Genomic DNA, 288,358 nt, shown 5'->3' on the forward strand with positions numbered 1-288,358 from the left:
ACTTTTTCATTGAAAAAATTATGGCCACTACTTGTACCAAGGTTACCAACACCGACCCCTAATCATATTTGTTTCCATATGTTAAAACTACAAGTTGATGTGAGTGTGGAAATAAAAAAGTTATGTCTCAAATCAGAAGTTTAGACTCCTCTTGCAAACTTTCTTTGGATTCATCACAAATCACCATATATTGTCTTGCCATATATTTTTCTTGAGTGATCAAATCTGGTGATGCATCACATGAATCTCCTTCATAAGATGTCACAAGGTTGCAAGTTGATTCTCTATTAAAAAATTTAGTCCCTTCAGCAACATTCTCTAGTATGTAGCTTGTTGATAACAGTGTCTCCCATTTCTTCCTTCAAGAGTTCATCAACATCCTCTACTATTTGTTCGATATTCATCTCCCTTGTATCCACTTCTAGACCTTTGTTTGTAAATGAAGCAAACCAATTTTTTGATCGATATAGATAGAAATGAGTCATGTTAAGCTAGTAACAAATATCATCAACCTTGTTTTCCTCGTCTTCCCCAAATTTGATGGCAAGATCCCAATTCATTGATAGTTGCAAGTAGTCTAATTTCATTTATTTGAATGTTTCTTTCGTGGTGTACAATTGAGAACTAGTAATACCACATGCAATTCCTTTTTGCACCTCATTCATTTGGTCTTCTAATAAGATCTTAAATGAATTTGTAAGAATCATCTGTCCTTGTTAACACAAGTACAAACTTCTCTTTCATAACCAAAAACATGTCTATCAAATTATGCAAGGATAAAGGGTTTTATCCAATTTCATCTAAGGATTATGTGTAACGCCCTGCTAAGGGATCCAAAAGAATCTAACCTAAAATTTCACTAAGTTTGCTAAACACATCTTCTTTTTTAAAGATAACATATAACAACAATTATAAAACAACGAAAGCAATAACATACATTCATACATAGGCAACACATAAATAGATTACATTCTTTAAGGATCCCATGACGTTGATTCATGTTTAAGTTTAATAATACTAAAACCAACATATATATATATATAATTGTCCCAAATGCTACTTGGCAATAATTGAAATGCACAATCATCCACTATATAGGTCACAGGTATGAAAGGCTAAAAGAATATACATCATAAAACAAATTACATCATCTCTTTAAGGTCCATGAAATAAAATACATACAATAAGTATAACCATTCATCATAGTAGACAAAGATAGAATGAAAGTGAATGCAAAACAAGAAACTCTAGCCACGACATCAAATTGATCGATCTTAATGGTAAAAGTAAAAAACACTACCACCCAAGCTCATGAAATCCAAAATGGTCAACTCACATCGCACTGAGGAGATAGTCTCAAGTCCCAAACAGGAAATCAAACTCAAAAGTCAAAAGTAAAATCTAGGTCAAGAGAAAGCCTGAAAGCAGTCTAACTCAGGGTACCAAGACACAAGTGACATCTAAACCCAGAGGCAACAATGACTTGTCAGATATCTACTATGTAAGTGGGCAAGTGTCATCACATGAGTCAACTCTAAGGTTACCCTGGTAGCCGGATTGGACCCGGCCCCCTTGTGACTTTATGCGACACTAGTATCCTTTCTTACTAACAAGGTATACTAAGTAAGATATACTAATCAAGCAAGGTTGCAACCAAGCATCCTATCTACTCCCATTCTAGTTTGTACTAGCACTCAAGGCATGGGCGAGGAAAAAAATGACACTTGTTAATTCATTTTACCCTAATTTAATGCAATGTTATCACTTATTTAAACAACCTACAATAAGTTACCCAAGCAACATCTTTGGGCTCCCGCCTCCATTGCAAGCCACTTCCTGACATTACATACAAATAATCTACCCTAAGCTTAGTAAAGCAAAAAGATCTCAAAAGACCACATATCATACACTAGTTCTTAAACAAGCAACTTAAAAGTACTAAAATCATTGGTCAAAATGCAAGCATCACTAATACAATCATCTTAATAGGATTGATCCAAGAAAGTACACATAAACCAATCATGACATCGTATGTAATCACCAAAACAATAACTCCCAACCTTTGGTAGACATCCTGAAACTGGTTAACACTCTAAGTCAACCCCAAACCCGACATACAAGAAAGCATACAACGGGCAGTGTAGTTTCATAGTTTTGTTTGATTTTGAAAACACATAGTTTGAGTTTACAATAAGGTTTGTGTCTTATATTTCATTGCCAGTTTTTAGTTTGCTAAAGTTTACAAATTTTTGAATTTACTTTTCACATACAATATCATAATCCATTAATTCCAAACCATAATAACATATTATTAATTTTTAATCAATAGTCATTAGATTACTAAAGATGATAATCACTAATTTATTAATAAAATAACATAAATTAAATTATTAATAAAGTAATTATTGACCTAATAATAAAATAATAACTATTAAAAGAAAATGATAATAATATCGTTATGTTATATCATTTAATAATTATAAACATTTATAAAATTAAAAACTAACATTTAATAATTTAAACATTTATTAAAAATTAACATTTAATACAAATATTATTAAAATAATTTAATTTAATAAATTTAAATTTAAAAAAAAAAAAAAAAACTAAAAACAAAACTTACCATAAAACTTTTAAAGCCCGTAGGCTAGGTCTTTGTCATGGTAGCTCTACTGTCGCGACGACAGAATACTGCCTATGACAATACCTTTTATGTCATGGCACCAGGGTCTATCATGCGCAACCATCAATGGCCGTCGGCAGCTCTCTCGCTACCATGGCGCGGGTAGGGAGAAAATGGGGTGGGTGGGGGGTTGGTGGCCCCGCCCACCAAAACATATTTATTAATAAAACTATGAGCAATACTCTGATAGAGAAACCCAAAAAAAAGCACTCAAAATTACATTCTAAAATTCAATTTTTTTAAAACCAAAACCCATCTGATTAAAATTTAAACGAACGAGGGTTTCAAAAGAATTAATTCCTCAAACACAAATATCTTCAAAATGAAATTAAACCAAGATTTCACAACAGGAATTTATCAATGATATCAAATAAATCTACAAATTTCTAAAAATGGATTTATCCAGACACAAAGCAAACAAAAGATTGGAAAATGAAAATCTTTTACGTAATTTAATCACAAGATTCTACCTGAATATGATGCTAATACACAAACACGCAAACACACGAAGCACATGAGAAAACCCCTTCCCTCTGAAAAGCTTTTCCTCGGAAAATCCCTTCTCCAAAATTATGATCCCTGCAAAATGAGCTCTAAATCTTTGATAAAGAGTACTCCCCTAAATTTGGGGCTCTGATTGTGCAATCACATGAGAGAACTCGATATTCATAATATTTTATTATATTATTATCTTTATACATTTTCATACACAAACTTTTAGATATTTAATTACAAAATATCTTTATTTAAATAATTAGCTTTCTCTCTTTATTTAATTTTCGAAACAATTTTTAATAAAAATATTTATTAACTTAAGTAATAATAATATTTAGCATTTATTTAAAAATGATATCCTAAATATATTATTATATTAAATAAATATTCTTACACTCCAAAATTAGACTTATAACTTCTTTAAATTTAATTCCTTTATTTAATTAATTTCTCAACTAATTAAATATATTGTTCACAGGGCTCTAATTGTTCACTATTAAAGATGTCATTAAGTTCTTTTGTGAAAACATTACTTTTCAAACTTTCCACTGTCATACTTTTGGTTCCTTGAAATTGAATTTTGATGCACTAAAGAATACTCGTGATTCTTCAAAGAATTTCTACACTTACACTGCTATATTTTGTTTGCTTTATCTTACGGAAAATCAGTCAAACAAGTGACATCCAATCTGATTATTCTCTTAAGTTAGTTGAACATGTAACCTAAAATAGAGTTTTCAAATTATGGTGAACAAGGAATAACATCAAAGTTTGTTTCAGAAATTTTGAGCAATTCTTCCTATCTGCTAACAATAGTAACTAGAATTTGTATAGATTTGATGCCTTCAATGCTGCTCAGATAATTCTAATTGAGCCTCCTCCAAAGGCAAGTGTATCACCATGTTTCAAGTAATTTAAAAGCAATATGTTTAGCAATGTATAGGTTGGAACTCTTCTCTTTGCATACGTAAAGCTCATATTAGATAGAATCACTCTATGACAACTCCAACTGCATATAGCATGGTCAATTCTTTAAAGCGGCTGTCACAACAAATCCCTATCCCAATACGTCTCATCGGTTTCCACAACCTTCAACTTTTCATTTTGTCCAAATGTACAACATGTATTGTACAAATGATCTCCACTTCTCTCAGAAATTGATCCACCAATGATTGTGATCCCTTTGCTCCAAGCAACCTCAGAAAGCATTGACTTTGAAGGAGATGCACTTGCACCAGCATCTATATCTTTTGCATATACCGAAAATCTCACATTTCAATATGGGCCATTCCACATCTCCTACCACATAATTCAAGAGAATATCATAGAGACAATACTACAAGTTGGGCACCCTTATTAGTCGTGACCTCTATAGTAGCATGAGCATTGGCAATATTCCTTTCCTTGTCTTCAATCATAGATAACTAGCTGTGAGAAAGTTAGAGATTTTTTTGTTGGAAGTGGTTGTTATTTCTTGCAAATACCTACAATATTTCATGAGATATTTCACTCTTGGCAGATCCAAATTCTTGATGCCTTCAAGACGAACCCAGTTATGAGTCACCAAAAAAAACACTTCAAGATAATTTGTAACTCCCAAGAATCTCAAAACCTGAAGAAATGCTTATCGAGTACTACAATAATTATGAGGGTTTGTGTTCCAAATAAGCTAAGGCTAAAAGATTCAATAATACTTGGACTCTCAAAAGTTTATAGCAATTGAGAGAAAAAAATTGTACACAATGGCAATGATGGAGAGCCTATCAAATCACCAGCCAAAATTGCTTCCTTAGTCTTGTCTCCATTCTCGATTGCCTGTTACAAGAGCTTCACATCCTATCTTTACAAAACCAAAGTAATTTACCTGCTCATGAAAGAGTAAACCCATCTTAAGTCTTGTAACAAAATCTCGGTCTCAATGCTATGCCAAGAGACAAGAATGATAGGTAGCTGGAGAATTAGGTGGTGGGTTACCTTTGCCTTCAGTTCATCCCAAATGTTACTCCATCATTACATGACATGTTTGATTGAATCATTTGAAACAAAAAAACAACTTATACAATGCAAACCAAAACGATTAATTTGAATTTTCAAACAGGCATCGAGGCACTTGTGGCAATTAGGAAATAAAATAAATTTGGTCCCTCTTTAAAATATTTCTCCCACAACAAGAGTTAACTCCGGCCCACTTGAGATTTTTTTGCTCACATTACGCTTTAAAGATTACACCAAAATATGTCTGAAAGGCTCATTATGACTGTTTATGCAATTGATCACCCTTGAAATCTTGGGTAATGAATAAATCATTAGTTCCTTACAACTTTGGAGCCTTGTTACTAAGCCTTCAAGACGCTCAATAATTTATTTGTGGTAAGCTTGTATCTCCCAACATGATGATTTATCAAGATGTGTTTGTATTCCACCCCCCCAACCATTCATATTCAACCTGCAAATCTTGTGGCTTCAAGTTCCAATCAATAGCGCATTAAATTGACCATCAAAAACCCCATACGAACTCAATCATAGCTCACGTGCTCTCATGTACTATCATATATGCTCTACCCAGATTAGCCCAGGATGAGACAACAATATCACACAGCGATTTGTTTTGTTTTGCTCTGTCACAATGTACCACAAGCTCTGCAGAGTATTAAATGATATTGCACGCCCGATGAAAAGATAGCGACTTCAATAGTTGAAGGCCCTATTGTAATAGATTGACACGCTAGTTAAGGTTCAAAGTCAACCACAACATCCGCTTATCTCTAAATTCTCCTATTGTCTTTAACAACACTAATTTGTGACTCCGTCTCCTGAAGTGAATGACTCCTTCAAACAAATTTTATTAATTGAGTGTGATTGATAATGAGAATCTCCATCCATATGCTTCAAACCCGAACACAAACCAATGTTTTTGATTAAGGAAAATAGGTCTTGAAGGGCGCATAAAACCTTGTACACAGCTTTATATATTCAATAAGCACAGAGACAGAAGTACAACAAACCAAAGAGGAATGGGTCACCCCCCAAAAAGGGGTAATCGTGGTGACAAAAAAGCCTATCACCAGCCAAAACAAAATAACCAAATAGGAAGCAAAGATCTGAATGGAAGGATTTGCTTGCAAGAAACCAGGCACAAGGGAGCTCATGATACACCCTTTGATTTAGAGCCTCCCTTGCTTGACTGGAGATTCATTTCTAAAGGAGGAGCAGAGGGCTTAGATTTCTTTCTTTTTACCATAGTCCAACCATCCTCCACCTTAGTTGCCTCACCAATCCAATCCCTAGAAGAAACTAAAGAGTGGAAGTCAGGGGGAGCAGGAGCAACAACAAACTCCCCAGGAGAATTCGTGGAGGGCTGGCCTCCCACAAAAGCATGACAATCAACCGAGACAGGGGCAGGGGCAGGAGAGGGACTAGGGGCTGGACCCGAAGACCGGCCTTCCTTAGCAACCACTGGCATCGAATTGTCAGTAGAGGGAGAGGACCAAATTTCCTTAGCTACCACAGGCTCTAGGATGTCAACAGCATGGGGCGAGCCAGAAACATCCACAGCCTCTGAGGAAACTTCTGAGGACACATCCGAGGACTTTAACACCATGTAGTGCTCAAGGGAGACCCCAGACCACCAGGAAGGTGGAAGCCTCGGTTTAGTCTTCACAGCAGCAAAAGCAGCAATGTGACCTGTTTTATACCATTTTCTGCAGCAGAAGGGGATACCTTCGTAATCCAACATTTGGATCCAAGAGCCCTGCAAAGAGGCCAAACAAATCTTTTCTGGAAGGCCCTTTGAGACATCCATCTCAACAAGTATTTGTGCACACGTCGAAAGGAGAACATCAGAAGTGGCTGAGTCCACCTATAAAAAATCTCCAAGAGAATCCCCGATAGTTTCCAAAACAGAATCTATCTCCAGATGCATCAGGAGGTTCAAAAGTCGGACCCAGATAGGAACCTTACTAAAGGATTCTGTGAGTGAGTCAAAATCCATATGCCACGGTTTGGCCATAAGAGGGTATCTGTCTTGCCATGAAAAATTGTTATGACACAAAATGGTCTCCCTGTCCTTAGCACTTTCAAACTTTACAATGAAAAATCTTCTAGCATTTGGAAATATCTGGACACCATGGTCTAAAATTGGTTCCCATAGCTTGGTGATCCAAGCATGGAGATTAGCTAGAGAGGGCCAAAAACCCCAAAAACGAAAAAATAGCAGCAAGGGAAGAGAAATCCTCTGCCGTATTGAGAATATCATCAACAGTTTCATGGTCTAAAAGGACCTTAACAGGTTTGGAGACACTTACAGGGACAGCTTCATGGGGACGAGGAGGCCTAGAACCAGCACAAGCAGCACCATGAAGACCCACTTCAAGGGCAGCCATGTCGGCATAAGAGGCAGCCCTACCCCTTGAAGGCACAAGAGAACCAGGAAGAGCTGCCGAAGGAGCGCCAGCAGGAGGTGAGAAAACCCTACCATCCCCCAAGGCTGACGCTGCAGGAAAGAGCGCACTAGACGTGGACAGGGGCAAAGGAGGGCAAAGATGCTTAGAAGCATGCGCATTAGAGATAGCATGTTTTTGAAATTCTGGTGATGCGCGTACAGACGCATGAACAGGGATGGAAAAGGTGACAGGAGGCATCGGACAGGAGCTACTCCCTAAGAAAAGTTGTCTCTCTTGAACACAAACCAATGTTTCTTCCACCCAAGGTACGTAAATGTGATCTAACATTGCCTTATGCTGAACTTGTAATAACCCAGAACCAGTAACTAGCTCCGTAACAGAAAGTGTGAAATTATGTTGCATCAAATACTAGCATGAATTGGAAATACGAACAAAAATTCTGTTCTCTAATATGTATTATAAAAGCTCTGTCATTTCCATCCAAAATGGAACTTAGCAAACTTGTCTGCAATAACTTGTCTGCAAATTTATCCTCTGATTCCAGACAATTGAACCGTTCGGTTTTAAAAAGAAACTAATGCATATAAAACATTTTTACAAATCAAGTTTGCAAAGCAGCTCCAAAGGGTTGAGCTCATTTGCATTGGATTCTCAATGTGGAAAGTCAAATTCAAATTCAAATTCCTAAAGGTAGACCTAATGTGGAATTCTAAATTGTGATTCCTGGCCTTCCATTGTTGTCATGATTAAAAAAAATGTGGGGTTTCTACAAGGGTCCCGACCCTTGTACAAAAGGAGTAGATGGGCATTAAGGACAATATGGAACACAGTGATAACAACGGTCAGTAAAAACTACAAACCTTAGAACCAACCAATCCAGAGTCAGGGTGGTTTGAAGCCAAACTGATCCATTTTTTTTGCTTCATCTTAAAACAAAGATCAATCAATTCAATACTTATTTTTATTGGCAGAATTTTTTATGAGTCCAGGGACCATTAAGGAGAGATCTGCAGGTGTACCTTCTATAAGAGATTTTCCTCTATTTTCATCCTTCTGCATAACTTCATTGGAAGTGGAACCTTCCTCAACAACAGTAGAAAAAACCTTCTTTCTCCCAATAAGCCGGTGACTCATACCACTCAGACAACTGACAGTGGCATGTCCCACTTTGCAACAAAATTAAGAAATAAAAGTCTTTGAACTCAACTTGCTAAACCCAAAAACCAAATTTGGAAGATAAAGTGACCTGATAAGGAAGCACTTTGTCTTTTCCACAAACACACAAAAAGGAGCACATAATAAACATTTCCTTTTAGTGAGCTTGTCAGCATAAGCATATCGCCCAAAGGTATTGGCAATACGCATGAAATACTCTTCATCCCGAAAATCCAAGGGCAGATCTGGCAAACAAACACAAAGGGTTAAATCCCGAAGACCAATTTTTTAGTCAAAGGTCATTAGACCCCATGAGCCAAGGACCATCTTGAAGGACTCTAGAGCAATCTTCAAGAGAGAAAAAGGAAAACAAGATAAATTTATTCAGCACAGAGAAAACATCTTCCTGACACTTGAGTTTTTCGAATCTGAGAGATCCATCCTCAAACCACATCAATCTTGGGCCAATTACTGCAGAATCTCCCAACCAGCAACTTCTGAAACTGCATAGACATCCTAACCAAGAGAGAATCAGGGCAAAAAGAAGCTTTTCCTCCACTTGGACAGGGGAAGCAGAACTAAGTCCAAAACTCTCCACACCAGAAGCCCTTGAGTCTGTCTCCACACTAACAAACCCATCAGTAGTAGGGTCACTTTCATCCAAAGGAACCCTCGGAGCTCCATCAGGAGCAGCAGAAAGGGAAGAAGCCTCCACACTAGGCATAGAAGGCCAACCTGGGCAGGATGCAAATAAACATCAGACCCATTTCTCATAGCAGCCTGCAAAATCCTATCCTCAATAGCAGCAATAGAGAAAGAAAACCCATTAGGGATAGAGGCCACACCACTGGCAACGTAGCAAGAATCTTACAACCACCAATGGGAGATTCCTCCACACCCATAACCCTAACACTCACATCACCACTTGCAACAAGTGAAGAGCCGGGGGCATCAACAACTATTGCAGGGATTCTAGAAGAGTACATAAGATAACCCTTTTTAAGAGAAAGTCCCAGGTCACTGAATTTGGACCCGGAATGAACTGGCTGTTCTAGCGCCTTGGGTACCACAAAGCCAAGGAACCTGTCATCCTCAATGCCTCTCCTCCCTTCCTCGTAACCATGCTCACCTCCATCTCCACTTATTCTGTTGCATCCAGCCCTACCTGCTTTGCACCTGCCATCTCTGTCTCAATCAGTCGTTTCAATTGCACAAGCAGAGAGTTCTGTAAAGTATAATGTAAGTTGTCAATGATGTATATTGAACTTGCCTTCCATTGTTGTCTTCTGGTGTGGATGTGATATTTAAGATGGATTTCTAAGTTGGTGACACTCGATCTTCCATTGACCTTGTCTTCCATTGTTGCCTTTTTGTGTGGATGTGATATTTAAGGTGGACTTCTAAGTTAGTGACACTTGGTCTTCCACCATAAGTTTCCCGAATGTATGCTAAAAAGGAGCTTGTATTGGTCTAATGTTAGTGCTTGAAAGAAACTTGTATTGGTCTCCTAATGTTTCTCATATGAACAAGTATGTTTGTAAACAACTTGCAATAGGAAAAAGAAAGCACAAAGCAATAACAAATAAAATAATGCTAAGTTATGATTTAAGCCCCTCCTTTTTCGCTCCTCTCATGTGGAGCCTATGTCAATGGTTGGGAAAGGCTTTGATTCTCGGCCTCTTGCTGATAATTCCTATCAGGGTGGAGTTGTCTCCTCTTGAGGTGGAGGTAGATGTTAAAGATGAGTCTAGCAGAAGTATTTGAGAGCTAGGGATTTGATTGAATACATGTCTATTTCAGCTTTTGATGATATTGTTATTGGTATGGTTTTGGGAGTCATGTTAAAACCCAAATTTGTGGTTAGGGGAGCCTTCAATTCACCTTGGATTTCTCTTTTGATGAGATCAGATTGATGATCTAAGGCGTTGGCCTGTTGGGCAGCTGGTTTTTTGGCTGTTTTTGGTTTGCTGGCTCTGTGCTGGCATTATGCTGTTAAGGAATAAGGATCAGATCATTGATAGAGTTTTTTTTTATTTGATTCAATATGATGACTGGAATCTCTTCTTGAATCTCCTTACTAATGTGAATTCTCCTTGCAGATTTATGCAAGAGATCTGGGTTGTCAAACTGTAAGTATATACATGCTTGCTTTGAATAGAGAATACAAATGTATAGGTTGGAGACTGCTGCAACTTGTAGTAACACACTGATAATTATGTGATTTTTCAAGTGCTTGGCAGATATATATATATATATATATGCCAAAGGGACATGTCTCTACGTTGCCCAAGTCCACGTGGGGACAAATCTCTATATGATACATGCCCCATGACCACCATACAAACCGATTCATAAGAATTTCATTATTAGTAAATGCCATTTCAAGGCAGTGATTATCGTTGATAAGGGGTTTCTTTACCAAGGAATATGATCTTTGTTACAACATATCAAAATCATTGTATGTTATGAAGTCATTAAAACAATCACAGGTTTCAATGATAAGAATGTTTAACTAGTGAACATTATGATTTCAAAATCAATATACTGATTAAAATAATTTATCTCTTGATCAAGCTTATCTGATCAAAACTACAACATTAACATATGCAGCTATTTTAGAATTGTTTTCTATTTTTGCAGCGATTCATCTTAGCAGGGTTCCAGATCCCTTAAAATCTGATTGTGATGGGTTTCGAGGCCCCATCAAAACTTGCTTTTACATTAATAAAAAACTAAAAGAATGTTAAGTTGGTGACACTAGGCCTTCCACCATAAGTTTCTAGCTTAGTTACCGATTCAGGTGTGGATACAGATGCAGATGCAAGAATCGAGTGCATGGATGCATGCAATTTTTTTTAGGGGTTGCGGATGCATTTCGATGCATACACGCGCACACACACACACATGCAAAGAAATGCAAGAAATATACAAAATTAAATCATTTGATTGTATGATACTTCACCATTACATGTTCAAATTGAAATTCAAATAACTAATAAATGAATATTCAATTAGCCATATCATATACATCTATGTTCACGATTCCAATGCAAATCAGAAAGTCATCACAATTAAACAATCAAAACATAGTTTTAAGGAAAAGTGTTGTTTCTGATGTTGGAAGTTTGGATGCACCTGAGTACCTTGTGAATGCCAACTGGATGCACATCTTGGGTGCCCAAATGCGCCTCCACAAGCATGTTTGTCCAGGACGCACATGCCCTTGGCATCCACAGGGCATCCAGCTCCACATCAACACTCAAAGGCACCTACTTCCGCCTCTAGCGATTCCAAGCAAGCATCGGTGGTAACTAGGGTTTCAAGCATGTTAGTGCTTGAAAGGAACTTGTATTGGTCTCGCAATGTTTCACATATGAACAAGTATGTTTGTGGACAACATGCAATAGGAAACCAGTAACAAGTAAAATAATGCTCTAGAAACTAACTGTAATACAATGAGCCCTTGGGGTATCTAACATAAAGAAACCAAGACAAGTTCAGAAAACAAAATCATAATCCTATGAAACTAGTTCTTTTCTTGAAAATCAGTTTCATTTAATAAGGTTGGTTTACTTTGGAAGCAAATATTTTTATTGAATAGGTACAAATACAATTTCATGGCAAATCAAACAATGCCTATGTTTGAGAGCAACTATGGAATAACACTTGACATTTTTGTTGGCATGAAGAACATTCAGAGCATTTAAGTAAAACTACACCAAAGAACAAATTAAAATTTGAAAATTTTAACCCTTGATATGTGCATCTTTGTTCTCTTTTTATTTGCTAGTACTTGTTTCAGGATAAAACATCAATTGGTTTAGGAACAAAACAGTTAATGATATCCATTGGATGAGTTTAAATCAACAAAAGTAAATGATATCCATTGGATGAGTTTAAATCAACAAAAGTAACTTTTGCAAATCCAAAAGCAGCAAGAGAAAAGGAAATGAGAAGTCCTATTAAAGTCAATAATTCCTTATGGCCTGCCAGCACCCTGTCAATACTACAAGATTGCTTATAGCATATTAGACCACCCTGAAGTCCCAGAAGGGAAGCACCTTATGTGCAAAAATATAGATCTTTACTATAGTTCTTAGTCCCAAATATAGACAAAGGAAGAGCTAGTTTTCCTCTCTCCTATGTCAATCACAATATCTTTGCATTGTCTACAAATTACAATCATACCCCCGAATAATAGGGGAGAGATCACAAAACAAAAAATATGAAATGGTCCTAAGGATGACTTCAACTTAATGGATCATCACAAGAAATACACGACATTTACACAACATTGGAATCAAAAAGCTTTATACACTTGTACCCTGTTACATTTCCCATGTCTGACTGTGAAAATCTCAAATCTTTAAACATAGGAAATGTACCAAAGACAGGTGTTCTAGAGAGCAGTATCTTCTTAAAACAAATGTAGATCTTCCTTCATCAAAATTGAACTTATTGAATCAACAGCTTTTCAAGTGCATCCTGAGAACATTCCAGCCCAAGTTTTTACCAACATAGAAAGGGACAAATTGGATGACCCTATCTTACTCCTTATAACCTTACTAATAGCAAACTTCATGTTCGGGTGAAGGTCATTCCTCAGATAAAAAATCTAATTGCCACAACATCTTTCACCCTTCTCAAGACCTTTAATAAGGTACCATGTCCAGCAAAGATGAAGAAAAAGCCATATAGAGAGTTGGCATGGCAATGTCTTGTTCTTTACCCATCTGGAATACAATGTTCACCAAGTTTGACATGGCAAGAAAGTACCAACCAACAAAACTAGTAAACCAATATCTTGTCTTCCATTAATAGCCTTTTGTAGCACTATATCAGAAAGAACTGACTTGGTTTACCATCTAACTATCCTACACAGCTTTTTGAACAATAATAAAAACAATTCACAAATCAGAATTTTCTATAGCGCCAGAACTATTTCAGGAACCACACATGTACAATGGTTTCCTTATAAATACATAAACTGTACAAGTAAGGCTGGAAAACCATATTAATATTATGAATGAGAAACACTAGCATTTGAACCCACATAACTTTCCAATTTTGATAAATCTGGTACCCATAATGATAAGACAGATGATCCACTTGCAAACATTAGGCGCCTTGGAGCCCATTTTACCACTGCGGGAATGATGCCGTCATTCATCCAACAGGCCACCTGAAGAAAAACACAATTAGCAATTCAGTCACAATTTTGGTAACAGACAGCCAATTACATCATCTATGATACCAAGAGCACAGCTATGGATATGTACCTCCTTGCCGCTGTTGACACTCCAAGCATGTATTATACCATTCCCAGATCCTGTCCAGGTAAAGTAAAATAAATTAAGAACCAGCATGAACTAGAATATAATTGTTAAAAGAGAAACCTAAACCAATAAAAACTTTACAATATAAATACAAAAAACATTTCCAATTATGGGAAGAACCCTCTATCGATGAAAAATAGTAATACTCAATGGAAAGATTCTCAAATTATAACATATAGAGTTCATACAACACCCAATCTTTACCATCAATCTCTCTGAAAATGCTCTTGGCTGTTGAAGAATTTATTAATATATAGTCACTGCATGGTTGATGAATACCTTAATGAGAAAGCTCTTACATTACATTTATTCCTCAAAATCTCGATAAGAACTATTAGAAGCATGGTTACAGGGAGACCTGTCTCCCCCCTAAAAGTTGCGTCTCAAAGACTGAGATGCGTCTTGGAGACTTTTTGCATCTCCGAAGACTTCAAAAAAGGTTGGAGACTTCATGGCGAAGTTTTCTGAAGCCTCCCAGTCTTCTAATCCAAAAGGTGAAATCTCCCCGAAGTCTCCTGATAGAATATAAATGTAAAATATAATATTAAATAATTTTATATATTTTAGCCCTCATTTTAATGTTTTTAATGCAAAAATTAAGACCAATGACACTTTACATGATTAAATCATTTAAAATATATAAAAATAAATATTTTATTGAATAAATTAGTAACTTTAAAAACTTTAGAAATTTGTCAGAGTGGAACTTTTGAAACCAGTTGATACAAGGTTTGCATCTTATTTTATTCTTCTTGACCCCCTTTGTGAAGTCAAAGGAGCTTTGTGTTTCACCAAGGTTAGTGATGCATGGACTTCTTGAAGACAGTCTACATCGAACACTGCAGTTGAGGTGAGAAGCTTGGTTCTTGATGATCATTTTTGGGCTAATGTTAGATTTGTTGTGGCATTTATTAGGCCGATTTGTGAGGTGATCAAATTTGCAAACTCGGATAGGCCATGTTTGGGGGAGATTTATGAGGAAATGGAATCCATGTGTGAAAGAATCAAGACAATAACAAATGCTAGAGATCCCTCTTTATATCCTTTGATAGAAGATAAACTCCATGGAAAATGGAATAAGTTGAACACACCCCTTCATTGTGTTGCATATGCCTTAAATCCTAAATGGCATAATATAGAAGAGACCAAGAAGAGGGCCCCACATGAGGATACAGAGGTAATGAAGGGGTTTTGGGCTGCAATAAAAAAGATTTATGGTCGAGGTGATGAGACTTTGGTTATAAGGAGTCAATTGAATAAGTTTCCATGTGGACAGGGTGATTTTGCTTCAGCGGAAGCTTTATATGCTATGCGAGCAAAGAAAGACCCTATAGAATGGTGGTGGAACCATGGAGGTGATACTCCTGAGTTGCAATCATTTGCAATAAGATTGGTGTCACAAGTGGCTAGTTCTTCAACTTGTGAGAGGAACTGGAGCACTTATGATTTTATTCATTCATTAAAGAGGAACCCATTGGGGTCAAAGAAAGCAGAGAACTTGGTGTACATTCATAGAACACTCTGCCTTCTCTCTCGTGTTGATCCTACATATATGGAAGGTCCCTCAGCAAAATGGGATCAAATTGCACATGATGGAGATGTTTGCAGCCATTGTGGAAGAAGTAGTTGAACTAAATGGCCTTAATGAATTGCCCCCAGTTGTACTACCATCAGAGGAATCTGAGTTGGAGAGATGATTTTTTGGAGAGCATGACAGCTGAAGACCTTGAGATGTATGATCACAACCTTGTGGAGTAGATGATAGTACCATCAACATACTAGTACTAGACAGATTTCTATTTTTTGTCTATTGTACTAAGTTTGTTCATTTTTGTTTGCATATCGGCAATTTAGCATCAAACTATACCTTTTTGAATTTAAAATTTGAATATGTAATCATAATCTCAGCAATTATCAATCTGGTATGATGATGATCATATGCAATATTTGAAATAACAAGTATGTCTATGATATACAATATTGCGGTTATGTGAGTTTTGAAATATTTGACTCTATATTAATGTGACATTACTATTATTATTTACTTTAGTCTTTTGGGTTCAAATTTTGTACATTACTATTATTATTTACTTTAGTCTTTTAGTTTTACAATATTACTATTCTCAAATTTTGTATTTAGTATGACTCTTTAAACTATTAAAAAAAAAATTTCCATCTCCAAGTACCCCTGTCTCCTATTTTTGAAAAATTGCCGTACCGGTACCAATATTAGTACCAGAAACCTCCAAGTCTCCCTATCTCCTGATGACCTTGGTTAGAAGAGTTATAATACTGTCTAGATCTCCAGGAGGAATTTGTCGCTGATTGCTAATTCGACTTTGACTTAGATATTATATTTCTGAAGGACATCAAAGCAATCCAAATTATAAATAATGATTTTGAGCTGATCAGATCATGTGCGTCACCGTCTAATGCATTCTTGATTCTCAACAGGGCCACATCTGCCCGTAAACCTTGACCCCAAATATGCATCAAAAGAAAGTTAGCAAAAAACTGAAATGACAACAATTGTCCCCATATGGATTTTGAATTTTTGGCATTTTCTACAGTGTACATTAAGGCTAGTTGGTAAATAATTATAAGCTTGAGTAATTTTCTTTGACACCTTGATCACATATCTACCAGATTTGGGAAAATATGGATTTGAGAAACCATTTCTTAGGGCCACTTATCAATATGGCTTGGGTTTAATGTACAACAAACTAATTGACCACAAGATAATTCCTTTCAGATGCAACAATTTTTATACACATCTCTTGATCAATTATGGGGCACACATCCTTGACTCCATCAGCTTCCCAACTGGGTTTATCAAGAGTTGTGCCTGCTCAATTGATGTCATATTCTGCCAAATTCCCTTATAAGCTGGTTCCTATTTCTGGCTGTTGTGATTAGGAAGTGCCAACCTTGTTTGATTGTCTTCGAATATTATGTATCTGCTGCATTGTTGATATAGTCAATGGACCAAATTTCATTGCTTCTTATCCAGTCAGTTCAGCCACAAGTTATGGAAATATGCATTGAATGCAAAATGGATATCCCTAGAAGAAGAAGATGAGTTGGCAATGGGCTCTTCAAATTTTGAATCCTCAACAACTATACCTGAATCCTAACAAATAGAAAACAAATGAAAGAGACAACAAAATAGCTGCACCTTTTTATTAAATCAGCTTTGACAGAGAATATCATTTCCTCTCTGTTTGGGATTTTGAGTGACTACCGTGAAAGATTCTACATTGAACACAAAGCCAGTTGCAACCATTTCTTAGGGCCACTTATCAATATGGCTTGGGTTTAATGTACAACAAACTAATTGACCACAAGATAATTCCTTTCAGATACAACAATTTTTATACACATCTCTTGATCAATTATGGGGCACACATCCTTGCCTCCATCAGCTTCCCAACTGCCTTTATCAAGAGTTGTGCCTGCTCAATTGATGTCATATTCTGCCAGATTCCCTTATAAGTTGGTTCCTATTTCTGGCTGTTGCGATTAGGAAGTGCCAACTGTTAAGAATTTAACCTTGATAATCCTCAGGTCGACTGGTACAGATCGTACCTTACTCTTCTCTCTATATATACTCAGGATTGGCATTTATAATAATTTATATATCCTTTATATGAGCCGGCGATCTGGAAATAAATGCTTAGTTTGTTCTTGACTAATTGTTAGTTAAATCTAACTAACACTTATCTCTTAGTCGCTGACTTAGCATAATTAAATGTTGGTTATGTGCCAAGGGTTATGTCCCTTAAGGGACATACCCTCTAAAGGGGATATATAGGCGGGTTATGACTACAGTTTGGAGACACACAGGAAAACATACAGTCTGATCTCCTAGCAGTCATATTCCCACGAATTCAATAAGAAGAATTATTTCATTCAAGTTTGTGATTACTAGTTAGATCTGCAGTTGTCATTTATATCTGAGCATAGAATTGAATCAAGGTTCATTCTAAACCTAAATAAGTTTTGATCCTGAAGTCAGATTGATATCTCAAATTGCAGAACTGTACATGGTATCAGAGCCTCATTATCAGATCTAGGGCTCTGCAAATTTTCAGTGATCAGACCTCTTACATTCAGTAATTGTCTTTCATTTCCAATAGCATATTCAATCAAACCTGAAGACAGATTCGATGGAAAGGAACATTTTGAAGCATGGAAATTTAGAATCTTGATGATTCTCGAAGAAAATAATGTTAGACAGTTTGTTGATGGAGCATCCAAACAGCCACTTGTTGAACCCCACAAATCTATATGGATCAATGGAAACAGGAAAGCCATTCAAACCATATTGGATGGAGTTAAAAATGACATAGTACCTATGCTTACAAAACACCAGACTGCCTACGATATGATGAATGCATTTGAAATAAATAATGCAACGAGGGTACTTGCACTAAAGAGACAACTAAATCACATCCAAATAAAGAAAAGAGAATCAATAAACTCTTATTTTCTAAGAATCGCTAGTATTAGAGATGAATTGTCCAGCATAGGAACCATCATAAATGATACCAAATTAACACTCATGGCCATAGATGGACTGCCAGAATCATGGGAAACATTTGCACAAGGAATAAGTGCTAGAGATCAGCTTCCCGATTTTAACAGGCTTAAGAATGATTGTCTTCAAGAAGAATCAAGAAAACTAAAGAAAGGAGGGAAATCTAAAGTGGAAGATGAAGAACTTCACATTCTTAATACCAATTCTTATAAAGGCAAGAAAAAGCATTTCAAGAAAAATAAAGGAAATCAGAAGAATGGCAAGCCCAAGAAAGATCTAATTCTCCAAAAAACTCCAAGCAACAAGCAAATTGCACAAATGTTGTCGGAAAAGAAGAAACCTATGATCCTGAGAATCGTGTATTGTATTCCTCCTTATCAAATGAAATCTCAAATAAGGCATGGGTGATAGATAGTGGATCATCCAGGCATATAACAGGATACAAGGAAACTCTAGATTTCTTGACCGAGAAAGTTAACAGTGAAATTACTATTGGTGACAACTCAGCACATTCAGTTAAAGGAATTGGTAGTTGTACTTTGAAGCTAAAGATAGGAAATGCTCTTCTTCTTAAGGATGTACTATATGTACCAGGGATAAAAAGGAACCTAATATCAATTACAGCCTTAGAAGATGATGGACACAATGTTGCATTCGTGGATGGCAACGTATTAACTTGGGCTAAGAATTCTTCCATCAAGAAAGCTAAAGTAATTGGTCAAAGAAAGGGATATTTGTATGAACTAAATATAGAACCCATTCAAGCCCTTGTTCACAAAGCAGAGGATTCAAACGAAATATGGCACAGAAGATTAGGGCACCTAAACTTTAAAACCCTATCTACTATGGAAAAGATGGTTACCGGACTACCAAAATTAAACCAAAATCACCCCAGTATTTACAAAGTGTGTGCCCTAGGCAAAAGTACTAGAAGTCCTTTTCATGATAGTACTAGAAAAACAAATAACGTACTAGAATTAATTCATTCAGATTTATGTGGACCCATGTCCGTTCCCTCCCTCGGAGGATTCTGGTATTATGTCTTGTTCATAGATGACTTCTCTAGGAAAACTTGGATTTACTTTTTAAAATGTAAAGAATCAAAAGAAATATTACAAAGATTTAAGGAATTCAAAGCATTAACTGAAAATTTTTCAGGACATAAAACTAAAGCCCTTAGAACAGATAATGGAGGAGAATATACCTCAGATTTGTTTAAAACCTTTTGTAAAGAATCAGGGATCAAGAGGGAGTATACTGTTCCTTATAACCCTGAACAAAACGGGGTAGCTGAAAGGAAAAATAGGACTATTATAGAAGCTGCTAGGGCTATGATTTTTGATCAAAATCTAGAATACTATCTTTGGGCAGAAGCGTCTTGTACTGCTGTATACATCCAAAATAGAAGCCCTCACTCCTATCTTAAAGATAAGACCCTTGAAGAAGTATTTACTAATATAAAACCTAATATAAGTCATCTAAGAATCTTTGGATGTCCTATTTACATTCATGTGCCAAAAGAAAAGAGGACCAAATTAGAACCATCTGGATGGAAGGGTATCTTTGTAGGGTATAGCGAAACTTCTAAAGCATATAGAAATTTCATACCTGGACAGAAAACTATTGAACTTAGCAGAGATGTAATCTTTGAGGAAGATCTTGCATTTAAAAGAGCAATAAATTCCCATGAACACTCTCCTTTATCAAATTCTAAAAGAATAAGTGAATCTGATTCTCAAAGGGAGAACTTAGAAGAGGTCGAAGATGAAATAAACCTTGAAGAAACTTTAAAGAAGAGGCCACTTTGGGCCATAAAAACAGTTGAAGCAGCTCAACATTTTTCTGCCCCTTCAGGATTTATTAGAAAAAGTAAAAGACCTAAAAGATTCTCGGGTTATACTGCAAATATGATTGATTTATCCAAAACAGAGCCAACCAATCCTTCTGATGCTATTAAACATCCAGCCTGGAAAGAAGCTATGACAGAACAATATCAATCAATTATGAAAAATGATGTTTGGGAAATAGTTCCTAGGCCAAAAGGAAATTCTATTGTGTCTTCAAAATGGATATTCAAAATAAAGCATGCTGCTGATGGAAGTATTGAGAAATATAAAGCCAGATTTGTAGCCAGAGGTTTTTCTCAGAAAGAAGGTATTGATTATGAAGAAACTTTTGCTCTTGTTGCCAAATACACCATTGTTAAAGCTGTCTTAGCAATTGCCGCATCTAAGGGATGGAAGGTACATCAGATGGATGTAAAGACAACATTTCTCAATGGAAAGATTTCAGAAGAAGTCTATATAGAGCAACCAGAAGGTTTTGAAACTCATGATCCAAATGCTTTTGTTTGCAGACTTAAGAAAGCTCTTTATGGGCTTAAACAGGCTCCTAGGGCTTGGTATGAAAGGATTGATAAATATCTCACTAGCTTAGGATTCTCTAAGAATGAAGCTGATCCGAACTTGTATTATAAAAGAGATAAAGATGGTATGGTAATCTTGATATTGTATGTTGATGACTTACTAATTACAGGTGATGATAATCTTATAGATCAATGCAAGAAAGATCTTATCAAAGAATTCGAGATGAAGGACTTGGGTCTTCTTCATTACTTTCTAGGATTGGAAGTGCGACAGAATGCAGATAGTATCATACTGAACCAAAAGAAGTACACTTCAGATATCTTGAAGAAATTCGAAATGTGGAACTGCAAGTCCATGTCTTCTCCAATGGAGATCAATTTGCATAAACTTAAAGAAACAGCTATAGAATCACCTCTAATAGATTCTACTCTCTACAGGCAGATAATTGGGTCTCTGATGTATCTAGTTAATACAAGACCTGATATTTGCTATGCAGTTCATGCATTAAGTCAGTTTATATGTGAACCTAAGGAAATTCGCCTAGTTGTTGTTAAACACATTATGAGATACCTTCAAAGTACTATTAACTATGGACTGAAATATGAGTTGCTTTAGATTTGCATGGATTCACCGATTCAGATTGGGGTGAAAGTGTTAAAAATAGGAAAAGCACTTCAAGATGCTGTTTCAGTTTAGGATCAGCTATGATTTCATGGATATGCAGAAAGCAATCTTCAGTAGCTCAGAGCTCCACAGAAGCTGAATACATTGCAGCAGCAATGGCCTCTCAAGAAGCAGTATGGCTAAGGAAGTTACTTGTGGGATTATTTGGGCAAGCCATGAATCCTACGATCATTCATTGTGATAATTAGAGTTCCATCAAGCTCTCTGTGAATCCAGTTTTCCATGATAGATCCAAGCATATTGAAATTCCTTACCATTATGTAAGAGATATGGTAGATAGGAATTCTGTTAAATTGGAATACATTTGTACTACATATCAGACAGCAGATATACTCACCAAACCTATATCTAGAGTAAAGATAGAACATTTCAGAAAGAGACTTGGTATGGTTGAGTTGTAATTCATTTATACTCTTTAGTTATTAATAAAGTTAAAATTTATTTGTCAGGCTATTGACAGTTATGGGCTCCACCATGTGTAATCATTACTTAGAGGTGACGATCTCTGAAATAATGAATACTTGTGTAAAGGCATTATGAGAGGTGACGATCTCTTAGATAATGCCCTAACAGTAGATTTTACTGTAAGATCTAGGTGAATTTTTGATCGTCTTGTGATATTGACATTGCTATGTTCATGGGTCACAAATTGGATAAAGAAAGAATTCTAGAAATTCTTTGGGTTTATCCTGTATTTTGGTAGATCTTAAATTCAGGGTCTAGTTGTGATTTAGAAATACCAGTTTCTATGAGTCACAACATGTGTCTTATCACTAGTAGCAGTGATTTGTCATATCACAGGCTTAGTAATATGACTTTGTATCATATGTTCAATGATACTACATACTAAGAAGAGAAAGACAGATATAGAGTATATATTCTTGCTTAACATCTGTACTGATGTTGCTAGATATGATATCTCTCTGTAGGATTATAAGGTTAAGAGGGAGTGTTAAGAATTTAACCTTGATAATCCTCAGGTCGATTGGTACAGATCGTACCTTACTCTTCTCTCTATATATACTCAGGATTGGCATTTATAATAATTTATATATCCTTTATATGAGCCGGCGATCTGGAAATAAATGCTTAGTTTGTTCTTGACTAATTGTTAGTTAAATCTAACACACACTTATCTCTTAGTTTCCGACTTAGGACAATTAAATGTTGGTTATGTGCCAAGGGTTAAGGGACATACCCTCTAAAGGGGATATATAGGCAGGTTATGACTACAGTTTGGAGACACACAAGAAAACATACAGTCTGATCTCCTAGCAGTCATATTCCCACGAATTCAATAAGAAGAATTATTTCATTCAAGTTTGTGATTACTAGTTAGATCTGCAGTTGTCATTTATATCTGAGCTAGTTATGAAAAGATGTACTACAATTATACAATATAAGATACAAAGATGTAAAATTTAATAAACTGTAAACAAGCATTGAACATTGCATTGAAGTTTTCAACTAGAACATCATGATTCATGAATCATGATCAAATGACAAACAAACAATGAACATTGAACATTGAACATCAGCAATTAATAAATATTAGTCTATTTATTAGTGTTCAAATCAATAGTATGAGTATCTAGATTCTACTATCTAGTAGTAAATTAGTAATCAATGATCATATGAATCATGACATAAAGATGATTACAATAATTATCATGCGCCATGAATGATGATATCAAAATAAGTATATAATGCAAACAAAAACTACAAGTCCAAATCAAAATGCCAAATCAATGATCAATGATCATCCCTTGGAGGCTAGAAGTTGAAACTCGTTGTCACTGGAACTATCATTCTCTCCAAGATCAAGAGCCGAAAAGGGAACACCAACTAGCCCTGTGGCTGGATCTAAAGCATCCTCCTCATCAATCTGCAATAGCTCCTTAGGCTCTACATTCCATCGTAATGTTGGGCTCTCCTTGTACACATTTGTCTTGCGGTCATCGATAAGCAACACACTATGTACAACCACTAGCTTCTCTGCTCTTTGAGAGGTACGTCTATTCCTCTTAAGCGAGTGGATGAAGCTATATGTAGACGAATTCCTCTTTGAAGCTGAGGAACTAGAAACCTGAGACGAAAAATAATTGGCCAATGTGAGACTCAAGAATTAGAAGTTGAACAATGAACAATAAAACTTAAATAGGTTCGAGTAAAAGAACTAAGTATCTAGGACAACAAACAAATAGCTAGTGTGGTGGTTGTAGATTTCGCTCCATAAGCTAACCACCGCAAAATGGGATCCTCTTGTGCCATAGTCTTGATATCCGCCTTTGCCGCTTGATTGTAACCCCTAAGGGCTTGTTTGGTGAGCAGAATAGGAATATGTATTTTGGAATAGAACGTAGTCCTGTTCTCCGTTTGGTTCAGCCAATATTTGATGGGAATTCGCGGACCCAAAAATTTATGTTTTCTAAAAAAACAAAAAAAATGGAATAGGAATACGTATTCCAATACCACCTATTTTGGTGGAATTGCAAAACCCCATTTTTGGGCCAAAAATGGAATACGTATTCCATTTTTGCTTCGTATTCCAATCCCGTTTTGGTACATCCAAACAAGGAATTCAAAATTTTTGGAATATGTATTCCAGAATACGTATTCCTATTCCGCTTACCAAATGGGCCCTAAGAGTAGCAAATTTGGTCCACTCAATGCTACCCTTAGCTGCTGTTTCAAGGTCATACATCCTATCTATGCACTTGAAGAACCCTTCCTTCACCTGAAAAAATTAAAAAATACAAATTATTAGCAAATAGAAGAATCAAGATGGTAGTAATGTAAATGATTTTAATTTATAAAATGATAAGAATCTAAGTCTTAAGACAGTCTCAAAGTGTTATTTAAATATAAATCACCTCATCATCGTAAAGTGGTGTAACTCTACCAAGCCTAGTCATGTACCACCTCGGATTCAATGCATATGCAGCCATGTATAAGGGTGTGTTAAGTTTCTCCCATCTACACTGAATATTAGGCCGAATGTGATCATTGTAGAAGGCTAATGTGGGTTCCTTCTCTCGCACAACTGCCCTCATCTTCCCAAGCATAGAATCAATGCACTTGTACACCTCTTCCATGCCTGATCACCTCAAAGACTGGCCTAATGATAGAGACAATGTATTTTGCATCGCTCCAAAATACATCACTCTTAACTATATCCTTCATCCTCATCCCTGGCTCTGACCTGGAACCATCCCACCTATTCCATTCATTCGTCATAACTATTAGTTGTAGTGGCTCCTGCAACTCAAGCATTCTCTCCAAGAGAATGAAATAGGATGCATACCGTGTTTCAACTGGCTTCAAGAACTCCTTCCAAGCGAAACTCCTAAGTAGTGCATGTGAGGTGTGGTGGTTGCAAATATACATCTACACATCTCTACCATCACTCACCACTCCCTTTATCTAGCTAATCTTCCCCATGTTCTTTAGAGCATTGTTCATAGCATGCACACAAGGAGTCCACCAAATATGCCGATATGTGGCCTCAATAAGCCTCCCTGCAGCTCTGCACACATGAGTTGCATTTGTCACTACTTGGACCACATTTTGTGGCTCAATCTCTTCAATGGCTTCCCGAAGAATCTGAAACTAAAAATCAGCATCTTTTTGATGCCCTGAACAATCAACCACCCTAAGAATGAATGGGCCCTCTGTACATGTGACTATGACATTGATGAGTGGACGGTGTTTAATGTCCGTCCACCCATCCATGATAATGTTGCACCCTGATTCCTCCCAAACAGCTCTCATAGTCTCCATTGACTCACTAATCTTGGAATACTCATCATACAAGATTTTAGTCCTCAATTTGTGGTCACCTAGTGACACATATGATGGTAACCCCACCTTCGCTACATTCTGAAATGCCTCCTTAAAATAAGGAGACTGAGCAATATGAAGTGGAACTCCGTTGACAAATAATATTCTCCCAATGCATGCATCTAACTTCTCTCTCGTCTGGGCTGCAAACAAATCTGCTATAGGGTTGTTGTCACTAGACTGTGCCTTGTGTTTCCCCTTGCTCATCCGGGCTGTTGTTACACTCATTGAGCTATAATTAGAGGAAGGTGTGGAGGCTGTCCCTAACAATGTAGTAGATGAAGCTCTATGTTGTGGTCTAGAAGAAGACATGCATCGATGTTGTTGCCCCTGTATTTTTTTCTCATGCACCTCCTATATAGTCTGAATCTGCTGCCTACCAGCCAAGGTAGTAGGCACTGGAAGGTCCAAGTCCTTTGGAACTCCCCAAAGCTTGTTGAATTCAATTCTAAACTTCAAGTTTTTGGATTCAGTCAAAAATTTACATGGTAAGACACCTTTACCTGTCCAGAAGAGGAAGTGTGCATTCACTCTAGTGATGCTACCATGCCATACATCACCACAAATATTGCATCTCCACTTTTTTGTGCCACCTGTTCCTAATCTGCTTGTTATTCTAGTGGCAAATTGTTTTAAAGAAGATTTTGGATCAAACTTACCCCTAGCCCACTCTGCTAAAGATGGGGAGGGGCAATCAATAGATGGAGTACCAGATAGTATAAAATCAATACCTATGGAAGTGGAACTAGTTTGGGCCCCTTGCTGATTTGGCCCAACCCCAATGTCACTCTCATGTTCACCCCTCAACGGTGTCATCATCATCCTCAGCCCCAACCTCAAGTTCATGTTCATATTTTGATTCACTACCACTATCTGAATGAAATTCCATCTCATCATCACTATGAGTATTAATGTAGGAGCTCATTTTGACACTGCTTTTCACAAAATGAAAAAAAAAAAAATTAATACAGCTAAATAAACAAACTTTCAAACTATTCCCTACTTTAAATTTTCTAAAATTTAAAACTAAATAACAAGAATTTGCAAAATGAAACTTCAAGAATCTTAATCTATTATTTAAATTTATAAATGATTCAATGAATAAATGATAATCATAACTATAACAAAATGAAACAAGTTACAACCAAAGAACCAAAAATTGGAATTGGCAAGGCTTATTTTTTAATATTAATATTTTATTTTTTTTAAAACTTTTTTTTGTTATTTCTTACATACTGAATTCAACTCAGAATAGTCCAAATCCTACGGAACCACTAGAAGTCAATTTTAAATTTAACATTCATAAACATGCATTTGAAAATTAGAAAAATAAGTTAAAAACCTTACCTTTTGCTTGAAAAACTCCTTCAACAAGATTGGGTAAACTTGGAACCCTCCTCTTCTTCTTGCTCCTAGGCTCTCCTTTTTCACTTGCAAACACTTTCTTCACTCTTGCACAAACCCTTATCTCAGCTCTTCAATCTTCTTCTTCTTGCTGTTGCAAACGATGAGAAATACAAATGTGAATAAAAATGAAGAATAGAAGGCTTTTGAACAAAGGAGGAAGGAATGGGCCCCACAACCCAAAATAATAAAAATAGAAACAATAAAACATAAAAAAATCCTTACTTTTTAATTTTTCCATGTGCCTCTTTTGCTTGCCACAGGAGACGTGCCTGCGTCCCCTCGCATTAAAGGAGATTTCATTGCATCCCCTCGCACCCACATAGGGGATGCTGAGACTTCTCACCGCCTCCAGCGAAGGTGGCACTCTAAGTGGCGCTGCCCAAAATGCTGAGACACTGTCCCCCTGGCCCGAGAGCGTCCCCGTCTCCGAGATGACCCAATTTTTTTGAGGGGGACGCATCCCCATGTTACACTGGTTTAGCCACAAGTAATGGAAATATGTATTGAACGCAAAATGGATATCCCTAGAAGAAGAAGATGAATTGGCAATGGGCTCATCTAATTTTGAATCCTCAACAACTAGTCCTAAATCCTAACAAATAGAAAACAGATGAAAGAGACAACAAAATAGCTGTCCCTTTTTAATAAATCAGCTTTGATAGAGAATATCATTTCCTCTCTGTTTGGGATTTTGAGTCACTACTTTGAAAGCTTCTACATTGAACACAAAGCCAGCCAAGCAGTCTTCAAAATTAAAATATTAAACCTCAATGGTCTCTTTAGTAGGAGTAGGAACATCATGGAATTCGTAGTGCACTAAGAGACCTTCGCTATGTAAGGTGCAAAATAGGCTAGAACAATGATACTTGAGCACCTGAGTTTAAATAGCACCATGTGACAAGAGTTGCTTCAATTGAAAAAAACAAGATCTAGACTGTATGGACATTACAGCTTGACTTGTAGCATTAGCATAGTAATAATGAAACATCCTAGTTTGCAATTGCTTGATAATAAAAAAGGCAATTTTTTGGAAGGTCGGACTATCATGTTCCCTTTTCAAAATGAAAAAAAAATGTCATTTCAAATGGGCCCAATTATTGTATCTTTGAAAGGCCATTTCAGATCACTACCTACTAACAAAATTTTTTTCCTTTGCCCATCCCCTTTGCCAATCTGGGCACATCAATAGGAAATTGAATTGCTTATTATTATTTGTAATCCAAAAGGAAAATAATAAATAAGTTACAGTCGGCTATGCAATAAATAATTATGTTTTGTCATTATGTGTGTTAATCCTTGACTGGTTGTTAGTTGTTGGTTAGTAGTTACTGACAATTGGTAGCCTTAACAATCATCAGTCTGCTATAAATAAATGTGTACTTGTTATTCACAATCAAGGATTGATCTTACAATATTTTGTACTTATTGCAAATCTGACACTACATAAAAAAAGCTATATCTTTCTGAATATGTTGCAAGTAGTTTATATTATTATGCTCTATAACTTTGTATTTTAGTTTACAATGCAAACCTAGAATACTGACTCACAGGTAAAATGTCGGAGGTGGAAGCAGAGCCAAGTGGATGCAGATTCTGATCCGAAAGGCCTGTGGGGGCCTCACAAAAGCGTATCCATAGAGCTTTCGAGTGCATCCGTGGGCATCTGGATGCCCAGTGTCAAATCTGGCACTCTTTTTGACAAAAACATAATTTAAAGCACATTTAGACATGTGCTTAATGACTTTTTTAATACTTTTTTTGCTCCTAAACTCTTGAATGGTCCTATAAGAGGTCATCCTATCATTTTTCATGTCATTTCGTCAACAAAAAGCTCTCTTCTCATTTAGTCTCCATTTTGGCATTTTGAAGGCAAGATGATTATTTTCGAAGAGAATCGTTCGTGGGGTGAGAGATAGCTTCCACAAAGGAGTTTTAAGCATCTAAGGTAAGCATTTGATCCCATTCTTGAGTCTTTTAATGAATTTCTTTGAGATTTTGATTTAAAAAGTCAAGTTTGGGAAGAAATTGATCATGTGTTTTTTTCATTTTTTTAAAGAAATAAAGAAACAAGTTTAACTATCTACTTTAGTATTTTTGTATCATTGTTTTACACTTCTATGCTTGATGTTCATAGTTTTTTTTCTAATTTAAATTTATTTAATTTTTTATTATAGCAAGAAATTAGATTGTATTGTGCAAGAATAGACGCCACCGATAGTCAAAGTTCAGTGGAGGACAAGGAGCTGATAGTTTCAAAATTGATGTAAGATCTTGTTTATGGAGAAATACCACAAAAATATCACAAGTTTCAATAGGTGGCTCATATATTTGGAAGTGCAACGTATGTCAAAGTAATGTCAAACCATTAAATAACTCATATTCCTAGGTCAAACTTCATTTTATGGGCCCTGTTGGCGAAGGAATAGGAATATGCAAAGGAAAAGATGGGGAGGGGATGTCTAATGCACAAATAGCTTTATAAATAAAAGAACAAGTTGTTAATAAATTGGTTAAAAGATCAAAACAAAGTTCTTATCAACCTCCATCGAGAAAGAAAAAACCATTCAACCAATTGTATACTCTAAACATTTGTTCTTGCAAGTACATGTATTGGGAGAGGAAGAGGAAGCAATAGAAATTATCACCTACAAAAGAGGTCCATTGGACACCACATTTAAAATGGAGGCAAGAGAGCTTGCTCATCAAACCATTGCACATTGCCTCTATGCCAATGGTCTTCCTTTCAACTTGGGGAGATCGCCATATTGAAAGGAAATGGTGGCAGCCATCAATAAAGCACCAGCTGATTGTTGAGATCTGATTTGCATCTCATACAATTGTTATGAGGCGACTTGTCAAGGTGCAAGGGGCATTAAGCCAAATGGTTATTTCTAACTAGTGTATATGGAAGGCTTCAAATTTAGAGAGGGCTTCAAGGCATTGGTCTTGGATTATAGTTGGTGGGCTCGAGTGCAATTTGTATTAGATTTCACTGAGCCTATCATGGCTATGCTCTGCCTTGTTGATAGAGATCAACCTTGTTTGGGGGATATCGATAATGGTACAGACACAATGGTAGAGAAGGTAAAACTTGCCATACAAACACATGAGAATGACCTAATAGAATGTGAAGCCTTATGCCTATTAGAAATAGATAATACTAAGAGGGGGGGTGTATCAGTATTCTACAAAATTTTGCCCACAACTGGATATTATTAATTACTTTATAACATGCATATGAAAGTAAATCCATAATGTTGAATAGTAAATAAATCCATACACAAAGTGAACTCATAACATCATATTTTGTTAACTAGGAAAACCTTGGCCAAGGGAAAGCCCCGGTGGAGATGGTACCCACAAGATGATCCACTAAACAAAAGATTCTTATTAAGGATATTGACCTTTTTAGGAGTCTATGAAGTACATATAGTGTCTCAATCCTTGTTAGAGAATTAGGCCCTATTAAAAGCCTCAACCCTGTTAGGAGTCGGTAATACAATTACAAATGTATGCAAGATGAGCCCACTGCCCAAACATGCAATATACAATATAGCGCCTTTATACAAAATGAGATAGATACAATAAACTCTTACTGCTAACTATTGTACTTCACATATATCTGATCTTACATCAGAATTCACATCATAAAGCCTTCACATAAGTTTGCATATCGCATACATAGTTAGCATCCACATCATATATTTTGCATTCACACCACATACTTCGCATTAACACCACACTACTTCGCAAGTAATGCTTTCTTACTTATACCTTTCTCTTTTACAAAACTCTGTCTAGTCGGCTTGATGCTTCCACACATTTGGTTAAATACAAAATTAGCCCACGCTAAATTATGGTTCACATCTAGGATGTCATCCCTAATAAGTTAACCAGTTATTTTGTTCCCAAAATAATTCCTCAACCTACAATTAACTGTCTTGTTAAACCTTGTTTTCTTCTGTTCACTACCCTTACTAGTATTTGACCTGTAACTTGTTCCATACAGATATGCGTTAGTGACCACATCATCGGGACACTCTGTAATACCTGTCCTCAATTACGCACGTGCCAATTGTCACTATAGACTTAGCAATAACAAAAACTATCTTTGTACTAATATTAAAATTGTCTAAACTTAGTCAATTTTCTGTCTCTGATCAAAAGATCTTCAACTATATATTTTGCCATCTCATCCTGAGATATATGTTGCCATACATGACAACCCTTTGCCCAACCTACTTAGCCATATTGCCAAAAATGCCAGATAGAATAGAACCACATGTGGATGAAGAAGTTGATAATGGGTGCTATAAAGATTTTGCAAGACTCTTCCAAGATGATGAAATGCATAAAAAAGTTACGACAAAATTTGGTTAATTTGCTTCAGGAGCAAAGCTTAGTTCAATTGAAATTGTTAGAGATCTCAATATATGCATTGATTTATTTACTATTGTAACTTGTAATAGCAATTGTTTTTATTTTGTGTTTCAAACTTTTATGTTACCTTCTCAATGAATATGTATATGATATTAAGAGACGTGTCTCTTTAATATTTTAATTCACATTAGTTTATATATATATATACACACACTTTATTATCAATAACACTAATGCTCCATGATAATAATAGTGTAGGATAGATATCAAATGTTTAAGGCCAATTTGCAATTCAAACATTTGATCTCATCGATTGGAATCATCCGATCGAAGCTACAACCATTAACACTCCATCTTAGCTAGGAAGGATGATTTATATCCAAATAAACAACACAATGTTCAACTATTACATTAGGAGTATGGTATGCCTAAGAATATCAACCATATGATATTCACCATACTCATATTTTCTTTGGTATGTGCACTAGCATCAAGTTTCATGATGCCTACCGAGGAAAATATCAACACATGGTGTCTCCAATACTTCGTCTCATATTATACACCATGCCATATCTCCATAGTGAAACTTCAAAGGTTACATTAGAGAAATGTACTATAGCGATCTCCAAGGACATCAACCAAATGAAATCCATCATGATAGCAGGTTAAATTGTGTTAAGATTGTCACTTTACTATACTAACCACAAGTAAACTTATTGAAACATTGTCAACTCTAAAGAGGTTTTCACAAGATCATGTAATAACTCACATGACATCCACCATGAACCATATCAGAGGCTGGGTCCACCATGAATATTCCTAGATGGTGGAACAAGGGTTTTCACCTCAAACTTTTCTCTCATAGAGAAAGATGCATTACAATTCATCTTAGGAAATCACTGATGTTGATTTTCCATCTCAGTAGGGGCTCTGATCCATAACTTTGAGTTTGTCTTCAATAATGTGCAAACTTTACTTTGGCTAAAGGCTTTGGAAAAAATATTGATTGTCAAATCTTCAGTGATAATGTACTAAATGAATAGCATTCCAAGTATCCATCTATGGTTTAGGCATTCACATAAAGGCCTTTTTGTCTACATATGGAACTTCATCTCATAAATGATAGCTGTGGTTTCTTGATCACTAGAGAATCCATCTTAAATTGGTCTACTCCCTCTGAATCAATACGACCAAGATCTTCAAAAGGTAACTAAAGCATATCCTTTATTTGCTCCCTTTTTCACGAAAGCATACCTTGATTCATAGCAACATGAGTGAGTGTACTAAACTGTAGATTCATCTTCAGGCTTGGCAACATCAGTTATTAAGATAATTTGGTTCTCTTTTGAAGCTTCGGGTACATGCATCAACCTCTTGACCTCTTTATCCAAAGTTACCTCTAATGAAATGTCAAGCTCCCTCTTGATATAGAAGGATACTTATAATCTAAATCATAAAGGATATCTTGCTTCAAGAGTCTCTTATTATCTAACATAATTCATATGTGGTTGAAGGTGCCAGATCCAAGACCACTTTGGACTTACTATCATAAGATCAAGTCCTAGAGCAAGTATTTATATAACCATCTTGATATTTCAACAAAATCCCATCACAGTTTGCTCCCTCTCATTGGAATATCCCCTTGTCTTGATCTTATTTCATAATCCCAGATGTTATCACCTGCAAAAATGCCTCAACAACATTCCTAATCCACTGTTCTTCTCTTCTTGGAAGAACATCCTTGAAGACCAAGGAAAGGAACAAGAGTATATCAAGGCAAATGACTCTTATTGTTCATATATATAAGTGAGGGACTACAATAAGAAACTAGATGTAATAATCAAAGATAAGAAATACTTATCTGCACATTAACATCCTTGATACAAGTTGCTCCAATGTATCAAATCAAAGAATGCCTCTATATAAGCATTTGTCAAACAATTTGAGTACATCATCTAAGCTCCCATTTGTCATTATGAAGGTTTCTAAAAGACTTTATTTGTAAAGTAAACACACTCTCAGATTGTTTGAGTGGTATCTCCCCTTTGAACTATCTCCCCTCTAAGGATGGTTCAAATTGGAACTCTGATAGGGTCTCTTCTCTAACATCTTCCCTGTAAGGATGGTTCAAATGAGAATGGAACATTGGTTATTATTCCCCACACAATGTAAAATTCTCACTTTTTCCATTGTTTATAGAATTTTCAGTCATTATCAAGTACAACGAGAGACGACCATAAAGAATTTTTTGCCTTTTAATCTTTTAAATAGCCTCTCTTTATAACCAAAATGTCATGAACATCCTTCGTATGAATCATTAATTGGTTTCTTATTATCGTTGCCTTGATATGTCTTTCAGTTACTTGTAATCAATTAATTAATGAGTATGCATATATTTGACCCTTCAAATTGTATAGGTTTGAGATGCACTCAGACATTAGTATTCACACCAGCAGTTCATACACTTATCATACAACTTCTAAGCATTCTATGAACTCCATCATGGTGTACCACATTGTGTAAGAAGACATTACCGTGCACATTTAACAACTCCTTGTACAACAATAGTCAATACAAAGACTTGACCTTCACTACCAATGTTGTCAGGTATTACTTATTTTGCAATGTTTATTATTGGAATCCAAAGCTCTTCACCATTTAATCATTGATTCAATTACATCTTATAATAGCCTATGTTCAAGACCCCCTTGGAAAGGGAGAGCAATGTAGAAGAATTGCAATTTAAGGGCTTCAACCCCAAAGAATCAACAAATTTCAAAACATAAAGAGCTTCAACTCTCTCCTGATATGAGCATCAACTCATCTCAAACAAAGCATCAACTTCACTACAAAATATGGATAATAGTTTCAATGCATTTCATCAATTCAATTGCCAATTATAAAATGTTTTTTGCCAAATATAAATGCACTATGATCTTGAACTAAAAATTGCCAAAACTATAGCTTTCTCTAAATCAGACTTTTATCTGCAAGTACTGTTTCAAAAAACCAAGAGAACTGTACTATTGCTTCTACTCCTAACATTTTGAAAGACAAATCCTTCCTATCACCTTTCTTTTACATGGCCTTTGCCAAATAAGAATTCATTTAAATCAAATAACTATAAGCTTCTTGAATTTATTACTTGTGGTCTTAGAAGCTAGTATAATTGGCTCTTACACAATCATCATTCAAGATTTTTATATTATGTTTGCAAAGAAAACAAAGCATATATTATTTAGACAAGGGAATGCATTTTTATGGGAGTCGAATGCTTGATCCATGTAGCTGAAAGACTGGAAGTGCTTTTACTAATTTATTGGTATAGTAGAGTAAGGGCTAAGGTGGTCATTGATGCTCCTGTACAATTTTATTGCTCCATCCTTCATGGCCAAAGATGCCGCTTTAGCGCATTTAATCTTAGAGGAGCAAGCATTCTCAATACTCCAAATGCAGTTATTCTTGTTCAACAATTCCAAAGTCTCGTGACTCCGGAAGGCCAGATAACAATTATCTTGAGGCACGGGAGCATGACAGTCACCTTGCCTTAGTATATTTCCATTTGCATCCTCCAAGTTGAGCATGCAGGGTGTCATTAGGTCAACGAGCACAAGAATTATGAGCTTATATTTATCGTCAGGTAAGAGAAGAGTGTCTCCGGAGAGAAATTAATTGAATGCAGAGTCAGAGAGTAACATGGTGGGTTTGATGGCGTAGTTAGTAACATTGCTTCCTGAATCCAAAAGCATCTTGTAGGATGAAGATTCTTTCTCTCCCTTGTATGGCATTTTCATCACATAGTAATTGATAAAGTAAGTGTGGTTGGAGAGAGTAACCTACTCATAGCCCTTCATCACATAAGGATGAATGATTTGAAAACAACAACTTCAATGCATCCAGCAACTTGTGCCCTTTGGTTGTCACTTGAAGACATGGAGATGTTGCATTCGTTGTTCCAACAAGTGTGTCTTATGAACATGCTCTGGTCGGTCACAGAGCTCTTTTCGTTTGAGTTAATGACCCCTATGAATAAGCGACCTACATTATATTCTCTCTCTCCAGTCGAGCATCTTGGTTCACATTTGTACACCATGTTTTGTAGAGCCCTTACTTGAAGTTGTGTGTTATCCTCTATTTATAGCTAGAGGGCATGAGCCAAGCATAATCCTTTCACTATGGAACTTCAATTATTGCACGTTGGCGAACCCCAGTGGATGTAGAATCAGCAGAAATTGGCCAGTATCTTCCTTATTACAAAGATTTGCATTCTAGAGAGATGGTGCTTGTCCATTTAAGTTTCATTCAATAGCTATAAACCACCTCCAAACACTAAGGACTATTGCACCACCAACAAGATCATTAATGTTTGTAAGTTTTATTGCTTGTGCTCAACATTCCTCTAGTTTTGATATTGATTGTATGGAAATACCCATTCTTAATCTCAGATCAACGTTAGTGCATACTGACAATGCTACCAACACTAAGATCTTACTCCCAAGCTTTTCTCTGATACCATGTTAAAGATCTCAATATATGTATAAATTTATTGTTGTAGCTTATAAACTTCTTTTTATTTCTATGTGTTTCAAGTTACCTTAATGAATATGTATATGATATTAAGAGATATATCTCTTAATATTTTAACTCAGATTAGTTATTACAAATAATATTTGCTGAAGATATTATCATGATTAATATTGTAATGTCCCTGTTATAAAATAAATGTATTTAATTAAACCTTGTTAATGGGTCGATTGATTTAATATATCTCAGACCTATTTTTATTTTGTTTCCATAGTTTGTGTCGTTGTCGGCTATCTTTGTACACCTCAGAAAGTTCCCAACAAGTATTTAAGCATGGCTTGTAGGTAGTCTTTAGATAGGCAATTTGGATTATTTTCTATGTATTGCGAATTCTTGTTGGAGTTCTTTGTTGTTCGCCATTTCAGAAGTGAAAGACGTTCCCTATTTGGTTTGTCCAGTTTCGGTGGGATTCAACCCTCACCCTATTCCGTCGCCTGTAACACTTCGCTTGGATTTGGCAAGTCGGAGCACCATCATATTGCGAATATCCGTTATGTTGGTTTGATCTACTCTTTTGTCCTATGTATTTCCAATTGTTATTCATCTACATTGAATCTTGCTATTTCTTTACACAATCTGTTAGTCTACAAAGTTCTTTGTCCATCACCTACAAATTTCGACCGTCTATCTCCCGTCCCCACGATACACTGTACGGCCTCCCTTTTAGGCAACACCCTTCACTCTTCCACACATCTTACTCCTCACTTCGTACCTTCTTGTTTCCTCACTTCACTCTCCGTACAGCTATTCTGCCAGTCAACCCCTGTACGGCCATTCTTGGCACCTTCCACTTTCCTCACATCGCACGGACTCAGCCCCCTCACTATACCCCTTCCTCACCTTCCGTACGGACACAGTCCCACCGTATGGTCAATTAGGCTTACCGCACGACCCTTTCTTCCTGTTGTACAGCCTCCTCCGTACGGCCATTGTGCCATCCACCACGTATGGCCAATCTTCCTTACAAACTTCACCTACATCAAGTCATACGGACTTGTCTGTCCTTGGTGTACGGTCACCTCCAGATTATCACTCTGTCTGATCCTCTAGCCACTGTGCAGCCTTCAATTGGCACCCATACATCCATACTCCACGCCGTACTACCTTCCAAAATCGCAAAAAGAGATTGTTAGATTTGTTGCATGGGTCGGACCATTACAGTGGTATCAAAGCTTTTGATCCTGCCTGCCTATGGAAGTGAATGCAAGTTTATACTCGAAGGAGAAGGCAAAGTAACCCCATTGATAGAATGGTAGATCATCAGGATTCCATAATAGAACTCATGAATCTTTTAAGAGAGTTGAACATAAACCAAATGCAAATCAACGAAACCCAAAGGCTTATGCAGGAAACTCTACAAAAATTGGTCGAGGGAAAGACAGGAGAACAAAATGGGCATAGTGATGATTCTGTTTCAGGAAGGACAAATTTTCAACCCTTTCGCTCTCAACCCTCGATACCCATCTTCCTTCCAAGGACGGAAGCACTACACAAAGGAAGAAAGCCCACTTTTGAGGAAATGCAAGAGAAACTTTGGGAAGATTGGTGAAATGCGAATATGGAAGGTGATATATCTTACACCAACTATGTTGATCTAAGAATGAGATATTCTGGCAGGGGAAATCGCGGTTATTTTAATGATGATCTCAAGAGAAAGATCGGAAAGGTAGACTTATCACCATTTGATGGATCTGGAGTCATTACCGCACAGTCATGGGTCCTAAAGGCAAATACCTATTTCCAACTCATGTGATCCTACGACTACAAATTTGCATGGGAAATTATACCATGACAGATGATTTCTTTGTCATAGATTTGGTTGATCCTGATATCGTTTTGGGCATTCAGTGGTTGGAAACTCTTGACCAATACGCCCCAAAGTTTCAAAAGGATGGACATTTCATTCGAGACGGATGGCACGAAGGTGCTGCTAAGAGGAATGTCAAATAAAGGATTGAGGGAAGTCACAATCAAGAAGATGGAGGCAATATTTAAACAAGATTCGGTCCCAGGCGCTGCAAATAAAAACTAGTCAACACCTCACAACATTCCTTGGATAATTGGCGGGCCCATTTATTGGTTGAGTATTCCAAGAACACTTTTGCATGTGAGTTGATGGATGGCTATGTACGCGATGAAAGATGCAAAATTATTGATGACATCATTTACTTTGGTAGGAAGATCTACTTAGTGCCTAAATCAGAACTAAAGGAGCTGATTGCAGAAGGTTTCCTAGAAACAAATGTGCATTTGCTTGAGGACAAACAAATTTTGGGACAGGACTATAATGTCCCCATTATAAAATAAATGTATTTAATTAAACCTTACTAATGGGCCGATTGATTTAATATATCTTGGACCAATTTTTATTTTGTTTTTGTAGTTTGTGTTGTCATCGGCTATCTTTGTACACCCTCAGAAAATTCCCGACTGGTATTTAAGCATGGCTTGTAGGCAGTCTTTAGGTAGGCAATTTGGATTATTTTCTATGTATTGCGAATTCTTGTTGGAGTTCTTTGTTGTTCGCCACTTCAGAAGTGAAAGACCTTCCCTATTTGGTTTGTCCGGTTTCGGTGGGATTCAACCCTCACCCTATTCCATCACCTGTAACACTTCGCTCGGATTTGGCAAGTCGAAGCACCATCATATTGCAAATATCCATTATGTTGGTTTGAACTATTCTTTTGTCCTATGTACTTCCAATTGTTATTCATCTGCATTCAATCTTGTTATTTGTTTACACAATCTGTTAATCTACAAAGTTCTTTGTCCATCACCTACGAATTCCGACCGTCTATCTCCAATGCCCACAGTACACTGTACGGCCTCCCTTTCAGGCAACACCCTTCACTCTTCCACACATCTTCCTCCTCACTTCGTACCTTCTTGTTTCCTCACTCCACTCTCCATACTGCTCTTCTGCCAATCAACCCCCGTATGGCCATTCTCGGCACCTTTCACTTTCCTCACATCGCACGGACTCGGCCCCCTCACTATACGCCTTCCTCACCCTCCGTACGGACCCATAGTCCCACCGTACGATCAATTAGGCTTACCGTATGACCCTCTCTTCCTGCCGTATGGCCTCCTCCATACGGCCATTGTGCCATCCATTACATACGGCCTATCTTCCGTACGAACTTCACCTACATCAAGTTGTACGGACTTGTCTGTCCTTGGTGTACTGTCACCTCCAGATTATCACTCCGTCCAATCATCTAGCCACCATACGGCCTTCAATTGGCACCCGTACATCCATACTCCACACCATACTGCCTTCCAGAATCGCAGAAAGAGATTGTTAGAGTTGTTGCATGGGTCGGACCATTACAAATACACACACACACACAAATATATATCATATCTACTTTATTATCAATAATACTAATGCTCCATGATAATAATAGTGTTGGATAGATATCAAATGTTTAAGACCGATAGGTCATTCAAACATTTGATTTCATCAATTGGAATTAGTCAATCGAAGCTACAATCCTTAACAACAATAAAGGACCAAAATGACATGGGAGCTATCACATGGCAGTGCCTCTATGATCAACCATTAACCATCTACAAGCTCTTGCAATCAAGACACCTCACAAATTTTATTTTTCTCTTTACCACTTGTATTCTACAATTTAGTGCAAAACATTCAACTTTCTTTTCATTTTTATGTTAATTTTCTGAACAATGTCTAGGTTGCAAGTTCTTTTGCTCAACGTAGTTGGAGTACACACTCCTTTATCCACTCATTGAAGCATAGCTGACTAGGCTCAAAAAAAGTTGGGGACTTGGTTTACATTCATACCAACTTGCATCTTTTATCACATAAGGAGGATCATTACAAGGGGCAGCCAAAATTTGGGATGTAGCCCCTAAGTGTGCCAACTTGGATGCAATGTTTTAGGATCTTACTACAATCATAGATGATGATGATGATAACATCATAACACAAGGTGCATTTAGCACGAGTTGAACCATTTTCAGTTCAAATGAACTTGTAACTTGCAGCAGTTGGAGATGACGAGGATGCAAATTTTCTTGAGAATCCTTATGATTCTGAATCTGAAAATTGAATCTTGAACCTTGAATCTTGAATCTTGTATCATAGATGATGATGATGATGATGACGACAATGATGATGATAACATCACGACACAAGGTGCATTTAGCACAAGTGGAACCATTTTCGATTCAAATGATCTTGAACTTGCAGCAGTTGGAGATGATGAGGGTGCGGATTTTCTTTAGAATCCTTATGATTCTAAATCTGAATATTGAATCTTGAATCTTGATTGATGAACATTGAGTCATGAACTAAATTTTGATTTGTAATTGTAATGATTTTCTTATTTGCATTGGAATCGTGAACATAGATGTATATGATATGGCTTATTAGTTATTTAAATTTGACTATTTGTGAACTATCAAATATCTTGATCAATGGTGAAGTATCATACTATCAAATAATTTAATTTGTATATTTCTTTTGCTTGTGTTTGTGTGTGTCTATATATATATATACACGCATCCAAAACCCCCGCAAAAAAATAATGCGCATTTGCGTACCCAATTCTCGCACCTACATCCACATCCGCACCTGAATCGATAACTGAGATGCAAAACTAGTAAGGTAGAATAGGCTTGTAAATATTATTCATCTTGGATATGAATATGGGATGTTAAATTAATAAAAGATTATGTGATTGCTGAAATATAAATATGAAAGCTTGGTTGGTATTCATAATTGGATTCCCCCCTTTAATAGAACTCTAAGGGCCCATTTGGTTGGAGGAATATGATTTGAGAATTAGCATTCCAAATCTTTGATTTGGGATTTTGGAACTTGAAGTCCAAATTATGGTTTTTGGATTTTATTTTGAGACCATTTGGTTCAAAACAAAAAACATTTGATATTCAGAATTTGTAATTCCACACCTGTTTGGTTAAAAAAAGGGCCCTAATGTCGTTGTTGCTGCAGAATCAGTGGAAAGCAGGAGAATGAAAAACAAGAAAAGAAAAAGAAAACTCAAGGGCAACTTTGATAATGGCTCTGAGGAAAATCCTCGACCAGCAGAAGAAGAAATTTCTAAAATATCCTCAAGGAAAAGAAAAAGAAGGCGAAAGTTTACAGATGTAACTCGTTCTCCTGCCGAATCAGAACATAATGTTATTGAACCGTTCAAATCCATTCAAGAGAAATCTCAGAACGCAATGACGAGAAAACTTTCAAAGCCTTTGATGTCTTCATCGAAACCCAACAGCTTCCTTGATAAGGTAAGAAATTTTCAATGCAATCCAATTTAACGTGTTTTCATTCCGCATGAATCGACGGAAGGGTGCAGCATGAAGCAGAGAAAATGGAGAACAAAACGACAATAGCGATATATTTTAGCAGACCAAAAGTGAGCGCCAAAAAATGGCGGACATAAAAAAAATTTCTTTTTCATTAATTTGGAATGCTTGTTTTTCCAAAATTGGAATTAAAACGGGTATTTGAGCAATACCAACTATTTGGAAGGAAGACCGAATCCTCGAATTGGGGGATAAATGAGGATACAGAATTCTAATTTTTTTGTATTCCAATTCTCATTTCGTTGACCCAAACAGTGGATTACAATTTTTTTAGAATTCGCAATTCTAATTCCTGTTGATATCCACGAACCAAACGGGCCCTAACTTATTTGTTCAATACTAGTCATATGTACCAGCTTAATGTATTCCTTTCTAGCAGCCATACCATCCACTTTGGAATTAATATTTGACTATGTTACTAGTTCAACTCCCTGGACCTGGATGATTGGGTCCAATCCAGCCCAAATATGGATTTGTGTTTGACTTTGGCAGGGGACCCAGCCAGATTTTGCAAACAATCTGAGCCCATCTAGGATGACCCCAAGCGAATTTTTCTTGAACTTCACCTCCCACTCTCATTGTAATGCTATTTTGTCAATTTTCGTATTTCAACATTACATTTATCATTCATCCTTGATGTTTTTAGGCTTATTCTCAGCTATCAAAATGAGATATCTTCTCAAAGAATGTCTTATTTTCTGCTACTATAAAACATAGATATCCTCATGAGGATTGACGCCACTTTATTAAGTGCAACAAATAATTCTCTAAAGCAATCAGTTGACTTTGTCCAACATGATTCAACCTGTAGCAATATAAGAGCCTTGCATCATATAATGGCAGTGTTACCTAGAAATGTGCTTCCACCCTAAATGCACAAGTACAAGAAATGGAAACAGTTTTAGGGTCAGGGGGAGAGCCGGAACGTTTCCAAGCAGTCCCTGATCACGCAAAATTTTGGAAATAGTTCTTAAAAATGAGAACAGTTAACACCAGCCTTGAAACTATTGACTGTCTCATGGAAGGCTGGGGACAGCCAAACTGTTCCCCAACTCTCCTAGGGACGGACAATCATTTCCGGTGGTGGGATGCATCAAGCAAGTTATTTTTGAAATATATTTGCAAATATTTTAATGTAATGCAGGCCCATGCCTCAAGGAAACCCTGAACATGACTAAATATGTTACTACTATGCTCATTCTCATTCATTTGAAATTTGAATAACTTCTTTTTCTTTTTCAAGATAGCAAGAAAGGAGGGTTTGAAGAACCATTTGGTGTTGGAGCATTGAAGGTATGTTGATGCTTTCGTATTTGGTTTTGTTTTTCAATTTTTTTCATAGTTTTAACTTTTAACAAAAAAGTGTTTTTATTTTTTCCCTTATATTTCAGTATCTTGAGCTTGCATTAAACATGAACAGTACTAATGGTGATGTGGTGAAGAAGAATGGCAAGGGGAAGAAGTTGCCATTGGGGTGGTAGTGGGAGTGTTGGGGGTTAAGCAAAACATGAACCTAACAAATTCAAGATCCCTTTAATTGTCTTTTGAAAGTTTGCACAAGGCCCTTTTAACCACAAAAAGCCTCTATTCTGCCATGTTCATCCAAAAAGAAATATTTGGGTGGAAGTAGGGTGTACATTTGTCATATGTGGGAAAGTGAAATTAGAGGGAGCTACACAACAGTATGATCTCATTTCTTGGGTGTTACAAGAAAGGAGTTAAATATTGTAAAAATCTAGAGGAGATGCAAAGTTATAGTGTTATAGATTACAGATGGAGGTCGAATGCAAGACTAAAGATTTTCCCTTTTTAATGCCTTAGGCCTCACAACCATCTACTCATCACCCTATGCCACCTTGTGGTAGTGCGTTTCATAGTGTGCAAGCCAAAAAAAGGAAATAGAAAGAAAGAGGAATGTAAGCACAAGAATTGCTAGACTTCAATTGTTGATTTCGTTTATGCTCGTGTCATCCCATTTCAAGTGGTCCATTCTCCTCGCTTCAAAAAAATGATAAAAGATGTAACTAATATCAGTCCCTCTTTTGTACCACTTGGAGATCATAAACTATGCACTGCCCTCCTTGACAAAGCATATTTGAAGGTGAGTTTGGCAATTAAGGATATGAGGCATACATGGAGAAAGACTGGTTGTTCCATTCTGATGGATGGATGGATGGAGCAATATTAGTCATTGACCACTCAACCCCATGTTCACATGCAAAATTGGCTCTTATTTTCTTAGAGTCGTTGATTGTTTAGGGAATTTCAAGGATACAGATTTTCAGTTTAGCATTCTAAAAGAGGCCATAGAGGAGATTGGGCCCTCAAATGTTGTTTAAGTGATCACTGATTTATCATGTGTGTGCAAATTGGCTGGTTTGATGGTGGAGGGTGTTTACAAGCACATCTTTCAGACTCTATTGTATTCATGCATTGAACAATGCATTGAAGGACATGGGTAAATTGGATTGGCTAAAAAATGTGATGACACAAGGTAGAGATATTCGAATGTTCATTTACAACCACCACATCTCACTTGCCCTCTTCAAGACATTCAAAGAAAGAACTTTTCGAACATGTAGAGAGAAGATATGATAGTTACTACATTTTGTTAGAGGATGGTTGAGGTGCATGATGCTCTACAGATGATGGTAGTGCTTCAGAGTGGAATAGATAACACACTGCAAACAATTCTAAATCATCGATGATGATTGACAATTCACTATTAGGTAAGACATTGTTGATTCTCATTTAATTAAAAAATCAGAAATTTCTTTTAATTTTCAGATTTTTCTGATTTTAATTTAAAAAATCTGATTTTCGTTATAAAAAAATTTGACTTTGTTTTTATTCTTGTTGCAAACATGTGTGCTCCATCATCTCTCCTGTCATAAATGTCATCAGATATGTTGATATGGACTTTCCTAGCCTTGGAAAGATAAATGAAGCTGTTGATAGCATGATCTAGAAGATGGAGATAATTTTCGCTAAGGATAACCAATTGGACTTCTATTAGGAGTACAATAAGCCAATTTTCATTTGGAAGTAGAATGTTATGAGCACTCCACTTCATAAACAGCCTTTTCAGTCCTAGAAGGTGCACTCCTAGTGAGGATACCAAGGTGAGACATAGGTTTATGAAGGCCCTTCAAAGATGCATTCACCCGAGGATTCTAATAGTCATTGTGAACAATGTGTTGCCTTCACAAACCTCAATGGTCAAACTTTAGCATACCAAAGGCAAAGATGGATAAAGCAAAAATGGCACAAAAAAGTCTCAATGGATGGTGGCAATCGCATTGCGTTAGATGCACTAGAGTTGAGGGACACTTTCCATTTGTCTCCAATCAATGTTGCTAGTTCCTTTTCTACAAAGAGGAATTGTCTACATGTGGCTTTATCCACTATGTAAAGGCAAATAAGCTTACTTCTCGACAAGCAGAGAAGTTAGTGGTTGTGCATAGTGTTTTGTAACTTTGAATCAAACTCCAAAGTACCGACAAACTAGATCTTTATGGTGGGATTTTAATCCAAAAGACGCCACCTAGGTTGATGAGGACAACACAACACAGGGGTTGCTTGGCATTTTGTTGGATGATGCAACCTTTGAGGCTCAAGCTAACAATGGCAATGATAATGATATGGATAAAGATTAGGGGCAACAACTTACTTTGTTTTCATTTTAAATTTGAGTATTTGATTCTTCTAACATTATATAATGCATTGATGCAATGATAAATGAATCTTGATATATGATATGATGCTTTAAGTCTTCAACATTTCATTTAGTTAAAACTTGTAGCCTTTCCCCATTTTGACACATGATATGATAGTTTGCATTGTTTCAACAAATTATATCTATGAAAATAAGAAATTGAAATTTGATTCATTTGATGCTATGTTCTTATTCTATGATGATTTGATTTGATTCATTTGATGTTATGTTGAATGATGATTCAATGAATGATCACTGATTTTAGATTTGTAAATGTTATTATGTTGATTTGATATTACAATGTTAAATAGATACTATTCATGAATATCTTTACAATTTCAGATTTCCTTATATGCATATATGCTTGCCATCCCTTGCTCTGAGAAAACTAATTTGTACTAGAAACCCATTTCCTTGAACTCTAGTCCCAAAAACTTGGGATAACATATTATAATGGCCATCTATCAAGCCATAATGGAAATGGTATTTTCAATCAGACATTGTAGTTGGAGATGCCTTGTATATTTCTACAAAATGTTGAAGTATATACAAGGCACAGACTATTTGACAAAGTACCTAAAAATATGCAGTATCATGGAATACAATGATTACAAGATATACATATAATGGTATTCTTCATGAAGCTCCAAGACATCTTCTTAAGGAAATGCAGTTGCACTCCAAACACATGGTTTTTTTTCATTGTTAATTTTTTTGGAAATGGCATGTACCATGAGGGTCTCTGTTCAAAGTTTTCAAGTTTGAGACAAGAGTAGGTATGAAAACAATGGTATGGATATACACCAAAGTAAAATTGATGATGATGGAGCATCCGTCCCTAAACCATGTTTGTCTCATATCTTCCATCAAAATACTCACTTCGGAGTACTCTCTATCAAGGACATTGCATAGTTTATTTTCTCTAGGTGGTACAAATGAGGGACTGACAACATAGATATTTTGCACATTTGTTTAAAATGTGAACACGACACACAAAATGGTATAGCATAAGCAAAAAAAAAAAATTGCAATAGATGATTCAGCCACCTCTTTTACTTGCAAATTATACAAATCAGCAACATCGGTTTCTCTTTTACTCCTCTTTACCTTTTTTAAATAGAAGTGGGAGGCACTTTCTTCTGTATGAGAATGATGAGGCAAAGGCATACTAGCTTCAAAGAATTTTAATGCCTCCCCCTCCATGTGCAATCTAGTTGTCTCAAGTTTTTGTTTTTGCAATATTTTTTTTGCAACCTTTGACCCCTTGACCACCTATCCAAAAAGATGACAATAAACTATAGCATAGTTGCCAAAATAGTGTTTGTAGCACAAATGACACTCCATCTCCTACTACCCTCATTAGTTTGTTTCTTATCTTTGTCAACTTGTGTAGAAAGTTGTAGAAGAGGTTTCTTGGGGTTGTATGGGCCTTTTAGCAAACTCTTTGGGATCTTTGGAAGAGCACTCAAATGGGTTAGTGGTTGCTGCCCCACAACATCCACAATAGTTGAAGACCCCGCTATGGATGCCCTAGTACTAAATCGTTTTCTTTTAAATGTTTGACTTTCTTCCATTACAAGATCCATGCTATCACTACTCCCCTTGCTCTCAATGTTGTTAATAATTATGAAACATAAAATAGTGTTGCAAGTTCAAGAAAAAAATATTTCACTCACAATGTCCTCCCTATGTGTTGCAAAACAAATGGAAAATAATAAAAATGGCTATATAGTTGAAATAAACAAATAGAAAATAAAAACATACCTAAAATGAAGAAGATTTGATGGCAAATCCTCCTCTTGCTACTCCAAAAATCTACTCACTAGCTGTTGTTTATAAATTCTTCTTGGCAAATAATAAAATAAACAAGCTTTTGACTTTTGGTGTTTTATCTCCTCAAATAAGGTTTCTATTATTTTATTATCTCTTTAAACTCATGTGGAGCCGACCAAATGAAGAAAAAAAAATAAAAAGGACTCTTTGCAAGTTCAAACGCCACTTAATAGCCAGGTTGTGGGCAACAGCAATCCATCCTGCGGTTGGTTGACGGATGGCTTGGCCATCCCTAGTACAATATTTTGTGACCCCATTCCTGCTGCATTTGATACTGCATTTTGGGGATGATACCTGATTTGAGCCATTTTGGAATGTCATTAGGAGCAGTAAAATTCTGTCCTCATACTGCATTGGGGACAGAAGCGGGTCTAAAAGTGTTGAAAATGTTTCCCCGTGGAGCAAAGATTTAAGCAAATGCAATTGCAATTGTCAAGCTAGTTTTGCAAATTTTATTATTATTGAAGTTATATTATAATATTTATATATTAACATTATTAATGTTTATAAAGCTTATATAGCCTTGTACATTAAAAATATTAGCTGCATCTAGTTTACAGCAGAAGCAAACTACAGAATTCTTTAAATTACTTTCAACCCCCACCAGCATCAAATAGCGAAGTTATTCATCTTGGTATTGGTTCCTGTTTGGATTTGGGGATTCGATAAAAACAACTTGGTTCCTGTTTGGATTGTATGGATGAATGCAAGCCCAAGTTGTTTTTATCGAATCCCCAAATCCAAACAGGAACCAATACCAAGATGAATAACTTCACTATTTGATGCTGGTGGGGGTTGAAATTAATTTAAAGAATTCTGTAGTTTGCTTCTGCTGTAAAGTAATATTCAGATAACAGCAGAATATAATATCAAAGTTATTTTGTATTTCAAATCTAATTTAGAACTGCATTCGACTGATGTCAATTTTTTATTGATAATTTCAGTTTATATTTGGAATACTTAGAACATTGGACTTGTCAACATGCAGATAAATTACTAATGGTATGAAATTTATTAATTTATTCGAAAGGTTGTAAATGTTTTTGACTTGGAGATATGAACCGGTGAGATCACAACTAAAAGACTTGATCGTGACTTAAACATCCAACACTAACACCCAAGTGGATTTTGAACCTTGATGGCAAGAACATAACTTAAGCCATCACACCATGCCACTATTGGAAGTTATTTAGCTAGGTTGCATGGATAAACGTACCCACATACCCAAGTACCGGAAACACGTACCTCAAGTACCTGGTACTCAATGGAGAGCATCATAGCTAAGGACCTTGATTAAGATTTCTGATTTGTTTTTCAGTTTTTAGTTTGTGTATCAGCTTGTTGTTTATCAATCTTAATTCAATAAGTAATCAGTTTGAAACTTTGATACAATACTGATAAACAGTAAACTTTATCACTGTTTAAGTCAGAAGTTTATCATTTGCAAAATGCCATTGTTATATGATTTATGATCTTCTTGTTCATGTTTAAAGTATGCCTTCTCTGTTATGCATCTAAAAATTTATCATATATTATTATTACAAACATATAGCAAATCTGAAATTGAAAACAAAACATCACATTTGCAAACTTCATCACTTCTCTTGTTTTGAAAAACCATTATCATGTTTCATAATTTCAGATTTTCTGTAAACATTAATTTATAATTTTAAAAAAGTTTGACATACACAAGTACCCGCATCCCCTATTTTGAAAATGGTCGTGCCTGTACCCGTACCCTAAGTACCTAAGTACCCCAGCGCAACCATGTTATTTAGTATTAGTTATATGGTCAGGAAAATGACTATTAGTATTACTGACACTCTTAGCATCGAATTCATTTCATAGTCTGCCATTAATTTCCAAGCTTACTAGTTTTATTGAAGAAAAGGAAAAGTAGAAAAGCCTTATTTTGGGGATTTCAACACACACCTCAAATTTGAAAACTACAAATTGAAAGAAGATATTGAAGGAGAATATGAAAAGTCATGTAGCATTAATTGATTATAATATAGACAAACTGGTTGAGGTTCTTGGACCTAGGAAGGAACAGTCACAAATAAGAATAATTTCATGGATGCTTTCTTTCCAAAAGAAGCATTGTTAATTAGAGATTAAATTGTGAATTTTCCCAAGAGATATCACTTTAAATTAATTTATTTTCTGAACAATATGATGACTGAAAAATGTTTGAAGGCCTTGTTGAGCACTGTACTATTAACTTCAACTCATACCATATTGTTATGCATCCAAACATACAAGTGTTTCAAATTTGAAAAACAAAAACTAATAACATGGCACGTGCTGACAAAGAACAAACAGAAAACCACCTGAAATGACGAATTTCCCATCTGGACTGAAAGAGGCTTCCAGAGTTCCACTGTCAGAAACAGCTTCCACTTCGAAACTATGCATCTTGAACCAAATAAGACATGCAGAAGGCGTAAAATTAAGTTTAACCACTTAAATAGTTTCAAAAAGATAAGATTTTCAAAGTTAAGAATATTGATAGTATAAGTATTTCAACACAATTGAGAATGTGTAACTTTTCTAGGCACATCGGGTTAATGAAGAAAATAAAGCCAAGTTCATTTGTGATGATTAGACCTAGCAATGCAATAATAATATAAATTACCATAAAGTTTTCTTTGAAATGCCATCAAAAAGTAGAAAAGCTATCTCCAAGATTTCCTCCACAAGCAATGAAATGGATTTCATTAATTAATTTAATTAATGTAGACATAAGGCAATTCATAAGTCAAAAAAACAAACAGGGGGTATTATTCTAGTTCACAATACTCATCACAGCTACCATGTGCAAACATTAAAGAAGGGCATTTAATTTTATAACTAGTACTACATTAAAAGTTCTAAAGAGGATGCATCCAAATCTATTTGACAGAACAAACTAATGTGAGAGTACATACACTAAAACATGATTCTTCATTTTCAAATTACCAGCCTTTTTAATAATTCAACTGAGAAAGATATTACCAGGACTCGGGATCTGCACATAGAGGAATAAGATATCCAATATTGTAATGCCCTGCCTAAAGGCACTTCTATTTCAGCTGCTTCTTATTTACTGTTTGCATTAGAGGTTAAAAAATGTGAACTCGCTTTTACTAGATCAAAGGTGTAACTTCAACATTTGGCTCTGATTTTACTTTTATTAAGACATCAACTAGTCTAAATTGAATCTGTGACTTCATCAATGTTGCATCTCTGTTGTTGTGACAGCTCCATGAGGTTTGCATGACTTTTTGAACCATCTTTCTTCATGTAATATATGTTCACTAGTAGAGACGTATAAATGGTTAAGGCAGAATTGTGCAGGTGTTTGGAATATGATAGAAAAGGCTTGAGATTATATGTAAATCCTACTTGCTCAGATTTTCCTGCACTCGATTATCCAGGGTAATTCTTGTGTGTTGTTACAGACCATGGTATTCCTCATTTCATGCAAGATAGCAGCTTTGGGAAGGAATGCACAGAAGTCTGGTACTAGATCTGCATATAAACAATAGAATTGTCAAAAGGCTCAGATTATTCATTAATTAGATGATATAACTGAGCTAGTTAGGGATCATATCAGTATAATATGTATTTGGATTCAGAAAGATGTTTTTTGACTCGGCACCAGGCTTGATGAAAACCCTCAAACATGACTCAGCAACACTCATATTTAAAAACGTATAATATATTTAAAAAGGTGTTTTCAAAAATAAGTTAATTTTGTAATGTCCCTTTCTCCAAAGTAGTTCAGAGTAACTAATTAGCTTGTTTAATTCCCGTAGGCTACAATTGGGAAAAAGGTCATTACATTATTTAAATTTAATTATTTAATATTGTCTGACAAAATTAATTTTATGGATAATATTATTTAATTAATTTAATAAGCTTTATAAAGTGACTTTTATGGATTATTAAATATCTAAAAGAGAATTCATAAGTCTCTATGTTACAAATTTAGATTAAATATTAGAAGAGTGGAAAATTGGAGAGTTTCTAAGGCTTCTGGGGATTAAAAGGATATCATGGAGAACTTTTCTCATGCATGTATTATTTTCTATTGTTTTGAATTTGGAGAGCTTCTTTGGAGCTGGCAACCCTAGGACACAAACCATAAGGGTACTAGATTTGGTTAATAACAAATGTTTGGTGGTGGGAGTCTTCTTTGGTGATGAAACTATTGCAGAAAAAGCATACAAGCTCCTATTGTCAAGGGACAGCTCACTTATGTGCCATTCCTGGACACAAAATAAAAGATTGTTAGGGTTTAGGTCCAAAAGAGCTGCCACATTATCTAATAATGGCTTATATTAAAGAACAATAGGATGCAGACATGAAAAGCAACAAATCAAAGACTAGTGGCCATCCTCTTGCGAAAACAAAAGTTTGAAGTGACCTAGTAGTACTGGCTTGACAGAACCAGCTGACACACATCCTTTCATGCCAATGTCACCATCTTTTAAACCAAAGAATGTTTCATTTGCATAAAAAAGAAGACCATTGGATAGGGGCTTTAAAAATAAAATCAAAGAGGTTGCAGATCAAAGCATTGCTCATTGCATATAGAAAACTCAGCAGACTCATTAGCCAAGTCTGAGTGAGTCCTCAATAGAGACTTGTGAGTCTGTTGCCTTGGACTCACACGAGTTTGGGGTCTGGACTCGCATGAGTTTGGGGTCAGGACACACGAGTCCTTGGTAGAGATTCCTGCACATTGCTTGAGGCACTGAGTCAAGTTTTAAATACGTATTTCTTTTGTTATTTGCTCAGTCCAAGCACTAAGTTTTGCTCAAACGGGTCTCTAGTGTGGAGTAGGGTTTGAAGGAGGTGAGAAAACATGATCAAAGCAGCAAAATGTATCTAGGTAAGTGATTTTTCTTCTATTTTCTTTTTTTCTTTCCATCAATTGAAAATCAAAAAAAATCTTAACGAAGAAGGGGATATGCCAGCAAATATTTTTGCATTTCCCTTCCTAACTTATTTTCTTGTATTTTTAGCTTTTGTTTTAATACTATCTTTTTCATCATTTTTTTGTTGATTTTTCACAACCTACTAATTTTTTAAATTTTTTTTTGATGTTAAAACAGCAATGTCAAATTCGACTCCAAGGGCAGTGACAAAGCCAAAAGGAAAAAAGATAAGAGCATGGAGGTATGGGACATGGGGAGATAAAATGGGAGAGATCACTTGTAGCGAATGTGGAAAATGGATAACAAATGGAATCAAAAGATTAAAATACCAGATTGCAAAAATACTTGGACAAAATGTGGAGATATGTCCCAAATGTAATAACTCCGATGGGTTATAACTTGTACTTTCACTGAACACATTTATGCAAACAATTCACATCCCTACAATGCTCTGATACCATTGTAAGAACCATGTTGGTTCTTCCCCTGTTCAAATGGTACTACTGCTTATTGTTTATGCAATTTTCTTTTTTTCTTTGTGTTCTTCAGAGTTTTATGCTCTTTTTGTATTTTTCAAGATATAACATATACAATGCATGTAATTCAAATTAACTTCGCAAACTATGCACAAACAATCCCTCTTATTGCAGTTCAAGAAATCGGATATACAATGATGAACGAATGCATTAAAGAATGACTTTTATTGCAGATTTTAAAACCTGGAATAAATTGCAGTTTGCATTAAAAGTATCAAAGGATTGCAGGTATATGATGAGAATAAATTGATCCTTGGCACCACTGTGTAAGGCCAAATGCAGCATTAAAAGACCCCCAGTGTGCCTCTATAAGCACTCAACGTCTCCTTTCTTGGTTCACACAACTTCTATATACCCTGAGGTTGCCTTCAACAATTTCTCACACTGCTATTAATGGCTGGGATCTACCTTATTTTCTGTACTTTTAACCTCTGCAAATTAATTGAATGAATCTATGCTAACAAACCCTAATTCTTCACCTTTAAGCACATTCATGGCTTATGAATAAAGCCACATTTTATTGCACAATTCACTGGAATATTGCACCAATTCAGAGTGCTAAGAATTGGATGAATTTACAATTCCTCAATCCAAAAGCTTTTGCAAACCCTTGTCACAAATTCTCATCACCCAATTTCAATAAAAGAAAAAGCACAAGATGGTTCAACTTTGGCCTCTTTTTCTTTATATATTTACCAGGTCAAAATTGACCATGAATCTTCAAGGACACACTTTTCATAACTTGAAAATATATTTGCTTTTGTTAAGTTTGAAATGTAGTATTATATCACATACTCCTCCCAAGGAACATTAAATGCACTTAGTGCCAAAACTGTATAATAAGCTTTTAACTTTATTATTAATTCAATGAAAATTACTAATCAATAATCAAATAATTTAGCTTCTTAAATTCCTCATTATGGTAAACCCAAAATCTAGATGTTCACTACCTGATCCAAACACCTAAATGCCCTAACAAAAAAAGTAACTGACCAAAATTGACTTATTATAAATAGTAAGTCCCTCAAAACCCGTACCAAGGGTATTAGATCAAACCAAAGACCCTGAAACCATAACATTAGCCCACTAGGGTCGCAATGACAAGCTAACAACTCAACCATTGACACTAGCTAGAAAGTGAACATTATAGTCCACCCTCCCCAAGATTGTTTTTCCTCGAGAAATCACAAAGCTAGATGCTACGAAATATCCTTTGACTTCCAAGTAGCATCCTCCACCGGTAAGTCCATTTCACCAAATATTTCCTAATGACCCATCTCCAAGGATGTCTCTTTGTAAAGATTCTGCAAATTCCTTATCTCTAAATCAGACTTTTAATCCAGTCTTCAAACGCTGAGAATGGTCTTCTAAGAATTCTGAATATTGATGGAGTTAATTCCTAATTTTATGCAGATCCAATAATGAATATTTGACTTTTGATTGTGCCGAAGTATCTATGATATTATTTGCAGGATATAGATACTTAGGGCAGACTTTGTTGTAGTTGTGCATCCTTAATCTGCATCTATAACCTCCCTATATATCCTTCCTAAAGGGTATGTCCCTCAAAGGGACATAACCCTTCCTAAACTAGCACTAACTAAACTCCCTCTAAGTCGGTGATTAGAGAAGACAAATTAATAACACCTAACTAACTATGTGTTAGTTTAGTTAAGCATCATACTATTGCTTCTTAAAAAGTTGTTGGCTCCTAGGAAAAGTTATATATATATAATATACTGCCAATTTAGAGATATATAATAAGAAGAGGAAGTATGGTCTGTACTATCAGACTTGTAGGTTTTCTGGTTAATATTCTTAACACTCCCTCTTAACCTGATAATCCTACAGAGAGATATTATATCTAGCAACACCAATAAAAATGAATAAGCAAGAATTAATACTCTATATCTATCTGTTTCTTCTTAGTATGTGTTATCATAGAACACATGATACAAAGTCATATTACTAAACCTATGATATGACAAATCACTGTTACTAGTGATATTATACAAGATAAATTTGAAGAGTAATCTTTTCATTTATCCAAGGTGTGATTTCATAGAAACTAGTATTTCTATATCACAACAAGATCCTGAGTTTTAAGATCTACCAGAATACAGGATAAACCCAGAGAATACTAAGATTCTTCCTTTATCCAATTTGTGACCCATGAACATAGCAATGTCAATATCACAATATGATCTAAAACTCATCTAGATCTTACAGTGAAATCTATTGTTTAGAACATTATCTAAGAGATCGTCATCTCTCATAATGCCTTTTATACAAGTGTTCATTATTTCAGAGATCATCACCTCTTTAAATAATGAATACATGTGGTGGAGCCCATAACAGTCAATAGTCTGACAAAATAAAATTATTTTATTAATAATCAAAAGAGTACAAATAGATTACAACTCAACCATACCAAGTCTCCTCCTGAAATGTTCTATCTTCACTCTAGATAGAGGTTTGGTGAGTATGTCTACTGTCTGATCTGCAGTGCAAATGTATTCCAATTTTACAGAATTCCCGTCTACCATATCTCTTACATAATGGTAAGGAATTTCAATATTCTTGGACCTGTCATGGAAAACTGAATTCACTGAGAGCTTGATGGAACTCTGATTATCGCAATGAATAGTTGTAGTATTCATGGCCTGCCCAAATAATCCCACAAGTAACTTACTCAGCCAGACTGCTTCTCGAGAGGCCATTGCTACTGCAATGTATTCGGCTACTAAAGACTGCTTTCTGCAAATCCAAGATATCATAGCTGTTCCTAAACTGAAACAGCATCTTGAAGTACTTTTTTTTGTCTTTAGCACTTCCACCCAATCTGAGTCGGTAAATCCATGCAAGTCTAAAGCAACTTTCTCATATTTGAGTCCAAAATTAAGAGTGCCTTGTAGGTATCTCATTATGTGTTTAACCACAACTAGGTGAATCTCCTTCGGTTCACACATAAACTGACTTAAGGCAATAACTGCATAGCAAATATCCGGCCTTGTATTTACTAAGTACATAAGGGACCCAATCATCTGTCTGTAGAGAGTAGAATCTATGGAAGGTGATTCTGTTGCTGCTTCCTTAAGTTTATGTAGATTAGTTTCCATCGGAGAAGACATAGGTTTGCAATTCCACATTCCAAATCTCTTCAAAATGTCTGACGTATACTTTCCTTGATTAAGTATGATGCTGTTAGAATTTTGTCGTACTTCCAGTCCTAGGAAGTAATGGAGTCCCAAATCTTTCATTCCAAACTCTCTAGTTAGATCTTTCTTGCATTGATCTATGAGATGATCATCACCTGTTATTAGTGAATCATCGACATACAATATCAGAATTACCATATCATCTTTATCTCTTTTATAATATAAATTTGGATTAGCTTCATTCTTGGAGAATCCTAAGCTGGTGAGATATCAATTCTTTCATACCATTCCTTGGGAGCCTGTTTAAGCCCATAGAGAGCTTTCTTGAGCCTGCAAACAAACGTGTTAGGATCATGAGCTTCAAATCCTTCCGGTTGCTCTAGATATACTTCTTCTAAAATCTTTCTATTTAGGAATGTTGTTTTTACATCCATCTGATGCACCTTCCATCCCTTTGATGTGGCAATTGCTAAGACTACTCTTATAGAGGTATATCTGGCAACTGGAGCAAAGGTTTCTTCATAATCAATCCCTTCTTTCTGAGAAAATCCTCTGGCTACAAATCTGGCTTTATACTTCTCAATATTACCGTCAGCAACATGCTTTATTTTAAATATCCATTTGGAAGAAACAACAAATTTTCCTTTAGGTCTTGGAACAATTTCTCAAACATCATTTTTCATAATAGATCAGTATTCTTCTGTTATAGCTTCTTTCCAAACTGTATATTTAATAAAATCAGAAGGATTGGTTGGCTCTGTTTTGGATAAATAACTCATGTTTGTTGTATAACCAAAAAATCTTTTAGGTCTTTTGCTTTCTCTAATTGTTCTGGAAGATGCAGCAAAGTCTTGAGCTACTTCAACTGTTTTAATGGCCCAAAGTGGTCTTTTCTTTGAATTTTCTTCAAGGTTCATATTTTGACTTTCATCTTCGATTTCTTCTAAGTTCTCCCTCTGGGACCTAGATTCGCTATTTCTTTCAAAACTAGATAAAGGAGAAGGTTTATCAGAACTTATAGCTCTTTTGAATGCAAGATCTTCTCCAAAAATTACATCTCTGCTAAGTTCAATATTTTTCTGTCCAAGTATGAAAATCCTATATGCCTTAGATGTTTCACTATACCCTACAAAAATAACTTTCCTCCTAGAGGGTTCTAACTTGGTTCTCTTTTCTTTTGGAACATGGATATATACAGGACACCCAAAAAATTTAAGATGACTTATATTGGGTTTTACTTTAGTAAATACTTTTTCAAGGGTTTTATCTTTAAGATAGGAGTGAGGACTTTTGTTTTGAATATATACATCAGTACAACAAGCTTCTGCCCAAAGATAATATTCTAGATTTTGATCAAAAATCATAGCTCTAGCAGCTTCTATAATTGTCCTATTCTTTCTTTCTGCCACCTCGTTTTGCTCTAGATTATAAGGAACCGTGTACTCCCTCTTAATCCCTGATTCTTTACAAAACCTTTTAAACAAATCTGAGGTATATTCTTCTCCTCCGTTATCAATTCTGAGAATTTTAATTTTATGCCCTAAAAAGTTTTTAGTTAATGTTTTGAATTCTTTAAACCTTTGTAGGATTTCTTCTGATTCCTTGCATTTTAAAAAATAAATCCATGTTTTCCTAGAGAAGTCATCTATGGACAAGATATAATACCAAAATCCTCCAAGAGAAGGAACAGACATGGGTCCACATAAATCAGAATGAATTAATTCTAGTACATTATTTGTTTTCCTAGTACTATCATGAAAGGGACTTCTGGTGTTCTTACCTAGAGCACACCCTTTGCAAATACTTGGGTGGTTTTTATTTAGTTTAGGTAATCCAGTAACCATCTTCTCCATAGTTGATAAAGTTTTGAAATTTAGATGCCCTAATCTTCTCTATCATATTTCATTTGTATCTGCAACTTCATGAACTAGGGCTTGAATAGAACGACTAGGTTCTATATTCAATTCATACAAATATCATTTTCTTTGACCAATTAACTTTGCTTTCTTGATAGAGGAGTTCTTAGCCCAAGTTAATACTTTGCCATCTATGAATGCAACATTGTGCCCATCATCTTCAAGTATTGTAATTGAGATTAGGTTTCTTTTAATTCCTGGTACATAGAGTACAGCTTTAAGAAGAAGAGTATTTCCTAATTTTAGTTTAAATGTACAATTTCCAATTCCTTCAATGGAGTGTACTGAGTTATCACCAATGGTAACTTCACCGTTAACCTTCCTTGATAAAGAATCTAGAGTTTCTTTGAATCTTGTTGTATGTCTAGAAGATCCACTATCAATTACCCATGCTTTATTCGAAATTTCATTTGATAGAGAGGAATACAAAACACAGTTCTCAGGATCATAAGTATCTTCTTCTCTAATGACATTTGTACAATTTGCTGCTTGTTTGGAATTTTCAGGACAATTAGATCTATAGTGTCCAAATTTTTCACATTTGAAACACTTTATTTTAGATAGATCTTTCTTGGGTTTTCCGTTCTTTTGATTTCCCTTTTTCTTCTTGAAATGCTTCTTCTTTCCCTTATAGGAGTTTGTATTAAGAACGTGAAGTTCTTCATCTTCTACTTTTGGTTTCCCTCCTTTCTTTAGTTTTTTGAATTCCTCTTGAAGACAATCATTCTTGAGTCTATTAAAGTTCGAAAGCTTATCTCTGGCACTTATTCCTTGTGCAAATGTCTCCCATGAATCTGACAATCCATCTATAGCCATAAGTGTTAATTCTGTGTCACTAATGATGGTTCCTATGCTTGATAGTTCATCTCTAATGCCAACAACTCTTAGGAAGTAAGAATTTATCGATTCTCCTTTCTTTATCTGAATGTGATTCAGTTGCCTTTTTAGTGCAAGAACCCTAATTGCATTGTTTACATCATAGGCATTCCGTAATGCATTCGTCATATCAAAAGCAGTTTGATGTTTTGTAAGCATAGGTACAATATCATTTTTTACTCCATCCAAGATGATTTGAATAGCTTTTCTATTTCCTCTGCTCCAGATAGATTTGTGAGATTCAACTCAGGGTTGTTTGGATGCTCCATCAACAAATTGTTTTACATCATTCTCTTCAAGAATCATCATGATTCTGAATTGCCAAGCTTCAAAGTGCTCTTTCCCATCAAAGCTGTCCTCGGGTCTAATTGTGTATGCCATTGAAGATAGAAGATAGTTGCTAGATATATATAGAGTCTGATGATTGAATTTTGCAGAGCCTAGGTTCGACTACCAAAGCTCTGATACCATGTAAAGATTTTGGAAATTCCTTATCTTTAAATCAGACTTTTAATCCAGTCTTCAAATGCTGAGAATGGTCTTCTAAGAATTCTGAATATTGATGGAGTTAATTCCTAATTTTATGCAGATCCAATAATGAATATTCAACTTTTGATTGTGTGGAAGTATCTCTGATATTATTTGCAGGATATAGATACTTAGAGGGCAGACTTTGTTGTAGTTGTGTGTCCTTAATCTGCATCTATAACCTCCCTATATATCCTTCCTAAAGGGTATGTCCCTCAAAGGGGCATAACCCTTCCTAAACAAGCACTAACCAAACTCCCTCTAAGTCGGCGATTAGAGAAGACAAATTAATAACACCTAACTAACTATGTGTTAGTTTAGTTAAGCATCATACTATTGCTTCCTGAAAAGTCGCTGGCTCCTAGGAAGAGTTATATATATAATATGCTGCCAGTTTAGAGATATATAATAAGAAGAGGAAGTACGGTCTGTACTATTAGACCCGTAGGTTATCTGGTTAATATTCTTAACACTCTTTGTACTCAAGAATGGCCTCGGGAATTAGCTCCAACTTCTCCTCATCATTTAGAGGTAGTAAAGAAGAAGAGGGAACAATATGTCATCAGAGTATCTTCTTGACACACAACACATGAAGACAGTGTGCATTGTATTTTCTATCAGTAGATCAAGCTCGAAAGCCACTTCACCAAGCCACTGAACAGTCTGGAAAGGAACATAATAATGTAGCTTAAGCATCTTTACTCCACTAATTTGAAGAGTAGACTGACTGTAGAGCTGCAACGTAAGATACACCATATCCCCTACCTCAAACGACTACTCGACTCTCCTTTGATTAGCATACTGCTTCAATTGATTTTGTGCCCTTTGTATATTATCCAGTAAAGCCCTCATAATATCCTAACTCTTCCATAAAAGATTACAAGCACTGGGCACTCTTCTATCACAAAATAATAAATGAAGAAAGCTAGGCATTGCATAAACATATAGCACCCTGAATGGTGTCATCTGAATGTTTATACTGTGAGCGGAATTATAACAATGCTCACATAAAAGAATCCGCTTCACACAAGCTTGTTTCTTCCCTCCAACATAGTTTTGGAGATATCCTTCCACCCATTTGTTGACAATCTTTATTTGTCTGTTTGTTTGAGGATGGTAACTCATGCTCAAAGTCAACTTGGTCCTACATAGTCTAAAGAGATCCTACCAAAAGTGTCTCATGAACCAACTATCTCTGTCACTCACAATACTCTGAAGCAAACCGTGCAATCTAAATACCTTGTGGAAAAACATATCTATCACCTAAGTAGTTGAATATGTGGTAGTGGTCAGGAAGAAGTGAGCATATTTCATGACATTTATGCAATCCTTGCCTTGGCCTTTTGCCAAGCTCACAATCAAGTCCATAGATAAACATTCCCACTTCCTCTCAGGAATATGATGCGGTTGCAACAACCCAACAAGGAATTTGTGGTCCCGTTTGTTTTGCTAACGAACAAAACACTCTCTAACATATCAAAGAACATTTTCCTTGAGCCCTTTCCATGTCATTCTCTCCTAATACCTACCTATAAAATATCCTAGATGACCAACTAAAGGTGAATCATGAAAGGTTTTCAGCACCATGTTTTTCACATTGGATCGTGGGATGAGAAAATATTATCCCTTTGTAAATGATAAGCTCATTCTCAAGAGTACATGTTTTGTATAGTCCCATCAATAATGCTAGAAGCCCACTGGTTCTTGGCATACTTAGCAATAATCAAGTGCAGGTCTGATCCTTTGATATCTCAATCATAGAGCTAAAATGGAGCATCTACATAGAGCATCATCTACAACATTTTGCGTACCTTTAACATAGGATATTTCAAAGTGATACACCCGCAACTTGCTGAACCACTTTTGTTGATGTTTATTGAGGTCTCGCTGTCCAAGGAAATGCCTAAGGCTATTATGATCAGTTTTGATATGAAATTTATTGCCCACTAAGTATTGGTTGAACTTGGCGAAAGCATGCATAATGGCCAACATTTCCTTGTCATGCACATTGTAATCCCTCTTAGATCCTCTGAGCTTCCGACTTCAATATCTATAGGATGACAATTTTGTATAAGCATGAGACACCAATGCCCTCCCTAGAGACATCACGATGAACCTTGGAAGGCCTGGGAAAATCTGGCAAAGCTAAAATTGGGCATGTGGTCATCAATTGTTTGTACGTATCAAAACATTCTTGTGTTTGAAGAGTGCATACAAAAGCCCCCTTTAGTGTCAAGTCTGTAAGTGGTGTAGCATGTTGTAAGAAACCATTAACAAGCTAACAATTGAGGCCACACAATCCCACAAATCCTTGGTGTCGTGTCAAGTTCTCAGGAGTAGATCACTCAAAAATAGCACGAACCTTTTTAGGGTCCATGTGTACACCCTGTACACTACCCAAGTACAACTTAGTCATGCCCAAGGTACATTTGGACTCCTTGTCATACAAGGACTCTCTATCAAGTATACCTAAAATTGTATCTAGATGAGGCAAATGTTCCTCTCAAGTCTTAATGTATACTAGTATATCATCAAAGAACATGAGGGCAAACCTCTTCAACTCAAACTGGAAGACCCTGTTCAAAATGGATTGTAAAGTGGCTAGTGCGTTGGTTAGGCCAAATGGTATAACCAAAAACTCAAAAAGCGCACAATGACATCTGAAAGTGGTCTTCTCTATTTCATGTTATCTAACTTTGATCTAATGGTAACTTGTCTTAAATCTATTTTGGAGAAAAAACAAGCTCCATGTAGCTCATCGATAAGCTCATCCATGCAAGGAATAGGATACATGTTCTTAATTGTTTTCTTATTCAACGCTTGGTAATCAAAACACATCCTGAGTGTACCATCTTTCTTCTTCATGAAAACAACTAATGAAACGAAAGGTAACATACTTGGCCTAATATGTCCCATAGCCAAAAAATCATTAGTAATATTTTCAATTTCATCTTTTAACCGCTTGAGATGTTGGCAAGGAGTCATCATGATGGGCTTAGAGCCCTCCCCCAACTCAATAATGTGTTCTATGTATCTATTTGGAGGTCTACCAAGTGGGATGTCACTAAACACTCAAATTTCTAAGCTCCTCTATAGCTAGATGGTGCTGGTTTTTCTAACTCATTATGTGTAGGCATCAATCTACACTCTAATACCCATGCAACCATATCATGCTAATAAGCTTCTGCATCTGTTTGGATGTAATTACTCTCAAGTTACTTAACCTAATATCTTTTCGAGCATGAATTCTACCATCCACTTCAAGCCTCAACTCCATGTCCCTAAGGTTTAGATAAAGTCCTCCAATATTGTAATGTGCCCACTAGCTAGGACAAGAATACCTGCAAAACCAATGTTAAAATTTATACAATAATAAATTCTCTCTCACTATTCTATCCTCTATTCTAACCCAACCTTAAAGACATCTCCACATCGGGATCAATAACCCTCTTGAGGATCATTATATCCCTGGTTACTTCTTTGTCTTCTATGAAGTGTTCCCTTTAAGGTCCTTCCTAGAAGTGATATTCTCTATCCAAGGCCCTTGACACATGCATATGTCAACATCTATAGAATATTCTGGCCTTATAACCATATTAAGAGCACTCTCTTCCCAAAGGGACTCTCTTGATCTTAAGCTATTAACGATATTAAGATCACTTTCTTCTCTAAAAAGGGACTCTCTTGATCTTAAACCATTAACCATTAAATCATGTGTGTTATCCATTTTGAATTCCATCTTTACATATACATATGTATATATGTATAAATTATTCACAGGTATGATTTATTAATATAAATAAATTCATAAATATAATTAAACATATATAATCAATGAACATATCTTTCCTACCTTCCTCTTTTCTTGGTCCATGTGGCTCTATCCTTAGTCGGCCCTTCAATGAATTATTCCTACTAGATTATCTCAACTCTATATTTACTTTTTAAAAGTCTTCCTATTCTATTTATAAAAAAAAGATAATATATACTTTTTTATTTCTTCTTTTCCAAGAGTCGCAACTTTTCATAATAGAGATCCTTTGAAAAGTCACAACAATTCATAGTTATAATCCTTTCGAAAAGTCACAAGACTTCATAATTAAAATCCTTTGGAAAAGTCCTGGTACTTTATAATTACAACATTTTTGAAGAGTTGCAACTATTCATAATTATGACCCTTTTGAAAGTTCACATCCTTGAATATTATTGATACCTCTTCAAAAAGTCACTTCATTATTTTCTTCATATTACTTTCATCTTCCATTTTTCCTTTTTGAACTCCTATCTTTTCCTCCTTTTTTTCTCTCTCTAAAATAAACTCTCCTCCCTTTTATATCTTAATTTCAAGGAGTCATGTCTATTTATTAAATATCACTTGACTTTTCATTAGATTTAGTTAAGTTAAATTATCTATTTACTTACTTATTTGTGTTTATTATTATTTATTATTAAATTCTATTTAGAAAGTCGACATACTTTCTATAATATTGTCTCTTGTATTTTATTTAATTTGTTTATTTATTCATTGCAATTTTATTATTTTCTAGTTATTTAAATATCATACTAAATATTATTTCATTGATAATATTGATTAAATAATAATTATTTCCTATTTTTTATAGTATTAGTTTTAATATAACTTTATTATCATTATTTATTTAATGACATTGTATTATCTAATTATTAATAAAATTCTATCTTAAAAATGGGGATAAAATAGTTCACCCTTCCTCAAATTGCTTGTCCTCAAGCAATTAAATAATTTATTTTATTGAGTTGAAACATATATTTCTTTTAGTCCAAATTCTTAGGTTGTTATCATGGATATGTTTGAATCCCTTCTAATAGTCATTAACTTCATATATTAGTTTTCCATATCAATTGTTTTTCTAGATCCTCTTTAACCCTACAGGATGGCAAGATCATGCTTTGATACCACTGTAATGTCCCCACTAGCTAGAACAAGAATACTTGCAAAACCAATGTTAGAATTTATACAATAATAAATTATATTTCACTATTCTACCCTCTATCCTAACCCAACCTTAAAGACGTCTCCACATTGGGATCAATAACCCTCTTGAGGATCCTTATATCCCTGGTTACTTCTATTTCTTCTATGAAGTACTCCCTTTAAGGTCCTTCCTAGAAGATAATTTCTCTATCCAAGCCCTTGACACATATGCATATGTCAACATCTACGGAATTATGGCCTTATAACCATATTAAGATCATTCTCTTCCCAAAGGGACTCTCTTGATCTTAAGCTATTAATGATATTAAGATCACTCTCTTCCCTAAAAAGGGACTCATAATCTTAAACCATTAACCATTAAATCATGTGTGTTATCTATTTCGAATTCCATCTTTACATATACATATGTATATGCATAAATTATCCACAGGTATGGTTTATTAATATAAATAAATTCATAAATATAATTAAACAAATATAATCAATAAACATATTTTTCTTACCTTCCTCTTTTCTTGGTCCATGTGGCTTTATCCTTAGTCAGCCCTTTAATGAATTATTCCTACTAGATTATCTCAACTCTATATTTACTTTCTAAAATTCTTCCTACTCTATTTATAAGGAAAAAATAATATATATACAGTTTTGTTTCTTATTTTCCAAGAGTCACAACTTTTCATAATAGAGATCCTTTGAAAAGTCACAACACTTCAAAGTTATAATCCTTTCAAAAAGTCACAACACTTCATAATTAAAATCCTTTGGAAAAATCATGATACTTTATAATTACAACATTTTTGAAGAGTTGCAACTATTCATAATTATGACCCTTTCGAAGGCTCACATCCTTTCAATATCATTGATATCGTTTCAAAAAGTCACTTCCTTATTTTCTTCATATTACTTTCCTCTTCCATTTTTCCTTTTTGAACTCCTATATTCTCTTCCTCTTTTTCTCTCTAAAATAAACTCTCCTCTCTTTTATATCTTAATTTCAAGGAGTCATGTCTATTTATTAAATATCTCGACTTTTCATTAAATTTAGTCAAGTTAAATTATCTATTTACTTACTTGTTTGTGCTTATTATTACTTATTATTAAATTCTATTTGGAAAGTCAACATACTTTCTATAATATTGTCTCTTATATTTGATTTAATTGTTTATTTATTCATTGCAATTTTATCATTTTTTAATTATTTAAATATCATACTAAATATTATTTCATTGATAACATTGATTAAATAATAATTATTTCCTTTTTTTTTTATTAGTATTAGTTTTAATATAACTTTATTATCATTATTTATTTAATGACTTTGTATTATCTAATTATTATTAAAATTCTATCTTAAAATGGGGATATGACAAATATCATGGAGCCAACTCATAGGTATTACATTTATATTTCCCATATTTACCACATAGAAATCAGCCTTGAAGTCAAAAGCATGGTAAGATCAGAAATCATCCTGTCGCACTTGAGAGATTATCCGGCAGCCACTTCCACCCTTATACCCTCAAATTCTTGCGACTATATCCCACGCTTTGTCAATAATCGTGCATCTATAGAATTATGAGTTGCACTTGTATCAAGCAAATAAATGACTCTTTGTCCTACCAAGAGACGATGCATCCTGAAGGAGCCCTCTTTCTTCATGCAAGAAAGATATAATTCCTCATGAATCTTCTTGGACAACTTACTGCTCCACTAAATCAGACTGTTTTTCTTCATCATAGTACCATTTCATTTGCCTGTTTTTTCCTTTAGGCCTCAAGAGACAATCGTGTTTCTCATCATAGGGCCCCTTGCAATAAAAACATAGCTTTCTCTTACGTAGGTCATTAAGAGTTTCTTGATCCAAAGAGACTGCAAATGATCTCTTTGGTTCTAAACTCTCACCCTTTATAGGTGCTGATTTGCTATCACTAGCTGAATTATTAGCTAAAGTGGAAGGTTTTGACACAAACTTGTTATGAGGGGTAGACATTTCTACATTGCATTTTTTCCTCATGGCCTCCTACAAAGTTTGTGATTCAATGGCCTTAATCCAATTCTTAGAGGCTCTAACAACCCCTCTACAAAAAAAACAACCAACATCTCAAAAATACATGTGACCATGACTGGAATTTTCTAGGACTCGCTGATATAGGCCTCCAAACTACAAGTCTGTTTTAGCTGAGCTAAGTCTCTCAAGTACAACTCGGGATCCCTCCAATTAAATCGGTCAACTAACCTATCCACAAACTCCCGATAGTTGGTGATGTTGTCATGCTGCAACCTGACCATCCCATGATACCACCAATCATGGGCTAACCCATCCATGTCTAGCACTGCAAATACGATGGCATCTTCTTCAGCCATATGACGAAGTGCAAGGAAAGTATCCAACTTCTGAATCCAAGCTATACCTGAAATCTTATTGCTGCCACCAAAACTAGAGAGAGATAATCTACTAGTAGCATGCTTGAGATCGCTACTTTAGTTCTTTGATCTCTTGTCTTTCCTCGCCCGATGGTTCTCTCTCTTCTGTGACATAAATCTATTAAAGTTCAAGTGATCTTTAACTGGCTAGAGTACAGCTTCCCATTCTTCAAGTAATGCTAAGACATTGTCTATAAATTTCAAATCCTCATCCTCCTCTACTCTAACTCCCTCTGAATAAGGTCTCAGGAATGCGAGACATCTAGGTCTATCATAGGTCCTTGTATGCATCCTATGTGATTTAGGTGATCCAATGGAGCTACCATGCTCTTTCCTTCTCACTATTCTGACCCCTAGGAAGTGATATGTGTTAAATGTTTGTGGTGAGCTACCGTAGGGCATTACTAACCTTTTCTTGCCCAGCTGCCAAGCCTTTGAAAATATCCATAGCTTCCCTATCCTCATTACCTACATTCCTAGGAGGGCTACCACCTCTTATGTCACCCATAGTTTCCATTGGTGATAATTGTAGCTATGCTACTCTATTCTTGCGTGTGTAATACATGTGAGGTGCAAGTCTCTATGGCAATAGATGATGCCCAATCCCTACAGGATGGTAGGAAACCGCTTTAATACCACTGTGATAAACCCAACAGGTTATAACTTCCAAATTGTACTGTCACTCAATGCATTTACGAAAACAATTAGCATGCAGTGCAATGCTCAAATACCACTATAAGAACCCTATTGGTTCTTCCCTTGTTCAGTTAGTATTGACAGATATTGTTTTTGCAATTTTGTATTTTTTTTGTGGTTTTTCAGAGTTTTATGATTTTATTATATTTTTGAAAATATAACACATACAATGCATGTAATTCATATTAACTTTGCAAACTATGCACAAACAATCCCTTTGATTGCAATTCAAGAAACTGAATCATATATAACGATTGAACGAATGCATTGAACAATTAAGTTTTATTGCAATTTCAAAGGGTAGCTTGCATTCAAAGTCCCTACAAGGATCGCAAGTATATGCTGAGAACAAACTGATCCTTGGCACCAATGTGTAATGCCAAATGTAGCATTAAAAACCCCAATGTGTCTCTATAAGCATCCAACATCTCCTTTCCAATCTCACACAGCTTCTATATACCCTCCAACTACCTTCAACAGTTTCTCACCCTACTATTAGTGGCTGTGATGTATCTTATTTACTAACCTTTCAACCTCTACAAGTTAACGGAATGAATTCTATGCTAACAAACTGCAATCTCTTCACCTTTAAGCATATTCATGGCTTTTGAGTAAAGCCATAGTCAATTGCACAATTTACCAGATACTGCACGGTGCACCAATTCAGAGTGCTAAAAACTGGACAAATTTATAACTCCTCGAGCCAAAAACTTCTACAACCCCTTGTCACAAATTCTCATCACCAAATTTCAATAAAAACAAGTGCACAAAACAGTTCAATTTTGGTATCTTTTGCTTTACATATTTACCAAGTCAAAAATCGACCATGAATCTTCATGGACACATTTCTAATAACATGAAAATATATTTGCTTTTGAAAAGTAATATTAAATTACATGCTCCTCCCAAGGTTAGGTGTCAAAATTCAAACTCATTAAATGCATTTAGTGCCAAAACCATATAATAAGCTTTTAAATTTATTATTAAATAAGTGAAACTTAATTAATAATTAGTAATCAAATAATTAGCTTATTAAATTCCTCACAACGGTCAACTCAAATTCAGGTGTTCACTAGCTAAGCCAAACGCCTAAGTGCCCTACCAAAAATAGTAAATGGACAAAATTGACTTACTATAAATTGTAGGTCCCACAAAACGAGTCAAATGGAAAATGCATAGGCAAGATCGTGGTACCAGATATTGTTGAAGAGAAGTAGTGTCACTTTTGCAAAGGGTTAAAACAAGAGACCCTTAAGTCATAACATTAGCCCACAAGGGTCATGATGATGAGTTAACAACTCAACCACTTGACACTAGCTAAAAAGGGAACATTATATCAAATCAAATGTATAGATGGTTAGAGACTTGAAGGCCATTCTTGTTGAGTATGATATTCATAAAGAAGAAAGACAAAAAATTTAAAAAACCACGACAACAACAATGAATCTAAATGTGTCCACTTTGAATCCCCTTGGTGGTCGAAGTCCAAGCTTCCATCAACCACATTCATCTATTGGTGAAAATGAGGCTGAGGGTAGTGAGACTCCTCTTTCATCAAACCCAAATTCCTTTGTTCTGTGCAATGTTTCAGGAGCACAACCTTTAGTGGAAGGTACTAGATGGAATAGAGGAAAACATGAGCAAGCTAGGAGGACAACGACAAATGTTTAGTACTACAGAATGTAACTTTCAATATGGCAAACAACCCATATTGGGAAGATTTCGTTAATCGTCATGTCCCCTCCCCAGATGTGACTCAACCAGCACCTTTCACTTGGTCTATTTCCCATGCCATGGTAGACTAAGGTGGACAGTTAGGGGTGTCATGAGGTGCCTTAATTGGTCTTTTTTATCTAATCAACAAAATATTATTAAGGGCCGAGAAGTATCTTTTGTCTTATCTAGAATGAGTCAGTGGTAATGTTGGAACTACTCCTTGTTGACTTGATCGATTGTGGCATGCTTGGTTGGCTACTGGACAAAGTAACATCCGTTGTCATTTTTCATGAGTGTCTTCTGCAAACGCCTCCAACTCATGTCGTGCATGTTTGCCTTCGAGGAATGGCAGCTGCTATCCTTCCATGTGAGCCTTAAACTGATTGCGGGGGCTTGGGAAAGGATAGTTGAACTCTAAATTCGCTAAAAAGAGAGAATTGGTCTATCGATGAATGTATGCGATTGCCTTGAAGGACATAGACCCTTCAAGTCTCCACTGCAATTTAAACATCTATTTGATCATAGCTTTATAGTGAGACTGGTCTAAACAGTTAGTAGCTGAAGGAAGAAGAAAACAATCGAAATAGGGGCAGTTGTATCGTGCTTAATCTATGTTATCGAGGTAGCAGTTGAACTTCACAAAATCTGCAAAGGGCAATACTGAGGTTGGCGTGCATCGCAAGCCTATATAGAAGTGCTCCCTTATTCCCAATCATATCTTGCGGATCAATATTATTTCATAGATAATTTACAGCATGATAATTTGTTGTCACATAATAATTTCCAACAATAAATATAATTCATTTCATATATGTATTTATTCCCCTCTAGGCTCTTCCTCAGATATATATATATATACATGAATAGTAAGAAAATAAGGTTTACTTTCTTAACCCTATTTCAATGTGATGATCCAAATTGATTAAGCACAAGAAAGTGATCAATGTAGAAATGGATCATGTGATGGAGAATAGCGAGAAAGGAGGTTATATAATCTTTCTGTTATGGGAGAGTATATGCTTAAATCCTAAAATACATAAAAGACAAATACTAACCTTGACTCTAGAAAATGCTGATTTATGATGTCTATGTACAGTTTCGTGGAATTCTACAACTTGTTCTGGATTGGAAATGTCGAGATAGAGAAAACCCAGAAATCTTTTATCTTTTTGACGGGAGGTTGACCTTGACCCTATTGGCGGGGCACAATTTTACCTCGAGGCACAATTGTACCCGAAAAGTCGACCTTGACCTACACTACTCCGACAAAATTTATGTTCGTGGATCTCACAAGTTTGACAAAAAGAGTATCCAAATCTACTCTCCAATTCATTGTTCCACACCTATATCTGCAAGAAAAATGGTTTGTTTGTTGGATGGGGGGTTTGCCTCAATCAAACCCTAGTTTGGAATTAACCTTGAAATATAATTGAAATAATATATGCATAAACAAAGTAAATGGAACTATTCACCTTGCTTATGTGAAAATCCTTGTAGAGGATCTGAATCCTTGAATCCACAAGTATGGATGCTCCAAATGTATGTAGGATGTCTCAAATCAATGTCATTAATTCTTCAACACCAATCTTGAATGTATCTTTGCATAGAAGAAGGCTTGGATGAATATGGATAGAGAAATCTTCAACAAGAGGGCTCCATAGAGATTGAATCCTTCAAAACAATGGATCTCCTTGATGAATTGGATGCTTGAACACTTGAATGCTAGTAGATCTTCACTTCATAGAATAATGAATGCACTTCATAAAGGGTAGCTCCTAGTTCATAGTAAGTAGATGTAGATGTCAAAATGAGGGAAGAAGGCTTCCTTATATAGAGATCTAGGGCACAAACTCCTAGAGAAGGCTGACATAGAAGCATTAAATCTCATTTAACTTTAACCCCTAGGAATGGACCTAGATTAAATGTAATTTAAGAGTATACCATTCTGAAACTCGAAATAGCTAACTCGGAAGCGGGAAAAGAAACTTTTCGAAGCCCAAGATACCAAAACTTCCGAAATTGAAAATGGGACCTGGGGTCAGGACAAGGTCGACCTTGACATAGGTAAGGGTTGAGGTCGACTTTGACCCAGAAGGTCGTCCTTGACCCAAAGGCCAATGTCCTCAATTACATAAAGCAGTTTTTCAGAAATAGGCTGGAAATAGAGAGAGAGAGAGAAGCAGAACAGGGTAAAAACATCCAGATCCATGCAAAGGCCCATTCAAGGTGCTTAACATGACCCCAGACCACTTCCTCAGAGGGCTAAACGCTCTTAACATGAAATTGCTTCCATTTTAAGACGATACAATATTATATGTTTCCTTATTCGATGATGAATTGAACAATGGAGAATGTCTTCTTGTATCTTGCTATTAGAGAGGATTGCAACCCTTCATAATAGATAGGACACAACTCATGCAAATTGACCCTCTTCATAATAACGATTAGATTTTTTATCAGTCACTTATCACACCATCTTATATATATTTTTATTTTATAAAATTATTCTTATTATTTATTTATATATTATTAAAATCTATTTCTAAGGTGGACATCACAATCCTTCCCTCCCCAAAATTGCTTGTCCTCAAGCAATTATAAATTTATATGTCTCTCTCCTTTTATTTGATAGTAACATTTGGTGACTTAAGCTGAGTTTTCTCTCATTTTTCAGAGAAATGATCTTGGACCATCTTATAATGGTGCCATTCGAATTTGGCGAAAATCTTATTTTCATGGCAGTATGTCCCAGATTCGTCCACCTCTATTTATTCTATTACGCTAGATAAACCAAAGTAGAAGCACACATGGGATATGCACTTGAAAATATGAAATGAATGAAAACAAAAAGCATACACGTTGTATACACATAAATGTATGAAGAAAAAAGCATACATAAAGTATAGGCAGCATATGCCCATTATTATACCACCAAATTGATTCAACTTATAGAGCATTGCAACACTTCAAAATAGATGGGACACAACTCTTGATAACTGATCCTCTTCATAAAAAACAATTAGATTTTATCAGTCACTTATCACACCATCTTATATATATTTATTATTTTATTATGCTTATATTATTGTTTTATAAAGTTCTTCTAATTATTCATCTTATCTATATATATATATATATATATATATATATTATTAAAATTTATTTCCGAGGGGGGATATCACAAAACATGCATCAACAAAAGAACCATTTCCAATACACATCTTGATTATGTTAGTCTCAAGTATGAAACGGGGAGAAACCACCATATTGGCAAAAGAGAGAGCTTCAATAGGCACACCATTGGGAGTGATCAAAGATACATGGATGGAAACAAGCATGTCCATCATTTTTTATGGATGGAAAGATTGTAAAAAGAGATTAATCAATATTATAGCATTCTCCCCTAAAGAAGCGATGTTTTTGAAGGCAGCAGAATGTGACACGTTCATGGAATCAATTGAGAAGTTGAGGCTTGAAAACGTTGTCCAAGTCATAACAAACATTCTAAAAGTAGTAGGGTGGCTGGGTCTATAGATGTAATGTGCCCATTTTTAGCAGGTTCCTACAGTTTGCTAGGTCAGTTCACCATTGCGGCCCTCATGAGTTAACAGTGGGATTTGTGGGTCTCAAATGTGTGGTTATAGGCTTTCCAGCGGCCTATGGTGTGTTTTGGCTTCGTTTGAGGGACTTATTATTTAAAGTAAGTCCATATGTTGGTTTCGATGAGTTCAATTTAGTTAGAAGAATTGAGGGATGCTCTCAGTTTTTATTTTAGGCTTCTAGTTTGGGCTCCAAGAAACTTGGAGGGAGCGTCTATTTATAGTAAGCCACCCCATCAAGTTCATTCATCATCACAATCATTTTGGTGTTGTCAGATTTCAATTTTGATGCTTCTTTAGTTGTTTTCGCAAGACAAGTGAATTATTATTATTATTCATCTAAATGTGTTGAGGTTGCTATTTTTTGTTGCTATTGTATGTTGGTCACCTCAGTATCATAGCTCACTAGAACCGGAATGAAAAGTTTTAAATCGTGGGAACAAAAAATAGTGGCCTTGTGTGTCAGAATATTGTGTTATGGTGGAAAGGTCATTTTGAGCCAAAAGCAATTAATAAATTATAGTATAATGGCACTATATTATATTTTAATGTTGTGTGGAGGAAGCTTCTTAAGTGAAGTTCATTTGGGAAACTTGTGTCATTTTCAAGATTATAAATATGAGGCCATTTGATGGGAAAAGTCATCTGATTATTTGTTTATCTCTTTGTTTTGTTGTCTTTGTGACAATGTTGAGTTTGTGGTTCTTTGTGACAATGTTGAGTTTGTGGTTTTGCACCCTTGCTGAAGTATAAGGGTTTGTTCTAAGGTGTTCATTCATTGCTGAAGTATAGTGGAGATTGAAGTTGTGTATTCGGGAAAGTTGTTGGCAGTTTCTCCTACTGTATTTGTTGTGTCTAAGGAGATTTTTTATTGGAGTAATTGTTGCATTTATTACATCAACTTCATAGCTGCCAATTGTGGGTTCGAACCGAGTTCTAGAGACTACCATTGTGCCATTTGAGGTAGCTTGTGGATTTGCACGCCTGCAACCTTTCACAAGGTTCAGACGTCATCTTTGGAGGCTGGGTGCTATTTCTATAGAGACTGCGATTCAATATTCAGGCAAGCATTTTATTTCAATTCACCTGCAAACACAAACAGCAGACCCACGTGAGTAATTGGAGGAAGTCGTCTACAAATTTGGAACTGCAAGATATATTGGAGCTTGCAAAATTAACTAGGGAGACTGGTGGCTTGTATTAAGGACCTATGTTTTGGCATTAGGGTCAGCATATTGCCTTGCCAAGGCTTCAATGTTAAAGCACATACACACTAGCAGCAATTTTGATAACTAGTCAATCAAGAGGAGGCTCACGGCAACCACATTGGCATTTCCAACTATAATCCAGGTTTATTATTATTGAATGTAATTTTCAGATTTACGTTTTGCAAGAAAAATCAGAGTCCATGATTGATGATTGTAATTGCATCTTGAGGTATTGGTATAATTCAATCTATTGACCAGTTAGCATTAGTTTCAGCATTAACCCTTGAGTGTAATTGATCTTATAAAATCATATATACCAAAACTTAATAAGGGAATTCATTTCAAACATCAGATACAGTTAAATAGAGATGTACACCAAGTGTTTGACAAAATGTCAAACTTCTGAAATTTGCTTTTATAAAATGGAATTGTTGAAGCTATAACCAAGTGGGGTTATTAACTTATCATAGCGGTATCAGAGTGGTTTCCTACCATCCTGTGGAATAGGAAAGTTATTTTATTTTCAGATTTTCTGTTGCATTTGGAGTGACCAGCACTCTAGCATTTTCTAGCCATGGACAGACATAGGAGGACTAGTGGAGTAATGAGGAAGTTAGCACGAAAATGAATGCTTTGCAGGAGAGTATGGACAAACTTAAGCTTCGTCAACAAAGGTTGGCAAAGAACTTGTTGGATCGAGAGATATTGGAGAGGCCAGCGAGGTATATAGTTTCCGCCTTTAGAAGGTCAACATCAAGGTCACAGGGAAGGAAGCTTGAGTTTTCCCCGACAAGTGTCCATAATGTAGAATTACCTATATTTAGTACGGCACTTTCTAGTCCTATTTGCAGTGTTGATGATGGACTTATTTCAGAGGGACATGTGAATGTGTCAGTGCCTTTGGTGGATAGCAAACACTAAGCTTCAGCAGGTTGAGGCTCCCAGAGTAGTCACTACAATTAGTTCAGAGGCAGTTGATGTTGTAGTTGTCACTGACTGTTCAGACTCTCCCGAGGAGGAAGTTGTTATTGGAGACTTATATGTCAACTATCATAGAGTTGCTCCAGTGCAGGAGGTAGGGGCTTCCTTAGGTGGGACCAAGGCACATATGGAGTCACCCAACTATGATGTTGGTGATCTGGTTGTTATAGCAGAGTCAGTAGATGTGAGTTCATGCTCTAGTATTATTGATTCACAGCTTGACGTTGGGTCATGTGTATAGTGTCATGTCAGGTGTCAACAGTTGAGGCTTTATTGGGAGATTTAGATGCAGATAGTATGGACACATCTAATTATCCATTTGATGATGATATGAGCTGCATTGGGTGATGACTCAGTGGAGTCAAGCTCTCATGTTGATTTGCTTCCTTCTGCTGGAAGTGAATCTATTCCTTCCATCTCATAGAGCTGATAGCATTGGACAGTTGGCAGTGCCACATTTTCAGAGGGATCAACTACTGGTCACAGGTTGATGCTTCCACATATAATCTCTACTGCACAATGTCCTTCATGGAGTATCTATTGGAGAGTTCAGATGTGCAGGAGGATTCATACAAAGTGTCTGAGGGTACTCTCATCCGAGGCTCTCATGATATTTAGAGGTTGGTGGGAAAGATTGTAGAGACTCTATCTACTATGCTTCCCCACACAGATTTTGAGTTTGGGTTTGCTGAGAGATTTGCCTAGGATATTGTCGACTGGTAGTTCAGAGTCAAAGATTGGGGGCATCTTTTGATTCCTAGTTTGATGCTAATGAGCTCTTGGTACAGACTGGGAGTTTTTATTGGCATTACAGTGTGAGGAGTGCTCAACACTTCTCTTTTGACCCACGAGTAGAGGAATTGGTTTCCCGTCTATGTGGGTTGGCTCCAATTTCATACCAACTATTATGGGATGACTTAGCACCATCTTTTGAGATGGGATTGACAACTACAAGTTAGACCACTTGTAGTACCCACACAACTAGGACAATTTATCAAAGGTTGGAGTTGGTGATAGTAATTTAGGTTCATATAGTCATTCATGGGTTGGCTCCAATTTCATACCATCTATTATGGGATGGCTTAGCACCATCTTTGCAAATGGGATTGACAACTGCAAGTTAGACCACTTGCAGTACCCACACACCTGGGACAATTTATCAAAGGTTGGAGTTGGTGATAGTGATTCAAGTTCATATAGTCATTCTCATGGGTGTGAGTATCAGTTTGGTGGGGACCCAAGTTGGGACAAAGTTGGTATTTCAGCTAGGCTGAGTTCCGATGAGTTGTTACCACCTTCAGTGCCTATAGTCAATTTTCAAAAAATTATATCATTGATATCAGTTATTTGGGTGTTGGTGCTACAGGAGTTGCTTGTACACAACAGGGGTAGTACGCAGTTCTACCCATGCGATCCAGGTGGACTGTGATATTCACTTTGATCCGAGATTGCATGGGGTCAAGCAATCTTAGGGAGGATTGTAATGTCCCCATTTTTAGCAAATTCCTGCAATTGGCTAGGTCAGTTCACCATCGCGACCCTCATGAGCTTACAGTGGGATTTGAGGGTCTCAGTTATGTGGTTATAGGCTTTCCAGCAGCCTATGGTGTGTTTTGTCTCTGTTTGAGGGACTTACTATTTATAGTAAGTCAATCTATTCCTTTTGATGAGCTCAGTTGAGTTAGAAGATTTGAGGGATGCTCTCAGTTTTTATTTTGGGCTTCTGGTTTGAGCTCCAAGAATCTTGGAGGGACTGTCTATTTATAGTAAGTCACCCTATCAAGTTCATTCATTGTCTTTCATCAGCAAGATGACTTTGGTGTTGTAAGATTTCAATCCTGATGCCTTTTCAGTTGTTTTCGAAAGACGGGTGAATTATTATTATTATTCATCTAAATGTGTTGAGGGTGCCATTTTTGTTGGTATTGTGTGTTGATCACCTCAATATCATAGCTCGTTGGAACCAAGACGAAAAGTTTTAAATCATGGCAACAAGAAACAGTGGCCTTGTGTGTCAGAATATTGTGTTATGGTGGAAAAGGTCATTTTCGGAGCCAAAATCAATTAATAAATTATATTATAATGGCACTATATTATATTTTAATGTTGTGTGGAGGAAGCTTCTTAAGTGAAGTTCATTTGGGAAACTCGTGTCATTTTGAAGATTATAAATATGAGGCCATTTGATGGGAAAAGTCATCCAATTATTTGTTTATCTCATTGCTTTGTTATCTTTGTGACAATTCTGAGTTTGTGGTTTTGTGCCCTTGCTGAAGTATAAGGGTTTGTTCTAAGGTGTTCTCCATTGTTGAAGTATAGTGGAGATTGGAGTTGTGTATTCCGGATATTTGTTGACGGTTTCTCCTACTATATTTGTTGTGTCTAAGGAGATTTGTTATCAGAGGAATTGTTGCATTTATTACATCAACTTCATAGCTGCAAATTGTGGGTTCAAACTGAGTTCTTGAGACTGTCATTGTGGCATTTGAGGCAGCTTGTGGACTTTAATCACGCTTGCAACCTTTCACAAGGTTCAGATGTCATCTTTGGAGGCTGGGTGCTATTTCTGTAGTAACTGTGATTCAATATTCAGGCCTGTGTTTTATTTCTATTCACCTACAAACACAAACAGCAGACCCACGTGAGTAACTGGAGAAAGGCGTCTACAAATTTGGAACTGCAAGATATATTGAAGCTTGCAAAATTAACTAGGGAGACTGGCAGCTTGTGTCAAGGACCTGTGTTTTGGCATTAGGGTCAGCATATTGCCTTGCCAAGGTTTCAGCATTAAAGCACATACACACTGGCAGCAATTTTGATATCTGGTCAATTGGGAGGAGGCTCACGGTAACCACATTGGCATTTCCAACTATAATCCAGGTTCATTATTATTGAATGTAATTTCCAGATTTGCAAGAAAAATCAGAGTCCATGATTGATGATTGTAATAGCATCTTGAGGTATTGGTATAATTCAATCTATTGACCAGTTAGCATTAGTTTCAGCATTCACCTTTGAATGTAATTGATCTTATAAAATTATATATACCAAAACTTAATAAGCAAATTCATTTCAAACATCAGATACAGTTAAACAGAGATGTGCACCAAGAGTTTGACAAAATGTCGAGCTTCTGAAATTTGCTCTTAAAAATTGGAATTGTTGAAACTATAACCAAGTGGGATTATTACAATGGAGGAGGCTACTTATAGTCAGATTTTTTGGACACCAGGTGCAGTCCACTTACTCAGTTTAATATTGCAATTGAATGGGTCAAATAAGTCTACATGGAGGTTGAGGAGATTCAAAAAATTGTGCCTAATAATCATGTCACAAGCCTTATTCCAGACCCCAAGTTGGAATTATTGAAGCTATTTTTAATTTTATTTTTAATTTAATTATTGTTGATATACGATAGGCATTTTTAATGCCATGTAAGATTGTTGAAATATGATTTGCATCTTGCACAATCATCTAAGGTGACTTGTGAAGAAGTAAGAGGCCATGGAATCTATGTTCATCAAGAACTTGTGGACTACATGGAGGTAGACAAACACAAAAAGAGCCCAGAAAGTAAAAGCACAGGTCCTTGATGATAAGTGATGTGCACTTTTTGAACATGTTTTGAGCTTCACTGAGCCCATCATTTGCATGATTAGGTATGTCGATATGGATTGCCCGTGTTTAAATGAAATTTATGATGGCATGGACTCAGTGGTGGAGAGAATAAAAACAATTATAGAGGCCAAGAAACATGACCCAATGAAAATGTTTTCAAAACTCTGCAACAAATTATTGTTGACCACTCCTTTACATCTCTTAGCATTTTCTTTATTGCCAAAGTATTATAGCAAAGAGGTTCTTGCCTTGATGAGGAGGGCAACACCATATAGAGATGGGGAGGTTGCTATGGGCTTATATGGCTACATTAATAAAAATACATACAGATGAAGAAGTTTGAAGTATTGTCTTGAACAAGTTTGGCCAGTTTGCATCTTCAAAAATCATGGTAATTCTGCTCTTCATGACAACCATAGGATGGTTGTTGATGAGTCGTCAAATGTACGTGGCTGAGGCTCCATTTTGTTGCAGCCTCTTGCAATTAAAATTAGGTTTCAATTAAGTTTCCTTTTTTGTCATTTTTCATTTCATGCTATCATATTATATATTATCTGAACATAACTTTTTAATAATTTATGTTTTAGACTCTATTTCATGAATTATAGAATTAAATACTAAATGTATGCAAGTTCAATAGCTTGCAATTTCTTCCTCAGCTAAACAAAATTGGAGTACTTACTCCATCCACTTGGTCAAGTGCAACCATTGCGAGCAAAAAAAACAGAGGATTTAGTCCACATACACTCCACATTCGTTCTTTGTCACATAAGAAACCTGAGTACAATGAGGGCGAAACAAAGAATTGGGATCCAGCCATTGAGTCTGCTGATTTGGATGCTACAGTTGCACAGCTTGCCCAAGTCTCTACAAATGAGGCCGCTCTTGCACTTGACACAGATGCAGCTAGAAGGAGTGTCAATCTGATGGATTCTGATTAAAATGAAATGAACCAAATGTTGAACTTGATGCTTTTGAAAAAGATGAATATAATATTAAGTATCATCTGTAATTTGAGTTTACATTGTGTAATGACACTTTGAGAATTGAATATTACAACCTTTGCAATTTATGAATCTGATATTATGAGGATTTTCTTAAAATATTATTCATTGGAAATTAAGGCTTCATGAGTATCACTCTTCTTATAGTTATAATTCATAATTTTGAAGTTTGAATATCTATATATATAACTGTACCCATGGGACGTACCCATACCCAACCTGGACATGTGTCCCATACCCAAATCGGGAACTTAGGTTTGCAGTAATCTTAAATTAGTGGCAACCAGTTCCACAATCACAGTATCTAACTGATAAATAACTTCCCTGAGTGCTGGCAGCAGACTGACCAATCACTACCTCAAACATTTCAACAGGAAGACTGGATCACCATATTCTAACCAAAAGACCAAGTCCTATATAACTGCCAACAAGAACTCAGAAAAGACTGTCCCCCCCAACTGTATAAAAGCCTCAGCATTGCATATTAAAAAGGGCCATTGCATATTATAGACAAAGATAGGACTTACTATTTGTATGTGTAAAATAATTGTGACTTATGCCTGAATAATAAACATCTGTGATTCAGAGGGGAATGGATGCATAACCTTTGACAGCTAAATATGTCATTGCACAAAATTCCTTAGGACTAAGTACAGAAGTTGGTAAACATTAAGTTTCATGGATAAACATATGAAGCATCTCACCACTGTCCCTTGATATGCATCCAATATGTGTATATTACCACCCATGGTAGACAAAAGCATTAGTCTTCCATCATCACTAAACTTTATCCCTGATGCATCAGATTTTTCTCTCTCAACAACATATGTCTCAAATGGTCCCTGAATTGAAAAATAAACTATTAAACATGTAACTAAATCATAATTCTGAAACAAACTATAAACAAAAATTGAAAAAGCCAGAGTTTTTTTGTAAATATCTCATACCTTATCGTATAATCGGATATCAAACATTTTAATAAAACCTGCTTCATTGGAAATGGCAAAGACAAGTCCTTGTTCATCATATGCTACTGCAGGTCTTCCTCTTACACGGATTAGGCCCTGAATACATCATCTTAAATCAAAAGTTGAATACTAACCATGATGATAATATCTCTGAACAAGATGCAATTTTTAAAAACACAAACCTGGCATTTATCAGTTCTTAGATCCCAAAGAAGAACAGTACGGTCCAAGGAGCCTGACATGAAGCTTTCACTCTTTGGTGACATACAAAGCGAAACAACCCTAATAAAAAAATCAACACATATTTGGAGGACAAGTAATTGGTGAAATTTAGTATTTATTGGCATAAATATTACAATCTATTAAAATAATTAAACGTGTATGTCAAACCATCTGAAAGTTACATGCCTGTCATGATGACCCTTGAAATATCGCAAATATTTATTGTCCATGAGGGATAGATGTCGCAATGATTCTGAAAAGAGAGCATTGTGATTATACGTTTAAATATACTCTTAAATTGTATAAATGGATAATCCGAAGAAGGTTGAATGCACAAGCATACATACCATCCCAGCCATTCTTTGAAGAGTAAAGCACTGATGTTGGGTGGTGGGTGAAGCAAATCAAATCAACACCATACTTTTTGCTATATATGGTCTTTATCATTCTGGAAACAGAGAGAGAAAAGAAGAAAACTTACTTATTTCTAGGGGAAATTAAAGATAAAAATATGGAAACTGCAAAAAGTTATAACTTATAAGTAGGAGTCAGGACAATAAGTGAAAGGCTTATTAAGTTGAAATGTTACCATAAAATGGTTATACTTCTATTAAATATTGTAAGGTACAGTATAAGACAATATAATCTGCTCAGGCTTCACCCAAAAATACAACAGTTGTGATACACTCCATCAACAAATTTCTATGTTGCTAGTTGTAGTTCTAATCCTGGGTCAAGCTTGTGGATTTAGTTGGTGGATCCAGCAAAGGGATTGAATTTGTCTATACAAAACAAATGTAAACATCTTGAAAATATATATTTGCAGCCATAATCAAATTGCCAATTAAATAAATGTAAATAACACTTAGTAATATTAAACTATAATTACAATATTACATAAGATAAGAAAAAATTATTAATGTCCAACAAAAGACCAACAAGAAGGTCCAAGGGACTGCCAAAACAAAGCAGAAAGACAGCCTACAGCAGGAGCACCAAATATGTCTAGGGAAATAAAATAGAACAAAGGAAAGAAGAAACCACCAAACCAAACAACTCAGCTAGTTGCTCCTAGTAACTGGGAAAATATTCAAAACCGACGGATAGCCACTAGGGCAAGAAGGAACCCCAAGCTGTCTCCGAGGACTACTGGAAGAGCTGGAAGGTTGTTGCTGAGTGGAGGATCTTCGAGGTCTCACATCCCTAGGAGACCTAGAAGGAGGATGAAGCAGCCACTTGGTGCCTAGTGAGGGAGATACCACCATAAAGAATGAGGTGATGAGCTAACCAAAGTGCGGTCTCAAGGGGAATAGTTGTTGTAGAGTGAGGTCCCAAAGCCTTCGTGTCTCTTGAAGATAGACAGAAAAGCACCTCTAATCCATATATCTAAAAAAGGATGGGAGAGATTGAGCCTCCCTAAACAAGCAATAGAATCTCCCTCTGATCTCATAGTAGATGAGGCAGCGAAAAATAAAGAGAGTTTCAATCTTTACCACCCCCATGTCACAAAGCTGGCAGATCCTATTGTCTCTAGCCAACTAATGGTCAACCTAAATGCAAAGCCTATGTCAGCCCACTCTGAAGGAACTCAGAGAAATATGGAGCACATGACCAGCCATAAGATAGGTACAAGGAGCGAACAATGATCTCGTCCTGTAACTCGAGAAAGTCCTCCGCATAGAATGCCATTCTCAAGCAAGGCCCCCTAGGCAGACTTATCCAAGTAGTGAGTGTTAGTCCTATTTTATAGGCTGATAAAATTTTGCTAGATCCTTGAAGTAATGGCCTATTACAGTACAAAAGGGTTTTGTTTTGTTTTATTAGTTGTCTTTTTGCATTAAAGTTTCAAAGCCCTAGATCTAAGATACCATTTACCTTTCATCCAAATGTTTTCATATCCCGACTTATGTTTTCAAAAGTTTCTTAGATGTTTGCAACTTCACAATGAAAAATCAAACCTTTTAAATTTTAAGTTGCGAAATGGCAACATCATGTGCATCTCGGCATCTCCAGCTTTTGCCTTAGTTGTGAAATTATGGTTGCGATCTAGCGATATGAAGGAATTGCGCGGCTTCGCAGTGCTTGTTTGAGACTAAAGGCTTCATGTAGCAAAGTGGTAGTAGGCGGTCAAGCGCAACATCTCTGATCATTGTTTAAGGTTAGTATTTCAAGCTGCAAGGTTGCCATCCAAAGGATTCAAATTGTGGCCATTATGTCACTGCAATTTGCTTGACAATTGTGAATAAGTTTGTGAAGTTGTGAAGAGGTAAAGTTTATTGTTAAGCATGACATCGCTGATGGTAATGCTTTTATGAAACTACAAGTTGTGATGTTGCGAAGGTCATAAGATAAACTATAAGCACAACATCTCTGTGGTTTCATCTATGAATTGATTTGAAGTTGCGAGGCAGCGATGACAGTCTAAAAGGTTAAGCACTACTTCTCCAGTGTATGCTTATGGTTAAGGTTTTGAGTTGCAAAGTAGAGACAAAAGGAAAATCAGTCTAATCGCAACATCGCTTGTTGAGGAATGCCCTTAGTATTTCAAGCCGCGAAGCTATGATAAGGATTAGAGGAATGCCAAAGCACAACATCTCCACTTAAAATTGCCTTAGTCTCTTGACCGTTGTGATGTCACGATGGATTAGATAAAGTGTTAAGCACTACCTTGCAGAGGAGAAGTCTAAGCATTAAGTTAAGAATGCGATGGTGCAATGAAGGTTGAGCGTGACTTCTCAAAGCATTCTTAACAATTAAGACATAAGGTTGCCATGTTGCGAAGAAAGAGATAAAATGATAAGTGCAACATCTCGGTTTCATTAGACCATTTGTAGCTGACAGTAGCAAAGTGGAGATTAACTGGGAACGTGTTTAGGGTTGCGAAGTTCCGGGCTAATAGAGATATGAAGCTAGCAGTTTGGCGCAGCATCGTAACAACTAGTAGTCAATGTCAAGACATTGTTGAGATGTGGAGATGAGCACGAAGTGAAGCAAAGTGCAATCTGGTAAAGGTTAGGGGCATGTTGAGATTGACGGTTGCGAAAGCACAACTAGGGTCAAGAAGAAGTGAATCGAAGCATCGCAGTTTCCTAGCCAAAATGTCTTATATTGAGACCAAATATTTTTTTTAACGCAAAATAAAGGGGAGGTATAGTGGTTGATAGAAGATAAATTGATGACAGTGCAGCACAATTGCTGCAAAATATGAATGAAAGTGCTTTCTGGAAATTTGGAAGATTTCATGCATGCGGCCTTGATTGCCATTAATGCCACTTTTAACTCATAGAAGCTTTTAAGAAGTTGGTGTAATGGAATTTCTGTCATAATTTTGAAGTGGTTGATATTGCAGAGAAGAGAATTTGTGAAAAGAATTCAATTAGTCTATCAGAGTTGCAGAAATGACAAGAGAGGAAGGAAAGTTGATTGTTCAGGCAGAGATTGAAGAGGTTCCTGCCAGTTCAAGTCAAACTAAAGCCAAGAATCCCAGTCCCTTTGCAGATGAATGGGTGTACTTCCTACCAACTTCTTCAAATGCACAATCTGTGAATTGCCATGCTCTAGGAGATCCATACAGCTTCTATAGAGATGCAATTGTGCCTGATACAAACGGAAATGAGCTTTTTTGGTTCTTTTATGAGAATAGATAGAGCAAACATCCAGCTTCAAATCCTTGGACTAGGAATCTGGGTAAGCTTGTAATGCCAGAAGTTTTTGCTAATGTGGATTTGGTGAAAGGGTTGATTAAAGCATATAAAAGCATATAATCCAATCAGCAATTCATTTCACAACAAGGATCGAAGTGTATTGTGCACGTTAGGCAAGGAGACTTTCACAAAAGCTTTTGATCTAGGAGGACCCCTGATTGTTGTAATTGAGTTTGAGAAACTTGAAAGGACTTTTCAAACACAGAAAAGTTTCTTCACTGGACGAGTCATGAGAAAGCATATTCCTTTGTCTTTGAAGGAAAAGGGTTAAATTCCAAAGAAAGTAGGGGATTTCATGCCTCTTAAATATTTCAACAAGCATCTCCAAAATAGCATCTTTGGCCTAAATAAAGTATTGGGAATTGATGGAACTACGAATGCTACTGGTGCCATGTATGTAATGGCTATCAATATAAAGGATCAATTCACAAATGTAGGGTATGATTATGTCACGCATATAATAAGTGTTATTCACAATGAGATTGTTGCGGCACAACAAGGAGAGCTGAAGAATTTTAAGTTTCACCAGTACTCATTGCTGATGCACTTGATCCTATATAAAAATGTTGGCTATAGCAACCCATCTTCATTGAACAAATGGAAGATATGGAAGGGACTTTACCAGTACAATGGTGGACAAGAGTATGGAACAAATTTTACCCTTATGCAATTTCTTTCTTTCTACAATGATTTTGTTTATCCCATTTTAAACATGTTAGGTGTTGTTTCTAAGAGGGTCCCAAGAATTGGTAGACAATTTCTTAAACCATCTAGATGTTATGATGAAGACCGCAAATTAGGACATGACTGGGGAAGTGTTTTTCTTTTTTTAAATTGTACTATACTAAGGGTTTATGGATACCCACAGCCACCCCATCTTTTACCCAAATACTTCCCTGAGAAGTTGAGAATTATGGAATTCTTTTGGCAGTTGATTCTAATGAATAGAGAGTATCTAGGGCCCACTATTCGAAAGGGGACTTTTCTTTGTAGAAATTTCAAGATTGGGGATTTTAATATAGGATAGGATGCAACTAAGGAAGTTGATGCATTTATTAGAGATTTTAAATTGCCAACTACACTTGCAAGGACATATGATCCTAATGGTGTTGTCAAGAGTGCCCTAAGACAAATGAGGGGATACAATTTGCTCCAGAGCAAACCCATATGGAAAGAGGTCACCATAATTGATATTTTAGATGAAGATAAATGCAGGAATCATATCTCAAAATGGAGAGAAATTATGGTGATTGAGAAGGAAATGAAGAGAATTGATCCTTCATTTAAAGGTTTTTACCATGAAGGGAGATATTTGCACAGGATCAATAAATGCCTTCAGAATTATCAAGAGATTATGTCTCAAGTGTTTGCAGAGTTGAGAGGCATAGTAGAGCCTGAGTCTCTTGAGCGAGACGTTGTGTTAGATGGATGAGGGGGAAGAACAACCTGAGACGTCAGCTTGGGCCCAAGGAGGAAGAAAAGAAGCAAAAATTGATTATAATTCCACAAAAGATTAGAGAAAAGGCCCTCCAGATCATGCCAAGAAAAAGTAAATATGATTTAAGGAAAAGATTTCTAATGAGACAGGCCATTGAAATTGAGAAGACTCCTATCAAGTTGGAAATTGAAGCTAAAATGATAGATGATAGGAACATTTGAGCTGAAGAGTTTTTGGGCGATGATGACTGTGTGAAATCTGATGAGTTCAAGAGTTTTCTTTTCAAATTAAAACAAACTGAATTATTCTTACAATTGCAACCAAGAGATTCTAAGGAAAACGTGGCAGAGCTAGTAGGATAGTTGCAAGCATATGATTCTTGTTGGTTCCTAAAACCGCAGATTGGAAATCCAAGAGCCTGCCACTTCTCCGATAGGATTTCTCAATCAGTTCTGGCCAACGAACGGAAATCTCTTAGATTCCCCTGCACTTCGGGCTCCGCTACACCCAGGCGGGTTAACCTTCACCTTGAACACTGACTACCCAATTCAAGGGTTTTCTATAGCGAATTTAAACTTTACGAGTTCCTCAGCTGGCAAGGTCCTTGACCTCGATCAGAATGAAACTGAAAATGGATGCTGAATACTTGATGATTGAATGTTTTGTATAAATTTTGTAAATAATGAATTTGATGCTTGCAGGAGGAATGTATAAATTTTCTGACTTCAATAAAAAGACCAGTGCCTTTGCTTATCCGGGTGATAGAGTCAACTTCAGAGAATTTTTAAATACAACTTCATAATGTTCAATGCATTTGTACTGCCAACAATTTTGATAATCCAAATGCGACAGACCAATTATAATTCAATCTTAAATTAGTCCAGATTGAATTTTAACTCCACTGAGACAAACTGGACATAGCTGCGGAAACAATTAAATATTTCACAACACCTATGATGATCAAATTTAAAATGCTTAATTGACCATGTCCACTTATCTGATAACAAAATCATATACATAATTTTACAATATAATTATGAAGGACGATTCCCCTCAGTTTAAATCTCTATGCCATTAATAATAAACAAAGAACATTTTTATTTTATTATTAAAATAAAATAACTTTATAATAATAAAATAATGGAACTTCAATATAAAATCATACTGAACCCTTATTCCTCCTTACAATAAATATAAAATGCCTCTTCTCAATATGAATGTGTGAATGTTCGGATCTATCCCCCTTTCTTACAACGTCTTCTTACTCCTTATATATCCTTATATACAAAAAGACATTACGTTTCATAATGAAAAGTCATATCCTTTTATTAAATAATTAGCATTACTTCTAAACTACGATCCAATACTTTATACTTTTTTAATCGTACCAAATAATTTTACATCATTGGGCTTTAGTATTATTAACTTTATTTGAAGTTCATCGGCTCTCTTAATTTTAATTTATTCCCATCTCTCTCTCATGCCGGAAAAGTATTTGCTTGCGCACAGGATCGCTTTTGGTCTCGCTTACGATGCATTAGTAATTTTGTTGAGTTACAGACTCCCGTGAATCTTATCTTCAGTCCAAATGGGCCCAAGAACGTTCATGAACGTTCATGGCATCATTGCAAACCTGGTTATCCATCCTGTGTGAGTTGTGTCAGGTTTTGCCTGCTATATAACGCTAAAGCCAACAGATGTCTTCAGATTTTTTACTGAGGCTCCTCACGCAATTGAAATCCGACTCAACACTTTAGTGCCTTCCGCAAAAGACTGCTCCCGATGCCTTTCAATGGTTGAGTTATATACACTATTATTGTTGCTTATTGGCATGAAAAACTGACCTATCTCCACTCGGCAATGAAAGACTTTGATTGGGCTTTCTTTTATATCGCTACTACACATATTTTCGGTGAAGATTTCCTTGAATATTCCAAACGCCGTTTTGGTTCGGTTTGACACATTATGTGTTTGTTCGATGTAGATCTTAGCTCAATCCTTGATCACTTCTAATTGCCGCTCAAATACAGAGTGCCATGACTTCGGGTGGTATCCAAAAGTCTATTCAAAATCCAATACAGAGTGCTGGTATAAGCCTCCAAATAGAATCCCACTTCAATGATGCCTCCCAGATTCAACAGGCCTATCTTCTTTCTCATTATCTTTAATGCCTGAAAACTGAATGTTCCCTCGAATAATCGCGACAACAATATAACATATCTGACATTTCTGAGAATTCTGGATGAGTTTCTCCATTCTTATCAAAGCTCTTCACCTTGTTCCCAAATTTCCTCATGATTCTGAGTTCCAGTGATTCCTGTATGTATCTTTTATCACTTTTCAGATAGTGATCTCTCTGCTGCAATTACTTTTATGGTTCTGATTGCTGCTCATAATATTTACCCCTGTAAACCTGGGAGTAATCATTATGTCAACATACTTTGAATATATTCATATAAATTTAAACTGCTATTGGCCTGAAGAGCTATGGATTTTCAGAATAGTCTTTCACAGAAATGAGGACAGTTTTGGTGAAGTTTATTTCTGAGTCAATATTTATTAGACAGCTTTGAAATTGCATGTGTCTAGATATACAATATTTATAGGAACCTTCAAAAGTTTCCAAGAAATACCGATCGAGGAAGATTGTTTTTACGCATTGAAACAATTCTGAAGCTGAATAGGCCAGGGATGCTTGAACTTCTATGTTGTAAGTTGCTCAATCTGTAGGGTTCAGTTATATCTTTCACAAGTGGAATCCAATTTGAAGCTGATACTGGGTGATTTAAATATATTAACCACATAATATGGTCAATATTTGCAGTAAATAACATTGAGATTTGTTATCTAGTTGTAGGCATATTTGATGTCTTTAGTACTTTTGTGCATTGATTTCATGATCTAAATCAATAAAATCTCCTCGATGTGTTATTCAATCCTTGATCAATATTGACATAAATGACAATATTTCTTCAAGTCTCCAACATTATGTTTCAAATGGAGGCAAAATTTTGGAGTTCCATCAATCCTGACAGTGAGACTCTTACTGTGGAGGAGGCCAGATATTTAGTAAGGAAAAGTGGTATGTTGTTGCTTCCTGGTTCAGATTTGAGCTCCTCTTTTATGCTGGATCAGATCAAAAGATAGGATAAATCTATATCTTTTGAGGATGTAAGTATAGATGGACAATTAAGAGGGTCAAGGTATAACATTGATGCCCAAACCATGGCAGTTTGGGGCATTGCTCCAGAAGCTGAAAAGCCAAGATTAATCAAAATACATGAGCATAATCAAGATGTCTTTCAACCTTGGAAGACCCGTTACTAAGTGATACAACTTTTCAAGAAGAGATAACAGAAGCAAAAGAAACCACGATTCTTTGCCAGTACAAAGTGCTACTTTCTTTGATAGATGGGGGTCTTGGATAATCAATTGCAATTCCTCACAATTCACCGACATCCCAGGGAATTCGCTTATCCAACCTTCTCCATTTTCTCCTTCGTGACCACATTTTTAATTTCAAGAGCGGGTTTTGGCTCACATCCTTCATAATTGTGTCCTCTACATTATCATCGCCCATGTTTGTGAATGATATAACCATTTTGCCCTTATTTTTGCTAGAGCTTGGACCTCGATATGAACAAGCCTCACTAGTTTCTACACAAATCAATCATGATTATAAAAAAAATCTATTATGAAGGCATGCAAAATAAAAACTACAACCCACTAGCTCAACACCCGACTATAAAGAAAGAGGTTGTGGTGACAGCAGCGTCACAACTCTGCATCATCTATGACGTACGAAAAATTGAATTGTAATCCACTGACGAGGAGTACGCCCTCCCATCAGAACATCACATCCGATTTACTCTTCACCATGGACAAAATTGAGCAAATGAATGAGCATGGATTCCCACCAACAAACAAACTTCAAATATGCTAAAATATAGCCAATCAAATAGATACACAAGATATAGAACAAAACAAACTTCTTTATTGTTTCCATCTAAACCTCACTCCGATACCATGTTAAAACTAGAACCCAAAAATCAATGATGATTAATAGAAATAAGAACCGAGCAAAAATTGAAACAATAAACACCAAAAATATCCTGGGAAAACCCTTCTAGAATGAAGGGAAAAACCTAGCCACACAACAAAATATCATTTTATTTATCATAAAAGTTCAAGTGTAAAATATCCTTTGCTTGATGAAAATATATAACAATAGGAGAGACTTCACATTATAATCAAAGGTCTCTTCAGATTCCCATAACTCGTATAATTAATTATAACTCTTTGAATATTCATGCCTCAATGCATGTGAATGACACGTGTCATTTACATTTAATATTACAAATTAAACTTTAGTGTCCTTTTTCAGTTGAAGGTGACAATAACAGTAATCACCTCCAGATTTTCAAAGATAAAGATCTCTATCGCAGCTACCATCTTCAACACAAAGTATATAATTGGATGCAAGAAGATGTAAGGGATCCATAGAGTACACATCATAATGCATGAAAAACACATGCATAAAGTAAACACATGAGTACATGAAATCGTGAAGTAGACACATGAATGAATGAAAACACGAAGTTGACACATGAATGCATTAAAACATGAAGTAGACACATTATAGCATGAAGGCATAGAGTAGACACGATGCAGACACATTATGCAAGCATTCTTGATCAATGTTTTACAATTTAAAATTTGTAATAAGCTAGGATCAAGGAAAAGATTTACAAAAAAAATTCTTCAATAGAATCCCGCAACCACAAGTGATCATTGGTACATAAGTTTCAAGAAAATGTGAGTCATGATAAATTAGTTCAAGCCAATCCCATACTAAGCCCAAGAGTGGAGTTTTGACCCCCTTGGCCTCATTGGTGGGTGTTAAGCATCCACATGAGGTGGCCTACTTGCAAGATGCTTGTTTTATTTTGCTCTTATTACTATTGTTAGTTGAGAAGAAAACATATGATGTCAATAGGTTGCTTAAACATCAAACTCAATGGTTTCCCTCGAAAATTATAGATCCAAGCCCTTAAGCCTTTCTTGAAGCTTTCCTACAAGGCACTCGGGATCACTGATCCCTACCCTATCTTGGAATAACCGATTGGCTGAATTTACACTAGCCTCTCCCTAAATACACCTTTGTTCTCTCTCCTGAGAGTACCCTTATAGGTGAATTAGTAATAAACTACATATGAATTGATAAGTCTATGCTATCCTGTTTATTATTCCAGTCCATGAGAATGTTGAGATACAATAGGTTGCTTAGACACCAAACTCAACAATTTCCCTCAAGTTTTTATAGATCCAAGCCCTTAAGCCTTTCTTGGACATCTCCATAAGGCACTCAGGGTCACTGATCTCTACCCTGTCTTGGAAACAACCAATTGGTTGGATTTGCACAGGTCTCTCCCTGAATGCATCTCTTCTTTTCCTTTCAGATTTAGAAATAACAACTAGTCTTGAACATGAATGTTTAAATAATGGTGACACTTTGTCATTACCTGAATTTATTATTACGCATAATCAAAATAAACAATACTGTACATACCAGTCACAAAGATGTATGAAGCTTTGCCCTATAATTTGAGTATCTTCCTTACTTGTCCAATGATGTTCCTTGAATGTGTAAGAGATCTAATTGTATTTAACATAAATTTTATGCTCTTCGTTATTTATCATCATGTAATTCTTGACGTCTTCCATATATCTCCAACATATTAAATGGATGCCTGCACGAGTCCATTTATATTACAAGTCTATGTTGAAATGTTATCCAGCAGTATTTCCCACATCATTGTTCTACACTTTCTTATTTCTGAAATACATTTTTTCTGCTTATGCTCTCTTTTCTGAGAGAATTCATAAACAATTTCACACAGTCTATTCCTTTTACCATATACTGCTAGGTATTCTTTTTCCTCAGTTCACTGATTGCTGATCATAATATTTTTGTGCATTAAAGTATTCTGAGGATTACTAAAATATTTGGATACTTTTGTGCATAGAACAGATCGAGGATTACTAAAATCTTTCAGACGGTTGCCTAATGTTTGCAATGTGTACAAGAATAAATTTAGCTTATTTTATAATTGATGTTTAATACGTGCTGATGTCGTGGATGCAAATATAATAATAGGTTTCATTGATTTAAATATACTCCATGTATGGGGGCTGCCAATAACTACAAACATGAAAGAGCAAGCTTATAAAGCTTGGCATTTATCATTGAAGAGTGAACTATGGCCCTTGGCTATAATTGGAACAAAATATTGAAGCAATATTTATCGGGTTGCAAATAACATTGTCATGAATTGTTCATTGTTCATTACTGATGGAGTACAGCTCTGATACCACTTGATGGAGGTCCGCTCTGATACCACTTGATAGAGGGCCACACCACTCTAACAACTCACAACCAAGAATGCAACAATATAGAGATAGAGATGACAAAAATGCTTCACAAAACATCCATTAATACTTAAAAATTCACTACAAGAGCTTACACTTGAAAAGCTTCTATTTTCCGAACTTGATTACAAATGATAATAAGCCTTCCTTAAATAGGCACTTCTAACCCAAGACATTACAAACACAACCAATGTGGGATAAAAGGTAAATACAACTACCTTTAAATAAATATTAAATTCCCACCCAAATACAACTAAGCACCCAACAAATATTAAATACATGATTTATCCAAAACCTTCTAAAATTTCCACCTACACACCTCGATTAATGGAATGACAACTATTTTTATTATTTTCTATTTACGCCACCCATGCACCTTGAAAATAGAAATTCCTCTTTTCTCCTTTTTCCCTTATTTTATTTTTAAATTATTTTTCCTTCTATTTTCGTCACTTTCTCTCTCCTCCAGATTTTTTTTTTTTTTTTTTTTTTTTTTTAATTTTAAATTTTACATTCAACATGTCTCCCCTTTATTTTGGATGCAAGATGCTCCTGCATCAATTACTGGTGTATTAATTCTTCATTATTTGTATATAGGAGCATTTACATTGCTGCCGTGAAGGTTTTAGTACAGGAGTCCCCAGGAAGAACAATAGCACAAGTTCACTAAATTGTAATATTTTTGGGTTGGATAGTACATGAGCACTACTTAGTCTGAGCTCCAATATTCAATTAACAAAAATCTTCTCAGTTATGATCATCATCATTATATGGCTTCCATTGTTATATTTGTATCTTATGAATTGTTCCTAGATATATGGTATTTCTACTGTATAGACAATTCCCTTTTGCGCTATCATTGCTTGTATAAAATGCCAAACATAATCTCAGATTTCCTCCATTCTCATGTTTGGTGTCAGTTTTCTGAATCGTCCAAGTGGAATGGATTAATTTGTAATGGCATTGATGCTCCTTTAATAAGTCATTTGCAGTTACTACCTAAGTCACAAGGTTCGAGTTTGAGTTCGAGTTAGATTTTGGCAACAAAAAAGTTTGAAAAAAGTTTGGTTTGAGAAAAAAATCACCATTAAATTCATCTTGTATAAATTTAAGAATATAAAAATATAAATATGTTAAAATAATTAATTTAAATATTATACATATTAAAATAGAATGAATTAAGTATAGCAATAATTAATAATATAGATTAAATATTTTAATATTAAACAATAGTAAACAATTAACACACTAGTCACAATTTAATTGTTTTAGATTACTAATTTCATGTACTCATAAAAATCTATATCATGTAAATCTTTTATAATAATCACATATAGCAATTTATTCAAATACTATATATACTCATATTAATCGATTAATATGTCAAATCTTTTTTTAAAGAAACAATAATTAAAAATAAAAGAACAAATGATAAAAACAAATGAAAAATAAAAGGAGACCTCATATTCTTAATTTCTTAGTTCGAATTGGTAGTCAACAGTCGATAATCCTAATTACTGTAAATGCTAAAAGGATCTTTGATAGAGATGTGATTAACCTTTACACAACTTTGTTATTTCAACTTAATTGAATAAGTCTGAATATATTTTCAGACCGAGTGTTGAATACAAATAACAATATATTTTATCTGAATATGATCTGATGATAGCAGATTTGGATAACAGTATAATACTGTTATTTTCTTTAACTTTAATACTGATTTTCAATACTGAACTGCCGATGAGAATGAGCACATTACTGTTTTTATTGATGAGCATATCTCATGGCATAATCAATACATATATCTTGAGAGGGGTACATGTTCCCGTAGGGACTACATGGACATGTACCCTACTGTCAGCAATGTATAAACAGCCCGAAACAGTGTATGATATGCCAAACACATATAGTATAAGTATCAGGTGAGATTAGAACCTTTTTTTATATATATATATATATATATATGAGAATATAATCATATACACATATAACTAATATAACATTATGATTGACTTCTATAATATATATATATATATAAAGAGAATCACATACAAAATACAGTATCAAAAACACTTCTACTGAAAAGGAGGAGTTGATTTCCACAACAACTCAAATTGTGATATTGGTATCAGGATTTAATTGTGTGATTTTTGAGTCAAACACATTGACCCATGTTTCATGAGTAGTGATTCAACATGAATCCATCTCTCATGAGAATAAATGGAACACTGTAATGTCCCCATTTTAGCAGTTGACCAAGTGTGTGTGCGTTAGCCTTGTTCTACATGGTCCCGAGGGCTAATGAAGGGTTTAATGGGATCCTGGAGTGTTTTGGCCTAGTCATTTCCAGTTTGGGCCAAAACAAAGTTGATTTACTCAGTTTCAGGCATACTTACTATTTTTAGTAAGTCGGCAGGACACAGTGCAGGTCAATTTTGGTGATTGGATTTGATACTCCTCGGTGAGAGCTTTCCGATGAGCTATCACTCGCATTATTCGGAGTCCAATTGCTAATACATTTTAATGCCTGAAGTTCTATTAAAGTAACGTCTAATTTAATTGTAAAATATTAAAGTGTTACTTTAATATTTTTTTTATGGGGATGTGTACCCAAGGGAGACATAAGGGGTATTTTAATATATGTTTTATATATTACACATTTTTTATCCCACATTGCCCATATGAGTTGAGCGGACCCTTGGAAATAGAATAAAAGGAAGCATTTGTGGCTTCATTAGACAGGTTGGATATGATAAGAAATTGGTGTGTGAGTTGCAGCTCCGTTCTTGGCATTTGAGGATGTTTATCTTCTCTTGTAACATTCTAGACGTCATTCCCTTGGGGTTTGGCCTTTGGAATTCTTTGTTATCGGCTTCATTATCAGGCAGTTTAGTTGCATTTCCAGCTACAGGCAGATTTGGTATTTTGCTCATATCTTCTTCACTACTTGTCCGACGCTTATGCCGCTTTGAGGGAATGATATTACGAAGGTAGTGGACTGATTGAAGGACAAAATACTATAGCAGCACTATTCATACGGCACTATTCATGCAACACTATTCACGCAGCACTATTCACACAACACTATTCATGCAGCACTATTCACGCGGCACTGTAGTAGCAAGTTCAAAAGCATGGGCTGGAGTATTATGTCAATAATGCTGAAGTAATTAGTGAGTTGATAAATCTGCCATGTATTTGGTTTTATGAATTCTGAAAATAACATTTTATTGGCAGCAATTCATTTCCACTTTGCATATTATTGTAATTTCTTTCTTGTTTATGTTGTATGATACCAATTCCATGCACAAAACACAACAAACAAATAAACGTTTGATTTCCAGAGTTATAAGGGGTTTAAAACATTAAACGAAGAAATAAGAGGTTGAATGCAAACTGTTTGACATAATTCCTTTCAGCAATTTGGTTTAGTTTTTTGGGACATTCAGGGGTGCCCATTACAGTGGTATCAGAGCTATAAGTCCTGCCATCCTGTGGAGGTCTTATAGGGAATTTGGAATAGCCAGATAGAGGGAAAAGTGTTTGACGAAATGTCAAAACAATAAAATCAGAAATAAAATAAAAAAACACAGGCTATTCACGCAGCACTATTCACACGGCACTATTCATGCGGCACTATAGCAGCAAGTTCGAAAGCATGGGCTGGAGTATTATGTCAATAATGCTGAAGTAATTAGTGAGTTGATAAATCTGCCATGTATTTGGTTTTATGAATTCTGAAAATAACATTTTATTGGCAGCAGTTCATTTCCACTTTGCATATTATTGTAGTTTCTTTCTTGTTTATGTTGTATGATACCAATTCCATGCACAAAACACAACAAACAAATAAACGTTTGATTTTCGGAGTTATAAGGGGTTTAAAACATTAAACGGAGAAATAAGAGGTTGAATGCAAACTGTTTGACATAATTCCTTTCAGCAATTTGGTTTAGTTTTTTGGGATATTTAGGGGTGCCCATTACAGTGGTATCAGAGCTATAAGTCCTGCCATCCTGTGGAGGTCTTATAGGGAATTTGGAACAGCCGGATAGAGGGAAAAGTGTTTGACGAAATGTCAAAACAATAAAATCAGAAATAAATAAATAAAACACAGGCTAAGCATTTATGTTTGAGCATGTGACAGGGGCCTTATAATTTCCGCAATACCAGAGCAAGACAAAATAGGATTTCAGACTTGCAAAACAAACAGTCTAGTACATCCGTGCAGGTGGACATTGAATCCATCCATACAGACACAGAGGAGATATTCTTTGATCAAGACAACAATATGGGTGATCGAGATGACAGGAATACAGGATTAGGCGGAGGCGGGAATGTTGGTCTAGATCAGGGGGAGGTAATGTTCAGACAGTTACTGGATACATTAGAGCAGGGGCAGCGTATGCAGTAGGAGCAGAATAGGCGAATGGACATGATGTTGCAGCTCATGGCTAGACAGATGGGTGTCAATATTAATCCAGATGATGCCAACAACAAAAACAATAACAATGAGGGAAACAATAACCATGGAGGCCAAGGCAACAACAATGGTCCTGAGAATAACATTAATGGTAATAATGGACACGGCAACAATGGGAATGAGGCTGATAACTTTAGACACGTTGCACGCCCAGCTCGGATTGAGAGCTCGAGACCTCTTCTACCCACTTTCCCACCCAGAGATCCGGTTCAACCAGTAAACGAACCGAAGATTACTGAGTTACAAGATCAGTTCAGGAGGGACTGGGAGGCTAATGGACCGGAGTTTCAGGCGGATATCTCCCTCAGAGATTATATGGACTTGAGGATGAGACACATGCCTAGAGCAGGAGGGAGGAATCAAATCTTTGAGCTGAGAAAGAAAGTTGGAAAACTTTCTTTATCTTATTATGATGCTTCAGGGAAGATGATTGCACGAGCTTGGGTGCAGAAGGTAGATACATACTTGCAGCTAAATCCTATGCCTGAGGAGGAGGCTATCAAGTATGCAGCTATGCACTTGGATGGCGTTGCACATGAATGGTGCCATCATGGCATGGTGACTTTGGGGCATAATCAGATTACATCCTATGAGGAATTCACCGAAACATTGATTGAGAGATTTGACACTAGGGATCCCGAGTTACATTTCAAGGAGCTAGCACAGTTAAAACAGTCTGGTTCTGCGGATGCTTACATTGCCAAGTTTCAGCGCTTGTCTGTACTTGTTACTGATATCTCTCCTAGGAGATTGGTGGTGTTATTTTGTGATGGTCTTACTGATCCATTACGAGGTTGGGTGAAGGGACATGATCCACTCACCTTAGCTGAAGCAACTAAAAAGGCACGAGATTTAGCCCCTTCGGTATACAAAGAAAAAAACCATTCAATAGATTCTTCCTACCGCAAGGACAAAGACAAAAAACCGTTTCAAAAAGAGTATAGCAAACCCAAAGAAGGATCAAAAGGACTAGACAATGAAACCTTGAATGAACTTCGAAAGAAGAAGCTGTGCTTCCATTGTAGAGAGCCTTGGGACTTATCTCATAAATGTTCTCTCAAGGCTAAGGCAAATCAAATGGAGTATTTTTCAGCAGAAGAGTCAGAGTCAAAGGTGGAGGATCAGCACTCCAATTTAGATGAGGGTAACACTATAGAGGAGAGCAGCATTCCTAAGGATGATAGATCGTTGGCACGCTTGACAGGGGCCCAAAAGGCAATCACATTTAAGGTCAGGGGTACTATCCAAGGGCAGAAAGTGATATCTCTTATTGACACTGGGGCTACATATAACTTCATAGATGCACAGTTGGTAGCCAGGAGAGGGTTACAGACAGAGGAGCATGATGGGTTTAGAGTCATGGTGGCTAACGGTGATAAATTATTATGCACTCGGAAGATATCTAATCTTCGCATCAGGTTTGGAGATGGCTACGAGTTGGAGGATGAGTTCTATGTTGTGGAAATGGGAGATTATGATGTCATCCTCGGCATGACGTGGATGGCTTCACTAGTTGAGTTCACACTCAACCTAGCAAAATTGGAGATGAGATTCCAGCATGAGGGAAGAACTGTGGTACTTAGAGGACTTTCAGATGAAGGTTGCAGAGTAGTGTCCTTGAGGAGAATGCAGAGACTTTTTCGTCATGATGACATAGAGTGGGCGGCAGAGTGCTACATTATGCCAACTTCACCAGAGCCACAAGAAAAGAGTCATCCACCAAATATCCAGAAGATACTTGATAGACACGCTAAAGTATTTAGCAATATTCCTCATGGGGTTCCTCCTGACAGAGGGATGGAACATGTTATTGAGCTCGAGGAGGGAGTCAAACCAGTTATGATTACTCCCTATTGTCATCCTAAGAAACACAAGGATGAGATAGAGAAGGCGATTAAAGATTTGTTGGAGATGGGGCATATCAGGCCCAATAAGAGCCCTTTTGCTTCAGCAGTAGTATTGGTAAAGAAGAAGGATGGGACGATGGGCATGTGCATCGATTACAGGGCACTAAATAAGAAAACAATTAAAAACAGGTATCCCGTTCCTAGGATTGATGAGCTGATTGATGAGTTGCATGGGGCATGCTTCTTCACCAAAATTAATTTGCGATCCGGATACCATCAGATCAGGATGAGAGCAAAGGACATTGAGAAAACAGCCTTCTGATGTCACTATGGCCACTATGAGTTCATGGATGCCATTTGGTCTAACCAATGCGCCCGCTACATTTCAGAGTTGTATGAACCAGGTATTCAGGAAGCAACTGAGGAAATTTGTCTTGATCTTCTTTGATGACATCTTGGTCTTCAGTAAGACCTAGGAGGAGCACTTACATCATCTGGAGGAGGTGTTATCTATTCTGGAGAGAGAGTCATTGTATGCCAAGGAATCTAAATGTGAGTTTGGCATGACTGAGCTCCTTTACCTTGGGCATATCATTAGTGCAGATGGCGTTAGGGTTGATCCCGAAAAGATTAGAGTTATTGTAGAGTGGCCTACTCCCACAAACCTTACACAGCTTAAGGGATTCTTTGGTTTATGTGGTTTTTATAGAAGGTTTGTTAAAGGATTCTCACAGATTGCTACACCCTTGACAGATCTTACCAGGAAAGGAGCCTTCGTGTGGACAAGGGCAGCACAGAGGTGTTTTGAGCATTTCAAGCAAGTAATGTCTTCATGTCCAGTTCTAGCTCTACCGGATTTCACGAAACCTTTTGAGCTTCATTGTGATGCATCAGGTGATGGGATTGGAGCAGTATTGATGCAGGAGAAGCATCCCATTGCATTCGAGAGTAGGAAGCTCCGGGGAGTTGAGAAGAGTTATTCTATCTATGACCGGGAGATGTTGGCCATAATGCATGCATTGGCCAAATTTCGATCATATTTGGTAGGTGGACGTTTTGTGATCAAGACTGATCACAACAGTATTAAATACTTCATGAGCCAGCGTGATCTTAATGACCGGCAACAAAAATGGGTGACTAAATTGCAGGCTTATGACTTTGACATAGAGTTTGTCAAAGGTAAGAAAAATGTGGTGGCTAATGCCTTATCTCGGAGACCTCACTTATGTGCTCTGGCAGAGATTTCAGGAGATTGAAGAGATCGGATTATAGCAGAGAATGTCGGAGATGCTTGGGCTTCTAGATTGATTTCAGGTACCATGTAGGATGATCGCTATGAGGTGATAGATGGATTGATCAGAGTTCAGGACAGGGTTTATTTGATTCCGTCATCACATTTGAGAGAGGCGATATTTTAAGGCATTTCATGATGCACCCACAGCTAGACATCCGGGGGTCTTCAAGACCTGCAGGCAGATCCGAGAGCAGTTTTCATGGAAACGGCTCAAGGATGATGTTCAAAGGTATGTCAGGGAGTGTGTGGTTTTTCAACAAAATAAGGGAGAGCACACATTTCCTGCAGGTTTATTACAGCCCTTGCCCATTCCTGATAGGAAATGGGAAAGTATTTCAATGGACTTCATCACTGGTTTACCACGAGTGCAGGGAAGGGATTGCATCTATGTGGTGGTAGACTGCTTGACGAAGTTTGCTCACTTCTTTGCTATTCCGTCCACTTCCACAGCAGCACAGGTGGCAGATCTTTTCTTTAGAGAGATATTCAGGTTACATGGCTGCCCAGATTCATTGTCAGCGACTAGGATAGTAAGTTTATGAGTGTTTTTTGGCAAGAGTTGTTTAGGTTGTGTGGTACAGATCTTACACCTACCACTAGTTATCATCCGCAAACATATGGGCAAACAGAGATTGTGAATAAATGGGTGAAAGGATATTTGAGGAACTATGTAACTGCACAACAAAAGGCTTGGATCAGATGGTTGCATATGAGAGAGTATTGTTATAACACCACTTATCATATGTCCATCAAGATGACTCCTTTCATGGCACTCTATGGTTATGAAGCACCTAGCTTCATGGATTTAGTTTTGGGGGACAATAGAGTGCCCAAAGCCAAAAACTTATTGCAGGATAGTCAGGACATCCTAAAAGTGCTCAAAGAGAATATACAACAGGCCCAGAATCAATAGAAATTGTATGCTGATCAGCACCAAATAGAGCGTAGCTTCGAGGTAGGGGATATGGTTTACTTGAGACTACAACCATATAGACAGTCATCACTCAAGAATAGCGGAGCTGAAAAGTTGAAACCTAGATTTTATGGTCCCTACAGGGTGATTTGCAAAGTGGGCAAAGTCGCCTATGAGCTTGAGCTTCCAGAGGGCAATTGAGTGCACAATGTGTTTCATGTGTCTAGGCTTAAGAAAGCCATTGGTCAGAGTGCAGTGTCTTCTGCAGATTTACCCCCTTTGGATGAGGAGGGGAAGCTTGTGTTAGTACCCGAGGCTATTCTGGACACCAGAGAGAGGAAGTTTAGAAACAGGATAGTGAAGGAGTATTTGGTCAGATGGAAAGACCTGCCGAAAGAAGATTCTACATGGGAGAGTGAGCAGGTTATTCAACAGGCTGGACTGAGATTGCTTGAGGACAAGCAATTTCAAGGGGGGCGGACTGTAATGTCCCCATTTTAGCAATTGACCAAGTGTGTGTGCGTTAGCCTTGTTCTACATGGTCCCAAGGGCTAACGAAGGGTTTAATGGGATCTTGAAGTGTTTTGGCCTAGTCATTTCCAGTTTGGGCCAAAACGAAGTTGATTTACTCAGTTTTAGGCATACTTACTATTTTTAGTAAGTCGGCAAGACACAGTGCAGGTCAATTTTGGTGATTGGATTTGATACTCCTCGGTGAGAGCTTTCCGATGAGCTATCACTCGCATTATTCGGAGTCCAATTGCTAATACATTTTAATGCCTGAAGTTTTATTAAAGTAACGTCTAATTTAATTGTAAAATATTAAAGTGTTACTTTAATATTTATTTTATGGGGATGTGTACCCAAGGGAGACAAAAGAGGTATTTTAATATATGTTTTATATATTACACATCTTTTATCCCACATTGCTCATATGAGTTGAGTGGACCCTTGGAAATAGAATAAAAGGAAGCATTTGTGGCTTCATTAGACAGGTTGAATATGAGAAGAAATTGGTATGTGAGATGCAGCTCCGTTCTTGGCATTTGAGGACGTTTATCCTCTCTTGTAACATTCTAGACGTCATTCCCTTGGGGTTTGGCCTTTGGAATTCTTTGTTATCGGCTTCATTATCAAGCAGTTTAGTTGCATTTCCAGCTACAGGCAGATTTGGTATTTTGCTCATATCTTCTTCACTACTTGTCCGACGCTTATACTGCTTTGAGGGAATGATATTACGAAGGTAGTAAACCGATTGAAGGACAAATTACTGTAGCAGCACTGTTCATGCGGCACTATTCACGCAGCACTATTCACGCAGCACTATTCACGCGACACTATTCACGCGGCACTGTAGCAGCAAGTTCGAAAGCATGAGCTGGAGTATTATGTCAATAATGCTGAAGTAATTAGTAAGTTGATAAATCTGCCATGTATTTGGTTTTACGAATTCTGAAAATAACATTTTATTGGCAGCAGTTCATTTCCACTTTGCATATTATTGTAGTTTCTTTCTTGTTTATGTTGTATGATACCAATTCCATGCACAAAACACAACAAACAAATAAACATTTGATTTCCAGAGTTATAAGGGGTTTAAAATATTAAACGGAGAAATAAGAGGTTGAATGCAAACTGTTTGACATAATTCCTTTCAGCAATTTGGTTTAGTTTTTTGGGACATTCAGGGGTGCCCATTACAAACACTTAGCACTCATTGGATATAGGTGATGCTCACAGGGGTGAAGCACCGGGACTTCCCGGGAGGTCACCCATCCTTTTACTACTCCAACCTGAGCGCACTTAACTACGGAGTTTCCTCCATGGTTAAACCCAAAGCTTGCAACCCCATTTGCAAAACCTTCACCAAGTATTGTGCCTTATGAACCATTCATTAGAAAGCCCCTTAAGCTCATCAATTGATAAGAAGGAGTTGATTTCCACAGCAAGTCAAATTGTGATATTGCTATCAGGATTTAGCTATGTGATTTTTGAGTCAAACTCATTGACCCATGTTTCATGAGTAGTGATTCAACATGAATCCATCTCTCATGAGAATAAATGGAACACTTAGCACTCATTAGATCTAGGTGATGCTCACAAGGGTGAAGCACCGGGACTTCCCGGGAGGTCACCCATCCTAGTACTACTCCAACCTGAGAACGCTTAACTACGGAGTTTCCTCTATAGTTAAACCCAAAGCTTGCAACCCCATTTGCAAAACCTTCACCAAGTGTTGTGCCTTATGAACCATTCATTGGAAAGCCCCTTAAGCTCATCAATTGATAAGGAGTTGATTTCCACAGCAAGTCAAATTGTGATATTGCTATCAAGATTTAACTGTGTGATTTTTGAGTCAAACTCATTGACCCATGTTTCATGAGTAGTGATTCAACATGAATCCATCTCTCATGAGAATAAATGGAACACTTAGCACTCATTGGATCTAGGTGATGCTCACAGGGGTGAAGCATCGAGACTTCCCAGGAGGTCACCCATCCTAGTACTACTCCAGCCTGAGCGCGCTTAACTACGGAGTTTCCTCCATGGTTAAACCCAAAGCTTGAAACCCCATTTGCAAAACCTTCACCAAGTGTTGTGCCTTATGAACCATTCATTAGAAGGCCCCTTAAGCTCATCAATTGATAAGAAGGAGTTGATTTCCACAGCAAGTCAAATTGTGATATTGCTATCAGGATTTAACTGTGTGATTTTTGAGTCAAACTCATTGACCCATGTTTCATGAGTAGTGATTCAACATGAATCCTGATAGCAATATCACAATTTGACTTGCTATGGAAATCAACTCCTTATCAATTGATGAGCTTAAGGGGCTTTCTAATGAATAGTTCATAAGGCACAACACTTGGTGAAGGTTTTGCAAATGGGGTTGCAAGCTTTGGGTTTAACCATGGAGGAAACTCCGTAGTTAAGCGCGGTTAGGCTGGAGTAGTACTGGGATGGGTGACCTCCAAGGAAGTCCTGGTGCTTCACCCCTGTGAGCATCACCTAAATCCAATGATTGCTAAGTGTTCCATTTATTCTCATGAGAGGTGGATTCACGTTGAATCACTACTCATGAAACATGGGTCAATGAGTTTGACTCAAAAATCACACAGTTAAATCCTGATAGCAATATCACAATTTGACTTGCTGTGGAAATCAACTCCTTCTTATCAATTGATGAGCTTAAGGGGCTTTCTAATGAATGGTTCATAAGGGACAACACTTGGTGAAGGTTTTGCAAATGGGGTTGCAAGGTTTGGGTTTAACCATGGAGGAAACTCCATAGTTAAGCGCGCTTAGGTTGGAGTAGTACTGGGATGGGTGACCTCCCAGGAAGTCCCGGTGCTTCACCCCTGTGAGCATCACCTAGATCCAATGAGTGCTAAGTGTTCCATTTATTCTCATGAGAGATGGATTCATGTTGAATCACTACTCATGAAACATGGGTCAATGAGTTTGACTCAAAAATCACATAGTTAAATCCTAATAGCAATATCACAATTTGACTTGCTGTGGAAATCAACTCCTTCTTATCAATTGATGAGCTTAAGGGGCTTTCTAATGAATGGTTCATAAGGCACAACACTTGGTGAAGGTTTTGCAAATGGGGTTGCAAGCTTTGGGTTTAACCATGGAGGAAACTCCGTAGTTAAGCGCGCTCAGGCTGGAGTAGTACTAGGATGGGTGACCTCCCGAGAAGTCCCAGTGCTTCACCCCTGTGAGCATCACCTAGATCCAATGAGTGCTAAGTGTTCCATTTATTCTCATGAGAGATGGATTCATGTTGAATCACTACTCATGAAACATGGGTCAATGAGTTTGACTCAAAAATCACACAGTTAAATCTTGATAGCAATATCACAATTTGACTTGTGGAAATCAACTCCTTCTTATCAATTGATGAGCTTAAGGGGCTTTCTAATGAATGGTTCATAAAGCACAACACTTGGTGAAGGTTTTGCAAATGGGGTTGCAAGCTTTGGGTTTAACCATGGAGGAAACTTCGTAGTTAAGCGCGCTCAGGCTGGAGCAGTACTGGGATGGGTGACCTCCCGGGAAGTTCCGGTGCTTCACCCCTGTGAGCATCACCTAAATCCAATGAGTGCTAAGTGTTCCATTTATTCTCATGAGAGATGAATTCATGTTGAATCACTACTCATGAAACATGGGTCAATGAGTTTGACTCAAAAATCACACAGTTAAATCTTGATAGCAATATCACACTTCTACTGAAGTTATACTTTAACACTCCCTCTTAGCGAGGGAGAAGTGAGACATCAAAATTTCTCCCTCTACTGAAGTTATACTTTAACACTCCCTCTTAGCAAGGGAGAAGTGAGATATCAAAATTTCTCCGGTACCCCTGATATACAAACTAGTATCAACATTAATGATACCTATCAGAAGAACAGACTATCTGACTTTAACACTCTGAAGTAGTGACTTGTCAAATAACTATAATCACAATGTCATGAACTCTATCATGACAAGTATTATGATTTCCAGCACTCCGGGACAACAACTAAATGTAGTTTGATCATAGTACGTTTGTTATCAATGACTTCCAGCTATCCGAAACAACAATATCATTTGTCATGATAACAAGTCTATCATTTGTAAAATTGTCACCTTACAATGATTACCTTCTGAATATATATGTCAATGAATGATCGTCACCTTTCATTACAAATCTAATGCAACTATGAAATAGAAGCATAAACACACATATAACAAAATTGAAACTTAATTTCAATATTTATAATTACAATTTAACCATAACAAGTTTTCCTCTAAAATATTCCAATTTGAGCTTGGCAAGAGGTTTGGTAAGAACATATGTTGTCTATTCATTTGTACTTATATAATCTAGTTTGATAACATCTCGATCTACCATATCTCTAATGTAATGATAAGGTATTTCAATATGCTTAGATCGATTGTGGAAAACTGGATTTTCCGAAAGCTTGATACAACTTTGATTATCATAGTGAATTATTGTAGACTGCAAAGGTTTCTTGAACAAATCAACTAGCAATTTTCTCAGCCATACTACTTCTCTAGCTCCCATGGAAGAGGCTATGTATTCTGCTTTAGTGGAGCTTAAAGCAACTGAAGATTATTTCTGCTGAACCAAGAAATCACTACTGACCCAAGGTTGAAACAACATCATGTAGCAATCTTACAATCAGTAGAGCTGTCTGCCCAATCAGAATCTGGATATCCATGAAGATTGATTTCAACTTGATCATATTTGAGACCCATACCAACTGAACCTCGTAAGAATTGTAAGATGTGCTTAGCTGCCATAAGATGTATCTTCTTTGGTTCACACATGAATTGACTTAATGTATTAGTTGCAAAATAGATATCAGGATGAGTATTAACCAAGTACGTCAGTGACCCGATAATCTGCCTTCAGTAAGTAGATCAGTAGGTTCAAATTCAAATCCGTCATTTTTCAGTTTATGTAAATTAGCTTCCATAGGAGTAGTAACTGGTTTACAATCCATCATTCCAAACTTAGTTAAGATATCAACAATCTATTTCCCTTGATTTAAGAAGATGTAGTTTTCCTTTTGCCAAACTTCTAGAGCTAGGAAGTAATGAAGAAGTCCTAGGTCTTTCATGTCGAATTCCATTGTTAATTCCTGTTTGCATTTAGCTATAAGATATTCTTCGCCAGTTATTAGTAAATCATCAATATATAATACAAGAATAATCATATCATCTCCATTTATTTTGAAGTATATGTTAGGGTCAGCTTCATTTTTTGGAATACCCCAATTTTGAGAGATAGCTATCTATTCATTTGTACCATGCCCTAAGTGCTTGTTTAAGACCATACAATGCTTTCTTTAGTTTACATACATGAGATTTTTTGTCATGAGTGATAAATCCTTCTAGTTGCTCAATATATACTTCTTCAATTTCACTATTTAAAAAAGTTGTTTTGACATCCATTTGATGTATCTTCCACCCTTTGGAAGCTGCAATTGCTATGATCATCCTAACAGATGTGTATCGAGCGACTGGAGCAAATGTTTCTTCATAATCTATTCTTTTCTTTTGAGAGAATCCGCGAGCTACAAATCTGGCTTTGTATTTTTCAATACTACCATCTAGTGCATGCTTGATTTTGAATAGCCATTTAGAAGAGACAACTGATTTATTTTTGGGTCTAGGTACAACATCCCACACATCATTTTTTAGTATGGATTGGTATTCTTCAATCATTGCATCTTTCCAAGATTTGTATGATAATGCTTCTTCGACATTTGTAGGCTCTGTTTTGATGAATTCAGAGAGTAGTGCTACATAGCATGAATGATTCCTTATTCTCTTGTTTTCTCTGACTATTTCATCAAGTTCTGTATGATTTTCTTCTATCACTTTTCTAGCCCAAAGTGGTCTCTTTTTGTTGTTAGGATTTTCAGTATTCTCTAAATTTGGGATAGAAGGTGTAATATGTTTAGAATCATTCTCCCTCTCATTCTCTATTGAGGGATGCTCATCTAGTTCATTAGTAGGTTCTAAATATGATTCATCAATGTCTTGGAGAGATTAAAGGTAATGTCTTCTTCAAATTTTACATCTCTATTGATTTCAATGGTTCTTTGTCTAGGGATGTAGATTTTGTAACCTTTGGATGATTCACTATATCCAATTAATATGCCCTTCTTTCCCGAAGGTTCTAATTTGGTTCTCTTTTCTTTAAGAATATGAATATAAACAGGACAACCGAATATTCTTAGATGGTTTAAATCTGGTTTGTTGCACATAAATACTTCTTCAGGAGTTGTATTTTCCAATATTGAGTGAGGACATCTATTTTGAATATAAACTGCAATATTAGAGGCTTCAGCCCAGAATGAGGTGTGAAGATTTTGATCATGCATCATGGCTCTAGCTGATTCAATGATAGTTTTGTTTTTCCTTTTTGCGACTCCATTCTGTTGAGGATTATATGGTACAGAAAACTCCCTCTTAATGCCAACAGTAATGCAAAAATCTTTAAAAATTTCTGATATGTATTCACCTCCATTGTTTGATCTTAGGGTTTTGATTTTCTGTCCAGATTGGTTTTCAACTAGGGCTTTGAATTCTCTAAATTTGGATAACACTTTGGTTGATTCCTTTTGTTTAAGTAAGTAAATCCAAGTTTTCCTAGAGTAGTCATCTATGAAAATCCCATAGTAGAGGCATCCACTTAGAGAAGGTACAAACATAGGACCACATAGATCAATATGATGAATTCAAGTACAGAATTTGATTTGTGTTCACTTTTAAGAAAAGACCTTGTTGTGTTTTTACCTAGGGCACATCCTTTGCAAATCCTAGAATGATCAGGTTTAAAACTAGGTAACCCTGTTACTATTTTTCCTATAGATGATAAGGTACGGAAATGAAGATGACCTAGTCTTCTATGCCATATTTCATTTGTGTTTAATACTTCATGATTTAAAGCTAAATTTTTATAATTACAAAGTTTATATAAACTTCCATCTCTAAATCCAATAGATATAGCTTTCTTAATATTGGAATTCTTTGGCCAGGATAGTACTTTATCTTCTTGAAAGGTGATTCAATACCCTTGATCAGCAAGACCAAAGATGGAGACCAAATTTCTTTTTATACCAAGTACAAACACAACGTTCTTGAGTTGAAGAGTGATACCTAAATTTAGTTGTATTGAACATGATCCAATACCTTTTACCGGGTGAGTAGAGTTGTCTCCAATGGTTACTTCTTCAAAGGAGTATCCTTCAAAGTTTTCAAATTTATCTCTAAAACCTGTGATATGACGTGATGCTCCACTATTTATAATCCATGTGTTTTTGTTGGAGTTTAATTCACTTGAGTGCTAGGTAGAATGCGAAGTTTTCATCTTTCTCATCTTTGACTTCTGCTAGAGCTGCTTGAATTTTTTTTCATTATGAGCAGAAGTTATGAGTATGACCAAATTTGTCACATTTGAAGCAATGTACTTTTGACCAATCTCGTTTCTTGTATGATTTGTTAAATTCTCCTATTTCGGTTGAATTTCCCTTTCTTTCCTTTATGATTGATATTAGCTTGAAGAGCTTTAATGTCTCCATCTTGATTTAAGCTGGTTCCTCTAGAAACTAATCTTGACTCTTCTTGAGTACATTAATTTTTTTTTAAGTAGTTCAAATTTAGAAAGTTCAGGTCGAGAACTTAGTCCACGAATAAATGTTTCCCAAGATAGTGGAAGTCCTTTCAGGGCTATAATGCTGAGTTCTTTGTCATCTACTTGACTTCCAATAGTCGCAAGTTGATCTTTCAACTATGAGATTTTTTTTAAAAAGGACGTAATTGATTCTCCATTGTTCATTTTGATGTATAATAGATCTTACTTCAATATCAGCAATCTTCTAGTGTTATTAATTTGGGAAGTGTTCTTAATAGTGGAGAACATCTTCTAGTGTTATTAGCTTTGTTTGCCTCTATATATTCTTCTAATTCCATCTCTCATAGAATAATCATTACTCGAATTTTCCATGATGCAAAGTTTGAAGCTCCTTCAAGTCTATCTTCTAACCTTACGTGATTCACCATTTTGATTTGAAGATTTTAGAATCTGGTATCAAAATAATTATGAGGTTTGAATTTCTCTATCAGGCTGGCTCTGAGACCATGTAAATGCTAAAAGGATCTCTGATAGAGATGTGATTGACCTTTACACAATTTTGTTATTTCAACTTAATTGAATAAGTCTGAATATATTTTCAGACTGAGTGTTGAATACAAATAACAATATATTTTATCTGACTATGATCTGATGATAGCAGATTTGGATAACAGTCTAATACTGTTATTTTCTTCAACTTTAATACTGAACTGCCGATGAGAATGAGCACATTACCGTTTTTATTGATGAGCATATCTCACAGAAGAATCAATACATAGTATGAGAGGAGTACATGCCCCGTAAGGGCATGACTCTACGTGGCTGTGGCCAATGGCCACGTAGGGTCATGTCCCTATGTGGACATGTACCCTACTGTCGGCAATGTATAAACAGCCGGAAACAGTGCATGATATGCCAAACACATATAGTATAAGTATCGGGTGAGATTAGAACCTTTTAATTAATATTATGTGTGTGTGTGTGTGTGTGTGTGTGTGTGAGAATATAATCATATACATATATAACTAATATAACACTATGATTGATTTCTATAATATATATATATATATAACGTATATACACATATATTATGTACATATATATATACATACATATATATACATATATAAAGAGAATCATATACAAATTACAGTATCAGAAACACTTCTACTAAAGCTATACTTTAACAATTACGACACCAACGAATTTCTAATGGAAGTCAACTGATTTTAATATTAGGGGCCCCTGTGATTACTAGGACTTTCCTGTATTTCGCAAACTAGAATTTTTTTGTGTATAACACTGTAATTACCATGATTAATTCCTTTGCCTACTGGAACAAGTCTTGTGACAGGGACAAGGATGAAGCTTCTGCTCTTTTGGCCATATTATCGATAAACGTGCATCATAAAGCCCGAAATGCTTAATGTTTCATCCCAGCTGAAGAGCCCTCTTGCCTGTCACGATGTCTCCGGCACAGGAATGGACATCAAATATTTATGAATAGAAGACACCGTCCAGGAAACTCACTTTTTGAAATGCGCTGTTTATTGAAAAAGCTCTAGTCTGTTTACTGTACAAATTTTGGACGAACTAAAATGAATCTTATGGGATTTTAAGAAATTCGCTAGATTTTGAATTGCATGCATCAGATTCAGGGAACTTTGTGACATAGGTTACTGGCAGTTGTTGTTATAATAATAACTAAGGTTATTTCCAATCAGAGAGATATTGTTTTCAAGTAATACGTCTAATAAAATTTCTGATATGAACAATGTCATTGTTGTCTTGGCGGGTGTTAGTCCTAATCATACAAATATTTGTTGTAATGATGGCCTGAAAATTGATAAATGCTCATTAGAGTTAAATGCAAATTTATGATAAATTTTGAAAGTTCCAATTTGATACAATAGTTGATATTTGTATGTAAAATGTCTTGGTATATTCAAGAATCGATTCTTTTGGATGACACATCTCATATTCATCCAAACAATGAATTGATTCCTATAAGGAAAACCCAGGAAATTTGTATCTGATACCCCATATGGTTTTCAATGAGAAAGGGGATTAATTAGAATATATATCTTCTTCTATCCCTTTGTTATTGCTGATTGTATATGTTCTTCCAAAGAATCATGTTGATGAGTGATTGACAACACAAGAATGGCAATACTCTTTGAATAATCACACATCGCCAAGAAGGTAGGAAACACACTTATGTATATCAATTTTTTTAATATTCTGGACCAATCAACCTCCTGACTGTACCTGTCTCTCATGCTATTTAAATATAATTCCATTCTCCCCATATTAACATCGATCTTACTGAGTATAAAGGCTGCTGTATATAATCACTGCAAATATTTAATCATTGTCGTTTACTATCAATCTGTATCTTCGGTATGTACTACGCGATATGTATATTGTCTTCTGGGATATATAAATATTATCCTCTGCAATTAGTACATTACTTCTGCAATATAATTATTATCCTCTATGATATGTGTAAAATCTTCTGTGATATATTATGCTATCTCTATTATTGACTTCTGCAATATCTTATGATCGTTGCATACGTATTCAATGATTATCCTCCATATTTTCTCCATCAATAAGCTTGCATTCACTATTTTACACAGGATTATGCTCTAATACCATTTGTTATGTCCCTTGCTAGGACCTTAAATAATTTATTTTATATTTCTCCATTAAGCTTTTGCAGACCAAATTCTATATATCTAATTTTCTCTTGTATATCTTTTTGGGTGATTAACATTTCTTTATATACCTTGATATGAGAAAAGATGTGTCATTTCATTATATTATTTGTTAATATTTATTAATAATAATAATATCATTAATATTAATATTAACATCACTATATATAATGCATAATATATACACTTCACTTTATATATTATGATCATTAATCTAAAAATCATATTTTATCATTTTATATGAAAATATTTAATTCTCATACTTTAATATTTATATATTATGCAATATATAATATGATTATAATAGAATATAACTATACCCTTATTAATAATATTATTATTTATTTATTTATTATTTATCTATCCATTTATATTTTAATTATATAGATCTTATTTTGACGGGGATATTACAAATAAAATGTCATTCAAAGACAGATTTTTGAAAGAGAATTATCAAGAAGACAAAGGCATTGGTGTGTAATAGATTAGTGCCTCTCAACCTTGTGTGAAGAAAACATCCAAGAACAATTATGTGTAGCAGATTTGTGAAGTGAATGATTGCACCAGATACATGAAGGATATTTATCATTAATGAAATAAATGATGTCATTCTTGGAGTGAATAAATGAGGTAAGCATTGTTAGTAGAATTATGATATTGCTATCAGAATTTAACTGTGTAGTCTTTGAGTCAAACTCATTGACCCATATATCATGAGTAGTGATTCACACATGAATCCATCTCTCATGAGAATAAATGGAAAACTTGGCACTCATTGGATCTAGGTGATGCTCATATAATCCCATATATCATGAGTAGTGATTCACACATGAATCCATCTCTCATGATAATAAATGGAACACTTGGAACACTACTCATGATATATGGGTCAATGAGTTTGACTCAAAAACTACATAGTTAAATCATGGTAACAATATCATATTTTGACTTGTTGTGGAAAATATCTCCTACTTGTCAATTGTTAGTTGAATATAAGATATACCAATACAAACCTAGAGTTTTGAGTAAAAGACTAATAAAAGAGTGTCTAAAGGAAGATTAATGAAAGAGAATTATCAAGAAGACAAAGACATTTGTGTGTAAGAGGTCGGTGCATCTCCATAGAAGAGATTGGTGTCTCATACTAAGTTGGTGCTTACTTGTGAGGTATCTCTAGTAGGATGGTTCCTATAAAATTTGTATGAGAGGCATTATATACGTAAATTGTTTTTCTGTAGTTTTCTCTCCATAGTGTTTCCATGTAAATATTTTGCTATTCTTGTGTTCTTAATTATTATTGTTGTGCAATTGATATGATTGCCATTGTTATTGTTAACCAAAAATGCCTTCCCACCAAAACTAATGATTTAAATTCAAACACTTCAACGTTCATATATTTGAAATATTCAAATTAGGGCACACAAAATAAATCTTTTAAACCTTAGGTAATATCTTTTCCTAAGTGACTATGCATTTTTTATATCTTTGCAGGCCCATATTTTATCCACCGTCAAATGCAAAAGGATCGAGGGTTGTCTCTTTTTCGCATTCTAAAGATGCACGAACTTTAGACAATGCGAGAAAGTGACAAGTTGACATCTGGCATTATGGGTCTATTTTCTTTAGTGGGCCGCCAAAATGATCAGATAGATGAGTTGGCGTACGAGCCATTTAGTGTTGATAGGGGTTGACAGGCCGCAGTTTCATCCAGGCCATCAAATCTTCTTAGATCAACAATAGTTGCTTTGTCGTTTTTTGAAAGATGCTCGAATTTTAGACAATGCAATAAAGCAACGTTACGACGCATGGACTTATGATGGCATCTCTCTTATGCGCTGCAAAAGTTGGGCTTGTCAAACTAGCGTGAATATGTCAGAGTAGCGTGGCAAGTCGGCGAGTTCTGGTTGGTCAGAAGTTTACGTGGATGTTGAGGTGGATGTCGAGTGTTTAGTGGGCCCGAAAAGCTTAAAAGGGAGGCGCAGTAATAACTGAGGTCTTTCATGATCGTTCGATCTTGTAAAATCAACGATCGTCACTTTTTTGCATTATGGACTTGCTCGATCTTTAGACAATGCGGGGAAGCGACATGAGGACACGTGTCTCGGTGGTCCCCATTTCACCAAAGTCAAACTACAAACAGTTAACAAAGGACTAAACGCGAGGTAGTAAGGATAGTTAAGTAAGTTTCCGGCCACGGTTTCGCAAAACGTAAAGGTTAATAAAATAAGGTGGCAAGGTCACAGGCAATCAGCAAGTCAAACAGGTATGAAAAGGTACAGGGTGGCAGAACATCGTAACACTATTGGGCCATGTAGCAATTTCTAACATTTTGTCTCATCAACTTGCTGATCTTTGTCATTTTGGTGCGTCGAAAAGGCTAAAAAGAGGCAACATTCAATGGCAAATCCAATATTTTGATCAATTTCAACCACTCTACGACTCCCCCCATGCACAATAAATGCGAAGAGCTTCCAGGTGGCCATCTGGGTTACCCATTTTTCTTAGCTTTGCATTGATGGCTGCCATTTCTGTCTTCTCAAGGTTCCATTTTGATGATTTCCTGCATTTAGATTTGATCCAAGATTTGATCTTCCAGATTTGCAGTGATTGTTCTCTATAGACTTAATGGCAGTGGTTGTGGAATAACTTTCAGTTGAAGCTATCTCAATTATGCTTGAACTATAAAGGCAAAGTTGTAATTTTCGGTACTGGTTGACTCTTCTCTTTCCTTTTGTATTGCTCTAGCATGCTCATTGTAAATTCCCTTTGCCTCTAAACTTCATGACATTATGTTTTATCTCCTTCAGCCATTGATGACTGTGCAAGATCTATTTGTCTCTCTTCAATGTTTTGTGGCTATTTGCAATTTGCATGATTGCATCCCTTTCGACCTATGAATGATATGTAAGTGAACTCTTTTCTTCCTTATGTTATTCATTTTGGTTGTTTGATCTGCATGTGATTGTTGGATTTAAACAAGTCTGAATCTGTATATCTTTGATGTCATAACAGTTCAATTGTGCATATATGGGCAGAGATTGGTTTGAACACTCTATTTTGGTGCATCACCTCCTTAGGATAGATTAGGTCAATGATTCTATGCATGCCTTCTCCCCTTTTACTCTCCAAGTGAAGTTAGGTGCATCCTAATAGCCAAGGAAGTCAGCCTTCTCCGGAGACTCAACCTCATAGTTCAAGTCCCACAATTTGGAGGTTGTTTCCATGTTTCACAAGGTTGTCCTTAGGTAAAACTTTGGACAAAGGTGCAAACTTTTATGACAACAGTTTTTGGCACACCCGGTGGGACTAATATTTAGAAGATTTCGAAGTCTACTAGTGTCAATAAAGAAGAATTTCAAGTTGATGCTGAGAAGATAGTACTAACTCTCAATGTCTTCAAGCTCATTTAAGAGGCTCATTTCAGGCTCATTTCCACAAAGCACTTGACGATTCTACATCATTCACATCTGGTTTCAGACCATAGTTGTGATTCATGCCCAAAGTTGAAACAAGGGCATCTTCTAGAGGTAAGTTTCAATACCAAGAGCTTTCATTTTCCAACCCTAGAAGAAGAAATACTAGAGTATCTTAATCACCAATTAAGAGTGCAGCAGTAACACATACACCTATAAGATCTATCTCTACTCCTCCTGTTGTTGGATCTCAACCTAGAATACCATCTACTCATATCAATAGATCACTTGCCTATATGGCTAGAGCTCATGCTTTTGCCACCTTAAATGGTGGAAGTCCTCTCCTATTAACCCAAAGACATGACATACTAGTATCAGCTCTTAAAAGTATACCCAAGTTTACTCCTTGGAACATATTCAAGACGTTGCAAATGTTTGTAATATACATGGAATATCTAAAGATGACGTTGCAGTCAAGCTTCTAGCCTCATCCTTGAAAGGGAAAGCACTACAATGGTATAGGGGTTTGCCTCATAACTCTATAACCAATTGGGATGGGTTAAGAGCAACCCTATGCATACATTTTGAGGATAAAAGTGACTATCTTTCGCTTTTAGAACAGCTAACTACTATAAAAAGGGCCCCCCATGAATATATGACTGGTTTTAACTACAAATTTCAAAAGAAATGGGATAGAATACCTACTATAGTGAAGCCTACCCCTAGTAATGCACTCTTACATTACCTCAGAGCTTTTAACAGTGATATTGCCACTACAATCCAAACCATGGGAGGAGATACATTACCTGATGCTTATGAAATAGCAATAAGGGCAAAAAACATATTAATATAAGGAGGAAAGTTAGCTCCAAGGCCTCCTATGCCCTTCTTCCCTAATATTCCAAATCACCAACCAACAATAGCCCCTATTCCCACACCTTCCACATCACAACCCCTTGCTCTAGCCCCTCAAGCTTCCACATCTTCAAATGGAATGGATGAAATTAAGGAGATGATGCAGTCTATGATGTTGAACATAGATAAGAGATTGCAAAGTCAAGAGAAGAGGTTGGAAGATAGCTTCTTTGTGATGCAGAAAGTGAGCAATAAAGTGGTGACCTTGGAGAGACAGCAAGCTCAAGGTAATAAGGCTCCTCAACTGCAATATCAAACTCCAAACAATGGTAGGCCTCCAAATCATAATCATGGGAATACTTCTTTTGATCAGAATAGGCAGAATAGTCATGCTTCTACTTCAAATGCAAATCAAAGTAGGGCCTTAGTCCCTCAAAACAATTTTTCTCAAGAGCAAGATTTCTACCATTCTTGCAACTATTCCTATGCCCGTTGTATGTGTCAAAAGGCTGAATCCTATTTAGCTTTGACTACTCAAGAGCCTGTAGCAGGGCAACCATACAATGTTAGTCAGCCTACTAATGCTTCTTACTTACAACAGCAAGGTGATTGCTCCTTCATGAATCACCAAGTGGAGGAACATTATAATGTAAACCAAGATTTCATTGCTCACAACACTAGGAGCAAAAGAAGAGTTGTTGAAGATGCTACTCCTCCTCCTCCTAATCAGGCTTTAGCATCAAATGCAATACCCCGTGTACAAGTAGCAAATAATCAATCCAATGCTTCTCAACAACAAAGACAAAATAGTAGTGGAAGAGATGCAAATGGCCCTCAAGTTATTCCATCTTCACCACTTACACATTGATGAAGGGTGCTCCCCTTAATACCATAAACACGTAACAGAAACCAAGAAAACAACAAATGTAAGAACAAAATATGGACTTCTTATTTGCGCTGCAAATGCAGAATTACAGAATTCAGAAGTACAATATGCTAACCAACATGGGCGCCTTCATTACAATAATCTGCAAGACTATGTTGCAAACTACCACCCAAAGCTGTCCTAAACAATGTTTGAGCCTTTCTTAAATAGGCAATCTTATGCCACTCGAGAAGATTCTAGATGCTCAAACTTAATACCTAGGGCCGACAGACCCTAACAATACATATAGAGTCAGCTAAATACATCTTTGACAAATTATTTTAGAAAAATTGGTAGCCCAACTTCCAAAGGCCATAACTCTCGAACCGTTGCTCTAATTGGCTATTAAACCACTTTTCGCAAACGCCAACTCCTAATCTACAATATTGGAATTGCATAAGCACCCTTACGTCGAGTTTGACCTCATCCAAGCACTCGAAGGCCTCCAACGATGAGCCTGAAAATTTTTCTGCAAATTTTTCACCGAGAATCTGCAATAACTTTCCCAATACTTAAGCTAGAGCAATGAGATTTTTATGGTAGGCTAATAAGTCTAAAATGAACCTTCATGTAGAAAATGAGAACATTCCAAGCTCATATGAGAAACTTACTAAAAATAGCAAGTTCCCATAAATAGTAACCGCCTTATTTACTAGTCCTTATTAAAATAGAAAAGACTGAAAAGAAAATATTTTTGGGTGATGCAAGATTGCTCTTACACCCAGGATGCTCCTACATCAGACACCCGAGGTAATTTGAGAAGTGACTCTGTCATGTCTCAGGTGTTTAGAGGGAAACCAAGATGGTTAACCTCCTCTCTTGCTAGCCATGATGAATCCTCTACTGGCCTCCCTTTCCATTTGACCAAGTATTCCTCATAAATTTTGTTCCTAGTACTTTTACCAACACGACTGTCCAATATCTCCTCAATCTCCTTTGTAGCCAAACTAGCTATTGGAATACTCCACTACAATTCTGCAACTTCATCTCCATCACCTCCTTCATAATAATCTATCAAATCTGAAATATTAAATACTCGTGAAATATTCAATTCAGCAGGCAACTCCACTTCATAATCATTTTCAGAATCATGCCTTTTCACTATCTTGCACGGTCCAAACTTCTTCATCTTCAACTTATGATATGTATCCACTGGAAAATGCTCCTTTCTCAAACGAACCATGATTTCATCTCCAATCTGAAATTCCTTATACCTCCTTTTCACATCTACCTTAACCTTATACTGTGTATTCATCTTTATGATGTGCTTCCTCACCTCCTCATGGATGTTCAAATCATAGTAACGAGAATCGCCCAAAAATCGCCTGAATTGGCGATTCCGCGACCCGATTCATCCTGGGCGATTTTTTTTGAATCGTGAATTGGTATCGCCGATTTCTGGGCCATGAATTGCCTGAATCGGCAATTCAAGCGATTCATGTAAAAATCGCCAAAATCACCTTAAAAAATTGGCTGTGAATCGCCCACGGCATGTATAAAGGGAAGTTGAAATTTTTAAAAAAATCACTTGTTTTTTTCACTTTGTTTTTGACCTATTCTCTTTGTTATAACCCTAAAGGGCCTTCTATTTGTGAAGCATGAGTAGAAGAGAGGAAAAGTGAGAGAGAAGAAGAGAAAAGAAAAGCCATAGGTTTCCAACCGGCAAGAAGGAGGAGCACCAAAGAGATCAGCAGGCCATTTGGGGAGCCCATCAATTGCTTTGGGAGCATTAAGGAGCCAATATCAACACTCCTCAACTCATTTGCAAGAGGTAAGTGCTTATTTCTTTTCTTGCATGTTAGTGTATTATGCATTTTTTGTTAAATTTTTAGTGTATTATGCGTTTTTTGTTAAATTTCTATAGTTTTCAAGAATTTTAGTGTAAATCTTGAATGCTCTTTATTTTTACTAAGTTGCAAGCTAGGGTTTGTTGTTTTCTAATTTTTATTAGCTTCAAACTTTGATATTTTACATTAAAAAAATTATTGCAGCAGCCTTTGCTCTCATTTTTCGCAAATTCCAATGGGTAAAAAAGATGAATGTTGGAAATATAATGAAGAGTTTCCTAGAAGAACCAAATATCAAACAAAATGCATGTTTTGTAAAGAAAAAATAACTTCCGGGGGTATTTATAGATTGAAATTCCACATTGTTGCTATACCTGGACATGATGTTACAGTTTGCACTCACCAAACTCCTGAGGCAAAACGCACTTGCTTAATGGCATTAGAAAAAATTGAAAAAGAAAAAGCAAATAGGAAAATGCAAGTTGAAGGGTTAAGGGGTATTGGCTCTCATGTTCCCGCATCCGCAGCCGCATCCACATCTGCATCTGCATCAGCTTCCGCATCCGTAGGTTGTGTTGGAGAGGGTTCTTCTAGGCCTCCTTTTTATCCTAGTTCTTCTGCTCGTGCTAGTGCTAGTGCTAGTCGGTCACATACTGAGACGGAGTCCCACACCAACCTATTGCAGCCTAGAGTGCGGAAAAACAGAATGAATAGTTACTTTGTGCCCCGCACTACTCTTGGTTCCCAACCCACGCTTGAGGGCATGGGTTTGAACAAGGAGATTCACGATGCTGCCAGAAAGGAGATATGCAAATTTTGGTACTTTTGCAACATTCCATTTATTGCAGCCAGGTAATTGATTCTTTTTTCTTTGTTTTCTTTAAAGCTAAAATTAAAAGTAAAAGTAAAACTTTAATTATATCTATTTGTTTTATAATTTGAGTCTTTGACATCTAAACTTTTATTTGTGACAGGGCTCCTTATTGGCAGAATATGATAGATGCGGTTGCTATTTGTGGTCCGAAGTTTAAAGCCCCAACTGAGGCTGAGTTGAGCGGATACCTCCTGGATGAGATGGTAGAGGACATGAGGGTTGACCTCGAGGAGAACCAAAAGGAATGGATTGCAAAGGGTTGCACCATCATGACTGATGGTTGGACCGATAGGAGGAATAGAACACTCCTCAATTTTCTTGTATCCTGTGGAGGTGATTGATCATTCTACTTTCCTACATACATTGTAAATTTTGATTTGTTGAATGCTAATTCGTTAATGATCCATTTAATATTATAATTCGTTGTTTTGTTACTTGTAGGATATACCATGTTCATAAAATCCATTGATGCTTCCGCACATGTGAAAAATGCCACATATTTATGTGAGGCTATTGAGGAAGTTATAGCAGACGTGGAAGAACAAAATGTGATCTAGGTGGTGACGGATAATGCAGCAAATTATGTTGCAGCAGGTAAACTTTTAACTTTGCAAGTTTTGAAAATAAATTTATTTGAATTTTGAAATTTGAGTTTCTAATTGACTTAAAATTGTTGTAGGTAAACTTTTGATGGAGAGGCACCCCACCATATTTTGGTCCCCTTGTGCGGCACACTGCATTGACCTCATGTTGGAGGAAATTGGCAAACTTGAGTTTGTCAAGTCATGTGTGGAAAGGGCAAAAAATATATGCAAATTCATTTATAATCATGCATTTGTCCTTAGCACGATGAGGAAGTACACAAAAGGCAAGGAGTTAGCTCGCCCAGGTATCACGAGGTTTGCCTCGAATTTCATCACCTTACAGTCCTTGTTGACATCAAGGGATGGATTGAGGAGCATGTTTGTTGGGCAGGAGTGGATTTTCTCTTCTTATGCTACGACCACTGTAGGGTTAGATGTGGCGGATTGCATATTTGATGAGGATGGTTTTTGGAAACCCGCTAGAGAAATCCTTAAGGTAAATTTATTGCAATTTAACATTTAGTATTTTGCTTTTACTTTAAGTAATATTATTTTATATTTAAGTTTTGACTCAAATTTTTTGTTTTACTTTATATGTGGGTCACTGAGCCCCTTGTAGCTTTGCTACGAACTGCTGATGGGGAGAAGCCCTCTATGGGCTACATTTATGAGGGCATGGATAGGGCCAAGGAGGCCATCAGAGCCCAATATGCAGGAGTGCAGGAGAGGTATGGCCCTATTTGGGACATCATCGATAGGAGATGGCAGAATCAGCTCCATCGACCCATCCACGCAGCAGCTTACTATCTGAATCCGGCATTTCGTTTCCGTCCTGAGTTCAAGGCGGATGCGGAGGTTCTCACTGGCTTATACACAGTGATTCAAAGATTGAGTAGCGATGAAAATAGCGCTGCTGCGATTGTTGAGCTAGACAAGTTCAACAATAAGGAGGGGCCACTTTTCTCTGGCAGGATGGCCATAAATGCTCAGACAACACTACAGCCAAGTAAAAATTAAATAATATATTCAATGTTCATGAATCTAGATTCTAAACTTAAAGTTGATTATATAATGCATTAATTTTAGAGTTGTAATTTGTAAATGAGACTAATTGTTTTTTTTTTTTCCTTATTTCAGATAGATGGTGGCAAATGTTTGGGGCCACAACCCCAAACCTTCAAAAAATTGCCATCCGCATTCTAAGTCAGCCGAGCAGCGCTTCTGGATGTGAGCGCAGTTGGTCCATGTTCGAGCACATCCACTCGAAGAGGAGAAACAGGTTGACAGTGCAGAGGTTGAATGATCTTGTCTTTGTTCATTACAACCTTCGTCTTAGGATTAGACAGATTTTGGGCGCTGACTCCTCTCCGATCATTCTAGAGGAGATTAATCCAGAATCAAAGTGGATCACAGAGACCGTGGACCCAGTCTTCACTGAGGAAGACCGCGCGTGGGTTGACCAGGTGGATGTAGAGGCTGAGGCTGTGGCTAGGGCAGAGGAGGCAGCTAGAGCACGTTCAAGCATTGGTAGACGCACACGCGCACGCACAGACGCAGGCCCTAGCGATGTTATTCATGAGCCCATTGCCCATGCAAGGGACATGGCTCGACGGTCCTCTAGGACCTACCTTACACGCCTTTCTCATAGGCAAACTGGATACTCAGAGGCTGAGGTTGAGGCTGCAGCAGAGCTAGAGGATGATGAGGATTGAGCTGGAGCCTTGTTTTTATATTTTGTTTACACTGTATAGATATTGATAGTGATACTGAATCACTGATAGACATATGTTTCAAACTTTCATGGATCTTCATCTTAGATTTATACATACATTTATGATTTGATGTCTTATAGATCTTCATGATTTCATCTTATTGATTCTATGATTTGAATCATTATGATCATTTGATTTTTATTTACTTCAGCTAGCATACAATTTACATTTTAGTACATAATGATAACATAGTTACGTATGTGATGGATTTTATGTTTCATGTTTATGTATGTTAGATTCTATTTGATGATGTTATAGTGTTTTTAAGTTATATTCAATAAAGGGTGCATGAAATAAGTCTTAAATTGTTAAAATCTTTACATTTAAAGGGTTTTTTCAAATTTGCCGATTCATCGCCGATTCACCGGCGATTCACCCCCGATTCACGATTCGATTCGACCGTGCCGATTCCGATACGATTCCGATTCACGTTACTATGGTTCAAATGTTCAACAAAATCTTCTGCCTCAACACTACTTATCTCTCCTTTTTCCAACTACCTCAATTAGAAGCATTTCTGGGACTACTCCCCTATACAATCTGGAATGGTGATTTACCAGTACGCTTCTTGACAGAATTATTATATACAAATTCCGCCTGTGGTAAAATCATATCCCATCCTTTTGGCTTGTCTCCAACCAAACATCTCAACAAGTTTCCCAAACTGCGATTCACAACTTTTGTCTATCCATCAGTCTGTGGATGATGTGATGAACTGAACTTCAAATCTGTCTTCAATTTCTTCCACAATGTACGCCAGAAAGACCCAACAAATTTGGCATCTCAATCTGAAACTATACTCTTTGGCAGACCATGTAGTCTCACCACTTCTTTGGAAAACAACTCTGCCACATGAACAGCATCACTAGTCTTCTTGCAAAGAATAAAATGTGTCATCTTTGAGAGCCTGTCAACCACCACAAAAATAGAATCATGCCCACGTTGTGTCCTCAGTAATCCAAGAAGAAAATCCATGCTGACATCCTCCCATGACTTCTCTGGTGCAGTTAATAGTTGATACAACCTTGTATTCTGCTTCACTCCTTTCACCATCTGACATACTCTGCAACTTTGTACAAACTTCTTCACATCTTGCTACAACTATGGCCAGTAATAATTTTCAGCAACCAAAGCAATGGTTTTATCTCTGCCAAAATGTCCAACCAATCGTCCACTATGCTTCTCCTTGATGAGATTCTCTCTCATTGAACTTCTAGAAATGCACAACTGGCTTCCTTTGAACAACATACTATCCTAGATCATGAAATCCAACCACTTTGTCCTGTCAAGTGTAAAAGGTTTTGTACAAGTCTTCCACGCTTCACCAAAATCATCTGGATACAGTACTGAGTTCCTTGAACTTAACGACCTCTATCTGCATCTCTGTTAGCAAAAGTTGTCTTCTACTAAGAGCATCTACAACTTTGTTAGACCTTCCACTCCTATGTTTCAAAACAAATGTATAACTCTACAAAAACTCAACCCACTTCAAATGCCTTTGGTTCAATTTTTCTTGACTATTCAAATATTGCAAAGCTTGATGATTAGTATACAAAACAAACTCCTTAGGAAGAAGATAGTGTCTCCACTTCTTCAATGCTTGAACTATAGCATAAAATTCTTGATCATAGACGGAATATTTTCTTTTTCCATCATTTAACTTCTCGCTAAAATAAGCAATAGGTCTACCTTCTTGGCTCATAACAGCTCCTATTACAGTTCCACTAGCATCACAGTCTACTTGAAACACCTTGTTAAAATCAGAAAATGCTAAAACAGGTTGCTCAATAACTTTTTGTTCTAATAGATTAAAACTCTCTTATCTGCTCCTATAGTCCACTTAAATTCTTTCCTATCCCCTCTCATTGTTTCAATCAAGGGTCCACAAATACTGCTAAAAACTCTTATGAACTTTCTATAAAAACTAGCCAGTCCATGAAAAGATCTTATCTCTATTGCACTCCTTGGAGTAGGCCATTCAAGGATAGCCTTCACTTTTTCTGGGTCCATTTTCAAACCTTCTGTTGGAACTACAAATCCAAGGTACAACAACTCCTTTACAAAACTGCAATTCTTCAGGTTTATCAACAACTTTTCTTCCCTCAACTTATCAAAGACCTTGTGAGTATGGATCAAATGCTCTTCCAATGTTTTACTAAAGATCAAATAATCATCTAGGTAAACAATGACAAACTTACCCAAAAACTCTTTCAATACCTCATTCATGAGCCGCATGAAAGTGTTTGATGCATTGGTTAGCCCAAAAGGCATGACTAACCACTCATACAGTCCTCCTTTGGTCTTGAAAGCAGTCTTTCACTCATCACCTTCTCTGATACGAATTTGATGGTACCCACTCTTCAAATCTATCTTTGTGAAATACTCAACTCCACTCAAACAGTCCATAATAGCATCCATCCTTGGCAATGAAAATTTGTACTTGATTGCCATCTTGTTGATAGCGCGAGAATTTGTGCACATCCTCCATTCGCCATTCTTCTTTGGTGCTAATACTACTGGTACAGCACATGGACTCAGACTCTCTCGAATCAACCCCTTCTGCAACAACTCATGAACTTGTCTATTCAACTCTTCACTTTCTGCTAGTGTGATTCTGTGCGCTCCCTTGTTTGGCAAACTAGCTCCTAGAACCAAATCCATCTGGCGACTAATCTTCCTCATTGGGGGCAATCCATCATGTACATTATCTGATACAATATCAAAAAACTCTCCCAACATATCTGCAAGTTCTGCAAGTACCTCCTCTACTTCTTCTTTACTATCTTTTGGAATTATAGAAAAACTCATATGCTCACGCTTCATACTTTTGAGAAATTCTTTTCCATCACAAAACATATTCTGGCAGCACTACGTACCTTTTCTTCTTTATCCTTCAATAGCTTTAACTTATGTTTCACTCCATTCTTGATCAAAGTGTAGGTATTTTCCTGCCCATCGTGTACAGCATGTCTGTCAAACTACCAGGGCCTGCCTAGCAACATATGACATATGTCCATAGGTATGATATCACATAGTACCTCATCCTGGTAGCTTCCAATCTTGAACTTCACTAAGCACTGCTCATTGACCATGACCTTGTGGTCATCTTGCACCCAAGCAATACACTATGGATGCGGGTGTTTCTATCTCTTCAGCTTCAACTTTGAGACCATTGTTTCTGACACCAGATTGTCAGTACTTCCACCATCAATGATCACATCACAACACTTATCTTCACATCTGCACCTTGTGTGAAGCAAGCTCCTTATTTGATTAGGTTCATTCTCACCACTCAACAAGACTCTTTTGTTAACTAGGACTTCTCCTCTTTCAGCATCTTCAAAATGTGATGATTTGGCATCTTCATCAACATGTGCAACTCTGGCCTGGCCTTCTGTTATTCGATCTGTCCTTCCTTGGCATTAGGTACATTCAAATGCTCTATGCCCTTCTCCGCAATGTAAACGTTTCCCACGAAGGCCTCCTCTTCCAGATCCTTGTCCTCTACCTCTTCCTCTCTGATCTCTATTGTTCTGATCATGGAAACGATTGGAATTGTTTCCCATTGGTTCTGACTGCTACTTCCAACCTCATCCTTGTTCTTCTGATCATCATTACGGCCTCCATAAGATCGTCCGCCAGATCTTCCATCACGACCTCTTCCGCTATTCTTATTGTCAAACTTCTTGCTCAATTTCTCCTCAACTCTTAGGCAAACTGGTATGCCTCCTCAATACTATTCATTCAAACCAAACTCAGCTCATCCTGAATACTTGGCCTTAACCCATTAAGATAACGCACCACTTTCTCTTTATCAGCTTCTACATGGCCAATTCAAATGAGAACTTGGTAGAACTCTTCGGTATACTCTTGAACAAATTTTCCCGCTTGCTTCATCCCTTGCATTTTCTTCAACAAATCAATCTCATAATCCACGGGAATGAATTGTCGCTTCAATTTAGCTATCATCCGATCCCATCTGGTGATTTTGTCCTTTCCCTTTCTATTTTGCTCCAACTGAACCTCCTGCCACCAGATCTTTGCATGTCCCTTCAGTTTTGCCTTAGCAAACTTGACCCTATCAGGATCATCAATATCTTCATACTCAAAGTACTCCTCCAGTTCATTAATCTAATCAATCAACTCCTCTGGGTTAAGATTTTCCGAAAATGTGGAAACCACAAACTTAGGTCTTTTTCCAATCTTGGAGATGGCCCTAAAAAGCTTCTCTTCCTTTGGGTTTAGAACTGCCTCTACTTCGACATTTTCTTCTACTTCATCCTCATCCTTGCTTTCATCTCTTACAGGAAGATTTATTCCTCTACACATTTGTTCTTCCAATGCTTGCATTTTTCTTTGGAGGGCTTAGAAACCCTCAAGTGTAACACCTACAACTCTTCTACCACGCTCTCTTCGTAGAGGCATTTTTTTGTGCTTCCACTGAAACCCTAGTGCAAACTACCTCACAATCGACGATCTGTCTACATGCTTAGCCCAAACAACAGTCCTAGTGCGAACTATCTCATAGTCGGCGATCTATCCACACACTCAAGAACTCTAGCTCTAATACCACTTGATGAAGGGTGCTCCCCTTAATACCATAAACATCTAACAGAAACCAAGAAACAACAGCAAATGCAAGAACAAAATATGGACTTCTTATTTGCACTACAAATGCGGAATTACAGAATTCATAAGTACAATATGCTAACCCACGTGGGCACCTTCATTACAATAATCTGCAAGACTATGCTGCGAACTACCACCCAGAGTTGTCTTAGACAATGTTTGAGCCTTTCTTAAATAAGCAATTTTATGCCACCCGAGAAGGTTCTAGATGCTCAGACTTAATACCTAGGGCCAACAAATCCTAACAATATATATAGAGTCGGCTAAATACATCTTTGACAAATTATTTTAGAAATTTCGGACCTCATCTAGGCACTCTAAGGCCTCCAACGGTGAGCCTGAAGATTTTTCTGCAAATATTTCACCGAAAATTCGTAATAACATCTCCGACACTTAAGCTGGAGCAATGAGATTTTTATGGTAGGCTAATAAGTCTAAAATGAAGCTTCATGTAGAAAATGAGAACATTCTGAACTCGTATGAGAAACTTACTCCCATAAATAGTAACCACTCTATCTACTAGTCCTTATTAAAATAGAAAAGACTGAAAAGAAAATATTTTTGGGTGATATAAGATTGCTCTTACACCCAGGATGCTCCTATATCACACATGCAAATTCCAAGGCTTCTACCAAAGCACCTAATGCCTCATTCAGTGTGGTAGAGCAGATGAAGAAGACAAATGTGAATATTTCTATATGGGATGTTGTTGTTACTATACTGATGCAAAAAAAGTTACTGCAACAGGAATCGGAGAGCATTGAATCAAAGGATTAACCATCAAGCACGGAAGTGCCACAAGTCTTGTACAACCATCAAGGGAGATAGAAACAAGTAAAAAGGTTAGACCTCCTCCATTTTATGTTTCTCTGGTTATAGTGGATAAGCTAGTCAACAATTGCATGACTGATTTAGGGGCTAGTAGTTCAGTGATGCCTAAGTGTGTTGCCGATGTCCTAGAAATGAAATATGAGCCCATTGTTAGGGATGTATTACAGTTGGAAGGTAGTACTGTCAAGACTATAGGAATCCTTAGGAATGTTGAAATGGCCCTACATGCATGCCCTGGTTGTACTATAGTTCAAGATATATCAGTTGCTAAAGTTAAGCCACATTTTGTCATCTGTCTCTCAATAGATTTCACTGTCCAAACAGGTGGTTACATATCCTCTAATTGGTCATATATGTTTTTTAGAACAAGATATGGAACTAAAGCTTCAATCAGAGTAGAGCCCTCAACCATATTGAGCCCTACACTCCTAATCTCATCATTATGAATTGCCCTATCCTAGAGATAGATGAAAATGACATGGTAAATGAGCCTGCCACTTCCCTAGCAGAGATACTTGATTTCCTTTTGGATGAGTGGGCTAATGCATATCAATTTGATCCTATATTATAAACCCTGGAGAGAGGCCTTGGTACTTATTGTATATCAGAAAAGGATGCTCTTTAACCTTATGAAGAACAAGGAGGATACAAGTGGGATATGGAGTATGTATTTTGATGGATCAAAAAATAAAAATGGATCAAGGGCTGGTGTGATGTTGATTTCTCCTACACTAGAAAGGTACTACTTCTCCTTTAGGCTTCAACTCAGTTGTACTAATAACATAGCAAAGTATGAGGCATTGATTCAAGGTCTTCTACTTGCTTAGAAAAGAGGAATCCAAGCATTAACTGTATATGGAGATAGAAAATTAATTGTTAATAAGGTGAGGAACCAGAATGTCACTAAGAAGGGTTTGCTCAAGTCTTATAAATGTTAGTGTAGTTTTTTATTTTTCCTATTTTGCTAGGTTTTTCCTACACTTTTAATAATCTCGCTTAGGTTAATAAAGCATGTCTTATTAGGTGAATGGTTGTGAGGTGTCACCTTCCTACATGTGAGCATCCATTAGCTATCTTGGGAAGATACTTTGCTATCTTTAGTCCGATAGATGGTTGCTCCTCATTAGTTGGTGTTGCCACCTCCTCCCTCTTCCTAGCCTATATAAGCATGCTACCTGGCTTGTATTTGCATCTCTTGTTTTTGCGTCCTCTTAATGCTATTTTGCTTCTAGCATTTGCATTACTCTCTTGGAGACTAACTCTATGATGCTATTTTGATTTTGTATCATTTGCATTCATAGTTTAGATATTTACTCTTTGCACTAGTTTTCTGGGTTATTAATCTTATCAGATTCTAACAATAAACATAGAGTATGGGATTTGCTTGAAGGTTTCAATGCATTTAATATTCAAAGTATCCCTAGGAAAGAGAATAGACATGTTGATAGACTTGCAGCAATATGTGCATCTTATGATGTGCCAAGGAGCCTTGAGGTTGAGAAGAAACAGAAGATTAGAGTGGTAGTTAGGCCTACTATTCCTGATAATAATGTTAATTGGCAAGTGTTTGAAACTTATGCACAAATTGTGAGTTTCTTGCAGAATGAAGCAGAGTTCTCAGATAGAAATCAGTCAAGGCTGCATGACCAGTATGGGGATCAGATCATCAATCTCAGTTCCAACAAGTTGCCTAAGGGTCTCATTACCTTAGAGAGAGTCTTCAATCCCGATGACCAAGCAAGAGATAGAGGCATGAACCTTGCTGCAAGCAAGGATGATCACATACCGGTCATGGTTGATGATGGAAAGACCTTGAACATGGGAAAGGTATGTACTGAGATTGAACAAGAAAATTTCATTCATCTACGTCAAAAATTTAATGATATATTTGCTTGGACATATGATGATTTAAAGGGTTTTGACCCAAGTCTTTTTCAGCATACCATAGATTTGAATGATAATGCTAAGCCTGTTAGGCAAAAACAGAGGCCAATAAATCATGAAATTGAACCCTTAATGAGAAAGAAGCTATTCAAACTTAGAGAGGCCAATATAATATTCCCTATCAAGCATTCCTCTTGGGCAGCAAACCTTGTCCCTATTAGGAAGAAGAGTGGAGAAATCAGATTATGTGTAGACTTCAGGGATCTTAACCAAGCCTCCCTTAAGGATCACAATCCCCTTCCTTCCATGGAGCAAATCCTATCCAAGGTCAGTGGTTCAAAGAGGTTTTCATTCCTAGATGGATTTTCAAGCTACAATCAAGTGTTAGTCAAGGAGTCTGACAAATATAAGACTGCATTCACAATGAAGTAAGGCACCTATGCTTACAGTAAGATGCAATTTGGGCTAACAAATGTAGGTGCCACATTTCAGAAGGCAATGAAGATGGCCTTCAAGAATATGATTGAAGGTCTGTGTTGGTATACCTTGATGATATCATCGTGTATTCAAAATATGTAGCGGATCATTTGGGCCATCCCAGACAAGTATTCATAAGATGTAGAGAATATGGAGTATCTTTGAATCCAAGCAAGTGTTTCTTTGCCACTAATCAAGGAAAATTATTAGGACACATTGTATCTAAGGATGGTCTGACCATTGATCCAAAGAGAACAAAGGCAATACTTGCTCTCTCCCTTCCTAGTCATAAGAAAGGGCTGCAGAGTTTCCTTGGTAGGATAAATTTCATAAGGAGATTCATTCCTAATCTAGCTACCATGGTGAAACCTCTTATAGCTATGCTCAAAAAGAACATGGTCTTTTCATGGACCAAAGAAGGGAAAGCAAGTTTTGAAGAGATCAAGGCAGCCATAGCCTCAGCCCCTACTCTCATCAATCCAAATTTTGAAAAGGATTTCATTCTGTATACCTTAGGAGGTGAGTCAAGCACTTTTACTATCTTGACTCAATCAAATGACAAGAACGAAGAGCAACCTATTGCCTTCTTCAGTAAAGTGCTTAAAGAGTATGAAGACAAGTACAGTTATGCAGAAAAGCAAGCCCTTGCAGTCATAAAAAGTTCAAGCACCTTCTATCCCATAACAAGATTCATTTGCTAGTGCCCCATAGAAGTGTTAAGGATTTCTTTTTGAGCAAAGATATTAGTGAGAAAAGAGGAAGTTGGATCACTAAGATGATGGAGTATGATGTGGACATCCAGATTACCAAGTTGGTAAGAGGGAAAGGATTGTGCAAGTAGATGGTCTCATCTCAGGAATCGGATGAGGAGGTTGCTATGGTATTGACAGAACAGCAAGAAGTAAGAGATAATAATCCAAGGAGTTGGATAAATGACGTGATAACGTTATTGTCAGGCAATGGATATCCTCAAGGACTAGATAGGGCAAAAAGAAGACAATTCAGATTGCAATTCATTCCTTATGCCATAGTTGATGGTATCCTATTTAGGAAGGACTTCAATGGAGCTTTGTTAAGGTGCATTGATACAGATCAGGCTGATAGAATGATTAAGGAGCTTCATGATGGTCCTGACGGTGGCCACTTTTCAATAAGAACCACTACCATGAAGATAATGAGGGCAGGTTGCTATTGGCCATCCTTGTTCCATGATTGTCATAGGTATGTCAGGAAGTGTGAAAAATGTGCCTTCTTTTCATGTAAGCAAACGCTTGCAGCCCTTCCACTTCATCCTATTCAAGTGGATTTTCCTTTTGCTCAATGGGGACTAGATTTCATAGGCCCCACCAATCCTCCTAGCTCTGGTCATAAATGGATCCTAGCTGCTACAAATTACTTTACCAGGTGGACAGAAGCAATTGCATTAAAAGATACCACTGAGAATTCAGTTGTTGAGTTCTTAGATGGAGTCATCACAAGGTTTGGTACTCCTTCCACCATTATTTCAGACAATGCAAAATCATTTGTAGGAGCCCAAATTTGTGCATGGGCAGTTGTTCATAGTATTTACTTGAGTACATCTTCTAATTACTATCCTCAAGGTAATGGATTGGTTGAGTCCTCCAATAGGAATCTGATTAGGATAATGAAGAGAACTATTGAGAATAATCAGAGGTGTTGGCATCAAAAATTAAAAAACAGCTCTCTGGGCTGACAGGATAACACCTAAGAGGGTTCTGTATCTCAGTTATGCTTGAACTGTAAAGGCAAAGTTATAATTTTTGGTACTAGTCAACTCTTCTCTATTTTCTTTGGTATTGCTCTGGCATGCTCATTGTAAATTCCCTTTGCCTCTAAACTTCATGACATTATGTTTTATCTCCTTCAGCCATTGATGACTATGCAAGATCTATTTGTCTCTCTTCAATGTTTTGTGGCTATTTGCAATTTGCATGATTGCATCCCTTTCGACCTATGAATGATATGTAAGTGAACTCTTTTCTTCCTCATGTTATTCATTTTGGTTGTCTGATCTGCATGTGATTGTTGGATTTAAACAAGTCTGAATCTGTATATCTTTGATGTCATAACAGTTCAAATGTGCATGTATGGGCAGAGATTGGTTTGAACACTCTATTTTGGTGCATCACCTCCTTAGGATAGATTAGGTCAATGATTCTATGCATGCCTTCACCCCTTTTCCTCTCCAAGTGTAGTTAGGTGCATCCTGATAGCAAAGGAAATCAGCCTTCTCCGGAGACTCAACCTCATAGTTCAAGTCTCACAGCTTGGAGGTTGTTTCCATGTTTCACAAGGTTGTCCTTAAGTAAAACTTTGGACAAGGGTACAAGCTTTTGTGACAACAATTACTTTGAAAAAGTTAAAATGATTGTCTTATGTCAATTCACCTCCACCTCTCAATTTAAGTGTGTGCTCATCAATTTGATATAGGAAATCATGCAAATGTCACATAGGCATACCTTCAAAAATTGTACAACCATCATGTCAGTCATGCATGGATTATTTTGTTATGGCCCATTTTTTTGTAGCCACAAGACACAGTAATGCAATGCCAATAGTATATACTATATATAGGTTATGCAATAAAACTTACATATTCAATATGAAATACAAGAAACAAGATTTCTTGTAAGTCTATACACCTGTAGGAACGCTTTTGAACACCTCAAACTTTCCATATGAAGACTTCTTTTCCAATCAATGGAATTATCAATCATTACTACTATTCATCATTATAATCGCTAGCCAAGTGACATCATCTACATGTCATTGCACCATGCACACATAGAATATAGCTTGGTTGTATGGAGTGTATTACCACAAAGGTAGACTAAAATATAAATTTGTGGTCCAAGGTAAAATAAATAATCAATAATCACATACCCATCAGCCCCATTTTGGGGCCTCAAGTCCTAATGCAAAAACCATTTTGAGAATTCTTCTCCAAAACCGCCTTTTGTAATAATTTAATATTCTTCTAGAAATTATTTTTAACCCACTCAAGGAAACATCTAGAAAAATCAATAAATAAAGTGATTTCATTTATATATTTTTAGCCCAAAAACAGCTTTATTTTAAATAATAATAATGAATTAAATATAACTTGCCATAAAAATAACTTTAGACAACATAAGATTTAATTAATTTGTTATCTATTTTTATGGCTAGTAAAAATGGGACATTACAGAAAGACAGTTAACTGTTGTATAGGCACGTTAGCTGGAACAGTTTATTCAGTCTTGCAGTTTGCTAATACCATGCCCTTTCCACTTGGTCATAATCTCCCACTGTTCTTTCCAAATTCGTTTTTGATGCAAACTAGTTGGTCAATGCTTTTCATGCTCTAGTCTCATTGTTTTCAACTTTGATAATAAAACAGGTTAAATCCAAACTGTAAATGTTGTCTACATATCATTAAATCTGTTGCAATGCCCCTTACCTGGCATTATTGCATACAATGGAAACCAAGGTAAGGGAACACACTACGAGCTTGCACTATTTATACAAAGACCACTGAGCTTGAAGAAAACACAGAATTCACATTATTGCAGAACTAAGAGTTTGGAGACTTCATAACAGATCCAAGCAAAACTTGAGCTGGACTCCAAACTCTCACAGTTGGATAAGTAATTTTGCAGCTCCCAAAATACTCCTTGCAAGATACACAAAGTATTACGACTAATATTCAAAGCTTGTTAATTCACAACATTGCAAGTACCACTCTCAAGTGCAGGTAATCTTGTATGGTTCCACATGTACAAGAAGAAGTTGGATCTCAAATAAAGTACATGTTTTATTACTGACCGAATGAGACACAGGTTTGTAGTTCAAGAGTCAGTCAAGTGGCTGAACTCATTGGAATATAGCCATTCCATCTTGTAATCTAAGTTACCAGGCATAACCATTGGGCCTCCCACACCCATTTATGACATAAATTATAGGATAAGCCTCTTTATTTGGATAAGCCTCCCAACCATAAAATTCGGATCAAATTCAGAAAAATTAGCTTGTGATTGATTGCAGGTCCTGTAGATTAAGTTTTATTTCCTGTCATAATGTTTTCAACATCTAACAATCCATCCATGATTTCAATCCGTAGAGTACCAGAATCTTGGTCTCTAGAGTCTAAACACAGCATTTTACACATGTATGACTATAATATCAGTTGATGACAAATAGAATAGCTCTATTTGCTGTTTCCTGTTCTCTTCGAATGAATTATGGTGTTTCTGCAGATTTTTCACACTGCAATTGCATATTCAATATATTGTGTACATTATGTACATTCATCCCCCAAGTAATTTATTAATTGTCCTCCATACAGAATCCTGGGGGCAGCATAGATGAATAACATATAAAGCTAAAGGAAGACACAAAAAAGCTGCTGGCAAGGTGGATATCCAGATGTTATGCAGCAAACTTAAAGAAAATTCCAAGATAAGTCTTTTAAATATCAGCAAGAGTATTATTATCCAACGTGGCCTTTCATTTTTTAAAGATGTTGAGGAAAACACCACTGATAACCTAGTTCTCACTCTTTACTAATCTAGGAAGCTCAAGGAAAACCACTTCTAGGGATTCCTAAATTGCACAAAAATAACTACAAAAAAATGAAATGTTAACGAAACACAGGTTTATATTACAAAAGTGAGATTTGAAGTTGGAAGAATTAATACAAAAACTCCAAATGACAAGTTCTCAATATGCTTCAAGAAGGTAAGTTGAGAGGCATACGTTGCATTTGCTGTGTCAAAAAGTCGAATAGACTCATCATCACAAGCTGTGACCAAATAATTGTTTGTTCGGTGAAAATCTAGTGAACTAATTTTACCATTCTGCAAAACAACAATCAATTTGTTAAAAATCAATTAAGATCACTTCCACAAAACCCCCATACCACCTACAGTGCTTCTTTGATACTATATCCTAGCCAAAATAACATTAAAATCACAAGCAAAAATGTGAGATTGGAAAAGCAACTGAAATGTTAAGATCTTGATAGTTAAAAAATGATGCAAGAACACCAAACCATTTCAAAACATCTTTAACGACACTGCTCATCCAAATGAAAGCTAAAGTAATAAAAAGGAATTGTGGAATGAACTAGTAGTACAAATTAAAACAAGCATGCAAAAATAGGAATTTTCAATTTTTTCTTTCATGATGCTCTAGTTGTCTTAAAACAACTTAACACCATTACCTATGACATAACTTATAGGATAAGCCTTTTTAATAGTAACATCTCATGCAAATATATCCAGCTCTAGTTTTAGTCAACCACAAACATTTTGTCAAAAATATTTGCAAAGAAGGTAAAATTGTGCTCGCAATTGAGATGGTAATTCATTTTTTAGGTTCATGGTTACTATGAATGAATGATTACAACCATGTACTTATATTTATCAGAAAGAAAAAAAAAGGTTTAGGATTTCATAAAGAAAACAATTCTTAGAAATTAAACTTATGGTGTAACAAGCTGACTAACATAGTCTTTGTTAACAACCCCTATCTCCATGCTTCTTATGACATCTTCTGTCAATTCCATGGATAGTTTCTCCTCCCCTTCAACTTGGCCCCCTGCACTGCCAAAGTTTTTAACAATCATAAGTTCATTCTTAAAGACAGAATTAGGTCAATTTGTAAGTAAGTGGAAACGAGACAAGAATTCTGCTGACCTGCCATTCAATAAGCAGGTTGATCATTCAACAATCCCTCTACCCAGCCAGAGTCAAGTCGATATAATTTTGTCTGTGGTTGTGTAGAATGTGTATCTAACTTTGCTATCAGGTACCTCCAGGACTTTAGCATGGCAAATTGACATGTTACCAAGCCAGCATCTGAGAATCGAAGTGAATTGCAAGAGGTAAAGTGAATGAAAATTTTGATTGAAAGAATAGAATCAATAAATATCTTTAGCACATGCACAATGTCAAAACAGTGTAAGGAATAAATGCCAAACACTATAAAATCTAAAACATTCCCAAGTGGTTAGATTCCACAGATATGATAATTTAGTCAGACTTGAAATTAAAATTGGGAACCTAGTAGTTGCAAGCTTTCAAGCAGTTCTCGAGGTAAATTTGAATGAATTTCCCTTGGCCATAAACTTAAATGCAAAGTAACAAGTGGGGCCATACATCCAGAAAATTTGTTAAGAGTTAGATAATGAACATTCATGAGAATGTGCACAATTGTTTTGTAAGAATGCAATTGTAATATATAGCCTATAACTCTATATATAGAAATATTATCGAAATACATAGATTAAGAACAAGCTATAAATGATAGTTGTCATATCCCTCCATCTGAAACACTGATTATGTCATTTCCTTTTGGAAATAATTTTTACAATAGACAAATAATAATATTAAAACAAAATAAATAAATAATAATAATAAAATGTAAATAAATGAATGACTTATATAATATATTTAATATGAATAATACATAAATATATATGTATTTGATAATAGATATACTATCATACATCTAAAATAGATATTAATTAAATATTAATACAATACAAACCTGAAATATATATATTAATAAAACCATATATTATAATATATCCCAAACACTAAAAATAAACACCAAATATATGATTCATTCCCGGGTCTAAAATAATGCGTTTGCATCCATTCTACCTACTGAGTATTGAGGTTGAGATGTCTTTTATATATCTACATATCCAAGACATGACAACTACCAAGGTATCAATGGTTCATTAAGCACCGTAATGTCCCCGTTTTTGGCAAGTCCTTGCAGTTGATGGAGTTAGCTCATCATAGTGACCCTTGTGAGCTGACAGGGTGTTTTGGGGGTCCCAATTGTGGACTTTCTATTTTTAGTAAGTCTATTTTTGGCAGTTGCTATTTTTGGCAGTGCAGTGGGTGACCTTGACAGTTGGTCATCACCTGCAATTAATAAGGTTAATAATTGCATGAGCTCTTATTTATTCAATAATAATCAAGTTGCATTACTATAATGATATTTATATTATTATAATAATGACATTAAGAGATATTTCTAAAAAGTATGTTGGAAAGTTTCAAGTGCTTAGTTCTTTTGGGAAACTTCTATAGTTTCTGAATTGGAGTTTTTTTAAGAAACTTTGGCCAACGAAAGATTATAAATGAGAGCTCATTTCATTGGCAAAAGCACGCTTGAATATATACTTATTTTTGTTGCCTTTGTGGCTTTTCCTAAGTTCTAAATTGTGAGCCCTTGCTGAAGTATAAGGGTCTTTGAATTTCTGAAGATTGTTTGAAGTCACTAATGATGTATAGTGGTTTCATTGGTTAAATCTCCTTATTGTGATTTTCTATGACTGGGAGATTGGATTTATAATTCTGAGAATTCTGAGTCTTGGAATTGGTTCTAGTAATTTCATTGGAAGTTGTGCTGTTGAATACAATTTGCTTAGTCTCCTATTGTAATCGTTGTGGCTATGGAGATTGATATACTGAAGGAAGTTGACTGAATTCTTGTTACAGACTTAGCAATTGAATTAAGATTCGATTGGGGGCATATATGTGACTGCCGTTTCAATACTGGAGCTGCGTGTGGGATTGATATCAGTTTGGACATCATATCTGCAAGTTGGTGGATTGCTGAACAAGAAATTGGGGTTGGGCAAGTATCTACCGCAGACCTGGCACTTGGGATTTGACCTGCGGCCATCTTGTGTAGTCTGCGATCTCCATTAAGGCTGGACGTTACCAATATTCTCCTCGTGACCTGCATTAGGAGCAATACCAACCATAGCAGACTGATGCATTAAGTCTTGGCTTGCGTTGAAGATGGGAATGGGGAGTGTTGTGTTAAGGAGCTGCCTCTAGTTCATATTCTGGGTTCTCCTTTGAGCCGGCAAGCACAAAGGATTATGCTATGGGAGAAATCAGGTTTCATTATTGAATAAATATTGGAATTTGATTCATGTTAATTGTATTTCCTTTCCACTTAAAAATTATAAGTAATGCTGGAGTTGTGTGTTGTTAGTATTTTCTTTGCACTCATTATATCTTCTGAAAATTAAATAAAAACAAACAAACATAGAAACATTGTTCACTGGCACCGAAAATTCTATCTAAGCATACATAGAGTTTTTACAGTGGTATGAGAGCCTGCTTGCAAAGTGTTTGACGAAATGTCAAACAACTGAATTATAAAAGAATTTGGTGTTTGATGAAGTTATAACCGGTTGGCGTTATTACAAGCACATTAGGAACATATGAATACAGTCAATTGTGTATAGAAGGAATATGTCAGCTAACTGATAAACAATCTCTAGAAACAGCGATAAAGCATCACCAATTGACTTGTCAAGAACAATCAAATTGGTGGGTTGCTTAAGAAACTAGTTGGCAACCGATCTTCATGGGATGCTAAAACCAATCTGGGAGTTGTTATTAGTTTACAAGTTAATGACTAACTAATGGTGCGTTTAAGTCAAAGAGGCACCTATTCAAAGGGCAAGGAGGTGTGATCTCCTCACCTCAGAAGATATACAGGCTTTCACCATATTAACTTTGGAGAATATAAGACTTTTATCATATAACATCCATTTGGGGAATAATAAGACAAACAGATGTAACTAATCAGAGAGGGTAGTATATTACAGTCGACAACCAAACCCAATTAATACTATTCCAAATCATATTGTAAGGAGATTCTGGAATTTGCAATGGGACTAGCCTCCTTACAGTGATCAGATGTTTGGGTCAATGTACGCACTTACACATCGAATACTTAGAAATAGCATAACTGCTGATTAGAGTTAGTAATCATATAAGAATTGAGAGGAAAGGGAAACAGGTAACATGGAAATTGTTGTATTATCTGGTCTACCTATTTAGCACTCAAGGAAGCCTAACATTCATGTGAGAGGTAGTATCAACCCATCCTACTGCAAGCATAAATATGCATAAGCAGAAGGCAGTATTTCAGACCCGACCAAACAGAGTATAGCAGAGACATAACTATAAACAGCAATAATCTACAAATGTGGTGTATCACCACATAAGAAAAGAACGTTTAAGCCGGATAATATGTCAGTTGTATATTAGACGAATATATGGAATATGCTGCAGCCACCAGACATAGAGAAGGAAGAAAGTATAGACATTAGGAAAAGGAAGACTTACATCAATAGGTTCATATCTTCAGTTACATATATATATATATATATATATATATATATATATATATATATATATATATATATATATATATATATATATATATATATGTATGTATGTATGTAATCAGGAAGATTTATATCGGTTCATTTGTAATCAGTGATATCTGGGCAACGTTTTAGACCAAATTGGAAACAGAACATTACAATATCCTCATTAATGGGGATAAGAGTAAGGAGAATGCTCATGAGGATGCCAAATGGTTGAAGCCCACCTCTGAATTTTGGAAATTAAATTTTGATGGGGTTTCTTGTAGTAAATTCTGGGATGTCTGAAACTCATTTTGTTCTCAGGGATTTTGAGGATTTCTTTGTTTTAAGTGGCTTTCATTCTACGAATTCAATTTAATCATAAAGATAAATGCATGGCAGTTACTGAAAGTATGACCCAGGCAATGCCTTTAGATTGTAAGCGGCTAATTCTCAGAGGAGATTCCTCTATTGTTATATAAGGGTTAAATAAGCCATGTCCCACTTGGAAATGTATAAAGCTTAAAAGAGGAACTACTTTCTCTTTGTAAGAATCTGCACAGTATCTTTTGTATGTACTATGGATATAGAAATTAATAAGGTGGAAAATTGTTTGGCTAATTTAGGAGTTGACCAAGCACCTTTCTTGGCCTTAATGAGTTAAAGGTTGGACTCTTGGGATGACCTAGCCATCCTCCTCGAGAAGGATTTGGCTTAAGATTACCTTATAGTAAGCTCCTTCTTGTTTGTGTGACCTTTTGTGCTTGGTTACCTTCCGCTTTTGTTTTGCGGTCCTCCCACATACCTTTGGTGATGTAAGAGTAATGATGCCTTTTTGTGCATCTGCATAGGAAATCCATCTTTATATTTCCTACGGTATTTGGAATTTTGATAGTTTGTGTTGTTAGTACTGTCCAAAATTTTGCTTTCCCTCATAGAATTTGCAAGCGATGTTGTCCCAGTAATGTTGTTAAGCTCAAAAAATGGCTGTGAAATTCTTTTTATCCTTCGCAAGCCATTGTTTAATTCTTGTATTGACCTTTTGGACCAGTTAGAACTTATAAATCGCATGTCATCAGTCAACTGCCTCCGCCTATCTCAGCACTTAGAGTCCACCAGTTCAATCAGTTTCCTAAGTTTTTGTTGCCCCCCCTTCCCCGCAGACCCCTTCTGTGTCAAGAGACTGCGTGTGCAGGTGAGCGGAGCCAAGATTAATTTTTCATGTGCTTCTTATACCCCTGTTCCCACGATGATCATCAAAAGGTTCAAAATTTGATCGTGGGTACATAGGTGATGTTTATGTGACCAAAAGGAAGGATCAATGCTGTACCAACATTCCCACAAGGCATATCAAAAGAAAGACAATTTGAAGGCAGGTATGTGGGGTGTCATGAGATGAAATTAAAAGATTGGGCCCCGCATCCCTGTGAAGATCAACACAAGTTCGAGATGCCATGTGCGGGTGAGTGGAATTAAGTAAAGTAATTGCTAATTGTTAACGAAAAATGTACCCCACCTCCCTATGAGGAAATACCAAGCTGACACAAATGATGTGTAGATATGCAGGGTGTCATTAAACCAAGGCCCATGAATTTTGATAAATATCCTAATACGAAAGGCCATTCCTGCAACTGTCTGTTTACATTTTCCACCAAATGAACCACAACTAAACCAGAAACCCCTTAAACATGAAAAATCACAGTTCCTTTCAAGAGTTCCCCCATATAGAATTTTAGCAATGAGTTACTATAGAAATATTCTTATGTCAATCAGGTCATCTACACACCAAACCAAAATGTTTAGGTAAAATTATAGAACTACATGCAATGTCAGAACAATACTGTAACTAGGCAACACATAGTGGATAAATTGATGATATACACCAATTTCACGGATAAAAATGATATTTCCAGAACTAAATAAAATATCTGCTCTAAATCAAGAGCTACATTGAACCAAACACAAACATATTTATTCAGGACATCAAAGAAGGTGCAATTGATTCACGAAAATTAAATTCATCATTGTTGGCACCAAATTCTCTTATGGAAGGTGAACAAATTGGGAAAGTCAATATTTGTGTGGGTAGAATAAGTTGGTCAAGTCAAAGGCCACAAGTTTGATACTTCATCTTAAGAAAACTGCCAGTATGCTTTTACAAGCCCACTTCCCTCCACCAAGAATCTCAGAGCAAGCTGCAGTATCATTAAAATTTAAAATGGTGAGCTGCCAAAGGTAAAATTCCCTTGTAATGTTTCTAGTACCAAAAGTTTCCAGATGTGATTTCCAACTATGTTGAACCCAGCTGCTAATCATTTGCTCAAAGAGATAGTCTAAAAGAATATCCCAAAATAATTATGAATTTCTATGCTATTCCAGAACTTATTCATACTTTTAAACATAAAAAATAACTGATTCACAGTTAAACAGGAGCATTCCCTCATGGAGGACCTTTGGCACAAGCTAGTGAAGCTTTGTGGAGATAATAGGAATTTTAAGCACTATCTGTTGCAACTGCACCATTCGGCTGAATTTGTGGCATAGATGACACTCTCGTCAAGGACAGGAAAGGACCAAGAAACAAGAAATCAAGTTAAAGTTCTTTCTTCTCTCAGTGCATCATCTTAGTGGAATTTTCTGGATTGAGAACATAAGAACATAACCAAGAAGACAATTTAAAAAGGAAATAAATTCCACAGGGGTCTACATGACGAGACACACACCCAAAAGTACTAAAGAAAAAACATAATGCACGGATGCCATACACTCTGATAGAAGTGAGAGATGAAAGATTGGACTTCAAAATGTGTGATTATAAGTTAGTCTCAAATATAAAGATAAAAAGACAATCAAGGTGCGAGTAGATCTGTCCATCAAGCAAATCTTTATAAAAGTATTGTTACATATTAGAGTACTATGTGATATGAATAAGTTTCAACAAATGGGGATCTGCTTTCAAGCCTCTAGCAGACTCAGTTTTTCACATTATTAAGGAGGGTCCAACAATAGTAAAAAGCTGAGCTATGAAATAGAGGTCTCTAATATGTGGAAGCTTATCTCTATATAGTGAAAAAGCTTTTCACTAAACCATAAATCTTTCAAGAAGCCTTACCATTGCATCAGCCCTCACTTTTGTTGTGTAATACAGTCTTTCTCTGAATGTCCACAAAAGGGGAATGCAAGGACATGGGGACAAGATTCAAGGACAGCAAAACAAATTCCCAACTTTTGGGAACAGCAGAAAGCCAACTAGTAAAAAACTTAAAACATACTAAAAGCAGTTGAAATTTTGAATATTACATTCAATGTGGTACATTCCTCCAATCAGTTTTTAAGGGCATTTTTAATTTTTCCCCTTTAAAAAGTTACATTTTTTTATTTTCATGCACCAAAAGGAGCAAACATCCACTCCTCAAAAAAGGGTACAACCCCTCCAAGTCCCCAGAACCTCTGGGATGTCGCCCAGACCCCTGAGAATGTGTCCCCTTGGAGCATTGACATTAACTCTAATCGATTAGCTGGAGCACCTAGCATCTAGCTCATCATGAGCCCACATACATGATGTCTCTCATTCCTTGCTTCTAATCAACTTGTTTACTTGCAAAACCAAGATAAACAAGGTGAATAATGCAGTATCCATGAATTAGATCACATATCTAGTGCAATGCATCAGATGTTAGAATACTCTAAACATTAAAAGATTAGGATAAAAAAATCATGCCTTTTTCATACTTTATTACCATGGTTATGCAAGATACTCTATGTTGTATACCTTCGAACCTTTCCAGAATTTTATAATATTCGTAATTCTCGCAAACGTTTCACCTTCTCAACCCTAACAATCATATTGAGCTTGATTATCATGAATATTTACATAATGGCCTAGCAACTTATTTTCTATTTCTTTTGTTCTTTATATTTTGTCTACTAGTGACCCACCAATCTGGATGAACTTTTGTCAATTTGAAGCACTGCTAGTTTACTGCAAATTTGAGGTCCAGAGTGTTAGTATTTAAATAAAAATCACAAGGAATAGAATTCATTAACTTTCCTAGGGGTTTCTTCAATAAGATATGACAGATGATTTAAAAGTTTCTAGAGAGCAAAACAGGGAATCCAAACCCATTAAACTTTATTGAGGTAGATATGACTAATATGATAAAAGAAGATCCTACAGAAGGAAGAGTTCTTCATAGATAGTAAGGGTCAAATTAAGGCCTCCGATGCCATCAATTTAAGGATGAGCACCAGAAAAAGGCAAAAGCAAAAGAACTGTCTGAAATCTTATAAATTGTTATAAACTTGAGTATTAGAAAACCTGATTTCTCAAAGAGGATTTTGCACTATAAATAATAAAATTCTATCATGACCACTAGATGATTGGAATCTGGCAGATCCATCGGACAACATTGATGCCCTAATGGGTATGTCGCAAAAATGTAGGTCATTAATCACAATCTAATAAATAAGAAGAAAGAAGGAAAACTTATCAATAAGTGGAATCAGTTGAGTTAATAAAACCAACCATCAAAACATTACAAGCTCCCTCTTGGAGGGTATAGATACCCTTTGTCAATGGTGTGATATAATACACAGTTTTGAGAGTTTGAGCCTGAATCACTCTCCCAATTGCACCTATTTTTAAAATCTAAATGAGATAGTAAATAGATAGCGGTCAGATATGACATGGGGGTGATGGTAGACATGAATTGACCTTTATTACAATGTAAAAGCAGCATTTTTATGTTCCCTAGTTTATTTGGGTTGATTGCATTGTATTCCAAAGCATGTTTAACTTTTGTATACCAAGGTTTCTGTGTGGACTCTACAAATTTGGATTTAATATTTTCATAAAAAGGAAGCAATGCCTGGGAGAAAGAAAAATGAAGCTCAGGAAAAGAGACTAAGAATGTAAATTCTGCAGACAACCACTACAGAAGATACAATTATAAACTGAGGAGCCAGCTGACTAAACAGAAATTCTTTCAATGCCCGTCCTCATAAACATAAAATCTAGTATGAGACAATGGAATCGACATTTTTGGGGTGGGGGCCCTAGCTCGGTTGGCTAAATCTTCCCTGTTGCAGGGGGTTGGTCACGGGTTCTAGTCTCCCCCGTCCTCGTGGTACCGGTGGCCGTGTCGTGCCAGCGCTACCGGTCACGTTAAAAAGTTTATCAGGCGCACTGCAGTTTATAGGGGGGCCGTGTTGCACCGATTCCTGCAGTCTTTAAAAAAAAAAATTTTTAAAAAAAAAAAAATGTAATCGACATTTTTAATGTCAAATTAGATGCAGTGCATTAATCAAGAGTATCCACCATATAGATGCTGAGGATAATGTAGCTTAAACATAAGAGACAGCACAGAGGCCCTTCATTAAAGAATATATCAATATGAAGACCTGGAGTAAAGCTACAACCTTTCTCTGTCCTGAAGTTGATTTTTCTGTCCAATTTAAACGCATGAGTCAATGTCAAAAAAATATTTGCATCTTGGACTCAGTATTCTTTATGTTAAGGGTCTTAGACGGGCTATTTCTGAATGCAGTTAGTTTATTATAGGTATACCGATTTCTCAATATGGCAGGCTTGCGAGGCAAAAATCTAATATGGCTGTAAATAGCCATCTCCCTCGCTGGCTGAGTAGTTTATGATGCCGGACCATACCAGAACTTGCCACTTTGCTCTCTTGGTATTAGAACTAAGTCAGACCACTTGCAAATCTGGAGCAAATCGCGTGCTTCTGATTGGGCTCATACCAACTGCAATACAATTAAATAAATTGATTTGCCTACAAGAAGAACGCTTATCATTATGATTTTTCGTTCAAAATGTGTTTACTGGCTCTTTGATCGTGGGCCTATTTTGTGCAGGAGGGTATAAAATTGAATAATTAAACAACCGGTATGTACTTGCTGTTTATGTAGACCAATATAAGGCCATTCTTTTCCGGGGGTTGAAACTCTAAAGGACACGTTATTGAGGACTTCGAGCTTACAGAGTCCATAACTGTTTAGAGAAAGTCTTCCTGGATAATAATTTCATTCACAGTTTAAAACAAGGTCTTCGGTCACAGTTTGTATGATGAGTAAGGATTGCTAACAAGAGCTCTTTATATAGATAACTCTTTACAAGCATCAGGTTGAAACATAACTGTGTTGCTTCATCAAATCCACTGGTCCTCGTATATTGTGTAAGGTCTAGTATTCATTACATTAATTGAGCAAGCAACTCTTCTTTCGCTAATGTGATGTATTGTTTATTAATTTCACAGGAAAAAATCTATGTGCCCCGCAAAAAGTCAAGAACCTTGTCTTAAAATCGTTTCAGGGACGCCATTGAAATTAATTCGAAAACAAGGTCAAGGGCTCAACTGAACGCCAACAACTGTCAGTTGAAAGGTTTCTGGTCTTTCATGTCTAACCCAAATCGTTTACTAGAAGACCAAAGAATAGTTTACCGGGCCTGGCAGCATCAATCCAATGACAGAGCAAACGGAACAATGATAACGAATTCACGGACAACAATTCTGTGTTTTACTCCAAAGTTTTAATGGGAACTCTCGTTAACACATATTAATTCTAACTGCTAGTTATGTAGAAATATGATGAAGGATTAAGAGTAAGTACCAGCGATGGAAAACCGAGGCGCTATTGCACTCTGTACCAGGAAAATATTCACTTGAAAATAGTGTAATTTTGACTCGAATTGTTCAAAAGCGAAAGCTGATCAGTAGTCCTTACACAGGACTAGAGCTTAAAACTAAAAATGCCAAAAAAGCTATTTCGCTGATCAGTAGTCCTTACACAGAACTAGAGCTTAAAACTAAAAATGCCAAAAAAGCTATCTTTGCGCCCTGGTAGAGCTTTAGACTGATCTTCTTTTTCTTCTTTTTCTTTATACCTTGGGCCCGTTTGGTTGATAGAATTGGCATGGCCAATCCTTGAAAATTTCAAATCTGTTCTTTGGGTGCGCAAAATGAGAATTAGGATTTGGGGAAATGTGGATTTGGTCTCCTATTTGACCTTCAAAATAAGAATTTCATCTCCTTCGAAATATTTGTTATTTGGAATCCACATTATAAATGGTAATTTAAATCTCATTTTCCTAAAATGAGGATTCTAAATAAAGTGAAATTTTATTGGGTTTGACATTCGAATGACTAATTTTTGAAAAAAATAGAAGATAAAAATATAAAGAGGAAATGAATGCGAAGTGGCTCAAGGCTATGGCAAAGTGTACTCGTTGTAAAATGCAGGTTGTGCGAAGTTGTATATCAGTTGGAGGAGTTTGATGGTTGTCAAGCACAAGTGCAACAGCTTTCGATTATGCTTCCATTACAACCTCTATTTAGAATTCCCTCAAACTTAAAAATCGTAAGAACAACACTCATTACAGCTAATCAATGCCATTTGTACTCTAAAATGTTATGGTTTATGGTCTCTAAATGTAGATAAGTTTCTTTACACAATGTTGTTTGTTCCGTTGAAAAACAATTATGGGTTACATTGCAAAGATCAACAACATGGGGCGTCTATAGCACCAGAGTTTGGTGCAGGCAAGAGAATATGCATTCAAACCCAAGAGGCATCTTCATTGGTCTTACTCGACATTGATGCCTTTTGCATTGGTCTGCCTAAGCGTCAATCAATTTCACAGGCCAATCCAACATTATGGAAAACATCAAGCAATCTGCTCTTGGAAATCACGTGGTCATGTAGGCATCATACCTTCCAATTTGCTAGCATAGGAATTGGAAATGGAAATTGGAAAAGGGAATGAGAATAGGAATTGAAAATGGAAATGAGAATGAGAATGGGAATTAAAAATTGTAATTTCAGTTTCGTTTGGTTCACCTAGAATTTGATTGAGAATATATTAATCATTGTTTGGATGTACAAATCTAAAATTGAAATAAGATTAAGTTTATATTTTTTGTAAAAAAATTTAAAAATATATATTTATTTTAATTTATTATTAATTTTTTTAAATAATTGTAAAGAAGTTAATTTATTTTCATTTTCATTTTTTTGAGGAATTTAATTTATTTATACTTTTTTAAACAAATAGATATAATCATGAAAATGTTATACACAATAAAATACTAGTACAATTTATTAATCATTTATATACAAAATCATTAAAAAAAATTAGTCTCTACAATCATAATTAAGTTCAAAACAACAAAACAGTCATGTCATTATTAAAATTTGTCCACCATCAAGTATACAAAGTCATAAAAAAAGTTAAATCTCCAATATTTGTCTTTTAACCACATTTACACATATGGTCCCAAATCACCATAACCAATAGTGTGATTATAACAATTATAACACAATTAACACATCGTAGCAACAAGATTTTGGCTTTCATCATGGAAGCAATCTCGTTGGCAGCAACAATCTCTCAAACCTTACACAACTTGCAATCGATCATTTAATCTTCTATAGATTCAAATGTGGTTGATGTAGATGGGGCATCATCGACCGACCGAAAGAATCTGCAACCATTGTCCCTTACATACCAAATCTACATTAGTGTTTGCCACAATAATTAGTTTTTACATTTAAAAATAAACATAAAAAATGAATTAGTAACAACCTTTTATATATTTGGATAGCACAAAAATTTACGACCATGATTACTCGTGTGTAAGGTCTTCATTGATACAGGGTGAGCACCACAATCACACATTGGCAAAGTTACCAAAGTCATCGACCCTATCTAAATAATGAACAAATATAATGAAAACAAATTAACAAAGAGCGTTATAGAGTAATAAGCTCTAACATTCATTATCAAACTTGCATAAACATTATGCACTCGCCAAAATGCAACTACACTTCCAAAGGTTCTCACATCCCCTCTTGTCTTGGAGACGATGTTTATTTACAAAACATGGATCCATGTTAAAGAAGGACAAATTTTCAATAGCTGAAGAGTAAGGAATAGATGGAGAAATCTGCTACAATGAAGCATGGGGGATTTTGTGTAATTAGAAAGAATAAAACTTTTGTGATTGAAATAATTGAGAGGAATGCTATGGGTTCAAATTAGAAATATGGTTCACTTTATACTTTGTCAAATTAGTAATTAGTAATTAGAAATTAGTCCATTTACAAAAGCTTATTGTGGCAACAACCAAAAAATGATTATTACATTATCCACATGTTTTTGAATTTAAAGTCTCCATAAAATGGAATGTCAAAAAGACCACAAAAAGCAGGAAAGGCTGATGAGTTGAAATGTTTGTTAGCCCCAACTGATAATATTCTTATTGTATGTGAAAGAGTCATATCAATTGTTATGTTGTCATTGATGTCAAGCCTTAATTGGTTAGACATTATGCTAATTTAGTAGAGTGTCATATCATTTGATTGATGAAGAGGATTTGAAGAAACTATAATGATAAGCATATAGTATTCAATGGGTACTTACATAAGTTGGCTATGACAGTATCATGTTTATTTGATTGTTGTACAATCATGTAATGTTGTGATTAAGTGATGAAGATCACGTATATGCATGACAATTTGATCAGTGTATGAAGGAATACAATATTAACTGAGCTACTACAGTTCTCACCAAGCGTCTGTCAAAGAAGAGTTAAAGTCTAGTGTTAACCAAGTGATGTGTTGCTCAAGTAAAGTTGTAATGTTCACCAAGCCTACACAAAAATAACAAGTTAAGAAAAGATTTAATCTAGACTGACATTTCATGAAAATGATGAATGATCAAGAAGTTCAAAGGATAAAGTCAAAGTTAGTTATGAGATCTAAAGCTGGAAAAAAGTAATAAAGATGTAATAGAATGAAGATGAGTACAAAGTTAAAGGAGAATATGTATACAGATGTAATAGAATGAAGATGAGTACAAAGTTAAAGGAGAATATGTATACACCGAGTGTCTAAATTTATTGAATATGAGATCTACGATCGTGATTAAGTGACAAAATATGCAATATTCTAGAACGATAAAGTTTCTATTTAAGGAGATGAACAAGATTGTTTTTGGTTGTTGATTGTTGTTGATACTAGTGTTGTTGATCGATTTAATGAAGAAGGAACATAGAAAGTGAACAGAGCATAACTAAAGTGGAAAGATCAAGAAAATGAAGTGTTAAGTGAAAGAGGAAGTGTGTAAATCAGCCAGTGAGAGACCATAAGGAAGCGATAGAGTGAAAAAGAGATATGAACAAGTAGGGTAGTGTTAAACCTAATAGATAATTTGATTGTTATTTTATCACCATTGTAGAAGATAAAATCTCTTAACCGAGTGGACCTAACATATCTTTAAAATCTTATATGGTAGCATCCATTAGTGATGTTTATAAGTCCTTTAGAGCAAGCCACTCTTTGAAAATGTCAAGGAGTGATAAGGTCTAGATGATATTTAGTTAAAATCCTCTCACAAGGCCACACTAAAAATGTGCATGTAACCTTTAACAAGGTTGGGTCCTAACAAAGCTCACTTCAAAATAGTGAAATTATTTGGGTTGTTGGTTCCTAGGTGGTTTTTTCTTTTGCAGGGTTTCCACATTAATTATTTGTGTCAAAGGTCTAAATGATTATTGTATTACAAGTTTATTTTCATGTTATTTGTTTAATATTGCAACTCGGTATATGTTAAGTAATTACTCTGATAATTAGTACAGTAAGGAATAGTGAGATGATAGTTTGAAGTAAAGTTGTTACAAGTACGATTTGTCATATTGGATGTGGTTACCAAGTTATTAATATGAAAGTTTATGAAGTTTGAATTGGTAATAAAGTGTTTGAAAGGCCTATAGGGTAATTGAATATAATTGATCCTCTCTGTAACGCCTCACTAAGGAACCCAAAATAAATTAACCTAAAGTTTCACTAAGTTTGCCAAACATTTTTTTAAAGATAATGAACAACAAGAGATAAAATATAGCAGAAGCAATAACATACACATATACATAAGCAACACATAAATAGATCACATCTCTTAATGGTTGCATGACATTGAATCTCATTTAAGTTTAATTAATATTAAATCTAACACATAACCAAAATCCACATCATGGAATAATCACAAGTACGAATCCATTTAAATAATGATATAATTACATAAGATGTCACTTGACATAACCAGACAGCATGATCATCTGATGTACAAGTCACAAGGTATGAAAAGCTCAAAGAATATACATCATGAATATAATACATCATCTCATAAGATCATTGATAATCAAATACAATGCAATAGAGTATAATCATCCAATAGAAATACAAGATCAAATAGAAAGGAACATTTGCACAAACACATCCAACTGTCGAATCTCAATGGTATAAGAAAAATGCAATACCACTCGACCTCATGGAACCTAAATAGGCCACTCCCACTATGCTAAGAAGATAAAATTAAGTCCCATATGGATATTAAAACACAAGTCATAACCAACATCTAGGTCAAGGAAACACCTAAAAGAAAACTATCTCAAAGGGTACCAAGACACAAGTATCATCTAATCTTAGAGGCAACGAGACATGTAGGAAATCTACAACGTAAGTGGGCAAGTTTCATCGCATGAGCCAACTCTAAGGTTACCTTGGCAGCCTCTATGGACTTCGGCCCCCTGGTGTCTCTATGCAGAACCAGTATCCTTTCATACAAACAAGGCATACTAACAAAGCAAGGTTGCAACCAAGCATCCTCTCTACTCTCATCCTGGCCTATACTAGCACTCGAGGCATGGGCGCCAAAAAACACAAACTTTGATTAATTCATTTTAAAACCCATTTAATGAAATGTTATCACTCATTAAAAAAAATTACAATGGGTTACCCAGGCAGCCACTTCCCAATTTACTCATAGATTACCTACCCTGGGCTCATAAAAGTACAAATCAAAGAATCACAATTTTCACCTCAGTCATTTACAAGCACCTATAGATAAAACATAATAATCATCTTGGTCCTTTACTAGCCACTGGAAAGCACCTAAAAATAAAATATCAATATCACCTCAGTATCCAAAGATAATTTATCGAAGACTTAAAGGTTACACCAAAAAAGTCACACCATTCACCTCAATTCTACACAAGAAAAATGGAAAGAAATAACAACCAACAGATCAAACTCATCATAGAAGACATGTAACTACATCACCATGGCCAGGAATAAAAGATCGTATACATAACATCATCACAGAACAAAACCCCCAAGCCTCTGGTAAAGCATCTTAATTTGGTCAAAGAACTAAGTCAAACTTGAAACTCACAATAGTAAACCACACATCACATAAAGTACATACAAAAGTAACTTTCGTAATTCATTAGGTTTTGAAAACACAAAAGTTCAATTTTCACTTATAGGTTTTAAAATTTTCATTTTGTTTTCGAGACACAAGATTGGATTACAATCAGGGTTTTTGGTTTTCATTCTTTTCATAGAGTTATATCTGACAAAATATTTGAGTCCATAGGAATCCTCAAAAGACTCCATAATTCATTAAAAGTCGTTTTAAAATGAAAACCCCATTTTAATATAAAAATAATGAACCTATCAGTTCAATAACACCAATATCCATTTAAAATACTCTAATCAAAATATCATTATATTTTTTGAATTTTATGGATAACCTTACAACAACCCTTTTAATAATTATTGTTAAAATTAAATAATAATTATTAATATCATTATAATTTAATTATTAAAGTAATAATTTATTAAATTATAAATAATAAATAACACTAATCTCTTAATAATTATACTTTCTAAATTTAATATAATAAAAATATATATATATATTTTTTGGATCAGTAAACAATCGAAGCCTAGATTAAATTTTGTCAGTTAATTTAATTAATTATTTTTTATGTGTTGAGTGAATTCGAACCAAAGACCTCCCACATGAGAGGTTCACAAGTTACCAAATGAAATTTAATCTCTTTATTTAATTAATTTCTCAATCAATTAAATACCATTAAATATCAAAATTTCTTTATAAAATTTTCATTATAATAAATCATTAAATTATCTTTTAATTTGATTTAATTATAACTAAAAATCACAACAGACCCACAAGACTAAATACAATAACTCAACCGAAGACAAAGAACATAATCAAACTCCAAGGTCAAAATCATGAATTCATCTCACTTGATGAATTCAAACGGGTAAACCACTCAAATACTTGTCCTACTTTCTAGGACAATTGGCTTAGGATTTAGGATTTTGACTCGAGAATTATCTCCCCACTTATACCATTAAGATACTGCAATAGGGCACACTCATCTTGGTAATTCAGGGAAGTTGATGCCCGATACTTGCAATCTACATAAAGTCCATGCATGTACATACTCATATATTCTAAACCAAGCAAGCAATGGTGTGGAGTGGTGCATTATGTAGATCCCAACAAGTAGGTGACTATGATTCCCTCCCTTAACCACATCAAGAATGTCAATCATAAAGTAAAACATACAAGTATACCATACACATGCAAGTATGGGGTAAGTATCCATAGAACTGCATATAAATCACGCATCTAACTATCATCATGAGATAAATGAAATCACTATATGAACATTCATATATCATCATCAAAATAATCATGTACACTAAAATAACTAAGTATCAAGTAGCTCATCAAATAAATCAACTAAGTATGAAATAACATCTAATCAATTTGGTAATTGAGTACTACTAATCATAAAAATGGTCTAAAAGAATTTAGCAATACAACAGGAAAAGTCAACTAGGGGTAGGCATTACACCTCCTAGTTATCTAATAATTACTATTAGAGCTGAGTGCTTGAAGGAAGAAGTTTGAAAGAACTTGAGCTAAAGATATGATGCATAAGAGAGATGTACCAAAGCTTAATAAGGAGAATTTCTCCTCATGGAAAAATAGGATGAAGCTACATTTATCTAGAATTGGAGACAATGCTACACATTGGCTAGAACATCAATATATTTCTCCTAACCCTCCTACGATGGTGGAAGAAATGGATCATAAGAGAGAACATAATATATGATGATTGAGATTGCATCTTCCCTTAATGATGTAGAGTTTGATGATGTTAGAAGATGATGTGGATGAAATTGAAGCATTTCTTGCAAAGAGGTTAATGAGAAGTAAATGTAAATTACCTCCAATATATTTAAAATGCAATGCAATAGGTCATACTGTTGCAAAATGTCCTAAAAAGAGTATAAATGGCATCAATGATAAGAAGGATCACAAATACAAAAAGAATAAAGACTACAAGGACAAAGGGAAGAAATCGTGTTATATTGTTGAAGAAGAGCACACTAAGTCAAACATTGAAGATGAGAATGAAGAAGTAGAAGTGTACATTTCTATTAAATAAGACCCTAATAAGAAAAGATATGAGGATGATAAAGCTTTTATTTGACATGTTAGTAAGAATGACAAATGGATCATTGATAGTAGATGTTCACATCACATGACTGGAGACATTAGTAAGTTTGATAAACTTGAGGAATATGATGGTGAACCTATTAATCTAGGGAATGGTGTTCCATGTCCAATGAAAGGTAGAGGTTCATTGATGTTAAATGAAAAAAGGTGCAAGGACAAAAATATAATCTATTGAGTGTTTCTCAGTTGAATAATACATATCACAATCTGGAGTTTCAAAACAGGAAGTCAAGATCTATGATGATGATAAACATTTAATTGGCACTAGAGAGAAAACAAAAAGTAATCCATTTTATCTTGATCCTATAGTTGATAGATGAATGTTCGCAAAAGTTGAAGATGTGTGGTTGTGGCATAAGAGGCTATGTCATGTTAATTTTGAAAATACAGTCAAGGTCAGTAGAAAGAAAAGAGTTAGAGGCTTACCGAATTTGTATAAACTTGAGAATGCAATGTGCAAACAATATTAGCTTAGTAAGATGACTAAATCAATCTTTTCAAGAAAGTCACGTACTTCTAATGACATTCTGGAATCAATGCATACAAATTTATGTGGACCAATGAGAGTAGAAAGTTATTAGGGTGACAAATATTTCATATTTTTTTGGATGATTATTCTAGGATGATGACAGTCATGTTTATGAAGTTAAAGTCACATGCTTTTGATATGTTCAAATGGTACAACTCTAGCATTGAAAAAGAAACTAGTAAACAATTAAAATGTTTGAGATCTAATAGAGCTATTGAATTCACTAACTTGTGTTGAGCATGGAATTAAGAGATAATCATCAACATCAAGGACACCACGACAAAATGTGATTTTTGAAAGAAGGAACAGATCCTTCATGAATTATACAAGAACATTGCTAATTAAAAAGGGAATTGATCAAATATTTTAGAGAGAAGCCATTAGCCCTGCAATCTACACTCTCAATTGAGTTCAACTAAAGAAAGGAACAAGCATGACACCTTATGAACTTTGGTATATTCATGCACCTAATGTGAGTTATTTCAAGATATTTGGAAGTAGATGTTACATTCATAGAGATGCAAGGAATGAGAAATCTGATTCTAAAGGTGATGAAGGTATTTTCCTTGGTTATTCTTCTAAGAGAAAAGCCTATAAAATTTTGAACAAGGCTACTAACACAATGATTCAAAGTGCAAATGTAAGAATTTATGAGTTTGCAAACAAGAGCAATGATGTAAGAAAAAGGAACCCAATGATTACAACAAATTTGTCTATATATATGAAGATTCTTTTGGTGTAATTCTCGAGCAATTATAGAGAGCTACCAAACATCAACCTGCATTACCTGAGCATGATGTTGAGCCTCAACCAAGTGAAGATAATGTTGGAAATCAAAGGATTGAACCTGTCTTAGAAAAGTATGTGAGAAGGAACCATTCACTTGAACAAATCATTGGAGATAAATGTGTTGCTTTCATGACAAGAAGTAAGTTGAAAGACAATACATGTTTGATTGTTGAGTTTGAGCTAAGAAATGTGAAAGTTACACTTGAAAATGAAGAATGGATTAATGTTATGAATGAAGAGATAGATCAAAATGAGAAAAATAAGACATGGACACTAGTACCAAGACCAACTGACATAAACAAACTGAATGAGAATGGTGAAGTTGTGAGAAAAATGACTAAATTAGTTTGTAAAGGTTATGACCAAGAAGAAGGAATTGATTATGGTGAGACCTTTGCACCTACCACTAGATTAGAAGGAGTCATAAGTTCATTGGTGTATAAAACTTACAAGAAGTTCAAGGTATATCAAATGAATGTTAAGTCAACATTCTAAATCGAATACTTGAAAAAGAAGTATACATAGAACAATAATAAAAAATTGTTAAGGCAAATCAGAAGCACCTAGTTTGCAAGTTGAGAAAAGCATTATACGAGCTGAAGCAATTACTAAGAGCATGGTATGAAAGGTTGCATTCATACTTTATTAAAATTGGATTTGTGAGAACAAGTGAGAACAATAATCTATATTTGAAGAGTGAAGCTGAAAACATTTGGTGGTAATGATTTGTTGTAAAAATCATTTGTTGATCAAATGAATAAGGAGATTGAGATGTATATGTTTGGTGAGATCAAAGTTTTCATTGGATTATAAGTTCATCAAATAAAATATGGTATATGTGTGACTCATTCTAAGTATGTTAAGGAAATCTTGAAGACATTTGGTATGGATGAGTCAAGGCTAGTCGGTACACCTATGGTGACTGGATGCAAATTATCTAAGGAGGATACTAATGCCAAATTGAAGGAGATAGAATATAGATCAATGGTTGGAAAGTTACAATATGTTGTGCATGGTAGACTTGATATTGCACATAGAGTTGGAATTGTTGCAAGCTTTTGCTCTAATCTTAAAGTTACACATATGACTGTTATGAAAAGGATATTCAAAAAGTTGAAAGGAACATAAGACTTTGGATTGTGGTACAAATAAGATGGTAATTTTGAACTTAAAGTCTACATTGATGTTGATTGGGCTTGAAATATTGATGACAGAAAAAGTACAAGTGATGGACCTTTTTTCTTAGAAAAAAGATTGATTACATGGTTAAGCAAGAAATAGAGTTGCATATCAAAATCTATAAGAAAAGTTGAGTATGTTGTTTCTAAAATTAACTATTTAAATATTGTTTGGATTAAGAAATTTTTGGAAGGAATGCAAGAAGAGGTGATTGAGGCTGTCACTATCTATTGTTATAATACTAGTGCAATAAACATATCCAGGAATCATGTGATGCATGTAAAAACCAAGCATATAGCTATCAAGTATCACTACTTGAGAGAGCATGTACAAGAGAAACAAGTAAGGTTAGAATATGTGAAATTCAAAGAACAAATTTCAGACATACTCACTAAGCCATTGCCTAAGGACGATTTTGAGTATCTAAGAGGTAAACTAGGTGTTCTTCCCCTATCCAAGATTAACTAAGAAAAGATTCATATTACATCAATTCATGGAGGTTCATATATATTTTGTCTCAAGTTGATGCAAGAGTTCACTCTTTAGGAACTATTTTATAAAATGTGAAAAGCGATTGTAATGAAAGTGATGTAAACAAAACATGCAAGGTGCATGGTATTACTACAAGGTTTTATAAGTTTTACATTGGAACTTATATTTACCTTTGGTAATTTTGTCAAAGGAGGAGAAGGTGTAATGAACTTGGGGAGAAGATCTAGTTAGGGGGAGAAGATGTAAAAGAGAAAAGAAATAAAAGGAAGAAGATGTTGTTGAAGAGAAGTATACCCAAAGGGGGAGAGTTTGTCAAGATGAAGATGCCAAAGTTATAAACTTCATGAACTTGATGTTAAAATCTATTGTAGAGAACCTAAATGAATTCAGAGAGCTAGAAAATTGTATTGTTTTTAATGTTGATTATCTTATGTGTAATATTTTGTAATGTAAAATCTCATGTTTATGTCTTGTCATCAATGCCAAAGAGGGAGGTTGTTAGACCCAACTGATAATGTTTTTATTGTATGTGAAAGAGTCGTATTAGTTGTTATGTTGTCATTGATGTTAAGCATTAATTGGTGAGACATTATGCTAATTTAGTAAAGTGTCATATCATTTTATTAATGAAGAGGATTTGAACAAAGTATTATGATAAGAGTATGGTATTCAATGGGTACTTGAATGAGTTGGGCTATGATAGTATAATGCTTATATGATTCTTTTAAAATTATGTAATATTGTGATTAAGTGATGAAGATCATGTAGATGCAAGACAATTTGATTGGTGAATGAAGAAATACAGTATTAACTGAGCTACTATAGTTATCACCGAGTGCCTGATAAAGAAGAGTTAATGTCTAGTGTTAACAGAGTAATTTCAGTGTTAATCAAGTGATGTATTTCCTAAGAATTTTTTTAATGTTCACCAAGCCTAAACAAAAAGAAAAAGTTAAGAAAATATTTAATCTAAGGCTGATATTTCATGAATATAAAGAATGACCAAGAAGTTCAAAGGATAAATTCAAAGTTAATAATGAGATCTATGGCTGGAAAAATAAAATAAAGATATGATGAAGGTGATTTAACATAATGAATATGAGCATAAAGTTCAAGGAGAATATATATACATCAAGTGTCTAAATTTATTGAATCTAAGATCTGCAACTTTGACTAAGCAAAGACATTTGGAAGATTCTAGATCGACAAAGTTTTCTATTTAAGGAGATGAACAAGATTGTTCTTGGTTTTTTATTGTTGTTGATACTAGTGTTGTTGATCAAGTTAATGAAGAAGGAAGACAAAAGGTGAACCAAACAAAATTGAAGTGGAAAGATCAAGTAGAGCAATTGCTAACTAAAAGAGGAAGTGTGTAAATAAGATAGTGAGATATCAGAATGAAGAGACAGAGCGAAACAAAGATATGAGCAATCAAGGTAGAGCTAAACCTAACAGATCATTTGACTATTACTTTCTTACCATTTTAGAAGATAAAATATCTTAACCAAGTGGACCTAACAATTCTTTCAAATCCTATATGTAGCATCCATTAGTGATGTTTGTAAGTTCTTTAGAGCATACCACTCTTTATAAATGTCAAGGAGTGATAAAGTTTAGATGATCTTTGGTTAAAATCCTCTAACAAGGTCACACTAAAAATGTGCATGTAACCTTTAACAAGGTTGGGTCTTAAGAGAGCTCACTTTAGGAGAGTGAAATTATTTGGGTTTTTAGTTCCCAAGTTTTTTTTCCCTTTGTAGGGTTTCCAAATTAAATATATGTGTCAAATGTGTGAATGATTATTGTGTTGCAAGTTTATTTCATTTTTTTTTTTTTAATGTTGCAACTCAGTATATGATACACAATTACTCTGATACTTGGTATAGTAAGGAATAGTGAGAGGATAGTTTTAAGTACAAAGTTATTACAAGTATGATTTGAGATGTTGGATGTGGTTACTAAGTTATTAATATGATAGTTTATGAAGTTTTCATTGGTACTAAAGTGTTTGAAAGGCCTGTAGGATAATTGGATATAACTAATTCACCCCCCCTCTCAATTATCTAACAATGTTTGCATCCATTGGACTTTATTATCCAGCATTTAAAAACTAATAAAAACCATAGTGCATATATCACATTCTTGATATCACATCTCCATATGGGTTATCTAGGACATTTATATCTCCTGCATAAAATGATGGGAATGCCACAAATTCTACACTCTTGTACTCATTCTGACTAAAATAAGTATTGGTATTGTTCATAGAAAAAATACTTGTCTTCTCCATAGCTCATTCAAATATTTCACAAGAAGAAATAATATCCAAAAAATATTAAAAATGGGAACATAACAAAGAAGAAATTGTCAGAAACCATTATATAAACAACAATATAGAAATCCTAATCTCTACTTTTCTTCAATTTCCACATGATACAACTCAAAAAACATGAACAAATTATGAGGAGATTAGATCTCAATGTCTAAAAAAATCTCTTCATATTTTTTTATGACATTGATCATGTACTTAAATTCCAAAAAATTAATTCTACCATCAGAGTTTTTTCCAAATATTTCTATCATTGTTTCACAATTCTGTAACTCTTGCCCTTCTCTCAATCTCAAGCTTAGTAGGGCTTGTTCAAGCTTAAATGGGGTGATAAAACCATCATCATCTATATCAAAAATAGAGAATGACTCGCTCAACTCTCTTTCATGCATTCTTTCTTTACATTCAACTTTTTCCCATAGACTCAAGTAAAGTGTGTAGAAATCATTACAACTCTTATTTTCCTGAAAACCCATTAGGATCTTCATATTATCATCATAATGGTAGTGAAGTTCAAACATTTCAAGTAGACCCAATATTTCCTCTCCACTTCACTTCCATATTTTTCACTATCCAAGGCATTAAATATTCTTACAAAGTATCACATTCATATGATTTATTGGGAAATAAATCACAATCATAATCATCATGATCATACTAGGTTGTGATGATTATGTTGTGGCATAATTATTCTTACCATTTAAGACCTCATTGAAGATGAGATCACCTATCTATAACATCATAGGTATATAGCTTGAAAAGATAACTCCTTAGAAGCATCATAATAATAAATTCAAACTTTTTTCCCCTTCTTATTAAAAACATCATAATAATAAATTTCGCTTACAGGTAATCAAAGATATATAACTTCAAACCAATCAATGAAATATTTTTTTTGTCTATTGAAAGAAACCATCGTAATAAGAAACTTGGCTCAGGAATATAAGTTTATCTATTTGGTTCAAAGATATATAGCTTCAATGTACATATATACATATAACACTCTATTTTTATTCACACAATCAGTCATTATTTTCTTATTTGAATTTGATTTTAATATCTTTAGTTTTTTAATTTGATTATAATCATGATTTATGTTCCAATAAATCATATGAAATGTTTATACTTTAAGATATTAGAAAACATATGAGTCAATCTATTTTTAGATCATTTATAGCCTCTAGATGGAATTAAAAGTACAGTTATAGCAACATTTATCATCTTACACCCACAATAACAAAAACTATTACCATGGTATCTGGCGTGATGTGCTTTGCTGCATTTGTGAGTACTTTATCCTAGATGGTAGGAACAAAAGACTTCACAAATTTCATTTTATTTTCCTCAACTAGTTTAGATACAAGGATAGAATTTCTTTCCCTTTCTATTTGTGTTTTTCATTGCTTCAAAGTTCATTTGCCCATAGGAAGAAGGAGTGTCGGCCTATTTTACATGAAGGTCTGATACTTCTTATTGAGGGCTTTTGTAAAAATAAGTCCATTGATTTGACTCCTTCTTCTAACAATCAGAAAGGTTCTTAGTCCAAGAAGTGTAAGAAGGATGAGAATGTTAAAGGGAAAGAAAAGGTAAAACCTAAACCCTCTAGTTCTTAGAAACATATTGTTCAAACTGAGTCTGAGTTGGAGAGTTCTAAGGGTTCTAAGAAGGATATCCTGGAGGAAGAGGAAGGGATAGATGTTGGGGAATTTAGCTCAAATTTGGAGGGATATCCAAAAACAAAAAGGAAAATTTGATAAAGAAAAAGAGGAGGATACATCAAAGGGTAACTCAAAACAGAGCATCTCTGACAATGAAGGTAATCAGATTGTGTTCGGGGGGGTGTTAAAGATAAAGATAACTTAATTGATGACCCAATTACTATGAAGGATGTGGATGATATGGTTTTGGCCTCGACTCTTGCTACAGAGACTGGGGAACAACAAAAGGAGGATCTAGTCCAACAAGAAGCCCCTGTTGAGAACAGAGAGGAGGTCCAGATGGATAGGGAGGAACAAATGGAAAAGGTTGGTTCCCCTCTACATGAGAGTACTGATGACATTTGTGACTTACCATAGAGGGACAACAAGCTTTCCTTCTTACATTCTGCAAAGCTCAAAGTGGACTCTATTCTCCAAGTTGATTCTTTGATCTATAATGAAATTATGGGGCTGAAGAAGAAAGTGGAAATAATGCAACACAACCAGGATGTTGATCAGGCCATAATTAATCACTTAGAGGTGCAAATGGGAGATATCCCTAAAAAACTTAAATATTATGAGTTAAATCTTAGAATGCTCATCAAGGAAAGTGGTACAAAAATGGAGCAGATAACATCAAGTATTTGTGCCGCTACAGCTAGCCTTGGAAAAAGAGTAAATGAAGATACTATTTCTTTGGAGGGCCCGAGTAAGAGGACTGTTAAGTTTCAGGATTTGCACCCTACTGAACTAATAATGTTCAGTAACCCTTACTTAACATGGGAGTCATTTCACTATGTGAGACTGACTAATGAAATGAAACCTCTAGATTCTAGGCCGGCTCCTATTGAATCTTTCAGTAAATTTAAAAACTTAAAGCTTAAACTAAGAAAAGGAGGTGATACACCAAAGTGATTATGAAGACGTAACCCACATGACATAGAGGATTATATACCTTATATGAAATGCAAATAAAACACAACTTCCTGTAAAGGCTTACACAAATGATTTATGATAAGGTTCCAGTACTGAAATGACAAAAGGAGGACAAACTAACACCTCACTTTGATCAATTTCACCTATAAACACGTATCATAACCTACAAATAAACTTACTTTTCTACAAACAGGTGCTGGAATGAGACGGAAAAAACAAGGAATAAGGAAAATTCTCAAGTTATTCTCTCAAATCACTCATAAAATGCACATAGGACTTGCAGAAAGAAAGAAGGCTTCAACACTTAACATAAAATAACATCATCACATTGCTGTCATTTGTATTATGTCTTCCAAAGATGAATTACAGACTCTACAATAAAGCTTAGGACTCTGAAAATGAGTCTTAGAAACTTCTCATAAAATCAGAACCCCCAAATGAGTTAGAAAAAACTCATTAAGTACAATGCCCAACTCCTTGGGTTGTATGCAGAATGATAGCCCCAAAAAGAGGACTTAATCACTTTCATAATGAAGTCCTACCCCCAGGAAAACTCCATTATCTCATTAAGAACCCAATGACTCACTGTTAATTGCCCTAAAAACACTCCAACAGCTAATAAATCCCCTCCAATTACCAAGGCAAAGTCAAATTCGACCCCAAAGCCTATATTTTCTCTTAGAAGGATTCATAATGTCTGCAAAAATTTAAAGACCATAATGGGAGAAAGATGATTGACTTCTTTTCTCTTAAACCATGAAGAGAAGTTATTAAATGATTTATAACTTTATCATTTAATTGTTTCCCTTTTACAACAAAACATTAACAAAACTCACACCTCTCTTATTTTTATATTTTGTATTTTAAACAAACAAAAATAATATTAATGATAACAATGTATCACTTTAATATTATTTTATCTATCATTTATGCAAAATATAACACCATTTCCTTTATTAGGAAATACTCCCTTTTACAATAAAACGCTGATGCACAAATTAATCAAAGGGATAAAAATCCCAAACTGAAGCCTGCATATTTCAAAGAATTATGTAACTTTGAAAAGGCGTAACAAGCCTTTAACCTTAAAAATATTTCACTTTACATATGCATCTTTCACAAACAAAAATCTAAAAAACTCGAGGGTTTGAAGAAAATAGAGAAATTTGTTGGTCTCTGAACGACCATGAGAAGTATTTCAAGGCATTTCTGCTCCTTGCAATATGAAAGTGTGATGTAGATTTAGTAATCTTCATGAGAAAGATGTATTGATTTGAAATGAAGCGGCCATTGGTACGATTGCTGGAAGGTAAGCTTGTGTTTAAACTATATCCTATCTTTCTGTTCAGATCTCTTGTTTTGATGTTGGTGTTTGGGAGTCTTCATGTGATTTTTTACATGATCTTGTATGCTAGAACCATGAGCTAATAAAACCCAAATGGGATTTCATTATATGTCGCCATGTAATTTTGGAAGGATTTGCCATAAAAAAAAAAGTCTTAACAGGCCATGAAATGCTGGTATGGGTTTCTTACATACTAAAACACGTATGTTTAGTTTTTTAAGGGTTTTTTGAAATTTCAAATATACTTCCCATGCTTCTTTACCCATAGGCTCCAATATGACTTAAAGCCATTTTAGTCAGCCTCTCTTTGTTAAAACTTCAATGCTCTATTTGATGCTATTACCAGGTCTTGCATTGATTCTAAGATTATAGAATCAGATTATAGTTTGGGCATGATAGAAAATCAACGTCCAAATTTTGCATTTGATTGAAATTAAAAGACCTCCCTGATGCCTTCAGTTACATTTTCTGTAACATGCTTTGAATGTTGCAATGATTCTGAGATTGTCCAGATTAAGCATGAATGGTGGAGAAAATTGATCTGTATTTTGCATGGATGGAAATCACAACTGTGCAGAACTTTTCTGAATTTCAATGTCCATAAAACCAAAATCATGCTCCCTCATCAACTTCTCTTTAAATAACTTGGAATCCTTCATAATTTTGTCACCAGTAAGGAAATTTAAGTCTTGATGATCTGAAATGCTAGCTGTGACCTCGTTTCTGTTGCATCACCTTGATAATCTAACTGCCTTTGTTTCTGTCTCTACTATGACAAGTACTCGTGATATGCTTTTATGAAGTTCAACATTCAAGGATGTTGATGTTGCTTTTTCTTTTGACTCTCTCTTAGTTAATTGAATGAGTTCCTTCCTCACCTGTTCCAATTCGCTCTTACACAATTCAATGAAGATTTCAGAGAAAGACTCTCTTCTATAACTTTTGTTAGATTCTCTTTTGCTCCCTTTGGCTCCACAACCATAGATTCTATTGAAGAATTTGCATTGAAAGCAGTTTGCCCCCTTTTTTTTTTCTACAACATTTTGCACATTGCATATTTAATATTAAGAAAAATTGGTTGTAAGAGATAATTGATATCTCAGTCTTTGTTGTGACTACACCAGGGGTCATTTCTTCCTGTCATCCTATAAAGGGCTTCAATATTTTAACAAAATAGTATGGTCTTTTGTGCACAGATGATATTATTTGAGCACTGCAAAATAACCTCCAGATTGTGGGTCAGTTATTACTGCAACTTTGAATTCCTAAGACTTTCCATAGGTAAGAATATATTGTTACACTGATTTTGTTTATTCCTATGGTGTGCTGTTGTACTTGGGGAGGAAGGAAACCTTTCAAGTGACTATATCCCTTTCTTTTCTATCATTGAACTGGCCTATTAAAACCTGAAGTTGTCTATCATAAGAACATTTATATTGTCAAACTTCTCCTATGTGTTCCTCAAATCCACTGACTATAAATCATTATCTTAATGCCCTATTTCTTGAAGGTTCACACTTTTTATCTTCTTGTAATTAGTCATTTAGATCTTATAACAACTTCTTGAGTAAATTTCAAACCTTGTTACTGGTAATAGCGACTTGTCATTTTTAACATTGTTGAAAGGAATTTAATTAAGATCTTTCTTTGTTAGCAAGAAGGCAGAGCATCATTTGAACTGAATGAAGGTCTATTTTAAACTGATACTATACCATCTCTGACTCATGTATGATCATTGTTGAAGATGTTTATTTTCTTTTCCCTTAGTGCTCTGCATGCTGAAGTGATGTTCTCTTGATTGTTAGGATACTCTGAATTTCATGTGATATTTAGGCTATCCTTCATGAGGTTCGAGCAAGAGCTTGTGACACTCATAAATGATTTTATTTCTTTCAGCACTAGATTTCAATATCACTGCTTACTTTTCTTTCATAGTGAACTACATCAACAGATAGAGTATGTGTAGTTGTAGAGATAAGCAGTTATTGTTTAGATCCTTCGAGATCTAACATTAGTTGTTTCATGTTTTTTCTTGCAGCTGCTAGAGATCATGGAGCTCAGAGCTAGAGTCTGTTGTACCAGCAAAAGAGTGCATAACCAGTCAAAGCAACATGCAATGACTGGTTATCTCTATGCCTATTTCTTTCATGCATATGTATATGTTCATGTATTTCTTTATGAAAGAAATGTAGTATAGTGAGCTATACTCACAGCTTGTGTGAGATCTTTTTCCGTTCAACATATTAATTCATTTCATTGTTTGAAAACATCAATGTATATTTGAAAGTAAATAAATACAAAGACATTTCTATTGTTTGAATGAAATGAATGGCACTTCTATACTTTATTGCATGTATGCTTAAAATTTTACACATGTGCAAAATTTTAGTAACAAGGACAAGGAAAAGTTTGAGGAAGAAAGCCTTGCAAGCTACTGCGACTTCGGCTACCAACTCCATTCAAAACATTGTTACGATTGGGAAGGAGGCTGTCAAGATGATTACAGACCTGCAATAGAAGCTTTGAGTCTTCTGTGTTGTTTCTATTTATGTATAGGTCCTTTTTCTGGTCTATGTTTTTGGTCCTAGTTTCTGGTTCTAGTTCTATTTTTTGGTAAAACTTTATTTCAGGTTCCAGGTCCTTGTAAAACTTGGATACTTTTATTGAAGTTTGCTAGTGGTTTTAGGTCCCTGTAAAACCTGATTTTCATTTTGCTTTTCAGTAAGTTTCAGGACTATTCCTGGTGGTCTTAATTGCCTATCTTTCTTGTTTTTGTTAAAAGGGTTTGAGGCCCCTTCAAAACCTGCTTTTACCATAATCTAAAACAAAAACTATTACCATATCAATTACTCAACCACGGTTGAATCCTATAAGCATCCAGACTTGAAAAATTGGTAAAGAAAATAGTAAGGAATAAAATATGATTAATTTCCACTGCTTCAAAAAGATTGTAAGTTTGTAGTCTCAAAAATTAGGAGCTCCCATATCAAATATTTAAGAAGATTAAGCATCAATAAGAAACCTTTTAGCAATCATCACCCCATTAACAATATGAACCACTACATAGATATGATTGTTCGTATGGTGCCTCAATGGCCCACTATTTGCAATCATAGATATTTCTTATGTAGATGTATAATGTGTTTTCTTAAAATAAGAACACCCTTCTTAAATTAAAGTGTTAGGAAATCACTCAAATCCTCCAAACTTATATCTAACATACTCTTCCTTCTCCTCTACACTCATCTCTAAGAACCCCTAGGATTTTATAGGTTCAACATTAAAAGAGTCATATGCCACAATCAAAGTCTCCTGACTAAGTTTGGGCATGGCATTGAGGGTATCATATGCATTTTCTATATCTTATTTAATTTTGCCTTTATCAAATTTGACAATGTGAGCCTCCCTCATGCCCATACATATGTTTTGGATACTTTCACATATGACATCCAAAGAAGAAATTGTACTTTCCTTTATCCTCCTTGACCTCCTTATTGATGGTGTGGAAGGATTCTATCTAATGGATGCAGTAGAAATTTTTGAATGAAGGAAATCTTCATCATATCTAGGAGTACCATTCATAGGCATATTGAAGTCCCCATCATCCTCGAGGTCATAACCTCATTGCATTAGTACCTTTCTTTGGTATCTTGTATCATTACAACTACAATTCCTTCATCCATGTCATTCCCAAAAATGACTTCTAAGTCATTGAAATAGAGGAAAAATTGCCTCTTGTACACTCTGGCATTTTTGAAATCCTTTCTCTACATGATGACATTAAAATTAAGGAATTAGATATTAATTTTTCATTACAATTGATGAAGAGATATTTTACTTATATCAAAATATTGCATAGACTACATTGTTGAAATGAAGCAAATTGTTGAAGTATGGAAACAGGGAAGATTGATGAAACCTATTATGGAATAATCATTATTTTATCACTAATGTCAAACCTACTACTTGTTGGTGAGACAATTTCTAATTTGGTCTGAATGCTATCATTTGATTAATTGATAAAGATGATTTGAAAAGAAAGGATAAGAAGAGTACCTAGAGAAAGGTTGAGTTATATGGTGTATAAAAGGAGCACTAATACCAAGTAAGACTTTGATGATATAGTGTATTGTTTATCTACTTAAGGCTACAATGAAAGGATACGTGAGCAAAGACAAGAAGAAGGCTAAGAAAAGAAATGTGTCTACCAAGCCTGACCAAGCAAACAATGGAAGTTGAGCAAGTCAGTGCAGGTCGAGCAAAAAGTTAGTTACGACCGAGCAAATTCAATATGTGCCAAGAAAAGAGAAATCTAGTAGGTGTCGAGTGGAGGAAGTTTAATATGTGTTGAGCACTAGTAAGACTTAGTGTATGCCGAGCAACCTAGTGTTGACCAAGCATCATAAGACAATTATTGCCGAGCAAACAACATGTTATTTCCAAGTGCCAGTAAAATGAGTTTGATCAAAGATTTGACGAATCTAAGTCAACAAAGTTGATTTCTTAAATTGTGTGAAGAGTGTGAAATATAAGTATGATGAAATGGTGACACAAAATTCAAGATAAACCATTTGAAGATGAATTCGAAGATGATTATAAGGGAAGTTTCTAGATGTAACAAAATGGAAAAGGGTAGATTTGATGAATCTGACCTAAACCTAAGATGGACAATTGTGGTCAAGAAACAAAATATCTAAATTCTCTATATAAGGAGATAGCATGGTAGAAACAAGGTGTCATAGTGTGAACCATAGAAAGATAAGGAGTCTTGAGGTGTTGCTTCATTTGGTGGTTGAAGGAATGAAACTGCAGTTGACATACTAAGCATGAAGGATTAAGAAGGTGAAGGTTTGAAAGGTGAACAAGCTATTAGAGATGAAGAAGATTGAATTCCAAGAAAATTGGAGGATTGAATAAGAGACCTATAATCTGCAAGTGAGTTGTTTTATTATTAGATCAAGTCCTACTGTTAGTTTCTAACAACTGTATCAATCTAGATAAATCCTTTCGATCAAGGTTGACTTAATAGTCATGAGTAATTCCTTTAATAGGGTGACATTCTAATGGAATGTTCTAAATTCCTCTAATAAGGCTCACTCCTAACATGGTGATTGAAATACTTTAATGAAGGTCACATTTAATAGTGTGCATTGTAACTTTTAACAGGTTTGGATCCTCATAGAGCTCACTTCAGAAGAGTGAAAATTGGTAGCATGTTACTAGTGGTTTTTCCAAAATTGGGTTTCCATGTAAAATCCTCATGTCAAATTGTGTAAATGATTTTTTGCTATTTCATGTTTACATTTATGCAAAGTTCATTTGACCTAGGACAATAATATAGTATGCTTTTAGATATTGGATGATCAATGCATGTACATGTATTTTTTAAGTACTTAAAAGTTTTATCTATACATTTGGACCTTGGATATTTGATTCACCCCCCTCTCAGTTATTCTAAAGCATTTCAAAAATTGGTATCAATGTGTTTGGTGCTTGTGAAGGAAAAAGTTTGAAGGTACTTGAAGCTAAAGATCAGGATGTAAATAAATGAGGTGCCTAGGTTAAACAAGGAAAACTTTCCTGCATGGAAAAATTTGATGAAGCTGCATTTAGGAGGACTTAGAGACTATACATAGACAACTATCACCATTGAATATGTTGCAGTAGTTGGAGCCCCAACTATTGAACAACTAAAACAAAAGAAAGAACACAGTTAGGGAATGTTGGAGATTGCATCTGACCTAAGCTATTTAGAGTTTGAAGACATGAAAACATGTACCACTTCTAAAGGAATGTGGTATGCCCTACAAAAGATCTATGGAGGAGACAAGAATGTGTTGAGAGCTAAAGCATAAAGTCTAAGAGGAAATTTTGATGAAATGAGAATGTAAGAAGGTGAGACTATAGTCTAGTATTGTGCAAGAACCAAAGATGTTATAAATACAATCAAAGGAGAAAATGGAATTATTGAAGATGAGATTGTGATCAACAAAGTGTGAAGAACCCTATTGCCTATCTATGTTATTAGAGTATCTTCTATACAAGAACTAAGGTGTACTCCTAGTAGTGATCTAGCCCTTGAAGGATTGGTTGGTAGACTCACTGCTTTTGAACTTTTAGATTTTGATAATTTCAATTCTAAGAATATTGATTATGCTTTCAAAGCTAAGCTAACAATGAACAAACCTAAAGGAAAGAAATGGTCAATCATGTTGCTAGTGACAGTGACACAAATGATGAAGATCTAGAAGAACCAGAAGCACTGTTGGCTAGGAGATTTCATAGAGGAAAAGAAAAATACAAAGGTAAGTTACCCATCATATGTTTTAATTGTAATTAAGTTGGTCATATTGCAGAAAGGTGTCTTGAGAAGAAAAGCAATAGAAATGAAGGCAACTTCAGAGGTAGAAAAGATGAGAGTAACAAAGGCTATAAAGACAAAGGAAAGAAAGCTTATTACATTGCTAAAGAAGAATCTAATGATGAATTAGATGATCATGATGATGAAGTTGTATATGTTGCTATGAAAGATGATTTAGCTGAAGATGAGGTAACTGCATTAGTATCTTATGTAACCAAAGGTGAAAGATGGATCATTGATAGTGGATGTTCTCATCACATGATTGGTGATAAAAGCAAGTTCATTACCCCTGAGCATTACAATGTAAATAGTGTTAGATTTGGTAATGATGCACTCTATCCAATGAAAGGTAAAGGATCAATATGATTAACAAACAAGATCATGTATGACAATGCTTACTATGTAGATGTAATTAACTATAATATGTTGAGTGTGTCACAATTAAATAGTTCAAGATACAAAGTTGAATTTGAACACAAGAAAGCTAAGATCTATGATGCTGATGGAGAACTCATTGGGAATGGAGATCAGACTAGAGGTAATCTATTTTATCTTGATATGAATGAAGCTACTTTTCTTGTTGTACAATTTGATGATGCATGGCTATGGCACAAAAGATTATGTCATGTAAATTTTGACAACTTTATTAGTATCTATAAGACATAAAGAGTCAGAGGTTTGCCAAAACTAAAGAAACCTGATAATTTGATTTGCAAACAATGTTAGTTAGGCAAGATGAAAAAGTCTAGTTTTAAGAGTAAGACTCACACTTCAAAATAAATTTTGGAATTAGTTCATACTAATCTATGTGGACCAATTGATGTGCAAAGCTAAAAAGGTGACAAGTATTGTATTCTATTTGTTGATGATTACTCAAGAATGATGTCAGTTATATTTTTGAGAGAAAATCTAATGATTTTCAAATGTTTAAGTGGTATCTGGCTAAAGTTGAAAAGGAAACTAGTAAAATCTTGAAATGTTTGAAATCTAATAGAGGTGGAGAGTTTACATCAAATGAATTCAATAACTTTTGCAATGATAGAGGAATCAAAAGACAAGCTTTTGCACCTGAGGACCTCTCCAAAAAATGGGATAGCTAAAAGGAGGAATAGATCTATGATGAATTATGGTAGAAGACTAATGATGGAGAAGAATATTGCTTCAAAATAGTGGAGAGAAGTTGTTAGTACAGCTGTCTATACCTTGAACCAAGTACAAGTCAAGAAAGGTAAAAATTCACACCTTATGAATTATGGTATGGATACTCACCCAATGTCAAATATTTTAAGGTATTTGGAAGCAAGTGTTACACTCTTAAGGATAATAGAAATGGCAAATTTGATGAAAAAGTGAAGAAGGTATATTCCACAAGAAGTAAATCTTAGAAGTGTTTAAATACTAACGCTAACAAAGTTGTGAAAAGTGCAAATGTAAAATTTGATGAATATACAGAAATACATGAAGATGAACAAAAGAAGGAACTTGAGAATTAAAAAACCTTTATGTACTACTATGAAGGTATGCCGGCTAATGTTGATGATATTGTAGCTACCAATCAACAAGAATCAATGACTATGGAGTCTCATACAATGGATGTCAAGTTGCATTCAAGAGTTGAGTTATAATCAAAAGCCGAGGTACATTCTGATGCCAAGATCAATTTACAAGAGAGGAATGCCAATTTACCTAATAGAGAAGTACACTATGAACCTGAGATTGAACTTCATGAATGACCTATTGTTGAAGAAAGAAGAACAGAGGCAAGGTTATCAAAATATGTTAGAAGATATCATCTTTTTGAACAAATCATTGGAGAAATAGAGGTTGGACCAATGACAAGGAATAGATTAAGGAATGAAACATGTTTGTTAAGCATACATGAACCTAAATCAGTAAAGGATGCATTAGAGAATGAATACTAGAGTCAAGTTATGAAACAAGAAATTGATCAGATTGAGAAGAACAAAACATGGACACTAGTACCAAGACCAGAGGACAAGAATGTTATTGGAACCAAGTGGGTGTATAGAAAAAAATTGGATGAGAATGATGAAGTAACAAGGAATAAGGCAAGGTTATGCACAAGAAGAGGGAATTGACTATGGAGAGACATTTTCCCTAGTTGCAAGATTGGAAGGAATAAGAACTTTGATTGCTTATTTTGCCTATAAAGGATTCAAAGTTTATCAAATGGATGTTAAGTCATCATTTTTGAATGGTATACTGGAAGAGGAGCTTTACATTGAACAACCTGAAGGATTTGTTGATCTAAACAATAAGAACATGGTGTGTAGACTGTGCAAAGATTTATATGGTTTAAAGAAAGCTCCTAGAGCATGGTATGAAAGACTACACAACTATCTTGTGAAGATTGCTTTTTAGAAGATTGATGACAACAACAATCTATACTTGAAGACAGAAGGAGGAAAATGAATTTTACTAGCTGAAATATTTGTTGATGATATCACATTTGGAGGACAAAATGCATTGTGTAAGACATTAAAAAATGAAATGATGAAAGAATTTGAGATGTCTATGTTTGGAGAAATAAATTTCTTTATTGGATTACAAGTTTATCAGATGAAATGTGGTATTTACATTACTCAGTCCAAGTATGTAAAGGAAATCTTGAAAACTTTTGATATGGAAGATTCAAGACCAGTTAGTACCCCCATGGTGACAGGAGATAAGGTATCCAAAACTGATGATTCTACTAAGGTAAATCAAACATTGTACAGGTCTATGATTGGAAAATTGCAATATGTAGTTCATAGAAGACCTGATATTGCACTAGATATTGAGATTGTTGCAAAATTTTCTATAAATCCTAAGGAGAATCACTTAATGGATGTTAAAAGGATTATAAGATACTTGAAAGGTACAAAAGACTATGGTCTATACTACAAGAATTATGACAAGTTTTATTTGAGAGCCTATATAGATGTTGATTGCGCTTGAAACATTGATGACAGAAAAAAGTACAAGTGGAGGAGCATTTTTCTTAGGAAAAAGATTGGTTACTTGGACTAGCAAGAAACAAAATTGTATTTCACAATCTACTGTTGAAGCTAAATATGTGGTTGTTGTAGTCAATTGTACAAATGTGGTGTGGATCAAATAGTTACTTAAAGGAATAAAGGAAGAAATCACTGAACCTGTGGTAATTTACTAGTGACAATACAAGTGCTATAAACATATCTAAGAACCTTTGCATGCATAGAAAGACAAAGCACATTGCAATAAAGTATCATTACTTGATAGAGTTGGTTCAAGACAAAGGAGTGAGAATGGAAAATGTGAATACAAAGGAATAGATAGCTGATATATTCTCAAAGGCTTTACCTAAGGATGTACATGAATATCTTAGAGGTAAACTATGGGTGATATCCCTATTCAAAGATACTTAAGAAGCAAGAGTTGTGCCCTACATCAACTAAGTTGAATGACATACTTTACAACTTGATACAATAGATATTACTTTAGGAACTCCTTGAAGTAAGGAAGGAATTGAAATAGAAGATTTACAGTCACATGCAAGGCGATAGAGGGAGAACCTAGATTGTTGATATCTACATGAGATGATGTCAAATCTTTGGCTTTTTTGTTAAAGAGGGAGAATATATAGGGAGAAATTAGGGAGAGTTTACTATGAGTTAGTACCAGAAAAGAGAGATCAGAAAGAGGGTAAAAGTGAAAGAGGAAGAGTTACATTGAATATTTGAAGAAGAGAGATTGTAGCCTATACAGAAGAAGGATAGATATTGATAGAGGGAGATATTTCATACAAGGTATTAAAATTCTTTTTGATATTGTTGTTGGTATTGTTTTTTCATCAATACCAAAGAGGGAGATTGTTGAAATGAAGCAAATTGTTGAAGTATAGAAATGAGGAAGATTGATGAAACCTATCATGGAATAATCATTATTTTTTCATTAATGTCAAACCTACTACTTGATGGTGAGATAATTGCTAATTTGGTCTAAATGCTATCACTTGATTGATTAATGAAGAGTATTTGAAAATAAAGGATACCAAGAGTACCTAGAGAAAGGTTGAGTTATATGGTGTATAAGAGGATCACTAAGACTAAGTAAGACTTTGATGATATAGTGTATTATTTATCTACTTAAGGCTAAAATGAAAGGAAACTTGAACAAAGACAAGAAGAAGGCTAAGCAAAGAAATGTGTCTACCAAGCCTGACCAAGCAAACATTGGAAGTTGAGCAAGTCAATGCAGGCCAAGCATAAAGTTAGTTGCAACCAAGAAAATTTAGTATGTGCCGAGCAAAGAGAAATCTAGTAGGTGCTGAGTGAAGGGAGTTTAATATGTGCCAAGCACCAATAAGACTTAGTGTGTGTTGAGAAACCTAGTGTTGACCGAGCATCATAAGACAATTATTGCCAAGCAAGCCACATATTATTGTCAAGTGCTAGTAAAATGAGTTTGATTGAAGATTTGATGAATCTGAGCTAACAAAGTTGATTTCTTGAATTGTGTGAAGCATGTGGAAGATAAGCATTATGAGATGGTGGTATAGAATTCGAGATAAACCATTTGAAGATGAATTTAAAGAGGATTGTAAGGGAAGTTTCTAGAGGGAACAAAATGGAAAAGTGGGTAGATTTGATGAATCTAACCTAACCCTAAGATGGACGATTGAGGTTAAGAAAAAAAATCCAAATTCTCTATATAAGAAGATAATAGGCCAGAATCAAGGTGTCATAGTGTGAACCAGAGAAAGCCAAGAAGTCTTGAGGTGTTGCTTCATTTGGTGGTCGAAGGAATGAACCTACAATTGGCATACTAAGCATGAAGGCTTAAGGAGGTAAAGGCCTAAAGGGCGAACAAGCTATTAGAGATGAAGGAGATTGAATACCAAGCAGAATGGAGGACTGGATAAGAGATTTGTAATATGCAAGTGAGTTATGTTGTTATCAAATCAAGTGCTACTATTAATTTCTAATAATTGTATTAGTCTGGATAAATCCTTTGGATTAAGGTTGACCTAATAGTCATAAGTAAATCCTTTAATAGGGTGACATTCTAATGGAATGTTCTAAAGTCCTCTAACAAGGATCACTCCTAGCAGGGTGATTGAAATCCTTTAGTCAAGGTCACATTTAATAGTGTGCATTGTAACTTTTAACAGGGTTGGCTCCTTACAAAGCTCACTTCAAAAGAGTGAAAATTGGTAGCATGTTACTGGTAATTTTTCCCAAATTGGGTTTCCACATAAAATCCTTGTGTCAAATTGTGTGAATAATTTTGTGGTATTTCATGTTTACATTTTTGCAAAGTTCATTTGACCTAGGACAGTAATATATTATGGTTTGAGATATTGGATGATCAATGCATGCCCATGTATTTGTTAAGTACTGAAAAGTTTTATCTGTACATTTGGACCTTGGATAATTGATTCACCCTCCTCTTATTCATTCTAAAGTATTGCAATATACATTATCTTCAACAACTCATCTCATACACTATCATCAATGTCCATGCATTGAGTAGTCTCATTCCAAGCGAAATCATTCATATTTCTCAACTTTTTCATAATTCTACAACCTTGCTTCCATGGTTTTAACTTGTTATTTTCCTTTCCTAGATTTTTCTTCATATCTTCATTAAACCTCCTCCTGATAAAGGTCAAATATTATTTTTGAAACACCCCTTCACCTCTTCTGCCTAACTGAAAATGTTCATGGAGAAAATCTAGTAGTTTGCACTCCATCTCTCTTTTCCAGACAACTTTTGCATTTTTAGATGATGCAACAACTGTGGTCACATGAAGATCCTCATCTATGCTCATCAAGAGATGGGTGAATGAAATTTTTAGCAATCAATTGGTAGTTGCAAAGCTTCCAACAAATAATACATTGTCATCATTCACATAAAACTTCATATGTACCATGTTAAAGAAGCATTAAACCACCATCTCAAATGTCAAATTTTAGCTTCTTAATTGATAGGAAACGTCATATTCTCAACTTATACAACAACTTCTTAATTGACAAGTCTAGATTAAAAACCCTACATATAAAAATAACTTTTCAAAACTTTTATTTGGCACAATCCAAACTATAACAATTATGCTTGTTAATCGTATTCCAAATAAAAGTGTTGAAAAGTTATTTATATGTAGGGTTTGTAAGCTAGACTTGTCAATTAAAAAGTTGTTGTATAAGTTGAGAATATGATGTACCTTCTAATCTTAATCCTTATCTCTCAATGTACCTTATAAAAATACAAAAGTCATATCTCCACACCCCATCATAGCACAACCATTCAAAATAAATCTCAAAATTAGTGGCTACACTTCATCAAGCTTAGATACAAGGGCATGTTTTCTTAATCTCTTAACCACGCTTCATTATCTTTATGGGTATGTGAATCTAAATGCATTTGTTAAGCTCTATATTTTTTATTTAATAGCCATGAATGAACAAGTAGAACTATTTTCAAGATTTTTTGCAAAGATCCAAGTGATTTTTCTCAGATGGTGCATCTGATCTTTTTGAAAAAGATTCCTCAAATTATTTTAAGCCTTGGCAATACTTATGCTAAGTCTATGCCAATAGTAATGATCATTTCTTATCTCTATTGAATACTTGATTGCGGGTAGGATTTAGCTGAGAAGATCTTGTAGGTAAAGGGATGCTCCTAAAATACTCCTAGTCAGGCCTATTGTAGTACTGATTGGTGAATAAACTAGGCTTATTCTTACTAGCTACAATTTGATGATTCTAGGTGCAAGGAAATTTCTTGTTAATATTTATGGAGTACATAGTCAATAGATGTTTCTAGAATTGAGATATTTGATGTAGTCCTTATATTTATGTTGGGATATTAAATGCATAATTATTTGTGCTTATAGGGAGAAATACATTTCAAAAGAAGTTATTCCAGAAGATCACCAAGAATGTAGTTGACATCTAGAAAAATGTATACATTCATTTGAAATTGCATTGGTATAAAAGACATAGATATAGAAGATGGAAAGTACTCAAGACGTGGTCTTATCAACAAATAACCAATTTATTTCTTATCTAGAAGATAAAAATTATATCATTGAGCTAAATATGCTCAAAGAAATGCCCACATTTATGTAAACAACATATGCGTAAACACATAAGATACAAAAGATGGTGAAGATTCAAGGTGCAAGCTAATTAAGAAATAAAAATGATCAAAATTATAGAATCTGAAAATGTGATATCACTGAACTAAAAATGCTCAAGGAAATACCCACTATTGAGAATAGATTGAAGAAGCTAATCAAAGAAGGAGGTTTTTGAAAGAAGGAGATTACTAAGAACATATAAGTATAAAAAATATGCTTCAATCATTATTTTGTCATTGATGTCAAACCTACTATTTTCTAGTAAGATAATTTCTTATAAGATTCAAGTACTATCACTTATTTGATTGATGAAGCGAATTTGATCAAAAGATGTAAAAATAGCACCTAGAGGAAAGGTTGAGTTATGATTATGTAATTAAGTATAGGAATTAGCTAAGAAAGTGATAACATGATGTATTGATAATATACTTAAGGTTACAAAGGTTGGTTACACTAAGAAATTTGAGAAGAACAAGTTACACAAAGTTTCTCTGCCAAGCTTGACCGAGTGGATAGTAAGTTTCGAGCAAAGAGAGAGCGGGCTGAGCTGAAAATCAGTTGGAGCCAAGTAAAAGTTCATTCTAGGGTATGCCAAGAAAAATAATGGATGCCAAGAAAAGTTTAGTTGATGTTGAACACCAGTAAACTTTAGTCTGTTTCAAGTGATTTCATAGTGGATGCCGAGCAACACAGTATGTGTCGAGCATTAGAAGCTTGATAATGTCAAGCTATTGCGTTATTTAAATGATCACGAATTTGATGGATTTGAGCCAACAAGTTTTTTTTCTTGAATTATGTGAACTAGGTGGAAGATAAGGTTGATGAGCTGGTGTCACAAAATTCAAGGTGAACTATTTTTAGGCAAATTCAATGAGGATTCTAGGAGAATTTTCTAGAAGAGATATGAGATATGGGGTAGATATATTGTATCCTACCTAATCCATCCAAAACCTACATTGGATGATGGAGAATGAGCAGTAAAAGATCTTAATTTCCTATTTATAGGAATGGCTAGTCATGAAGCAAGTTTTTCATGTGCGAGAACCTAAGGAAGACAAGGAGTCAAGGGTTTTTCTTCATCTAGTGACCTAAAAGAAGAGTTTCCAATGGCATGTTAAGAAAAAAGGCTTAAGGAGATGAACACTTGAAGGGCGAACAAGCTATCAAAGCTACAAATTATGAAGGCCAAGAAGAATTGAGGACTGAATAGATATTTGTAATTTGCAAATGAATCTGTAAGTTGTATCAGGTCAAAGCCTTACTATTACTCTTTAACAATTGTATTAGTCTAGGGTAAATCCTTTGGATTAAGGTTGACCTAACAATCATTTGTAAATCCTTTAACTGGGTGACATTCCAAGTGAATGGTCTAAAGTCCTCTAACAAGGCTCACTCCTAATAGGGTGATTGAAATCCTTTAATAGGGTCACATTTAATAGTGTGTATTATAACCTCTAACAGGGTTGGCCTTTCATAGGGCATCACTTCAAAATAGTGAAGAGAGTAGCATGTTACTGGTGGTTTTTCCCAAATTGGGTTTCCACATAAATCATTGTGTCAAGTGTGTTGATGAATTTTTTATGTTTCATGCTTTACATTTTTGCAAGTTGATTTGACAGTAACCTACAAGTTTTAAGTGATTTTATAATCTTATGGATGTATTCATGATGAATAATGTTTTATGGGTTCACTAAGTTGTGTGAAGTTTTATTTATACATCTGGACCTTGGATAACTGATTCACCCCCATCTCAATTATTCTAAAGTATTCCAACACCCACATCTATCTGGACTATATTCAACATAAAAAAAACATATGATAGAGAAGATGGACTATAGGATTCTTAGTCATAATCTAATCTAGAAACAACAATGAAAAGACACACACTATAAAAACATTATTCAAGACATAGTGTAATCCTAGAACAACTATGATCAAGATTATAGAATTTAGAAATGCAGTACTTGAAGAATCACCCACACCTATCTAAACTGCATTCACATAAAAGACATAAGCTATAGTAGATAAAGAGAGGATTTAAAACATAGTCCAACTTAGAAAATATGGATCAAAATTATAGATTGTGAAGAAAATATATTAGAAAAATGCAGACATATACCTAAGCTACAAGCTCAAAAAAGGAAAAAGGTAGAGAAAAGGGAGAGGCCTTTTTTAGTCTCTAACCATCTCTTCCTCAATGTGTCTCAATATTTATGGGCTGGCAAGGAATTTTCAACTTTCATGGCATAATATATAACTGGCGAAGGAGCACCATAAATGATATTAAATGGGCTAACGGCTATTTTTCTCATATTCAATGAGTTTTGGGTTTAATGGTGTTGAGGTCCACATGGAGTGTAGGGCTGAGAATAAACATGGAGGTGCAAGAGAAGTAGGAGAAGAAGAGGAGAATGATGGAGAATATTAAATCACCACAAGTAGGTTGTGTTTTCCCATCAATACTGTGGACTCATTGTTGTACAAATCCATTAAGGATGGTGTCTATGATTAAAGTCCTTCTCTGTCCAATTCAAAACTCCTATACAAAAATATTTACAAAATAGATTCATCAAATTTTTAGAGCATTATATCAACTCTTCCTCTAGATTGCAATAAATGGTTCTAGTTTGTAAGTTAGTTGGAAACTTGGAATAAGATCATAAGAGAAAAATTTCCATGGTGTGGTATGGCATTACTAAAATTTTCTTTATGAGTAAGGTTAATACATGTGGACAAATTTTATTTCCATTCTGCATATTCTTATAGCTTAGAGTACGAAAATATCACTACAAACCAGATAAACCAAATTAAATATAAAATAATAGTTCGTTTAACCATATATGTATCCTAATCCCAAGTATGCAGGGAATCAAAGTGCTAGTAACATCATTGATTAATATTATTTGTCAGAATTTCTCAACCATAATATCAAAAACCAATTAGTGAAAACATCAACAAATTAAAATGAGTTAATCTGTAGAAACAACTTTGTCATCCAATTTAAGATCAACATATCAATATTTGTAATCACCAATATGTCTATTAGACAAAAATAATATAGATTATATTTTCCAAAACCTTTCTCATAGCCAAACTTGTATGCCATTGCTTTAACAAGAATTCCTTTTTCAACTCTTTCATTAAAACCTCAATGTACTAACACATCTGCTATACATATATTCTTTTAATTGCAATCTTACTTCTTGTTTTGACACAAAAAAATGCTATCTTGTTACTATTGCATTCCCTCAACACTTTTAGCATTCACAATTCATTGATTGGCATTATTAATAGGAAAAATAAGCATATCTAAAAGTTATGTAGATAAGAATTCATGACACATCAGTTTGATAAGTTTATTCATACAAGTACCAGACACGTGTTGAAGCCACAAATCCATATTCATATAAATACCAAGTATATATATTCTAAATTGTAAGGAAACTCAGGTGCGGAAACAACTTCCTACACTAATCTCATAAGGAAAGTATGATGCAAATCCTATTAAAATCTTCTACACTTACAGATTAAATATTATGTAAACAACAATATTGCAGCCAAACATGCATACAAAAAATAAATAGAGAAAGAAACACATAACACAAAGATTTGTTGATGGGGAAAAACCTTTCAGTAAAACAACCCCACCCCTTCAGAACCTGCACAATGTATTATCTTCAACAAAAAAGTTACAATGCACTTGCAGTGCAAGCTCAATAGTGACAACCGAAGACTCTAGTAGCTACATGTAGTACCAACAATACACTCTTTCTCTCATCTCTTCGCAACCCTAAAAATGCTTATAACATGCGCTTCACTTTAGGGCTACTCCCAAAAGGTAAACTGTACTCAAATATCTTAGTTGCCACATGTCTTCACCTGTCATTGAATCTTCCTAACATAGCTCTTATGTGTCATAGGAATCCATCATAACTATTTTAGTCATGATCTCCTTACACACAATTCAAGATGTTGACACATCAACATTATTTGCAAGAAATACATTTTACAAAAAAAATAATAAGAATAGGAATTATACAAGGTTGAGACACCTTATTCCTAACATTCTTCCACTTGTTGAACACCTTGTAAGAACAATAGGAACATAACAGGAACTAACCGCTATAGGCCGAAAGGCCCATAGACTCCGAACACCATCTGAACTTCTCAATGCCTACTGGTTTTGTTAATGCATCTGCAACATTCTTCACAGTATCTACCTTTTCCAAATTTACCTTTCCATCTTCCACCATATCTGTCACAAAGTGATACTACACATCAATGTGCTTCGTTCTGGCATGGAAAGTTGGATTCTTTGCAAGGAAAATAGCACTCTGACTGTCACACCAAATAGTAATCTGTTCTGCATCAACACCAACATCAGAACACAATCTCTTAAGCCAAATGGCTTCCTTACAAGCATGAGTAGCAACCATGTACTTAGCTTTTGTAGTGGACAAAGCAACCACAGGTTGTTGCTTACTCATCCAATTGATGACACCACCAAACATAGTGAACACATAAGCACTGGTGGATCTCCTACGTTCAATATCACCTACCCAATCTGAATCCACAAACCCATGAATACAAACTGAATGCGAAGATCCAGAAGAGGTACCATGATAACATATGGAGTAATCTGATGTACCCCTCAAATATCTGAATACTTGCTTAATTGCATCCCAATGTATCCGTCCAAGATTAGCCATAAATCGACTCAAGACTCCCACTGCTTGGGCAATGTCTGGTCTAGTACAGACCATAACATACATAAGACTACCAACTGCACTAGCATATGGTACTCTACTCATGTCCTCCACCTCACTAGGAGATTTTGGACAATCATCTACATATAACTTTGTTCCCATAGGAATAGGAACACATAGTGGTCTACAATCTGCCATGCTGAACCTATCCAACATAGACTTCACATACTTACTCTGACTCATCCAAAGTTTTCTGTTAGACCTGTCTCTACTAATTTCCATACCCAAGATGTACCTAGCTGCCCCAAGATCTTTCATCTCAAACTGTGTTGACAACTGAGATTTAAAATCAGAAATCATACCCTTACCCTTCCCAAACAGCAACATATCATCAACATATAATGCAACAATAAGAAGGCGATCATTTTCAATTCTGAAATAAACACAATGATCTGATTTCGATCTTACAAATCCAATTGACAACACAAAGGCATCAAACTTAAGGTACCACATCCTAGGAGATTTCTTCAAACCATATAGAGATTTCTTTAATCTACAAACTAAGGATTCTTTACCTTTAACAATGTAGTGCTTAGGCTATGACATATAAATCTCTTCCTCCAAATCACCATGAAGGAAAGCTATCTTCACATCCATCTGTTCTATCTCTAAATCATATGATGCAGCAAGAGATAATAGAAATCTAATGGATGTCAACTTTGCAACAGGAGAGAATATTTCACCATAATCTATTCCCTCTACCTGTGAATACCCCTTTGCAACCAATCTAGCTTTGTACCTTTCAACACTGCCATCTACACAGAATTTCTTCTTGAACACCCATTTACAGCCAACATATTTTCTCCCTTTAGGCAAAGGTACAAGGTCCCATGTTTTGTTTTTCTCTAATGAAGCCATCTCATCATCCATAGCCTCAATCCAGGAACCTACACCTTCCATGCCCAAAGCCTCTTTCACAAATCTAGGCTCATCAGTGTTAGTAATCAAAGCAAAAGCACAACTGGAATCTAACATAGAATAACCAAACCTTTTTGGTTGCTTTCTTTCTCTCATGGATCTCCTCAAGGGCTGAGGTTGAGGTTGTTCTTCCTCTTCTTCTGAACTATCAGAGCTGCAAGAGCTCTCCTCATCATTGGACCCAACATGGTCTCTCTGTTCAGTCTTTTAAGGGGTAGGAGGCAACTGAACAACATCTTTTTCCTTTTCTTTTTCATCTAGTTGTAGCACAATAGGAGAAGATGTTAGCTCTCTAAAAATAAAATTTCTACTATACAACACCTTACTAGTCACAGGATCCCAAAGCTTGTATCCTTTCACACCAGCATTGTACCCGATGAAAATACATTTAATAGCTTTTCTTTCCAACTTAGATCTTTTCTCCATTGGAACATGTGCATAAGCTTCACAACCGAAAACATGAAGATGTCTAATTGAAGGCTTCTTCCCAGACCACACCTCCATGGGTGTCTTACCAACAAGGGCTGATGTAGGAGATCTGTTAACCAGATAACAAGCAGTGGCCACAGCTTCGGCCCAAAACCTTTGTTCTAAACCAGCTCCACTAAGCATACTCCTAGCCTTCTCCATCAGTTTCTTGTTCATTCTCTTTGCAACTCCATTTTGTTGTGGGGTATACGGAGTTGTCTTATGCCTCTCAATACCTTGTTCTTTACAAAACTGTTCAAACTCTGCTGAGCAAAACTCACCACCATTGTCAGTTCTCACACACTTAATCTTCTTACTAGTTTGATTCTCTACAAGGGCTTTAAATTCCTTGAATCGACTAAAGACTTGTGTCTTACTTTTAAGGAAATAAATCCATGTCCTTCTACTGTAATCATCTATGAAAGATACAAAAAATATAGACTTGGAGATTGAAGGAACTTTTACAGGACCAAATACATTAGAATGAATAAGATCCAAAACATCAGAAGATTTGTGAGAACTAGAGTAAAACTAAACACAATTTTGTTTACCATATATACAGTGTTCACAGAAGTCAAACTCGAGATTGCAATCATTTAACCCCTCAACGAGATTTTTATTTTTCAGGGTTCTGAGACCCTTCTCACCAATGTGACCAAATCTCAAATGCCACAACATTGTCTTTTCTGCAGGAAGCTTTCCTTACAAAGTGTTTGCACCCTTAGGTATGCTTTTTGCACTACCATTAGAACCACTAACCACAGTCTTCTTTACTGCTCATTCAGATGGTGGGGATGAAGTGATAGCTACTCTCTTCTTTGAAACAGAAGAAATATTACACTGAGAAATGTGTGCATCAAGCTGAAACAAAGTACCTCTCCTAGTACCCTTAGAAAGCACCATAGCTCCTCTCATCATCTTACATCCATCTTTAGAAAAAACAACTTGCACACCTACATCATTCAACATACTTACAGATAATAGGTTTCGTGCCAAACCTAGAATGTGCATAACTCCATTGATTCCCTTTACTCGTCCATCAGGAAATTTGATAGTGACCCTTTCGCATCCAACTATCTTTAGGTGAGAATCATCACCCAAGTACACCTTTCCACCATCAAACTCTTCATATCTTGAGAATCGGTTTCAATGAGAGGTCATGTGAAAAGATGCACCCGAGTCAACTAACGACACATCATCAGATGCATGGGCTATGAAAGCTACGATGAATGCATCGCCATCTTCTTGAGATTTTTTAGAGCTAGAATTTGAGGCTTTTTTCTTCTTCTTAGGCTCTTTACAGTCTTTACGGAAGTGCCCAATCTTATCATAGTTCCAACATTTTTCCTTGGACTTATTGGAAGTCTTTGACTTCCCACAAGATTTGGATCTACCCTTATTGTCAGACTTATTGTCATTTTTCTTCCCTCTTTCTGTGGATCTCCCACGAACAACAAGGGCTTCTTTTTCTGAAATGGAATCCTTTCTCCGCATCTCCTCTGATAGCAGCGAAGACACCCCATCATCCATTTTGAAGGTGACTAATGTGCTTTCGAGAGCCATCACAAGATGGTCCCATGAATTTGGTAAAGAACACAAAAGTGTGTAGCAACGATCCTCCTCCTCTAACTTGACACCAGCTGATGTCAACTGTGCAGCCAGCAGATTGAATGCATTTAAATGATCCATTAAGGATCCACCTTCTTCCATTCACAGAGAATACAACTTCTTCCTTAGGAACAACTTATTCACCAAAGATTTGGCCTAATACATGGCCCCAAGTCTCTCCCACAAACTATATGCGGTTTTCTCATCTAGAACATTCAGAAGGACTGCATCAGTTAAATAGAGTCTTATGAGACCCTTAGCTTTAAGATCTTTGATATCCCAATCTGCTTGAGCTATAGTTGCTGGTCTTGTAGCACTTGTAGTCGCTTCCCATAGGTCACGATCTTCCAACATGTCTTCCATCTTGAGTTTTCACAACTCGAAATTAGTGCCATTAAATTTCTCCACCTCCATTCTTCCATATGATGAACTCACCATCTCAATTTGCAAATAAGATTTAGGATGCTCTGCACAAGACTCCCACTCAACTTGAGATTAGCTCAAAAAACCCCACCCAACAACTAGGATCAAAAGTTGATCAAGCTCTGATACCACTTGTAGGGCCCATTTTTCGTTGCACCAAAATCCATGATTGTTAGTGAACATGGAACACCACATAATTAATCACCTGTGGGCAGGGGAGTGTGTCACATCAGCCAACATAAATAACTCAAAATAGATATAATATAAGTTCATACATACCAAAAGAACTCTAGACTATTACAACTAATACTACCACAACAAAAACTCACTCAAGAGTCCAATACCCATATACTACAAAGCGCAATTTCTATTTCCTACAAAGTGCAAATAAATGTTCATGTTTTGTGATACAACTAAGTTTGAGAGTTGTAGTCTTCCCACATCCTTTGGGCTACTTCATCTTGAAATTTCCCCTAGTCATCTCTATCTTTATTTATTCATCCCACAAGTCTCAAGAATTAGCACATTTATCCCAACATAATCATTGTCCTCTTCAATTTCCACTTCACATGGAAGACCATCCTCCATCATAATGAAGTTGTGTAGTATGCCACATGCTAAAACACTCTTTATTTGGGTCATGATATTATAGGATGTTGCATGCATTGGGATAGGAAATCCTTTCTTGAAAATACCAAATGTACACTCTATCACATTCCTAAGGGAGAAGTGTTTGTGGTTAAACAACTCTTGGGGGACTATTGATTGGGTTTGCCTTACAAAACTCTATTAGGTGGCAACATTTACATTAATAAGGAGCAAGAAATTATGGTACATTTGGATACCCAACATCAACTAAATACAACTTTCCTACGCAAATAGAAATAAAGTTATAGTCAAAATATATATTATTTATTTATTTAATATAATCATATAAGATATGAATTAATATACTAGGGGGAATCAAAAGTGGATCTGATCTAGAGAGAGCCAAAGCAAGAACCCAACTATCTAAAATAGATCATTCCCAACCACCAAGAATGTGTTGAAACTTATAGTCAAACAAACAGACACCTGAAACATTCTATGACAAGCTGCCTTTTCTATGATGATATTTTGCTTGGATATCGACATCAATAGTAACTAGTGTATGAGTTCCATAAATTGAACCAGTACAATCTTATAATAAAAAAATAATAATGATATTAAATTCATATTGATATAATTAAGTCTTTAACAAAAAAATACATGCCACTAGTAAATTTACTTGAAGAACGAATCAAAACGGTCCTTCCCAACAATTTCAAGAGTGGTTAGAGCAGGGCATAAATGATAATCGCTATGGAATACTAAGATAGCCTTTGAGACCTTACGGAAGTGCTAACTCACTATCTCTCCTGAGTGACCAACGTTATGACCAATCTTAAGATTCCTTAGATTGTGGCCAAGGGTATGGAGGAACATAACTAGTTGTTCTTCTAATGTTATGTTTGTTGTATCTTGAATGCTCCCTTTTTGCCCTATTTATTGGCCAAGTGAAAGAAGGTTGCTCTACTCATGCGTATTTGGTAATGGAAATATGTGTTAGTTGAATGGATAATACTAATTTAAATACTAATATAATTTAAATACTAATATAATTGTATCTCTTGTTTCCTGATGAAGCAGTGTAAAACAACAAGGAAGCTGCCCTGCATCAATATGAATAAATCATTGAAATATTTGAAAAATGATGCAGAGGATGACAGCAGGAGCAAAAACTCCAAATCAATCACAAGCATGGTGACAGAGGGAGAAGACATCATAGCCAAAGCTTATATTGTGCATATTAAAGATGCTACATCTTTGGCATTTATGTCAAAGAGGGAGAAATATGCAGAAAACTGATCAATACAAAGCAAGAGGCAGATATATATGAAAGAGGGAGATATATGAGATCAGTAGTAAGGATGCAACAGTCAAGAAAGTAGCAGACAACATATACAATCTTGGTGGTAACTAAGTTGATCAATTGATCAGTTTGGTTTGCCATCAATGCCAAAGAGGGAGATTTTTGGAAATGATTGAAAAGATCATGAGGGAGATTGTTGGAAATGATTGAAGAGATCATACATAAAAACTAATGGAACTGGTAAAGAATGTTCTCAATCATTGTTTTGCCATTGATTTCAAACTTGCTACTTGCAGGAATGACAATTGCTTTAGTGATCCAAATACTATCAATTGGTTGATTGACAAGGAGGAGGCAATCAATAAGATGTAACTAGTACACCTAGAGAAAGGTTAAAGTTATGATGTTGTAATGAAGTATAAGGATCAGCTAAGCCATTGATGACATACTCTAAGACATAGAGAATTGGCACATTGAAACATATCAAAGATGTAAGGTTTTAGCTAAGTCATTTGTAAAGCCTAACTAAGTCTATTAGAGAGGGAGCTGAGCAAGCTAGTAAGTGCCGAACAGATTCCTAGTTGAAGCCAAACAAGTGATCTTAAGATGCTAAGAGAACTTCAGTAAGTGTCTAGTGAACTTCAGATGCCGAGTGAACTTCAGTAAGTGCCGAGTGAACTTTAGATGCCGTGAACTTTAGATGCCAAGTGAACTTCAGATGCTGAGTGATCTTCAGATGCTGAGTAAACATTAGTAAGTGCCGAGTGAACTTCAGATGTTGAGTGAACTTCAGTAAGTGCCGAGTGAACTTTAGATGCCAAGTGAACTTCAAATGCTGAGTGATCTTCAGGTGTCGAGTAGGATACAAGTGCCAAGTAACACAGAGGTTCCGAGCATCAGTAAACCAATAATGCCGAGTTGCTGCATTATTTCTAAGATCAAAGATTCATTAGATCTAAGCCGACAAGGTTGTTATCTAGAATTTTGTGAATTAAATAGAAGATAAGAGTGATGAGCTGGTGGCACAGAACACCATGTAAAACATTTTTGGAGAATACAACTGGACTCTAGACGAAGTTTCTAGATAAGAGCAAGATATGGGGTAGATACATCATATCCTACCTAATCCATTTGAAACCCTAAAGTTGGAGAGGGAGAATCGAGTGGCAAAGGCAATCCAGATTTCTATTTAAGGAGTAACAAGGTTGTGAAGTAGAAGAGAGGAGGCCAAGCATGAAAGCATAAAGTGCTGAAGGAGGTGCTAAGGAGTAAGAGAGCATAGATACTCTACTTCAATAGATGACCACAAATATGGTTACATTGGTATGATGAGTAAGAAGACTTAAGGAGACAAAGCTTGAGATGACAAGCTATCAAAGCTAAAGTGATTAAAGCCAAGCAAAAGGATTGAACTGAAATGTGATCTGAAATCTGCAAAATATGTTGTAAGTTGTATCAAAGCAAAAAGCTATTATTGTTACTCTCTAATAGTTGTAACAGATAGTTTAAATCCTATGAACTTAGTTTGGTTTAATAGCCATGTTATAAATCCTTTAACAGGGTGACATTCCAAGTGAATGTTCAAAAGTCCTTTGACGAGGCCTATTCCTAACCGTATGGTGAAATCCTCTAACAAGGTCACATTTAATAGTGTGTTGTAAGCCTTTAACAGGGTAGGCTTTTAACAAGGCATCACTTTAGAAGAGTGAAAATTAAGTAGCATGTTACTAGTGGTTTTTCCCAAATTGTGTTTCCACATAAATCATTGTGTCATGTGTTGGTCTTGCATGTTTTATCCCTGCATATTGATTTGCTGTAATTTGCTAAAATGATTGATTTAAGTTTGGATGGATGAAAATTTTATGGGCTCACTGTAATTAGAGAAAAAGTATTATTAGGGCATTTAGACCTTGAATAACTGATTCACCCCCCCTCTCAATTATTCTAAAGAATTCTAACAGTATAGTTCACACAACAAATTTTGAATGCCTACAATAGATTGTTGGAAGGCATAATAAAATTCATGAGGAGTATTGAGGGAAGAATTAAGACCTTGAACAATCCAAGTCATCTAATAATTCAACATTTGCTCCTTTAGGAACATAGTATAGACTTGAACTGGTGGTTTGCACTGAAGAAGTTTAGGAATCAAAGTAGTCAATTGAGTGAATTTATATTCCAAAATCATAATCATGAATTTTTGGTCCAACAATTCCCTCTGTTGATTATTAATAACTTTCCACATCCTCTTCTTTTCTTCTAATCACATACCCTTCTCTATTAACAATTACTGGTATAAACTCACTCTTGTTGCTAATGGCATGGAGAGGTCAAGTAGGGGCATTGATCCTTGATTGTTGATATCTACCCACTCAGAATCATCATTATCAGTAGTCTTTTTAACATGAGGTTTAGTAGTAAATTCTCCTTTCCATACCACAATGGCTCTTTGAGGATTTTCAAGAGATGATTGTTGTAATGAAGAGTGTTCTTCCATTTGTTGTGTAACCTAAACTAACAACTCTAATCCTTCACTAGCCATTTCCTCAATAACTTACTCTACAATATTTATATTGACTACATGGAATTCCTCATCTAGGTCTTAAGGATCATTAATTATAGGTTATTTAGGTTCATTTCTAGAAGCAAAAATATCATCATTCTTAGATTCATATACAATTTGAGGGCTTTTCCCTTTCCTTCAAAACACAAAGCTACCATGTTTAGAATCATTATCACTGATGTTATCCCTAATGTAAATAACATCCTTCTGGTATTGGCTAGGATTTTGTGGCTTATTTCCTAAATATTTTCTTAATTCTTCTACTTTATCATGCTCATGAATCTCTTCATTATTTTTAGGGATATTAGTTAGAGCAATTTTATCGACAGGGGTATTTTTTGGAATAAAATTCTAAGAAATCCTCTCACTTCTCCTTACAAGTGTTTCAACAAGAGGTTTAGACACCTTTTTCTTTGAAGATTCTCCTTCAACATATGTTGCAAGAGTCTCCTTCTAAACTCTCTTTCTCTTAATAGAGGGTGAGGGAGTGATAACATTATCATGAACATCCCTTGACTCTTGTGTGTGATCTGGGTTCACTTCTTGTTCCTAGACTAGTTCATTTTAACCCCTATGTTCAAAAGACCTAGTTTTTACACTAGCTTTGAATTGAGGTGAAGGGTTTTCTTGAACATATTTTTCTTTCTCCTTTTACTTTTTGGAGATGGATGGTGATTTCTCTACTATTCTCTTATTTTTCTACCTAGGTGACTTGGAACTACCTGAGGGTTCACCATATACACACTATTCTACAATTTCTATAGCGTTGATTGTTGTAGCAACCCTTCTTCCTACTCCTAAACCCCTAGGTCCCCCAAACATTGGAAAAAATTCATTCATCAATAGGAAACCATCCCAAGAAATAGTAGAAGTCCATCCTAATGCCCATTCTATTATTAATTTAATCAATCAATGATTTGAGACTGAGTTAGATTTACCTTCTTGCACATATACAACTCATTTCTTCAACAGTTTGAACAAGAAGTGTGGAAGATTGACATGTCTATTTTCATGTCTCGAATAGCTGAGGAGCTTGAAATGAACACCATGTAACCACTAATGCATTCCCTTTCATATAATTTACTTCATGATATAAAGTGAACACTAATTATAGGGTTCTTGCATAGAAATCCTTCTCGTTCCTTACTTCCTATCTACTTCCAATGGCCTGTCTGTATGTAAGGAGAATGTTGAGAATAGATTGAAGAAGCTAATCAAAGAAGGCAATTATTGAAAGAGGGATATTATATGCTTCAATCATTATTTTTTCACCGATGTCAAACTTGCTATTTGCTAGTAAGACAACTACTTATTAGACTCAAGTACTATCACTTATTTGATTGATGAAGAGGATTTGATCAAAAGATGTAACAATAGCACCTAGAGGAAAGGTTGAGTTATGATTATGTAATGAAGTACAAGGATTAGTTAAGACAATGATGACATGATGCATTAATAATCTACTTAAGGTTACAAAGGTTGGTTACACTAAGAAAGTTTAGGAGAACAAGTTATACAAAGTTTTTCTACCAAGCTTGACCGAGTGGATAGTAGGTGTTGAGAAAAGTCAGTGCAAGTCGAGTAGAAAATCAGTTGGAGCCAGGTAAATTCTTATTCTAGTGTATTCCAAGTAGAATAGTGGATGCAAAGTAAAGTTTAGTTAATGTTGAGTACTAGTAAACTTTAGTTCATGCCAAGTAACTTCACAGTGGATGCCGAGCAATGTAGTATGTGCTGAGCATCAGAAGCTAGATAATGCTAAGCTACTGCATTATTTAAAAGATCATGAATTTGATGAATCTAAGCTGACAAGTTTATTTTCTTGGATTATGTGAACTAGGTGGAAGATAAGGTTGATGAGCTAGTGGCACAGAATTCATGGTAAACCATTTTTAGGTGAATTCAAAGAGGATTGTAGCAGAAGTTTCTAGAAGAGTTATGGAATGTGGGGTAGATACATTGTATCCTATCTAATCCATCCTAATCCTAAATTAGATGATGGAAAATGAGTGACAAAAGATATTAATTTTATATTTATAGGAATGGTTGGTCAAAAGTAAAGGTTGGCATGTGCGAGAACCTAAGGAAGACAAGGAGTCAAGGATTTTTCTTCATCAAGTGACCTAAGAGAAGAGTCTGCAATGGAATGTTAAGCAAAAAGGCTTAAGGAGATGAATTCTTGAAGAGTGAACAAGCTATCAACACTATAATGTATGAAGGCTAAGTAGAATGGAGGACTGAATAGTAATCTATAATTTGCAAATGAAGTTGTAAGTTGTATCAGATCAAAGCCTTATTGTTACTCTCTAACAATTGTACTAGTCCAGGGTAAATCCTTAGGATTAAGGTTGACTTAACAGTCATTTGTAAATCCTTTAATCGGGTGACATTCCAAGTGAATGGTCTAAAATTCTCTAACAAGGCTAACTTCTAACAAGGTGATTGAAATCCTTTAAGAAGGTCACATTTAACAATGTTTATTGTAATCTTTAATAGGATTGGACTTTCACAGGGCATCACTTTAGAAGAGTGAAAAGAGTAGCATGTTACTGGTGGTTTTTCCCAAATTGGGTTTCCACATAAATCATTGTGTCAAGTGTGTTGATGAATCTGTTATTTTTCATGCTTTACATTTTTACAAGTTGATTTGATAGTAACCTACAAGTTTTAAGTGATTGCATAATCTTATGGATGCATGCATAATGAATAATGTTTTATAGGTTCTCTAAGCTATGAAAATTTTTATTTATACATCTGGACCTTGGATAACTGATTCACCTCCCCCCTTTCAGTTATTCTAAATTATTCCAATAGAGAATTGGGCCATCATCGTATGTGGGTCCATGTCTTCTTCAAAACATTCTCCTTCCAATGGTAATCTTAAGACTTCAGAGATTATCTCTTGATTGCATTCGACCCTAAGCCCTATAATCATGGCTATCCTAATGCTTAATGAATTCATGAATTGAAAAGAAATTTTATCATTTCAAGCTGTAAACTTATGAAAATACTAGAGTCAACTACAATTTTCAAATAGTGGATGATAATCATTATCTTGGAGAATGAGGTTATGAATTGTGGGTTCATGGTGTATCAAGTTACCCCCCATGGTTATACCAGAAAAATGCCAAAATGTATACTTCCACACTTAGAGAACAAGTGCATGTATATAGAGACAAATTCAAGATTTGCAGAGCATGTGTTTTTAGAGACAATGAAGACCAAAAAGCTTTAAATCTTTTAAGACAATTGAAAGCCATATTACAACATGCCATATAATAATGTCATTTCATCATTAAATTTTCACCTTTCATCTTCATTCTATTTCATAAATTCAGTTTATGTATGTACTTTCCAAAAGAGAGACAAGTGGCACATCATCTTGATAAGTTTAAAGGGAATGATATGAAATATCTTTAAATAATTATTTAAAGTACAACATACTACTTATCATATGATTATGATATTAATGTGTTAGAAAAGAAAAGAAATGTAACGCACAATCCGCCCAACTTAAAATAAGGCATGGGTTTAAGGCATGGGTTCAACCATGCACTTTGAGAAAAGAATGATAACAATAGAAAAGGTAAATGTATGAATTTTTTTTTTTTTAAAAGGATTGAAAAATGCATGGTATGAACCTGTGCATTGGGTTGAATTTTTTTTATTGTTGCATACCTATTGTGGAAGCCAAAAATGAGATGGATGGGTGAGAGAGAATTAATGTGAGATGTTTTCATTATAGAGAAAGTGATGATTTATTATGAAATTTGATCAAAGTCAAAGTAATGGGTAACATTGAGTGGAAGACTTAGGTACCATTGCTGTAGAAAAATTTGCGAAAGTAAACTATTAAAAAAAGTCTTCTTTATTTTATGGTTTATTGTAGATTTTGAGTCAATGATCATTGACCAAAAATTTGAATCAAATAGGATCAATTGTCACCAACTATACTACTCTATTATCATACACTACTTTGATTTCATATGGTCCTAACCATCTGGTTTGGAACTTGCCCGTGTTGTGTTGATACATGGAATCATAGAGGAGTGCCCAATCACCCACACTAAATTTCTTATCCTTAATAAATTTATTATGCCATTTTTTGCTATGCATTTGAATTAATTCAGTATTATACAAAGCAAATTTTTGAAACATGTCAAGTCCATTCAGCTATAGGATGCATTCTTGTTGAGCATTATGGAGATCAATGTTGAGGTCTAATGCAACATGGAGTGTTTTGTGCACAAACTCAATTGGCATCATAGCCTTTTTTCCATAGATTAATTCAAAAGGAGTAAATCCCATTGTTGTCTTCCATGTCATTATATATGTCCATAATGCCCCTGGAAGCTTGGTTGCCTAGTCCTTCTTATGTATTTGAATTTGAGTTTTGTCAAAATGGCTCCCAATTCTTTATTTGTTATCTCATCCTATTCATTTTCTTGGGGATGATAAGGAGAAGATTTACTATGTTGAATTGTATATTGAGTCATGAGTGTAGTAATGAGATTTAATGTGAATTGGACACCTTGATCATTGACTATTTCTCTAGGGACTCCAAATCTTGTAAAGATGACTTTATATAAGAATTCTACAACATTATTATCCCTACCATGTTTCATAGGTTTCACCTAATCCCATTTAGAGACATAATCAATACATACCAAAATATAATATTTACCTTTTGATGGAGGATGAATTGGTCCAACAAAATCTATTACCTATTTGTCAAATGTTGTAACAACTACTTGTGGCTGTAGGGGCATTTTATCTAATTTTGTTGGTCTTCCCATATGTTGACATTTGCCACATTTCTTTGTATATTATTTTGCATCCTTATGAAGAGTTAGCAAATAGTATCCAATTGTCATGAACTTGAATGTTGTGCTTTTAGCAACAAAATGTCCCCCACATGGTTCATCATGGTAGGCTTGCATGTTATCATAAGTTTCATCTTCCCTAAGAAATCTATGCATAACCTGATCAGGTCTAGTATAAAATATGCAACCAACTATCCAAGAAACATTAAAACTCTTTTTAGCTAGAAATCTTATATCCTTAGGAGAGAAAAGAGCTGGAGTTCTCCTTATGGTGAGATAACTGGAAATATCAACATACCATGGATTATTTTCTATTAAATCAAAAAAAATGTTCACTTGGGAAGCTATCATCAAGGACTTACAATCATGAAAGTAAATCTGCCACAACATTAGCCTTTCCTAGTTTGTCTATCACTTTTATATCTAATTCCTACATAAGAAATAACTAGAGACCTAGTCTTCTTGAAATAATAGGTTTATTTATGAGGTACTTGATTGTAGCATGGTTAGTGTGCACAAAGATTTCATAGCCAGGGGTATAATGTATGAACTTGTTAAGAGCTTAAATCACAACTAACAATTCCTTCTTTTTTTTTGTGATAGCGTAGTTTAGTTCTGCTCCTTATAGATTTTACTAATATAATATATAAAATTTTCTACAGTCCCTTCCTTTTTTTCTAACACAACTCCTATAGCATAATTTGAAGCATCTATGTGAATATGAAATAGAATGTTCCAATTGGGACCTTTAAGTATAGATGCTTTATTGAAGACATCTTTAAGGTTTTGAAATGATTTTTCACATTCTGAATCCCATGAAAATTTAGAGTCTTTCTTTGAAAAATATATAGGGGAGCTCCTATTTGGCTGAAATATTTTATGAATCTCCTATAGTAACCAGAATGGCCTAGAAATATTCTAACATCCTTTTTTTTTTTCAGGTGTAGGTAGAGTGCTAATGACTTCTATCTTTTGAGGATCAACTTGGATGCCACTTGAAGAAATGTAGTGACCTAACACAACTCCTTCCTCCATCATCATATAGACTTTCTTATTGTTTAATGAAAGGTTTTGTTCTTGACATCTTTACAAGACTTTATCAAAATTGGAATTAGCTTCATCAAAAGTATATCCATAAATAGTGAAATCATCCATATAGATTTCCATACAATCAGCAGACATGTCAAAGAAAATACTTATTACTGCTCACTAAAAGGTAGTAGGAGCATTACAAAATCCGAATGGTAGTACTAAATAAGAAAATGTGCCCCAAGGGTAGGTGAAAGTTGTCTTATTCTAATCTTCTCATGCTATTTGTATCTAATTATATCCATTGAATCCATCTAAGAATTCCCAACCAAAATTTCAAAAATTTTATCAATGAAAGGTAAGGGAAAATGATCCTTTTTAGTTGCTATATTAAGTTCTCTGTAATCCACACATATTCTCCATTTACCCTTCTTTTTAGGCACACTTACCAAATTTGACACTCACTAACTATCATAAATAGGATAGATGAATCCAACATTCAAATTTTTTTGTAGCTTAGTTTCTACAATGTCATGTAATACATGATTGACTCTTCATTGGGGTTGTCTGACAAGCTTACAGTCAGGTGTAATGTAAATTTGGTGAGTATAAAGTTTTGGTTCTAGTCCTTTCATGTCTGTATAATCTTAGGTAAATGCTTTTTGGTTTTCCTATAGTAGCTTAAGCATACTTTCCAAATTTTTAGAAGTAAGACTCTTATTGATATTGAGCTCCTTCCCTAGGCTAACTTCAACTCTAGTGAATTTATCAACCATAGCTAACTCATTGAAGTTAGAAGACTTAATTTTATGAGACAACAAGGTATGAAGGTGACTAGTGGGTGCAAGAAAAGGTGTATCTTTAGGAGGAAAAATTTTCTATAATGAACGATTTTGGTCAATACACAAAGTGAAATCTTTACCATATTTTTTGAACAAGATGGTTGTGAGGATATCATCATCATTCTAAGGAATCATAAAGGGGTTTCTTTCAATCATCATGAGTTGACTTAATGAATTTACCTCAGGTTCATCATCTCCTAAATTAGACCACATAGCTTGATCATTTTGCAAGAGTGGTTTAGTAGAAGAATATAAGGATATCTTAATAGTGAATCCATTAGATATGGTCAATTTTCCTGATCAACATGCAATGCAAGTATGTGTTTTGGCTAATCAAGGCCACCCTAGGATAATAGGATAACTTCCTAAAGTTTCTTTAGGTGATAAAATGATAAAATTCACTAGATACTCCCAAGAATCCAAAGTAACTATGACATCATCTATCATGCCATTCAATTTAACTATAGAACTATCATCAAGCTGAAGTATGGTAGGGTTTTCTCTACTAAAAATGATATTAGGGTGGAAAATTACCTTCCTAGTCATGACATTAATAAATGCATCTAAGTTTATTAAAGCATTCTATACCTGTACTCCATTGATATGTATTGTGACAACTTGACTTCCTATATTAGAATATTTTGGAACTATTGATTTATTCAGTATGAGATCAGATAACTGACCCATGACATGAATAGTTTTGGGGTCCTTAAGCTATCTGCTAGGTTGTTTTATGCTTGCTTCTTTAATAGCTTTAGTATATGTTGGAATTTCCTTGAGGGCCTCTAACAATGGTATTTTGACTGTCATTTATTTCAATTGAGTGAGTGATTCTCCAAGAGTAGGATCCTCAAGAGGAATTGATGATTGAACAAGTATTTGTGGAAATGGTGGTGCCTTAGCTGCAAAAGGTTATGATGGAATAGGATGGAATTGTTCATTTGAGACATCCTAAGAAGTAACCTTTCTTATTATTGGAGCTTTAAGATTTGGAAGAGTGGTTCTAGACCTAAGGTGTATATCATTGATTGAATAGGTTTTTTGTTGAGTATCATTGGAAGAATGTACTTTCTTTTGAGGAGGCATGTTATTTAGATTTAGTGTTGGATGAGTAGGTAATTGAGTTTTTTTGGGTGGATTGGTATTGGTTGCAGGAGGAGGTGACATTAAAGCTTGTTGCTAAGGTTTTTGTAGGGAATTATACTATTGATTAGGTCACCACTGAGATGACTATTGAAAGTTATTTTGTGGGGCTCACCCTTGTTTGGATTGTGATTGCCAAGTTTGATTAGGCTACTACCAAGTTTTCTATTATGGAGGGGCTTGCCAATGTGGTTGTTTTCATTGGTTAGGTGGAGGCTATTTCCAAGATTGGTTATTCCACATAGGTTGAGACTAAGGAGGCCAAGAAGGATTCCAATAATTTGGGTTTTAAAAATTAGGATTTTGCCATTAAGTATTATAATTCCCAAAATTTTGGAGAAGGCCTTGAGGAATACCTTGTCTTTGAGCCCATGGTCTTCTTTGAGCAACGTATAATATATCCTCATTGTCATCAATTTCTTTGAACTCTACTGGCATTTGCAGTGGTTGAGTCTCTAAATTAGCAACCATCTTACACTTTCAATTCCTCTTTTTCTCTCGACATTGAGAGCAGAACTCAACTAATATAGCACCAACTTCTTCATGTTTCCTTCTGGATTGCATTGTATCCAACCTAGTTACAACATTATTAATAATGTCTTGCTTGGAATCATATAACAAATTTGAAAGATCCATTTTCATACATGAGGTAGGAGCATCTTGGGTGTAAGAGCAATCTTGCATCACCAAAAAATATTTCCTTTTTTTTTCTTGAATAAGGTTTGTCTCAATGTATAATCATTTTTTTTGAAGGATTTCTACTTAGTAAGTCAATCATATGAGCTTGAAATGTCAGAAATTCAATGGTAGATGTTATCTTGGATATATTATCCTACCAATTGAGGCTTGATGCCATATGTATTCATGCATTTATTATGGGTTTTTGGTGTGCAATTTTGGTATAAAAAATTCAAGCTCACCATTGAAGGCTAAATGTGCCCGAATGAGTCTTGAAAACTCGATGAATAGGAGCTTACGCATATCTGCACATGTAGATTAGAAGTTGAGGATTCTGAAAAGTGGTATAATAGCCAATCAGAGTAACAATTCAAAAGTTATGGCCTTCCAAAGTTGGGACAACCAAAACTTCCAAAATAAATGTCAAAGATGTATTTGGACAACTCTATATGTATTGTTAGGATCCGTTAGCCCTAGGTATTAAGTTTGAATGTCTAGAACCTTCCTGGGTAGTATAAAATTGTCTATTTAAGAAACACACATACATTGTCTAGGATAACTCTGGGTGATAGTTCATAGCTTTGTCTTGTAGATTAGTTTAATGAAGGTGCCCATGTGGGTTAGTATATTGTAATTCTAGATTCTGTAATTCCATATTTGCGGTGATAGTAAGAAGCCCATATTTTGTTCTTGCAAATTGTTGACATTTCTTTATTTTTGTTATGTGTTTATGGTATTAAGGGGAGCACCCTTCATCAAGTGGCATATGAGCTAGGTTCCTAAGTGTGTCGATAGATTTTTGACTATGAGGCAATTCACACAAAGACCATGGTTTGGGTTGTAGGTGTAGACAGATCACCAACTGTGAGGTAGTTTGTACTGGGGTTTCAACGAAAGCACAAAGATGGGTCTGCAAAGAGAGCATGGTGGAAGAGTTGTAGGTGTTACACCTAAGGGTTTTGGAGCCCTCTAGAGGAAAATGAACTCATTTCAAGAAAAAATGTGTAGAGGAATGAATCTTAACATAGGAGATGATGAAAGTAAGGATGGAAGAGAAGAAGGAAACATTGATCAAGCAGTACTAGAGGAAGTTCTTAACCCAGAGGAGGAAATTTTTTTTAAGGCCATTTCCAATATTGGAAAAAGACTTAAGTTTTATTTTCCCACATGTTTTGGAAATCTTAACCCAAAGGAATTAATTGATTGGATCAATGAGATGGAAGAATACCTTGAATATGAAGATCTAGATAGGGTCAAGTTTGCAAAGACCAAACTAAAGGTCACGTGAAGATCTAGTGGTAGGAGATTCGATTAGAGAAAAATAGAATACGGAATGAAAAAATCACTAGATGAGATCAAATGATAGCTAAAATGAAGTGACTGTTCATTCCCATGAATTATGAGCTTAATCTATTGAAGAAAATGCAAGGGTTGAAGAAAGTGCAAAGATCTATTCAAGAGTATGCTAAAGAGTTCTACCGAGTTCTCATTAGAACTGACCATGCAAAAGTTGATAAGGATAAAGTTTCTCATTATCTTAATAGGTTAAGTACAAGAATTTAGGATGAGCTAAGTTTGGTTTGAATGACCAACATTAAGGAGGTGTACCTATTTTCCCTAAGAGTTGAGGAGAAGTTGAGAAAAAAGTTTGATAACAAGAGTAGTAGAAGAGGTCATGGTGGAAGATTTGGTGGATGGTCTTATGGAGGCAAAAATGATGATCAAAAGAACAAGGAGGAGGCCAACAATAGTAGTCAGAATCAAAGGGGAAACTATTCAAATTTTTTCCATGACTAGAATAATAGAGATCAGATATGAAGAGTAAGAGGGGAAGGATCTAGAAGAGGAGGTTTTCATGGAAAATGTTTTCACTATGGAGGAGAAGGACATAGAGAATTTTAATGTTCCCAATGATAAGTAAGGATAGATAGAAGAACTAAAGGCTAGGAAAAAGTTGTGCATGTTGATGAAGATGTCAAATCATCACATTCTAAAGATTTTGAAAGAGGAGAAGTCCTAGTTAACAGAAGAGTCTTGTTAAGTGGTGAGAATAAACTTGATCAAAGAAGGAGCTTGTTTCACATAAAGTGCAAATGTGAAGATAAGTGTGGTGATGTGATCATTGATGGTGTGAGTACTAAAAATATAGTGTTTGAAAAGATGGTCACAAAGTTGAAGATGAAAAGGCAGAAAAATTTGTGTCCATACCGTATTGCCTAGGTGCAAGATGACCACAAGGTCATGGTCAATGAGCAATGCTCAGTGAAGTTCAAGATTGGAAGCAACTGGGATGAGGTGCTATGTGATATCATACCTATGGACATATTGCATATGTTGCTAGGTAGGCCATGACAGTTTGACAAGCATGTTGTACATGATGGGCAATCAAATACCTACACTCTTACATGTAAGGAAACTCAGGTGCGAAAATAGCTTCCTACACTAATCCCTTAAGGAAAGTATTGTGAAAATTCCTATTAAATCCTTACAATTTTAGATTGATATTATGTAAACAATAATATGGCATTCAACCATGGATATAGAAAATAGATAGAGAAAGAAAACACATAAACACAAAGTTATGCCGGTGGGGAAGAACCTTTCGGTAAAATAACCCCACCCCTCCAAAACCTACACAATGTATTATCTTCAGAAAAGAAGATTACAACACACTTGTAATGCAAGTTCTTTTAGGAGAACAATGGAACAAAAGACCAATCCAATAGCAACATACCATACCAATAATAAACTTTCTCACTATTCAATCTCCAACCCTAAAAATGCTTATAGCATGCGCTTTCCCTTTTAGGGAAAATTTCAAAGAACATGCATGAGTTGGAGACTCGAGTGTATAGTACTCAATGATCAATTTCCACATGTCTTCATGTCTTCACCCATAATCGAATCTTCCAAAGATAGCTCTTATGCATTGTAGGAATCTGTCATAACCATTTTAGCTATGATCTCCTTACACACAATTCAAGATGCTAACACATACAAATGGAGTGACACATCAACATTCTAACTAGACATGTACACTCACACTTAATTACATTATTTGCAAAAAACACATTTACAAAACAAATAATAAGAATAGGAATTATCCAAGGTTGAGATACCTTATTCCTAACATTACAAAGGATGGAGTGAAACATAACTTGAAGCCATTGAAGGAGAAAGAAGAACATGTATGAAGCATGAGCATATGTGTTTTTTTGTAATCCTAAAAGATGGTAAAGAAGAAGTAAAGGACATAATTGTAGAAGTTGTAGATTTTTTGAGAGAGTTGCCTAATATTGTGTTAGATAATGTACTTGATGGATTAACCCTAGTGAGCAAGATCAATCACCAAATGGATTTTCTTTCTGTAGAAAGTTTTTCAAACAAGGCAGCGCACAAAATGACACCAACATAAAGTGAAGAGTTGAACATACAAGTTCATGAGCTATTGTAGAAGGGGTTGATTAGAGAGAGTCTGAGTTCATGTGTTGTACTAGTAGTATTAGCACCTAAGAAGAATGGAGAATGGAGGACATGCATAGATTCTTGCACTATCAACAAGATCACAATCAAGTACATATTTCCATTGCCAAGGATGGATGATATTATAGACTATTTGACTAGAGTTGTGTATTTCACAAAGATAGATCTAAAGAGTGGATACCATCAAATTCGCATAAGAGAAGGACATGAGTGGAAGACTACGTTTAGGACAAGGGAAGGATTGTACGAGTCATTAGTCATGCCTTTTAGGATAACCAATGCACATAGCACTTTCATGGGGCCCATGAATGAGGTACTAAAGGAGTTTCTAGGTAAATTTTTCATTGTTTACCTAGATGATATTTTCATCTTTAGCAAGACATTAGAGGAGCATTTGATGTATATTCACAAGGTGTTCGATAAGTTAAGGGATGAAAAGTTGTTGATAAACCCAAAGAAGTACAATTTTGTGAAGAAGGAGTTGGTGTACCTAGGATTTGTAGTCTCAGTAGAAGGTCTAAAAATGAACCCAGATAAAATGAAGGATATTCTTGAATGGCCTACTCCAAAGAGTGCTACAAAAGTAAGAGCTTTTCATGGACTAGCTAGTTTTTATAGAAAGTTCATAAGAGCTTTTAATAGTATTTGTAGACCCTCAACTTAAATAATGAGAGGGGATAGGACATTATTTAAGTGGACTGTAGGATTAGATAAGAGTTTTAATCTGTTAAAACAGAATGTTATAAAGTAGCTTATTTTAGCACTTCCAAATTTTAACAAGGTGTTTCAAATAGACTGTGATGCTAAGGGTACCACAATAGAAGTTTTTTTGAGCCAAGAAGGTAGACCTCATACTTATTTTAGTGAGAAGTTTAAGGATACCAAAAGAAAATATTACATTTATGATTAGGAATTTTATGCTATAGTTCAAGCATTTAAGAAGTGGAGACACTATCTTCTTGTTGGAAATTTGTTTAGTGCTCCCCTTGGAATTTGTGACAAGGGCTTAATTGGCTCCTATGTACTATAAGTTGAGTGGTTCTATTAGGCATTGATAGATATGTCTTTTGGTGCAATAGAAACCCCACTCTAACAAGTGGTATTAGAACTTGGTCACAAGTTCAAATCCTCAGACCCTCAGGTAAAGCTAAGAGGGAGATTTTTGGAAATTTATTTAGCACTCCCCTTGGGATTTGTGACAAGTACTTAACTGCCTCTTGTGTACTATAAGTTGAGTGGTTGTATCGAGCATTGATAGATTGGTCTTTTGGTGCAACAACAACCCCACTCTAAAACTTCTTCCTAAGGAGTTTGTTTTGTATACTGATCATCAAGCATTGCAATATTTGAATAGTCAAGGAAAATTAAACTAGAGGCATTTGAAGTGGGTTGAGTTTTTGCAGAGTTATACATTTTTTTTCAAACATAGGAATGGGAACTCTAGCAGAGTTGCAAATGCTCTTAGTAGAAGACAATGTTTGTTGACAAAAATGTAGATTGAGGTGGTTGGGTTTAAGGAACTTAGTAATTTGTACCTAGAGGATCCTAATTTTGTTGAAGTGTGGAAGGCTTGTACAAAACTTGTTATACTTAATAGGGCAAAGTGGTTGGATTTCATAATCCAAGATGGTATGTCGATGCAATGTAAGGTAGGAGAATCCCCAAAAGAGATGTCCTAGCCCCCAACAATTAACCACACTATGGAAACAATGCAATAATGCAAGATTTGATACCAATTACAATAATTTACTCATAAAATAATTGTTTACATGTAATGTGCATAGCTGTAAAGCCTTCCAAGTTTTGGCCAAATATAATAGAAATTACCAAAATAGTTTTGAAAGATCCCTCAAGATCCAACCCAAACCCTAGCTAGTTCGTATCCACACTTTGGTAGCAACCTCCAAGGAAGATCTAAACTTGTGCTCGTAAGCCCACCAAGAAATCTCCTTATTTCCCAAGCCTCATCTATTAACCCTTATCAAAGTTTTCTCCTCTACTTCATCCTCTTCTCCAAGTTGGATGATTATCACGTAAGACTCTACAAGACCCCCTACTTATTCCCAACTAAGACATAGGTTGGCTTAGTATGTTACAAATTAAATAACCCTTGCATTAAATGTACATTTAAGCCACAAGTCATCTTACAATAGAAATTAAATGTATACAGCCAAATTAAATGCCAAGGTCAATTCACACTAGAAACCAAACATAGACAACTCGGGCAAAGCCAAAACCGAGACATGATTGAGCATCAGAAGACCACTATTGAGTATCAAAAAATATGAAGTTCACTTGGCACATAAAGGAACACTCAGTTAACACTAGAGTTAATACTAAAACTCAGTTAGCACTGGGGTTAATATTGGAACTTGGTGATAATTGCCAAAATGAAAAAAAATGAGCAGGATTACAAGGCAACCAAGATTCTGTTGCATCAGAAACCCTAGGTGCGAAAAAATGTTCTCAATAGTTGCAAGAACATCTTCTAGGATTCACCACATAAATACCAAACTAGTTCCTCACATACATATTCTCCAAGTCTTCAACTCACACACTCTTTCCCTTGTTCTACTTTTGCTTCTTCACATCCATCCTCGATGTGCTACAGGTTTGCTTTCCACGCTAATCTCTAACCCACTTAGAACCCTTCAACTCAACTTGACTACCAATACTTAGGTTCCTCCTAACGAGTTCTTCATTTTGCAAAGGAATCAGGGAATGCTTAGTGCCACCTTTCTCAATAGTAATCACATTTTTGACACAATCATGCATATCCCTACAATCATAGTATCAAGGTCTACCAAGCAATATGTGACAACTACTCATGTCCACAATATCACACAACACTAGATCCTTATATTGCCCAATCTAAAAATCAACAAGACATCACTACCTCACTTCTAAAGAATGTTCATTTTGCAACTAGACAATCCTATAAGGACAAGGATATCTCACTCTTCTCAAACCAAGTTTTTGAACCATCTCCTTAGCAATAAGGTTTTTAGTACTACCACTATCCACAATTACATTGTAGACTTTACCACTAGACTTACAACAAGTCCTAAACAAATTACTCCTATAACAAGATTCCAGTGTTCATCGACTAACCAGTACTCACTGAGCTGAAAAATTCTCTCCTTTTTTAGGTTCACTAATATGGTTTTCAACCTCATTCACAACAAAAACTCTTCTATCACTAGCCTTAGAAAATTCATAAGCTCTACATCCTTCTTCATGACATCTAAAATAGGTACCCTTAAAATCACCTCTACCTATCCTTCTCTTCTAATCAATAGATTTGTGTTCATCTTCTGCACTCAATTCAGTCTTTTTTGAGCAACCCTACTTCTCCTTCCCTTGAGAACTACTTTGATTCTTCCTCTTTAACTTGTCTTCTACATTTAGGGCATATTGATAAGCATCCTTAACTAAAGAATTATTCAACATACCAACTTCATCCTAAATATTGAATCTCAAGCCATTAATATATCTAGACACCTTCTCCTTAGATAGTTCTCTATGTCCAAACTGAATAGTCAACTTGTAAAACTCCTCTATATAATATTTTAGTCATATCTTTCAGCTTTAGATTCTACAATCTATTAAACAACTCAAGCTTATAATCATCAGGACTGAACTTAGCCTTTCATTTAGTCACCATCAATCTTCATCTAGTGATCTTGATTTCATCCTCTCCTTCTCTATCTCACTGTAATTCCTTCCACCAAAGAGCAACATGTCCCTTCAGCTTAGTCTATGCCAACCTCACTCTAAGCGGATCTCCATTATCCTCTAGCTTAAAAAAGTCTTCCAATTCACTAATCTAATCAATTAGGTCTTCAAGATGCAAAGTACCTAAAAAATTAGAAACCTCCATCTTATGCTTAAGGTTTAACTGAGATCTAGGTCTAGCAAAATGACCAACCATATATGTCTCTTAGCTTGATCAATCTTTCCTTCACCACTCGATCCAACAACCTCAAAGTCTTCAACAACTTCCTCATAACCATCTTTGGTACCCATATGCTGAAGTACACCACCTATAACACTTGTGATCTTAGCGATCACATCACTATTCATTAGTGCTATCTTAGATCTAAATTATGCTTTAATATTCTCTAAGATCCTCACTTCCACAACATCATTGAGATCTTCAATCACCCTAGGGTCCAATTGTATTGAAGGAATCTTCTAATATTTTCACAATTCCTCCATGAAAATCAACTAGATCCAACCTTTGATCATATAATCTTCACCCCAGGTCCTAGTGCAAAATACTTGAGCTTTTGTGATCTGTCTATACACTTAGGAAAACCTTCACTCTGATACCATTTGATGCAATGCAAGGAAGGAGAATCCTCAAAAGAGATGTCTTATCCCCTAGCAAATAACCACATAGTAGAAACAATACAAAAATGCAAGATTTGATACTAGTTACAACACTTTATTCATAACATAACTGTTTACATGCAATGTGCCTAGCTATAAGGCCTTCCAGGTTTTGGCCAAATATAATAATAATTATAAAAATAGTTCTGCAAGATCCCTCAAGATCCAACCCAAACTCTAGCTAGTCTAGATCCACACTCTAGTAGAAACCTCCAAGGGAGATCTAAACTTGCGCTCACAAGTCCACTAGGCAATCTCCTTGTTTCCCAAGCCTCAACTATTAGCCCTTCTCAAAGTTTTCTCATCTACTTCATCCTCTTCTGTGAACTAGATGATTATCACTTAAGACTCCACAAGACCCCCTACTTATACCCAACTAAGCCATAGGTCAACCTAGTATGTTACAAATTAAATAAACCCTTTCAATAAATGTACAATTAAGCCATAAGTTGGCTTACAATAGAAATTAAATATATATAACCAAATTAAATGTCAAGGTCAACTCACACTAGAAATCAAACACATATAACTCAAGCAAAGCTAGAACCAAGACATAAATGAGCATCAAAAAATTGCTATTGAGTATCAACAAATATTAGGTTCACTTGGCATACAAAGGAACACTCAGTCAATATAGGAACTTGGTTAGCATAGGAACTCAGTTAACACTGGAACTCAGTTAGCACTAAGGTTAACACTGAACTTGGTTGAAACTGGGGTTAATACTAAAACTTGGTGATAACTACAGAATGAACAAAAATGAGTAGGGTTATAAGGCAACCCAAGATGCTCTTACATCATATGTTGTTCAAAGGAAGCCATTTATGCATTCCAAGAAGTTCAATGTGAGAGAATCTCATCAAGGAGAAGCATATTGGAGGATTGGCTAGACACTTCGGTAGAGATAAAACTATTACTTTGGTTGCTAAGAACTATTATTGGCCATAATTACAATAACATGTCAAGAAGTTTGTATAGATTTGTAGACACTAGTAAATTTGCAGCTATTTTTTGATGCTTTTTCATCAAAATTGTGACTCAAAAACATCAAAACCTACTGTCGCTAAAGTAGAATCAAAATTTTGACGACCAAGATGGGTGTCAATATATCGACAAAAAAAACTATAAAAAATTATTTCCATCATTATCCCATGGCTGCTCCAAACAACTAGTTTAGAACATCGAACTATCGACACCTATGGGAGATGGTTTGATGTGTACTCCACATTATCAATGACATGATGCATTGAACAATCGATGACCTGGAGATATGTTTCAACAGATTTTTCATACTCTCGATGATAAGATTCATCAAACTATTGAAAACCTATAGAGATATTTTGATGGGTTGCTTATACTAGTTGATGACAGTAAATGTTGAAATAGTGATGGTAGTCAGAGTTAAAAAAAATGTAGCAGCAAGTAGAATTCTATAAAATAATTGATATCTAAATAATTGTTGCCGAAGATGACATATTAAACATCATTTGTTAAGTATGGCTTGTATCTTTAGTTTAAGCACATTGGTTTTTTCATTTACAAAGAGCTATTATTGATAAATGAAAGGTTGCATGAAGAAGACTTGCAATCCAAAATAGCTTTCCATGTCAAACTATTAAAGGAGAATGGTAATCATTCCAAAGAATCATTGATTACTTAGACTTTCTTATACATCCAATAGTGGCAAGTTTTGAACACATTTTCAATTTAGCATGTCAATCATCAATATATGTGTGAATAATGCACCTACTGGCAATAAATTACAAGATTGAATTAGAGAACTATGAAAACAAAAGTCAATTTATGTCAAAGCATATCAAGGAGGGCTTTGAACATGAGAGCGCTTTTAAAAAATGACAGTTGCAAGTTACTTCGTGGGGTCATTCCATGAAAAATAATCAAATTTTTTCATGACATACAACATGACCATTGTGGAAAATAGAAAATAAAAATCATTATATATCATTTCCACTAGTTATGATAATAACTACAATAAAGTAATGATGCACACTTTTTGCATACTAACAAAGGCATGCTACTGTCTTCATAACCTGTTGAATTCTTGACCTTTTTCTCTCAATATAGACATGACTTTTTCTATGAAAAACTTTAAGGAGCTTGGAGAGAATAGGGATCTCTGGGTTTCTTTTTTATTTTTGGAAATATAAGGATGATAATAAATTAAAACTTGGAAGAAACTCTTGGTATCAACTTGATGTAACATAAGGTAGGTTGCTAACAGTTAGTCCTATCTCTCTTAGGACTTTCTTAGGCCTATGCTCAACCTAATAGGGTTCTTTTCTCAACCCCAACCAATAGTGAATCTTTATTAGATCCTCTTACAAACACCTACCAATGTAGCATCAATGAATTGCTTGCATGCTCCTTTGCAAGGTACTCTTCCTAGGCACCTTCATACACTATTTTGGAACCAAATGGACTATAAATCCTTTTTTAAGGGTTGAGGGTTTCTACAAGTCATATTTGACCTTCCCTAGACTCCTGGCATCCTTCTTTGCAAGGTTTTAATACCTATTTGTTTCCAAGACTAAAATTGTTTAAAATAGGCCTCCTAGTTAGGCAAAATAAGAAATATCTCAAAACTTCCCTTATTAATGTGGAAAAAAAATTTGATTTATGAGTACCCTTTTGGAAGACCTCAAGTACTTTCAAGGTTTTAGGTTCTCAAGGTGTCCGTATAGTAAAAAGTAGGAATTTAGCCTTAATACAAGGGTTTCAAGAAAAAATTGTATCATCACCTAGGTTCTCTTCACAAGGGTAGAAAATTTGATTTTGAAAAATTCTCCTCTGGAAAAAAAGCTTCATTTCCTATCCCTTTACCTTCTTCAATCTGGTTTGAAGTTTCAGCAACATTTAAACCTTCATGTTCCTTCTTTTAGCACTGTAATTCCCTAGCCAAGTGCACAAAACTTGACTAGGGCATCATTGTACAAATATAAAACTTCATTTTCAGGGCCCAATATTTATAATAAATTATGTACATGATTTCCTCTCCCATTTCTCTAATTTCCATGATGATTCCATGGTGGGAACACATGGGAGAGTCATTTTTGTATGGGCTGCCTAGGCAGGACCAGCAAACAGGGCATTTACAATATAATTTTCAAAACATTAACAAATGAAAAATTGAAAGGAAACTTGCTGAAGAAAAAAGTACTATACTATCATGAACTAATTGATCTAAAGTTAAATTGCAGCCATCAATCCGCTGGTTTGATCTTGCATTGCAAAAACTAAAAACTTTAAAGAGAAAAATGATCAAAGATGTTTGTATTCAAATGCAATATACCTTCTTCCAACATCCAAGCTTTTGGTCTTGATCCTTTAAGGTATCATAAGGCCTCCCAAGGTATTGGTTCAGTTACACAAACCATTTTCCTTCTTTTCCATGCCATTTCAAGAAAAATGGAAAATTTGTTGTCAAGCAACTTGGCAATTTTTACATTTTTGACTTCTACACCCTTGAAAACTTTTTGGATAAATGTAACTAGGTCCAATAGAGGTTATTAGGCATACCTTAGCCTCTTGGCAGCCAAAATACTCATTTTTTCCCTCTAGACCCCAATTGGCAACTTTTGGCAACTAAGCAACTTTTACAAATTTTTGACAATAATTGATCAACTTTGCATTATAAGAGTTCCAAACACTTGGAAAAGATGGAAAATTACTATTTATAACTTATTTGAGTCATATTACATTTCCCAATGACTTTTATGGACTTTAACCCACTTTGACCACTTAGTGTCCACCCAGAGTTTATTAGCACACCTAGACAAGGCTTAGCCAAACCAACTTGGCCTTAGCACACCAACACAACACAATGACTTGGCTAGAGTTACAACAAGACTCAAAAAAAAAAAATTACAAACCAAACCAAAAGAAAGGGTTTAGATGCCCTACACCACAACTAAATAAACTCTATGGCCTATGGTGCCTAATGCTCTCATACACCTCCAATCTTGGAGTCATCTTTCATCCTACGACCTACATTCATTCATCCTATGATATACATTCATTCACCTTCATTTAACTTGTACATATTCATAGCTCATACTTGTAGAGAGTCTCATAAGATATTGATAGTAACAAATATAGTATAAGAAACTTGAAGCCAGGAAAATTAGAAGATTAATATACCTTCATATTGACAGTCAAATACTTTCTCCTCCTTGGTGGACAAGTGTGATACACAATATCTTGCGAGAGTAGCTCCATGTATGCATACAACTTATAGAGAAAACAACATGTTGTCCATTTCTACTAGAGAAGCAATTGGTAATCAACAATAAATCATAATTTCCATACAACTTATAGAGAAATAAGCATATTGTAATTCATAGTACTTATGTTAAGGCCATTTTAAGGTGTTCACCTAGAACCTACTATGTTCAACCACTAAAAGTAAGTACCATGTTGGATTCAAATTTTGAGCATCCCCATGATCTACAGTAATGACAATAATGCATGTAAGAGTCAATAATGACATGATACAAAAATAAGTTGTTACTAAAATGCTTTTAACGGGTTTAGTTTGACCTTCACTTGGTTTAGTTTGAGCTTCACTTGGTTTCGAGAATATTTTCATATTCTCTTCTTATTTCAAGGCTAACCACATGAAGGTGGAAGCTCATTTGGCCTCTCCCCCCCACATAATCACTCTAAATTCCCCATTAACAACTAAGTAAATATTTCATTCATTCATTTTAGAAGCATATCATCGAATCATTATAATCACATAACATACATTAACATGACATACAATTAATTAATACATATAAACATTCATCAATAATTTGTGAACACATCAATCATTATATTCACATAACATACATTAACACAACATATAATTCATTAATACCTATAAACATTCATCAATAATTTGTGAACATGTCAATCATTATAATCACATAACAATATTCAATAACATGACATAAAATTCATCAACATTTATAAAAATCCATCAACATTCATCATCAATAAGAAACATTCATAAAAATCCATTAATAAGCAACATTCATCATCATAAAAATCCATTAATAAGCAACATTCATAAATATCCATCAACACATTCATCATCAAACAAGGTTTTTAACATTAATTTCTTCTTTTCTTTTTTCTTTTTTTGAAGATAAAGGCTAATAGGCACATCTTGACTATCTTCAACATCCTATGCTCTTGTGGTTCTAATATTATGACATGAGACTTCCTCTTCTTTCGTTGAGGACAAGGCTGATACTCCCCTACAATAAGAAATAAATGGGTTTAATTCTAATTTTTTTTTTAATGTTATAAGTATTTCATTATTCTAAAGAACATAAAAAAGATTTTTCTTTACCTAATAGTGCCACATCATCTACTACCACATTCTGTTTAGCCCCAACCTCAACATGCTCAACACTAACATCACGCTCTGCATACTAAAAAAATATCACATAAAGGTTACACCAATTGAAATTTAAGATGTTAAATTTTATTAATAATTACATGATTAATTTGAAATAGAAATTGAATATGTACATGTATCATTATGATGCACATTGAGGTCTTCGTCATGTGTAGGATCCCTACCTTCATCATCACGAGTAAGATCTGTGCTGGAAGTAAGTGAAATATCATGTGCGCATTGTTATCATTGTTCAAAATTAACATCAAATAGATTATTTGTCATGGGTTCTCAATTACTGTTATTATTCATTTGGCTTATTTACCTGTGTGTCAACCATTGCACTAGAATCTTCCACACTTGTTTGGCCACTGGAATCTATGTGGTGATGGGAAACTACTACTTTATAGCCTTGCTTGAAGCCAATTTGTTTGTCCTCTTCTATGGGCTCTAGATTAAATTCAATGCTTTGATTTTTTTCGCATAATATTGTCAATAATTAATGTATTGCTTAGTTATATATATATATATATATATATATATATATATATATATATATATTTGTTTGTCCTCTTCTATGGGCTCTAGATTAAATTCAATGCTTTGATTTTTTTTGCATAATATTGTCAATAATTAATGTATTGCTTAGTTATATATATATATATATATATATATATGTTGAGTTAGTGCAAAGTTTGATGTGTATGGATTAGAGGAATATTTTTTAGCTGATTCCTAAAAATTGATGAAGGAAATTCTAAGTTTTTCCTGAAACAAATATGTTAATGGCTTCCATCACTTCACATTGGGATGAGCTGATAGTATGTTGAAAAGACAAAGACAAAACATGATAGTGTAATTCCTTCAAAATGATTTGTAGTTGTGGTAGAAAATGCATCACGCTGAAGTTTTCTCTGACCTCTTCCCATTGTATTTGCATATGTTCATCATGGCACTTCTTTTAGGAAAATGCACTAACCTTCTTATAAATAACACGTAATGGCAAAAGGCCTTATTGTTAACTGTTAGATAGTAAATACTGTGCAAATTTAGAATGAAGAATACATTGATTGTATGATTCTCACTGTATGAAGAATATAATAAATCAACATTCTTGAAAAAAAATGTGACTGATGTTTATGAGACATAGACCTTTTTTTTTTGGGTGGTGGGTTAATTCCTTTATCCCTTAGTCTCTTCTCTTTTGCATCTTAAATGATTTCATTCCACTTGGCACCATAGGAGGATGCTCATACTTTGGGTTGAGGTTTAGAGCCCTTCTATACTAGTCCCTCATAGTCTTTAGATGTTTGCAAGATTTTTTTAGAAGTTGGGCTCTGTTCAAAATATTTTGACCAAAGAACTCTTCCATAGTTTTTATGAGATGATCTTTTAATTTAGGGACTTGGTTAGTCCAAATTTTAACAAAAAACAAAATTGTTAGATAAAAAAATTAGTTCAAGGATAAATAGAAAAATGTAGCAACCAATTATACAAATCTACATACCTTTTACGTAATGTAGGCCCAAATATCTTCAATGTTAAATCATAAAATGTTTCATAAAAAATATTGTTTCTTGCAAAATCATCACCACATCATTAGTCCAAAATGAGTTATGAATAAGTAAACTACAATTACACTCTAACTAATTACAATTTTAAAGTACTTGGAAGCTTAGGAAATTTTAAGGGAATCATATCTTTCTCGACCATTAACAATGATGCCTCCAATGATCCAATACAAGTAGCATGGGCTACTCTAGGAAAGGCTGGTAAATTATTAGCAATATTGGTACTAGTTCTATCATCAACATGAGAAGGTGTACCTGTCACATCACAAAGTTAATCAATGTCATAATATACTCAAATGAATAAGAAAATACAAATATTATCATATTTAACACATAAAAAAATGTAGCAAAACAAGGATTTACCATCTCTAGTTGCAACAGGTGTGGATGTTTGCATGCTCCTTGCTGTCGATCTTGTAGTAGTCAATCTCGGAGTGCTGGCTGGCCTCGTGGAAGTAGACATATGGAAATCATCAGAATCTGAAAATAATCTACACACACACACACACACACACACACACACACACACACATACAATGTATTTTTCATGTCCCCTACTTTCCTCTAATAGTATTTAATAATAAATAATAAATACCAATGACATCACTATTAGGAGAAACTCTCCACCCATGAGTCATTTGAAATAAATATTATCAAGTCGAGGGTAAGCATTATACCACTATAAGTGGAACCGGTCCTATAGAAATATATCAAGAGCAATAGGTCATCATATCACAATAAGCAATATTTGAAAGATAGTTGCATATGTAAAACACCATATGACAAGCTCATATTTCAATTAAACCATATGACGAATGAACATCATACATAAAATAAAGAGAACAATGATTTAATTGTGTAAATAGTATTAAATATACTCCTAACCTTATTTCAAATTTCTATTTATAAGACCGACACTTCTAAACGAAGGCCAAATCAACCAAATATCAACCAAATTACTCATCATTAGAAAATGACTAGTACACAACCAAAAACCTAGTAAAATAGGAACTAAGAACATAACCAAGTTTGCTACCAAAATATTTATTTATTATATTTACTACAATATTCACCATGATCAAATACATTCTCTTTTCTTTTAAAGAAGTTGTACTCTTTTTTAACAGACTTAATAAATAATAAGATATGAGGGAAGACTGTAAGCCCTTCTTGTAATGTCCTCTATTTAGCTGTGTTAGGAAATAGGAACAATTACTTCAACTTCCCTTTCTATTATGCTAATTGAATGAAAATAAAGCAATTAATGAAACTTGAACCAAAAAATCCTATTTCTAATATGAAAATTAATATATGTAAATGGAAATAACTACAATTTGATAAGGAAGCTGATGGAAATATTGTCATTGATGTCAACAGTATGCTTATTAGGAAAATTTATATCAGGACCAACATATACATTACTTGGCATTTGAGCATTGCAAATAAGTATGAATACACCAATCATAGTTAAACTTGAAGGAAAAACTAATTCACTGAAGAGTGCATTGAAAATTGTGATATGGAGTGATATATTCCTCACACCAACCAAGAAGAAACACCATCTATAGTTGTAGACATAAAAATAAGATCCATTTGTCAACAAATATAGTGCACTACTATTGGAGATAGCAAATGAAGGAGAGACACATAAGACAGGGCAAGCCAAGATGAAAACAACTAACATTAATAACAATTTGGCAGATTGAATAGTCAACATTAAAGAGCACATAAATCAAGAGTGATATGTATATATACAATGGGATTATATTTAAAGAGTCTCATTATTCATTAACCAAGAAATGTAGAGTAGAAGCAATGAAGAGAAGACAACATTGGGTACTATGCACTAAATGTGAGAAAGAGAAATTTTTTAAATCATATGCCGAGTCACTTCAAAGCCACAAACAATACAAAAGAAACCATATGACCAATAAACCATATGACTAATGACAAACTATTATATACAAAATAGATATTAGAATCATATCATCACAAGCTCATGGACATGGAATTGGCCAAGAGGATATAAATTTAAGACTACATCATCATAAAGGTTCAACAATTATAATTATAAAAGGTATATGAGTTTTCCACATTCAACAATTATCTTAAGTATCAAAGAATGAATACAAGTGGTTAAGTAAAGGAGAAGAGTGAATATGACAACATTAATATAAAACTTGTCAATAGTAATCACGAAGAAAATAATATACCTTTTGATGATTGAGAATTGAAATCACATACCTATAGGACGTACATTGGTACACTCATCAGGTGGAAGAACTTGGTATGGTGTCAAAAAAATCTTGTAACTAAACATACATATTTTGGTTCATGATCCATAAATTAGTATAAAACATAAAGCTTTATTGAAATATTTTCCTAGAAAAAGAGTCATTGTTGCTTACGTCCAGACAACATTCTCTATGAAAGAATTCATTTCTTGTGGCCTCTTTTTATTTTGTTGGATTTGGATCCATCACAAGCCCAAGAATTTGTCAATTCATGTTCTTTAGGGTCTTTTTACACAGGCTAACAGGATCACTACTATATGTGATGTCATCATCGCATAATATAGTGGCTGCCATATCAATAAGTAATTACTATTGTGGAATTTGTTCCTGTCCCTTTCCCTTTCCCTATCAATCAAATTGTGACAAAAAATATCAATAAAACAATCAAAACAAGTCCAAAACCTTCATTAAAGTAACATAATAATTTGACATTTTGTAAAATTAAAATTACATTAATTTTTATATAGAAAGTTTATCGACAGTGGAGAAGGGGTGGGAGAAACATCCTTGCCTCTATCATCTAATGGCTCGGCCATGTCACACTGTGATAAAGAATATATATAAAAACATCATCATAATTAAAGGAATAGTCCACTTAGCAAAAAAACTTATTATTAAAATGGTATATTACATATTAGAGTTCTAATTGGAAGTAATTCATTTAAATTTTACATATATAGTACTTACAAGTCCCATGATGTAACTTTATTTGTATCTATGTTATTCAAATTGTAATCAATTAGCAACTTTTCCCCTAAACTTATTGATTTTATCATACATACAAAAACATGATTTCCCTTATGCACCTCAAAAATGTAATTGGGTCACTTATTAGTTGATCCAAGACATGTAATATTTATAAAACCTACAATGTTACCTATTGCTTTTGGCCTTCCATCAATGTACACAACAAGTGTTTTACTTTGATATTTTTTTTCCATTGTAGATAATTTGCTAATAGTGCATACCTACGCATACTTATTTAACATTGAACTATTTGCATCTAGTTTTTGTAATTGTAACAAGGTCCTACATATTCCATCAATTCAAAAACCTTGTTATAATTGACCTTTATGCCATCCATGAAAAATAGGCCCAAACCCTGTAATGATGATGGAGTTATGCGATATATCCTCTTGTTAACACAAAAATCATTATTAATTGGAGGTAATTCCTTAGGTACCCATTCTTTCTCAAGATGTGTGTACCTCAAGGGAATGTTGATGTCACCTTTTGTCTCATAATCATAAGAACGTGACCCCCCTTGAGCAAGGAAAAATTACATGCATTTATTGAATTTTCTTCTAATCTTTTGCCCTCTAGTTTTTCTATCTTTTGTAGACCTACTACATGTCTCACTATCCTCTTCTATTCCCACATTTCCCTCACTTAAGGAAGACAAATATGACATATACCTCTTTGGTGGTACTTGGAGCCCATTAAATGAGAGATATAGTTGAAGGAACGAAATATCAAGATATAAAATGAGGCTAATATTGATAAAGTTTTCCTAAAGTTAATGTCAAAAGTAAAGAGAAAGAAAACATGTAATAAACTTATACCTCCTAATCCATGTCACTTTTTACGATCCTCTTTAAAGAGGTATAGTTTCCCTGCATATGTAAATCATTTGTCTTAAGTTAGTTACAAATTACATGATACTTATGTTAAAAATTATGCATAGAACATAACATGAACAATATGTATACATCCCAAAAAACATAACATTATATATTTTTCAATTGGTTACCTCTATAAAAAACATATTATAAGTAATTAGCACCTAATACATTTTCATTTATCATGTCATTGATCATATTCTTTGTCCATCTCATCATCATGAACATCATCATTATCTCCATCCTCATCATCATGAACATCATCATTATCTCCATCATCATCCAAATGACCATCATCAACATCATGATCGTCACTGTGACCATCGTCATCATCTTTATCATCACCATCACCATCACCATCACCACCATCATCAACATTATCATCATCAATGCCATCACCATCATCATCAAAATCTTTACCATCATCATCAACATCTCCTTCTTCATCTTTGTCATCATCAACATCATCATTTCCTCCTTCATCTTCTTCTTCAATCATATTATACTTTGCTAGTCTTCCTCTTGGATCGTGTCTAATGATAAATGACCAACCCAGTTTATGTGGAATGCCAAAGTAGAACACTTGCTCAGATTGGCTTGGAAGAACATAGGGCTCATTTCCAATTGGCTCAAATTACCTTGTATTAATCATTGTAAATTCATTATAATATTCAATAACAATTCCATTAGGAACATTTTGATTTAGTTGTAGCCTGCACCATTTGACACTGAATAGAACTTGTTTGAAGGAATTAAAGTTGCACTCAATTATATTGTCCAAAATTTCATAGTACCTATTTTTAGATTGTTAAGGATGCATGCCATTTCTAGACGAAATATTGGCGACCTTGAACATTGCTATTATCCCAAAATTGCAAGTTCTCTTAGTCTTGTCTACCTTTTTTATGCAAAATTTATAGCCATTGTAGTACGTAGCTCTATGGTGCTTGACCTACTATTTTTAAACATGTCAAAATTATGCATCCATCCTTGAATTGATATTAATCAAATGGGTCATGATAGATTAGCTTATACGTACCTTTCCACCTCTTAAACCATTTGCTAGATCAATTACCATTGGCATAACATTGAGATCTCCATTATAATGAGCTTCTTTAACCAATGAAGCAACACCTTCCCATGTTAATGAGTGACCATTTTGTTGAGATCATTCAATCCATAGCAGCATCCAATCAAGATTTTGCAATATACAAATGAAGTGCATCCCACTCATGAGCAACTATATAAAATAAATAGACCAGTTAGAAACAACCTATATTGATGATGGTTAAGAATTAATTAACTACAATAACATCTTATAATTACCTCTCACTTTCCTCAATCTACCTTTCCCCATCAAGTACTCCCCTTTGAATATGTTGATGGAGTTGGGATCCCAAATGCAATCTACATGGATCTTTGATGCAAACTTGGGAAGATATTCACTAATTCAAACCATGGTCTGGTAGACCATATATCTCTTGACCATGGAACCCTCAGGACATGCTCTCTATCGAACCAAGCCCTTCAAAATTTTTAAGTGCCTCTCAACCATCCACATTGACCTATTTGGTATAGGTCCACGCAATTTGATCTCCTCAACTAGATGTAGGAGGTAGTGTTCTTGTGCATTGAAAAAATTTGAAGGTAGACACTTTTGCATCTCGCACAAAAGCTAAGGAATTTTTCTCTTCCATTGCTTTAGGTCTTTTTAATCCATTTCTTTAGATGACAACCACCTAGAAGATATTCATCACACAAAAATATATTAATGAGACTAATAACACTTCTATACAATAAATCTAACAAATAACACTTCTAACCTCATGTATTTCCCAAGATCATATATAATGTGTTTGAAATTCATGTTGTTAAAGTTGTGTGGGAGAGATAGATCTAGAACATATTACAATAATAATAAAATGATCTTTTCAATATATTATAAAATAAAATAATCAAAAGTACATGGCATTTTATAAATTTATTGTAAATAGAGAAGAACATAACTTACCTTGATGAAAGTATGCCAATCATGCATTTTCAACCCTAACCTAAAATCACCTTTCTTTGATATGAGACTGCTTATGTTTGCAAAAAATCTCGTGGGAAATTTAGATTTTTTTATGGCTTCATATATGGCATCAGTTTGTTGCTGCGTTAATAACCAGGGAATGAGGCTTGTATTAATCCAGTTTCATCTCTATTTGATTCAACGAAAAAATTCAATGCATGATTGGATTCATCAATATCATTGCAAATTTTGACCAATTTTTCTTTGTGAGGCCTTACATCCAATATTTTCCATAGTGTCTTTGTTACATTCTTCCCAATATGCATAGCATCAAAAAAATGCATGATTGGGAGATGCTCGTAGTATGGCAACCTACTAAATTGTCTAGGATAGCTTTTAAGCCCTTTTGAAAATTTCTCATTGATGCCTTGATGACCTTCATGAATATCAATTATATCATTAGTAAATAAAGACTATATTCAAATTTAAATTTCATACAAAAACTTGCATCATATGGAATGACATTACCTCGATGATTCATTCTTTTATATTCCAACTTCCACATGTGAGGTGTCATTCTTTGTGGCTTTCATGTTGTCTCTTCTTTCCCATTGAAAAAATGTTCGTCAGCAATTCAATACTTATGATTTTTGTGGGGAAAGTGTCTATGCTCATCGAACACCTATTTTCCTAAACTTTTTGAATGACGAGATTTTGTTTTTGGACAAAAAATTGGACATGCAAATTTTCCTTTTGTCTGAAGACCTACAAGATTGCGTATAATTGGATGGCATGTGTACTATAAGATTTATATTTACAATTATCACACACAACTTAAACATACAACAAAAAATATGCATTAACAGTTTTACATACCACAAAAATGTGTTAGTCTAGGGGCATAATGTATAGTCCATACAAGAATTGTACGGAATTGAAATTGCCTTTCACCAATTGGTCTAGAGATGTCGTACATAGTGATCCCATTCCATAACTCCAAAAACTTATCAATCAAGGGCTCAATATATACATTCATATCTTTCACTTGGCACTTACCTAGTTGAATAAACATAAACAAAACATAATTATTACAACCATTTTGATATTGTGTTTATAAATTAATTTACATGAATATTAAATGGAAAAATAGTGGTACAATCATTGCCAACATTATGGGCTCCCTGTTTATGAACATCCAAGGAGGAATGTTATTGTTAATAACAAAAATAGGTCAAATTGAATAAACAAATCTCATCTCTCCAAATGGATTGACATCATCTGCTGCCAGTGAAAGCTTTAGATTACAAGGTTCTTGTTTAAATATAGGCCATTTATCTTCCATGTCCTTAAATATAGAACCATCTATAGGAATTCACATAATTTCATCTTTACTTCTATTACGTGCATGGTAATCCATAAATTGTGCCAAGCTAGTACACCTGAATAATCATTGCGGATGTAGAATAATAGGAATGTATCGAACAACCTTGTGAGGCACCTTTTTCATTATTTGATCTAACCGATATCTACTAATGTAAAAATTAGGGCATTCTATTGCAAATTCATGTTGTTTATGATATATAATATGATCATTGGGTCATGCATGTATTGTTTGATACTCCATTCCAATATCTTTTATACTGGTCGATAATTCTCGGTAAGAGCGAGGTATAATGTTTGATGGTGGTAACAAACACTTACCTATCAACCTATGAAAAAATTAATATTAATATAAAGACCATTAATGGTACGCTAATATAGAAGATGAAAAAAATGACACTATACCTTAGTATATCTGATATTACTACATTAGATATACCATTCATAACCTTTAAGTGTACCAACAACAATACAATAGAAAGAAGTATTGTTTGGGAGCCTTCACTAGTAGATTTTTGGAAAATAAATGACCATGTGACTAAAAAATTTAGTCACAAGACTAAACATTTTAGTCATGTGACAAAAAGTGATCAAGTTCTAGTAATATTTCATAATTTATAAGTGACTAAATAAATGACTAATTTGGTCGTTGAGTAAAATTACAAGATTGGACAAAGATAAGTGACTAAATAAATGACTAAATAATTGGTCACTAATAATTAATCACCTAAAAAATGTCAAAGTGAATGTTTGATGATTATTTTATCATATTAACTCATTCTTTTAACTTTTATATAGGTTTTATTATTAACCGATGGAGTTTTTGTGCTATAAATACATATTTGTTAGTTAACTTCCTTGAATATCCTCTCCACTGGTATTTCCCTTTTATGGTCATACATTCCCCTTAGTATCTCTTATCCATGAATATAATAGAAATAGAGGAATGCCAAATTGAAGTTGGTAATCATTGATCAACCACCTCAACATGACATAGAAATTGTGCAATAGGTGATGTAAAGAAAGAGTAGAGAAAAGGCATTGGTTATGGTGCAAAATATTTGCACCCATTCAAATTGAATGCTCCATCCCACATCTGATTCCATGCCATGCATATTATTTTCCTATTCATCACACATTGATCGAGGGGAGTACGATCATATTACTGAGAATAATACATTTTAGAAGAACTAGTACTACTCAATCTTGAGCACACTTAACTAGAGATTTTCCTCTATGGTTAAACCCACACTATAGAAAATCCATTTCTAAAACCTTTACCTAGTGTTTTTCCTTATGAACCATTTAATAATAGAATTTTCCTTAAGCTCACCAATAGATAAGTAAGAGGTATTTGTGATGGCAAGTCAGATTGATATATTGCTATCAGGATTTAACTGTGTAATTTTTTAGTCAAACTCATTGACCCACTTTTCATGAGTAGTGATTTACATGAACCTATCTCTCGTGAGAATAAATGGAATACTTAGCACTCATTGGATCTAGGTGATGCTCATAGAGGTAAAGCATCGAGACTTGAGGCCACCCATCCTAGTTTTACTATATTAAATACTTGTATACAATTTAAGTTATTTTAAAAATCTATTTTTTATTTGCTTCATAATTTTAATAAAAATATTTACAAATAATTGACAATATATTATATATCTATTCAATATTGATCATTGTATTTTTTCTTATTATTCTAAAATGATCATTTTGAAAAATGGTATATCTAATAAATTGTTACTATATTGATATCAAGGAAAATTTCTATTTCATAATCATTAAAATTGTAATTATTTACAACACACATTTTTTAATTAAAATTTTGAATAATTCTTACATTTAATTAAAACTATTTTAATAATAATAGTGTTATTCAAGAATTTTATTTTTTACTATAATATATAATAAGACTAAAACATATGAAAAAACATTCTAACATTAGATTTCATGCTCTTTCTTTATAATTGACATACTATGACCCTCATCAATAAATTTTGTCAACATATCCAAGAAGTACTCTATAGTAAATATTATTTTAGAATATATCTCAGTGAGATAATTAGTCTTTAAAATCTCATGTGACCAAAAATCCAACGAAAAATGTTTTCACTAGGGTTCTGAGAGGAAATTTATAGGTGTAATGGCGATCGAAAATTTGTTCGAGTTGTTAGGTGATGACAATAGTGGCAACCTGATGGGGGTTTTGAATGCACTGCCTATTGTAAAACAAAAATAGGGGTGAAGAAGGGGAGTGGTAATGTGCCAATGCGGGTGACAGTAGTGGCACCTTCAAAATTCCCCTCAAAACCTCTACCTCCAGCTCAAGTTGGTATGTAATTGTAAATTCTTTTATTATCTTGAAAAGAGATGTTAACTTTTGATCAAAAATATTGACTTTGTTTTGCTAGATTTTGAGTTTTTGATCTACTTCTCTTTTTCCTTTTTTTTTTGTGTTTTAGCTATGAATGGAAATCTTCTTGTTAGTTGACGAAAAACATACATTTGAGGATTCAAATTTTGCCATAGGATGCTTATCTATTGCTTGGTTTATTTCTTTTTAGTTAGGTACATAGATGTAGAATCAACTAGTGACTTTGGAACATGATTCCATAGCCTATCTTTTTAATTTATATATAAATCTATTATACACAAAGATGCATTTAAGAAATAGTGTGTACCACAATGATGCAATGGTTACCAACTTAGAAATTAAAGTCAAATTTTACCAAATAAATTTTGCAACTATATATATATATATATATATATATATATATATATATATATATATGTTCTATTTCAGTCTATACACCATATTTTCAAATATATGCAATATATGTCTATAGTCTCACGAAACCTTTAATTTCATGAAAATGGAGCAAATAAGTAGGTTTTCAGAACCAACTTGATGGGAAGTCCCAACTCTCTCCACCTTGAGGAACTCAACCAGTCTACAAGCTATTAAGTAGGAGATAATTTCTACAGCAAGTCAAATTGTGATATTGCTATCAGGATTTAACTGTGTGATTTTGAGTCAAACTCATTGAACCAGTCTACAAGCTATTAAAGTACTTTATCAAATACTTCACATCATAAATACAAGGGAAATACATTCTCACAAACTCATAAAATGTGTATGCAATCTGAGGTAGCCTTGAATCACTAGAAAGAAGCTTAACCAAATACCTGATATCATATACACCCTGACTTTTGGGAACTTTTTCATCTACAAGAAAATGTGCTTTATGAGTTTCTTATGGCATTTAATTTGGGGAAAAATATAATGATAGACATACAAGATTGATATAAATAACTAGGTAGTCTTGATAGGTAGGAGATATTTTCCAAAACAAGTCAAATTGTAATATTTCCACTTCAATTTAACTATGTAGTCTTTTGAGTCAAATTAATTGAGTTTCATAAGTAGTCATTCACATGAACCCAGCTATCATGAAAAGTAATGGAAGACTATATACTCATTACATCTAGGTGTGTAGTCTTAACGATTCATCTTGTAACTTGATTGAGTTCAATCAAAATTATCATTGATCACATCAAAATAAGTTGTATATTTACATTCCTTAACATAGTCAAATATAATTTTCTAAAAAGAAACAAGTTGAGACACACTAAAATCCACATTAGATGCCCATTAGATGCTTCAAAGGTACTACATTAATCTTAGTACTCAAATACATACCCACACTATTTAACCATGTTGCGCTAAAATAAAACTATATAATACTAATTTCCATTACCATTATAAATACACCTTTTCTATCAAAGTTACTACTTCAATCTTAGCACTCAAACTCATACCTAAACTATAGACTATGTTGCACGAAATTATTAAAACCTGAATACTTCTACTTATTGTGACCATCATCAACATCAACATCAAAATCAAGTGAGTAGACCCCTCAACATTCTCAACCTTCTTTTCTTCCTCTTTTATCTTCTCCTCTACTTGATCCTTCTTTGGACTTATCCTTCTTCAATGTCTTTTCAGTAGATATCTCCATATCTATCTTTTTTCTTTTGATTTTGCAGAGTAGTTTCCAGACTAGTATCTCCACCTTTCTCCATATCTTTTTTACTACTCAAAGCTACTTCATCAATCTTTTTGCATATCTAGAGCTTTCTCCAGAGTAACTCCTTCTGCACCAACTTCATGAGAACTTATTTAAATCTCTAGAGGGGAGGTATCCATCAGATCAACACCTGTATCCATTTGTTCATCTAGAATAGTATCAATATTTGTCTTTCTTAGAGGAGAAGATATTGTCTTCTTCAACTCATTAGCCACCTGTGTAGTTTCTTTTCTTGTTTGTTATACCAACCTTTTGTAAACATCTCAACACTCGCCCATGAAGGCATTTACTCTTTCTTTGGTTCAAATTTGATGCTAAGATCTTGAGTAATCTTTTCTTTTGTCTTCTCGGGATAAGGAGCCACATACCTTTCCTAAAGCATATGTCCTGAATTTTGACTCCTTGAGCACAACTTCCTTTCTTCTTTTGGTTAGGGGCTCCTTTAATTCCTTTGGAAATTTGTTAGCTAATATCATTGATATGAAAGTCAAATGTGATTAGGTGTTGGAATACAACTTCCTCTGTTGTCACCTTTCTGCTGGAGGGATATCCTTGTATAGTCCTGTAGCCTACTTTAGAGAATCACATTGACATATGACATTGACTAAGTTGTTCAAATCAAAGAGGTTGATCTCTTGTATCAAGTAGAGGAGTGTTGGATTTCCTCTCCCCTTTTTCCTTTACTTTTTCTTCTCTTTCCATTTCTCTGTTTTCCTTTTCTTCTTGGTAGGGTTCTCTACAGAGAGACTTTTTACTCTGGATAAGAGGGGGATTTCCCTCAGCATCCTCTACTTCCCTTTTTTTCCTCTTGGACCACTTCTTTAGTATATACTTCTCCATTTCCTCATCTGTACTACTGTTACTACTTATCCATTCCTCAATAATGGGCTCTAGACCTATTTTCTCCTTTGTGGCCTTCTGCTTTGGCCTCCTATAGGGATCTCCAAGGAACCAATTTTCATTGGAGGGGGCCCCAATAGAGGTTGACTCAGTCCTGCTCCGAGTTTTCATTAAGCTTCCTTCTCTTGGACACAATCCAAAAGCATCGGACACAAGGGGAAACTTTATTTTCTTGTGTAGGTTTTCCATCTTCTTGGCATAATCCTTTTCTGATCTCTTTTGGATCATCTTATTCAAAATCACAATAGCTATCTCGAATCAACTGAGACTTGCAACAAAACATAAATATTCTTCTCAACCTCATCTACCAATATCTCATTGGGAAACTCTTGCAGCCATACAAACCTTGGTTGAACTACCTCAATATAGTGATATTGCTATCAGGATTTAACTTTGTAGTTTTTGATTCAAACTCATTGAGATATGTTTCATGAGTAGTTATTCACCTGAATCCATCTCTCATGAGAACAAATGGAACACTTAGCAATCATTAGATATGTGAAGCACTAGGAATTCTTGGGAGGACACCCATCCCAGTATTACTCATGAGAGGATGGATTTGGGTGAATCACTACTCATGCTCAATGAGTTTGACTCAAAAACTACATAGTTAAATTCTAATAGCAATATCGCAATTTGACTTGCTATGGAAAACATCTCCTACTTACCTCAATATAATAAGGGTCCTTGGTGACTAGAAATGTGATTCCATCCTTATATTTATGAACCAATTCTCAAGGAATTATCTATTCCTCTTGCATTTTCCCTTGAAAATTCTTGAACTATCCCCAATATAAAGTGATGTATGCATTTGCATCCTGATTAAAGCTTTTAATCTGATATTTTGTCTGAACTCAAATGGGATAAACTTATCATGGACTTTAACCTTAATTCTCAAAAGCTCATTCATGAACGTGAGTGCTAATAAGATTGTTAACGATCCATACTTGAATTTGTATTTGGTATTTTTGGTCTTTTTTGAATTGTCCATCAATGGCTATCGTAGAAGCTCATAGAGGTCAGATTCTTCAGCCCATTATTTGTTCTTTGGGAAATTTGTCTGATCGCTAAAAGCTCGTCTCTTTTTCTAGCAAGAATCTCTATTTGCTTTTGCAGCCATGAAATATATTCTAGAACTCTGCATACAACAACAGGTATGATCAAATTCCTCTGCCAAAATGACAAATACCAAAACTAAATTCTAAACAAATTTGAAAATACTAAAACTAAAGTCAAAGAAATTTCTTCTGCCAAATGTTAGATATTGAAAATAAATTCAAAACTTTTTTTCCCTACCAAAATGACAAATACTGAAACTAAATTCATAACATGATAAATCAAATGTATTTAGGGTTTGAGATTTGCTGAAATATAAGCAAAGTTACCTTTTTTGTGTCTAAATAAGAAAGTATAGATCTCAACATAGCGTAAAGTGCACTCAATTTCTTACGACACTGTCTTTCATTGGCGTTGTGGTAGAGCTTCTTGAAATCTCTGCTCTCCTCATTTGTACATGCAAACAACTCATCTAAATCCACAATAATTTCCTGATTTTGGATGATTGCAAAGCAATTTGGGAGGCAGGGAAAGTCTTGCAAAGTACACATTGTTCTACCACAAATAGATTTCAATTAACAATCTCTCTGCCGTATTTTCCTTCAGACATTGTTCTTCTAACTTATTTGTAGTTTGAGAATATTTATTTGTAGCCAAACCCTCATGGTTTTGATAGTAAATTTTGTATTCCAAATCCTTGGTCTCATACTTGACACCTAGATTGATGATGTCCTCATATCCTTTCACATCCACCAACACCATATTACAATTGTAAAATGATATGATTCAATGAACCATGGTGTAGACCAAAATACCGAACCTTGTTTGATAGATTATTCACCAAAATTCATATTAATTTCTCCTACCTATACCTGAATACTTCGATATTTCAGAATAAACCTAAAACATTGGACCAATAGGGATATTTTTAACTCCAAATTCCTGCCGCAACTCTCCTAGAATGATTAATTTATGATTTGCATTAGGCCTAGTATGACCTTCCAATTACAAGTATGGATCACTATGAACGGTTACAACACATTAGGACACCCTTCTGATTCTTCTAGACTTGTATGACCCAACTCCAGGGGCTTCTTGATTGGTATTGTGTATTTTTTATGTCCATAGAATAGCACATCCTGCTCTATGAATTCCTAGATTTATTCAGTGCCCATGGATCACCCTCCAAATGATATGGCTCAATCACTGGGCTTCCTCAATCTTGAATGGAAGATAATAACCTTCCCAATCTGCCATATACATAACTCCAATAGAAATTTTTTTTCTCAGCAAGATAATCACCAATACTTTCTAATTGATCCTTTCAAATAATCAGAAATACATCAAATAAGTAGCAGCTATATTGCACATCAGAGTCAAAGCTTGAATAAATCAAAGATCTCGTTGACCATGTCTTCCAATAGAAAAGAAGATGTCATTCGTAAGGAATTTTTTCTTCATAAATCCTTGAAGAAGTATTTTACAATATTTTATTAATTTGTATTCAATCCAACATGCCTGAAAGAGAACTCTTCATTCACTTTCATAACACTCTCATAGAGCTCATTCACTCACCTTGTCGGTGTGAGATAAACATAATCACATTTTTCCTTTTCCTATTTTCCAAAGATTTTGTCCCTCACACCCCCCCCCCCCCCCCACACACACACCTTTTCTCGCAATTTCATTCCCCATCCCCGCTCCCCGCCTCCCGGCCCCAATTTTATTGTGATTGCCTTTTCCCTTTAATATTTCCTCATGCCATTGAAAACTTAAAAAAAAAACTCAAGTCCCCAAAAATTTTATGTTTTAAATGTGTTATTAAATAATTGATTTTTTTAATATTCCCTACTTAACCAAAGTCCACCATTTGATGAAGTTAAACATTTAAACTTAACTTCTTAGTTAATTGGGTGTGGATGTGGATGTAAGAACTAGGTGTATGGATGTGCGATTTCTTTTTTAGGTTTTTTTTTTTTTTTTGTGGGGGGGGGGGGGGGGGAGGGGATGTGAATGCTTGTATATATAGATATATTTAATGTGTGTGTTATATATACGCAAAGAAATGAAAGAAATATACAAAATTTAAACATTTGATAGTATGATACTTGTAACTTCACCAATACACATTCAAATTGAAATTCAAGTATTCAATAAGATTATTAACCATATCATATACATCTATGTTCATGATTCCAATGCAAATCAGCAAATCATCACAATTACAGAATAGAAATATAGTTAATGATCCAATGTTCATCAATTCGAATCCAAATCATGTGGATTTGCAAAAAAATCCTCATCATCTCCAACTCCAATTACTGCAAGTTCAAGATCATTTATACCAAAAATGGTTCCACTTGTGCTAGGTGCACCATGTCTCTTGATGTTATTGGCATCATCATCCTTGATTGTACTAAGATCTTGAATTGTTGTATCCAAGTTTATACACTTAGGTTCTACATCCCAAAGCATGGCTGCCCCTTCACATGGGTTTAATCTTCAAAATGACACTCAAGACTTGAACTTATGCAATATGTATCAATGCAATTTTCCATCCATCCCCACACCTCAAAATGTCTCAGGTGCCTAGAATAATGGAAAAGCCCCAAGGAACCTTGGAGAAAACAAGCTCCATAACTTTTGAATAGATAAAATATTATTTTTGTGCAATGAAATGACATGGTGGCATATGAAATGACATAAATTTTCATACTATTTTGTAATCGATATGTTATGATGTTTGTGGTTGTGAAATTTAAAAGCTTTGTCATTGTGAAATTTAAGATGACAACACAATAAAATAATGCAAGTATACTAACATATATTAGTGGATATTGATTTAGTATGTTGTGGTGAATATAGCTTGGATCTTCAAGAAGATTCTCATGCATACTTGGCAATGCTTCTATTTTCATTTACATAAAAGATCCAATCTCACTTTTATGTATGGTGTACAAAGTTGAAGTTATAATGATCACCCAATTTTATGTACATTTTAAATTGTTCCTTGTCAAAATTATTTTTCTTTAGATTCTGAGAGATGTTTGCAGTTTTTGGATGTGTAACTTAATTGACTGTGACATTTCTTATATTTTGGATATCAAGATGGATTTAGAGATGACTCAATGAGAATTATTAAGGACATTCAAAAATATCGAGGTGATCTTCAGGCATGGAAATTTTTTCTCTCTTTTTAGATAAGTACTAGTTAACTTCTTCTATTGGTAAAGTTATGAGCTTGTTGCTTGGTTTTCTCCGATGCCATTAAGTGGCACCTAAAAGTGAATCTAATATTTTTTTCTTTATTTTGAATTTTATCTTTCCTATGATATATGACCATGAGCCAACAACTATGATAAAACTTTTTGAACTTTAAGAAATAAATAGATAAAAATAGATAATACTCTTTTCCATCACATATAATGGCATGAAATTGTGTTAAATATTTGATATTTAAGAGTGGGAAAATTGGACGTGTAGAAATTGTGCCAATTTGGTGGATGTAAAATATTATAGCAAGAGACTCTATTTTTGCAATGCACACAAGCTAGTCTCAATCATTGTAGAGACTATGAAAAGAAAAAAGAGTTGGTTTGATGTGATTTTTTAATGGGGTTTGATGTTTTTATTTAATGCAAAGTTCTATTTTCTTGACATAAATTGCATAATCATTTGTATCTTTTTCTGAGATGTTAGCACAAGAAACAATACTTGTATATGGCTAAAGTGCTCCAAATTATATTTTATAAGAGTCTATCACTACAATAATTTAGATAAGTGTAATTGACATGAAATATAATTTCAAAATGCTTGAACAAAAGAATTTAAAATTGTTGAATTGTTAGTGATAAAGATTTAGATTATTGTTTTTCATAATAACTTAAGTGCATATTCTTTGAAAAGAGTATATCATGTTACAGTGACCATGATCATGGTATATCTAATGTTGGAAAGACAACTTTGTCAATATTTTGTATTATTCTTTAAAGGTTACTAGCTCAATGGAAGAGCACTTGCTTTATAAGTAGGAGGATGGTGGTTCAATTCCACCGTGCCCTAATATGACTAAATTAATGATTAAATAAACTACTAAATAAACTACTATATATAATACCAAATATGCCACCAAATATACTACCATATATACTACCCAAAAACCTACCAAATCAACTACCAAATACACTACCAAATATACTACCCAAAAAATTACCAAATAAATTACCAAAATTACTAAATAAACTACCATATAAACTACCAAGTAATAATAATAAATGACTAAATCCATGATTAAAATGGTTTAGTCATAAATTTGGTTGGGAGATAAATGTCTGGCAATAAACTACCATTGGTCACATGATCAAAATTAGTTAGATATGTACAATTTTTAGTAGTTTATTTAGTAATATATTGTTTTTTTTGTACTAGTGCTTGGTACAAGGGTTCATATGTCTTTTCAATTATAGTTATATCAAGGTTCTCTTCATCATCATCATTAGATGCATGACTATCATTGTCTTCATCATCTTCATTAGTTGCGCCAGTAACATCTTCTTCAATCCTGTTCTTTGGCACATTATCAATTGCACCAATACCAACATCTTCAATTGTGTTCTCTACCTCATGATCATCTTCTTCTATGGAAGCATTACCTTCTACTTTGATATTCAAACCTCCATATTCCACCAATTCAAAATTCACATTCACCATATGATGAAAATCCTTTCCCCCTTCAATGTGCTCATGTTGTCTACAAGGTCTCTGAGTTGTTGTGATTAGAATTCTTTGATTCTTTAATCCCTTGCATTTTTTGTAAGGACAATAAAAATTTCCATCAACATTTCTTTTGAACTGAGACCACAACCTAGCAATTGTTGCCTTGTTTTGTTTTGGGTCCATATTGTTAGGTGTGGACTTTCTTCAGAAGCAAATATTTGGGCTATAAAATTATAAAAAATATAAACATACATGCATTAGTAGTGTGTTCTATATAATTGATAATAATTAAATAATTAAATATTACTATCTCTTTAGTATAGATGACATCTAAACAAATCAAATGAATTTATATTGGCATTGATTTTGAACAATATAGCATTAGCATTGATTCTAGACTTCATTCAACTTGGTAGAAAGCTTTTGAACTATTACTTCCACGAGGTAAGGCTAGAGAAAGTGCATGCCACATTGTGATGATCCATGCTACCTAACTATGCCCAAGGCTACCTTACTATGTCAAAGGTGTCTGCACACTAGAGGCATATTCCACCTTTTAGGCTGCCTACATACCCGTATACACAAGATCAAGGACCTTGAACTACTCACTCTAATGAATATGGTTTTCTAGTTTCTAATTGTTTTGATCTAGTTGTATTTCTATAACCATTGGTGAGCTTTACTTATGTAATACAACTCTTCGCCATCATGCACCCACTAGGGCAAATCAAGTAGTTTTCTATAATTACAATCCTATAATACCCTAGTACAACCTTTGTGTTGTAGTTTATAGTTAATGTAAGGTTAAACTATATACATGCTAACTCAATCCTTATATAGTTATGTTTTAAAGCTTGTGACAATAATCAATGGGTTTAAATAGACAAGTCAAGTTGATGCTAGTTGGGAACAATTGATTGTTCATTTTATTGTACCTAATCTAATGACATTTCTACAAAAAATTGTAATCAACCTAGCTAATCAACAACTAGACCAATTGACTTGTATACATCCTAACTCATTCCTTATATAGTTATGTTTAAAAGCTTGTGGCCATGCTACCTATTGAGTGAGTTTTATTGTTTACATACATACATACATATACACATATATGTACATATACACATATATGTACATATACATATGTATACATACATACATACATATATACATACATATATACATACATACATAAATATACATTGATCAAAAGGGCATGACAAATTGGACCATCCACATGCATTCACATAAAAGAGAAATTAAGCAAGCAAATAGAAGAGGACCAAAATTTACCTTGAAAAAAAGTTCCAAATAGAAGAGGATGTAAATAATGAAAATGAATCCATCAACCTTACCTTGATGGCACTGAAAATCTCTTAATTGGTCACGCCTGAAGCCTCTTGCTTGCACTTTTTCTGATGGAAAGTTTCTCTGATAGAAAGTTTCTTTGATAGAAAGTTTCTCCCTCTTATATTTTTTACAAAAAACTTCTCTCATGTAGTAATCTTCCTCTGTGAAGGAATTACATAACTTCTACCTCTTGAAATGACAAAAAAAAATTTCAAAAAGATATGATAGTAATCTTCTCCTCTTTGACAACACATTCCAAAGACAACACATACCAAATTAGTATCAATGTACCTTGAGTAAATGATTCATATGAAATATTTTCTTGATTATGCTACATCAACTGATTGATTTTTAACTTGGTTCCTATTGATGCATCACTAAAACTTCATTTAGTGAGCTTCATATAGGGGAATGACACATAGCTTACCTCTTAGATATAGGAATGGATCCTTAGGTGATTTTTTGGTGAATATGTCTGCAATTTGTTCTTTTGTATGAACATATTCCAATCTAATTTCTTTTTCCTACACCAATTCTCTGACAAAATGATATTTTATAGCAATGTGCTTAGTTTTTGAATGCATCACTGGGTTCTTTGATATGTTAATTGCGTTGGTGTTATCACAATACATGACAACTAGTTCTTTGATTTTAACCTTCATGCAATTAACATATTCTGCTTCTGTCATGGATTGGGATGTGCAGTTTTGCTTCTTGCTTGTCCAAGATACCAACTTTTCACCAAGAAAGAATGCTCCACCACTTGTGCTTTTTTTGTCATCAAGATTTCCTACCCAATAAACATCAGTGAATACCTTTAGGTCTAAGTTTCCTCCAAGTTTGTACCATAAACCATAGTCTTCAATGCTTTTAAAATATCTCAAGATTCTTTTGATTTCCATCATGTGATTTTCTCTAGGTTTTGCTGAGAATCTTGCTACTATACCAACTGCTAAAGCAATATTAGGCCTTGTGTGAACTACATATTGTAATTTTCCAATCATTGATCTGTATAAAGTTTGATCTACTTCTTTGGAATCATAATCTTTTGTAAGCTTTAGTCTAGTACACATGGGGGTTCCAACTCATTTTGAATCTTCCATTCCAAACTTCTTGAGTATTTTCTTGATATACTTAGACTGAGTAATGTAGATACCATTCTTGTTCTACTATATCTATAATCCAACAAAGAATTTTATCTCACCAAACATGGACATTTCAAACTCTTTGTTCATTTGTTCTAAAAATTCTTTGCATAGATCATCATTCCTTTTAAATAGAAGATCATCCACAAATATCTCTACCAATACAATCTTGTTATCTAGTCCTTCCTTGATATACAAACTACTGTTATCATTAGTTCTCTAAAAACCAATCTGTATAAGGTAGTTATGTAACCTTTCATACCATGCTCTAGGAGCTTGTTTTAGACCATACAATGCTTTGTGTAATTTTCAGACCATGTCGCTTTTTTTTGGATCAACAAAACCTTCTAGTTGTTCAATGTAGACTTCATCAAGAATACCATTGAGAAATGTAGATTTAACATTTTTAGAAGTTGGAACATAATTGTCAAAGTTGTCTAGCTCAAAAGCTATCAATGCTCCTACTAAGGCATCCAAACTTAACTTGTGATTTGGGTCACATCTCTTTTCTTGAATAGAAAATACTCTAATTGAATAGATAGGAAGAAATTTTCTTAGAACTTTACTTACAATAGTTTCTTCCTTGATTTCTCCTCCAAAAGCTCTGATTGCATTGGCACTAGCTTTGATTCTTTCCACATGTTTGGCAACATTTTCATCTTCTCTCATTCTCATCTAATCAAATTGTCCTCTAAGGCTTTCTGCTTTGGCTCTCCTTACATTTAAAGAGAACAAATTTATCTTCTCTCATTCTCATCTAATCAAACTGTCCTCTAAGGCTTTCTGCTTTGGCTCTCCTTACATTGTCATAGTACCTTCTAATTTATCTCCAATAATCTAATCAGGTGCATGATGCCTTTTGACATATTTGGCCAATACAGGTTCTTTTCCTTTTGAATGAATTGCACTCTCTTTATTTTAAATCTCAACTTCTAGCTTAGGTTGTTCAGACTCGGTAGGCATTAACTGACAACTGATATGACATTTGTGTGACATCAAAGACAACACACAATTAGAAAATTGTATCCAACACATACATACATCAATAAAAAAGGCACAACAATGAAATCCTAGATCTTGGTGCAGGGGCCCTAGGTCCTAAATAAGGTGGTCAAACACCACGTAGGATAGTATAGAAGGTAATTAATAAGCATCCAAGTTGACACAAGATAGTTTAGATAATCTCAAACATGCATTTAGGCAAGTTGTTTACATGTTGTAATAAGGTTATAATCAAGTCAAAGGTTGGTCAATGATTGATCAAACATTGTGAGTTAACCAAAAATCTCCATTTTATATTTTATAATATTTTTGTATATTGTGGTATAGTTTTGAAGGCATGTGAAGTCTTTTATTTGAAGTTTGTGTAAAATTTGTAAAAATTACAAAAAATGCAATGAAAGTTGTCATGTAACTTTTTGCAATTTTTCTTCCAATCTGGAAGTGTAACAGTTAGATCATTATTTTGATCAAACATGGAAGGATGAAGTTGTATGGTCAAAATTTATGACCTATAAATTGATTATCTTCAACCTAGTATGGGGTTGGAATAGTACTGTACAGATTTGGAATGAAATAGCAATCCTTTTGGTGGGAAAATCCTTACTCTTGCTGGTTCGGTCTTCATTCCACCATAAAATATACATACATACATATATATACATACATACATCTGCATATGCAATTTTATCACCTCATTTAACTAACTTACTTTCAAATGAAAATTTAGGAACTAAAATATTGGAATCATACAAAGGAATCATGGAGGAAAGTCAAACAGGTAAGTGAATAAATGTTGGAAGCCATATATGTTAATGATAGGAAGCACTGAGCATCATGAATAGATATGGAATTTAATGGTTCTTGCTTTGTAATTCCTATGTTCATGATAGAAAGTAGCAGTTACCTTCACACTATCATTTGTGGTTTGAGAAATTATAATACGACCTACTCTTATTTCTAATTGTTTGTTATCGAAGGAGATATATGATTACCTTTTATCTGAACAACAAACATGATTGTAATTTTGGTTTGAACATTATGAACATGTAATAAGGAATCTATCAAGTCAGAGCAATAATGTAGGGAAGTGATATGAGAAACTTGGGAAGAGACTATTCATCTTCCACAATGAGTGGGAAGATACATTCACTAGTTTGTGTATGATTCAATGGAATAATTTGAGGCAAGATGGAGCCCTAGTTTTTTTTTTTTTTTTTCAAAAGTTAGGTCCTCCATTTATGATGTTGGAAATTTGAAAATGAGCAATAAATGATGTCACTTGATCTCATAAAGAAATACTGTCTAGAATCTTGAGAAAGAATATGGAGCTTTGGAAAGATTCTTTCAAGAAGAACATAAATAAATTTATTATTATTGGTGAGCTTGGTGTTGGAAAAATTTCAATTATTTAAGGACCTACTTAACATATTATACAAGGATTTGTTCTAGAAATACTTATAAATTGAAAATTTGTCTCAGTAGATATGGATGTGCTTATTGCAGGAACTAAATTCTGTAGAGATTTTGAAATGATTGAAAATAGTATAAAGAAAAGTTATAGCATTGAATGATCATGTTGTTGCTTCTATTGAAAATACACCAAATCTCAAGTCATAAGGAGGATATTGGGGTTTAGACCAAAATGATATATGAAATAGTGTGCAAGTATTCTACTACAAAACTGCAAAATTTGGAGTTAGAATTGGTAGAAATTAAGATTAGATTTCTCCCATCGATTATAGTTCACAACTATAAATCTAACGATGCTATAGCAAAATTATAAGAGGAATTTCAAAATTGATTCAAGAAAATGATTAGATATGCATCTTATGGAGGAAATAGATGAAATTAATGAGTTTAAGGGCTAAAAGTTGTTTCAAATAATCGTCACATCAACATCAAAACCCATAACAACATGATTTTCTTCCTTAATTTATTAATGAAAGCAAGAGAACTTCATATACATCCATTAAAAATTCCTAAACAAAAAACATCCTTCAAGATTTTAAAATAAATCATTATCCAAAAAAAAATCCATCTCTATGATTCCCAATACAAATATTTATCATGAAGAGGGCTCATTAATGGAAAATGTAAACACAATAACCAAATTGAAATATAGAGAATAATGGAGATAGACCAAGCCAATGTTGGAAATGAAGCAATGATAGACATGCAAAGGATACAAAGGATGAAAATACTCATGTTGTCCAATCCATAGCCAAGGAAGCATCCAAAGTAGAACCAATCTCTATAGTCTAATAGGTTTAATCAATTAAAACTTTTAGATATAATGAAGATGCAAAAAAAAGTCACAAATGAATATTAAAAGGTGTAAAACATACAAGTCCAAGTGCACCTGCAAAACCAATATCAAGTGTATCCCAATATCAAGTGTATTTTAGACATTTCTGAGGTCTTGTATCCTAGGTTTATCGTGAATAACATGAAGGCATAGACCCATTTTATTATCATTTTATACCATCAAGGGCACTTTTTTGGTTCAATAAACACTTTAAAATCTTAGACAATTAGGTCTTTATAGAATCCAATTGAGTCATAAGCTAAGTGAAGTCAACTAGTGAGATATTGAATCCTTGTAATATCTTGATAGGCAACACCTCAAACTTCATGTTTCCAATAGGCTCTTCTAGCAGCTATGCATACATATCCATTACTAGGGTATCAACAACTCCATGGAAGATTCCTCACTAACACTCTCAATAGGAGATCAAGGAAGACAAATAACTTAATGTCCACTTCTCTCCCAATTTTTTTCTAGGGGTTCAGATCAATTAGGCAATTTGTTCAAAATTGGGCAATATGAACAATGTCTAAATCACTATAATCAATGGCCAAAGTAAAAATTACCTTGAGTTTTGACCTTGATATTAAGCAAGTTGCAAACAAAAATTAAATTGAACCCTTACAACAAAAATGAAAAATACCTTCAACCCATACATTGAAATTAAGCAAGAAAAAAGAAGAGGATGAGACCTTACCTTGAAAGCAAGTTCCAAATAGAAGAAGACCTGGATAATGCAAATGAATCCATCAAACTTACCTTGATGGCACTGAAAATCTCTTAATTGGTCACACCTAAAGCCTCCCACCCACACTTTGTTACGTGATATGAAATAAAGTTTCACTTTTTTATTTGTTTATATCCCCAACAATGTTGAAAGTTTAATGCCAATCTTAACTATCATCAAAATTTTGACATTATTAGGATAAATTTTTTTAAAAAATGAATTTAAGCAACCAAATTGACCTGCCATCAAAAATTAACATTGAAAATTACCCCTAAATGTACTAGTGAGAGTATGTTAGATAATGAAAGGAGTGAAGTAGAATACAGGGTTGTATCAACCATTACCTATACCAAAGAAGCCATGGAAGGATGATAGCATGTATTTTGTTGTTGGTTTACCAAGGACACAATGAGGGTATGATTCAATTTTTGTGTTGGTTGATAGATTTCAAAGGTGGCACATTTCATTCCCTACAAGAACACTAGTGTGATTGTTTATGTGGAAAAGTTGTTTTTCAATGGAGTAGTGAGACTACGTGGTCTACAAAAGAGTATAGTTTTAGATCGAGATACCAAGTTTGTTGGGTATTTCTAGTGTACATTGTGGAAGAAAGTGAAGATAGATTTGAAGTTTAGTTCATCACATCATCCATAGACTGATGAATGCATAGAAGTTATAAACTAGAGTTTAGGTAATTTGCTGAGATGCTTGGTTGGAGATAAACCAAAGGACTGGGATATGATTTTACCATAGACAAAATTTGCATAAAATAATTCTATCAATAGGAGCATTGGTAAATCACCATTTTAGATTGTGTATGGGAATAGTCCCAAAAATGATTCTAACTTGAGGTAATTGGATAAAGGATATATAAGTAGTGTTGAAGCAGAAGGTTATGAACATTTGAAGAATATCCATGAAGAAGTGAAGAAGCACATTACAAAGATGAACATACAATATGAAGATAAGGAAGATGTGAAAAGGAGGTATAAGGAATTCTAGGTTGGAGATGAAGTCATGGTTCATCTGAGAAAGGAGCATTTTCCAGTATATACATATAATGAGATGAAAATGAAGAAGTTTGGATAGAGCAAGATACTAAAAAGACATGATTCTAGAACTACCTATGAAGTAGAGTTGCCCGCTGAATTGAATGTTTCACCAATATTTAACATTTCAATTTTGACAAAGTATTATGGAGGTGATGGAGATGCAGTTGCAGAAATACAGTGGAGTATTCTAACAGTTAGTTCGAGTACAAAGGAGATTGAGGAGATATTAGATAGTCATGTTGGAAAAAGTACAAGGAACAAAACTTATGAAGAATACCTGGTCAAATGGAAAGGGAGGCCAGTAGAAGATTCATCATGACTAGCAAGGGAGGAGGTTAACCATCTTGGTTTCCTCTGAATACCTGAGACGTGATGGGTTCACTTCTCAATTTATTCTAGGTGTCTGATTCAGTAGAATCCTAGGTGTAAGAGAATTTTTGCATCACCCAAAAATATTTCCTTTTTTTTTTCTTTTTCTTGAATAAGGGTTGTCTTAGTGCAAAATTGTTGTTTCTAGAGGCTTTCTACTTAGTAAGTCAATCATATGAGCTCAGAATATCCTAATTTTAGAGGTAGGTGTTCATCTTGGATATATCAGCCTACTAGTTGAGACTTAGTGCCATATCATAATTATTCATGGATTTATTAAAAATTTTTGGTGTACAACTTTGGTATAAAAACTTCAGGCCCATTGCTAAAGGGCTAAACGTACCCAGATGAGTACCAAAATTTTGATAGATGGGTGCTTGCATGAATTCAAGCCTGTAAATTAGAAGTTGAGGATTCTAAAAAGTGATTATAATAGCCAATCAAGGAAACAATTTGAAAGTTATGGCCTTCCAAAGTTGGGTCAATTTTTTTTTTCAAAATAAATGTCAAAGGTGTATTTGGCCGACTCTATATGTATTGTTAGGGTCTGTTAGCCCTAGGTATTAAGTTTGAGTGTCTAGAACCTTCTAGGGTCGCATAAAATTACCTATTTAAGAAATGCTCGTACATTGTCTAAGATAGCTCTAGGTGATAGTTTGCAACTTTGTCTTGTACATTATTGTAATGAGGGGACCTATGCGGGTTAACATATTGTAATTCTAAATTTTGTAATTTCACATTTATAGCAATAATAAGAAGACCATAATTTTTTCTCACAAATTGTTGTTATCTCTTTGTTTCTATTATGTATTTATGGTAGTAAGGAGAACACCCTTCATCAATACACTAGATCCACCAATCTTTAAGGAATTATAATGAATTGCTCTTCCTTTCTTTACATTAGCCCTTGAGTAATTCTTACAATACCTTTTGATATCCTCCAATGTACTTTGTGTAATATCTATTCCAACCATGAGGTCCAAGGCTTGTACACAAGTTTCCTCTAGGGTTTTTTTTAGTGGTGAATATTTGTAATTTTGTGAATTTTAGAAACTTTTTGCTAGTAATTTGGCTAATAATTTAAGATTTAATGGAACCTAAATTGCCACATTTTTATTAAATTTAGTTCTAAAATATTTAAAATTTCTAAATAATTTATTTTAATAAAAAATTTAAACTCAAATATTCAACACAATATTTGATACATGATTAGATTTGATTCACCTAAATATTATATATTATCAAAGAAATTAAAATTAATTCACTGATAATTATCATAATTATTAGTTACTTTAGGGATATATTACCAATATTTAGTTTGCACTATTGATTTAAAATATAATGTAGTTAAACTCATAATTTCCATGAGATAAAACATGTTCAATTTTGATTTGTGATATCCCATGACAATTAGCAAACTTCCTATTATTATTGAGATTCACCAATATTTTCTACTCAAAAATTGTGATTCCAAAATAATTGCCAATGTAAATAATATTTAAAATAGAAAAATTGAGAGATTCACCAATAAAAATAATTTGGTTTTTCAAAATAATGAAAGATTCACCAATAATTTATATCTTTTTTTGGAGGGGGGTTTATCAAATTTTACCCTAGTTTCCTCCACACCCCTTAAGAAAAGATGCTTTTGAGATGATTCATTTAATTGATGTTAAGAGTTCATTTGTAAAGTATAAAGGAATCTAGAAACATAGTCTTCAAGAGTCTCATCTTCCTTTTGTTGCATCTTGAATATATCATCTCCTCCCATCCTCCCTCTGTAATAATCTTTATATTTGGAAAGAAACAAGTTCTTCATTCTATCCCAATCTATTGTAGCATTAGTTCCTAAACCCATGAACCATCTTAGAGATGCTTCTTTCAGAGTAGAGGGAAATAATTTCAGCCTATGAGCATCAATTATATAGTCATACCCTCTACAAAGAATGCCAAATTCAAAGAGAAGGGTTTTTGGGTCTTCAGTAATTAAGCCATAGGACTTGGGAAGGTGCAGATGTAGGAACATTTTTTAGATTATTGTTATTTTGGAGGTTAGGTATGGTAAATGGAAATGTAGGTTGAGCCATTTTGGGTGGTGGTGGTGGGTGTCCTTGTTGATAAATGAAAATGGCTAAAGGGATATCTTGATATACATGGGAAAAAAAAGGTTATTCAAGCCTAATGATTCGTCAGATGATGATGAAGGGAGGTTTACATGGTAGGATGAAAAAGGATTTTCAAACGGTGTCTTTTTTTTTTGTAGCTTGGTCTTCTTCAAGGTGTTGGTCTTCTTTCTCAGGGTACATAATTTCTTCTATTTGGAATGGATCATTTTGAGGAAGAAATCTTCCAAGATAATCTCTTCGCCTATGCATGTAAATAAAGTAATACTAAGTTGGACTTTAAATGAAACTTTGAACAATTGATTATGCATTAAAACTTCTTAAAATGACCCTAAAAAAAGGTATAAATTGACACCATCCCCTACAATGACACCAAAAATGCTTGGTAAAATGATTGAACTAGAAACTAAGGTTTGTGCATATGAATTGTACATCAAAGATATCATCCAAAATTATTCATTAGACTCATTTAGTTAATCAACCAAGGACATTAACTTGAAATGATGTCCACAAAGTATATTATTTAAACCTCTTTAAGTGTCATTTCTATCCTATAGAATTAAGAACATAAACACTTAATCTATATGCAACTGTAAGAAATTTTAACTAAATGGGAAAAATGGAAATACAAACAAAATTCTACACTGTTTTCCTTTGTTGTAGGAATAACTATTGTTTATGTTACCAATGGCTACAAGAAAAACAAAGTTCTTACTTAATCCTATTACAATGAAAGCTAATTCTACCAACTAGGTTTACTTACCAAGTGGGCCCCCTTGGATAAGAAAACAACTACAAATGTAAAATCATATAATTAAACACAATAGTAACAAATTTTATTGATATCAACTCGTAGAATAGTATAAAATAAAAGTGATAGTCTATATCTGAAAAATGATATTGCAATTAAAAACTCCACTGAACTATATCCAGGTCTTGATTCAACAACTTTATTTAAAAAAACTACAAAAACTAACTTCTTAACATCTAGCCTCAATAACGAGAACTTAGCAATGCAATGAATTACAACATCATGGCACACATCTTGATGGAATAAGTCTTTCAAAAAATACAGGATCTAATGACTTCTAAAATTGTGCGACAGTTGGTAGTTAAGTTGACCTAATTTTCAATAGTTCATAAATATCAGGTGGTTGCATAACCTTTCTATTAATTCCTTTGTATGCACTCCTTTGTTTGACTTATTCCTACAAAAGATTAGTACATATGCAATATTTCATAGCACATATTCATTCTATTAATTCATGATAAAAATTTAATGCATATATACCAATCCTTGCTCACAATATATAGCTATAGGAACCTACCCATTAAAAGTAAGAAATGAAAAATACATTCTCATCTATAGATCATGCACATATAATCCCTTTTCTCTATATAAGTACTAACTATAACATTATATCTAGGAAACTTTATAATGTCATGAAACTTATAAAAAAGTATGGTAGTTATAGGTTTATACAAAGCATTATAGTAAAAATTCTTTCAACTCAAATATGAAATATCCCATCAAAACCATAAAAACCCATAGACTTATGCCATTCTTTTAGCCCATTAGCCATTGTAACTTGGTTCTCTCATAAAGAGTAATTCCTAGGTTTCTAAGCATTTTATATAAAATATAAACAATAAATTTTTATTATTCTACTAAAAATATCTCTTATATTATCATCTATTTCAAGGAAAAATTCCATAAAAACTTTAATAGTTATAGTGATTTTTTAAGTCCCCTTCATGGAATTGTCAATTTGATCACTCCTTTAACCCATTCAAATCCTATAGTTCAAAGCTAGACATTAAAATCATGCTTCTTAAAATTACCTCTACAATTTACAAATTTTCATTAGAACCTAACTCTTGGAAAAAATTCCCTAAAAACATTTACCTTTGTAGTGGTTGTTTAAGTCTCATCAATGTGTTGGTTTTTTCCAATTTGATCAAAATGCCTATATAATAGTGTACCAACTAATTAGGCATCCTTCAATCAATACAAATCCTATAAATTAAAGGGATTCTCCTCATCAATCTCAAGCATTTATAATCTTAACAAGAAATTATAATCTTCTCATTTGAAAATTGGAACTTACTCTCGAGCAATGACATAAACCCTTTGTTTCAAAAGGTTGGGAATGGTTATACTAGCCAAAACAATGCAACACAATATTAGACCAAGCACTATAATACAATTGAATAAAATCATATTTTCAATTTTGGACTTGGTTATCTCTTGTGAGTACTTCTTTAGCTCTTTTGAATGAAATTTACTTTCAATAGTTGGAATAACCTATAAACACACACATGACAACTCTTATAGGCAACAAGTAATCTATAAACACACACAAATACACAACAACAATAGAAACAACAAAAATTCTTCCTCTAATAACAAGTATATGTAACAAAACCAAATTTAGAAAATCATTGAGAACAAGCATATGTAACAAAACCAAATTGCCCATTTTGTAAATGCACGATAGACATCAGAGTCTATTAGAAAAGTAAACACAAGAAAGTAAGCTAAAGTGAAAAAATCAACAAAGCATGTAAAATTTTCTTTGAAGTGCTTACATGACTTTGAATGATACTTAGTTGTAGGAGGTGGAGGAGATGTCATAATGTGCGATGTAACAAACATAGATGTAAAAAAGAAAATTAAAGTTTGGAACATCAAAGTTTTCAAGAATATTTTTGTTTAAAAAGAGGTGGTTAAAAAGGAGCTGGAAGACATCAATGAGCATATTAGTAGGCATGGGTTAGATCACCTAACCTTTGCAAGGTAGAAGGAGAAATAGGAAGAATGGATTGAACTATGTAACAAAGAAGAGAAATATTGGAGACAAAAATCCTATGAGCTATGGTTGAAGGAGGGGCACAAAAACAAAAAATTATTCCATGCTCTTGCTAAACATCAAAGATCAGCTAGCACTGTATTCATTATTAAATATGTCAAGTTTGGAACAATTATTTTGGATCCTATGGGTATCCAGCATGAAGGGGTCAAATTCTTTCAACGCCTCCTAGATCCTCCCCCATGCCCTCCACAAATTGAGGACAAGTTGTGTGATCTGATTGATGCTATCCTATCACTTGTCTCCCAAAAAGATAATGATTCATTATTGGCCCCATTCTTAATGGAGGAAATCCATGGTGTGGGTTTTTCTTTCCCTCCGGATAAGCCCCCTAGCCCAAATGGATTTAATGCCCTCTTTTAAAAAAACTGTTGGGATGTTGTTTGCTACAATCTACTATTAGATTTGAAAGAGAATAGAAGGAATATGACTATGCTCAAACACTTCAACTTTTACAATATTGCAATCATCCTAAAGTCTTCTAAGCCCTAGTCATTTGTAGAGTTCAGGCCCATTTCTATTTGCAATACTATCTACAAGATTTTAACAAAATTTATCTATATGTGGTTGTAACCAATGCTGATGTACATTATTTTCCCCAAGAAAGGTGGTTTTATTCCTAGTAAGAAAACTATGGATAGCATACTTCTAGCCCATAAATCCCTTCATTCCATCAATGAAAATAAACTTCCAACTTTTGTGATAAAATGAGATATGATGAAGGCTTATGATCGATTGAATTGATCTTTCCTCATGAAATTTTTAAGGAAATTTGGGTTTGTTGAGAAATAGTGTAGATGGATAAAGGAATGTATATTTGGATCTTATTTCCTAGTAATTATTAATGGAACAAAAGCTAGTTATTTTAAATCATTTCAAAGAGTCAGACAAGGAGATCCAATATCTCTAGCACTTTTTATACTCATGGTTGAATCTCTTAGCAAGATCATCACAATTTGACACAATCAAGATCTCTGGGTTGATGTTAAAATTGAGAGAATAAGCTTATTATTTACTCATTCATTGTTTGCTAATGATATTCTCCTATTTTTATATGCATGCATTTTAGAGGAAAGACAAATCAAGTCAATTTTGGACATCTACACTACATTTTTAGGTTAGAAAATTAATGTTCCAAAATCTAAGATTTTTTTCTTCAATGTGAATGTTGATATCTCCAATAAAATTTGCAAAATTCTCAAATTTTGAAGGGATATTATTCCCTCTACATATCTTTTCATCCCCTTTTTCATGGGATCTAACAAGGTCTTGTATTAGAATTCATTTTTTGATAGAATCATGTAGTGTATAGTTGATTGGAAAGTTGGATGGTTGTATCTTTCTAGGTAAATAATACTTAAGTAAGTCCACCCTCTAAGTAATTTAGAATTAATAATTTCTTTGCACTTCAAAGTCCCAGGTATTATTTCTCAGATTGAGAGAATTATAAGGGATTTTTTTATGGACTAGTAATATGAAATGAGAATCTAAGATTTCATTAATTTCTCTTAAGGAAATGACATATGATAAACATGTTGGGGTTGGTCTTCAAGATTTATTCAAAATAAACATGACCTTTGGTGGGAAGCTAGTATGATAGTTGTATGAGCACCCTCAAAATAAATTGTGTCAAATTATACAACAAAAGTACCTTGATTCACACGAGCCCTCTAGGATCTTTACTACTTTGGACCCACCAAAGGGATTGAGAATATGGAATTTTATGGTTTCCTCAAGAGGGATGGTAACTAAATACATCACATGGAGAGTAAACTGATGGGACTCAAAATTGCATTCCCATTTTGAGTACCATTCCAAAATTTTGAGTCAGTTTGAGCCCCTATATGCGTTTTTATTGCATAGATACTTGACTATCATTTTGAGGCCTAAGAGGTGTTTTATGTTTTTAACACCTTTCATTCAGTATGTCCATGCATCATATAATGATAAATTTCCATTCTAAGTCATTTTGCAAAGTTTTTTTTTGAGCAATGTTCAGTTCTGCATTTTTGCTTAAGTGTCAAACAACGATAGACAACATAGTTTACATTTGAATATATTGCACTTGGTTATGTTTCATGAATCATTTCTTTGGGAGTGTTTAGTATTCATATCAAAGAAACTATGTTTCATTTTTCAAGTCATTTTGATATGTTTTGATTAGGTTTTGAATCCCTCCAAGTTGGTCACTTATTTGTATCATGCTGATGCATATTTCTTAGAATTTTGGGAGGCCCTCTTTGATCAATTATAACTTTGACTAACCATACTGAGAAAATTTATTTTGGATTTTATTCTAGAGGTCACATACTTTCTATGTTCAAGATTTGAGCCTATTACAAATATGTTTGATCAATTTTCAAATGTGATTCTACATGCAACTTGTGAAGTTTTACTGGTGTCATAAAATTTAAATTGATTAGAACCCCTGTTCAAGATGTCATAACTCTAAATTTGTGCATGATGAGACCAAATGGATTGTACCACTATGTTCTACTCTAAAAATTCTTCAAATGTGTCAGTTTTCAAGTCTTGACGAATCCATCTACACACTTTCCCAAATCCATTCCATTTGATAAAATCACAGTTCTGCTGATGTTTCCAATCTTGCAAATCCAAGTACCTCACTTTGCACACTTTCCAAACTCACCATGTTATTCATAATGAGCCCAAAAAACAAAGTTATATTCCCCTCATGATAGTAAACTAATGCCCCTATTTTTGTGCTTCCAAGTATCCATTTAACTAGTTTTCAAAGCCAAAATGAAATGCATTTTATGATTTTCTAACATATTTGTTTGTAGGTAATTTCACAGAGGCAACTTTGACAGTCAATATCTTTTGACTGAGTGATCATCATGAGATGAGATCTGACAAGGTGCAAGAATGCAAAACAAAGAATCAACATGTTAGTTTTCAAAGCCCAATTATTTGTTTGGGTTAGTTTTTAAAGCCAACCTGTAGGCCTCCCTATTAAAAAAATCTCAGTTTGTAGAAAGTGGTAAATGAGTCTTAAATGATCAATCAGTGCTTGAAATTGAATCCATTCAATATCAAGTGTTCATTGGATTAGTTTGAGTTACTAGTTGTTTCAGTTTTAATTTTTTTTTAGCCGAACCCATTCTGGGGCTCGACTAATCTCACCAAGTTTTTATGGCATTTTGAGGATCCGATGTGATTATAGTGATGAGAGTAAAATGTAAGACTAACACCATTCTAGTTTCCCATCATCTATAATGATAACCATTGTTGTGTGAAAACACATTTTTCAGGTAGAAAGCATCCATACATGGTTTCTCCCCTCGATCATCAGATCTAAGGTGCAAAGGGAATGACATCCAATTTTTTTCAAAGATGGATAAGTTTAAGTGGCATTTGCAAAGTTATATAAGGTGTGTGATTATTTCCCTGTAAAGATGTATAAGGATGAAAGCACTGCCAACTTCAACACTTCATAACATTCTGAATCATATAGTAATGCCCAAATTAACAACATCAGTAGATACTTGGAGGAACTTAAGGATGTGGTCTGCAATAGGAGTTTGGAAGATTGAAATGGTATGAGGAACAATGCTCAAGCTAGTACATTTACATCCATGGCACATTCTTTCTTATGGCCATTTCAAATGGAGCTCTACGTACATCCTCAACTGATAAAAAATGGGAAATAATGGTCATGAAAGAAGCTAAAGAAGGCCAAAGAATATTTTGAGAATAGCCATTGAAACACACGATGATCTAAAAGATGAGATTATGACTGACTAAATTTTGGGAGTGACTGCTATGGGTTTGTCACCTTTACTAATCCCAAAGTAGCAGTCAAGGAAAGCAAAGATATGGATGGAAGGGAAATTGGTGGGAGAACTATGAGAGTGAATGAAGTAAAGAGTAAGTCATTGAGAACATCTTTCACTTGAGAGATTTTTCTAGATTCAAGATTGAGATAGGCACTTGAGATTGCAAATTTGGACTAGAGCTCCTCAGTACTTTTCTTCACCAACTAATGTGAAAATTTGCATATGGCCTTTTCTTTTTAGTGGGTGTTGAAGAGGAGAAAAATAGAGTTCCGTGGCATGATAGGAGAGGAGTAATTTGAAACATGTGGGAGAAATCCACATTAGAATTCCATGGTACAACATGTGAATAGGGCATGAGAAACTATGCATTACACTTGCACATTGGAAAAGGAGGTTTGAAATCAGAGCCATGACTAGAGTAGAACATTGGTAGAAGGGAGACAATTGGTTTCCACTGCTAGAGTTAGAAGAGTAGACCTCCCACAACAAGGCAAGAGTAGAGAAGTCCGCTGTGTGGAGGGCATAGAATGATAGAGAAGGAGGATCAGAGCTCCACCTACATTGAAAGAAGAACAAAGCATCCAACACACTCCTCACAAATTGATGGAGCCAAAGAGTCTGTGACAATTGAGGGTGTATGGTTTTACGCTTTTTGGCAGAAGTGAATATATGGTCATCATGTTTTCAATAAGATTGCAAACAGACTGAGTCAGAGCATGGCTTATGGTATTTGTCCCACATGTATAAGGTGAGGAATATTTTACCTTTTTAAATACCCAAGTCCTCATTGTGTAAGTGTCTCAAAGACAACACATTGAGGATAAGGTAAAGCTTGTATGGAGGGGCCTGTTGGTCAAAAAAGTCCTCCCACTAAGGATTAATTTCAAATATTTGAACACACCCAATGGTCACAAGATTCAATCCTATATTTTAAAAATCTTGGAGCCATGACAAGATGGTATGGTCCCAATCTTACGATGACTCATGTATCTAAGGATTGTCAAGAAAATCAAGTAGTGATAAGATGCTATGAGGCTCCTGTTGGTCAAATGGTCAAGATATCATAACCCAAAGCAAGGTCTTGCCTAATGTTATGATAGTAGATAATTGAAAGATCGTAAGTGTCGTGAGGATATGTTCCAATGGCATGAGGGTCAAGGATCATAGGATCACGAAGTTGACTTCCTAGGTTGTTGATGCTCCAAATGGGAAGGTTGATTGTATGGTCAGAAAGCCGTAATGTTGTAGGCACAAGTGATGAAACCTCCCAAGATCATGACAAAGGATAGTCAAACCATGATCATAGGATCATAGGGGTTATTGCCACAACTACCAATATCACGGTGGACTATGATCATAAGATCATAAAGGTCAAATTGTCTATGTTGTGACATCATAAGGAAAAGATAATGGTACTGTGATATTACACTATGGGTGTTAAGGGTTGCCTTTCTATTGTGAGATCATATGATCTTGTTGCTATCGAAGGATCATAAAGAGAATGAAGGATGGGCTCGATACTATGAGGCATTGGCAATCGTAAGATCGTAGAAGTCAGGGTTATGAATAAAACATGATATAAAGGGGTTTTAACCATAGCCGAGACTCATAGGATTGTGATTTCAGTGTTGACCAAAACATATAAATAATTTTACCCACCAAGTTGGATGACGAGGAATTCTTAATCAATTAGGTAGCAGAAAAGGTATAGAGATACAATTGAATATGCTTGACCTTTGCTTTCCATCTAATTTGGTAGGTTGATACTAGGGGAAATAAATCTTTGATGATAGATTCATTCTTTCAGATCTCTTGCAACCACTTTCATCATTCCCTAGGCCTAATAAATGCAACATAACACTCCATCACCTTTAGTTGATCCATCTACTCAGTTAGATGGTTAATGGCTGCCATTCTTATCCTCTCAGAGATTGTTTGGTGGACAAGTGATCTTCTTGTGTCTAGATTTGTGCTGTGATCATATTTTTTCCAATTTTGTAGTAATTATTCTTAGTAAATTTGATTGTAGTGGTTGAATTCTATCTTAGGATGGAAGTTATGTAAGTTATGCTTATACTATAAAAACAAATATTGTACTTTTTTTGGGGTCAGATCTTCTCTATTTCTCTGGCATTGTCTTGGAATGCTACTATAAATTCCCTCTTTTCCTTTGAATTATATGACATCCTATCTTATCTCCTTCAACCATCAATGTACTATGCAAGCTTTGTCCACCTCTCTTTGATGTACTATAGATATCTATAATCTACATTTCTGTATCTCTATTGGCCTGTGAATGATAAGAAGTGAAGAATTTTTCCTTTTGTCACTCATGTGGTTGTCTAATCTGTATGTAGCTAATATATTAAAGCAAGTCTAACTCCATATATCTTTGGACTGTCATGATAATGGTACCATGCATGTATGGGTAGAGATTGGTCTAAACACCCTATAGTGGTGCATCACCTCTTTATAATAGATTAGTTAGTTACTTTCATGTTTTCTTTCTCCCTTTTCTCTTCAAGAATCATTTAAGTGCATCCTAATAGTATAGGAAGCCAAAATTCTCTAGAGACTCAACCTCATAGTTCAAGTCCCATAGCTTGGAGCTTGTTTCCATGTTTCACAAGGTTTTCCTTAGGTAAAAAATTTGCACAAGGGTGCAAGATTTTGTGACAACAGTTTTTCGGACACCTAGTGGGACAATATATTAAAACATTTAAAGTTCACTGGCATTGAAGAAAGATTCCATGTTCATGCTGAGGAGATAGTACTACCTTCAGGAGGCTCATTTGTTCAAAAGTACTTAGCGACTCTAAGCTTCAAATACAATCTAGTTTTTAGACCAAAGTTGCTGTGATTCATGCCCAAGACACACATAAGGGCATCTTCTAGAGGTAATTTGCAATACCAAGAGCTTTCTTTTTCTAATCCAAGAAGAAAGACTAGGATATCTTTATTGCTAGTTAGGAGTGCTGCAGTAACACATACCCCTACAAGATCTATCTCCACTCCTCTTGTTGTTAGATCTCAACCTAGAATACCATCTACTCACATCAATAGATCACTTGCTTACATGGATAGAGCTCATGCATTTGCCACCTTTAATGGTGGGAGCCCCCTCCTATTAGCCCAAAGGCATGACATATCAGTATCATCTTTTAAAAGTATACTTGAATTTATTGGTGAAACCTCCATCTCTCTTGTTGAGCATATTCAGGAGGTGTCTAACATTTGCAATATTCATAGCATCATTGAGGATGATGTAGTAGTCAGGATTCTAGCCTCATATTTGAAGGGAAAGGCACTACAATGGCATAGAGGTTTGCCTCATAACTCTAGTACTAATTGTGATGGGTTAGGGGCAGCCCTATGCAAACATTTTAAGGAAAAAAGTGATCACCTATCACTTTTAGAACAATTGAAAATTATCAAGAGGCCCCCCCATGAATGTATAATCGATTTCAATTATAGATTTCATAAGACGTGGGATGGAATATCTACTATAGTGAAGTGATCTCCTGGTAATGAATTATTGTATTAACTTAGAGCCTTCAATAGTGATATTGCTACCACTCTACAATATATGGGAGGGGAGATTCTACCAAATTCTTATGAGGTTGCCATAAGAGCGAAAAATAATTTGATACAAGAAGGGAAGTTAGCTCCAAGGCCCCTGATACCTTTCTTCCCCGACATGCCTAATCATTAGCCTAATGTAGCCCCTATTCATGTCTCCTCTATAAGTTAGCCTCTTGTTGTGGTCCCAATAGCCTCCACATCCTCTAATGGAGTTGATAGGATTGAGGCCATGATGCAGACATTGATGCAGCATGTTGATAAAAGGATTCTGGATCAAGAAAAGAAGATGGACAATGATGGTGTAGTAATACAAAAGATGGGAAATGAGTTGGTGACTATGAAGAGGCAACAAGCTCAAAATAATAAGCCTCTCCAACTCCAGATTCAAGGTCCCATTCATGGTAGACTTTTGAGCTAGAGTCATGTACCCTATGATCAAAATAGACCTATCAACCACCCTCATAATCAGGATAGACCTATTGACCACCTCCAATCTTCAAACACCAAGCTAAATAATGTTTTAGTCCCTTAGAACAACCTTTCCCAAGATTAAGATTTCTACCCTTCTTGTAACTCTTATGGATATTGCATGTGGCAGAAGGTAGAATCTTACTTGGCTTTAACTATACCACAGTGAGCAGTTTACCAACAAAACAATGCTAATCAACCAACTGATACTTTTCAGTAGGATGGTTGTTCTTTCATGAATTGCCTGGTGGAAGAGCATTGTAATGGAAACTAGGATTCCTGTGCATACAATACTAGGAGCAAGAGAAAACTTGTGGAAGAGGTTACTCCTCCTCTTCCTATTCAAGCTTCAACATCAAGTGTAGTACCACATGTACAAGCAGTTGCCCAACAACATAGTGCTAATCAACATGCTGATACTCCTCAACAACAAAGGAAAAATGAAAGTAAAGGAGATGTAAATAACCCTTAGGTTGTTCCACCTCAAGCTTCTACTTCTAGGGCTTCTACCAAAACATCTAATGCCTCTTTTAGTGTGGTAGATCAAATCAAGAAAACCAATGTAAAAATTTCTATGTGGGATGCTGTTGCTACTATACCATCACAAAAGAGGCTACTGTACTAGGAGTTGGAAAACTTTGAACTTAGAGCTTAGCCACCTAGCATGGAGAATGATGTGAGTTTTGTACAACCATAAAAGGAGGTAGAAAGAAGTAAAAACCTTAGACATCCTCCATTTTATGTTTCTTTGATTATAGAAGATAAGCTAGTCTACAACTGCATGATTGATTCAGGGGTTAGTAGTTTAGTAATGCCTAAATGTGCCGCTGATATTTTAGAGATAAAATATGAACCCATTGTTAAGGATGTATTGTAGTTAGATGGTAGTACAATCAAGACTATGGGAATCCTTAGAAATGTTGAAATGGCCTTACATGCATGCCTGGGTTGTACTGTAGTTCAAGATATATTAATTGCTGAGGCTAACACACACTTTTCCATTTGTCTTTCAAGAGATTTCACTACCCAAATAGGTGGTTACATATCTTCTAATTGGTCATATATGTTTTTTAGAACTAGATATGGAACCAAAGCTTCTATCAAAGCATAACCATTAGCCCTCCATCATATTGAGCCCTACACTCCTAATCTTATCAATATGAATTGTACCATATTAGAAATAGATGAAAATCACATAGCAAATGAGTCTACAAATTCTTTAGCCAAGATACTTGATTTCCTCTTAGATGAGTGGGCTAATGCATATTAGTTTGATCCTATATTAGAAACCTTGGAGACAGGCCTTAGCATCTATTGTATATCAAAAAAGGATTCTCTTGTCCCCAACTTAATGAAAACCAAACAAGACATAGGTGGGATATGGAGTATGTATTTTGATGGATCATGAAATAAAAGTGGATTAGGGGCTGGTGTTATGTTGGTTTCTCTTGCACTTGAAATGTACTACTTCTCATTTAGGCTTCAATTCAGTTGTACCAATAATGTGGCTGAGTATGAGGCATTGATTCAAGGTCTCTTACTTGCTCAAAAAAGAGGAATTCTAGCACTAAGTGTATATGGAGATAGTGAGTTGGTGGTCAATCAAATGAGGAATCAAAATGTTACTAAGAATAGTTTTCTTAGGTCTTATAAACATAGAGTATGGGATTTTCTTGAAGGTTTCAATGCATTTAATATTCAGAGTATCCTTGGAAGAGGAAATAGACATGGTGACAAAATTTTAGTAGTGGGTGCATCTTATGATGTCTCAAGGAGCCTTGAAGATGAGAGGAGGTAGAAGATGCAGAGTTCTTGAATAGAAATCAGTCAAGATTTCATGGCCAATATGGTGATCAAATCATCAACCTCAACTCCAATAAGTTACCTAAGGGTCTCATTACCTTAGAGAGTGACTTCAATCCTAATGAACAAGTAAGGGATAGAGGCATGAATCTTGCTGCAAACAAAGGAGATCATATGCTAGTTATAGTTGCTGATGGAAGGATGTTAAACATGAGGAAGATATGTTCTAAAATCAACCAATAAAGTTTTGTCCATCTATGTCAAGAATTTAATGATATATTTGCTTGGACATATGATTTTTTAAATGCTTTTCACCCTCGTCTATTTCAACATACTATAGATTTGGTGGATAATGTCAAGCCTATTAAGCAAAAACAAAGACCGGTAAATCCCAAGATTGAGCCACTAATGAGAAATGAGTTGTCCAAGTTAATTGAGGCCAATATCATTTTCCCTACTAAGCACTCCTCTTGGGTGGAAAACCTTGTCCATGTTAGGAAAAATAATGGAGAAATTAGACTATGTGTAGATTTTAGGGATCTAAACTAGACCTCCCTTAAAGATCATCATCCTCTCTCTTCCATGGAACATATATTCTCCAAAGCTAGTGGTTTAGAGAGATTCTCCTTCTTGGATGGATTCTTGGGTTATAATTAGGTATTAGTCAAAGAAGCTGATAGATATAGAACTCTTTTCACTACCAAATGAGGCACCTATGTCTATGTAAAATGCCTTTTGGACTAAAAAATGAAGGTATCACATTTCAAAAAGTAGTGGAGGTGGCCTTCAAAAATATGATTGAAAGGTTTGTTTTGGTCTACCTTGATGATATCATAGTATATTCAAGAGATGTAGCTGAACATTTTGGTCATCTCAAACAAGTGTTTGTAAGATGTAGAGAGTATCTTTGAATCCAAGCAAGTGTATCTTTGCCACTAATCAAGGGAAACTATTAGGATGTATTGTATCTAAAGATGGTTTGATCATTGATCTAGAAAGAACAAAGGCAATACTTGCCCTTTCTCTTCCTAGTCACAAGAAAGGTCTGCAAAGTTTTCTTGGTAGAATAAATTTTGTGAGAAGATTTATTCCTAATCTAGCTACCATGGTGAAACCTCTTACAAAAATGTTTAAAAAGAATATGTCTTCTCATGGACCAAGGAAGGCAGAGCATGTTTTGAAGAAATCAAAGTGACTGTAGCTTCAACCCCTACTCTCATCAATCCAAATTTTAATAAGGATTTCATTCTTTACACCTTAGGAGGTGAGTCAAGTATTTCTCCTATTTTGACTCAATCAAATGAAAAAAATGAAGATCAACCTATTTCTTTCTTTAGTGAAGGGCTAAAAGAATATAAAAATAAGTACATCTATGTGGAAAAAAGGCCCTTTCTATCATAAGAGCCTTGAATTAATTTAGATACCTGTTGTCTCATAATGAAATTCATTTGCTGGTCCCTCATGCAAGCGTTAAATATTTCTTTTTGAGCAGAGATATTAGTAAGAAAAGGGCCGGTTGGATCACTAAGGTGATGGAGTATGATGTGGACATCTAGATTACCAAACTAGTAAGGGGGAAAGGGTGTCTGAATAGGTGCATTGAATGAATTAGCTAACCCTAGGTGTATATATTCTTATGACTGGGTTATTTAAAAATAATTAATTCAGGAGCCAACATAAAAGATGGTGAAAAATCATTTTTCTGAGAATACTCATGGAATGACTTCCCTCCATTATTGCTAGATTTATTACATATTTTCTAATTAACTCTATTCTACTTTAGAAAAACTTTAGGCATACAATAATTAATTCTTTTATTTATTATCATGCAACCTGGGTTACCTTTTACAGTTTTGATTTCCTTTTATAATTATTGATCTCTCTTTGTAACATTGATTCATTCAAATACTATTTATAATTCTTTTTTTCATATCAGGAATGTCTCATCTTTTGTGGATCCCTAAATTTGAGCCTCCATATATTTTCTCCTCTTCCTATGATAGATGTTTGCATGGAGTGATTCTTGGGAGATGTGGGGCTGAGATTTCATCATATTCAATAATCATCCTCTTCCTCCCTTTTGGAAGATGAGTTCATTAAGATCTTTTAGTTTCACTGGGAGAAATTTCTAGTAGGCTACATTGAACAAATTGACATCTATACTGGGAAGGCAGTTTGAAGAGATCCTTGTCTCTTTCCAATATTTAAAGAAAATAAATCCTCATACCAAACCCTACTAAATGAGAGGAAAATTTACATGTCAAATAAGCAAGATTATTTCATTTGAGCTCCAACCAAAGATGGGAGATATTCAATCAAGATGGGTTGTAATGCTTCCATGAAAATGAAAGAAGCTAGACCCCAATCTAGAGCATTTAATTTTTTTTGGAATTCACTAGTAAATTTGGACCCAATTTTGGTTGAATTTTGACCAAGGTTTGTTGCTATTTTTCTCATCAAAATTTTGATGAAATTGCAGGTTGGTCAAAGTTTCAACAAATAAATTGCAAGTTGGTCAATTTTTTGATGAATGTATTCATCAAAATTTTGACCAACCTACAATTTGGTCAAAATTTTGATGAGAAAAATAGAAATGAACCTTGGTCAAAAATTGGGTCCAAATGTACTAGTGATTCTTTACTTCTACCAAAAGAAGGATGTGTTGCATGGTTACCATTAAATTGTATATTTCTAATGAGTGACAAACTATCTAAAATGAACATTATCCAACCTTTCCAATGCATTCTATGCAACTCAATGGTGAATATAGTTGACCATCTCCTTCTGTAGTGTGAGTTTGCTCAACAATGTTGGCTCCATATCCTCTAGAAACTCAATATTTGTATGCCACCATGTGAAACATTATTGGACCTATTCCAAGGTTGGCCAATTATTTTTCCTCACTCTATCTATTCATGCATATCGAAATGCCCCCCAATAGTAGTTGTATGAGAAATTTGGTGGGAAATAAACAAACCCATCTTCAAAAATGTCTCAGCTCTAATTTGATCTATCTTGAAATCCATATAATCCTTAATTATAAAGGTAGCTACTTCCTATGCTAGATCTATTAAGGAACATATTGTTATAACTACTTGTGATATTGTACTAGCTAATAGTTGGGATGGCCCCTCCTCTCCTTTAAACCTATTCAACAAGTTTATTTATCAAAATGATAAGAAAAGGATGGGTGTGAAGTGGTCCCCCCTGGTTGAAAATGTTATTAAAAAAAGTTTGATGAGTTTTCTCCTGGTAAACTGGGTGTGTCTAGAATTGGCGTCTATCTGAGGGATCATAATGGGGTCTTAATTGTATTTATAGCTTAGTCAAATTTTTTGGGGACAAATAACATGATAGAAGCTCATGCCCTATTCCAAGCTTTGTCCTTGGAAAAAAAGAATTGAAGATTAAGGATCTCCACATTGAAGGTGAATCAATGGTTGTTATGAAACCTTGCATCAACAAGTCATTTGGAATTGGGAGAATGCTTACTTCCTCCACCATGCTTGGGACTTAATTGATTCATTTCCCTTAGTTTTCTTCTCTCACACACTTTGTGAAGGAAATAGACTAGCTAATATTCTTGAAAACATTGGATGTTAAAACATATTCTTATATTTGACAACATCAAGAGTAGCCTATTCAAATTATTCTTGCCTTCATGTAGCTATAAATATCCTAGGGACATAACGGGTTTGAAATTTAACTATCCTTCTATATGTGTTGTCCTATCCGAATTTCAATGTTGAAGTAGCATTTGATAGAGCAATTCATTTTCCTTGCCTAAAGGATGGAGTATTGTTGATTTTCTACCAGTTGATTTCTCTCACATACAAGATTTTCCACCCATAAGTCAAAAGTGCAATTGATTGATTTTTCTCATTTGATCTATTGTCAGTTGAGTGCACCCATGTGCTAGAATTGTAACCAATTGATTTCACCCATAAGTCAAAATTATGATCAATCATTGTTACCCTTTCCTATGCTTTCAAGAATTTCATCTTACCTATTAGATGGACATTGGATTATGGCATAATTGTAACCAATTAATTACCACATTATGTTAGTGCAAGTGATTGGTTATTCCCTTCTCCATACTTCTAGTCACTCTAAATGTACTCCACTATTATTCCTATATATGTTATATTCTACAAATATTTTATTGCAAGTATGCTGGGATTTTGTGGTGTCAACAAGATAAATTCACTTAACTTACCTATCTTTCTATAAATGTGATGATGCTTGTACACATAGGGTACAACTCAAGTCATTAATTCTCTTTTATATCATAAATGCTAAATGGTGGCTAGCATGTGGGAAAAGATTTTTAACTATAGCATGATACTTTTATCAGTTATGTACATTCATGGTGAGTCATAATTCAATCAAATCCTCTTTAACCTTATTTATGATCCATGCAAGTTTCCATACATACAAGTTTTCATGATAAATTTTGCATTCACATGTCATTTATCCTCTGTCCAAATATAGATTGCTTCGCAAGAAGCTTCAAAATCTAGCTCCAATTTGCTGAGTGGGAAATGCCATGTGAGGACCCCATTTTGGACATCCATCTTGGCCAAGCATTCTCATTTTTGTGCCCATTTTTCTTCAAGGCCATCAAATGTATTATTTGGGAGGAAATGATTGCCTTTATGAAAAAAGATTGATATTCCTATCGCAATTGGTCTCCATTTTCCAGTCTCATATCACGAGCATTGTTTAGTGTTGGGTGTCCCTTGAAGAAATTATCAATTTAACAATTTTTTCTCAGATTAGAGTCAACATCAACCTATTGGAGCTTTTGAGATAGTATGATCTTTGGAGCAGTAGTGCATTAGTTGCTAACATTTTCCTATAGGAACCCTTGAAAGACAAGTTACAATTTAAGCACATTTTGGATAGTATGAAAAGGGTCATTCAAATTTTCCACATGCACCCTCCCCTTTTTGCAATGTGAAATGTGGGTTAAGTACTTTTTGAGATGCACACTATAATTTTCTCCAAGCTTCAGGCCATTCTAATCATTCTTGATCTTCAATTCCACCTTTAGTCTTTTGCTTGGTTGAGGGTCCCATCCTGCGACTATAGTGTTCTTGGTGTTGACATTTTCCATCCTCATTCTATGATGGCATGCCCTATTCCAGTTTACCCAATTGGTGGCTTCAATGATAGGTTGGCTCTTCAATATAATGTTATTACTGAATTGTTTGTAGCTTTCTCTAGTTTGAAATTAGTTAAAGCTAATGATGTGTGCCTCATGGTTCCCATGAAAGAGTAAGTCATCTCCCAAGTTAATTTTTTTTCCTCGAGATGGCTACTTGTGCTACTTTTATCTCTATTGCATTTTTTTGACCAAAATGATCTCTATTTTTCTATGATTTTAAACCCTAGTATGCTCATTTCACATTGGGCTAGAATGGGTGATGGATGCAATGTCATCTGTGAAAATTGTCCATTGTTTAATTGGTAGAGCTTGGGATTTTGTACTTTCTTCATCACACCCCATTTGGTATCTTTTTTTGCACTCTAGTTCGATGTTGTGGTTACTAGTTGTGGTTTCTGATATTTTTGCAATCAACTTTTTGGACTTTGATAATGTACTCCACATGGAGCCTGGTTCAATTCTTTAGTTCGATGTTGAGATTTCCAATTCTGGTTATTGATGCTTTCACAATTGATAATTGGCTTGTGACTTATCCCTAATTTGATCTCCAATTGCTCTCTATTTTGTTCATCATATGCTATTTTGGATTTGGGGTGACCTTCACATGTCACACCTCATATCTTCTATATGAACTAGCTATTGTGGGGTATTTGTAACAGGATCCAATTTTATAGCCTTTTGGATGGGTAGTTGTTGGTGGGAGATTTTTAATATTTTTCTTGTAACCCATGTTATAAGGGCATTTCCAGAGATCCCTCTTTACTCTTTTGCTAGTTGTGATCTAAGGCTACATATACTTGCTACCTATTCTTATGGGTATTCTTTATTGGCCTCCTGATTATGCAATCTTTTGTATTTGGTAAGGATTGAGGGTTTTCTTGTTGGTTCTTTCCCTTATGAACATTGAACTAGTATTATTTATTAATAAATCAGTGGCTTGCCACTTTTTCCAAAAACAAATTATATCAATATAATCTAGTAAATTTATTCCTACTAATGAACAAACAAGAGGTAACCTATTCTAATTGAACACTACTAATGGACATTTTTTGATAACTAAATTTGAGGAATGATGGTTTTGGCATAAGATATTTTTTCATGAAAATTTTGATAATCTATTTAAGGTCAGTAAGAAGAAAAGTTTTAGAGGTTTTTCTACTTTAGTTAAACCTAATTAATGCTATGTGTAAAGTGTGCAATTGGGAAAGATGAAAAGTTCTAGCTTTACTAGTACTAGTAAAATGTATCGAAGAACATACTTTATCTTGTACATACTAGTTTATGTGGACCAATTAGACCTAATATCTATTATACTGATAAGTAATCTATATTATTTTTTGATAATTATTCAAGGATGATGTTAGTCATGTTTTTGAAATTCAAGTTTGATGCATTTTTCATGTTCAAGATGTATAAAGAAGAATTGAAAAGCAGATACATAAAACACTCAAATTTCTTAGATCTAATAGAGGAGATGAATTCACCTCACATGAATTCACTAAATTTTGTGAAGAACATAGAACCAAGAGGAAAATGACAACACCAAGAACACCACAAAAAAATAGAGCTGTAGAGAGAAGGAATAGATCAATAGTTAAATGTGCAAGGCCATTGTTGAAGTAAAAATAAGTCTCACAAATATTTTGGAGTGAAGTGGTGAGTATTGTTGTTTATACTTTGAAAAAGATACAACTTAAGAAAGACAAAAACTAAATCCCTTATGAGATTTGGTATGGTCATACTCCTAATATTGTTTATTTCAAAATATTTAGAAGCAAGTGTTACATAAAGAAAGATGAATTGAATGTCAAGTTTGATTCTAAAAGTGATGAGACAATATTTTTTGGTCATTTCACTAGAAGTAAATCTTACAATTGTTTCTATAAGTGGACTAACAAGATGATTTAGAGTGAAAATGTCTAGATTGATGGATTTTATGACAAGATTAAAGAAGATGAAATGAAGGATCCAAAACAATATAGCAACATTGAAAATATTGAATGCATAGAACTAGATATAGTAGCACGAATGAATGAAGAAGTAAATATGGAACAAATGGTGAAAACTAATGAAGGTAACCAAATAGAAGAACTATTTCTCTGAAGGTATGTGAAATTGAATCATTCTCAAAGGGGAATTATTGGAGACAAGGATATTAATGTGGTAACAAGGAGTAAGGCAAGGGAAACTGCTTATTTTTAAATCTAAATCTGAACCCATGATTATTAAAGATGTTTTGAAAGATGAAATTTGGATGAAAGTAATTATAAAGGAAATATATTGGATTTAGAATTAAAAAACTTGGACTTTAGTACAAATACCTAATGAAAATACATTATAAGTATTAAGTGGATTTTTAGGAACAAAATAAATGAGAAAGTAGAGGTCATAACGAACAAGTAAAGACTAGCATGAAAGGGATATGCACAAAAAGGACTTGATTATGGTGACACTTTTTACCCTATTGATAAACTTGAAGGTATTAGAATACTTCTAGCATGTGTAATGTGTACCCTTAGTTTAGTTTTATCTTTCTTGTAGGCTTCCAGGAGTAAGCCTAAGTGTAGCGAGAGTGGATGTAATGCCTACCCCTAGTTGACTTTTCTTCTGTATTCTTAGATTCTTTTAGGCCAATTTTTTGCTTGTGTTTTATGATTATTAGTACTTGGTTACCAAATTTGATTATATGTCATTTCATCCTCAGTTGATTTATGTGATGAGTTGTTCAATTATTTCATGTGTTTATGTTTATCCTTTCAATGATGATATATGTTTGTTTAGTTAGAGATTTCAGTTATCTCATGATGGTTAGATAGATGGATTAATTATATGCAGTTTCTATGGTTACTTACCCCATACTTGCATGTGTATGGTGTATGTGTTTATTTTACTTTATGATTAGCGTTCTTGATATGGTTGAGGGAGGGAGTTGTAGTCACCTGCTAGTTAGGATCTACATGATGTACCACTCCTCTCCATTACTTGTTTAGTTTAGAATATATGTATTTTTACATGCATGGATTTTATGCGGATTATAAGTACTAGGTATTGACTTCCCTGAGTTGCCAGGATGAGCGTACCCTATCATTGTATTTCAATGGTATAGCTAGGGAGATAATTCTTGAGTTCAAATCCTAACCTAAGCCAATTGTCCTAGAAAGTAGGACAAGTATTAGAGTTGTCTGCTAGTCTGAATTTGTCAAGTGACATGAATTCGTGACTTTGACCCTAGAGTTTGATTTTGTTCTTTGTCTTCAGTTGAGTTGTCGTATTTGGTCTTGTGGGTTTGTGATATTTTTTGTTATAATTAAATCAAATTAAAAGATAATTATTGATTTAATTTAATTAACATTTTACAAAGAAAATTCAATATTTAATTATATTTAATTAATTGAGAAATTAATTAACTAAAAGAATTAAATTTAAAGATTAATTAAAGTTCTAATTTTGGCATTTTATATTTGTTTAATTTAATAATAATTTATTTAGGAGTTTTATTTTAATAATAAAATCTAAATCATATTATTAGTTAAATTAATAAATATTAGACTAAAACATCTTTTAATTAACTAGAGAGAGTAAACAATAATTTAATAAAGTTTATTTTAATTAAATTGCATAAAGCTTATGGATGAAATTAAAATATAATATATTAATTAAAGAGAGAAAGAAAATTAATTTAATATGAATATTTTAAATTGCTAAAAAAGTTTGCATGAAAATGTAAAAGATAATAAAATATTAAAAGAATTGATCTGCGAGTTCCCTCGCGTGATTACACAATCAAAGCCCTAAAATTTAGGGGAGAACTCTTTATTAGAGATCTAGAGTTCATTTCTTGATTAATTGGCTTTTGGAGGAGCAATTTGGGAGAAGGAGGTTCTCAGAAAGAAAGGGAAATACTTGTGCGCTCCGTGCATTATCAAATTAGCATAATTTTTAGTCAAAATCTTGTCATTAATTTACATAGTAGATTTTCATTCTTAATTTACTCATCTTATTTGTGTCTAGATAAATCCATTCTCAGAATTTTTAGATTTGGTTGATATCATTGTGTTGTAATTTATTGTTTTCTATTCTTGTTTTCGTATGTGAATGAATGAATTAAATTGAAACCCTTGTCATATTTTTTTCATTGTTCTTCGTTTTGAAATTGCCTATATATGAGTATTGAGAATTTATAAACCCTCATTCTGTTAATTTAATAGAATGGTATTTTTAATCAGGTAGGATTTGAAAAAGAAGTCAATTTTTTAAAATGCAAATTCGACTGTTTACAATTAATTGCCCTATAAGATCTAGAATGATAATTATAAATATATAAATATATATTTAAATAATTAGCACAGTGATTTATAATTACTCTGGTAATTATAAAAATATAAATTTAAATAAAATAGATTGGAATGGAGAAAATTAGTTAGTTTATTTTAAGTAAACTTAAAAAAAAAAAAAAAAAACAAACAAATAAATAAATAAATATGCATATATATCTATATATACATATATATATATATATATATATATATGCATACATATATGTATATATCTATATATGTATATATAATATATATGTATATATATACATATATATATATATATGTATACACACATATATGTATATATATATACAGACACATATATATACATACATATATATACATATACATACATACATACATATATATATACATATATATACATACATACATATATATATATATGCATACATATATATTTATATACATACATATATATACATACATACATATATATATGTATATATACATAAATAAATATATGTATGTATATATATACATACATATATATATTTATGTATATATATGTGTGTATACATATATACATACATATATATATGCATACATATATATTTATATACATACATATATATATATACATACATATATATATGTACATATATATATATATGTATATATATATGTATATATATATATATGTATATATATGTATATATATATATGTATATATATATATATATATATATATATACATATATATATATACATATATATACATATATATAAACATACATATATATATATATACATATATATATATACATATATATATATATCTATATATATATATGTACATATATATATGTATGTACATATATGTACATCTATGTATGTATGTATATATATGTACCTCCACCCAAATAAAATAAGGCATCAAACAAATCACATCACAGGTGATGACCGAGTACAATCACACAAGAGGGATAATTCACCACACAATGCTAAGGAATACATCCTCCTAGCAGTGTTAGAGAACACACTCACGCACATCAAGTAGTATACCATCAGTAACCTCATGCATATGCAGATAACAATAATTTCCATGCAATGCAACATTCACATATTCATCAATTAATACAGTTTTACATAAGCTTAAGAAGCAATCAGATTGGGGACCTAAGTCATTAACCCAAATATATAATGCAAAACTACAACTTTGCAATGATTCACAATAAACACTCATTTCCAATGAAAGGAACCATTTCATCATTATATCAACAAAATAAAGAATCAAAAATAAGATTCAATCATCAACTTACAATTAGGAGAAAACAGGGAAACAATGCACCTAGCCACACAAGGAGAAACAAAGAGAGGCTCACAAGCCAACACATGGACACCAATCAGTGGTTCCATCCAAAGAGGTTCACACAAACAACCAACCAAACAAGGCACATCGATCCCACTTACAAAACCAGGAAGACTCACTTCCTTCTCCACACACTGCTCTAGTTGCATCTACTGGACAAGCAAGTCCATCACGAGTAGATACCAAAGCAACAAAGATCACGAGTTCTCACCGAGACACTCGCACTCAACCAACGCAGCAACAACTACAAGGGAAACATAACACAGAGATCCAAATGTTTGAACATGGGCTCTGATACCAAATGTAATGCCTCACCCAGAGATCCTTGGAAACAAGGATTCAAATCAAGCCAAGATATTTTTTTTTTACAAGTATGAATGCACATGACAACATCATACAGGGATCACAAAGATCGCAACGGAAGACTTCAACACAATCCCGACAACCAACGAATCTCCAAACGCCACTACCAAACCGACACACCCAAACAAAACCAACAACCACCACAACAAGATGAGGGCACAAGAAATGACCACTCATCAACAAAACACCAAGCTGGGGTAAAATGCAGAATCCCAAAATTTGGCTAAGGTTGAAATCCTGAAGCCCTGAAAATTGGCTAAGTCTGGATTTCTGAAGCCTTGAAATTTCCTAGAATCCATAACTTATCTCTGAGAGGTCTGAAACCTATCTCAAATGATTTGTCGCATATATTACAATATATCTTAAGTATAAGGAATTAAATATACTTATACTTAAACGATATATTTTAAACCCCGAAGGACAACAACAGAAACACAAAATGAAATTTCAAAAGAAACCTCCTGAATTCAAAATGCAACAACATAGGCTCGAAGAACGCCCAAAAGGGTATCCAAAACCACTCTCAAAAATATCGGATCACGAAGAAAAGTGCCCGCTAATGGCATGCGCAGGTTTTTCACAAAAACCGTGCGACACTTTTTACTAAGGGAGGGTGACACTTCTCCCTTACTGAGTGCGACACTTCTCAAGAAGGCGTGCAATACTGGAAAAGTATTGCGTGACATTTCTCATAAAGCTGTGTGACACTCTTCCAGTGTCGTACGACACTTCTTCAGTAATCCGTGCGACACTTTACGGTCTCGTGCGACATTCTTTGTATGGGCGTGCGATACTTTATCAGTGTCGCACAATGCTGAACAAATGTCGCCCATAGAAAGAAAAAAACACTTCCAGAACTCAAAAATGGGGAAAAACCAACAAAAGAACCTCCACACCGGGGAGTACCGGATCCACAAAGGCTCGAGGAATGAACACTCGAGTGCAACAACAACACAGAATGAAGAACATCTATCCATCTAAACCATGAAAGCAAAGCACATACTGAAATAAACATTGCAAAGAACAAAAGCAACATTGCAATGTACATAAATACATCTCAAGAATAAAACAACCAAACTAAGTACGCGGTTCCTCCCAACCGTCGATAGCATCATAAGACCATCGTGGGTCCTAGCCATCCCCCGCGCGTAACATCCCAAGCCACCGACCAAATCGTCGGTACTATCGTAAGAGGGATGTCACTACTAAAAACATGCAACAATATAAGCATAAGGAAATCTAACATGCTAGTAGTAAAGCATAAGATAATCCTACAGTAGATAACATCACCTATCACATGCTAAACAACAATAAGCAACAGATATGCTAATAGAATAATTCACAACATCTAATCATATGCTAAACATCATAATAAGGGAATGCGCCAAATAAAATAACATCATCTAAACATGATATACAAGCATCCCAATGAAAGCATAAATCACAAGAAAGCATACTCCGAAACCCGAAGTACCAAGTGAAGACATCTAGCAACGGTTGCACTAGGAACAAAAGATCATCTCTGTACACCGATCCCTAGCAGTGGTGAAGGTAGCTACACCTCCCAACCACGTGGCACCCGTAGGTCCACACTCACCGTGCTGATGGAGATAATGATCCAACCACAAACACACATAAAGCACAACATCCAAGGCTAACACTCATGCCAGACAGTATGATGGCTGCAACCAAGAACCTAAGACAATGCAAGGAGTACAGGTCCTGGTCAGACACTCAATAGGCTACTAAGTAGGGGTTGACATCATGGAGAGTCGCTTGGCATCGACAAGCCCAAGCTAGTATAGGCAGCTACTCTTCTCAACAGAAGGCACACAACCTAGGGCAGCTACTCTTAACGACGGAAGGCGCACAACCCACACATTTTAATTATCTTGTATTTATTACCACCCAAAGTTTTAATTTAATTATCACTTATATAAAACTTCCTCTGCCAACCGGGAAGTAGTCACTAGGTTACAGGATAGAAGCCCCCTCCATATGCTACCCTACCCTACCCATGCTCATCCTACGACAAGTGCCCATGGGCATGCATACTCCCATCCCAACCCCAATGATCATAACTTCCGACAAATCCACGAAAGATCAGGCCTCGCAAGTCACCCAACAAATGTACGCGTACGTACTCGTATGTGGCGCACCACCATCACGAAGATCATAACACAAGGATAGGAATGAGAACACAATGCAAAGAAAACACCCAACTGAAAGCAACACGGGAAGAACGGATTCTACACGAATCCCAAAGCCAATAAAATCATACATCATGAAATCACTCAACCGGCCTCAATCTGAGAGTATGGATTCTACACGAATCCTAATGATGCAACAAGACCAAAAGTCATGAACTTACTCAACCGGCCTCAATCCGAGAGTATGGATTCTACACGAATCCTAGGGTTCACGAAATGAAAGCAAAGGTCCAACAAAAACCATAACAGGTATAAAATCACTCAACCGAACACGTCGGGAGTACGGATGCAACACGCATCCCAATGCAACATAAAAGTGCAAAAGTGGCTTGACTGATATACAAACGGATCATCAAGGTCCACGACCCACATTGTGCCAAGAAAACCCGAGAAAATAGGGTGGCACGCAAAACGAGGTAAAAACTTCAAAAATTTGAAAAACTACAAAATTAAAACCCATTTGGCCTTTGGGTTCAAAAACCCCAAAAATCCAAAAATAAATGGAATCGGACATCGTATGCAAAAATGGCCAGCATAATGGTGTAAAAACCCAAACCCTCATCCCAAAAAATAGGGAAATGTTCATACCCGCCCAACCGAGTAGAACTAACATACAGAAACGGAGGGGAACACTAGTTCTCAGCCTCCAAACAAATGGCTACCAAAAACAGAAGTAGAAACGGAGCACAAACAATAAAACGGGAAAGCCCTACCTCACAGCCAAAAGGGGAAAACGAGAATCTGAACCATAAAATAAATATCTCGCAGAAGTAGTTGAAAATTGCGACAATCCAAGGTTTCCCCGAGCTGTATCCAACGAGCTCAACCTCGCGACGATCCCACGCCCGTAGCTCCCACAACGAACAAAACAGTAAATCCTCATGAAGAGGATTTTGGGTTTTACTCTCCAACTTTCCAATTTGAAAGTGAGAAGTGAGGAATTAAATTCCTTTTTGGATATTTATTCACTTTTCGAGTGAATAATAGATTAGGGCAAATAACCAGCCAACCTAGTTAAATCTTGAATCGACCCAAATGAAAATAGGCTACTCCTATAAATAGGAATTCATCTATGGCAAAGTTGCCAAAAATATAAAATAAATCAATTAAAAAGCCCGAAAACTCAAAAACACATAAATCTCCTGAACAACTTTCGCGACAAAGCGAAACTCTAAATGCACAAACACGCTTACTGGTCTAATCACATAATGCAAATGAGTTCGAATTTAATAATCACCGAAAGGTTTAAATTAAACATTTAATTGATGATACGTCGACCATACAAGGGCGACATTGGTAAAATATGAATGGCTGAATCACTAACTCCATGTGCCATTGCCAGGGATATAATCCTGCACACTAAACAACACGATCAAGTGCAATTGCATATAATAACATAGCCGAAGCAATAAATGCATTAAATCACCTAATTTAACCATTTATTTAATTATATTAAAATAATCTATTTACATCACTCACGTTCGCAAAAGGCATAGCAACGCAGGAATGAAGTAAATAACCATAGCATTAAATCCATCATATAGCGAAATCAGAGGTATGTCCAAATATCAGATAACTAGATAACCACATAACACCATAAAACACACTGTCATCTCAAAATGGCATCATCATGCAATATGATTAACTGAACATCATAGTAGTCTAATATCTATGATACTGGAATCAAAGAGAACATTTGACCCTCAGGTCATCTCAAATGTAAAACATCACAAGAGTAACAATTATCTCTCTAATCATAAATATAACAAGGTAAACGTCCGCAGCACATAACCAAATAATCCCACATGAACAATCCATTTAATTACTTACACATTAATAATGATTGATTACTCTACATTAAAAAGGCATTTAAAACACATAAGCAAACATAGTCATAAACATGACTAACCATCGCTACAGGAACCCAGTCCAGTGTAGCATGGTAATAGTACACAGTGCAATCTCCACACACATCTCAGGGTAATCATAGAACAACCTCATGATACCACATCGATCCTGGTAACCACTGGCACAAACCTCAGTGAACCAAAAATCACATCATAATCTCAAGGATCAGTCAAAAGCATAATCAAAGCAACTGATATAGAAACATAAATCCAAGCACCTCAACGGTGTAGACCACTCAGGGTCACAATCATGATCCCATCACAACAAAATATCATCAAGGTTGCATCCATCAGGACGACTTAAAAAAGTCAAATGGGAGAGGCACTACAAGATGACTTGTTAGTATTCCTTGTCTGTACGAAAAGATACTAACATTGCATAGAGACACTAGGGGGCTAAAGTATTAAAAGACTATCGGGTAACCTTAGAGTTGGCTCATGTGATGACAATTGCCCACTTGCATAGTAGATTTCCTATGTGTCTTTGTTGCCTCTAGGATTAGTTGATACTTGTTTCTTGGTACCCTTTGAGATAGTTTGATTTTAGGTGATTCCTTGAACCTAGATGTTGGTTTTTTAGTTTTGAGTTTGTTATCCATTTGGGACTTCAGCTTATCTCCTCAGTGTGATAGGAGTGGACCTTTTTGGGTTTCATGAGATTAGGTGGTAGTGCATTTTCTTATACAATTGAGATCCGACCGTTGGATGTCATTCTTGGATGTGTTTGTGGAAATATTCCTTTCTATATGATATTGTATTTTTATGATGAATGGTTATATTCTAAGTGTATTGTATTTGATTTCATAGATTTTAAGAGATGTTGTAATCTATTTTATGATATTTATTATTCCAACCTTTCATACCGTGTGACCTGTACAATAGATGATTGTGCATTCTAGTTATTGCCAAGTGACATTCAAGATAATTGTATATTGTTTTAATGGAATTTCTACTTGTAGTTATTCTTTAATATGGAGGTGTTATATGTTAGATTTAATATTAATTAAACTTAAATGTGATTCAGTGTCATGATACCCTAAGAGATGTAATTTTTTTATGATGGTTGTTGTGTATGTGAGTTATTGCTTCTATTATATATTATCTCTTGTTGTTATTGCTTTTGATATGTTATCTATTAATGTTATTATCTTTAAAAAAAATGTTTGACAAACTTAGTGAAACTTTAGGTTAATTTCTTTTGGGTTTCTTGGTGGGGCGTTACAACATATGCTTCTTATAAAGAATTTAAAGTTTATCAAATTGATTTGAAATATGTGTTTTTGAATGAAGTATTGAAGAGCAAGTTTATATTAAACAACCTAAAGGTTTTGTTGTTGAAATGGGTAAAGAAATGGTTTGCGAATTTCATAAAAGGATTATATGGATTAAAACATGCACCAAGATCATGCTATGAAAGACTTCATGCCTATCTTACAATTTAATTGGATTCACAAGAACCAGTGACAATAATAATGTATATCTTAAGTCTAAAAGTGAAGATAGGATATTGATTGCTAAAATATTTATGGATGACATAATATTTGGTAGAAATGAAGCAATGAGAAAGTCATTTACATATGAGATGAGAAATAAATTTGAGATGCCACATATTGGATATATCAAATTATTTATTGGAATTCAAGTATGAAAAATGAAGAAAGGGATCTACACCAGTCAATCCAATTATGTCAAGGAAATATTGAAGACTTTTAGGATGAAATATTCTAGACCAATGAGAACACCTATTATTACATGATGCAAATTATGTAAGGAAGATGAGTATAAAGAGGTAAATGAAACTTTATACAAACCAATGATTGGAAAGTTATAGTGTGTTGTCCACAGTAGACCAGATATTGTACATGTAGTTGACATAGTTGCAATATTTTATTCAAATATTAAAGAGTCACACATGGTTTTTGTGAAGATGATCTTTAGTTATCTCAAAGGAGCAAAATATTATGGCCCATGGTATGCAAAAGAAAGATATTCCAATTTGAATGTTCTTACTAATGCCGATTAGGTTGATAATGTGGATGATAAAAAAATAACAAGCATAGATCATTCCCTCTTGGTAAAAGCATAGTGTCATGGACAAGAAAGAAGAAGAATTGCATCTCATAATCTACTGTAGAGGTAGAATATGTTGTTTTTCTATTAATTATCAAAAAGTGATATGGATAAAACAAATTCTTGAAGAGATTTAGGAGAATGTTACAAAACTATTTATTATCAATTGTAATAACACAAGTGCAATAGATATTTTTGTGAATCCAATGATGAATTCAAATTCAAAAAATATATTGAAATAAAACATCATTTTTAAGGGAAAAGGTACATGAGAAAGAGGCGAAGCTTCAATATGTGTCTAGAAAAGAGAAAATCATTGATATATTTACCAAGTCACTACCAAAGGAGAGATTTTAATAGCTTAAAGGTAGATTAGGGGTCATTCCCCTAGAAGAAGATTCTAATTGCATCAATTCATATGCTCTTGATACATGAATGGATGTAGAGGTGGATTATTGTAGAATGAGAGAAGTCTTAGCATTAAAAGCATAAATATTGTATACAATGATAAGAAAAAGGACAAGCATGGAACAATCAAGGACAATTAGACATTGGTTATATAAAATATGATGATGTTTATGGAGAGGAATTGTTTTCAATGGAGAAAATAATGTAGATAACTAAACTATTGGTGAATGCTACTCAGAGGTGAAGATAAAAGTAAGAGATACATGAAAGAATGACTTGTTACCTTTGGAATTTTTATCAAAGTGGGAGTAAAGTATTTGTCTATTAAAAATGTGGACACTTTCATAAACCCTTATATTTAAGATATTCAATGGAAAATGGAGTCCCAAATATTAGCTTATTGCTTCCTATCTATGATATGCAATAATCAAAGAGATAAGGATGGTGGATCTCAAATGAATCCAATAGAGGAGACCCTTGCAAGCTAAACCATAATATTCAATAGATATCAAGCAATGGAAGGTCTAGTATCCATGATCCTCAAGTTGAATGTCAATGCAAAACAAGATAAATGAGATATGCAAGATTAAGCTAAGATGATAGGCAAGAGTACAAGTGAAGTATATCTAAACTAACAAGATGCAAGATTACTCCATCCTAATTAGACTAGATGAGCTAATCTAATTACAATAAAGAAAATTCTAAGATATATTAGAATGCAAGGATGTAGGTGCTCAAGAACTCAAGATCTATGTGTTCATGTCTTTAAGAGGAAAAATTAATAGCTTGCATTAAGAACAAAAATAAAGAGTGGTTGATATAAAGAGGCAAAAGCCTTTTTGAAAAGTCAAAAGGTTCCATCTTATTGGGAAATGTACCAAGTGGGTGAGAATTTTTATTTATTTTTAATTTAGAAAATGCCTTTTAATGCACAATTAGGATAATATGGAAATTTTATTTAATTAAAAGGGGACATGTTCTTTTAATTAAATAGACTTAGGATAAAGTGGTCAAGCTTTATGATATAATCAAATCAATGATAATGTGATTATTTGATCAAGGGTTATTGATAAATTAACTATGAAAAATTGATTTAATGCATGATAAGATCTAGTTTATATAAATTTAAAATACTCAAAATAGGGGCTTATAATTTACTAGACCAAAATTAGGTGATCACAATTTCTACTCTTTGAGTTAGTGTGTGGGAGAACAAATTGAGTCAAAAAATGATGATGATGAATAGTTGACAAGACATCTAACTCCAAATGTAATCAAGAAAAGTGTAGTGAGATAACTAACTCCAAACTTGATTGAATAAAGACTAGTAAGGTAGCAAGGGATTCAGTGCACAATTTGATGTAAAGCGACAAAACTAAACATTGAGACTGAAGTTCATAGATAAGATAATATCATAACTAATAAGATATGATATGATGAAACTTGACATGTCCAAGATTAGGTTAAATGCTTACCCCAAGAAATTTGATGTGTTGTGATAAAAATTACATGTGCAAAAAGATTGAAGAATCTAAACTTGATGTGAAGTAATGAAGATGAGATGCCCCTAGCAATAATAAGCTTGATCAATTTATAGATTCACAGGGTTAATCAATAGATTATTCTTGACCCCTCAAAATTGATATTGAAATGATATTAAGAATATTCACAAATGATATGGATTCAATAAAATTAAGATAAGATAAGGTTGAAGATGATTGATGATCGATTCAAAGAGATTTGAAGAGTGTTTAGACCAAGTTTGACCACCTGGCAATGAGAATTTATCCTATTTTGATTAAGTTGACCAAGGTTGACTAGAAATGTGAAAAAGTGATGATAGGTCAAAGAACATGATGTTGATGATATTTGACCAAGTTTCCCTCATTAGATGAAAAGAATAAGCCTCAAAAGATAGTTAACTACATTAGTTTGCAAGAAATTTAAAATCACATTTTTGACAAGCAAAATGAGTTTTGATTTCAATCTCAAAAAATGAATCTAGTAATGTTGGTGTAAATAAGTATTCACTATTTACACTTACTTAAGTTTACTTAGGTTAATGCATTATTTTATTATTTCTTAGGTGAGACACTTAGGCGTTTGCATACTTTTATGAGTTGTTATGTTGACAACATAGAAATAAGCAACTCTAATTTAGCACATGGTGTCTACAATACTAGAGTTTGCATAATTAACTGAGCTATCATGTAGACAACATAGTTATTCATACTCCTATTTTAGCACATGGTTTCTACAACATTATTTTGCCTGCTACACCTTTGTAGGCTTATCCTTTCATCATCACACTTACTCCTATGCTTAATGGAGGATAACCCACACCTAGTGGACATGTGCTTGGTTGTATGACTATCATGTTGCTAATTCCTATGCATTCTAGAGGCCTTTATATACAAGAACTCCTAGTGTACTCTCACATTGAATTGTATACATATTGTTATTCTGATCATACTCTTTTTGGTCTACGGTTGTACTTGTGCTTGAGTTCCTTGATTTTGGGTGAATTTTTTCCTAAGGAAAATTCTTACATGGTATTAGAGCTTGGTGAATTTCTCTTCACATAGCCATTCAAGACCATCTTGTTGCTTCAACACCTCAACCTAGATCCAGTGTATCGCAGTAATTGGGAGCATCTAGAGCTAGAATGGACCTCGCCATTACATCCAAAATGTTGATTTAGTGAAAATCAACTATAAATTTGCCTACCCTTGGCCAAAGTCAATTTTGAGGCAATTTTTTTTTGCAAACTGGCACCCGAAGGCCTAATTTGCAATTACGGTATGATCATTCTTTAGATCTGCAAATTTTATTTCAGATTGGTATTTATTTTTCTTTGCATTTCCATCAGTATATTTTTGCAAACTTTTAGATTTTTTTCCCAAACAATTGGCCTTGCAGAGATTTTTTTTTTCTACAGGCACTAGGCAGTGACACCCCAACCCTACATCGTGTGCAAAATATTTCATTCCATACTATAAAGAATTTTCCTTTTGTGTAGTGGTCACATATTTTCAACATTCACAAAATTTCTGGCTTACATGACCACCGACGAGCACCAACTAATGGCAACCGCAATCAACTCGACACCAACGACTTATTTGTTTAATATGCAAGTGACTTTTCTCTTAAACTGCTTTGCATTCCACATTCTGTTCAATATGGGACTAATTCCCACAATCTCCTAGTGGCCCTATTTCAAACTCTGACCCAAGTTAGTAGCTCTATTCTTGGTGCAAAGTCAGTCTCTATCCCGTCAAACTTCCTTCTAATGGAAAAAATAAAATTTGGCAGCAATCTAGCCCACTAGCAGGAAAAAGGGCCTCCAATCAAAGTTTTTGAAAGCTCCCAATACTCTCTATCCATTGTGAAGTCCTTTTCTAATAGTGCCTATCTTTGCCATGCGACTTTGTACCAACCACTATGTCCATGCCCACGGTGCCATTGGTCGCCTCCACACTGTGACAAGTGTCACCTCAACAACAACAACTCTTATAAATGCAGACCAATCCATAGTCAACAACTTGACCACAATGTGGACAAGTAACTACCCAACACATGGACAAAGGAAACCTTTCTGTACAGTGCACTTATGCATTCTGTATGCCACATTATAGTCGTACGCTGACATCATCTGACATGTCACCTAGGTAACCTTTTTTTGCTTATGTCAACTAGATACTATCTTAAATTTGATGGCCATCTAACCATCATTCCCAAGCACTTTTGAATTGCTACAATGGCCATTTGACCATCAAATTTAACCTTGTAGTTTGCTGCCTAGACCCCTTTCTAGCTATAGTTTTGATGTGATAGTCTGACTTTGGGAGGCCATAATTTAGTTATCCAGACTCCAAATTAGGTGTGATATTTTTGATTTTGGGTAGAATTTCATGAAATTTTTAGTGGTGCTATTCTTTTCTAGTTTTGGTGCACGAATTTGTCAAAAATTATATCTTTTAGTGATTGTACTTGTCCAATCTTGCATTTTCCAAATTGAAACACTTCATATGGGCTTAGCTAGACTCAAAAATAGGTTCATTTTTTGAAAGTGCTTTATTTTTTGTCTACTTTCCAAATCTATAATCATATTATAGGGTTGTGTGGACAAAAATATCACTTTCAGACTTAGGGACTTTTCTACATCATATTGCTTTGATTACTTTTCAAAATTGTTGTACATCTGAGTTACAGTGCTTAGTGACTGATTTGAGCCTCAAAAGGCAGTTGTAAATGACAAAATTAGTAGTCCACTTTGTACATTTTCACAAGTGGCTTATTGTACATGCACTACATATAAAGTGCCAAAAGCATCTTTTTTTTGGGGGGGGGGGGGGGGTGGGGGTTGATTAAGTGAATGAGGGTGTGTGTGTGTGTATTGTGTTTTTGTGTCTCTCTTTTGTGCTCTTTTAATTTTCTGCATCATGGGTTCATCTAAAGGTCCACTTCTAACTTCACACAATTATTCTACATGGAAAGATATTGTATGGAGTAGATTATTGGCAAAAGGTTTAAATCTTTATGTTGATGGTATAATTTCCAAACCCACTCTCTGATTGGCAAATTAAAGACCAACAAGCTTTAGGAATTATTAGGAAGCCAAACCTACTTGGGAAAAACTTGAACCATTGTATGGTAAGGTGGATGAGGAAAAGGGATACTAGATTGAGGATGAACTACTTCTCTTGGATCCAAAGAATTTTGACACAATTCAAGATTATATCAAAAAAGCCAATGAGTTTAGAGTACTACTTAAATATTGTGGTAATCCCATGAAGGATGATATGTTGATTCATCACATCCTAAAGAGGCTACCTTTAGAGTATGCTTCCTTTGTTTTGAGTTATAAGACTCACTAGTTGACCATGGGAAGTGCTTTCCAAAAGCCTACATTTGATGCTTTTGCAGAAGTGTTGATTTTTGAACAAAACAAGTTAATAGATATGAGACTTCTAACGTCATCAAAGACCAAAGCATTGGTGGAAAGTGATGACAACCAATCAAGTCAATGTGGAAAAAGTTCTAACAATAGCAAGAAAAATTAGTGGAAGCAAAAATCACAATCTGGGACACAACAATCCTCCTCACAACAAGTTGGTTCTTCTTCCAACAAGAAGGGAAACAATGAAAAGAAGGACAAATTTTTTTGTGCACATTGCAAGAAGCTAAATCATGATGAGCATCAGTGCAAGACTAAGAGAATCAATGAGTTGGATAATTTACTCAAGAAGAACAAAATTCAAGTGCCAAATGCTTCCAAGGATTCAACTCCACCCACTTCAAAGGAAAAAGGGCAAGCAATTATGGCTGGTTCTCATCGGAATATATTCTTGACTTAGGTGCCTCATATCATATGGGTTCTTTAAAGGGAGACTTTTCTTCATTGACCCAATCATAGGTACTGCACATCTTTGTAGGAGATGATACCAAAATGGAAGTTGAAGCGATAGGACATGTGGAGATGGAAAATGGGGAACTCAAAGACATTCTCTATGTTCCAAACATTAGCTCTAATCTCCTCTCAATTTACCAAATCACTTACCTTAGAGATGGAAACAAAGTTGAGTTCCTTCTAGATTCAGTAATGGTGCGAAGTCTCAAAGATGATTCATTAGTTGTAGTGGGGAAAGTCAATCTTGACAAGAGGCTTTATTCCTTCTTCCACTTTGTGCCCAATTCTCCTTCACAAGCCTTGTCAACTCAATCACATTCAAAAATCAAATTATGACATAAGCGGTATAGACATCTAGCCTTTCACTATCTTCAACAAATTTTCTCAAAAAACATGGTCAAAGGTCTACCTATAATTAAATTTTCTAAGGGTGAATGTTCAACATGTTCAATGGAAATGCATCTAGAGGAGAAGTTTAATGAAGGGAAGTCTTCAAGAGCACTAGTTGTTCTTTAGTTGGTTCACATGGTACTAGCAGGTCCTTTTGTAGTGACATCAGTTAGCTAGGGACACTACATACTTACTTTCATTGATGACTTTTCATGCTACACATGGGTCTACTTTATTCATCATAAGACTGAAGTAGTTGATAAGCTTCAAGCTTTCAAGAGTCATGTTGAACAGATCTCAAGGAAAGCCATCAAGGTTCTATGGATGGACAATGAAAGTAGATATGTGAACATAAGACTTTTGCAAACTTGAGGGTATTGATCTTCAAAATCCACTAGCATTCAGTCCACACAAGAGAGATGTTGCAGCACTGAGGATAAGAACTCTTAAGCCCATGACAAGTTGCATGATACAAGCCAAGTTTCTTGATCCAACACTTGAAGTTGAAGCTATTAGCAGTGCCACTCACATACTTAATAGGTCTCCTAATAGTGCCTTAGATGGTAAGACTTCTTTTGAGGCATGGTGCAGCAGAAAACTAGTTGTGAAACACTTTAGAGCCTTTGGTTGTCCAACATGGGCAAACATATCTTCCAAGGGATGCAAGGCACCACCACCTAGGCCTTGTAATTTCATTGGATATGAAGATGGTGTTAAGGCATATAGACTTATGGATCCTTAGACTCATGCAATATTTGTGGGGAAGGATGTTCACTTTGAGGAAAGTTCATCCAGATTATCCTCTAATCCTCTCCGCACTTCACACATTATGAAAACTGATAGTGACACCAGCAATAATGATTCAATAGACTCAAATTTGTGGTATCCTATTGATAGATGTAGAGAGAGGTCACATCATCAACATATTTGATGACGGGAACGCCACTTGTACAAACTCACAACCAAAAAATGCAACAAGATGGAGACAGAGAGATGACAAAAATGATTCATAAAGCATCCATTAATACTTGAAATTCAATAGAAGAGATTACATTCGAAGAGCTTCTACTTGAAGAGCTTACCCTTGAAGAGCTTACACTTGAAGAGCTTCCTCAAGAGCTTCCCTACAAGAGATTACACTTGAAGAGCTTCTCCTTGAGCTTCATTATGAATGAACATAAGCCTTCCTTAAATAGGCACTTACACCCCAAGGCATGATTTATCCACAACATTCTAGAATTTCCACAACCTTCTACAATATCCACAACCTTCTAGAATTTCCACCTAAATACAACTAAGCACCACCATGTGGCCCAATTAAAAAATTAAATTTTCTTTATGGATCACAAAAAATATTAAATGCATGATTTAAGGAACTTTCCACAAACTTCTAAGATGCCACCTACACACCTCGATTAATGGAATAACAACTATTTTTCCTATTTATGCCACTCATGCACCTCGAAAATAGAAATTCCATTTTTTCTCATTTTTTCCTATTTTATTTTTTAAATTATTTTTCCTTCTATTTTCGTCACTTTCTCTCTCCTCCAAATTTGTTTTTTTTTTCTCCTTTTTAAATTTTTTTTTTTTCTAATAATTTAATTTTCCCATGCAAGATGCTCCCGCATTAGTCTCCCTTGGTAGATGGAAAAGTGTGTCCCACACTTTGACACCAAAAGAAAGATATAGAACCATCTTCATCTTCACCACAAGCTTCCACCTCAATAGGGACAAGAAAACCAACATGCAAATCTTTCACACTTTTTTTTTTTGCTGATGCATGATGCTCCTGCATCCGACTCCCATGGTAGGAAAAATTTTGTGAATATGGATTCACAAAATGAAGTAGCCACTGTTGACATTTTTTTTTTTTTTTTCTCTTCCTCCAACACATAGCTGGAACAAGTATCCCATGCCGATATATTTCCTTCTTTATTCTTTTCCAACACCTAGCTGGAACAATTGTTTCCTGCTGAAAATGCTCCTTCGCAATGAACTCTATCCAAGTATAAATCTCATCCTCATCCAATCTTGTTGAATTAATCACACCTGTAATAAATCTAGCAATACCATACCAATATTCATTTGCATACCATACATGACTAACAAGATCCTCAAGCAAAAAATCATTAATATCTTTCAAACTCATCTCAAAGGCAACATCCCATGAGTCATAGAAATTTCCTTGTTTGACATATTCATCTTTGCTTGCCGCTTTCATGTCATCAACAATGCATGTAACTACTTCTCCACTTGCTTGATCTCCAATGAAGGCACTATAATTTTCTTCCATTGCTGCAATCTTCAAATCTTCTTGATCTACTTTAGGTTCATAAATCTTTCCATTTTCATGCTCTTCTTCAACTTTAGGTTCGTAAATAATTTCCTCTTCATCCTCTTGCTCTTCTTTTGTACCACACGTCTGATACTCCACTAGATCTTCTATCTTTTTTGAATTCAAGGAATTATCAACATCCCTTTTCTGTTAATATGCTCTTCGTTTCCGCAACTCAGCTTCTAATTCATTCACTTGCTTCTACAAATCAACTAGCAATGCTTCTTGATTTCTTACCCTAATTTTCTCAAGTCGAGGAATCCTTAGAATCCATCCAATCACAAAATTCATCTTCTTCATTCTCTTCTCCATAATCAAGTCTTTAGAGGGAAAATCTCATCCAAAACAAGAACCTCGTGCAAACTACATCACAGTCAACGCTCTATCTACACAATCAAGAACTTCTTCACAAACTTCACCCAACTCAAGGTCCTGGTGCAAACTTCCTTACGTTCGGTGATCTATCCACACACTCAGGAACTCCTGCTCTAATAAACTTCACCCAACCAAGGTCTTGGTACAAGCTGCCTCACACTTCGGCGATCTGCTTGTACACTTAGGAACTCCTGCTCTGATACCACTGATGAAGGGCATGCTTTGCTACCACTAACAAAGGTATGCTCTGATACCATTGATGACGGGCACGCCACCTGTACAAAATCACAACCAAAAAATGCAACAAGATGGAGACAGAGAGATGACAAAAATGCTTCATAAAGCATCCATTAATACTTGAAATTACCTACAAGAGATTACACTTGAAGAGCTTCTTCTTGAGCTTCATTATGAATGAACATAAGCCTTCCTTAAATAGGCACTTACACGCCAAGGCATGATTTATCCACAACATTCTAGAATTTCCACAACCTTCTACAATATCCACAACCTTCTAGAATTTATGCCTAAATACAACTAAGCACCACCATGTGGCCCAATTAAAAAATTAAATTTTCTTTATGGATCACAAAAAATATTAAATGCATGATTTAAGGAACTTTCCACAAACTTCTAAGATGCCACCTACACACCTCGATTAATGGAATAACAACTATTTTTCCTATTTATGCCACTCATGCACCTCGAAAATAGAAATTCCATTTTTTCTCATTTTTTCCTATTTTATTTTTTAAATTATTTTTCCTTCTATTTTCGTCACTTTCTCTCTCCTCCAAATTTGTTTTTTTTTTCTCCTTTTTAAATTTTTTTTTTTTCTAATAATTTAATTTTCCCATGCAAGATGCTCCCGCATTAGTCTCCCTTGGTAGATGGAAAAGTGTGTCCCACACTTTGACACCAAAAGAAAGATATAGAACCATCTTCATCTTCACCACAAGCTTCCACCTCAATAGGGACAAGAAAACCAACATGCAAATCTTTCACACTTTTTTTTTTTGCTGATGCATGATGCTCCTGCATCCGACTCCCATGGTAGGAAAAATTTTGTGAATATGGATTCACAAAATGAAGTAGCCACTGTTGACATTTTTTTTTTTTTTTTCTCTTCCTCCAACACATAGCTGGAACAAGTATCCCATGCCGATATATTTCCTTCTTTATTCTTTTCCAACACCTAGCTGGAACAATTGTTTCCTGCTGAAAATGCTCCTTCGCAATGAACTCTATCCAAGTATAAATCTCATCCTCATCCAATCTTGTTGAATTAATCACACCTGTAATAAATCTAGCAATACCATACCAATATTCATTTGCATACCATACATGACTAACAAGATCCTCAAGCAAAAAATCATTAATATCTTTCAAACTCATCTCAAAGGCAACATCCCATGAGTCATAGAAATTTCCTTGTTTGACATATTCATCTTTGCTTGCCGCTTTCATGTCATCAACAATGCATGTAACTACTTCTCCACTTGCTTGATCTCCAATGAAGGCACTATAATTTTCTTCCATTGCTGCAATCTTCAAATCTTCTTGATCTACTTTAGGTTCATAAATCTTTCCATTTTCATGCTCTTCTTCAACTTTAGGTTCGTAAATAATTTCCTCTTCATCCTCTTGCTCTTCTTTTGTACCACATGTCTGATACTCCACTAGATCTTCTATCTTTTTTGAATTCAAGGAATTATCAACATCCCTTTTCTGTTAATATGCTCTTCGTTTCCGCAACTCAGCTTCTAATTCATTCACTTGCTTCTACAAATCAACTAGCAATGCTTCTTGATTTCTTACCCTAATTTTCTCAAGTCGAGGAATCCTTAGAATCCATCCAATCACAAAATTCATCTTCTTCATTCTCTTCTCCATAATCAAGTCTTTAGAGGGAAAATCTCATCCAAAACAAGAACCTCGTGCAAACTACATCACAGTCAACGCTCTATCTACACAATCAAGAACTTCTTCACAAACTTCACCCAACTCAAGGTCCTGGTGCAAACTTCCTTACGTTCGGTGATCTATCCACACACTCAGGAACTCTTGCTCTAATAAACTTCACCCAACCAAGGTCTTGGTACAAGCTGCCTCACACTTCGGCGATCTGCTTGTACACTTAGGAACTCCTGCTCTGATACCACTGATGAAGGGCATGCTTTGCTACCACTAACAAAGGTATGCTCTGATACCATTGATGACGGGCACGCCACCTGTACAAAATCACAACCAAAAAATGCAACAAGATGGAGACAGAGAGATGACAAAAATGCTTCATAAAGCATCCATTAATACTTGAAATTACCTACAAGAGATTACACTTGAAGAGCTTCTCCTTGAGCTTCATTATGAATGAACATAAGCCTTCCTTAAATAGGCACTTACACCCCAAGGCATGATTTATCCACAACATTCTAGAATTTCCACAACCTTCTACAATATCCACAACCTTCTAGAATTTCCACCTAAATACAACTAAGCACCACCATGTGGCCCAATTAAAAAATTAAATTTGCTTTATGGATCACAAAAAATATTAAATGCATGATTTAAGGAACTTTCCACAAACTTCTAAGATGCCACCTACACACCTCGATTAATGGAATAACAACTTTTTTTCCTATTTATGCCACTCATGCACCTCGAAAATAGAAATTCCATTTTTTCTCATTTTTTCCTATTTTATTTTTTAAATTATTTTTCCTTCTATTTTCATCACTTTCTCTCTCCTCCAAATTTGTTTTTTTTTTTTTCTCCTTTTTAAATTTTTTTTTTTTCTAATAATTTAATTTTCCCATGCAAGATGCTCCCGCATTAGACTCCCTTGGTAGATGGAAAAGTGTGTCCCACACTTTGACACCAAAAGAAAGATATAGAACCATCTTCATCTTCACCACAAGCTTCCACCTCAATAGGGACAAGAAAACCAACATGCAAATCTTTCACACATTTTTTTTTGCTGATGCATGATGCTCCTGCATCCGACTCCCATGGTAGGAAAAATTTTGTGAATATGGATGAGGATGAGATTTATACTTGGATAGAGTTCATTGCAAAGGAGCATTTTCAGCAGCAAACAGTTGTTCCAGCTAGGTGTTAGAAAAGAAGAAAGAAGGAAATATATCGGCATGGGATACTTGTTCCAGCTATGTGTTGGAGGAAGAGAAAAAAAAAATGTCAATAGTGGCTACTTCATTTTGTGAATCCATATTCACAAAATTTTTCCTATCATGGGAGTTGGATGCAGGAGCATCATGCATCAATATTCCACATGCATATATTGCCACAATGGTAGATCCAACACAATAGGGTACACCTTGTCTTCCAGTTCCAACATCAGTGATTGACTTCTTGACAGATATTTTTTGTTTGTTCGTAGAGTCAAAAATAGTGTATTTTTGGCACACCATCAATGATATAAATCTTCTCTTTGATGATGAAGATCCTTTTTCTATTGTTGTGAGGGCTCACTTTGACCCTCATGTCCATTCTTTACATGATCAATCTTCACAAGTTGATATGATTGTGGCTCCTTATGTACAATAGTTGTAGGAGGTTTCTTTTTCATTTGAGGAGACAATTAGTTCTTTGGGATAGGTTCTACATCCATCCTTGCCAAATTTGCACTCATTCTTTTTAGCAGTCTTGGAAGGGGTGACCATCTACATCAACACAGGGATAGTTGAGAAGGTTTCAGAGATACCATTCATCATTGGGATTCTTTCTACACATAGGGGAAGCATCTCACTTGTACCTTTGCCATTGTTTCTTCCAAAGGGGAGGAACATTATTCAACACTCATGGACTAGCTTCTACCTTGGAGCAACTATCACTGATCGACACTTTACATTTGAGGGAGGACTATCTTGTCTCTCTCATTCTTCTCTCTTATGGGGGGGACCTTTTCCTCTTAAGAGGTTTTGTTCTTCTCATACTTCTCTTTTGTATATACTTGATGTATGTTGTAATGGGGGGTCTTGATTACTCCATCCATCCATGCATCTTGTCTTTTCATCTCTCTTTTTGGAGGAGGATTTTTCCCATGAGGTTTTCCTTCTTTTTCCATAACATGGCCAAGTAGCCAGAACCCATTATGCATTTCATCCTAGTTTTTGTGAGGTTAAGTGCATCCCCTAAGTTGTACTTAAGGGGGGGGGGGGAAGGTGTTGGTGTAAATAAGTATTCACTATTTATAGTTACTTAAGTTTCCTTAAGTTAATGCATTATTTTATTATTTCTTAGGTGAGACACTTAATATTTTGCGTACTTTTATGAGTTGTCATGTTGACAACACAAAAGTAAGCAACTATAATTTAGCACATGGTGTCTACAACACTAGAGTTTTCATAATTAACTTAGTTGTCATGTAGACAACACAGTTATTCACACTCCTATTTTAGCACATGGTGTCTACAACATTATTTTGCATGCTACACCTTTGAAGGCTTATCCTCTCATCGTCACACTTACCCCTATGCTTAATGGAGGATAACCCACATCTGGTGGACATGTGCCTAGTTGTATGACTTATCGTGTTGCTGATTCCTATGCATTTTAGAAGCATTCTAGAGGACTTTATATATAGGCACTCCTAGTGTACTCTCACATTTAATTGAATGCATATTGTTATTCTAATCATACTCTTTTTGGTCTACTATTGTGCTTGTGCTCGAGTTCCTTGATGTTGGGTGAATTTTTCCCTAAGGAAAATTCTTACAAGTACATCAAAATTAGGTTAGGGTATCATTTTTGAGAAAATATAAGATAATTAAAAAATAGGTCAAAAAGCTATATAAGGAGCCCATAAAAGGGGCATTTTCAAATCATTTGTCCATTTTATTTTTGTGTGTGGATCCTTCAAGAGAAAAAATTAAGATTCCAATACAAGATCACCATTTCGAGTTGAGAAGGAGGCATAAATGACCTTGGGATTATAGTGCACTAGTAAGTAATAAAAAAAATCCAAATTTCACTTCTATTTGATAGATTTTTCAATTGCTAGGGCTAGAAACTCATTCCATCTTACAATGGTTATTTTTATCATATGTAGTACTAAAATCCATCATATGATATTTTTTAAGTAGTAGTTTATTGTATGACCTAGTTCTAGGTTATCACATGGCATACACCCACATATCATACACCTCCATGCAATATATCACAAGAACAATATATCATATGGCCATGGGAAAAATATTGTACTATACATGTGTAAAATTCTTTTTACTACCCAACCTTAATTGATAATGTAGTTGCTTTTATAAATAACCAGCTTAGCTTTTTAGTTGTTTTGATTTATTTATTGATATAATTAGATTCATATTGGTATATCATTATTTTGTGTTGAAATATTTCTTTCTTTTGTGTGATACAAAAGAGGTTTCCAGATCTCCATATTGGATTCCCCTATTTGACAAGTCCACAACTAGTGATTTGTCTTGGTAATGAGGAATTTTCCATATTTGACGCTCTAGGGCTTAGTTTTTGTACCATCCTAAATTGGAAGCACATCAATTTATGAGCCTTAGCACCTACTCAATGTAATTTAATGATAAACGTGCATCTAAGATGCTTTCATACTTCTCTCCTATCCTCTTCTTAAATGGAATATAGGTGGGACCTAATAAGGCCTCCTTAGTATTGCTATTATACAATGAAAAAAACAAGATAGGATCTATTTACTTAGGTCCTCTCCTATTTATTCACTTCATCCAACATAAGTGCTTTTAGCACCAAAATGAGATTTCCTCAAAATTTGGACCTGATTTCTAGATATTGGGACCTATTTTGGCATCTTGAGATAGTCCTAGGGGTTTTTGCACCTGATTATCAAAGGGATAGTGTACCTTTAATGGGCCAATCAAGGGCACAATGTGCTCCTAAATCGGTCCCATTTTGGGTCCTGACAATTAGTTAGTTCTTAGAGTTTAGTTTGGAGTTAGGAAATTTAATTTGCATCCTATATAAACACCATAAATTGCTTCATTTTGCATGGATGATATACGTGGATAATCAAGAAAGAAATCATACTTAGAATCTAGCAAGATCAAGTGAGCATTTATCATGTGGAAAATCTTGTGTGGACATCCCAATTTGTCTAAGCACATTGACAAGGTGGAAGCAAGGAGGCTTGAAAACATCCTTTGAAGCAAGAGAGTTCTTTATCTTCCTCTTCATATTCTCTCATTCAAGCATTCAAGATTCAATCATGGAATATAAAATATATATCATGAGTATGGATAAGAGTTCTTTAGCCTTGGGGGCTTAGTATTTTTTCTAGGTTATCCTTAAATCTATGCATTATTATTTCATCTACATTCAAGTACAATACCTCATGCTAGGATTTTGAATCTAAGAATTTAGATCCTTGCATCACATATTCAAAGCTCATACACAAGAATTAGACACATTAATTTTTATAGATTGACTATCCATAGAGGTGGAAATTTCCAAAATGGGGGGTTGACTAAGGAAAATCCCTACATAGCCACCCAACATCCCAAAATTTAGGATATCAACAAATCTTAGAAGGAAAAACTAGTTGTAGATTAGAGTAATCTTTTCATCATTTACCAAAATTGTGAAATTAGAATCCATTAGGGGTGTACTACACCCTTGATGACCTATTTTGCCCTTAACTAGCCTAGTTCACCCCAGACAGATCATCAAAATATTTTTGGTTTTTGTCCACCTCACAGTTTCAATCCTAGATCAATTTTTTTTCTTATTTCTAACAGCAGAACAACATAGAGAAATCAAGGTTCCAATCTTCAAGATAAGTACCCTTTTCTCTCTTTATCAATTCAACATTTCAATTTAGCATTGGTTTTATGTTGCATTATGTATCTTTCATAGATCTAGAATTAAATAATTTAGATCTCAAGGGAAAGTGACATTCTTTTCCCTACCTTTATAATTGTTAGATCTTGGCTTCTATTGATGCTCCTTTGTCCCTTGGATTGCATTAACCTACTAAGATTTAACACCTTTGAGGGGCAATTTGAAAGAATCTCTTTCCTTGGACTTAATCCTTTTTGAGTCGTGTGTGATTATGTCATGAACTTAGGGTTAGCTTCCTTGATTCACGCTCCCCCCTACACATTTTTGGTGAACTTGAACTCCAACATTTCCACTTTTGATATCGGTGTTAGATTTTGTCTTATATGCTCCTTATTTAAAAAATAGACACACATACACACACACACACACACACACACGCACACACACACACACACACACACACACACACACACACACACACACACACACACACACACACACACACACACACACACACACACACACACACACACACACACACACACACACACAGAGTTTTCATTCAAGATGTTTGATTTCTTTTATGAATACTTTGATGATAGTCTTAGGAATGCTACCTTAGATAAGGATTGTCTTTGTAAGGAGGATGTGTTGGATGTGGCATTATAGAATCTACTTTCTCACTCTTCTGCATCATCTTCAAGCACATTTTATGATAATTTGTGTGCATGGTTTTCCTTTTATACAACTATTTTTTCTCTTGATGTACCTCTTGTACATTATTAAAAGCCTTTGATGACTATCAAGGGTTTTCCTAAGCTTAATATTAAGGGAAAACCTACCAACCCATTAAATTATTTCATAGATCAAGGCTTTGTTGCTCATTCTTATCACACTCAAAATAACAATCAACCTATTATTACTAGTTATTTACCACCTTATCAATCCGTGCTTCCTCAAGCACCTCGATTACAAGCTAATACTTTCAAAGTGATTTGGTGGAGCCAGTGTGAGCTACTCCTACTAAGATTCCTCTCTGGAAATTGCTACGAACTTCACCTACCTACCATGAAGCTTTTAAAAAGGTCTTATCTACTCTTCTAGTTCCATCACCTAATGCAAAAACTATTAATTCAGTTTTGGATTTTTTATGCCATTTGTTCCTCCTATTGTCTTCACCAAAGATGATCTTCCTCCTCTGGAGATTCAAAATATATATGATGCTCTTTGTTAGGATTAACCACGGACAAAATAATAATTACATGCAAATGTAACTAATATTAGAAAATAATAAATCACATAGAAGAGAACACAATAAACAAGGATTTAACATGGTTCATGCAATTCCTAGGCTACATCCACCAATAGTAAGTCCAATATTATTATTATTATCTAGTGATTACAATCCACAATCCCTTACATCTCAATACCACTGCAAGAAGCTACAATCTCATCCTAAATAATGAAATCCCTAACCCTAAGCCATTTTATACAATATTTTTCCACTTAAAAAAATAGGATTAGAAAAAGTCATCTAATAGAAAATAGTAGTTGATGCCTTTTACAATAGTAGTGTCATTTTTGGCTTTAAGGGCGCTACCCCCTAAAACCCCCGTGGGGTTGTTACCCCTTGACCCCACCCTATACTGTGATAAGGAGCTCACATGGGGTACTTCCCTAGGACCACACAAGGGGTGCTTCCCTTTGATCCCATCTTGGAGGCACTGCTCCCAAACTCCCATAGAAATAATTTGAAGGGAAATCATGTTGAATAAACCTCTAAGATGATTAGGCTCCACATCACAACACTCTTATGGTTGATGTATCTATTAATAAAAACACCATATGTCACACATTAATTGATTATGGTTTAGGATTAAATGTTTGTAGCATGGACATGTCAAAGATATACAATTCAATCTTTTAACTATTCAACTTGATTATGTGCCTATTAGTGGATTAAATAACATTTCTAATCATACTTTGGGGATTCTAACATTACCTGTAAGGTTGGTCTTGTCATCTTGGAGACCTCTATTCTATTGACCCTATGGAAAGACATATTGTCAATTAGTAAAAAACCACTTAAACTATCTAGGAAGGTCGGTTAATACTACAATCGAGCTCCCCATCAGGGATTAGATTTTAGTGTAGCTCAAATAGATGAAGGTTTACTGGGCTAACTAAGCTCATAATATAAACTGAGCTGTTTAGTATTTTCAATGGAAACAAACTTCATCTGTGAATTGAGTTCAAAAATTTAACTGAGCTCTTTGTGTTAACCGAGCTAGCTATATCACCTGAGCTCCATAGTGTTACCCAAGAATCTAGTGCTAACCAATATTCAACATCAACTGAGCTCTCTATATTGCCTAAGTGATAGAAAAAGATCAAATGCACCATATTTCCTGAGCATTAGTACTTAAGCTAACCTAAAGGGATATTTGGTAATTATGAAGATATATATTATGGGAGATTATTTGATATAAAGTTATTTCTTGGAGGATATATAAGAAAAGATAAATTCATTTGTCTAAAAGTGAAAGAAGAATAATTGTGTAAGAGAAGAAGATATATGTTTATCTTGGAGACAAGAAGTGAATATGGAGCGGAATATGTAATCAAGCTACAAGGAAGTATGCATTGTATGCAAATTTCATTCAAGATGTTTGATTTATTTTATGAATACTTTCATGATAATCTTAGGAATGCTACCTTAGATAAGGACTATCTTTGTAATGAGGATGTGTTGGATGTGGTATTACAAAATCTAATTTCTCACTCTTCTGCATCATCTTTAAGCACATTTTATGATAATTTGCATCCATGGTTGTCCTTTTATACAATTATTTTTTCTATCAATGTACCTCTTGTACATTATTAAAAGCCTTTGATGACTATTAAGGGTTGTCCTAAGCTTAATGTTAAGGGAAAACCTACAAATCCTTTGAATTATTTCATAGGTCAAGGTTTTGTTGCTCATGCTTATCGCACTTGAAACAATCATCAACCTATTGTTCCTAGTTATTTACCACCTTATCAACCCATGCTTCCTCAAGCACCTCAATTACAAACTACTACTTTCAAAGAGTACAAT

General features: G+C 34.9%; 1 protein-coding gene across 3 annotated transcripts; it reads right to left on the reverse strand.

The window, feature by feature from the left end:
• Nucleotides 1-12,676: 12,676 nt before the first annotated feature.
• On the reverse strand, nucleotides 12,677-145,213 carry LOC149531241 (Transducin/WD40 repeat-like superfamily protein). 3 transcript variants are annotated; one of them, XM_089808169.1, is made up of 12 exons: nucleotides 144,946-145,213; nucleotides 134,828-134,989; nucleotides 134,638-134,734; nucleotides 133,887-133,987; nucleotides 80,468-80,568; nucleotides 80,307-80,373; nucleotides 80,081-80,180; nucleotides 79,878-79,994; nucleotides 79,635-79,772; nucleotides 49,104-49,188; nucleotides 14,016-14,065; nucleotides 12,677-13,918 (listed from the first exon to the last, which is right to left on the reverse strand). In XM_089808169.1, the coding sequence occupies exons 3-12, from the start codon at nucleotides 134,695-134,697 to the stop codon at nucleotides 13,757-13,759; spliced, it is 981 nt and encodes a 326-aa protein (XP_089664295.1). In that variant the 5' UTR covers nucleotides 134,698-134,734; nucleotides 134,828-134,989; nucleotides 144,946-145,213; the 3' UTR covers nucleotides 12,677-13,756. The 3 variants fall into 3 exon arrangements, with proteins under 3 accessions (XP_089664295.1, XP_089664294.1, XP_089664296.1); XM_089808168.1 differs by having other exon boundaries at nucleotides 134,638-134,729; nucleotides 144,946-145,210; XM_089808170.1 differs by lacking the exons at nucleotides 134,638-134,734; nucleotides 134,828-134,989 and having other exon boundaries at nucleotides 144,946-145,174.
• Nucleotides 145,214-288,358: the final 143,145 nt, after the last annotated feature.

Source organism: Cupressus sempervirens, chromosome 11, assembly GCF_028749045.1.
Source record: "Cupressus sempervirens isolate cs-2001-9-10 chromosome 11, ASM2874904v1, whole genome shotgun sequence".
NCBI lineage: Eukaryota > Viridiplantae > Streptophyta > Pinopsida > Cupressales > Cupressaceae > Cupressus > Cupressus sempervirens.

Bases quoted from the DNA above. Each gene is read 5' to 3' on its own strand.
- LOC149531241 (XM_089808168.1), bottom strand. The intron at 133,988-134,637 runs GTTAGTCAGCTT...GTTGTTTTGCAG, and splicing joins GGGTTGTTAACAAAGACTAT to AATGGTAAAATTAGTTCACT. The intron at 49,189-79,634 runs GTGAGATGCTTC...ATTTGGTTCAAG, and splicing joins ATGCATATCAAGGGACAGTG to ATGCATAGTTTCGAAGTGGA.